Source organism: Neodiprion virginianus, chromosome 4 (assembly GCF_021901495.1).
Source record: "Neodiprion virginianus isolate iyNeoVirg1 chromosome 4, iyNeoVirg1.1, whole genome shotgun sequence".
NCBI lineage: Eukaryota > Metazoa > Arthropoda > Insecta > Hymenoptera > Diprionidae > Neodiprion > Neodiprion virginianus.
In genome coordinates, this window is record NC_060880.1 from 15,878,749 (window position 1) to 16,105,763 (window position 227,015).

A 227,015-nucleotide genomic window follows, 5' to 3' on the forward strand; every position below is an offset into this window, starting at 1 on the left:
TAGTAACGATATAAGCATGGACCGATTTCCGCAATAACGAACTTCGGACATTGTGGGTTATCAATTATCGCGGCTTCATAAAAAGATAAATTAAAAAAGCGTAGTTACGCAAAAATTATACAGTAAAATCCGAAGTTCAAGCCGCATTGAGGGGGGGATTTCCTTTTTTTTCACTAAATTTATCACGTATTTCTACTTTTCTGGTGAAGAAACTATACAACGGATCAATGCGAAATTTGGCACGTGGATTTATTTATCTCTTATACAGCTCTACGAAATAAATCCTTTTTTTTCGTGCTCTGATTTTTTCTGTGAATTCTGGTGTTTGAGAATGTAAAACTTACCAATATAATTATGATTATAGTAGATTGGCTCTGGTTTTTATGTTATTGTAGTATTGTATTCGAGATGACTCAATGTTTATAGGCGAATTTCTCTTGAACGGTTAAACTTAGGAAAATTCTATACCCGTAGTTTTTTATAGAGCGTCAAATTTCTTATAAGAATCTGTTAATACAGATAGTTTATTAGATGTACGTTTAGATGATTTATACGCCAGACGTTTATGAGAAAAAAGAATTCACAAATTTTCCTAAATTTTTTTACCTGTTATTTAAATGGAAAATGGAAAAAAATCAATATTAAGAGCTCGTATTTGGCTGAGATATTCTATTTAAGATGCTCTACCGAAATTTTGATGCGTATTTGAGAGAAATTTTTTAATTTTTTTTCGGAACACCTCAATACCCCCCCCCCTTTCGAAGAAACTTGTCGTGCCCTCTTTTTCATGGCGGAAACAACAAAGTATTATATTTCTTATATTTTTTATACTTGTGTCCGAATAAAGTAAGCATAACTAAAATTATTGATAGTATTTTTTTTATAAACTTTAGATATTAAAAAAAAGAAATCGAATTTTTCACCTAAACATTGCTTTTTTGAGTCATATATGAAAATATCGATAAAATAAATAACTAGAGCCAATTTCGAAAAACTACGCTTACTCCTAAGGTCGTTGACATCGAATCTTTCTAAGACGACTCAAATATCAAGAGCAACAAAACCAGTGTTGACCAGTATTGTCGATTCACGAAAAAAATTAAAAATCATTTCCTCCTGAATGAATAGCTACAAGTGTTTAAAGTAAAATGTTCTCGGCATTTTTGTTGCAGGATTAATGGAAATACTCAAATCATGCACAGCATCAACTGGGGATCTTCGCGCGTCGAGGGGTTGGGAGAAAAAGATTTTTAATTTTTTTGTGCATAGATAAGAGATAAGTAAAGCCACATGCTGAATTTCGCATTGATCCGGCGTATAGTTTCTTCACCAGATAATTGGAAAAAGCTATAGGTTTATCGACAAAAAGGAAATCCCCCCTCAAGTGACGATATAAGCGTCGATCGATTTCCGCAATAACCAGCTTCGAACGCAACACACGCCTATCGTAATTAACGCCTCTACACGAATAACCGACCAAATCTATTTCTGTACATCTCATCCTTACGGACGGACGGTTGAGTCTTGTGTATTCATTTTTTATGTACATCATGCATATATATTTATGTTTAGACACGAGTTCGAGGTCAGCGAGTCGTAAAGAATTTTCTACGAACTATAGCCTACGGTAGAAACTTATTTCTGTACATATATCTGCGTTTAAAGACACACGGTATATACTTATATGGGGCAGGAACTTTTCTCGAGACTCTACCTGAGTCTCTGCTGATTTTTCATACACTTATAAACAAAATATTCGGAACATATGCCAGCGTATTTTCGCTCAGTGGCACACGCAAAATAAAAAAAAATAACGTGCGAGCTGCGTCTCTTATAATAGATATTTGTGTATAGACCTGAAAAAATTACTGCACGTATACCTTTGTATAAGCAGTGTATGTATATTTATCTTATTTAACCGCCACGTGTGAACGAGTCGAGTTCGCGAATCGAGTTGGATTATCGCAGATTTGAAACCTTATGCGGTACATACATAGGTAAATACATATGTGTGTATATATAGGTATGTAAATACACGTTACACGTAACTTGGCATACGAAAATCGCGTATTAAGAGGCTTACACGGGGAATATCAGACCATCGCATCACAGATTCTGCTGAAACTTCCGCGGGGGTATTTCTTTGGCCCAAAATATGAAACTTTCGATGTGTTCTATCCATTGGGCCTTTCTTTACTCGATTTAAAGTTCATTACGCTTTCAAACATTTGCAATTTATACTTGACAAGGGCTCTGAAACAATAATGTTTTCTTTTACACTTAAATCTATGAAAATTAATACTTCATTCAATAAGGCATTTCACTAATTTACATGCTAATATGATCAATTTCAACCGAAATGGATGAAACTATCTATCAGCGACTCTATATTTCAGGGCAAAAAAACACCCCTGAAAGTTTCAGCAGGATCCGCGATCCGGAGGTCTGAGACTCTCGTTGTTTGCGCGAACAACTTTTACGAACAGTTATTATACGTGAGACAGTAAACATCTAAGCTGTCGTGAATGACTTTCGGCGACAGCATTCTCGTGTATTCTCTTTTTTATTTTTATTCATTCTGTGATACTAAAAACGAGCCTATCACAATTTCAATTTTATAACACAATTCTCCAGATTAGTATAAAATTATTCCAGAATGTTAAAAGTACGACATCGTTTATGCCTTGTTTAAAACCTTTTTAACTGTACTACCTTTTTTCAGCCCAGCACAAATTGGTATGATAAACTGCTGTATTATATGTATATTCGTGTGAATGCCGTGTGTGCGTGAAACTGTCGGTGCTAATTTGACAAAAAAAAAAAATAAACCCGGCCCTCAATTAAAATCATTTTTCAAGTCATTGACGCGTACCTAATTATCCACGTGTTCGTAAAAGCGATTCGTTATTACGTAAATAATATATATACGAGGAATTCTACGTTAAACCAACGGGTCATCGATCTGACACCCTGGGATTCTGATGTCCAATGAATTCTTTCGTTTATTTCGGTAAAAAATCGTATCTCCAATTTTTCGATACTTTTCCGCCAGTTTGTAAAATAGTGCCGACCCGAAATATGCTTGAGATGAAGGTGTAAAATCAGGGACGCGAAGAGACATCTTTTCGCCATAATTCGAAAATGGTATTGAAATGCTGAATATTTTTTTATTTTTTTATTTATGAGTTATTGTTTGCCATGAACAAATAATTCTTGTAATCAAAAGTAAAATAAAAAGGAGCTCTGTTCTGGTAAAATTCGGTTTTCTTTTCTTTTTTTTTTCAAGAGTAAAACAAAGGAAGTAATGTTTAATTCGAAAAAACTGATTTTTGTGTGTGTGTGTGTGTCGAAGGGGTGGGTCAGGTTATATGTATATGGTAGGGTTCTTGGATTTTTGACACGGTGGTGGCGGCGGAAGCCAGAAGATATCGTCGTGATATACACAGATATTATTTAGCACATAGGGCAAAAGAGGGAAGAAAGGATGCGGTGAAGAAATGAGGGTAGGCGGTAAAGAGCTAGATGTTTGTAGGTATGACGGTATATTAGACTGTATGAAAAAAACGGATTATTTTTTTCAACATTCAAGGCAAAAATATTGTGTCAAATTACGAAAAAAAGATGCTGTCGAAGTTTCAGCTCTTAATATTCATATTTAGAGATGCTTCATCGCGATTTTCTATTTCACGTTTAAATAACATGGGAAACATTTGTTTTAAGCTTTCGAATTTTAGAATTTGTCAACGCATTACCGTACTGATTAGATTTTCATTGACCTTTGACCTTAAATAACTTTCGAAAGAGTAGATTTATCATAAAATGATAAGAAACCTTTTTTGTAGCGCGTTCATACATTCTGGTCTTATCAGTACGCTAATGCGTTGACCAGTTATAAAATTCCAAATATTAAAAGACAAAATTTTCCCACATCATTTAAATGGGAAGTAAAAAATCGCGACGAGGCACCTCTAAATATTAATATTAAGGGCTGAAAATACGACAACATCTTTTTTTCGTCATTTGGAACAATATTTTCGACTTGAATTTTGAAAAAAAATAGTCGATCTTTTTCATACAGTCTAGAATATATATAAGTATTTAGCATATATATATATATATATATATATACACACACACACGTTTAGTTTACATGCAGACTCTTTTATCGCAGACTAACACGTACATACAGGTATGCTTGTAATGACATTACATAAATTACGTAATATATAACTATACATATACACCGACAGTTTCTCTGCGATAAAAGTCTATATATAAAATAAACGTGAAAGAGAGGGGGGAGAAAGAGGTGAGAAAAATGTAAAAAGGAGAATCGTCAATATGGTCAAGTGTAATGTGATCTAGATATAGGTATATATATAATGTACACATACATACAGTATGTGTCTGGCGTAATTACATATGACAGGGAGAATGGATATACCTCCTGTAGGTTAGACACACCAACCTGGGCAACAAGTCTGCGAGGTCGCATGATGCGATACTTGCACGCAATATACACAAATCTAATTTTTGATTACCAAAGTGGCGAAGCGCCGGTGAATACATTATACGCGTATATACTTTACATATACATGCATACCTATATATACGTATGTATATAAATATCACGGGGTATACTCTTGATACATTATATACTTGTCTCAAACATGGATCAATTTTCCATTTACGATGTGAATTGCATCGTGGCAAAAGGATAATTGGCGTATTATGGCCTGGACTCGTTATCTGTTCGACCTTTGTACATTTAGCTTGGGCAATTCGCGTCTTAGTTTGGTATATTCAGTTTAAAATTGGCGGCAAGCTGTTTTTGAAACATGAGATAAAACAATCGATAAAAATAAATTAACAAATGATTAAAACAATTGAGAACAATAGTAATTTTCTAAATGGGTAAATATTTGAATAAGATCACAGTTAAGTCGCGTATATCGTTAGTGAATTCATTGCAACGGGCAAGTTTCAAACGCTAGCGAACCAAAACCAATATGGCCGCCGCTGACGCGTACGCTTGAAGTTTGATTTCATCTCTACGATTATTTGCATGATTCAAAAATCGTCGAGCTTCATTTCACGCCAAACACGTAAATGGCAAGAATAGTTTAGTAATGACAGTCACCAGCGATCGAGTCTTAAAAAGGTAGAATTTATCATGCAAAAAATTCACCCGTGTATTTGCGTACTTCAAGTCTCAATTTTCTTAAAATATCTATATTCAACGGTATTAACGGACGGTATACCTGCACACACTCGCTTCGCCACATTATAACATTAAAATCTTATTATAAGTCAGTTTAGTTTAGTAATAACAATAACTAACCAGACACACGCATAGGTTTACACACAATGTGGGTGGCCTGCTGCAGAATATCAGCTGTGTAAACAACAAGTCGCGCATACAGTGTTGATACACATATATATCAGAAAAATTCCCGAAAATGTATATATATATATATGTAATTTTTAGATATATATTTTAAGCTTATTAACATTATATATATATATATATAATGTTTAGATTTTAAGTCCGATTTTCGTGACGCAGGCTTGATAAGAAAACGGTCTCAGGTGAAAAGTCCGTTCCCGCATTTAGTAAAAATTTCAATACACCACAGTATAACACTGCAGCAGAATCCTAGTATGAATTTTTCGAATAACGAACTAACCGACGTATAAATTTTACCATTCGTACCGAAACGTTGAATAATAATTGAAAAAGTACTTCATACAACACTTATGCATACAATATTGTATTACACCCGTAAAGAGAGAAAATTTGAAGTCGTAATTCAAAGGGGGCAAATGAACGGAACGACCTTTCATACTACGATACCAACGAATTGTACAATCTGACAAAATTCTACAGGTAGATTGACCCAGACAGGGGTGGGGGACCCGGGCTGATCGTTAAGCGGCGAACACGACGGCATGGAGGTGCCAAGGTTCCCCCGACCAGCACCGAATCTCGCAAGTAAAGTGACCGAGGAGCTCGACGTGACATCGGTGCTAGCGGCAGTGTCTCCCGAGACTCCGGCGTCGCGACGCCGACATGCAATCGTCCGCGGAGGAGTGCGTCTCCCACGTGGTGGTGCAGGTGAAGTTGCAGGTGGAGAAGCAGCGGAACGCAGAGGCGGCGGAAAACGCGGAGGCGCTTACTTCCGGGGATCTAGGTGTTTCGTCAAAAATCTGGTCCATCCGCGCGACAAACGCTCGTCACGTTTCCCATCCAGGCAACGGGTCACAGAATTTCGCCTAAAGATGACGGAGCGTTGCGATGAAAATCACGACTCCGACGACGACGTCGTTTGTGCCGTCGGTATGCCTTGTAAAATATACTTGACATGTTATTCTGTACATCTGTATATTGTACGACGTTGCGCTGAACGGTATTAACACGCATTATTATTATTATACGTCTACGTAATATCTGCAGGCTAGAAAATCCGTTAAGCAAACACTGTGGTGTACATACTATACTACACTGTATAATAACACACACGCGTGAACATTCCATTATTAAAAAAAACTATTATTCGGCACGTGCATCAAACACAGTTCTAAAAAAATAAAAAAAAAAAATAAAAAAAAATAAAAACAAACAGTGCGATTCACCTCAGGTGAGAATTGTTAACGTTTTTACCCGTGAATTATAATAATATAGCAAACAGCTCCGATTCAAAAAGTTGCGTACATACCAATGTATATGTATGTACGTCTATATGAAACAAGGAAAAAGTAATAATAATAACAACAACAACAACAACAACAACAACAACAACACAGACGATAAAAACATTGATTTTATCGATTCCAATGCGCATATTACATGTATGTACGTTATACATGGAACGTGTGCCTAAGAAAGAGATCATAAACGATGGATCGCGAAATGTGAACTGTACGCAAGCGAGCTTTCATAATACACCCTGTCGTACTGCTGCATAAACATAACGTACATCCTCCGATGAATTATCGAGAAATTCAATGTTCGCATACATAGTTCAATTCTAGATTCTCATACATATATCCATGTAAGTATAACCAATCGATTTCGGTACATATTATAGGCACGCGCTGTGTTATCAACGTGTCACGCAAAAATATATGATCGCGTGCAAGGGTCGCATTTTATACGTCATTTATACTTATACAGTACACACATATACTCGTGTAACGTACATACACAAGTTATTGGACATGGATGAGTACAAAAATGACCTTTGCCCCGAATTAGATCGCAGACACCGACATCGGTCAAATATTATCCTACAATGTATATACCGGACAATTATAACTTATCCATCCGTGAGCCTACCGTCTATATATAGTTATATGCTTATGTATAGTATAATATCAGTGTATTTTCTTTTATTTCTTTCGTTATAAAGTTCTGCGCGCATGGTTTCAATAATTATAATAATTGTTGCCAAAATTTTTTCGCGGTTTCGCTAAATAAACTGATTAATTAATAATAGTAATAATAATATTCGCTGTGATTGCTGTCCGATTAACATCGATGTGATATTATTGGGTGAAGGTCGGGGCTTGTTGTGGGTGACCTCCGCGGTTACACGTCTGACGCACGTGGTCCTGTCTGTGCAGTTTTTAAGAAAATTTATACGTATATCAATGTTGTAAGCATATGCGTGTATCCGGTTTTACAGTTTCCGGAGTTACGTTCGTTCCGGTGAAATTTAATAACACCTACGATGTATTTACATACACAAAAGCTACGTGCATATACGCATACTATAATATGCAAGTACAATTACTTGGCAGTTATATTATTACATGCTTGTCGACAAGGCTTTTTTCTCCAACGCCGTTTTCATTAACATTATCAATTCCCGTATTGTATGTATTATTAGCGGTGTAGCGTTACATGAAAGCGGTGTAATTATTGCGAATAAAGGAGACGTATTTAGGATATATTATACCTATGCATACACACACACACACACACACACACACACACACACACACACACACACACACACACACACACATATGTATATAGATTCATATATAATTCGCATACTATAAACGTCGAGACAAAGAGAACAACACCGCGATATTATATACATAATGCGTGTGTGTGTGAAAAATTTTCAATCGTCCCACATCCTGTATTTTATCATACATCCGCATGGCTTCTTGCGGGTGATACAAATACAAATAATATCCATTAGTGCAGATAGTTTTCCGATTTGATCGAACGTATGTATAATAATAAAGATCGACACCCTCAAATAAATTACATCCGGTGTCTCGCTGTGCGATGATAACGAATTCCGCTGCAAGTCAATTTATCTACCTACCACTGTTGCGAAAACTCCTTGTATTAATTAAGAACGAAAGCTCTGCTCCCGGCGTGGCATTAACTGGCCTGAAAATCAATAACGATATTAATGTATCATCGCAGAAATTCTCCCACTGACGTACGATACGTACGTGCACATGTGTATACGTACAATATTTGCGTGGATAATGCGTTATAAGCGTATAGGTATAATATAGAGACACGATTGTCGGCGCGGCGCTTTTGAACGCTGTACAGTTATTAAACATACATACTTACAATGCGTATATAGACGTTATATACCGGGAATAACGTTAAAATAGACTACCGAGGCTCGTGCGAATTGCGATGATTCCGAATGAATCACTATTAAAGAAGTTCAGGTTGCGTGTGAATGTTTTCCCGGAATCAATTCCGATCACTCGCTTCACGGTTCCCGCGAGTTTCCGGAAGTTTTTCACGTTCCCGGTGAAACGTACAGTAAAAATGTTAATCCGCGAAAAGTGAGTAAGAATCATACTCTGTATAACGTTTCTAGTGTGCAGGAGGCGCGTTTTCGACTCATTTTTTTATAAGAACTGGGAATAGACTCTGACTTCTTATACGTGTAGTAGCGCGTATTAGCTGCGGATGCTGCGGACTTCATAGAGAGCGATCGACTCGAATTTTCTCGCAGTAGCGACAACCGTCTCGATTCGCGCCTTCTCCTAACGTCAGACACGTTATACGGAGCATAAGAGCCTGTAGCCAGCCACCGGTGTAATTGCGTCCATTACTGTGTTACGGTATAAGCGATACTCAGCGGTGGCATTGTACCCTGGCACAAACGCGCACAGACTCGGTGTACTTTTACACTGGTATAATTTAACGTGTAATCGTGTGAGGTAGGAGAACGTCTGCGTGTGTGCCGCGTATTTATTATTTCCGTCAATTGTAGGTAAAAGAAGAGAACGGTTAGTTGTTTTCGTTCGGATCATCCAGTTTAAATGTGTGTATCTAATGCTCTGTTTCCTGCACTTAAACGCGCGGCGTTTTGCCGTAAGACTTTTAGAGAATTCTAAATTTCTGTACACCGCGATAATTTATACACCTGATGATTTTAACACCGGCGTAATCATGATACGATTTATTCTGTTCAAGGCCCACACCGACCTCCAATGGGTGTAAGTAATTCACCGAAGATAGATCGCAGCGTGCAGAACGGCGATGCGGAAGCCCGTCATCAAGAGCATCAGGAATTGCCACTAGCTGCGTTCAGATCGACGGGGGTTCAAACATGCCCGACAATTCCGTACCGCCTGCGGATGTTTCCTTCCCTTCAAGACCCGCCTGTACTCGTACGGGATTCGTCCGAGAATCCAAAAAAATCATCGAAAATATGCAAGCATTTGAGACTTCTCGGGCGGCTGACCCTCTGCCAATTCGGTAAGAAACAAGATCCGCTTATCGAGTCATATCGCGTTTGTTAAGTCACACAAACGAGAGAAACAAGAATACGATAGCTATTGCGGAATTTATACAGTACAAATTTTTTAAACAACTATACACAGACCGTTAGTATTTGGAGTTGATTGATTATGCTTGGATAATTTATTCAAATGAAATCGATTTGTATATTCTTATTTTTTTTTTTTCATTGGCAACAGCTGTATCTCGACAGTTGATAATCCTTGAACTTATCTCACGCAATTTATCTATATTACATACCCGTATATAAACGAACTATAAAAACTTTTATATAGATTCCCTAATCATGGAAAAATGTTCGAGAAGTTTATAACTCGACTGTACTGACCCTGTTTGATATCAATTTCGATATATGCCATCCAGTAATAACGAAACTGAATTGGGAAAATGGGATTTAGAATAATCTATAATACAGTACCGTTTCAATTCCAATGTGGCAAAGATTTGAACCAGTTTATATTCTTTGAAGTTGCAAATGTTTGACTTTATCCAATTCAAATTGATATGGATAGAAATCGTCGTGTGTTAGATTCCGGGTCACACAATGTATAATTTAAACGATTAACGACTATTCATTGGAGCAATAACTGTTTCAAAGCAACGTCGTACGCGAATTCGTAATTCCGGCAAATTAAAATTCAACGATACAGCGTTCCCAATCGGTTTCAATTTACTAAAAGATATCTAACGACTTCAAAATCAATCTACACATATATCGCGTTACATTAACATATTTGAGAACGCCAAAATTCTGTGCAAAAAAAGTGAAAATAAATTAAAAATGGTCGAATAGTCGAATAGTAGCAAAAAAAGGAAATAGGGTCATTACCATATTTACTTTTCAACCCGGAAACAACATTCGGCGCTTGCCTATATAATAACGAACGTGAACTCGTCTTTCAGGTTTAGCATGGCTTTTGAGCCTTTGGGCGATCGCAGGAGCGGCCGCATTTTACAGCACCGAGGGTCCTCGTGAACGGGAACAAGTTGCTGACTTGGCGACAAAGCAAAGGGACCTGGCGATCAGTTTAGCCACCGAACTGCGTCAAGTTAAAGCCGAGGAACCGATTTGGGTTAACACCATTCAACGCTACTTTCTCAAACACGAGAACCTTATCCTGGCCGCCGTGAACTCCGGATACGGGGAAAGCGGCGGCGGTGGCGGCCAGGTCTGGACGTTTCCCGGGTGTTTCCTCTTCGCCGTTTCCCTGCTGACCACCTTGGGTGAGTTTCGTTATTTTCCGAGTTTCCCTTTCTGCCGTTTCCACCGAGCGATAAGTCTCGATTTGACAGAGGGAACTGCAATCACCGCGCAACGATGCGATTAGGTGTTGGACTTTTTTTAAAGGAAATAACAATCGATATAACATATTTTACAATTAATTTATAATAATTAAACAAGTCTACAACGTCGATTAGTTACTGGAAGAAATTTAATGATTTCAACATTCGTTTCACTATAAAACAAGGGAAGTCCTGAAATTCTATATTATATGTGTCATGCATTACACGATGAGTCGAATCGAGATTTTAATTAGTTCGGAGGTGGTTATTTCGGGTATATATACAAGGCGTTACGTGTAACATATCACAACGTTGAACCGTTGTATATTATAGAAGACCTTAGCGTGCCAACTAACGAACCGCTGCACCTTGATTCTTTCGATCTCGCAATCAGTCAGTGTATTATAAATAGAAACGGGAAATTTCGAGGACTCACCTCGCGTGCTTTAAGCTCGAGGAGGGAGGGATGCGAAACCTTATTGTCACAGTGACTAACCGCAGGGAGCTTCGTGGAATTTGAAAGTGAGCGTAATAATTCCGCCCGGAAATCCGGCGATGCGAGCAATTTTTTTTTCATCTTATTCTAAGCATGAATTGAGAGTGATTCGAAGGGTTCGAAGCAACAGCGAATACATTCACCTTCGTTAACGTGTTAATTATTTCCATCGAATTTTCGCAGGATTCGGCGCTCCGGTACCCCGAACAACGCCAGGACGAACAGTCGCGGTTTTATTCGCGGCGATTGGAATCCCGGCCCATTTTCTGCTCATTCTTAACACGGGGATTTTCCTAGCCGTACGTCTGCAGAGTTTCGCGGTGCGGCGAAAAGAACAGGGAGGAAATAGCGAAGACAAAGAGGCCGTCGTTCATTTGGAATACACAACTATTCCTCGTTGGGTGAAGATCGTTCCGTTCGCTTGCATAGGTGAATATAATGATGGTGCTTGAAAGACGCGAATGGTCAATCATTGTTCAGCTTAAAAATTATCAAATAATAAAACACTCTCTTCCAGGCGGATACTATCTAATCGGCATATTGTGCTTCGGTGTTGGAAGGCTGCGACCGATGGCGGCGAGCTTGTTATTTCCCTTGGATTTTACCGCCGCTGGTGGCTTGGCAACCACTTCCGGTCCGGTCAGAATCGCTTATGCAATTTACCTCGAGGGTGCGGTTACAATTGCAGCTGTGGCTGTGGCCATACTCCAAGTATCGGCTACTCAGAGCCTTACAAATATCGGCTTGAAATACGGCCTCCTCACAAACACGTAGCAAATACACAATTTTACGGTGTGCCTAATTTTCGATCAACTTTACTTCACGCTACTAATTGTAAGCGTATATGCATATTTCCTCAGCAGCAGCAGCAGGAGTCCTAATTAACTATAAGAAAAAGAATAGAAAATAATGAGAAGGTATTTACCTATTCCAAAACTAACGAATCTATAAAAAGTTGATCGCGTTTAGTCTGAGTTTTGTTGCGAAACCTGCAGATCACGTATTTATACTCCGATTCCAAGATAAAGTTTATTATTTTATAAATTCGGATTAGGGAAAGAGAAAGAGAGGGGGAATAGGGATGATGATGAGAATTCTGAGAAAGAAATGTACATGGATTCTTAAACTCCCGGTTCAACTACACTTCTGGAAATTACAAGGTTTCTCGGCACAACTCGGCGGCGCATAGATTTATAAATAAAGGGTGTATGAGAATAAAGAACGAATGAATAGATGAATGAAAGAATTCACGTTACCTATATTATATACATACGTGCATGTGCGGATGTAGTATATAAGCGGTAGACATATATATATATAATTTTTTTTCTCTATAAGTGTGTACAAGCGAGAAGATCCAGCCAAAAGTTGATCATTCCCTTTGATTAAGAGAGTTTGAAAACTATCTGTAGAAATTTACTTCGTCCAAAAGTTACCGAAGTTCAACAATTTACTATTATAATATCGTATTAAATAAATGATGCATATCAGTTAAATTGATTTAGCGCGAGTTAGAGTTATTATAATAATATGCATAACTGTGCAATACTGATGATAACTGATAATGCTAATGAAGAAAGAAACAGAACAGAAACAAGAAGCCAATCCTCGGAAGAAATATTTCTATTTCATGTCGCAAGGACTTTTTTGTTATTTGTTTTCTTTTTAAGTTTCATTACCGCACATAAATTTTTCTACGCCATATAACATGTGTATGGTAGGTCGACCTAGATGTATAATAGATTAGTCGATGTTGTATCAATGATCGCTACTCCTCTCTTCCCCACACAAGTGTGATACATAGATATTTTATATTATAACATAATAAACTTACCTGAGTGCTTTTTATATAACTATTATTAAATATAATTGATATGCATACGTACGTGTATATTTCCGTACATATATTCTACCGTGAATGTTGATAGTATGCGAAACAGATGATAAAAAAACATAGAGAAAAAGAAATACCTATTGTACAATTATTATACGTTAATTACGTACTTTACATGCAAGAAATGAATAATAAAATTATTTATCACCGTTGACTGGCTGTTGTTTTTCATTTATTTATTTCTTCTCGTCGCGTACAGTAATGTTTGTTAAAGGCTTGGGAATCCAGCTAACTTGTTTTCGGTATGAAACAAAATGAGAACTCAATTCTATACGAATTATGTAACAGTGACTCCCAATCTCTCACATCGGCTGCATTGCCAGCCTTTGTCACATAATTCGTACAGAATCGAGCTCATACTTTGTTTCAGGTCGAAAGCAAGTTAGCTGCAAGTTCATGGTATTAATGAACATTACTGTACCTCTAAATTGAAAATGTTGGGAAGGGTACAAAAATTAACTCAACCCAATATAAACAATTCGCAATTTGTGAGGTAACTTCATGAATTTATTATGTATCATTACCATTCGACTAGCGATGGATACGTCAATAAACTACCGTTATTTCGTTTCTTTTATTCTTTTCAATTACTATACAATACGGTTTTTCTTTACACCGCAGTTATGAGATACTTCGAATTATTAATTGTTTCTTCGACAAGAATAAGCTGTATGATTAATTTAAAGATCTCGAGAATTCATTAATTATTTTTCCCTGTTATGCGCGTTTGTCTGTGCATACGTGATCTATTACATGTTGATATACACGTGTGTAAAATTCAAAGCATTCGTAAACCGGAAGAATGCGTAGTATGATAAAAGGCAATGTTTTCAAATACCATTATTTCAAACTAATTGTGAGGGAAAAAAAATATTATAACAACGAAACTGTAATCAAGCAATTGTGGTTGACAAAAGTTCCTTTTTTTTGTCTTTGCCACTATTGTCACTGTGATTCGGTTGTTTGATCGTCATGCTTTCAACACCAACGATAAATAAATCTTCTCAAAATATTTCCCAGTTACAGAAGAAGAAGAAGCGATATCGTTATCAGAATATATACAAAGAAATGTAACAAATTTATTTTCTAACAACTACATTACCAGAACTTCAGAGAGAATACAATCCGCGGTGTTGTTTCTTTTCTTCTGTTTTCTTTTCTCTCTAGTTCTGCTTTTTCTAACAAACATTTTACGTTAGCTCACGGCAGTTTATGTCTTCTCGCTTGCACGTCGCTGTTGCAGTCCTCCTTGTCTTTGTCATTTGGAACGTTGTCCTCCTCGTATTTGGAATTAGTTTTGGTTTCTGCCTCTTCTGTTCGACTCGACCCCGTAACTTGAGGCTTATCTCCAGGTCCATCCGCTGCAGATGAAACTATTTTATCGTTGACCGGTCGATCACCTAATGCCATGCGGATGCTCTCCATTAAATCTAGGGGACCGGTGGTGCACTGCTTCGAACCTTCAACAATAATTGGTCATTTAATTTTAGAAATGAAACCGCAAAAGAGTTCGAAACCGTTCGTTTCTCGGTGATAAGAATAACCGGAAAGAAAAAGTATTCCACTTTACTTACCTATGCCTATGATCTTTAACCGAATATAGCCTTCTTAATTTTGCCAAGAATCCCGTCACTTTCTTGATTTTGATACTGTTCTTTCGCTTGAGTTTTCGCCTCGGAACCTGCCATGCTCTCGCGCGAATTTCCTAAAAGAATATCAAGCGTACTTTATACCTTTGAGGATTATCATTTTTTTTCTTCTATAATTTTACCGATTGATCCAAAAAAAAATTTTTTTTTCATAACACAATCGATAAAGTACCAAAACAAGATACGATGCTGTTATAGTTAATATTTTGGTACAGCTTAATTAATTATGAATTATATTTTTGTTTTTTTATTAACTCCTTTTTATCAAGCACATGGTGTGTATATAAGAAAATATCAATGCAACATTTTAACTTAGTAAACCAAAACCAATGAAATGATCAAGCGACGATTTTAACGACTATTTATTTTTTATTTTTCTTCTCTTTTCAATGCAGACAGGTACACGAGGAAAAACTCAAGCGAAACTTAATTACAGTGTATAGTCCAATAAAACATATATATTTATATACGGCAACTACAATCACATTGACAAATAGTAATGAGACATTGAGATTGCGTTCTGGTAGTCTGAATTTGCTTTGTCATTGTGAATCTCCGTATACATTACACAATCTCAATCCAATGTCTGTTCAAGCTCGAGAATCATTTCACCGAATTCTATAGAGGAAGCCAATTTTTGATCGTTAAGAAATTCAAGACTTGTTACAACACAATCATTCCAAGCATTGTAATTTTTTTCGATGGCCTCAAGTTAGACGCCAGATCAGTCTTGATATATTCCGTCTTTTTGGGAACTAATCGATATATAATCATGCATTATGGTTTGGAAAACAAACATTGTAGTCAGTTCGTAAAATCATGAGCCGGATTAGGTACTGTCTTGTTTTTTCTTACCATCCTTTTTGAACGTGATTCCGTGTATGGTACCAGGTGTACCAGCTTCCAACTCTGCGTAAGCCTGAAGCAGCGCCTTTTGTTTCTGATTCAGATTCGACGGAACGGATATTTTTATTTCAATATAGTGATCGCCGTATCCCATACTGTTAACTTTCTTTAAACCTTTCCCGTTTAGGCGTATTTTTGTGTGCGAAGAAGTACCGGGGCGTATTTGTATCGTCTGATCCTCATATACACCTTCAACTCTTATTGTACCACCAAGAACTGCCTGAGCCAATGATATTTCGGCACTTGTATGGACGTCTGGACCCTCGCGACGGAAATACTTTGACTTCTCAACCCGGAATGTTATAAAGACTTCTTTGTTGCCCACCGCCATTCTCACTGTTTGACCATCTTCAACGCCAGCTGGAACGGGGACTGTCACTTTTTTACGTTGCACCTGAAAAAGTTTCATCAGCGAGGAATGTCAGCATCATTCTCTATTCTCATTGTTCAAAGTTGCAGAGAAAAATTGAACGTACCGTTTGACCTTTCCCTTCGCATTCACCGCACGGATACTTGATATACATTCTGGATCCCTGGCAGAAGCGACAAGTCGATCTCATCACGAATGGACCAGTACTTATTGTCTCCATACCAGTTCCGTTGCAGTGTTGACAGCGTACCGCCTTTGTACCTAGCTCGCAACGACTTCCGGAACATTTAGGACATGTGTCCACAACGTTTATGTTTACATCTTTGTTAACACCACGAGCGGCTTGGGAAAATGTCAAGTTCATGATGACCTAGGAAACGTATAAGCAAAGCATAGGTATAAGTTTTGTCAGTTGAATATTGAAAGGTTACACATGAGGAACGTGAGTAGAGTGAATACTGTAGAATGCAAATTAAATTACTTCATTTGCAAAAAAAAATACCAATTTGTAACAAGTGATTTTCTACCTCTTGCGATGCTCCAAAGCCGAAGTTACTCTCAGCAAAGTCCTCATACTCGGTGAATCCTCCGGTCTGAAACCCAGCCTCGCCAAATATTTTTCTGAATAATTCTTCGGGATTGACGGTCGATCTGAATTGCCAATTTTGGCCAAAGTCCTGAGCTCCTTGGCGCTGTCCACCACCACCCATGCCCATCTGTTCGGAAGTGGCACCCCAGGTATCGAACTCCTTTCTTTTACCCTCATCACTGAGCACTTCATAGGCTTCGGATACCTCCTGAAATTTTTTTCCAGCATTGGGATCCCCCTTGTTTGTATCGGGATGATACTTTTTGGCAAGCTCATAGTACGCCTTTTTGATATCCTTCTGAGAGGCGTTTTTCGGCACGCCTAGTATCTCGTAGTAATTACGCCTGGCCAAAAGTTTGTATGTGGTGTGAAAACCGCGGCGCGGAAGCGGCGCCGATTTTGCTTGTATATCTGCAAAAGGAACGTTTGATTAAAAATGAGATAGTCACAAGTGCTGGAAATTATTTAAGGTTATGAACGACGGTCGTCTAAAAGAGGGTGAAACAGGTCGTGAGATCGGCAGACGAAGGTGAAACCCTTTCGCTCGGTTAAACAACTTTGCGGCAAGCAGTCAGGCGAATTTAGAACGAGACGATGTCGCGAACATGAAGAGGGCATGATGTAATCTAGAAATGTCTACGGTATGCGGTGCGTTACGTTTTTCGTATTTCCGATGACTCCACAACTCGACACCAAGCGCCGAGCCCGAGAAAAGACGCCGACAGGTGTTGCATTGTTGTAAGGTGACCGATGCTAGATTATTCAACTTATTACAACCGATTAAAGAGATACTTTTTGGCCGAAGAATTACCGCAAGACCTTTAGTCGTGGCCATCTTTGATATGAAGGGACATGCGGGCGACTGTCACGTGACCACTGAAATACAAGAATACTACCCTTGGACCGATCGAATGTTCCACAAATTCTTCATTCAACGTCTACAAATTGCAATACCCGATAGCCGTGATATTTCTTCTCCCATTTAGGCGGAATTTATTGTGTATTCACTGTTATTACGTACTTTTGCACCAAAGACACGTGTTTTTGGCTGATTAAAATCAATAAAGTTGGCGATCTTTAGACTGATTTTCGTCGAACTATATATCGATATCTCGATCTCTCGCAATCGGATGTAATAATTCAGCCAACTTCGGGTCACACACAATTGTGTCGCTTCTATTTCCTTTGAGGTTATTCCCATACATAGGACATTAATTTCTTCAATTCTAGTTGGCATAGTAAAGGGCCTCCTTAACCATGGCGTGAGTATATTTTATGTCGTTGTCATAAAATCGCATGACTCTTATTGCTAAATTTCGTTTGATTCGACTTTGACAATTCTAATAATTGACAAAGCTGGTCACACGCGCTGACAAACATCTGTTTCAGGAAATGAAATGACAGATCATAATGAAAGATTGAATTGAATGTAATTTGAAATTACGAATGATTTCAGATCAAAAGTAACGTTCAAGATTACTCTCACGTCTGATCCCAAGCTACCTTTCAAAGTGTGAGTATAAAATGTAATTTGTAAACAAAGGAGAGACTGGAGAATTATATCTATATTCATTACAGACACCCTATTCAGACTGTTAATTTTGAGAAAAAAAATCTGTTTTTATTTCGTTTTGTTGAACAGATGATGCGGAGGCATTTACTCTCCAAAGAGCGACGGAATTTGGCCTATGAATACAGAAATAAAGTTTTTCCTACTAACGATGAGCTGCCAAAATAACGTGTCAGAGACTCAGTTTATACAGATATTGAAAGCGATCGATAGGTACTTGACCATAATAGAAAGCCGGAGTCTTGCGGCGCAGGCTAATATCGAAAGCGTGTCACAAATATTTAGCTATGCACTGTTCGTAGAGGCCACGATAGTCGAAGCAGAGAAAGAAAACAAGCTAGACATATTTGAGAACCATTTGAGGGACTGGTGGAAGAGCGAAAATCGCAATTACTTTTACCCGTGTTCAATTCTAAAAAAAGCCTGCGACAAACTCCTTGAAGTTTACATGAAAAGCACTGTTGTTTCAACGGCTGTAGTCGATCAGTTGATAAATCTGTACATACAGTCATGCGGAAAGCCCAGACTCGCTCAATTTATTGAACAATTATTAATCCAGTCAGTTTCCAACAATGCTGTGATAGATTTGTTACAGGAATTGGGTATAGATATTTCGAATTTCGACGATGACGCTATGATTCAATCGTGGGAGGATGTAACAGGTCAGGGTAAACAGACAGAGGTCTCAGAATGCGTCGAGAGAATGTTGAAAGATGGTTTCATGCCTAAGCTCGTTAGGATTTTTTTGGAACTAACTGAGACAAACAGTGTCAAAAAGATACTCAGGAATTGTTTTGTGTCGAAATTAAACGCGTACGATGTAGAATTCACTCTGAGTTTTTTAGATCTCGAAGAGGAACTATTTTACAAAATCCTCATCGAAGACTTGGGTTTTCGAACCAGCTTCGTAGATGCTATATTTTATTTTGGTAGAAATATGACGCACGATGGCGAATCTTGGGTGTCTAAAAATCTGTTTAAACACAACGACCTTGTGAGTTTTATGAAAATTTTTCTAAGTGGTCCTTCTACAATTCGTCGATACGTCAATAAGACGCTAAACTTTGCTAAAAATGATCCAATGCCCAACGTTTGGCAGAATATACAACCATGACGATTGATCGACCTTACAACAGTAAACTAGGTATCAGCTGGTTGAATACTGTATAGTTATATTACGTGTAAAATGCTGTGTGTTTAACATGTGTACAAATCATTTTTTCAAAGATACTATTAAACTTTTTTTACGTAATACCTTAACTTTCGAACATTCATTTCTTATCTCTTGACAATCATTCCTAATTGCATTAAATCATGTTGCGAGATAAACCCAAATTATTTAAAGCGCACCTTTGATTAACTGTAGAGAAAAACAAAAAATTCCTTGCTTTTTTACAGACTCAGCGTTCCAGACAACACACCGTTTACCGCAGTACTTAAATTTGCTGCTGAAGAATTCAAGGTAGCGCCAGCTACGTCAGCAATCATCACTGACGACGGTGTAGGAATCAATCCGCAACAGACAGCGGGTAAAACTTAGTTCTAAAAAATTTTTTACACTTTTTTTTTCACTCACACGCGTAGTGATGATTAATGATTTTTTTAGGCAATGTCTTTTTGAAACACGGCTCCGAACTGAGGCTCATACCACGAGACAGAGTGGGCAACCAGTGCAGTTGATTCCGATAATCTACACATTTTTCCGTTTTCTTTTTCTTTCTTTTTGAATTTTTAAAGAAAGAAAAAACTAAATGATAATATATTACTGATTTGTAAATATTGAAAGTTGAAATTGATTTTCAATAAAAATGATAATAACAATATCAATGCTTTCCTACATACTGCATTATTGATTTTTTTTATTCAATTTTATTACCCCACACTCTTTGCATCCAGATAGGTATGTAGATACAATATAGCAGGAGACGAAAATACCTTGCGGGGGAAAAAGGATGTTGACTTACTTGACAAGGTGAAATAAACTCTCATGATTGCACATTTCAAAATTTCACCCTGAGACGCTCACTGGAAATGGCAACAAATCGATGGATTGAAGGGATCCTCGAACATGGGTGCTACTTTGTAACGTGGGACCTGAAGGCATTCGGTAGAAATGTTTTATAGATGAAATACATTTAAAGATACAAGGTCGATACAAAGGTACATCACTACACGACAAATTACAGTATACACGACGGATGCCATTCGCAGCACAGAATACCAAAGGAAAGTTTTAGTACAAAGTATCATTCGTTCCTTTTTTCTAACAGCAAATTTAGAAATAATGATATTCATTTTTTTATAGTGTTACATCAATAAAATTTGAAATTCTGTGTTGGGAATAACACTGCATTGCTGTATCTCATTGGAAATTTAATCGCTTGGATCTAAATTGTTCATAAATAGTAATGAAAGCAACGGAAAAGAAGAAAAAGAAAGTGAATTAATGAATGAATGAATGAATCACAGTAAAATAATGATTATAGAAATAGGCTAACGTGATAGAAAAATAATATTAAAATATCTTAATATCATTCCTGTCACAACCAATCTAAATTTGTTATATATTTTGATGCTATTGCAATTAAATAAAGTTTAGCTAATAATATGGACGCAAGGGGTGCAGAAATCGAAAAGGATTTACACTTTGTACGACTCGTAAGCGGGGAACATCCGACACAAATAAGCAGTTAATGCCAAAACAATTTCATTATTAATAATCATCTGCATCCCCAGCAATTTCTGCTCGTCTCTAAATGTATAATAACTTTACATAATTTGGGCTAATAATTTCATGTTGATTTTCACCTTTTTACAATTTAACGAGCTAGTTTTTCTTCTTTATGGTTTTTTTTTTTTTTGGTTTTTTTTTTTTTTTTTTGTAAACACATTTTCTCTTAAGAACGAAATGTATGCAACTGAATGCGAATCTCAATATAAAGCTGTTTGTAAATATGTATAATAATATCATCGATTGGAATGGCTTTTAAAAGTTGAGCTGATTTTTCTTTCGTTTGTTAAATTTTCAATGGTGTTTTAACTTTTTCTCTCTTACAAAGTTAAATGACGTTTTTTTGGCACCTTTGTTGGTCTTTCAAATATTTGATGTTACATATGTATATACTATGTGCCCGTTGGCGGCGTGTTATCATCAGTAAATCGCATATGAAATGATTATTTAATAATGATTTTTCATCATTCTTCAGTCGTAAACTTAAGTGCATTTATCACTCGCGTAAGTACAGCAAGAAAAAAAATGGACAATGAATTTTTAGATGTGCAGAAAAGTTTGATTACATAATAATTTTCATTTGTGACTTACTGTTAATCATCAAGATCTACCACAGGGAGGGACATAGCACCGTGTATAATAAATTATTACATACTGTTCACAGTATATGTATATATATACGTGCCTGCATATATTGTATATATATATATACACTACATAATTATAAAACGTATTACGTTGCAGATACGGTTTTTTTTTTTTTGCTAATCATAAATACATTGGCAGATGCCGAAAAACTGTAAGTTTTTTTTTCCCATCGCTTTGCATAACGTGAAAAACGTATGAAAAATGAATTCACATTAATCACATATGTATCAAATGCACAAAAGTATAAAATGGAAATTCTTATCGTGTTTATTATGTATCATGTATTTATGTGTGTATGTATGTATGTATGTATGTATATACGTATGTATGTATGTATGTATTGTGTATCATTACCTAGGCTACTTTAAGTTTTAAGTTTCAAAGCCTTGAGGAGGCTTATATGTATTTATTTATTTTGTGTAGTTATTTTTTAACCATTAGTTTAATTATTATTAATCGAGTCTTATTACGTACCCAGAATATACCGTATGAAATGCTGTATTAGGTATACTTATATGTATTTAGTATAATACTTGGTGCATAATATACGTATTTTTTTGGTTTTTTATTTTCTTGTTTTTTGCTTTCAGTTATTTTTATGTATGCTATATAAAAACTCATTACACGCGAACTCCGTGCTATTCGTTGAATTTTTTTCATAACCGTCGACCGTCTGCCATGTGTATAACATCGAATGTCACGTATAATTACATTTTATCTTTATTCTCAACTTGATTGTTTCAATTCATTCCATTGTTAATGGCAGCCGATGTTAATTTATCATTGTGAAATTTAAATCGGCTTCATTCAAGACCTTTATCTAGGATAATAAACTAATGATCTGTCATGGAATGTGTAATTTCAGGCAACTCTGAGAAGGAAAAGTAGAAAAAAAAAATTCGAGCGATTGATAATTGAAGACAAATAAGGGAGAAAAAAAAGAATAACGATATTAATTAGTAGATGTAAAATTTAGTATAAAAAATTCGTTCTCCCATTGAAATACTTTGGCTCGCAATCCGCAGTCTGGCATTAACAGTTTGTCTTTAAATTATCATTTTCAACAGAAAATTTCAAGTAACGTTGAAGAAAACTGTTAATGTTTTTTTTTTTTTTATGTTTTCGACGTTTTTTCTACTTCTTTTAATATAGCATAGTATTGGTCAGTTTCTGCAATCGGTGAGCAATATTAATCTTAAAGCTAGATGCGTTATATTTTCTTTGTTTGTTTTTTTTTCACCTTCATATTCAGACCTTGAATGAAATTCATATTTCATTCCGAAACCTTTGAACCGTATGTTACTACTTATGTCCACTGAATTCTCTTATGGTATATATATTTAGCATAGCCTTCGATAATCCTAAACTAGTTATTCAATTTTAGTTATGTATAATTATACTAATAATACAATACTAGCGACAAAAAAAGAAAATTCAAGTAAAATTAGAACTAAAACCACCCCGGACTAGAGCTACAATCACGCATCTTCAAATGCTGAGTGAAAAAAGAACATAATTACTGCCATGTTGTTAATTGTCATGTGTATAGTATAATGCCATAAACTTAGTCATTTGTCAAAGAATTTACAATTATAATTCGCTAATACCTTGGACATTTGCAAGTATCGATTACACACCGTTCAATGTACAAAGCAAAAAAGAGTAAAGAAAGAAAACTAAAGTTTTCAAGCAAAAATGAAAATATAAAAACAACACCGGACTTTAAATTTGGAATTGGATACTTATAGCACCTTTCTCTTCCTTCATATCTTTCGTATTTTTATTCTTGCTTTTTCAAATTTTTTTCTATTCGTTAATTGCAAATCATAGAATACATATTTCTAACGATACGACAATGTAGTAACTGATATGAATATCTCTAAGAATTATTTCTTCCAACAGTACATCAATACTGTGTCAGTAAGTATTTAATATAAATTGATGTCCAAGGAAAATGATTGATTGGCACAAAAAAAAAGAAAGAAAAAAATACTGGTTTGATCAGAGTCACGAGTGACGCGGATAAGAAAATATTAAGTATGAAATGAAAAACATTTACGTATATTAGATATACACAGGGTGGGGCATTTAAAGTGACCAGGGTGATTTTTTCGAAAACGAAACAAAATCTCAAAAAACGTTTCAGACGAGAGCTGTAGGGTTTTGACGGGGACGGAACATAGCGTGCTCGAATTTTTATTAAGTGGATGCGTAATGGAGGTACAAAGGTCAGCTTTGGTTTTTAAAATGAGATGGTGTATTTTTTATTTTGAAAATGAAAAGAGTATTCTATTTGGAATATAAACGTATAAGTACACCAGTTTCCTAAAATTGACACTCAATAGGATATTTCACAAACAAGAAAAAGATATAACGACGAACAACATCGAGGAATAACATTCGTTTACAACTTTGTGTTTTGACTGGTAACTTTTGATTCGATATCAACTTTTTACTTTACGCGGGAAAAACAATGGCTCTAAGATTTGTGTGATGTAAACAACTTTTTCAGGCATTAGATGCTTCATGCTACCTTTGAAAATCGAATCAAGAGTTATCGGTCAAAACACAAAGTTGTAGTCAAATGTTATTCAATGATCGTTATTGAGAGTATTCACATCACGTCGTAGAAATTTCCTCAGTAGTAACATTCAGAACTCCTATTATCGTGATTATTATTTTTGAAAAATGGATCGGTATACGGTTGCCGAGAAGATTGACATGATTTACATTTATGACGAAACGCATAAAAACGCTAGTGCAGCTTGTAATTTATACGGAGAAAGATACCCCGAAAGACGTCAACCATCCCGCAGAACTTTAAATCGAGTCATACGGTTGTTTTCAGAAACCGGAAGTGTCGCAACGAAAAAAAGGAATCGAAGTGTATAGAAGTTAATGGCCATCATTTCAAACATTTGCTTTGATAAAATTGTAATTTTATTGCGCGTAAAGTGGAGAACGGACATCTATCTTTTTCTTATTTTTGAAATATCCTATTGAGTGTCAATTTTAGGAAACTGGTGTACTTATACTTTTATACTCGAAATTGAATACTCTGTTCATTTTAAAAATAAAAAATACACCATCCCTTTTAAAAAACCAAAGCTGACCTTCATATCTCCTTGGCGCATCCGCTTAATAAAAATTCGAACGAGCTGTGTTCCGTCCCCTTCCAAACCCTACAGCTCTCGTTTGAATCTTTTTTTGAGATTTTGCTTCGTTTGTGAGAAAGTCGCCCTGCTCACTTTAAATGCCCCACCCTGTACACATATATATATATATATATATATATATCGAATCCATATAAATCACCGTTAGAAGTTGGGAAATATATGTCATTTATGGCTCGGGAGTATCTAGCGAGAACAAAAGCTGTTAGGGAATTTAAATTTTTTAATCTAGAACATGCATACGCGACATAATTTCCACACATTCATCGGCGTTGTCGATTTGATTATTAACATGTATGTATGTATGTATTATTATAATTGCTGCGTGAATCAGCTACACCAATTGTGCGAATCTTGATGAAACATCAGTTCAATTATTATTATTGTTGATGTTATTTTTTTTCCCTCTACTGCGACATTACTTTATGAGTGCGTTTTTTATCCCTTACATTCCTCTTACTCTTATTTTAAGTTACCTACCACTTTGTCTCGAGCGTGTCACATTCACTCGTCCTGAAAAATAAAAGCACACGACAAATGTATCGGCTTGTAAGGTACTTACACAACAAATGTGTAGCTTAATAAATATGTACGCTTGTGAATCAACAATGAAAAAGAAAGGAGAGAGACTTCACAAATTGATATTTAGACAAGCTCATGTACAAAAAGAGGAAAGAAAAATAGATGACACTCCAACGCTTCAGGTAATCAAACAATTCAATTCATCCAATGAAACTACGCAATTATACATTAAATGAAGAAACAACAGTGCACAGCATAGCAAATAAAACTATGAATCAGTTTACATCCAGTTAGGAATAGATCATAGGTAAGAACAAAAATAATATAAAAATTCTATGTCAAGTGATAAAAATGATGACAACTATATTGCCAATAATGTTGATAATTTTAAATAAAGGCTTTTATAAAAAAGAACCTACCCATTCGCGTTCGTCGACTCCTTCCATGTGATCTTGCTCCAAAGAACGGTGTACAATATCTCCCATAACGTTGCTCACTGACTTTTGAATCTACCATAACACATTTCACACGCAATGCTAATGAAATACAACCGCCTTTTTTTAATTTTAACACATATTTCATCGGAATTTAAATTCAAGAAAAATTGCTAAGCGATGAAGATACGTTAAGAATGTGTGCAATTGTAAAGTTCTATAGTTTTTTCAAATTTTTTTTCTATCACTAGGTCAGATAACGATATGTGATATACTTCCCTCACTGATATATTTATACTCAGATATTTTACAGAGAAAAAATTCTGCTTCACGCAAGATTTGTAAAAGTGAATTTGTACTACACGTGATTAATGGCTAGAAAAGAAAACTGAGAAAAAAAAGAGAGAGGGAGAAAGTGAGAAGGCTATCCTTGAATTAACTGGGATACACACAAAATATAAATCAGTACAGCGAACAAGATTTTGAACAAAATTAATCAGTTAAACTACAACGAAATTCTCCCAACAACTGATAACATGCGTAATTTGATCAACTATACATATAATAAATCTGATACATACCTCTTCCTGTTTTGCCTTTGTCTGACCAGCCAGATCTGGATTCCATCCCAGTCTGTTGAACGGTTGCGTCGCTCCGACAAATGGTGTTGTAGAGGCTGTTGACTGCTTCGCAGATACCGGAGCAGTGACAACGCCTTGTCCCTGACTTTCGGTCACTATTTTGTGGTAAAGCATGTGAGAAAAGAAGAGTCCGAGTAAATAGCAGTGATCGTCTTACATGGTGTAGAAGCAGGGCCTTGTTCCTAGAATAATTTCAATTGAACAACGCTACTCACAGCTGTCCATTCCTGGCGGTTTCAGACTGATTCTGGGCGCTTGTTTGTTCGCTTTGCCGAACCATTCAGCTGCACTGACTGTCGGACTCCACGTGACTCTTGTAGGAGGAAATAAGTCGTCTTGGAACAACTCGCTCTGTACATGGTGCAAAGATGTTAAGGCAATCGTAAAGACAGTGTGTCTGATGGTACTTTTCGTTAGAGTAAGAACACGGGTGTACCGGATTTTACCTTTATACGAGGCACAGTGAAACTAAGAGGCTCTATTGTATTGTTGGTTAGTCTAAGAGCAGCTGCAAACTCGACTATCGTCACATCGCATCGATTTTTAGGCAGGAACGACAATCCTTGATGTAAACTTGCGCAACGATGGTGACTCAGTGGGCAACAGTAAGGAGCTTCTTCCGTTACCTCGAAAGCGTATATCGTTGAATCGCCCTGAAGAATGATGAAATGAATTCACACAGTTTCGTCGCCTGCTAAACCCTAGTGTCATGATAATCAACAAGAATATACACGTTCTACTCACTCGACCAGTTAAAAACAGAGTAGAACTGTCCTCGTCGTAATACGGCATCAATATGGCGGGTGATACATCGAGACCGACTGTATTCAGCGGTGAATTTAGATTGTCCGCCTTAAAGACGATTATCTGTCTTTCAGAGACCCTGGAAAATAATCATTGTAACGTAGTAAAAATAAGAACTGGAACAAAAGATATTTGAAAAATATACACTGTCTAAAATAATTCAGTTGCCTAAAAAATTTCAGTGTTAATCTATAGATAGCAAGAAAATTTGTTGCAACAACTGAAATTTTGCAAGTTTAACGAATGGGTTTGCTACATTGGGAAGTCCGCTGGGCTGTGGGTGCAAAGTTTTTGCTACCGAAGTAAAAATTCTTGTTTCACCAGCTCAAATTCTCTATCACTAAATTTTGCAGGTCTAATAAATAATTTTTTTCCGTGTAGCAGAGTTGCTGCAACTGTCGATACGATGTACAAGTTCACCTACTTGTCAAAGCCCATGACTACCAGAAATCTTCCGTCCAGGGCCCATACGACTCTAGCGCCTCTTGTTCCGACCGGTCCTTTGCCTTCTCTGATCGGAGTATCTCCATCCCTCGGTTTATAAACACGCAGTTTACCGTCTTTGCAGGCACTGGCTAAATACTGTCCGCACGGCGACCAAGCCAGGCTGAATATTTGGTCCGTGTGACCGGTCAGAGTTATTTTGGCAACTGCAGATTCGCCAGACTGAAGGGGAGTCAGGTCCCAAATTTTCACAGTCATATCGTACGAGGCTGACGCGAGAACATTCGAAGCCAGAGGGTGAAACTTGATCAAGTAGATTTTGTCCGCGTGAGCTTCGATCGTTGAGCGCGGCTCGTTCGTTGGCTCTTCAAGCCCGGTCGGAGGAATCTCCCACAACCTTATCATTCCGTCATCACATGCTGGACAAATTTCGATACAGGAAGTTATTGTTAGTTGACTAAATAAATCTGAGAACCAGTAGTTGTCGAAAACGTAAGCATATCTCACCGACGGCAAGTTGTTGATTGTTGAAAGGATCCCATTGAAAGTCCATTACTGTTGCGCCGTGAACAAGTGCTGGCATTACTCCATCTGCCAATCGACCTGTTTTCTTGAGTTCCAGAACTGCTATTTTGCCACCCGGTCCACTCAACGGAACAGCAACTCGGTCAGGATTAGCTAGACATTAAAGATAACAAACGTCACGAGAACATTCCCTGGCAGTTCATTCTAAACAATGCAGGTGGATTTAATTTACCATGAAAGCCGTCGCATTCTCCAGATATTTGTCGACTGATGTTTCTTATGTTCTCGATGTGAGTCGATTTGTGACCAGGGGTTCCTTTCAGATGCCTGAATTTTGATACTCGACCTGAAAGGTAAAAAATATTTTACTTGCTTTCGATAATCCAATTCTAACATAGTTTTCGACACAAAATATAAACTCACCGAAGACAGTGGAAGTTCGTTTGGGTGTTGGTGTCGTTACGGGCTCAGGTTTCTCGAGCCGAGGATCCATGCTCTGCTGTCTCAACACCGGGATGATCTTTTTGACTTCGTCTTCTTTGATCACGTCGCTCTTAGCCTTAAAAGAATCCCGCCTTCTTAGAGGGGTCGGAGAGCCCATAGCCTTTTCGGCCAAGTTACCGTCGGTAACAGAAACTGAACGACTTTCGTATAGCCTCCGTCTTTCTGCGATGGAATTTCTGTTGACGTTACCACGCTCAAAGTTGCCCGACTCTTCGTTCTCCGGTGACTCGTCCTTAACTTTGGTTTCAAATAATTTACGCCTCTCTGCTGTACTCGGAGTTTTTGGTTTGTAACCAGAGTCGCTGGAATTGGCATCTTCTTCCATTGAACTGCTGTCGCTTTTACCATTTTCCGACTCTTTCACCTGCTCAGTTTCAGACGTCGGAGATTTGTCAGCTTCGGTATTGCTGTCCGCTGAACAACTGGTATCAGTTGGATGACCGTTGCTCTCAGTGTTTGGGGCCACCGGAACAGAGAAGACTTTGTCAAAGGAGAACTCTTGGCTTCCGGATTTCGCTTGGAATGGTTTTGGCCCAAGGCGTGGCTGTGATAAAAAAGAAGTGTGTTGATTTTATCCAATGTCAAATCAACGGTGAATATCGATATAATGAAATAAATGATACCGACAAGAAGATATAAAAAAAAAAATGTATAAAAGCATTGAAGGGTATAAACAATGATATGGAAGGTGGATGGGTGGAAGGATTGAAAACAATAAACATAACTCACACGCACATAGTAACAAACACACACTTTTTTTATAAACTATATATAATATGCTAACACTATACGTATTGCTGTGACGCCGTTATCAGAGAATAAAAAAAGAGGACAAGAAAATACAATAATTTCATTGGCGATGCATAGAAATGGGAAAAAAAAGCGACTTTTTGGTGATGATTTTCACATACCAAGGCGTAAAAGCAATTATGATTATCATAACGGTTCTATTTCTTTATCGAATAAACACACCTATTTGAGTGGGTTAAAAATAATAGATTCTCAACCTTTGAATGTTTTCCTAGATACAATTTGCAATACAAAGGATCGAACCACTTTTCGGAAACAATCATTCGGCTAAATCTGACCTTATATCCTCCAACAGCATTAGGATTTACTGGCGTAACTACGCATCCAGGATTTGGCGTTGTCCGAGGCCTAGCGACCGGCTTTGGATCTTCCTCGGAAATACTGTTAGCTCTTGATGCTCTAGGCAGTGGTTTTGGGGGTATAGTTTGGCTGCCGTTTTGTATCTTTGACTCTTCATCCTCGATTTCGCTCTGTATTATCTCTTCGCACTGTCTTATATCGAGATCAATTTTTTTGTCATTTTCTTGCACGACGGACTGTAATTTGGAGTAGCCCTTTGGCGCTGTGATGGTAATAGTCTTGCTGGACTTTGGCTGTTCTACTTGTATTTCTTGATGATTTTCTTTCAGCGTTGTTAAGTTTCCTTTGTGTACCTAAAGGTACGGCAAGTTCCATAATGAAATATCTTGCCTCAGAATACAAATTTTGCAGTCTATCCTAATCTATGAGCAACAACTTGTGCACTTCAAACTACAAATATTCTACTATGTTATTGTTCTCATATTTTAACAGCCGAAAACCACAGAGAAACCAAAATCTTAGACAGCGATGATAAATCAAGCGACATTGGTAACTAACCAATTAATTAATTATGGTGTAAAATTTATAGTATGTACATTAGAATATTACATGACTATCTACTATGCTACTGGAGTCTTATTGCACATTTGCATGAATTAAGCAAGATGATCGTTATTACTGCATGAAATTCACTCTCTCGTTAGAAAAAAAAAAAGAAAAAATTAGGATCTAACAAATACACAAGTACACGAATATTTCAAAAATTTTCATTTTTACTTACGCAAAACAACACGGATCTACAGACATCAACAGTCAGTTACGACAGATGCATTGCAAAACAGGGATAGATGACGGCTAAATACATAAATTACAAATAAATATAAAGATTCGGCAATCTGAAAAAACGTTAAAGAAACACATGTGTATGTATGCATATAATGTATGATATATATATGTATGTATACAAAAATAGTGAAAAAAAGATAAAAAATACATACATATATATTAGAGTGTTTCAAAAAAACCGATTATTTTTTTTTTTTTTGAAGAACATTGAAAAATCTTCCGAGTGTCCCTCAAAAATGACCTCGGTAAAATATGAGCTCTTAATATTGATATTTAGAGGTGGCGATTCTCAATTTTCTATTTCCCATTTAAATAACATGGGAAAAAATTTTTCCAAAATTTCAAATCTTATTGCTCGAAAACGAATCAGTGTGAAGATATAAACAAAACATATTCTTGTAGGAAATTTTACGCTCTACAAAAAAGATCTGAATAAAGATTTGCGTAAGATACGTCGTTTCGGAGTTATCAGGCCTCAAACATCGAACCGTTTCAAATAATGATGTTATTAATTTATAAATGCTACAAAACTGACTCATATCACTTAAATACACAATATTATTGATTTTAAAATTAAAACTATAGACTTCCAATGAAATTTTAATTAATAAATTTCATTAATCAACGATATGAGTCAGTTTTGTAGCATTTATAAATTAAGAACATCATTATTTCAAACAGTTCGATGTTTGAGGCCTGATAACTCCGAAACGACTTACCTTACGCAAATCTTTATTCAGATCTTTTTTGTAGAGCGTAAAATTTCCTACAAGAACATGTTTTGTTTATATCTTCACACTGATTCGTTTTCGAGCAATAAGATTTGAAATTTTGGAAAAATTTTTCCCATGTTATTTAAATGGGAAATAGAAAATTGAGAATCGCCACCTCTAAATGTCAATATTAAGAGCTCATATTTTACCGAGGTCATTTTTGAGGGACACTCGAAGGATTTTTCAATGTTCCTCGAAAAAAAAAAATAGTCGGTTTTTTTGAAACACTCTAATATATATACATATATATTACAGGCAAAATAAATTATAACTCAACTACAAAGAAATCAATATAAAATAAAATAAACAACAAGTATTTTCATTCTCATCGATTCTCACAAATTAAAGATTCTGGGGCCATGTAATGTACCAATTTTGGCTATTATCAACTACTTGACTATTTTTTACTCGATTCACTTGATAATTGTCCACATGCCATAGCCGCAGATCTATTTCACGAGAAAGCCATTCACACAACGACATTACCTAAGAGTATTTAAATTTCTAATGCAATCACGCACAAAGGTACAATGAACAATATACAGAGTGGGATAGGTAAGGGTGAATAGAATCAAGTGTGTGTGATCTATTGGTGGACAAATTGTCATGATGTCATCTAACGACTGATTACTACTATTCTAGAGTTATATACAATTTTTTGGATCAGGAATCATTTTGGATTAAAAGAATGCAATTTTGTGCCTAAGATAATAATAATAATAATAATAATAATAATGATGATGCTGCAAAAATAAAGTTGACGATGCCGAAGAAATATACAGATAAATGGAGGGGAAATAAATTAAGTAATATATACAATGTACGCAACATAATTAGTGAACGAATGAAACTCTGCGCGGCAGATTAAAAATGTGCGTAATTTATACAGATCCAAATGTTGTTTTAATTGCAACTTGCGTATCGCGAAGGTTTTCTCGGAAATTGAGGTCTACTTTATAACGTACCGTTACAGGATCCTCGCCCTTTTCCCTTTTCGAAGGATCAAGCGATATTTTTGGCACTGGGGCATCGTGACCTTTGATCCAAGCTGCCGCTGTATTCTGTGCGACACAACCGGCTGTATCGGGATATATATCGGCATGAAAATCTCTGTAAGTCTGAAAGAATCGAATTGGTATCAATCATGGAAAATTGCACATGATTTGTCATCCGTTTTTGTTTTCTAAGCAAGACCGTGATTTAGAAAGTAGCTCCAACGAATAATTTGATACATACTTTTCTTGGCACTTGATACATTATCGGAATAACCATGTTAGATGTCAGCTGCAAGAGTCTGTTAACTTCAGCCTGCATTACGTTTAGAGCTCTTTTTGGCACAAGACAACCACCCTTTGTCTGTTCTCCGCTGTGTCTGATACCCTCGACTAAATGTGGCTCCCTTTCCGTTACCTCCATGTACAAAATTGTTGTGTCACCTTTCCCAGCTAGGAAAAGCATGTTCGTGTCAGGGTCGAACAGGGGCATGAGTATTCTGTAATTAGCAAAAGGTTGATAACTTTCCGAATTAACACGCCGACATAAAAAAGTCGAATGTAATATGGTTCCTTAATTTTCGATCTGTTAAAAGCGAACGACTTACTTGATAAGTTAAAAACTTGTGTAAGTCTGTGACTGAATTACGTCAACGAGCTTATTATAATAATTAAAACTGTGATTACAGTGAAATAAGAATGCTCACCCTGTGCTGCAGTCGAGTTCCAGTGTTTTAACTGGTTCGCTCAAGTTCCTCAGGTCTCTGATGTAAACTTGGCGCAGTCTGGCAGAATCAAACCCTGTGGTCAATATTCTGTCCTTGTCACCCAGCCACACAATTCTTGAGTCTTTAATGCTCTGATGACTAGGGGATGTATTGACGATACATCTAGATGATCGAGGATCGATGATTCTGACCTGTTTGTCTTTGCAGGACGTTGCCAACAGCGTGCCATCCTGCTTCCAGCTAAGGGACTGAATCACTTCTGCATGTTCGTTGTTGGCTACAGAACAGAATGGGTTTTATTTTACGAAGAATGAAGAAAAAAAACCTGTCGTATTATTGAAGCTTAGAAAAATAATTGAGAGTAACGATGACTTACAAAATAATTCCTGCTGAGAGATAACATCCCAAAGTGAAAGGTTCGTGTAGGAAACTGTGGTGAGAAGATGCTCGGCGGTCGGGTGCCACCGCACAGCCTCGACTCTTCTCTGCCTATGTGAGAATGTGCATTCAGGATTGCACAGGGATTCTTCAAGCCCGGCTTCGGGAATGTGCCACAGCTTCACCTGCAACATGTTGAAAACAATGAGAAATGGTTCATTGCTTTTGATGTTAGGATCCACTCAAGGACTCATCTGATGTAAAAGATTCCGAAAAACAGAAGAGCAGATTTTTCTAATTGAAATCTTTTGGGTTTCACATCTCTTAAACGAATAACATTTGGCGTACAAGACAATCCTGTGATCCGGTCGCCAGCAGCCCGTCATGAAAGGGTGAGAAGTCCATGTCTGTGACAGTGTCAGTGTGTGCGTGGAGCAGAGGCATGGTTTTACTCTTTCTTCCACAGTCGTCGAGTGGAAGAACAGCGAGACTAGATCCTGAAACGTTTATTTCTCATGTAAAATTTCGACATTTGTGATCATTTGTCATTTTTATTTTACAGTATGGAGCATAGACATTTTGGAGAATGTCAATTCAATAGAGATAGAAGTATCCTGTGCTGATATCATGTGCCTCATACGTAATACTTGATATACATATAAACGAGAAGACGTAATACCGGAAACAAAAGATATAGTTATCAGTGGTAGACAATGGAGCATGGATATATCTACATGCATCGAATATGATGTATTAGAAGAGAGAATCTGAACGAAGCCTTACCATTATGGTCGACGTTGAATGCCATAAAAGCTGCGGATGCGGCGATATTGTTTCCATAGGTCTGATAAGATCCGACGGAAATATCTCTGATGCAGGCCTCAGGCTTCGGCACAACCGGCGCAGCATTTTTGTACTTTGAAGCTTTAAATCGCCAAGCCATGTTTTTTCAACCGCTGCTTACGCTACTCTGTTCTCCCCTAATGATTGTTCACTTAACTCATGTAATCTGAAAAAAGAGTAATAAAAATTCCATGAGTATTTTCTACTTCGCTGTAATATTTCTCTCTCATTTCGTGTCACCTGTTAAGGCGAAATTTTGAAATAGATGTTACGAGATAATGTAAAAATAGCCGTTACCTCAATTGGTAAATTACCAATGATGATTGGCTAAATCTGATTCAGTGCACTTATTCTTGCATTCATGATTCAGTTCCAACCCTGATAAATGATTAGCAGTGATATAAACTACAGGGACGATACAGAGGAATATAATTTATTGCTTCTGACAAGAATGAAGATGTGTAATAATAAGTAAATAAATACATAAATAAATTTCGTTCTACAAGGGTTGTAGAAAATTTATGTAGAATTTTGTTCGATCTGTTTTCATGAATTTCCGACGTTTTCGCAGCAGGGTGAAAATCAGGACGAACGTGAATTTTGAGTTGAAGTTCGTTTTTGTTTCTCTTTTACGGTAAGTTCATAAATCAAAGTTTTGTGACAAATAACTGTTCGAAAACGATAATCAATTGACAGGATACCAAAGATAGAGAGGGTGAGAGAGAGAGAAGACGATACAGAAAAAAATTATATAAAAAAAATACGAACAACGAAAGACTGGAAAGTTTGCATGTGTGCGCTTATGCAAATTAAGTAAGGCCTGTATGACTAATTTTGGGGGTGAGATACACCCCACCCTTAAAACCGAGCTATAGCGGAGAAGCAGCGATACGCGGTATGCAGTCGGATAGATAAATATACGCGGTGTCGAATGATTCCTTTTGTGTGATTCGAGGCGAGGTAATGATCGGATACATACAATTTTAGGGCCTCGTAAGATCGTTTGATACTGACAAAAGATGAACGTCCGTCTTTCTTGATCGCGAGATGTGGAACCGCACCGTGTCCTTTATTCCTCGATAATATTTGTAGTAAAAACACGTATAAACACCTAGCAGTTAACAGCGTCTAGTCGTTGACAGCCGGAAACGAGAAACCTCCCCTTTTCGACTGCTAGCTTCGTCTTCCTCGCACTCGTTTCAGCCTCGAATTTGGAATACCCGGCTCTGTCCTTTTCTCGCAAGTTATTCACCCGCCCCACCCTTGCTGCTGGCAGCCTAATCCTACCACAGCGCCTCTCACGGGAATCCCAAAATTGTCAAGGAGGCTCAGCCGGTAAGACGTGAAGGCTGCTCAGATCATTGTTGGTGATTGTTGGAGATTTGAAAAACGAGCGGGAACATTCGAATATACGTTTATTCAAGTTCGCTCACGAATTAGTACAGGTAGATAAAAAGTGGAGGTGAAAAGAATCGCGTAAATTTAAACTATGTATACATCAAAAAAATATCTTCATTCCTTTAAGAGAACCAACTGCAGTAGGGGCATCACCTTCAAGGAAGACAGATCGGCCAGAACTGCCTGAAATTTTTTTACTCAACATTGTTATTTATTATCCCGTTGTATATTCAAAGTCTTCAAGTACCCAGTAAACTGATCAATACCTCAATATTATGAAGCGTGTTGACTTGCATTAAATTTTCTTTCCTGAAACTCAATATGGTAACGGCAAGCAGAGCTACAATCTCCAAAGAATCGTACCCCAGGATCAAGTCCCACAAGTAGAGAAGTTGCTCGGGCGGTAAATGTCCGCTGAATCCTCTCATTAACCATTTGAAGACTACTTTGATTCTGGCAAGGAAAAAATCGTACTTGCAATTGTAATTCAGAATGTTGCAAAATTTTTTAACATCGACTCACGGCTGTATGTGAATGTTCCTAAAATGTGCCCACAATTGTGGCTCGTGGCACTGAAGCAACCTTTCAAAAAGTAGACAGAGTGCCACTATTCCCTGTTCGTGACTGGAAACAGTGTGCAGTCTAAACCAGTAGCGGAGATAAAATGCTCTGAAGGTGTAATACATTGTGCATGGATTATCATACAGGTAGCAGAAAGGGGTCGCTAAAAATATGAAATTCATTTTCTTTTTACATTGTCATGAACAGCGGATCAAGTAAACTATTCGACGAATCTTACCATACATTGTAAACCCGTGAAAGGGTATAACTCCGCTGGGAGGAAATACTAGAGTATTTTCAAGAGTCGCTGGTTTTCCCTGGAGGACCGCATGTATCACTTGGCCACCAGCACTTCGGTCTGTTGTAACCGGCGCTAGGACTTCGGAGTCCCTCGAAAAGCACAGCATTGTCTTGTACAGAACATCTTCGAAGACAAAATATTGGTCGTCGTTGCTCGCCGTTAATTGAACATCCTACAAATATAAAGAGAATTCAAGGGATGAAAAGACGAAATCTAGAGGTAAGAATACGATACATAAAGTTTGTTCACAGTTTATTAACCTTAATTATCAATTTATCAACCATTATGTCGTACTGCAATACCAACGACTTGAGTTCCTCATAGTACTCCTCGTCCTATGCGAAAAAACACATCAATTACTTTTTCAATCGAATGGTTTTTTACTCTTTTTCGTTTTGTACTCTACATTATCTTTGACTATGGAGCCAAGCACGAGAGACCACAGCTTTCCACGAATAGCTCGTGGTGCTCCTCGTTTAAGAAATTCCTGAGCAATCGGAGCGTGATTAGATGCAAGAACTCTTTCGCCTAGTGCCGTTCTTTCAGCTTCTAGATTAAGATAGTTTCCCATAGCCGTCATATGTGGGTTAACTCCGAGCAGCGGAACACCGTGCGACAGCTCAGGATACATGGCTCTCTGGCAAAATAATGAAAAATAAATAAAGGAAATAGATTGGATTAAATGAACGAATGAGAATAATTGAACTTGCTGATTGTTTTTGATGATGATTATCATCCAGAAAATTGTTCTCTTGGTAAATACTAACCAACTGAGACAGAGTTTTAACGCGAATCTGTATATGACTGAATTCCCAGTTAGGTTCCCCTCTGAAGTTGCATGCCGCGTAACGTTTATTGAAGAATCATAATTATTTTACTTTTTCATATTCGTTTGTAAGAGCTATTTAACTAGCTTCATCGATTGCTCAAGATACTCACGGCTGTTTTTTAAACGATGGATCACGAACCATAAACAGAACTTCCAGGAAATCTTTCGGTGCATACAGTGGCCTGTACTGTGATAAATCTATAAGGAAAAAAGGAAATACCTAGCAAGTAGTTTTTCACGAAAATGATAAGTGAACAATCAAAATTGGGACAAAAGTCTCGCTTACCGATATCGTAGGTGCTCAATTCATCCCATTTCTCAGCCAACTCGTCTTTGTCCATATTGAATCTGATTCGAGCGAGAGGAACATTTAATTCATTGCACATAGAGTTTAAAGATTTTTGAATTCTACGCTCCCACTGTATTTGTGCTCTCTTCAGATAGCTGAGATCCGCTTCCAGCATTGGCATAAGGGGCTCTGGCTCTCGTTGCAGAGGGCCCTGATTATGTGCAATAAGAATATCAGTGAAATAATTTTACCGAAACTAAGGTCAGAGCTTACTTGTGTTCTTGCCCAGTGAAATACTGTATTTCGAAGTTCTGTTTCCAGTCCATTGCTCTTCAAAGCATCCACGAGCGTGTTCTTAAAGTCCTCCTTTCGCACCGCTCTGGAGGCAACGAGTCTCTGTAAAAAAACAATTGTTGTGATGAAATAAATTTATGAGGATTTAACTGAGGCAATAGCTCCTCTCAAAAAAACCAATCGGCAAATACAATCCCTCTATCAAGGCACAAGGCGACGTACCTGAATTTCATTATATAAATTTTTGTAGTTTGTCATGCTCTGTATATCGTCAGTCAATTTGTTCGCAGTTTTCTGAAGTTCAATTTCTTTTGTACTCTCCATATTTGTTTTTTTTGCAATACAATGAATATACGCGTCAATTTACCGACGTAATCGTCGTGCAATAGTGAAGTGAGGTTGAAGTGCACCGTCAAAACCGGCGCCATTTGTAAACAAATTTTTCCCGCCTGATTCTGATTCGCGTATGGTACCATATACAATGTATATGTATACACGTGAAAGCACGTATTCGCATACGTATGCTACAATTCCGAATGCATGCATGTGTATGAATACTCATTCTTCCCGCAAATTTCCCGTATAACATACGTTACTGACTGCAACGCTGACTGTATGCTAATTAGATTTTGGCAGAGAATTGTTGATAAGATGTGTCACCAATCGCGAGATATCGGTGCGACTGATGAAATCCGATAAAGCTGCAGCTAATTGAAATCATTGCGTGATTGTACGATCGAATATTCGCTCACATCTATGCATAGGTCAGGTACAGGTATACTCGTCAAAATAATATTGAAACTGAATTGTGTTGATGCACCTTCCACGATGCACCCATACGTACGTGACGTGCAACGAAGGAAAAACAAACAAAATATACGTTCGCGTCGGATGAATGAAGTACATGGTTAAAAAAGCTAATGAAAAGGCCGTGGCTTGTCAGTCAGATAAACTAGGAGACCCGTTCGATTTTTGTATTCATACGCGCAAAATATCTAAAAAACGTCGTTGCAAGTCGCCAATCCCGAAATTGAGGCAGGCAGAGAAACCTGGCAGCGGCGCAAGGCCAGCCAACCAGCACAAAAATGGTGGCGCCGTACATAGAATTTTGAACAGCATAATGCTACATTTTCGTTGAAATATCGTTATTATTTCACCGGAAATATTATGGATCTAAAATATTCGATATCAACCGCGATGCAGGCGATAGTAAACAAATCCAAGGGTTAGTATTAAACGTTCTCAAAAGGAAAACTATATCCTTCGGAACCACTCGTCAAGCTAAACTAACCTTAATTCCAGTGACACTTAAGGGAGAACATCAGCTCGTAGTTCCCGATCTTTCGGAATTGTCCGAAGAAGAGGCGCATTTTTACAATCTAATGTTCGGCGATGGTGAGAACACGAACACACTAAATGTTGCTACTCAACCGCCTCAGGCTCTCGACATTAGAAAAGCATCGCGACACAGCCCTCGGAATCCTTCACTTTTTCAAATTTCCGAATCCTTCGCTCTTCCAGCTTTAAAGAACTTGACAACGGTCGCAAAGAATCAATGCACGGATATTGTCTAACTCATTATAAAGTATCAGAAATATTATCTCAACCGCCATTCCAGCGAGACTAATTTCCTTTCAGATGTTGCCGCTGTGCGTCATCGAAAGATTCACTGTACAGCGTGCGACATTCACATTGGATCCGCACCAGCAAGTGCTTGTAACATGTACGCACATCCCGTGCTTCGTACTCTGCTGTGCGCCGCCTGCCGCGAGTTTTACGGAGATGGAAACTTTGAACAAGGTAAAACACTTCTGTTGCTAGTTAGACCCAATATTTTCAATGCAATATCGAGTCATTCCTCACTCACTCAGATCTCTCAAGTAATAAAGGAATCATGGTTATTCTCAAGCAGCTAATTGTTTTGACAGTTATTCATTGTTTCGTATACCTTTTTCAGGTGAAGATGCAACGGATATGTTCTGTCGATGGTGTGCCAATGGTGGCAATCTGTACTGCTGCTCGTACTGCAGCAATACAATCTGCAATAAGTGTATCAAGCGAAATTTTGATCCACTAATGCGAATCAAGATAGAGGGGGAAGAAAAGTGGAAATGCTTTGTTTGCGACCCGACGGATGTTTACACCCTGAGGGCTATATGCTGGGCTTTATTGCAGCACATTCAAACCGTAACGAGGTAATACTTGCTTGAATTTTAGCTTTGCATATTATTCAGCAAAAGTAAAGGTCCGACGAATATTTATTTTAATTGTCATCATTGGTTTCAGAATACTGCGAAACGACAAAGTAATGAGCACGGAGGAATTGACGGAGAAGATGTTGTTAGATGAAGCAAAATGTTGCATGCGCAAGCGCAAAGCAAAACGTCGCAGAAGGACAAGCGATTTGGAAGAAGATGACGAAACGTTCTATCCCGAACTGGAGGAAATGTCGTTGTCACTCAGACGTAGAATGCACAGAAAATCGCCTCGCTTTTCATCGATTACAAACGGTGAGCAAGTCAGGCCGACGATCAATACTCGAATTCCGGCAAAGAATCCAAACGAAACAGTTGACTTTGATGATGATGACGTACCGCTACCCATGATACCCTGTGTTCAATCTATGGTTGAAGGCGACAGCAGCAGTGAAACCCTCATTGATACTTTGACTCCGGATCCCACTATACCAGAGCTACCATCGAGAGGCCGCTGCCCGCCACCGCCGCTCCAAATCAATCCTATACCGACGGCCAATTTGCTCAAACCAACGCTACCCCCACTTTCACCCATAAGAAATAGCTACATCAATCGCAAACGTCCGAGAACCTTACACCCAATTTTACCTATACCTAATACCAGAATTAAAATGCTCATGGTTGAGAACTCGAGCAAACCTTGCCCGCCTGCAAGTGTGCATACCATTGAATACAGCTCGCTGCCGCTCAGAGCTCCAGCTATTCAGCCACAAGTTCCTATGGTGACAATACCGACGACGTCGAAGAATTATCCACTGTCAACGGCACGTATTTTAGGAAAAAAACCACAGTCAGTCTCGCCTGGAATTTCGAATAATGAGGACGACATGGACGACAAAGCTGAAACGGTTATTGAAATCGACAGTGATTCGGAAGACTCTACAATCGGGCAAGCCAACGGTAACATTGTGACAAGACAAAATCGTGAATTTCTCAAAGACAAGCTTATTCAGAAAATTAACAACAAAGTTGAAGCAGAGATGGATCTTCGTACCGAAGAAGTGAAAGTTCTATTTAAAATGATTGGTTGGGAATTGACGAAGATACCGTTGTCAGGTTTAGCGGAACCTAATAAGCTAAGAGCTATGCGTACGAAAACGAGACGATTTCATCACGCGATTGCCAAAGCAATTGATGTGCTATCCAACATAAATGATCAGGTCATAACCAAGTATGATAATTGGAGAAAAACAATGCTCGAGCAATCTAGACAGACCAGAAGCTGCGACAACGTTGTTAAGGGAAAAAGAGATGAACCAGAAAAGGATTTCACAATACCACTGGATATGATCTGTACAAATTCGGAATCAGAATTGGACGACATCGATGAATACGAGTCAGACGATATGCGTATACCAGAGAAAATAAAGTGTATTAAATCATTCCGAGAAAGAGACACAGTTGACGTGGCAATTGGTGATCCGGTCAAAAAGGCAGACAAATCTGTTCAAGTGTATGACATCGTTGAAAGAGATTATGAAAAATGCATAGGACATTCTGTGCTTACCAAAGTCGAGTATGATCCGGTGGATCGATCTGAAATGTTAAAGCCAGTTATTGTACCCGCCGAGTACGACGGTAAATTTGAGGAACAATTTATATTCTATTTGCAGCATAGGGAAGATAACGAGATTTCAACGGAAGATGAGAAAGGTTTGCCGGACCCGAATGAAACGCCATTAAAAGATTTAATAGAAGCCAATTCACCGTTCGTTCTAGAAATGCTAGAGAGCATAGATTCTCCATTGCAAAATGGCGTGAATAACGGCGAAAGCAAAACCGGTACCTCTGAGACGAGTGATGAATCCGGGAAAGAAAACAAAGAACAGGGCAAGTCAACTCACTTGATCAAAGAACTCGCAAAGCTTGTTACAGAATTGTCCGAGGACTTAAAAACTAGTAGAAATAATGATACTTTAGCCAAGAAACATTCAGAGCATGGTAAAAAAGACAGGCGAAAACAGAATTTTGATCAGGTCGCAAATGAGGAAGAAATAGATATCGCTGTACAGGCTCTAATAGAAGAAGACGAACGAAGTAGGAGTAGCAGTAAAGATGACGAGGTTGTTTCACGCCATGTAACACAACTTAAAACATCGACTATTGTTGCCAGTGAAGACGAGTGTACCATCATTGACTAGGAATTTTTTGATTTCTCAATCATCGTCACAGATTAACGCAGAGGGCCGGGGCGTTTTTCAGCTATCATATTGCCTCAAATTGACGTAAATTATTTATTTTTATCTGGAAATGTTTCAATGATTTTTCCCGTTCGTTTTAAAAGTGAAAGTGACATTTTTCCAGGTTGATTCGATTTCGTGTGGATGGTTGTAAAACTCAATTTAAATAATTCAAGATCAAATTTAGTGGTTTATATCGCCTTATATTTGCACCATAAAGTATGTTTACGCTGGTATGGCACAAATACGTAAATACCACGCGACTTATTATTACATTTTCCAAATACTTTGCATTTCAGCTTCCTCATTGGGACTTGTATAGATAAAGCTGGCAAACGCTGCCACTGTTTCTCATTTGCTTCATCTCCGATTTATATCAGTAATAATTGGTTATAATCAATGGTTTACTGTGAGAATATTTTGCAGGTAATTTATCATTCCACTTATCTTTGTCAATTTTACCGGCAGCTAAAAATTTATATATCCAAATACAAAAACGATGCTTTTTAGATTCCGATATTTTCACGATAAAACCTATTTTTCTGTCTGCCTTAATCTGTGATTCAAAACGATAAATAAAATTCTTTCGTGGAAATTCATTCATGGAAATTCATTCGTCAACTGTCTGACAACACCCAGTTTTACAATCACAGCTGGGTCTATGTTAAGTACATATACCTATGTATATATTATACACACACATTTTGCCATCGTAACTCAACAATTGATTGAAATTGTTACATTGTCATTTTTTCGTTCTATTGAATATTAAGTAAGTTTATAAACAGTTGGTGTTAGCCGAATTTAACAAGAATAAAAACCTCTTTTCTAAAGCTTGAAGATTTTTCTTTACTGATTCTGTTTTATTCTACCAATATACTAGTGTGATCTGTGATGTGACGCACTGAATGTTTGTTGAAAAATGAAAAATGATACTTTCATCATTCACTCTTATTTCATGTGTATAAAACAACTAATGTAGTCGTGAAATGGAGAAATAATATTGATGCCTGTTCAATAACGAATGACATCGTTAATTACTTAGTGTTTCATGTATTGCTAAGAAATTAGATTTTTTGAAATCATTCTGCCACATGCGTTAGTCAATTTCCTGTTTCAACATTTTAATCAGTTCTTGTTCTTTTTTTTTTTTTTTTTCACTGATCTGTGAATAGAGCATCCGATCTAAAAGCACCGGCATGTTGTGAAAGCTGTTTCTTAGAAAACGATTAGTTTAATAGAATTTTATTGTAAATAAGTAACATCTGCACATGCTTTATACTAGCAGTTTTTAATTTCCAAAATAATCAAATTATATGAAGATGAATAAGGTAAAAATGAAAAAAAATCTACTGTTAATTGTAATTATTATTGTATCCAGCGATGTTAATAAATAATGAACTAGAAAAGAAAACAAATTACACGAATTGATAATAATGATAAAAATTTCAATTTCAATTGACGAAAAAACTGTTATTTAAATAATCTATTTTGTATTTGGTTGCTTTATAACATGGTAGTCAATAACTTTAATAGTCAGTTGTTACAAAAAATATTTTCAGGGTAAAAAAAAATTAACATCGACTACAATACTCGTACATTAAATCTGTTAGCTGTACAAGCGCGTTCCCCGTCTTCGGATAATTACGAATATAATAAATGCACTGCAGTTGCTATAGACATCTACAAATACACGGCCCACGAGCCAAAACAAACTTCGAATACAGATGATGAGAGAAATTAATGACATTGTAGTCAGGCGGCTAGGTGGTCTAGTGGAGTAAGTCTCTAGTAAAGCATCTCTAGACACCAGGTTCAATTCCTGGCTCCTTCGTTAATTTTTCAAGTCACCTAAAATTTTCGAAGTTGCATTCTCTATAGACAGTTTGCAATCTATCTTAAATGCTTTGCAACTAAATTATTCGGAAATAATTTGTGACAACACTTGGTATGGTTTTTCGTTTACACAAATGTGTGAGTGAAAATTGTGATATTCTAAATAAAAAACTTAATAATAGGATCAGATTTCGTCCCATGAAAGTGAAAAACAATAAGCAAGGGTATTATTCATTTTTCACAGAATATCATCGTAGCACAAGAGAAAATTTTCTCCTCTGAATCAGGCACTAGTTATATATATTATCAAGTAATATGCATAACTAACACCATATAGACTAAATATATCATATTAATAATGTGCCATTAAGCATTATTTACTGCTCAGTCAATTCTGTCCTAATTTCAACTGAGATATCACACAGAAACGAATCTTAACCGTAAGTTGTATATAATCGTTGCAATGAGAAAAGATCATCTCTGTTCGCAATTCTTTTCATAAATATTATCATTATTATTATTATGATTATTAGTATTATTATTATTATTTATATAACAAAAAATATTTGTTTACAAAAAAGAAATTTCTCCATTCTTGTTGGAAATGAAGAACTTTCAAACTTGGAACTTTTTTCACAGTATAAAAAAAAAGAATTCTCAATCGTTATCTAATCAATGAAGATGCGTGTAATTGGTTATTCATTCGTACGTATAAATTGCACAATAAAGCTGATGCAGTCACAGAAAGAGCACACCTACTATATTTTGAAACGAATGCTTAGCAAGGAGAACGATTTTTCTCCATAAAAGTGAAGCAAATTACTCTTCTTTGACTCTCAAGTTATCATATACGTATAATACTGAATACTACACGAATGTATGAAATATCCTTTTACCAGCCGTTATACTGGTAACTGTTTTAAAGAAATGGATGGGTAATATAGAAACAATTGATATGTAGTCGTGGATATGTGCAAAAGCTACATTATAAGTAAGCACCGTGATTAACGAGTTAAAAAAAAAATAAAGATAATATAATAATCCTCTTCCTAGTACCGAAACTGTCCTTTCCTGCCTCTGCCATTGTGATATACTCGCAAGGGTGTATAATTGCCGTTTCCGTTCATCGCTGAAATTGTAAATAGCATAATCAGTCAGTCTCATCAGAAATATCGAAGATCCTAACTAGGGTACACACCTTCCATTATAGTCGGTGGCTGACGAGGTCCCTGAGTGCTTTGCGCGTGGCATTTCGGCCTTATCAATGCGTGATACCAGATAAAGTATTTCAAGGCAATTATTGCAGCTGCAACTGCCATGCACTTGTAGACGAATCGAAGCGAGTCAACGTTCCTTTGGCCGACGTCGACGTACGCGCTTATAACTGCCCCGATGCATCGACCTGTAATTCGGTCAAAAATAAAATATTCCCCAATTGATAAGAGTAAGTTTCCCTGGTGTGCAAACTCACCTATGCAAAAATGAGCAATCACCGGCAAAGCTTGAGCCGTGACGGTTAGATGACGAGGCACCAAGTGTCTGAGATAAAGAATCGCTGTCACCCACATTATTCCAAGTGTGAACAGCTCCAACACCTCGGAGGCAAGGGACCACCATGGATCTCCAGACACTAGACTCAATCCGGTGAATCTGCCGGTGAATAATGTGAATGATAATTTCTTTCTGAATCTTGTTTATTTCTATGTATTCTGATTTCTTGTTCGGGTCTGTACCTGACGATGTAAATAGTAAACGCTGTAATCAAGAGATTGCTGTGTCCACAGTAATCAACGAGGTGTTCAGATTTCCAGAGGAAAATCACTGCTGGCAAAGCGCCGATGGTCAGGCAAACGCCGATCAATACTACGTCAGCATTCAGTTGTTCGAGGTGCCTGTAGATATGAGAACAATCGTTAGTGGCAGAGCATTGCTCATTGTTCAATCTCCAATTACCAGGGTAGGTAGGTATCCATGGCGCTCCAGAATATCCCCATTATCACCAGAACGAACAGCAAGGCTGCGGTTTCGCCGCCGTATCTCTTGATGGCGCTCATCGGCAGGGCAAGCATTCCGCTCCTGGTGTGCCACCACCATTCCGGAGGACTGAGAGGCATGCCGTTAGCAAAAACAGCAATTAGAGCTGATATTACCATCAGTGCCGCAAATATGTCGATAGGTATTGAAAAGGAAGGTTGAGTGCCTTCGACCAGATTCGTCAAATAGCCTGTCAATGGGCCAAATATGGCAAAGCCGAGGGATCCGAAGGCCAGTTGTCGGCCGACGTCACCACGGCCACAGGACGTCTCGCGAGTCGCAATGACCACAGCTGCGTCCAGAAGTGCTACCGTAGTAGTTGGAAACACGTCGGCGATGGATCGCACTACCAGATAACTCCAAAACGTGTGATCTGGGTCGCCAATTATCTGCTGACATTTCACCTGGGCCAAAACACTGTCTGCGAACAACAAAGAAAGTGTCACAGAGTGATGTTCCCATTCTTGGCAGACGTCGGACGATTTCTCAGAATAAAAGAAATCCGAACACAGCAACACCGTCGTCTGAAATAATGATTTGATGCAGGGGTATAGTCTGTTTACCTGACATTTTGTACGGCTCGTAAAGATCACAGTCTATGCTGCAGCTCTTGTTAAATTTTAACATCTTCGTTCTCAGCACCGTGGGTATCCTGCAAGAGAATTGATCGCTCATAGGATAGGCGCATCGCTCGGATATCTCATCGGGATTTCTGGCCTGCTGAAGAGTCGCGTATATATTAATACTGCCCGAGGAGGTTGTGTACACGTGGCAAACGTCAACTCCATCCTCCTTTACGCAGAGGTGCGGTGGCTCAATCGTTTCCCTCTTATAGATAGATTGCTGGGGTAATTAAAGATTCGATAAGAAATAATATCGTTATACGCTAACTCAATGCAAAGCTTGAAAACATACATATGCCACAAACTGAGAATGTAGATTTTCATCAAATATTAAAGAATATCGCCAACAAACAAATGGAGAAAGAAAAACCTACTAACCCGATGGTCTTTTTCATTCTCTTCGATGGGAATGACAGTCAGGTCGCCACTGCTCTCGCTTTCGTCGACGTAATCCGTGGTGAAGGGCTTCAAAGTGGTGACGTCGTTTTGAACGAGGGGCTCGGGATTGATCAGTTTGCACTGGTAGTCGCAGTTGGTGAGTCGAATGGGTCCAGGTTTTATTTCGGGCCATTCGTAGCAGGTTGCCGGGAGCTTGCATCTGTCCTTGAATACAATGGCCCCAGATTCGTCGCAGGAAAATTTCACCTGGGGATTTCTCTCCTGGGGTATCGTCAGCCTCTCGACTCTGGGTATCGCCATTAGTGCAGCGTAAAATATAGCACCGAGTATGCAAGTCACTGCTATCATTACTCGAAGGTATTTTCCTGTCGATGCTCTGCTGTTGGACCCCTGTCGACCAGCCAACTTGTCTGCCAATGGACCAGCCACCAATGGGCCTATCATCGCCACTATCGGCGAGACAATTGACACTATTTTAGCCTCTTCGTAGGTCAGGCCTGTGGCAAGCATGTGAAGTGGTAGAAAAGGGAAGAGACAGCCCATACCTGAGGAGTAAGAAATCATTCGTTTTCATAGTTTGTCATAATTGGTCAATCACTTGACATTCGAATATATTGAAAATGATAACAATAATTGCATTTAAATTATTATCAATCCATTGAACTATTGAGTAGATTTTCAGTCAATATACATGAATACAACTCAGACAAAACAAAGCTAGAATACTTTCAAATTCCAGTTACCTCTAACAATATTTTATTACAGTCTCTTTCAATTCGGTTTTCATCAGTATTCAACAAACACATGGACTGGTTAACAATTTGTACTTCGGGAAACGAGGTATCGAAATGCATGTTTTCTTTTAAGTAAATAATTTGTATTATGTAAAACAAACATATTGATTTTGTTTAATTTTCATATTTTCATTATTATTGATATAATGGTTGCGAACGCTTCATCTATTTCTTTTAGTAAGCATTCGTTATATTGTTGTATGGACATCGCCCGCTGGTAAATAAGTAAATAAATGAATAAATAAATAGAGTTAAAGAAAGAAACAAAAAATGTATATTCAAATTTAGGAGATAAATGAACATTAACGCTAGACTCAAATTTATTTTTGTTATTATTAGTACATGACAGATAGTAAAATAGGATAAGGAAAACATAAAAGGGGCTCAGGCACGGACAAGCGTCTGAACATTTTTTGCAAGTCAGTTCTGTCTAGGCCTATGTACTATAATTAAAAAAAAAAAAATCAATTTGAATTTGAATTTGAATAAATAACTAATAATTACCTCCGAAGAAGCAGAACATGAGGCATTTTAGTGACAATAAATTAACGTTGACCAACTCCTTTCGTGTAATATTTTTTCCTTCCATGGTGGTAATATTTTCTCTTCTTGCGATGAAGTTATTTTTTTTCGTTATTTATACTTCACCAATATCCTGATTTTTTTTCGCAGTTGCACTTTAAAAGTGCTAATCAAGATGAATGAAAGAGCTGGTGATCAAATCGTATATTTGCATTGATGTACTCTGAAGTAGTCGATGAGCACTTTTTCTTTCCATTCTGTTTATCTCCTGGCATGCAGGAACTGCATCGTGTCTATGATAATAGGACGATCCATAACTATGATCCAAGTTGAGCCACTTTCCTGTAAAAAAAAAACAGAAATGTTTAATATAAAATGAAATTATACACTTATGTACGATATAATGTATATTAAGTAATACTTCAGGTATGTACATATATACAATACGTTGAGTTAAGCATGCTTTAGGTGTAATTGAAAAATCTACGACATCCGTAATTACATAGCTCTGGGTATGTAATGGTATAGGTATTACAAGATTCGAGAGCGACAAGTATCATTGCGTATTACACGTATAAAAATAGCTACATCTTTCGAGTGTCATTGTTAAATAGCGAGCAAAAATAAAAGTATATTCTTCTTCCCGAGTAGTTTATGAAATCGAGGACACGCGGAACTGTGCTCGTGTTTTACTGTAAGATAGCCGCAACTCGTTCGTAGCACAACACCTATTGGATAAATACATGCATGTAACACATTCTATAACGGGTCTGCAGAGTGACGGAGTGTTTACATTAGAATACTCTCAACCTTTCCTGAAATGCAGCGTCAAGCGAGCGATTACAGTGCCTAATTTTTAAAGTTCATTATTCTTTTAAATGACGGGCTTCTAATACACCGATAAAAAAAATATTTATCCGTTGTAATCGCTACAGCTATACCTATAATACAAGTGTGAAAGGCATCGCACGCGTTTAATGTAAGATGAAATATCCTGCACATTTGCTCGCAAAGTCAACGATTCGGTTAAAACGTAATCAGACCATACATAGCGTTATTAATAATTGAGCGGTTACAATTGTTGTGAGAGATAGATTCGAATCGAGAGTCCCGCCACGCTGCCCGGCGTTTGATCGGCGCGGCGGGAGAAAAGACTGGTTTAAAATTGTGACATGACGTCATCGGCCAGCTTGATCTGTACAACGTTTCACGAGACCTTTGTGAGATGAGCGGTAAAATTATTTCGCTATATCACGATATGTTATATTTGTTGAAATAACAACGAAACTTGATGAATAGTTGATTCCTTGCATAAAATTATTACATAATTGTGCCAATGTGACGCATGCCTGTGTCTGAAATTTAACGTCTTTTGAGCATGATGTCACGTGACCAATTTAAGAGTATTTTACACGGGGATTGGGATCACATTTTTTTTTTTTAAACTACAATTTCGAATGGATCTGGAATTGTTTTGTAAAACTATCGTGCTATCGTCATAAAGTCCGCTCTGGTCAACTACGGCTGAACAAATATCGTACAGATTTTTCATTTACTTATTTCGGTGCGAGACGGGCTTTGAGGTTATATCTTGTGAATTGTTCAATTGTCAGTTGATATACCTATGATAACTAATATTCTGACATCAGAAAACTGTTTCTAGAAACAGTAATCGTGTCACGAAATAGCTTCCCTTCACTATCGCTATTAGCTGGAAATAATTAGTCGCGGTTTTTATCTCGCTGCATGCTTTTCTTATCCCGTATAATTTCGTTTCTGTTTCTTTTCTTTCTTATGCTTTCTTTTCACGTACTAGGAAGTATAATCAACGAGTCTGCAGGTCGTTTATATCGTTATACCTATATGTGTACCTCTTGACTTTTTCAGTTTTCATTTTCTATTCCTTATAAACGAGCGATTTTCAAAAAATAACGCCCATAATCTACGCCTGAACAGATCGTTTCACCGCAAACTGTGACAAATCCGCATAATATCATCGGCAGAACCGGCCAACCTTGGTTCAAATGCCTCCAGCCCATAGCGAACAGTCCCACTTATCTATCTATACGTGTAGGCATCACGCATGCATACATGAAAGGGTGATTTCTGACTTCGTTTCTTTTTCTCGCGAATTACGTCACCGTTCAGACACAGGTCAAGTATACGTATACGGTATGTGTATGTAACATATACCTATAATATACGTAAGTATGTATAATGCGAGTTGTAATTACGTCACCACACGATCTGATAAAGCCAGAGTCCCAAAAATCGCGAGATCGCCCGCATTTCTACATAATGTACAAAATATACATAATAGATATCATATACAGATATACATGGTATGTATTATACGGTATATAACGATAAATCGACGAATTTTGGATAGTTGTGTATTATACGAACAGCGTATGTCTAAAAATAGACAGTTGCTCAATGCATATTAACACGCATCGCTCGAAACCACGACTCGGACGTATTACGGTGTACAGGTAAAATTCCGCTCGTAAATGACAAAAAACGAAGAAACGGCAAAAAAAAGAAACCTTTAAATAAAATCCAACCGGTTTTTACTTTCCTCGGCGATGCGTGCATACATATTATTAAAATAATTTATGCTGCAGATATATTTATCATTGTTAGTTATAACTTAGTACTATCACGCGCTATTATTACTGTTATTGTAAAATACGGGTATGCACAGAGAGACGGTTTCGTAGATCACACACACGCGCGTGCAAATTACCGCAATGGTATAATTATTATATTAAGAGCGAGAAACCTGCAAAGCGAAGAAGAAGCGGCGAGGACGATCCCATATAACAATTAATATGTATAGCGAGTATAATCGCACGCGCACTTTAATTCCGAGCTAAAATTACTGTACATAATATGAAGAGTTGCGTTCCATATAACTATAACAAACAACAGAGCCGAGCCCGCGTGTGGTAGAAAAATTAGGTCAATTAATAACACGCGCATGGATTATACATTACACATGGGTATAATACATCTAATAACAAAGGACCCCTCAGAATCCTTGTGGAAATTGGCTCACGGTAGAGTTAGCTGGATTTTCAGTACGTTATAGAACATGTCCGCCCGATCAAAATTTCTCATGGGGGCAAGTCCCAAAAATCAGTCGTTTCCGAGATATAGACCTCGGAAGATGCAGGGGGGGGTTATGAATTTTTTTTTATAAATATGAAGTGCGCGACCCTTACGAATTACAAGGCTTCAAGGGGGACTTGAAATAAACTATATCACTCAAAAATTGCACAACCGATTCGCAGAGGCTCCGCATACGCGTGAAAAACGGGACAAGTCGATTATTGCAAAAGCCGGAAGATCTCGTTTTTCAAGCGAAATCTGACGCTTTTTCACCTTCTTCCAGTAAAGCAGCGACTTCATGGATGGAATCGATCATAGTTTCCTGCCTGTCTTTGAGAATCAACAGTGCACTTTTTTGAGTGATTTGTTTGATCTCAAGTTCCCTCGAAGCTTTATAATTATTGAAAATCACGAAATCCATAGATAGAAATATATGTTATATGTTTTGTGTACTTTTATTGGAAAATATTCAAAATTTTTGATTAGTGGTATTTTTGATCGCTGATGTCTTTGAAACGGTTGATCTGAGGAACTTTGATCTTCAGACGTTTTTTGTAGAGCGTGAAATTTTCTACAAATGTCTGTTTTCAGATTGTTGTTACGATGAACCGTTCCAAAGTAATAAAAATTCAAAAATGAAAAAAAAAATTTCCCGTGTTATTTAAATGGAAAATAAAGAAATGGATAGAGGCAAACCTTACTATTGATATTAAGAGCTCATATTGGCGCCAAATTTTTTGTTTTTAGGTATACTATGAATTTTTGGTCACCATAAGAAAAAAAAAATCCGTCTTTTTTTGAAACACCCTAATATATATATGTATGTCTACAATTTTCATAAGGATTTTGCGGGGTCCTTAAGTTACAGATTAATTATTATACACTGAACAGCTCCGTAAGTGTGATTAGCACGAGTTCTATTTGTAGTATATATTCAATGCTTGTTCGAATTCACGTTAAAACGACAAAAATAATAATAACAATAATGAAAGTACATAATTTCACACATAATGTGCAGTTCTTACACTACTCATAGCTGATTAATCCGTCTACAATTAATCCATTCATTCGCACGCTACGAAGTTATTTCAGCGGCTTCTCAATTACCGGTATTACGTAAGAGACGGTAAAAGGTCGTCACTTTTTATTTTTTCACCACAGGATTTGCCAATTTATTTTGCAGAATTTGAACTAATGCCTGTGACCAACAAACGGCAGGCATATAATATTGTCAAGACTGATAACAACTTGTACTCCAAGCGGAAATTCACCCGCATACAATAGCTCCGAGGATACAAGGGGTATAATTTAATCTTGTTACTTTCGGCGGAAGTCGCCTCTAGTGATCTCGTTCAGAGATACTTGATTCTTGTTTCTTTCTCTTTCATTGCCGTCAGACTGTCACAATTGTTACTGATTGAATATTCTACTTGCTTTACAAACTGAAAACACCCCTGACGATTGAACAAAACCGAGAGCAAAGAGAGAAAAAAAAAATGTAGAAGAGTCCAAACGAAGAATTGTAAAAATTCTGACCACTCGATATTATTTCCGTATTATATACTTTATACAAGACTACGTATTGTCACGCTTATAATTCTACTTCGTTCGTAAGTTTTCAAATTCTTACACACACGTTATAAATGTTCGCATATTTCAAAATACGATATTGGGCAACTCTTCAACTTTCCAATCCTTTTACAGGCACAACATTTCAACCTGTGTCAAACTCTGGACATTCAGAATTGCGATAATTTACAAACACCCTGCATGGCTACAACATGCAGGTCTGTTGTGCCGTGAGCTTTTTTTACCCATTCCGGAAGCCACGGTTCGGATACGCGAGCACCTGCAGGTCAGCCAGGCATAACGTCGGTGGCTACAATCTTCCCGCAGGCTTATCGGGATCTCGGTGTAATCATAGGTATACCATACATATACACGTAAATCTACACGCACACATCTGTAACTTGTACTCTACTTTTTTCGTTCCTGCTACATTATTATATTATAGGCAGTATTCTCCTATACTTTTATACTTCTATTTCATCTCACAAAGTTGAGTTCACCTTCACCTGAACAATTTATGTATTGTACAGCTAGGGTACGTATTTACGACGTATACGTGAGTGTACAACGTACAAAAAGCATCGCAAGAGAGTTCCTTCGTCTCTGATAACCGGTTGCCTGATCCACTCGAACCGTGCAACGCGACTCGTCTTATACCAAAACGTAAATCGTAATTCCTATACAACCCGACGCTTATACACACTCCACATGCATATATCCATGTATGTATGCACACACATACCTACGACTGTACAACGGAACTCTGTCGCTGCTGCTGGATGTTTAAGACTCGTGTATACCCGAAGAGAAATACTTGCAGATCTGAGGTAAACAACATATGATGCGTTTCTAAAAAGAAAATTTTTCCCGTCTGCAGGTATAGTTAATGTCACGATCCAGTGTGGATAAGATAAAACAAAAAAAATCAACCACGAAAGTTTATGTTATATTTAATAATAATAATAATATGTGCTCCAAACAGTCGATTGAAAAGAGAAAAGGAATAGAGAAAAACGAAATTTTGAGATCCGCACGAGCGTGTAAAACACCTGGAAAGTTGTATATAATGTACCATATAAGACCGATCGATACAGCTAATCCCGAACCTCTAATAGGCGCTGTATATACTCGTATCACCTTATACCTGTGTCGACTTTCGTTACCTTACCCTATTTAACAGGTACGTACGTGCGCACACACATGTACATGTGCATAGCGCAGTAAATAAGCCCACCTGAGAAATAGAAATAGAAAGAAAGACTTCTACTGCACTCTGACCGCAATGTTAAATGCATATCATGCGGGTAACGCGCTTCTTTTGGCCGTGAAACGTGTCCGTATATCGTATAAGGTGCGATTTTGTACGATCGAGTAGGCAGCTGGTGTTATACAGTATGTACAAGTCTTCGTCTTCGTTGCGGTCGTTGTTTCCTGACGAGAAATTAATATTATACCTATAGGTGAGATGTCTTATGGGAACGGAAGAGGCTACCACGTGTTGAGCGTACCTCATGATATACGTATCCTGTAGACACGTAATAATAATATACCATTCCAAATAAACGAGGGCCGAAAATACTCTTCCGTCAAACTATATTGTTAGTTACATATTCGTTACACCGTTTCGTCAGATGCGTAAAACTGTCTAAAGTATTGTATTGTTAAGTATAGTCTTGTTTCTACTACTATTGCCAACTTCCTGCTGTAACTCTACTCTTACTACCTTGTATTGCAAACATAATTGTGATTTATAAAGAATAAAGTATTGTACTCGTATGTATACCTATGAAGATAGAGAGTACAAAGTGGAAGGCAGAACCGCGCCGATTCTGATCCGAGCCGTTTTGGGAACTAAAATGTATTGCTGTGACATCTGGTGGCAAAATAATGCGTTACTCTGAGTAGGCCGTATTTAGTTTCAAAAAATCTCTTTCATGGGATTTTTTGCGGTATATCGATTCCTTGCGTATTAACTAAAGCTTCGCAGCTTGCACCGAGTTTTCTGTGCTTCCATATTCGCGTAATTGATTTAAAACACTGTCCTGATAGCCCAGTTCTTGCCGCCATATTGCTTAGCCACGCCCCCATTTTCGTTCCTATTTGTAATTGTTTGAATTCTAGAATCGCTGCATGCGCGCCGTTTCCTTGACCTGGCTTAATATTCTCGAGCCTGCAGAGCGTGTTGTTTTGTACGAATTGTCGAAATCGGCTCGGTTAGATTTTCTTTTAACTAAATGTAATGTAATATCGCCATTTGAACGCAATATTCAAGTCTGCTATGTTACAATTCCCAGTGCAGAGTCGTAAGCTACACAAGTTGAACTTGTATTTTTTTTGTATTGGGATTTTATGATCCCAAGAGGCGCAATTTGGTACTAACATTATAACTTTCTGAAATTATGCTAATTTATAATAATGTTCTTATATATTAACGATCGATCGAAAATTCCTCCAGCAAGTCAGTCCTTACCGACCGAGTAAAATGTCACATCTTTTGACTATTGCCAAAGCCTATGCATCACTGATGAGAAAACACCGCAATCCGCGTAATTTTATATGCAATGCGGAATACAAATATCAGAAAAAAAGATTTTGGTTTACGGAAGAATAATGTCAAGGAATGTATTCTTATCATTGAATTACGACTTATCGCAATAACACATTTCCAGAAGTTATTTTTTCATGAAACCAAAAAGTGTTGGAATATTATAGCTTTGTTCCATATTGTATGTAGCATCGCGCTGACTGCGTTATTTTTGTATCAGTGCTGCGCAGACTTTGATGAGACTATGCAACACTAAATAAATCACCAATATCTCGAATAGTTATTCGTATTAGGTAAGTATACTTAGTAAACAAAAGAAAACAAATTTATATTTAGGTATCACGTCTCAAAACCACGTTCTTATATACAGATCTGGAGACTCATTTTCTCGGCAACCACAAGTTATCACATTTTCACGAAAAAATGAAATTGATACTGAATGCTTATCATAAACTAGGATGCAATGTATCGTGGAAAATCCATTTTCAACTCTCTCGTTAGAGTTTCTTTCCGGAAAACATGTGTTTGGTAAGCGATGAACATGGAGAACGCTTTCATGAGGAAATAGCAGAGTTTGAGAAGCGTTATCAAGGTAGATGGGAACCAGCCATGCTTGCAGACTACTGTTGGTGTCTCCAGAGAGATACCGTGATAATTGACTAGAAGAGAAAAGTCATTCGTTCAAAATAATGCAACTTTTTAAATGAAAAATAAATTTTTGTGTCGCTTATTGATGTAATTTAAAAAAAAAAAATCAATAAATGCTTTTCACTTTGAAACCTGACGCGATTTGATAATTTTATTCATAAAGCTCAATTGACTTTAAGGCAAGGAATTGTAATTACATACTGTAAACCCAGTGAGAAAAAAGTACTTAGTTTGTTGCATAGTGTAATACTGAAAATATGGCAACAATCTACTTAGTCGGTAAAGACTAAATGCCGCATGGTCTTAATTCTTAATTGTTCACTCTATTATTATGTATAAAAAATGGATAAATGTAAGAAAAAGTGGACCGAAAAAGTTCTGACAGTGCACAAAGAAGAGGGACAAAAATGCATTCCTGTACATCAATTTAATGTAAATTTCTGTAGAACATTATAAATTCGACGCGGTGCTGCAGCCAGAAAGGCACGTCTATATCAGCTATTAATGTCGATGACTGAATAGTGTATAGTTAATAAATACGGGAGAATAACTACATCACGATTTCGACAACGACGCTTCAGACTCGAAGTGACGTAATTCGCACTGCATGCATCCACACGTGAGTACGAATATAATAACTATACCTATACCAATTCAGGTAGACAATCACTCTTCGATAATATACAACAGTATGAACAATCTTTGCGGGGTTTTTGACCGTTTACTTAGTTCTCGGATTTTTCCACTCGCTAATAAAATGAGAAAAAAATGGGCAAAATAAAAAAAAACCCTAAAGTGGAACAAAAGTCAGCGTACTATAGGTATTCGAGATCGTCTCGGAGCTACGGAACCGTTCAAGCAAGGAGAAAGGATTGGCTTAACCGAATAGCGGGCGATGATCAGACCTTGCAGTTGTTTTAATCCGCATCGCGCTCTGCATTAGTGCATTCACAGCCACTGCGTGATATTATAACATACAATGAAGGCTTCAATTCTTTCCTCGCTAATTCATGGGCTACGTATAGAGAGGCGTGCATATACGTGCGTGCATGCAGGCAAGTGTCGCCGAGTTAACGACTCGAAAATTACACTCAACGTCACGTATGCGTAATAATGTGTACCTATAGCCTCGCGCACGCTCTTGCCGGACTATACATACATATATGTATATATAGTCGGCTGTTTAAAAGTATATTCTATGATGTACATAAGTTATAATAAAAGTTAGCCTTATGAATAGCACTGTGTTTAAAATGTAGGCTAAATGGTCGTTCTATGATGACAGTATACAACTTCATTAATAAATAATTATCCCTGCTGAAAGTACTTGTAATTAGACGGATTCCAAGTCGTGTGGATCGCATCTAGCATATCAATGAAATGTGGTAATGAATTAATGCAATGAAATTACCTGCGTTCAATACATGACGTATATTTCGCGTGCACGAATGATAATAATCGTATTGTGCGTATAAAAATTATGTTGATTTACTCACCGGCTTACAATCAATGTTCAGCAAAGATTGTTCAGCGCTGTACTGTGAATACTCGATTGTATCGTCGTAAAATCGGGACGATCGCAGTTTTGAGGCCAGATCTCTCCAGGTGTAAATACAATTAGCACCACGTGCAGCCGACTAATCGAACAAGAAAAAGAAAGAAAGAAACAGCACGTTTGTGTACACTTATAATCCTCAGAGTCGATAGTTCTTTGCGTTGTAAATTTCTTCACATAATCACGACACAACACTGTTTTTGTCAAATAAATCCTTTTCCTTCACTTGTACTATACCAACACATATCCAACAAAATTTACGAATCAGCGATCACTACTGGGCGACCCGCATGTGCACAATGCTTTTGCAATCCTTTGCCGATCACAGAGCGCGAACTTCTCGCGATGACGTTCGGCGCTTGACTGAACTCCAGCAATTCGGCGATGCTCATTTGTTGAAATTCCTACTCGCCTGGCGGCAGCTTTCATTCGTCACGTTACTGCGACACCGGTTGCGTCTTATCCGGCGCTAATAAATTGCGTTGGCTGAGGATATCTTCAGTCAACGTAACGGCTGCGCCGCTATTTTATCCCGGGCTTGTTTAAAAGTTACAATCCAGAAATAGATCGAACAAATTGTTTCGTTTGAATCGATGACATGAGTTTGCTCCAACGAAATATATTAAATTAAGTAAGATTCTGTTGGTCGATAAGAAAAAAATAAAAATACAAAACCGAGGAAACACTTTTATTTTAATTTGGATTTAAGTTTTCGTTCATGATTGTCAAACTACACGTGGCATTTAGACCTCCAAGGTATATTGTATGTTGTACATCAGTGACGATTTCTTCGCGGCCTTTACATTCTGTGACTTGGATATAATCATAAGACGTAACATTTATATGCATGTGTATTCTGTTGTTTCAAATGTCATGACATTTATTGTGTGTACCCGGAATATATATCTAATATTAAATAAACCTTTGTTGTGTAAAAAAACTTACTGCATGTACCTATAATGTGTAAGACTCAATTCCTCCATGCTACCATTAATTTCATACTCTTCATAATCTTTACCCTGTTGCGTGCTCTACGATCCAATATGGTGTTCTGAAAAAATTCCACAATCAGGTGCATTAAAGTAAGGAAAAGCAAAGTGTAATAAATAAGTGTAATAGATGAAACCATTGTCATCATTATATCACAATTTCATACAAACATTTCATACACCGAATCCAACATAGTGAAAGATTATACACATATAATTTTGCATTGCTACTATTATAATACCCCAAAATTGCGTTTCCCGGTGATTCTTATCTTTGATGACGGTTTTATTTTTCTCCATTTCTTATTCAATTCTACAGCAATCTCAACACTGTCTCCTGAAAACCATACATGGACATGTATTTATATATTAATTATTATCTATGCCGCCAGCATAATATAACATGCATTTTGATAAATCATTCAATATTTACACCTCATGCAATATATCTTTATACGTAGTTGGCTCAAATCTAGCAAATTCTAACAACGCATTTACCATTCGCAGTCACTGGGTAAATTTTGTTGGATAATGTAAACGGCTGCTCAACATGATTGAATATCTTGAAATCGACCGCGGTTGAATTCAGTGGTGTCCCATTGGCCAGAGAATTTTCCAGTTCGTCTAGCAAAACAACCCATCTAGGTTTATAGTAATCAGCAACAACTCCTGACCACTGTTTGTTTGCGTAATCTCGAATTTCGCCTCTCGGACCCCAGAGAGTGATCTGATTTCTAGCATTGAACTCGTACAGTTTTTTCTCCTTTTCATCAGTTGCTAAAGACTTTGCATCCTGAAGCCATGTACCCAACAAGAAGTCCTTATTCGATGCCAATATTCTTTCCAGATCGTCAAAAAGTTCAGTGAATAACTTCGCGTTTTTCCTGTGAAGTTAAGACACAAAATTATGCCAATTATGGCTACGATTGTGTAAAATCTGTATTTTACAGTCTTCCAACATGTATTTACCGCAACTGAGAGATATTCTTGTGATTCACAGCAGTTTTTATGTTCAGGTACAATGTGTTCGCGGTGAGTTGCAGTGCCTGCCTAGTTATATCGACTACGTCGTGTTGATAGAAAGTATTATTTCTCCGACCGTGTCTAGCTTTCACTATGTCATCCCATGCAGATAACATTATTTCAGTATCGTACCATGTCTGCAGTGAGAAAAAAGTTTGAATCAAGTAAATCAACCGAATTTCTTCACGGTTTGCAAAACCTTATTCTTATAGCCGCACCAGCAAGCCGGCTCTTCTACCAACCCAAGGGTTAATTTTAAGACTTGGACGTCTCGTGATCGTGTATTTCCCACGGATTCTTTCCAGACCAGTAAAACTGTAGACTGATAGCCTTAATTTCTGCCATGCCTGCACCGCATATTCGTTCCAAGCACCGTACCTTCTGGCAGCGTACCTCTCAAACCTGAAGGTGAGAAAATAGTGTCATAATATTGCAGTCGATTGATTTTCAAAACTTACTTACCAAGCATCAAGATCAGCAGGGTTGCGAAGATAAGCCATTTCGTTCATTAAATCGTACACGACATAGTTTTGGTTAATGCCTTCCGGTGCCAGTCCTGTTCCGATCATCGTACTGTTCTTCATATTTCTGCCTTCGAATACTCGCTATGATGATAAAGTAGTTAAGAAAATCCGTAAAATGCACACAAGATATAAAAATAAATTCACTTGCCTTATTAATTATCTCAGCGGATCCAAAAAGCCCAAGAGTTCCACCAAAATTGTGAAGCATACACCAAATGAACGGTTGCCCGTAATATGAACTCAGTCTTTCGTACTGCGGAAATTGTTCCGACTGAAGATCCAGCACTATCAACTTTCCCTGAGAAAGTTATCAAACAATATTACGTAGCATTTCACGCGTGATTGAACTATTTCAGCAATATTTACACAACTAGCAGATAAGCTAAAATTGAAATTGTTCATAAAATTTATAATGTGGGGAATGCATGAATTACTAAGATTTATAAAAAGTAGTTATTTACGAGCCACAATTTTTTCAAAATGAAAATCGACAGAAAAACGATATTCTGACAAGCTGTTTGCTCTTTCAGTAGTAGAAGACAAAGCCTGCGACAAATAATGAAATATTTATACACTTACTATAGGAACAGCCGTTAAGAAAGCTTCTACTCTTGCATTTGTCCAAAAAGATAATTCGTGCAAGAACAACCAACCTTGTAAGATCCTTAAAAAAAAATTCAACAATTTGTAAATGAGGAATTGAACGACTTATATAAAATAATGAAAACCTGCAATTAGATATTCGAAATGGAGTGTAACAAACCATATGCCTTCCGGATCGACGTCAGTAATGGCTGAGTAAATTGAGCGACTGATTCCACTCAGAAAATCAAGATCACTTTGTGGCGGCTCGTTCTCGTTGAAGGTATCGCAGTTATAGACGTGATCCGTACCGAATTCTTGAATGTACTGTAAATATTAAATTTTCTCTACATCACTAAATTTGGGATAGTTATTTCTTGAGTAGTTCTGCTCGCTATTTGCTAATTACCTCAGATAAGAACATCGTTCCGACCGTTTTGAACAGTGGATCAGTTGGCAGTAGTAAAAACGGACTGAAAATGTACACATTAAATTGATCCCACTTTTTGATACGTGAAATACTCGAAGATTTTTAACACAATTAGTAAACATTTAATTCTCTCTCACCAACAGTATTTCTCGCTGAATCTATTCCATGGCTCAAACTTGGTCAAATTTGCAGTAGGAAAGAGTGTGCTAAATGCTCTCGGCACTTGTCCTGAGAAGGCGGGTAATACGGGAATGATTCCAAGTTCTCTCATTCTGTTTAAAATCTTGTGCTGAAGCTTGACTGTATGGTTGTGCCACGCAGAAGTCAGTGGTCCACCCCAGCCACGTATGTTTCCCATTCTGGCCCTGAAATCATAGCGACGACGGTTTATCAAGGCTGTGATTAGTACTGTTGGAAGAATCTTGCAATTTGATCTCATTACCAGGGGAGAAACGCCGGTCCCCCAAAATGTTCGTCGATATCATGTCTCGTCAGGTTCAACTTAGTGTAAACTCGTTCCCAGATCGCTTCTTGAGCGTGAAAAGCGAGTGCCAGGTTTATCCCATTCAACGCCATCCAGTCGATGTGTTTCTCCCATTTGGGCCAATCCCACCATGCGGTGCTATAGCCGGCTGTACATACGTTTTGGTAGTAGCGGAACCTGGAAAGCGTATGATGGAAATAAACTCTAATTCGTGCTGATGCTCCGTTGAACTTTTGCACACTGCCTATGTTTACCGATCGTTGGAAGTAATTTTGATGTCTACGTCGGGAAGATGGTTTGGCAACTCGATGTGGGATTCTTCCCACGCAATGTGAGCATCACAAAAATTCTTTACATAGTAGTGGAAACCCCAAACCGCAGCGACTCCAGATGTTCCAATAATCATGATTTGACCCAGCGTACTCTTGAATACCTGTTATAATCATGTTTAATGTGCATTATTGCGCTGCATTTTCATTTATATCGGGATGAGAGTAAAATAATGTTTGAAACCAAATTATATCTACATGAAAAGTGTCTTTTCCGACAGGTCCAATACTGGAATCGACAGAAACTGGGAATAATTTGTACGAGTCTCCTAATAGTCTCCGCAATACTTCCCTCGCCGCTTCAGCCTGTACATCTGGCTGTGCGCGGGGTTTAAGGTGACCCAAAGTGTGCTGGAATGCTGTTTCAGAAATCATTAGCTCAAACACATATTTTTACAACGCAAGCTAAATTCCAAGGCTGTACAAGCCTACAGCAAGCGGTCCTTGACTTTGCTGAACCGTCATCAATTTTTAAGAGCAAAATTACCAAAGAAATTAATTTTTTACCAATGAAATCGTACCGTCATGTTTTATCCTTTCGTAACTGTGAACGGCGGTCACATTGTTTGATAAATAATATAAACAGGCCAGCCATATTATCCACATGTTGGAGTGGCAAAATCACTCTCGTTACTGTAGAGGAAAGTTTTTATCTCTCGTCCGGTTCATCATTGTGAGACTCCCCACTCTCTTGACTCTGATACGTTGCACTTGATTGTCACTTATGTGCTGACCCTTGCCTCAATTATCTACTGCCAGATTAAGTTACCACGGTAAATAATATGGGTGAAGTTTATGAATAGAAATAATCGTATGTATATTATATACTCTTATCTCACTTATAAGTCTACAGCTATTGACTTGCCTTTATTTGTGTTGTAACATATTATTCTCTTTTCTTAATGCTTAAGTTAAATATAAATAGTTTCATTTTGGTCCTAAGAATGTTTATATTTCTATTACCAATAATTTATAACATCGCAGGTCAGGCTCATGAGTCGAGAGTCTAGTGAACCATTGTACTGTTGGAACTGCTGACGCAGTATTGTAACTCGTGAAAATAAGTTAAAATAAGGTACAATATTTATAACAAATAATATCAAAATTTACGACAGTCCATTGTTGCCGAAATTATGATTATTCATTATAGCTTCTTGATCAAGAAAGCGTTGCGATTCATATCCTTGATCCTCAGATCTAACAGATCTATTCGTTTTCACATATTTCTCAGATGAAGGTTGATTGATGTAAACATCGTCTCCAACTTGAACGTTCCCAGTTTGGTAAATACCGCAGTAAATCCCCATCGTCGGTGCTTTGCCTTCCACCTGAACCCTTTGCGGATTTCTTTGGCCTCTGAAACTGCGATAATTAACACGTTGAGTATGTGCTTTAAATCTCAACGCTGATTTCAAGTATCGTGGAATGATATTCTAAATATAATTCACCTCGAGTATGGCTTGACATTTCTTATCACAACACCCTCCCCGATTTTAATCCAGTCCCAGTTGTCCTCCGCGAAAGGTTCGGGTCCTGCTATAACGATGTTTGGTCTAAACTGTAAAGCGAGACCTGGACGGTCCATCTTTTGGTTAAGCTCGTGGACCGAGGATTCGGACATCACCATGTAGCTGCCCAAGTCTGATGAAAGGCCCTAAACAGAAAAGATCAAGTATTATTTCGAATATGTATTTACAAAAAGAGTGCAATGCTATGTCAAACACAATTAAAACCTTGAAAGCATCCAATGCTACTATGAAAAATAAAATTACGAAATGGCTGCAAACTCGCATACCATTGCAATTTCACCGTCTTTAGTAACATAGTGTATGATTCTGTCACTATCTTCTCTCAGCTGCTATATCTGCGAGAATCTTTTTTTTTTTTGTTACTTAATTCTTAAGTGAAAGTCTTAAGTTTATTTTTTACTTTGTATATTTTGTAAGCAATACTTCATAACTTTTGTATATATTTCTTATACTCTTTCTATACCATTTCTCTCATTGCCATCCAGGCACAGATACTGTATATATCTCTGTGGGATGCATAAATTCGATGTATATTTTGGTTAATAAATATCAAATATCAAATATTTATGCAAAATTTTCTGGCAATCTTACAGTGCTTGTGTTCTTCAAAGTGGCGTAAACGTCGTCGAAATTTTCCCATGGCTCCTGTTCTGCACTGTCGATATTCCTTCTTCCGGTAGCACAGCCTAATCGAAGACCGTTATTGGTCCCAGTTAAAAACCTGTTGCAACAATACTGACTTCATATTTCTTAGTTCGGAGAAAATTGTTTTTTCTAAATAAAACGTACTTAGATATCCATTTAGCTACTTCGGAACCGCAGTCAAGGCACTCGAGGGTTCCGCCCCACCACAACAAGCAAGGAGCTGGAGTCGAGACGCTTTTGACAGTGCTTTCTGGGACCTTGAACGTCACGGAAGGCATCCCAACTGCCTCTAGTTTTACATTGTCTGTGTCTACAGCACTTAGGGTCACTAAGATCAATGTGGGATAATTTCTGCTTGTTCTGAACTCGCCAGTTTCTTCATTATAGACGAGGAACATTCTGGAAAAAAGTTTGAGTGAAAGCAGAAAACAAGATCAGGATTGTCGATTCGTCGAATTAAAAAATGAAACTCGACTTTCTAGGTGATCTGTAAGCATATACCTGTCTCTCAGCGAGAAATATCTGTTATCGATGTTCACACTGATACCATAATCAGTGAAAACGGATTCTTTTAAGTATTTTCCACGACCCGACTTCAATGGATAAATAAACAGTTCGTTCACGTGTCCTATTTTTCTCCATTCTTTGGGTAATATCTGTTGCAGCGTATCGTTTTTGATGGTCTTTGCCGGTACACTTTCCACTCGATCATCGCTTGTGGTTTCAATCGGTTCGCAAATCAGTTCTCCATTAACAGAACTCTTCACCTCTGGTTTAGTTTGTTTAGTTTTTCGCCGCTTTACCCAATATACGATTGCCAAAACTGCCGTTGCCCCGCACACTATTACAATGGACGTTTTACCCAGTTGGATATTCATTTTTTGTACACTGCGTGTTAGTTGGCTTTCAAAAATTCTATCCTCAGTATCAAATTGCGTATCTGTCACTTTTGATCTGTTCATCCGCCGTTTTAAGAGAGAAACATTACATCATGCAGATATCAGTTATACGCACTCTAAAGAGTAAACATGCACGTTACTTAGAGCGCTACTCGCACAGTTTACATAAGCAAAGACATAACATATTCAATTCAGTTCAATCACCGATCACCGATCACTCATCAATTAACTCTAATATATCCAACAACCATTTAGACCGAATGTATCGTGCACAGTTATCAGGATTTACGTATTAACCCGAGTAATTAGCAGAGATTGCATTTATGAATCTTTAAATGTGAGTCTTTATTTCCAGCAGCAGAAGTGTAGGTGTGATATATATTTTCTTATCTGCCGCTCTGCAGAGCAGATAACAACTGATGTTAACATCACCTGCAGCTACCAGAGACACTGATTTGACACAAGTAACAAGGAGCCCACAACGACCACGAGGAAACAATGGACGTTACGTCGAAAGATAATTATGATAATTTAATGAGATAGTAATATATCAGTGACGTAACTATTACAAGGTACATACGCAGGAACAACATTCTATCTTAGACTCGAGCTTATCGAATGTACAAATAGTATCTTTTTTTTTCTTAATATATAATGTATATGTTCTATGTCTGTGATAAAGATTATACCGTAAGCTGCATCTAGCAGTTTATGCAATTTTTGCGTGACATGTAGATAATAATTTTATAAATGACGTACAAAAACACCATACAGTCGGTGTTGATTATCCGATATAAACCTTATCTCCCAGTTTAATCTGGCCTGGCTTACGAATTCCTGCATAGACACCCATTGCCGGTGCGTTGCCCTCAAGTTCACGTTTCCTTTCCTCCCTTATCAGCCTGTACCTGCATCAAAACGTCATTGTTATCGGTATTGGGCTTAGAATATTCTTCTAAAGGCTATACATACTCCTGTAATTTTTTCAAAACTCTACGCTCAGGCACTGGTACTGCAGTTTTGGGATCAAAGTTGATCAGTGTGCATCTGCAATTTAATAAATTGTCTTGTTTATTGAAATTTTCACTGATTTAAAATTACTACAACAATTTTCCTTGATCATTTACCTCGTACACGGTTTCACATTCCTGAATATTGCATCTTTGCCGATCTTGATCCAGTCCCAGTCATCTTCAACATACGCTTCGGGCCCCTCGACAACTATATTGGGTCGAAAATTGAGTGGTGATACATCTGCAGGCAATCTTTTGTTCAAGTCTTCCAACGAGGCCTGATTGAATATCAAGTAGCTACATATGTCTGAAAAAATTCCCTACAAAAAAGCCAAATTTGTTTGATTTTAAGTGCGGATAATACTATGTTTCTTCAATTGCTTGTCAACAATCGATTACCAAATCTTCGTTTTGCATCTTCTTGTAAACTTTTGCCAACGATTTCATAGGCTCTGAATTTATGCTACGTTTCGAACGCACTCCCAGACCCAGTCTAAGGGTGAAATCTCCTTCGGCGCAGTACTGCGATATCCATTTTGCAGCTTCATCCCCGCAGTCGACGCACTGCTGACGTTCGCCTTGGTGGAGAGTGCACGCAACCAGTTGTGGATTTTCGATTAGAGTTTTTGTTATTAACGGACTCATATTTGGTGCCTCAAGCTTAATTTCTTTCTCGTTTACAGTAGTAACAGTGATCAGAAGCAGCCTTGGATAATTCTTGGCGTTGCGTTGTTCCTTATTGTCTCCTCTGTATACCAGAAGACCCCTTGAAACAAAAAAAAAATTAATATAGAATTAGCAAAGTTTTTGCACGTAGACACGCATGGATTAGTCGAGTTTATAGCCGATTACCTGTCCTTGAGGGAGAATTTATTTTCTTCATGATAAATCAGGCCAGTTTCTGTGCACTCGGCTTCTTCGACCTCCATAGCTCGCCCAGATTTTAACGGATAAATCCAGAGATCACCAACCGTTCCAACTTCCATCCATTTATCAGGTATTCTATTCTTTCGTTTCGCATATCTAAAAGTTTTATCATCATTTCAATTCATCCACATACACATCGAACTGTTTAGATTGAAATAGTTTGTTTTCTTTCTCGGTGCGAATGAATTATTTGTGAACTCACTGGTACCATGTCGTTGCTGCGATTAAAGCAGCTGTGGCACCCGCACCCAGGACCACTATAGTTTCTTTAGAAACTCCAGTCATTGCATAAACAATTGAAAAATCTCCAGGTTTATTATTCAACTACGAACTCCAGACACTTCAAAACTTGACAGAGTGAAGAGTTGGATGTTTTGGTCACACAAACTTACCACATTCTCTTCAGAATGTTGAGTTTTGATTACTTGCCAGCAGGGAGCTCAGCTAGATGTAAGTGTATAAATATGAGCGTAATGGTGACCTGAGATAGGAATATCTTACATGGTATTAATGTGTGCGTGCATATTTTCGGACCACAGAACCGAACGTATTCAATTGGACAAGAGCAACTGATTTAACTCAACAATGGGTGCAAGGCGTAAAATTATTTTTTATAAAAACAGCAAATGAGATTTCGATGCAAAAATTACACGTATTTCATTTTACCCCTCATGTAAATAATTGTAAAGATTGTTTTATAAAAATTTCACTGAGGTGATACAGTAATACAGAAATATTCCATTAAGGGTAATCTTAAATTACGATTTAACCCGCCATAGATCCGTTTTATTGGGGTTTCCGGCCAGCACGAGCATCTTCCGGAGGTAAGTTTTTTAGTAAGGGCAGCAGGCCACCGATCGACGGTATATAGAGTTCCGGACGCAGGTGTTCCTCTTTCAACACTTCTTCCAAGCTGGTCACACCAGAGCTGACAAAAAGTTTTTTGAAACCACATAACTTGGCAAATCCCATGTCCTGTTGAATTCTGTAATGAAAGGGAGCAACAATAAAATGATTGCTTACTTATAAATGTTGAGCTACTTTCTTCTTTTCTCTGTTTCCCTTACGTGTCGCCAACGAATATGCAGCGTTCGGGGTCAGCAATCGAACAATTCTTGTAAACGTACTGCTTCAGTAGTTTACTGGGTTTCCCGGTCAACGTGGGCTCTCTTCCGCTGAACTCTGAGACTATGTCCGTGAAGACTTTTGTACCTATACGATAATCGATCCAGAATTGCTTTTGAATTTTGTCTCCTGCATCGATCAAGCGAATCGACGACTAATAAGTTTTCTTACCGAGCAATGGGTGCTCAGCTCCTACAGCAACTTTGTTGTCCAGTGCCGCAGCAATGTAGAGGCAGTCGTCTCGTCGCAGCGATACTATCGACCTCATAATTTTCATCCAGCTGTAGTTGGGCTCGAAGTCATGAATGATAGCTTTAATCGACGGAACATCTTGTAGAGCTTTTACTACTTCTGCCAAATCCTCCTTGACAGAGTCAGGCTGCAATTCGAAGCATTTATGCAATGAAAAACTGATCAGTGAGAATAAGAAAGTGTATTCTAAAGGTTTTTCGAACGAATTTGTATCGACTTACCTCTGGTGGTGCAACCTTTATTCCATTTTCCCTCAAGACATTTTTGAATGGATCAGTGCCGACAACGTATGCTTCTCCTTTGAAATCAATAGATTTCAAGTACCAGACAACAACGAGTGAGGGAATGATTATTTGTTCCTGAAAGCGAAACGTAGAGTTAGAAAGAAAATTACTACCTAACAATAGCGCAAATACCTTTCTTGCTGGAAATCCCTGCGTGTGCAGCTTCTTCAAAAAGTCTTTCATGGACAAAGTGCTGTTGTTCGATACGAAGTAAACATTTTTTCCCTTGTCTTGCAGTTCCTTCAGGGTGGCTAACGCACCTGGAATAGGAGTGTGACAATTCCACAAGACACCTGCAAATATGAATGATAAAAATTTTTTGCTGCATTGATAATTGCTAAATAATGAGAGTAACAAGCTGTAAAATCACCATCGCAGTCTGATAAAATTGTGTCGAAGGAATCAAGGAAGTTGTACAGTTCCTGCGTGCTAAATTGTCGTAGGTCCTGCGGTTTCTTTGCGCTCCTGAAAACATTAATCGTGTTTAATTAGACAAAGTGAACACTGAACGTAAGTTTATTAAGACTTTTTCAATTGTTGATGAAAGTATGACAACAATCCGAGTAATCTATTTTTATTACCCACTGTTTTGGAGGGAGAGATCGGCCAAGTCTGACATGGTGTATAAGTGGAGAGTAGATTGCTTCAACTGATCTGAGACCTGACGTGCCCCAGAGTTATATAGCGGAGTGCAGGGTCACGGTGGTGGGACCAGCTTTTCCATAAAGGTGTGCTGTGACTAAACGCCTTTTTTTCTTATCTAGACTTGTTCATGGATCATCAGTGCCTGTAATAAATACATCAGAATTTTCGAGGGAGTGAAACGATTGAAATAGCACTGCTCACCTAAAATATTTGTCTAAAAGTTTTATGTATTAGCATTTTCTTCTGGCGCAGAGCTATCAATTGTTAGATTTATCACGTTAAATAGTGACGACGATTAGTCGATGAGCGTGGTCAAAGGCACAAACAGTTTTAATCGCGATTTTTATTACAACTATCCAGAAAGCTTGGACATCGGGTGATTTTAAATCCAGACATTACTTGTGGGCAAAGAAAATCAGGACGTAGATCTTCTCTAATCTCTTACATCAATTGTCGTATTGAGACTTGCTTACATGTACCTGCCTACCAACAATCACTGCTCCGCAAAAGAATAATTTACCAAGTATTCATTCTATAATATTTCCGACGTTTACGTATATTTTTCGAGTCATTAGAAGTCGGTGGACTGAGCATACCGAATACCTAAGATCAGAGGAAGCTATTTCAACGAAACGATGAAAATGATGCAAGCATTTTTTTATCTCGACTACGGGAGAGCTATCAAGTCGTAAAAGATTTGAATGTGCTCGTTTGCTGTATCTCCGGTTGTATAACAGTATTAAATATAAAAAAATTTGAATCAAAACTTGTCTACCACGTTTTCAGCTTTTGAAAGCATGTGTGATTCTCTTTCATATATGTGTCAAATCCAGGCAAATACGCCGATGCTACCAAACTTATCTATCTTTATTATTTACTATACTTATGGAGCGATGTTTAAAACTTTTACTGTATACACTGTCTATAAAGTCTGATAAGACATTAAAGGACAATATAGAATAGAAATCAGAAATGCGATAAAGTATGTTAGTTGTGTCTTTTTATCTTACCTTTTTTATTCTAATTTCATTCGTAACCTAATAATAACTTATCATTGATACTTTCACTAGCTCGTACGTGTATCATTTTGTAGATAAATATTAACAACGGTTTTTTCTCTCTTAAGAATTGATTCGTCACCTGTAGAAGTTCAGTAGAATAAAAAACAAACCAAAAATTGTCTCTAAGCAATTTCAAACTGAAACTGCTACAGAATAGTAGCAGGTGGATATTTTGTGGATGATCTGCTTGGATGATATGTGGATTTATCGGTATGTATATATAGCATAGAATCACCGCTGACACCTTTGGGTTAATAGAATTTCAATTTATTAAGTCCCCTAGCCATCAATGTCTTGATTCTCATTTACAAAGTTATCATCATATAATAATTATAATATATTAATTAATAATATTATATCATATAATCATCGTCATTATATCATAATCATCATTATGATCATCATTGTCGTCATCATATCATCCCATAATATCCCAAGTATTTATCGTAGTAATAATGACAAATTAATGATATATATATATATATATGTCGGATTTTTTTGTTGTTTTTCTTTTCAAAAATTCTTCTTCATTCGTTTATTTTAAATTAAATATCTAATGCATTTGTATCGTTCCTGACTAGAAATCAATATATACTTATACAATTATCTCCGATTAATTGTAAATAAATAATGTATAATGCATATACGTAAAACAGTTGGACATGTCGTGAATGCGTTTTATAATTAATAAAGAAGAGAAGAACAAAATTTTAAATGGAAATAATGATAATTAAAACTTGGAAAATACTGCGCCTGTACGATTTTCCTGTTATTCCATTTTGTTTTCTTTCAATCCTCTTTACTTGTTTTCAAATTCCATCCGATATTAATCTATAACTGTTAGCTCCGTCAGTGACAGAGATGTGTTTCCATATTATCATAAATATAATTTTATCGTAGCGATGTATACATTCTGTACAATACAAGTATGTAAAATTGATAACGGTACAAAATTGAACTGACAAAAGGCTCTTCTCCTGACATGGCCAAATTCAAATTGGAGTTATTGCAAAGTGATGGGAAACTTGCTTATATGGTAGCAGAAAATCACGTTACAATAACAACGAACCACAATTCTTCTTTCAATCCTAGTTTCAATTTTCATTGTCTTATTATTGTCACGCCGCTAAAACCGTTAAACACAATCGACTCTCCAGATTGAAGCAAGAAAATGTAGATGTCGCAATGTTTCTCATACTAACTTAGTTTTGAATCTGGAGAAAAAAAAAAGTTAATGTAAAAAATTGCGTTGACTCGAATTTTGACTGTATGAAACTGACTTGTTTCTCTTCTCCCAGATACAACAGAGAACATAGATTATACATCATCACAATGATATTCTATTACCAAGGCTTGAACAACAAAACGGCATTGTGTCAAAATGTAAATATATTTATGTATGGATATGGGCAAGATATTAGCATCAGCGAGGAACGGCCTGCATTCATTCGTCCCACATTCACTTGGTAATGTAATAACATCCTAAAGTCACACTGACAAAGAAGTGGGAACATAAGGTAAAGAATTATAATAAGTACAGTAGGATATGTGTGTGTGTGTGTGTGTGTGTGTGTGTGCGCGTGTGTATTGTATATTGTATATATATAGCATAATGCAATTTTTTATCTAACTTTGCAAGATGAAAAAAAGTACAACCGTTATAAAAAGAAGGAAAATAATTGAAACGTAATGTAAAAGTTGATCAAGGAAATGTTACAACTTGCAAACAGCTCTCAAGGAACCACGGTCCACGAATTAACATATAGTATTCTTTCACTTATATTCGTAATTCGACCATTATATATGTATACATATGTATATGCCATATTTACTCAATGGGTACGTGTTTATTGTTCAACAATTGAATAATGTTTATAACTGGCTATTATTATTTCTTCGAACGTTACTTTTGAATTGATTCAGATTTTTATTTTCCTGTTCTGTATAGATTAGGGCGATTTCCTGGGTAAATATCTTTGATACTTTTTTTTTTTTTACATTAGTTACATAAAATTCACCGATATTCCTAAATATATCAACAGATCAATAAAAGCACATAAAACTGTTCACTTCGTATTATTAACTACAAGAATTTATTTTTTCAACTTTTCTTGCCGAGCATGTTTGTAATTAAATAACTGGATTAATTCTTGTTAAATGTAATTGGTGCAATGATAAGAAGTTGATAATTTGTTTTGAATACGAAAGATGTGATTGATAATAGGGTTTACACGATTTCCAATGAAAGTGGCAGAAAAGTAATGGAGAAATATCAGAATTTACTGTTGTGCCAAGTTTTTTTTTTTTTGTTTTTTCTCTCTTGTTTTCACATATAATGTACTCAATCAAATTATATTTATACCCACTAAATTTCAATTACACGTTTTTTTTACAATTTCAAAAATCTTTACGCTAGATATAAATAAAGCTTATCCTTGCAACATTATCTGAATCAATCATAATGTACTATTTAGTATATCGACAATACATTTACCATGTAATTTATGTATTTATATAATATATAAATATATATAATGTATATATATATATATATATATATAGTTTTACTTTACCCATTTTTTTTCGGTAACACAGCGTTCTTTCGCTTCTCTCTCTCTCTCTTTTTTTTACTTTCAAACAAGCTTAAACTGTGATTACGTGTGCCCGAAAAACAAAGCATCTATAGTAGTAGATAGAACATTATTAGAGAGTTATGCAACATGAGTTATTAGTTATTACATATTTTCTTCGACAGTCATATTGGACATGAAACGCATCGTCTCGGCTGTGTATTTTTTTTTCTGAGCAGCTGATCTGTACATCAATGTATTACTGAATTGTTAAAACAACCTTAGATCATGACGGGAGATTTTAAATGACTGTATGTCGTGAGACCTGCGTTTCTCATCCTCACGATATATGCGTATAGTAATAGATGCGGATTAGTTGTTTAGTTATCACTATTATATAACTGTTATTATTATTATTAGCGTTTACTATTCATTATTCATTTATGTATTTATTTGTTTGTTTATTCAATTATCCATTTATTTATTTGTTTATTTCTCATATTTACGGTAGGAAGGCATGGTTATTTTAAACGCTATAGTAGCAGTATAGGTACATTTAAAACATTTTTAGTTTCTCAACAATTATAGGTACTGTACTTATTTATCGGTGATTCGCGACCGTGGCCCTGCCCTCTGTTACCCATGTTTATTCCAACCAGGCAACATTTCCATACGTGTTTTATACACACATAAATATATATATATATATATATATATATATATATATATATATATATACACATACATATCTATATATATACATATATAGACAATATCGTTACTCAATGATTCTTTGTGCCAAGTATATTATCATTTTTCCTATTATTATTATTATTATTATTATTATTGTTGTTGTTGTTGTTGTTGTTGTTGTTATTAATATTTCGATATTTCATTATATTTATTATTATTATTACTATTATTATTATTATTATTATTACTACTACTACTACTACTACTATTACTACTACTACTACTACTACTACTACTACTACTACTACTACTACTACGATTTTTTTTTTTTTTTGGTGTGTTTTTTTTCATGTTTTTTTCCTTCCATTTCATATAATATTTTATTATCTATTTTTTTTTCTCTCCTTTATATTATATCAATTACTCTGCATAATATAGATCATCGAATTACGTTTCTTTCCTCAAAAATTGGAAGAAAAAAGAAATGCAATGATTTGCATTATCGAAATTTTCAACACTTTGTCTGATAATACAGCAAACTTTCGACGATGCAAGTCTCTTGCTTGTCTTTTTTTTTATCGCCTATCTTGAGACGCATTGATAACTAGCGATTCATTTTTTGCATTTTTTTTTCTTCGTTTAAATTAGTATTATTGTTATTATTATTATTACGCTTATGATATTGATAGTATAATAATATGTATAGTAGCAATATATTATTATTCGTTATTATTTCTATGATGTATAATAATTGTTTTGTTCCTAACCCTTCTTTCAATGGTTTCAACAGTGTATGCAGAGTGTTGGATGAAAGTAATTATGTAGTAAAAAGATACCCTTCGAGATTCTAATATAACGATACAACACTGTTGTCAAATGCATAATTGGATCACTAGTAATTCAAATATTGAAAGAGAAACGAAAAAAATTCGGTATTATTCTGAGTAAACATATTTACCAGCTATCGCTAATTTGGGATAAAATTATAGTTTTGAACCGAGACAATTAGAGAAGAATGTCACATAGTTTTTTACATTTCTCTTATACCTGGGAATAGTTGTCATCGTGACACGATATCTTTCATACTACAAAATCTTTAATCACGTTTTTTTTTTCTTCAATCAGTTGAAATTTGGGTCCTTTTTGTTCTCGTTCATCTTGTCATTTGGTACACAGTTATAATCTCACCATCTCTTCAATTCTGCATCAGCGGGATCAAGTTCAATTTCTACTAAATTATTATTATTACTATAATTATTAGTTAATTCATAATCATCACTATTATTTGTTTTATTAATTCTTTAATTTTATGTTATAATAAGTATAATCGTTATTATGTGTTTATATATAATCACTATATATATATATATATATATATATGTATATATAAATATATACTCATATGTACATACGAGTATATATTTATGTATGTGTATATATAACTATATACATATAGCATCAGCAGCTTAGCACACACTCAACACTCATTCGAGTTATTTAGGGTATAAGCGCTCTGCTTTTTTCTTTCTTCATTTCCTTTCTTTCTATTTTTTTGGTTTTGTTTTAATAATTTTCTTTTTTACGAGCTACGCTTGCCAAGCGGCTCGTGAGGAACTACATTTTTCGCATATACACAATACGTATATTTATAGTATATCAATGCAGGAAATAACGGATAAAGTGACGGATTCGTTGGGCTAATTTTGTAGGTTGAAATAAAGCTTGTTTTATTATGTACTTATGGAAAAAAAAATGTACCCAATCAAAAAGAACGAAGTCGCTTTTGAAACCTGTCGAATTTTGTTGCTGATATTACATTGCGTTTGACTGATACTTGTATTACATATTTCTTAGCCGGTAGAAAAGCATCACGTTATTTGTTAAATCCTATAACAACTTCGTGTCATTATTGTATTATAATCATTATTTTACTTATTGTTTATTTAATCATTTAATATGTATTTCTCAATAACCTATTATACTTTGTTCTATATATAATCATTTTCAATATAATTCCGGTATTCTTGTGAGTTTATTTTATTTCTTTTATGTACTTCTGTCCAAGACATATCATCATCCCATTCAAAGTGATTTATCTATTTATTATTCAATTGATTTATAGTACATGTTTCATATTTTTCTTTTAAAATAACAGTTTCAAAATAATATTGTCCTAGAAATTTAAATCATCGAATTGATTTAAATCAATCGTTAAGCCATTGCCGCAGAATTATGCACGCATATATATATATATACGAAAGAGATTTGGTTGCCTATCTGTCGTGCATTTTTTTTTACCTCTGAAACCGGCCTTTAGATCTAAGTACCAAGTTGTAATCCAAACAGAATTAATTTATTTGTCGCTTGAATTGTTACCCGTATCGTTCGCCGCCACCCAGATTCTAATTTATTTGGTTCGTTATCGTTAAGTAAACATTTGCATTTTTAACGGTGATAAGAGATCTCTACAGTGAAAAACTTTTATTCCATTTATTCTCTCGACGATTTTGTGTCCCGGTTTCTCCCATTTCTTTCGATACTAGTTGTTGAGCTGCTCCTGGAAAAGCAATAACAGCTTCAATTTCGTCAAATTTTATACATTCAACGGCACAATTTTGTCTCCGTTTGTTACGTTTTCCTAATTTAAGGGAAAGCGAAAGAAAATGATGCGATATTTTCATCGTAAGAACATACAAAATGAACGGGACAAGGACAAAAAAAAAAAAATAAAATAAAACGAGAAACGAAAAACAAAAAGAGAGAAAAAATTCTAAATAAATGTTAACAATTATTTATAAAATATAAGCAATTATTACGATAAATTATTGCACATTGAAAAAATGATTAAACCTGGTGAAATTCTCTGTTGCGCTATAACGATGCAGATAAGCCATTAGCCCGGAGATTTCTTTTACTTTGATTAACTTTATTATGATTTTATGTTCATTTTACTTTTCATTTAAATTACCTAGGTATATTTACTTGTATACATATAACGCCTAATTAGTAAAGGAGGAATGTACTTGGTGGTTGCGTAGTTGAGCAAGGATAAGAATTGAGCAAGCTTAACGTATTTATTTGTAATTTACAAAGCTCGTTTATAATACTAATAATTATTACTTCCCAATTGGCTGTTACCTGTTATAATTACAACAGTGATTTGAAAATATTGTTTACTTAAAATTTTCATCCAAAACCTGTGCCTATTTGTTGTGTTTCATTTGTCAGTTATGTTTTATTCCCGATTCGAACAACGAGGAATGAATGGCAATAGATACCGAAAGGATGTTGTGGCAAGCTTGATTATACGCCCAACAATAAACTCAATTTCTCCAGTTATTACTACCTAACTGTGTCAGTAATACATTAATTGTTATTCAATATTATATAACATTTATATTTTAAGCTATAACGCTGAAGTTAAAATTTTATCTTCCTTTCGTCAGGTATGTGAAGAAAATATATACTTATAAAAAAATGTACAAGCGGAGGATACATTTTTTCACATTTATACGTGTACAGGTATATAACGCTTTCGATTTACTCAATTCTTAAATCCGCTCAACAATCACGCGCACTCACGCGCCACGTACACACAGACGCACAGGACACGCAGAGCGTAATGCAGTAGCGCATATATATATGTATGTATAGTGGCTAGAGATTTGAGTAGGAGAGATTTCATTTAATTTGATTTAATTGCTAGAGAGGCCTGCGACGTATTCAATTTTATTTATCTTTAGTACGATACGCATAGACGACACATTTGTACCGCGTATATTAATACCGACGTTCAGAACCTCCCAGCCGTGGAATGCTGCCTGACGATAATTAAGCTTATAGAGGTTCAAGTCGCTCCGCCTCTCTTGGCTGTCGACCTCCGACGCATCGTTGACTTTGGGGATGAGTAAGCCGTTGCAGGCACTGAGAAGCTCTGTACCAAATGCTTGACAGTGCTCTGCCGACCTTTGTTCTTACGATTATTATTGTTGCTGTTGTTGTTGTTGTGGTTATTATTGTTATTATTATTGTTATTGTTGTTATTGTTGTTATTGTTGTTGTTGTTGTTATTATTATTATTATTATTATTATTATACGCACTACTAACACCGCCACTATTACCCCGATAATCAACGGACTTTTTACCATCGATTTCACTACTTTTTGTAATAAGCAAAGAGTCCTGAGCTCTGGCAGATGGTGATAATAAATTTTTGCCACCCCCCAGATGGACCGCTGGTAGCGCTGCTTCCGATGTACCAAACGACGCAGTCCTCGACACGCCCAGTATGCTAGAGCTGCGAAACTCTCCCGCCCGCTGGCCGATATCATCACCAGCACAGTGGTAATCGTAGCTGCAGCATAACTGCCCATCCTGCGAAAGTAAATATTCCAGTTTAATCATTGCCGGTAATACCTCTGCGTTTACTTCGTCATCAATTGCTCGTACGGAAAACCTTGTCTTCGTTGTGATTTTCTGATTCAAGTCGCCAAGAATCTTTATCATAATCAAGCGACACAAAGGCACAAAAGTTATGAATGTACATCATATTTAAGTTGCTCAATTTACGCCACAAGAACAGTTGAAATTTAACCGACTTTGCTTTTATTAAACATGGTTAAAATTTTCAACATTTCTTAAGATGTGAAGCATCGTTTGTTTCTTTCACCAGAACGTTTATTCTTTTCTCTTCTTTCTCCTTAACAACACGAAGACAAAACTTTCCGCTGTCTAAAAAATCTCACTTGACGAAGCATATAGTAAATAATTCATTGTTTCGTTTGTAGAGTTCATTCGATCACAGTTAGTAATTATATAAATATCTAACGAGACTGTAATTTTATTTGCAATACATTAATGTCTCACATATAAGTGAAAACCTTGCTCTTCTGTGAAATCAGTATTTTAGAATAGATGGTATGATAAGCTTGTGGTTTTTCTCACGATTTGATTTGTCGTCGAATAGATCATAGTTTTAGTTAAAAATTAGGAAGGCAAACACATTACCTCTCAGCAGAGTCGTTCTTCATTCAGATACATATGCTCCGAACTAACACGGGGGACGGAGGAGTGGTTTGTAAATTACTAGTACATATAGGTACCATAATTAAGATCCACACACATTCATATAAAAATCATGCGGATATACGAAACAAAACAATGAATTATCATGATATGTCTTCAGTCTATAGGTAGGTTCTACTACGCTAGCTACGCTATAGCGACTTTGATGGGATCTTTCTGTTGATATATTCATTTTTAGTCACTTTTAATTCGTAATTGATCCAATGATTTATTCGTGTATTTTTTCAACACTTCGCTTTGAATTTTGAAATAAATAAAATGAGCGGTAACACAAGGAAATTGTTGTTCATTATTTTCGGTTATTAAGCAAACATAAAGCTAGTTTTTCAGATATATGTATTACAGAATGCAATCCCAGATCAGCCGCTATAGTTTCAATGATAAGGAGTAAAAAGTTCCTAGTGCTTCTATATATGCATAGATTTCATATGCAAAGAATATCAGAAATGGTGCAAAATAGGCTGAGATATCCCAAAAAGAGAAACGAAAAATTCAAGTAACCGTGTCAAGATGCTGTAAATGTGAAGATGTGTTTATCGTCAAAAATTTTGTTGGTTCTTTTGTATTAATTTTTTTTCTTTTCTTTTCTTTTTATCAACTCGAAGGTATATAATTCGTAAGGGCATATATAAAATAGAAAGAGCATGCGTCGTGATCGTGCACAGTGACCGCGCATGTAAAGAGCACTTGATTCGATAATCGTGTATCAGAGAATCGTGAACAGATTTAAATATAAGTGGTATGAAAAGTGATGCACATATATTTGATGAATTACTTTTGCAGTGAATATATGTGACCTGTATTTTTTCACGGTAAATAAATAAAATCTCATTGTACCATAATATTTGTATAATCGAAGTATAAAATGAGTTGAAATAATGTGAAATTTATTTTTTAATACACCAAATTTTACACCAACAATCCGCAGCGCAAGCTGTGCAAAAAATTTCTTCAACTTCCAAATTATGGATGAAAATACAAGCCACGTGCTAAATTTTTCTCTTTAATTTAAATATAACTGAGCAAAACTGAGAGAAAACGAAAGAAGAAAAAACAAAAAATATTGAGATATAAAGAAATTGTTTGAATAATGACGAATGCAACGTGAATGAAATTTTTTTTTTCCAATAATGAAAATGATCATAAGAGAGTTGTGATAATAAGAGAAAGATTAGTAAATAAGTAGTTAAGAGTAGTAAGATTAAAAGGTAGGTAAGGTGAGGTAGAGTGACGTGATTACCGATGCACACAACACGCGCTATTGCTCACCAATTGGGCGCAGTACGGCACCTGCAAGGATACCCAGTGTTAGGCTGTTAGTCTCAAGCTAGGCATGTTAGCATGTTAGGTATTGATGTCGCTATAATTTCTTTCATTTTTCTTTCATTTCCACTTTCATTTCATTACTTTGCTCTTGGTCCTTTCTATTTGGTATTTATTCTGCATTTTCACCAGCCATCATTCTATTGCGCCCGAACAAATAGACAATGCTTATTAATGATTTAATCCTTCGATAGACGTATACATCCATGGATAAAAATGTTACACGTATAATATTTTATTCGTCGCAGCCATCTACTGTTTTTTTCCGCTGATTGGTGAATGCATTAAATCGTGCAAGTTGTATGATCCTAACTGTATTACAAATCTTTTACTCGTTTCAAACAACAATGCCCATAGATTTGTTTCACGAAAATATCTCACAGCGAGACACAATGACAGATTATCCAATTGGTTTTTACTTCAGCAAATAAATATTATACATGCTGTTTTCTCACCAGGATTTGAAATCTTCAATACAGAGCTCTTATCGATTCGCGAATATGAACGTGAATGCATGATCTATAAAAGACAGGATCCTAATACAGTTGTTAATTTTGTTTATTCTGCTAATTTCTCTGAAAAATATCTCATTTGATTTCTTTGAAGTTCATATGCATTCATTACGTATACATAGTAATGATTAGTAGTGGATCAATATTGTGATAGGCGCATTAGAATGGTGAAATATTTTAGTAAGTGATAGAGTTCAAAGTATGTATTATGTACGAATGATCCATGCAGGGCCGACCCGAAGCAAATATATAGTCACAGTGTGACATTGTCGTAAAAGCTTCAAAAATAAGCAATAGCTAGCAATAAATATACTTTTTCCATAAATTCGCAGGCAGCGTTTATTTGCGTCACTATAATTTAGCTAAAACCGATTCGTACGTATAAGTATACCCACATGATCTCAAAGTTTTATATAGGTTGGGAGAAATTAGGTAAACAATATTTAGAACTTTGTTATTTTATGCTCAAAATCTATGCCAAAAAAGCTACGAGGTAATTCGAGAAATTGATTAAAAACGGCGAGAATAACATATTCAGCAAGAGGTTGATATTCATATTTTATGTTTCTTTTTTTCAAGTGGAATATAATTGAGTTAATTCATCAACAGAATTGTTTGTTGATGTCGCTATATAAACACTGCCAGTTGCGCGGGCAACATAAAAAATCAGGCTAGCTTAGGGACGCCCCTGTATGGTAGCTAATTAATAAGTCAACGCTAATATGCTAACACAATATTATATTCATCTAATAACAAATGTAAAATCTAGCGGTAGCAATCTTGCACACACCGATTATGCAACATAAAATGAAAGAAATGAAATCATGTATACATGTATAATAATAATATAAAATAACAATAACGATAGTATTAATAATTCAATAAAAAATGTATAAGACGTATATGTATATGTATATATTAGATAATAATGATAATAACAATAACAATAGTAATAATATGCATCCCACTAAGCAAAAGGCAATATGCTTTTTTCTTTTCTTTTTTTTTCCCCATAGGTTATTTGCATTTTCTTTTTTCGTTATATATTTACTAACCTTGCATATGCTTATAATATTGCTAAGTCTTTGATAAATGGGGTTGTACTCCGTACATTCATAAAAGATTTATAATATAATATTTATAGTGACAAATTATGTTCGGCTTTTCTATCTACACATATAGGTATATGTATCATAGATTATGTATCTAGTATGGAAAATTATATGCATGTTGTATGTATATGTATGTATATTATATGCATGTGTGTGTATGTGTACGACAAATTATAATATTGTTGGAATTACAAAAATAAAGCAAAAGTAATGAAAGACTGTACGGATTTGCCGCATATTCTCTCCCTATGTTTTTCGGTTATTGTTAACAAGAGCGTTTAAAATTGAGGAAAAAAAAAACCGTTAAAATTGAAACGTCACCAGGATAATGTATACCTATAGTGTATAAAATGAATATAAATAAATGTGTATGGGAAATTACTAGCAGAACTCATTGTATATGAGTTTTAAAAGAACCTCTGTTGCCTAGACACATATGTGTACATTGTATAATGTACCTATATAAAGTATGTATGATGTATATCCGAAAATACTAACAGGTGATGTGTAGAAAATTGGAGTTATATATATTGGAAGGGTCTATACAATGTATATAAAAATTTCGGGATTCGCAAGTTAAACACGTTTCCTTACCTTGCACTCGCACGTTGTGCATTTGTCGTGCGGATCTTGCCACGAGCTGCTACTCTCGTGCATTATACCCGCGTAACTGCACGGCTGAGGATGACTAGATATAAGGGAAGTTCCATTGTTGGATAATTCTCTGGCGCAAGGGTCATCCTCGCATCTAGGACAACAGTCGCCGTCCTCGGTAACAGGATTGGAACATGTCACAGGCGGACATTCCATTTCCCAGCAGTCTATTTCTCCATTCTGTAGAAAATAAATTTTACCACATCGTCCATGTAAAGTTAACGACATGTGTTAACGATCGGATGTTTTCGTACTTCTCAAGTCAGGTTGACCAGAATTTCATACACAATTCGTCAAGAAAGTACACATGAGATGATTGATGAAAAGGTCAGTGAATTTTAAGAATTTATATTACAACAATCAATTCTTAAATTTGATTAGGGTTTGCTTTTTTCAAAAGTATGTGGATTGAATTTCGTCAACATGTTTTTCAAAATTGGGATGAATTAATAGCAAGCATTGTTTTTGATAATAACGCCAATATGTTTCGCGGTGACCAAAATATCTTAAAAACGACTGAAACGGTGTACTTGAAATTTTGAGATATTATCTATGGATAGTTTTACAAAATGGCGTCCATTTGAAGTTGAAATTAAATTTTTCGTTGAAAGTTAACTTTTCAGAAATTTAATAAACAACACAAATATGATAGGTAATTAAGAAACAAGTATGATCATTGCAAAGGGGATCAGCTATTCAAATTTTATGTAAATCGGTTAAGCCATTTTTGAGATATCATAGATTTTGTAGAAGATATCGCTGAGCGAAACGATTTATATCATAGTTAATAACGACGCTTTTAATTTATTTAATGTGATAAAAAAAATATGAAAATGAAGTTCGATCTGTACAATTTATTAAGAAAATAAACTACAAATAAATGAAATAATTGACTGTTGAGATATAACTAGTTCCCAGAAATTCACCCTTATTTTCAGCCATCTCGTTAACAATGACAAAGAGAAAATATATCTTACCAAACACTCGCAAGTTTGACACTGATATATCCACCTTTCTCCGCTCCTAAATATAAGATGATATAGATCCTGATGTCTGCATGATGCCAAAGGATCGCACTGCGGGCAGCACTTGTCTCTCTGGCTCGCAGTAATGCTGCAGTTACAAGTGGGGTCTCTACAGGTGACAACGCCATTAAGGCAGGTGCATCGTCTGCAGGGATAACCAGCAGGGACGACCGTTTCCCCGTTCTCAACTTCCTTCTCCTCAAACATGCAGCCTATTTAAGAAACAAAAACAAACCATAAAAATGGTATTTTTCTTGGTACTTTTAATCAATTTACAAATCAATTGAATTTTTGGAAATATTGTCAAGAATGATCAAAATCTTTTGTCGTTTATGCACTTTTTTTTTTTCATGGAATTGTCTCTCTACTTAGAGCGAAAATTGTTTCCTGCTACATCATTTCATACGTTTCACAGTCATTTGCATGAAACTTTTTCGGGGTGCTTCAAAAATATCGAATTATCAATTTTTTTTTTGGTTGGATAAATTCATGCTCGTCATTCAACTGTAAAATCCTCTAAATTTCAGATCTCATCATCAAAACGTTTCAAAGATCATGGCAAAAGTTTTTTTTTGATAAGATAGACAGACAGACGTGTCTTAAAAAAATTGGTTTCTGGATACTGGTGGTCCAAAAACATGAGAATTCATATTGAAAATAAGAGAAAGTAATCTTCAATTGACACCAATACTTTTTATATAAGTGACAAGAATGAAAAAAAAAAAAGAACCACAGCACGTCGATAGTAAACCGTTGCAACGAAAACTTTTCCATACCTATCCGTCTTCAACACACTCAGTTTAACTTACTCAGTTTACAATCTGGCCCGCGTTCCGGGGGACAGGCACACATGTAACCACCGATGGTGTTGACGCACTGAGAGCTAGGATGACAGGTGTGTTTTAGGCCATTGGTCTGATCGTTGCACTCATCGATATCCTGGCACTGAGTGCCCTGTGTGGTGTCGTGGAAGGCGCTGTGATAGCCGGGCTTGCATCGGCAATAGTACCACCCCTGCATGTTGTAGCAGGTCGAAGAATGATGACATCTGTGAAGATCGCTGGCGCACTCGTCGAGGTCAAGTTCGCAACTCGAGCCGACGTAGCCTCGCCTGCAGGAGCATTTTCCAGGTGCAACGCACTCTCCGCCATTCTGACAAGGTCGCTCGCAAACGGCTGTGGATTAGACACAAATGAGTATCAATGAGAATGAGAGCTTTTAAAGACAGTGTATCGCGCTTCCGCTGTAGATTTACAGTTACTCAGAGATTTCTTTGCCTCTTCGTGTGTCTATTACTCACGTGTACACGAATTTCCGTCTCCTTTATATCCGTCCCGACACACGCAGTGATAACTACCCACTGTGTTTATGCACATCGCGTTCTCGTGGCATTTGTGATTACCCGTCGAGCATTCATCGAGTTCGGCGCAATTGTACTTATCTACTCTACGATATCCTTGCAAGCATTCGCAAATGTATGACCCGTTGGTGTTGACGCATTTGGTATTGGCGTTGCAGTGATGACCGTTGAAGCCTCCTTGGTGTTTGCACTCGTCGACGTCTAGAAACGAATACAACTTATCTTTAGTAATATTGCTAAACTAGTTTCGCACAGATTCATTTACATATTTCCATTATTGTCTTGTGAGAATATTTCGTTAAATATGATCTGGACAGTGTTGCATATTATTTAGATAATTCTACCTAAGACAAGAATCTTGGATAATTTCAACTTTTATCTTTTATCCTTTGAAGATTCCCTGAATTAGCATAAGCGACACCATTCAGAAGAAAAACACCCTGGTTTTATATTGCCTAAGTAAATAATTCAACAGAAACGTCACTTTAAAATTAGTCTGCTTCGCAGTTGGCAATACTGAAAAAAGAATTGTTCGAGTCGATCGAATATTTTTTGAACTTTGCACAGAAATGATTGTTCAATTAATGATTCTCTTTGTCCTGCGTGTGTTAAAGTTTCTCGTTTTCTTCGTTATATTTGCGATTATCTAGATGAAAATCATTATAATTTCTCATCTTTTGTAAAGATAATTGGATGAGAAAGATCATATCCGCATGAATTTGTATAAATGAATAACCTTATCTCCGTCTATAAGATACCGATACTTATTAACTTGTATAACACTGGATCTGGTATTAGTAAAACAAGAAGAAGAACAAGAACATGAAGAAGGATAAGGAAAAAAACATATTTTGTTAGATACCGTGACAATTACGTCCGTCTCCTTGATAACCAGCGTTACATTGACAGGCGTACGTTGTCTGAAGATTCAAGCAAGACGCGTTGACGTGACAATTAGGATTTTCAGCGCAGTAATCCACCCCTGTGTTAGTCGATTAGAAAAGCATTGTTAACATTAAGAACATGTGATATTAGTCGCCTCATGACAACACACAAAAATCATACGCATTAGTAAGCGAGTTTGTTAGGATAAAAATTCCATGTTAAAAACAAACAAATTATTGATGAAAATGACGAAATAACAAAGACTCACTTACCTGGGCAAAACTTGCAGCATTCGTCCGCGACGCTGATTTGTTCGCTAGGCCGACACGGCAAATGTGGACAGACTTTTTCCGGTGGTGTTGACTCACAGGTGAGAACACCGTCGTTACATACGCAGAGTGAACACGGTTTGGGTGCAAATCTATCACCGTGATCGTAAAAAACCCCGTGCTGGTAGCATTGCTCTGCGGAGAAAGGAAAATGATGATATCCGTCCGTCGATTATTTGCTTGTAAAAATTACGTGGCGTCGCGCAATCTACGATGATTTCGAAATACTTTCATAGTGCTTGAAACTCTTGGGTAATCGGTTACTTACTGCGACATGCCGGACAGCATTCACCTTCCGGTATGTAGGGGCTTTTGCATGTGACAGGCGGACACCATTCTGGTTCGCATTCGATCTTTCCGTGAGTGCAGGAACACTTTAGACAACCTTTCTTCCAGTTAAGCCCGTCCTCGTGAAGAGTTCCGTTTGCTCTGCAAGATTTTTGGCACTCGCACTCCTCCACTTTGCTTATCCTACCTTCGGCCGCTGTTAACTGAAAACAGTACGAGATGTCAATCGCTTCTTTGGAAATATTTAGATTTCCTTAGATTATGTATACATATTTATTTATTTATTATTTACGAGAGGATTTTACATAGAAAAAGATAGAATAAAATGTACATATAATGAATTGAGTGGCAAAGTGGTGTAGTGTAATTTACAAAAGAAGTAACTGTTCATACCCAAATAAAGCTCTAGATAAGTTTTTTTATAGTATAAAAACTAGTGTTGTAAGGATCAAACCAATTTTCGTTCCCGTTACATAATAACAACAGACGGTCAATTATAGATTAAAGGTTTGATACGGTCGATCATTTTAAACTTATTGAAAAGCTTGAACTGCTCAACATAAGGGGTCTACCACTGAAACTAATTATAAGTTATCTGGAAAACCGAAAGCAATAAGTTCAATTTAACGAAGACGATTTATCTTGACCTTGGAGATTTGTTGATTAAAGTTATTCTTGGATATGAAGGTCACAACTCAAAACACTTTTTATCGTGTTAACGTTTCGGCCCTGGTGGGGGCCCTCCTCAGAACAATTTTATTTAAATATCTGTCACGAACAAAAATAAAATAAAATAATGTACAAATAGGTTTTGACAAAATAAGACATATTGGTGTAAATAATATGCAAAGGTGTTGAAGCAAGTATAAAAGAGGAATTACCTCATATGAGATGACACTTCCAATTACATAAATGCGTGTTGGTAATTGATGAATAAATAGAACAAAAAGGCAATAAAGACAAAAACCGAAACGTAACTCCCACGAATTCATAATTATTGTTGGTTTGTTAAAATGAAATAAAATACACAGCCGTTATGGTAGAGTCAGAGCACATAAGCACAAGTGGAACGTCTAGTGTGTAGTGGGAGGAGGTCGATCTCGATAGTTATCAGAGCAACGCAGAGTCAACGGGTTAAACGGAAAACAAAATTTTTTTGTTAAGGAGGTAAAATCGAGAGCAAGCTCAGTCGGTAATGGACAATTACAATGGTCGTATCATAGAGGTGTAAATATTACTTAGATGTTCTATGTCTTGTTTACGGTTGACAGAATTAGGATGTGCTACGATATTGCACATTTCTAACAGTAGCCTATTGTAATACAAAGGTTCAACGTCAATAATGCTAGCTTGAGAATAATTAAAAGAGTGGTCGAAATCGATGGCATGTCTCGTCAATGCAGTATAATTATCCTCGTGTTCATGGATATTGCGTTTATGTTCGGTTATCCTGGTGTGTAGTTGTCTACTAGTTTGGCCTATGTAAGCCATGTTGCAATGATTGCAAGGTATTTTGTAAACTACACCCGAGCGATTACCCAGGGGTAAGGGGTCTTTACCTGAATCAAACATCGAGGATATATCATGTGCACATTTGCCCAAAAATTGAATTTTGTACTTGGAGAATGTTCTGTTGAGTGACTCAAACAACCAATATTTGTTGTCGCTGGAGAATGACATCTTAATTGAATTACCGGTTGAAGTGTCAAAAAAATTCTTCGACACACAATACTTGAAATTAGAACCGGCCTTCAACGCTTACAAGACGGCTAACATCAACAAGTTAGCTAATCTGATCAATAACAAAAAACGACTTTATTATTATCTGACTCTACCATAACGGCTGTGTATTTTATTTCATTTTAACAAACCAACAATAATTATGAATTCGTGGGAGTTACGTTTCGGTTTTTGTCTTTATTGCCTTTTTGTTCTATTTATTCATCAATTACCAACACGCATTTATGTAATTGGAAGTGTCATCTCATATGAGGTAATTCCTCTTTTATACTTGCTTCAACACCTTTGCATATTATTTACACCAATATGTCTTATTTTGTCAAAACCTATTTGTACATTATTTTATTTTATTTTTGTTCGTGACAGATATTTAAATAAAATTGTTCTGAGGAGGGCCCCCACCAGGGCCGAAACGTTAACACGATAAAAAGTGTTTTGAGTTGTGACCTTCATATCCAAGAATAACTTTAATCAGTTCAATTTAATGTTGTGAACAGTAATTTCTTGAACGTCCAAACAGGTGTACCTCAAGTGCTCAGATATTATGTGGTTGACAGTAGAGCCGAAGATCAAATGGAAGTTAACTAACATAAAAACTGGCTTGATCACAATAGACTATCCTTAAACGTGAGCAAGACAGTTTTTGTTACTTTTGTCTGTCACAAAGATATACCTGTCGATTTTGAGTTTGAAATTTATGGTAGTAAAATACAGCGGCGCTCTTCTATTAAATATTTAGATGTTTACATCAACTGCCATAAGAGATGGGATGTAAAAATTATAAAGAAAGTAAACCACATTCAACCTTCTATATGTATCATCTGGAATCGGCAAATTACTATCACCAAACAACTTACAAATGATACCGTATGGAATATGCTATGGTGTTGCCACTTATGGAACATTAGCTTGGGGATCAGCCAATGAAATAATAATCAGCCTAATCGAGAGTGTTCATAATCTTAATATATATAAATCTCGTGTCACGATGTTTGTCCTCAATGGACTCCTAAACCACTTAACCGATTATAATAAAATACGCACACCATGTGCAGTTCGATCCAACTTGAGAGATAGGATAGTTTAAATCTCAAATTATAGTCGCAATTATAATATATTGCTAATTATTTGTCTGTTATTATTTGACAGTCACAATTATCTGTTAACTCCGAATGATTCTAACAGATGTCGATACCTTTCGACTGGGTTGAGTAAGTAATCAATAGATGGCGCTGCTATGGTAAATCTACGAACGTGTCATATAAGCTACATTTTAACAGCATAACTAGCAACCCATCCCGGCTTCGCACGGGCATATAATAATATAATAAAAGAAAATACACAATGTTTACAGTGAGTTTCTAGAAAAATAACATTTATATTATTACTTAATATTATTATATGCCCGTGCGAAGCCGGGATGGGCTGCTAGTAGAGTTATAAAGTTGTTAAATGGGTTACGGGAAAGGAAGAAACCTTCGGAGCTTTACGAACTATACATTCTTGAAGCTATTTCGCATCATTACCAAAATCTTAGTCAAGAATACCGAGACAACACTGCAATTACTAGGAATAAAATTCTTAAATTACCCAAAGTAGAAAAAGAAATGGGAAGGACAAGTCACGGTATATTCCGATGCTGATCTTTAATAATTTCGATAATTTCATGAAAAATGTAAAAGGTAGGAGCTGTAGAAAAATTATTAAGAGTTATTTAGGGAATACTGACGTGCAATAACGAAACCAGTTAAAGTTTTACTAAATAACGCCCGTTGTAAATTTTTATTCCATCCTGTTGTATTTTTAGGATTAAGTTTTGCATTAAGTTGAGTTATTTTTTAATTTTAGTGGCCAGTCCGCGTTCAGATGCATTTTCATCCCTATCGAACACAGCACCTTGTATTGTATTGCTACGGTGTAACCTGGTTAAAATATTTATACTCTTCTGTACTTGACATGAATAAGTCGGATTTTCGTTCCCGCAATACATCTCATTAACTAAAAATATTCGGAAAAAGTATTTGTTTAGGAGGACATTCCACTTTGTTCAATCTGAAAAGTATTTGTTTGAATCAACAAAAAAAAAACTGTTTTTTTTCGCATTTTGCAAAATCAAACGAGACTTTGTTTACTTTGAAGACATTTTTGCTTGAAATTGAACAAAACCTTTTGAAAAAAAATTATTTTTGCTGTAATAAATTGCTTTTTTCTCCGGGTGTGTGTGCTAATTGTATTCAAGGATTTGCTTGCTGTCGCTTTACCTTCTGCGTCAGTTCGTTTAGGTTCTGCATAAGTTGTTCGACCGTGTTTTGGAGCATGGAAAATTGGCCACAGGTCGGACAGGAAGAGTCAAGCTGCGGACACTGTGACAGGTACCCGTGGGGACCTGGTATAAGCTTGACGTCTTGTAAAGCACCCTGTCGACAGATAATTTACAAAGATTCTGTGATCAGTTGTGAGTTAAATTTTTCCTTTATGAAATGAGAATGTAAAAATAAATAAAAAAGAAGAATAAAAGTAAACGAGTCTCAGAATTAAAATTGTACAGCTTATATAACAGAGAGGAAGAACAAATTTCAAATTATATTTTTCTGTACGTTGGAGGACAAATTTTGTAAACATCTTCGTTTTTTTTTTTTTTTTTAGAAAATATTTTTCCGGTTGAAAAATGGGCAACAAATCTATGTGAAAGAGGAATACAGAGAAACCGTTTCAAAGACATTTTTTTACACCGACTGAGCAGATCATGCACGGCTTTTCCTCTGATACGATTTTGAATAATCCGGATTGCAAGAGGATTTACGGACTCTTCTCCAAGGATTTTATTTCTGCTTCGGCAGCTCCTGCATTCAATCTCGCGGCATCAGAAAGATGAAGCAGCTGTTTTATTCCCAGGAAAAGTTTTTAAGCCGGCATGATCTGCAGAAGCAAATGGAATCGAGAAATAAAAAAATTAAATGAGAAAACCTCGAATTCTTGCGATCCGCGTGGGAAAATATACAGCTGAGCAGTCTGGAAAAATTTCAATGTTTATAATAAGATATCATGAGAGAAATACTGTGCATAAATTACAAGAATATAGAAGAAGCATTAAACAACAAATGCAATAAATTGAAATCGAATTTCTGTAGAGAAGATTTACATCCGAGGTCGGGATGTGATTAATTCTTCCGATAAATTCTTCCGCCATTCGTCGTAATTTCATTACTCAAACTCCACAGATGGGAGAAAATTGAGTTACTTGGTGTAAACTGCTGCTGCTGCTGCTGCTACTTTTGCTGCACCCTAAACGTTTATTAGATCATCGTAAAATACAGGCCTTGAATTGAATGCGTTAACAAAAGGTGTAAATAAGATTAAAGGACACTGGATAACTTATAGCTCTGCGTAAATATACGTAAGCCGAATTACACGGAAACAGGAAAGTAATTAACTTCGAAACCACAAAACGTTGCAGCACGTGATTATCAAGGTTTTTTTCCTTATTTTTAGTCTTTACGTGAATCGGAATAAAAAACAATAACGCCCAAGAGTAAAATTCGCATGAAAAGTGCTCCATTTGTTGCCTAATACTTACTCCGCGATACTAAGAAAGGAATGGTAACAACAAAACCCCGCATAGAGATTAATCGATCTTCAAAAACGAATAAGAACCTTCTACAGGGTGATTTGGCAAAATTTTCTGCAACCCGCCACCCCCAGTGCCGCCGTATTCAGGTTAACCCTCCCTCCCCCGTTGGCTAATGTTTTATTCAATGCCTTTGTTCGATACGGCCATTGCATGGAGATAAAAAACACGGAATAAAAAATCTCTCCCTCATCTACGCCGTTGGTGCAGCAGCAGCAACAGACGCGATGCACCCTAAATCGCGTACTCATTACGCGAGATTAGGGGAGCAGAGCTTATAGAAAGTGATTTTCGATTTATTTTCCATATCGGCTGGCGCAGCCCTGGTTAAAATTCCATCAGAAACCAATAGAATATGTAACTGAAATGTATAAGAACTTGACGGGATTCTGTCAGCTTTATCCGCACAAGTGATCCAACATTGAATTTCTGTCTGCATCTATCAGTTTCATGTACGCATGACTATGAATTTCAGACGGTATTTATTGGACTTCTAACTGCTTGACGGCGTCTATCCGCAATTTCATATACAAATTCTATCGGCCTCTATCCTCATTCGCTCTTTACAACAAGCCATCCGCTTCTGTTGGCAATTACAGACAGCCCGTCTGTCCGAATGTGTACGCAGCGCTGAGCAGCGTGCGAATTCATCTGGATCTATCCGCAATCGCGTATACAAATTCTATCGGCTTCTATCCGCATTCGCTACCGACAACGAATAACCCTCTTCTGTCCGCAATCGCGTATACAAATTCTATCGGCCTCTATCTGCATCCGATAGATAGCCTGTCTGTCCGGTTTTCATGTATTATCGACACGATGCGTTTTTAATTGCAGCATTTCAATTTCGTAATTTTCACTCTAAAATATAATACCGGTAAACGGGGAATTTGAGTCTGGGTTTTACATGTCGGATTTCGGTTTCTTTCACCCAACTATAGTCAAGGAAAAATAGTTTTGTTAGCCAAAGTTTTCTTCTGTAGAAACCAGAACGATATTTCAGAATTTAAGAAAAATTACTTTTCTTGATAACTTCAGTTTCGCATTCCGGTCACTTGTATAAAAAAATACTGACGGGATGAAAACTTTGATTTTCAACCAAAAAAGTAATTCAGGGTTGATTTGTCATTCCAAAGGTACTGCTATTTTCTCAATACGTACGTGATCATGGGCAACACCAGGGTAGATACATTGATAGAAATAGACGGAATGAAATAGTTCATCAGCAGCGCATAGATGCGGACAGAATGCATCTGTGGACCGTATTTAAACCAGTGCTGATAGAGGTACATTAGAAACCGATAGAATCCATCTGCGCGTTATTCCAGGTGGACAACGTCTGCGTATAGAAAACCGGTAGATGCGGATAAAAATTCTGTCCATTTAATAGCAAAATGCGTATAGAATCGGACACGAGTGGATAGGAATTCTGTCTGCTGTTGCACATAGATGCGTATAAGAACGGGCATATCCAACTGCTTCTGTCTGAAATTACCGTGACAAAAACACACTCGATTCAGACAGGATTCGTCTTCTGTCTGTTTCTGATGGAATTTTAACCAGGGAGGCTATCCCGCATTATATTTTATACATACAAACGAGTCATTTTCACCGCGATTTGCACAAAGCTTCAATCCAGTCATTTCATTTCTCTGGGTTTAGTATTCCGCATTTTCACTGGTATTTGAAAATACCACTTTTCACATCCCATATGTTAGATTAACACAGAATAAGGCGGATGTATCTACAATGTGAATTAGTGCAGGTAATCCAAACACAGGAATAGAATATTCTGGCGTTATTGTCGCGTGAAACAAACATTTTTTTGTTTCTGGAGATATTTATGTTAGGTATATTTTTTTTCCTGTAACCGAAAAACATAACAGTTCTGCATAAAAAATAATAGAGCGAGTTTTGTAGCTGTGAGCAGAAAATCAAATGTGCTGATATTCGTTTTTGATTATACGAGCGATAATAATTAACTTTGAAGCAAAAATAAATTGATATTGATAAATAATAAGACATTAAATTTAATTGAAAAAATGCGTGATAAATTAAAAAAACTGATTAAATGTAGCAGTAATAACCAAAAACATAGTTATATAATTTGTCGATATTGTGTTGTAGTAACTTGTACTTGTACAAATAAATTTCATACACCATGAGTTTTCCTAAGTGCGAAACTATCCGTGCGCCTGATTTAAGCAACCGGAGTTACAGCTCATGTTCAACCTGAGGATCGTGTCCCGCTACGGCCATCCCTAACGTCAAAGATTATATTTCAAATTTTGGTAACTTTGACAGCTAATATTTGACGTTTGGGTGGCCATGGTGGGTTATGGTGCTCAACCTGAACATGATTTGTAAACCGGAAGTAAGAGAGACGGCGACGAAACTCAAGCCTGCCTGCCAGTAAAAATAAGTGGGCCCGTTTTTGGCGCAGAGTTAGCAGTACCGATTTTCTCCACTCGCCGCGCTCGTGTTCTTCAGTCGTTCGAAACGTGTAAGCCAGGCAGCTATCAACACCTGGTCAACACTCAATAAGCATAATATTTGGACGATCAAAGAACACGGACGCAGTAGGTGGCAGATATCGGTACTACTAACTCGACGCAAAATCTGGCCCAACTTTGTTTTCCGGAGTTTTGTCTCATTCTGTCTTACTTCCTGGCTGTAACCCCGACTGCGTGGAGACTAGAGTAAAGGAGTGGACACAGCGTGCTTCAGAAATTTATACGAAATCCCGGCCTAACACAACGGCGCTGCGATCAAAAAGATCGTAGTCATGTATATAATATATATATTAGGGTGGGTCAAAAAAATCAAGTATTTTTTTTTTTGGATTCGACACACGAAAACTAGTTCCTAGCTACCTCTAGAAAGTACTTACCAAATCTAAGCTCTTAATATTAACGGGAAGATTATGCTCATCATAGTTTTCCATTTTCAATTTAGTCTTATATAAAAATGGCCATATCTTATCACCAATAGATTGTTAAATTAGTTGCATCATCAATATTTATAGGAAATTGAACGCTCTACAAAAATGGTCTCTTATACTTTTTTCATTAATCTAACCATTTAAAAGATATTCAAGGTGAAAGGTTGAAGTATTTTAAGGAAAATAACTTTTTGTTTTGAATTTTGTAACTTACTAAAAAATAATTATTGTCAAATGAGTTTCAGATATTTTCATAGGAAATTGAACGCTCTACAAAAAAGGTTTCTTGTGGTTAATCGATTACTGTAACCATTTAGAAGATATTCGCAGTAGAATCCCAATGCCAGAGAATTGAATAGTCTACGGCAGATTTGCATTTTTACAGTAATGGTATATTTGAAGATATGATGAATAAGAATTCTCGACCTCGTATGTAATATATTATATTATTGGTGATCGGTCAATTAAGAAAACGTAATTTTAGTTAACGTTTCGACCCGGATATGGGCCCTCCTCAGAACGATTTATTTAAAAACTGTCAAAAAAACAAACAAAAGGAAAATAGGACTTAAAAAAATTAACAATGGTACTAATAGTAATCGGACATAAATATTGCAGATGTAACATTCTCAGAGACAATAAACATTGTTGATAATAAGAACCTTATGAATAATTATGATAAGGATGTTTTTTGATGTTATTTACCTTTTGAGTTAAGTAGGTGTAATAAGATGTAGTCGATTTCACAATAACAATTGGCGGAAACAGTGTTCTTTTTAGTGACGGTAGACAATGTCACTCTTCCAGTTGTTTTTTTGTAGGAGTTAAAGGTTGGTAGTCATTTATTTAAAAGATTAAAGAACTATGTTTTTTCACAGTCAATATGTCATAGTGTTAAAAGGTTATTGAAAAAAGTCAATTAGCAATGAAATTAATTCACAAGTGTCAATTAGGTGGAGGTAAGCTCTTTATAATTAAATCCTACATGTCTAACGAAATATTGTTGGTTGAACCAATTGGGTCAACAGGTGAATAACGACTGATGGGGGAAAACACAATAATCCAGAGTGAAGGTGAACATATTATAAACATTATACAGAAAAAACAATAAATATTAGGTACGAAAGGTTATGTAGAATGAACTGTAAATGGGACCTAAATAATAATTTTTTTTATAAAGAAATAAAAAAAAAATTAGTTAAGGTTAAACAATATTTGTTGTGTGGGCAGAGATTAGAGGTTTGTAAATATTGCAATAACTGTAAATGGGACCTAAATAATAATTTTTTTTATAAAGAAATAAAAAAAAAATTAGTTAAGGTTAAACAATATTTGTTGTGTGGGCAGAGATTAGAGGTTTGTAAATATTGCAATAACTGTAAATGGGACCTAAATAATAATTTTTTTTATAAAGAAATAAAAAAAAAATTAGTTAAGGTTAAACAATATTTGTTGTGTGGGCAGAGATTAGAGGTTTGTAAATATTGCAATAACTGTAAATGGGACCTAAATAATAATTTTTTTTATAAAGAAATAAAAAAAAAATTAGTTAAGGTTAAACAATATTTGTTGTGTGGGCAGAGATTAGAGGTTTGTAAATATTGCAATAACTGTAAATGGGACCTAAATAATAATTTTTTTTATAAAGAAATAAAAAAAAAATTAGTTAAGGTTAAACAATATTTGTTGTGTGGGCAGAGATTAGAGGTTTGTAAATATTGCAATAACTGTAAATGGGACCTAAATAATAATTTTTTTTATAAAGAAATAAAAAAAAAATTAGTTAAGGTTAAACAATATTTGTTGTGTGGGCAGAGATTAGAGGTTTGTAAATATTGCAATATTTACAAACCTCTAATCTCTGCCCACACAACAAATATTGTTTAACCTTAACTAATTTTTTTTTTATTTCTTTATAAAAAAAATTATTATTTAGGTCCCATTTACAGTTCATTCTACATAACCTTTCGTACCTAATATTTATTGTTTTTTCTGTATAATGTTTATAATATGTTCACCTTCACTCTGGATTATTGTGTTTTCCCCCATCAGTCGTTATTCACCTGTTGACCCAATTGGTTCAACCAACAATATTTCGTTAGACATGTAGGATTTAATTATAAAGAGCTTACCTCCACCTAATTGACACTTGTGAATTAATTTCATTGCTAATTGACTTTTTTCAATAACCTTTTAACACTATGACATATTGACTGTGAAAAAACATAGTTCTTTAATCTTTTAAATAAATGACTACCAACCTTTAACTCCTACAAAAAAACAACTGGAAGAGTGACATTGTCTACCGTCACTAAAAAGAACACTGTTTCCGCCAATTGTTATTGTGAAATCGACTACATCTTATTACACCTACTTAACTCAAAAGGTAAATAACATCAAAAAACATCCTTATCATAATTATTCATAAGGTTCTTATTATCAACAATGTTTATTGTCTCTGAGAATGTTACATCTGCAATATTTATGTCCGATTACTATTAGTACCATTGTTAATTTTTTTAAGTCCTATTTTCCTTTTGTTTGTTTTTTTGACAGTTTTTAAATAAATCGTTCTGAGGAGGGCCCATATCCGGGTCGAAACGTTAACTAAAATTACGTTTTCTTAATTGACCGATCACCAATAATATAATATATTACATACGAGGTCGAGAATTCTTATTCATCATATCTTCAAATATACCATTACTGTAAAAATGCAAATCTGCCGTAGACTATTCAATTCTCTGGCATTGGGATTCTACTGCGAATATCTTCTAAATGGTTACAGTAATCGATTAACCACAAGAAACCTTTTTTGTAGAGCGTTCAATTTCCTATGAAAATATCTGAAACTCATTTGACAATAATTATTTTTTAGTAAGTTACAAAATTCAAAACAAAAAGTTATTTTCCTTAAAATACTTCAACCTTTCACCTTGAATATCTTTTAAATGGTTAGATTAATGAAAAAAGTATAAGAGACCATTTTTGTAGAGCGTTCAATTTCCTATAAATATTGATGATGCAACTAATTTAACAATCTATTGGTGATAAGATATGGCCATTTTTATATAAGACTAAATTGAAAATGGAAAACTATGATGAGCATAATCTTCCCGTTAATATTAAGAGCTTAGATTTGGTAAGTACTTTCTAGAGGTAGCTAGGAACTAGTTTTCGTGTGTCGAATCCAAAAAAAAAAATACTTGATTTTTTTGACCCACCCTAATATATATATATTTAGATCAGAACACTGTTACTAATTATTTCCTAACCTCAATGTGGCAAAATTCGTGCAGTGTTTATGTTGACATGTGTAAAACTTTTTGTTATTAATGTGCAGTGTTAATTAATTTATTATGTTTATTAAAATGGGTGTATCAAATTTCGTTGAATAAAAATAAGCTGAAACATTAGTGAATGAAATTACTTTGCTCAGAGAAGAAAACGTCGAATCGTACGATGAAAACTTGAATTGTTTATAGAGATTGTGACACAAATCACAGCTGTTCTTACACGAAAAGCACGGCACAAAATACTTTACACAAGCACTGATAAAACAAAAATAATCTCCTTAACCTCCAATATACTATCATTTAGGTGCGTCACTTTTCATTCTACTGCGCAAGCGCGGATCGGTCAGTAATTTTATTACTATATTTACGATCTTTTCGACCCATGCGATGCTAGTGGCAGAGCGGAGAACTAATTGAAGGATGGGTTTTTGAGGACGCCGTTACTACTTATTCTCCTATGCTGTGTCCACTACTTTACTCTAGTCTCCATGCCCGGCTGCTTGAATCAGGAGCATGGATTGTTCAGCGTTTAGAACAACCCAAGGTATAGTGTAATAAAAAAAAAAAAATCAAACCTTCATAATTTTAACGATACACCCATATTTACCATAGAATTTTCTAGTGACTACATCAAATGAAATTTTCTGTTATCGTCAGCGTGCGTAATCGATACATGTAATAGCTAATATTGTAAGTGATATTTTCCTCGCATATTCATCGACATCTTGTTCGTCTTGGTCTTTCCTCTATTTCTCTAATTACCTTGAACAAGAAATGTTTGGCGCTTCGTTGCCCGACCCAGAGCTGAAGCTGAGGTATCGTGAAGTTAGTATCCGGAGGTCCGGGTCGCAGCAAACGCCTGTAGAGCGGATGACAATCGACCAAAAGCTCAACCTGGGATCCGCTTATGCTGAGGGCGACCCGATGCCAGGCGCCGTCGGCTAATCGGAATGGAAACGCCTCGACATGAACGGCTCCGTCCCTCCTGGAAAGATAGTGGAGCCGAAGTTCGTCCTTCCGACCGCTGCTTTGCAGCTCCAGATACCTAATATCACGATTCGAAAAGGAAAAGAGAATATTTTATTAAGCGTCAACCATATCAGTTTCTTTTTTTAATACTTGGAGTATTTAGTTTGAAACATAAAAAAAAAAAAAATGGTTCCTTTGGTAAAAGTATTTTGCGTGATGTATAACATCCGACAATTTCAGGTTCACATTATCGAGGAAAACGTTACTTTGCTACGATATTCGTCAGGTGAACTCAAACTTATAGGCGCAAAATCAAAATGGCGGTTGTAAAGCCACGCACTTGAAATTTTATTTCAACTCTAAACTGATTTTCAGAGCTTTTTGGATATCAAATGTTATTTTGCACCAAACAACGTGACAGCAAGGACTGCTGGAGTACAATTTCACCTTCAACGAAATTCTAATAACTGTGAATTCAGCCCGCGATAATCACTTGTACTACGTGTGTACTTATATGACAAAAAAATAAGTAGGTATGATTACATCTTAACTTGTCGTTGATGATTTTCGTATTTAAGAGAGAGGTAGAGAAAAAAGCAATTTTGTGAGATTATTTTCTTCGAATCCAATGATTTTCTTCCAATTCCTTGTATACACGATCGTATTATGTATAATATGAGGTGTGTGTAATTCGTTTTTGTTTGTTTCTATATTGTTTTGTTTTAATTAGTACGAACCTGTTGTTCCCGTGTGAAAAGGCGATTATTGTACCGGAATTGGCCTCTTCCTGGCGAAGAGCTGCAGCTACCGTGAACTCCGGAACCTGCCGAAGAACCGCCGCAGCTCTTTGAAATCCCGCTTCGCTAACTCGAAGCTCTCTGTCGTCGCCTGAAATCGTAAAAAAAAACAACTACATTAGAATGCAATAAAATAGATATCTATGCTAATTACACAGTAATAATAATAATAATTTTAAAAAAAGAACACACTATAAAGACAGCGATAAAACAGGGAGAATACAATTAAAAATATCTATATACATATGTATAAAAATTCTTTTCGTTATATGCGCCTGATATGCATTTTGGGCAATATAAATACGTATATAACTATTATACGTGTTTCTGTCCCTATTCACCATCAGCTCGTCACCCATAATATATATATATATATGCAATAAAAGTATGCAAGAGGCATGTGCAATGCCGATAAGAGAATATTATTGAAGATAATTGGAAATTTTTCGAGAGATAGGATTACGAATATAGAAGGATATGTTACCGATGTAGTATTATACCTCTAAAGCTCTATGAAGCCTCACGAATTTTCCCACAGTATTATACATATATGTATGTATTAGGGTGGTTTTTATTTGGGGGTCGGAGAAATTTTCATTGGGACACCCCCCAGATCTGTTCCAAATCATTAAAAAAAATCTGTGTAAAGATTCAATCCTCTACATCAACTGGAACAGGTTTGAAAGTTTTAAATTCAAAGTACATGTAGTTTTTATAAGCAGTTATTTCGTTTTGTATGACTTTGGTATAAATTAAGAGACCGATGTGTAACTTGACAAAGTTGTTGCTTATAATCATAGAAAAAAAAGGTGGAAATTTCAAAATTTTATTATCATTTTATAATATACTTCTTTTTATATACATATAAGCTTAATAGCATCACTTTTATTAGGCTAATATGTAAGGGAACAATAATTATAAAATTTTTAGGATTTTTTCCCATCATTATAAGCAACAACTCTGCCGAGTTTCAAATCGGTCTCAATGAAAATTTTTCCTACCCCCAAATAAGAACCACCTTAGTGTATATATTATGTAATATATATGCCATATAAATATTAAAAATTCTCTTCTCATCTCGCATTTTTATTAAACCCTCCTTTTTTACCCCTCTTAGAATACCGTGCTGCGTAATAAAGAAAAATAAATCTCGCTCGATTTGATATTCCTTATCTTTCTTGTACCCCGGTGTGTTGCGTTTTCTCTTTTCTCCATGGTATATACGTAGTAGATCTATTCAACGAACGGAACTTATATCCATATGACATTATTCGGTTATCCCTTAAAGGAGATTTAATCTCTATCTATCGTCTGTATGAGGTATAACGGTATAGATTCTAGAATACAAACGTTCAGGTTTATCGATCCTAATCTCGACCTTATACATAGATATATGACACATGTATGTAAATATAGAAAATCTGAAAAGCTGTACACTGTATATTTGTATCCTTTCATCGTGTGGTTTTTCCTTCCCTCTTATATGATTAAACTATGTGCGGTACGAATTATTCAAACTGAGATAGAAAAATTACAAGTCCGAGAGAGTCTTTCTTATAGTAAGACTTGTATAAGAAAAATAAACTGAAATGTAGAAACAGGCAAATATTTGCACACGCAACGTGCGGATGGAAAAGATAAATACTAACGCTAGGCAATATCCAGATTCTAGATCATTCGCACGATCGAAGCTGCAATATCACTTATAAAGGTATACTGTACATATACAGTATTTCCACAGCTGCATCGAAAACAGCACGTGTTATTCGCCCCTTGCGCACCGAGTACAAATACTGGATTGCAGGCACAGACAGTATAAACAGAGAACATAGAGACTGCGAGGGTGTTAGTCGAATAATAGAAACAGGGCGAGAAGGACGATGGAAGAAGTAACAGAAATAAGAGGACAAACGAGAAACAGGCGAAAACAAGGATATTAAAAGTCAGGGAGATGGGGGAAATAATTGTCACATAACACGTATGACACTTTTGGGCACGTCAAAGAGGAAGAATAATGAGGTATAATGACGTGCGATGTGCATGCATATGGATATTATGTAAAATGTACATGCATGTATGCAGGGTGGATCCGCGACCCCCTGAAAGAAGAGTAGTAGGAGGTGGAGGTGGAGGTGGAACGACGTGTTAAACCAACAATGACATAGATAATGATCCCGAGGGAGCTGGTTAGCGAGGTTCGCCGCCCAATGGCTATGGTCCATTTCCGGGGTCGGCCTGCCTGCTGCAGGTATGCGTAATGCCGTTCACCCTGGATGACAAATCCGCCCTCCAGTTCGGAGAGGCATGGTGTCTAATAAGAAGACGGTCTCTGCACGCAATTTGATTTAGTGACCAGGGGGTGCAAAGCTGGCGGCGATTTGACCAACCGGATATAAGAGATGAGAGAGGGTCGCATTGTAGCGTTTCTCGTGAAATGAGAAAATAGAGAAACTCGCCTCGCACGACCGGCAGCTGCTTTTTTCTAACGAACGTTCGAAATTTTGTCAATACATGATCGTTTATTCATGTTGCAGACGGCAGCAATACTTGGATAAATAAACTATACCGTCTACATTAGAGGAACAAATTATGTTGCTGTACAAACGGATTTTATGTGGTCTTTTTATAAAATTATGCTATTCCTTTTTTTTTTTTTGAACAGCTGCAATGTTCTTCTTAGTTCAAAAATAAGTTGGGAGAAATGAGATGATGGATATACGAAAAGAAAAAAAAAAGGATCGAACGAGTTTTTATTAGCAAATATTTTCTCCGATAAATTAACTCATGTTTATTATACGTGTTATGTGCACAATATGATGTGGAATTGTATATAATGTAGTTTTACGATGTTGATAACGAGAAGACGCGACGGTGAAATTGTGACAACGCCCAATTTAATGTATTGTATATACGTAGGCCAAACATAAACGACAAAGTCATTAGTAAGAATATTCTTCAAATCGCTGAAATATTTTTTTTTCTTTTTTTTCTTGGCCAATTTACTTTAATTTTTTTGCTAAACCTCCTTTTAATTTTTGCATTATCACACAACCTGTGCTTCATATCAATTCCTTTTACCGTTTCAATTACTTTTCTTACAACATACGAGATAAGTTGTTCAAACGCAATGAGAAAGTGAAAATACGATTGATACAACATAATTGATGTAATGTAGAAAAGCGATGTCATGAAGTTATATTATACATGCAGGCTCTCCGATAATAATAGTTGAATATGAAGAATAAGCGAGTGATCAATATTTTTATGAGAAAACTCTAGAGAATGTTACGTATTCGAAAATGAGATGTGAAAAATGACTAGAGAATTTTTTTCCAATCTCATAGGACTACAAGAGTTAAGATGCGAGCGAGATAAATTAACCTTAGTCGGTCACACCTCGATAAAATTGCACAACGATCACACTGGGTGACATTCACCGCAAAAATGATTGTTTGCTTCAAAAATGAGTTGTTAATTTTTTTAAAATATCTATATATTGTTTAAGGATCGCAGAAAAAGCTCTCTCGGTATTCCTAACCAAAATTGATTGTTTAAATATAGTAAAACATCGGCAAAGTTATTGAAAATACCAAAAATTCGAATAGGGAATGTTTATAAAATGTTTGAGGTGAAATTCACGCAGAGTGATCGATTAGGGTTGAAGAAACAGGTGAATCCTTGGCAGAGTTTCTCAAAGAAAGATATTAAGTTAAGGCCCTAAGTTAAGGCGATACCTACTATATCTATAAAACGTAAATTAGATTATTTCGTCGGTATCAATATACTATAAAAATTTAATCTGATCAAGTCATCGTTACTATCGTCAATATAGATAATTAACGAAAGAGCCGTTGATCCGAACGAACATTCAATTTCCAACTTGAGTATCAACCCGTAGTCTCAGTGTGACGTTTCGGCGTCGATTGTCTGACCATAACGAGGCGGAACTACTGGCAAATTATATGGCTGATAGTTGTGTTGCTCGTTTCCAGGCGCAACACAACTGAACCGTGTAGTTTTGTTGCCGGCATACAGGCGCAGCAGAATTAGACCGTGATAATCATATTGCTCGTTTGCAGGCGCAGTAAAAATCCGAAAATCACCCAACGATAAGAGTTTGACTATATCTACGTGTACACTTACATTATTGTACGGTAATGTTCATTAATGCTACAAACTTCCGGTCAGCTTGTTTTCCTCCCAAAACAAAATGCGAGTTCAATTCTATACGAATTATCTGACAATGACTGGCTAATCAGCTGATGTGATAGATTCAGAGTCATTGTCACGTGATTCGTATAAAATCGATGTCGCATTTTGTTTCGGACAGAAAACAAGTTAGCCGGAAGGTTAAGGCATTGATGAATGTACGCCTGTCATTACTCGAATAATTATAATACACCATGATTTAGAACGTGATCTAGATTTGAAGAAGACAAACATATACGTAATAGCGTATGTGTTATATTGTTGAAAAGCTTAATCTCGATTCCGCAATAATTCACTCCAATAATATTTATATTATAACAGTCGAAACTGGACACGGGGGATGTATTTTTTATGATTTCACTAAGAAGACAGGCACAAAACGATTAAATAAAAATATTCTGTATATTTCAATAAGAGAAGCAAAGTAAAAGCGACTTTATATACGTATAATACACATATTTACGTAATCGTATATAATCTTGATGAAAGTAAAAAAATAGGAGGAAAAGGAGGAGGGCGGGAGGGAGGAAGGGAGGTAACGAGGCCGTTGACCTTCACCGTTCATCCCGCAGCCCCTGCCGCCGGCCACACGGCAAATATAATATCACGTGTCTCACGAAACACGTTACCTATTTATCTATTATTACCAACCAGCCAACCATTACGCGCACAATATACATGATATATAATACATAGACGTATACTTGTACACACGTTATACATTGGGGAATTTTTGCGTTTTATCTTCATTTCTTTTTATTATTCGCATTCCCGGAATTTGGGACTATTTGGTCATACCCCGAAAGGGGAGAATAAATGGAGAAAAAGAAAAAATTACCCACACATCGCGTGCATTGCAAAAGGTGTAGTATACAATGTATAGAAGTATAAGTTATTGGCAACCATGCAAAATACACTTATGTATATAACAGTTTCTTTGGTATATAATATACAAGCAGGCAACAAGGGGGGAAGAAAAAACGAATAGGGAATAGTAAATGAAAAATATTTAAACTAAAATCAGCTCAAACCACACGTGTAATTAAGAATACCATACAAGATAAAGTAACGTCGAAACAAAAAAAAAAAAAAAAGCTTAAAAAATTGTCACACCGGAGCTAATCTATACTTAATTGTTATTATCCAACTGAGATATAAAACAAAAATGAAACAGAACCCGCGTACTGCCAACATCAGATAACTCATTCTCAGATTGTTCTGAAAAAACTGTTGTTAGTCTAGCGTTGTTTCTGGAAACTTTCGAGCCGGTGATTGGATTTATCGAAATCTTATACTATATGACCGATAAAATACGGTTTGATCGTCACTCACCTTGCAGATAGTAGGCGGGTTTGATGGTGACCAATCCCTGAGTGCGACTGACGCCTTGTCGCGTTGTGTTGTGAAGTTGCAATATAGTCAGTAGATCTATGCTGCCTGCACCTACACCTGCACCGGCGTTAATTGCGGATCCAGGAACGTTGGCCGCTGCACCTCTGTTAGATAATCCAGATCTCGTTGACGAACCAAGACCAAGACCGGAAGGAGAAGATGACGATGACGATGACGATGACGATGAAGAAGAATAAGAAGAAGAAGATGAAGAAGAAGAAGAAGAAGAAGAAGAAGAAGAAGTAACACTCGCCTCGCTCGACGACGAACCGGAAACTGTCGAACAGAGAAGGAATTAACAAATCAGGTCTCACGAATCCATTATAAAAAGCAAATAAAAAATTTACAACCATACACAAATTTGTTTGTGGAGGAGGTACGAACAGGTACGAAAAGTTGCACCCGAGGTGTAATTTAGCAATTTACTTCATTCTGGGATATGTCGTAGTAAATCAAAAAACATCAGATACGTACTTTTTTCACGTGCCAATTCGCCCTTTAAAAGGGTAAAAACCAACTCCAAATTTGAAAAAAATAAACCATGCAAGTCCTGAAGGTAAAAATAACAGAATAACGTCCAATTGATTCTAATAGAAAATTTTAAGTGCTATAGATCAATCGTAAAAAAATTACTTTCAGGGGGTAATCTACTGGGGAAGTTTTTACACTTTAAGCGGCCGAATCGGTGTACAAAAAAAAAAAATATACGTTTTGAATTTATTCTGATGTACTACACCATATCATAGTATAAATAAAACCGGTGAGGGGCATCTCGGTTACTTAACTTACGAGTGACTCGTAACGGCATAAACACATCATATACATTATATGTACAGTTTTTCATATTATATACGTATAAAAAGAGTAGTTTTTAATTGATGCTGCACTCTGCGATTCGATGCAGTGACGTATTTTATACTCTGCTTATAGTCAGTTGAAATTACACTCAATCTCTCTTACATAGATGTGTGGTTCATTTTATGAAGCTGCAGAGTTGGCAGCGGCTGCAGTCGTGGTAATGTTTGCCGAATTTTCGGAGCTCAGGATTGTTACACAATGAGCTGGCTAGACGCGTGGACTCTACTGTGTAACCATAGAGACTAAAACCACCTCAAATTAGCCTCTGACGCAACGACTCGACTACCCCTAAAATAATGACCGACTCTCATCCTGTCGACTCGAGTCCTTGCCACTTAATGTTTAATTTATGCAAGGCGCAAATGTAGACTTGTGCATATAGAGACGAAAAACCATCAGTCAAGAGAATCGAAGAAGAATAAACCAAAGATCGGTATCATCATCTACACAGTCTAGTAAAAAGAATGTCCGGTGGAAGAGTAAGGAAATAAATTAAATCAGCACAGGTTGTGTGTTGTAAACCGATGATATGTTTCAAACTATATTCATGTCATCAGAGAATTCATGCTTACAGACAAATATTTAACGAATATGATGAGCCGTGTTTGTACTCATTGAAATTGTACAAACAATACAGATTTGACGTTAAGAAAAGTTACTTGGTACTGTAACTCGTCTGATATCATTTTATCAACAACTAAATTAATTCGATCGCTAAATTCACGCTTTACGTTTTTTTTTTCATACCACGGAGAGATGTTTTTTTTTTTATGAACTCAGCAGAGCTCGATTTAGTTTATACCCGTACTATCTCTAAAAGTTGCTGTTTCCCAACTCTTCTCATTTTATGGCACCTCATTTTTCAGTGCACATTTACCTATCTGTACACTCCATTTGCAAACTACGTTTGATGACAATCGCTCAGACATCACTTGAATTCGTTTGAAATCACTTAAAAATCTCTTAGAATCAACCAGAAACCGCTTGAAACCCATTTAAAACAGTTTCAAAGTCGTTCAAATTAGTCTGAATCCGTTTTTAAGAATTTTGAAGCCGTTTTAAATCACCTCAAAATCGTATGATACTCATTGAAATCAGTTTCAAATAGATTGAAACCACCTTTAGAAGCAATAATTATCATTTTCAAACTATACGTTATCACTTGAAACGTCTCAGAAATCGTTTCGAAATTAGTTGAAATTGGCTTCAAACAGGATGAAACAGCATTCGAAACAATTTATAATAATTTTGAAAGCATTCGAAGTTACTTGTAACGATTCAGAGATCATTAGTTTTTTAAACCACTTGAAACCGTTTAAAACTCGTTCGAATTAGTTTGAATCCGTTTGTAAGAACTTTAAACCATTTTAAATCACCTCAAATTCGTATGAAACTACTTGAACTTGAAATTAGTTTGAAATAGGCTAAAACCACCTTTGAAATCATTAGTAATGATTTTCAAACCGTTCGTTATCACTTGAAGCGTCTCAGAAATCATTTCGAAACTAGTTAAAATCAGTTTCAAACAGAATAAAATAGCATTTGTAAACGTTTGTAATGATTTTAAAATCATTCGAAATAACTTGAAACACCTTAAAAATCATTTAAAACTGATCGAAGTCAGTTTGAAACAGGTTCAAATCATTTTAAAACCGTTCCATACCGTTTGCGACTTCTTGATCTGTGAGTGCAAATAGCATCACGGTAGGTACGTACACCATAACGTATACAAGAGAGGGTAAGCATAATGGCGTAAAGTGAACAGGTGTAATCGGTGAGCCGAAGGTGAGAGCCAATTCTGCCAACTACAGCGTATCTCTATACGCGTAAGTCGGTGAATTGGCCTCCCTCGTTCTATATATAGGGCGTCGTCGGTCGGACAGGGCCAGCCAGACGACGTCGGCTAGGTGGCAGACAGCCGGGCGTCGCGACGCCGACTATCGAACCGGGGAGCTAGCCAGCTAGTGTCATAGCACGACGAGTATCGGGGTCCCTCTTCCAGAGTCTGGTTAGACTCGCGGTTAATCGGGATTCTCTTAGCCTTCCTGCCTCTTCAGCAAACTCTTACGATACATCCGATAGGCCCGGAGTTTCGCCACGTTTACGGGTCTGGTGTTTTTTTTTTTTTTTTTTTTTTGACGTGATAACGTCACGTCTTATAAATTTTTTTGTTAAACATTTGGGGTGGCTGGTTGGCCAAAAACAACGACATTTCTCATTAATTCTCATACAAGATATAGTCGTAGATCGGGTATTTATCAAATCATTATATTCGTGGTCGCGAAGAGCTCTTGAAAAAAACTAAAAATAAAATGCACTAGAAGTATACACATTTAGATGTGTATTAAGAGTGTTTCAAAGAAACCGACTATTTTTTTTTTTTTTTTTTCGAAGAACATTGAAAAATCTTCCGAGTGTCCCTCAAAAATGACCTCGGTAAAATATGAGCTCTTAGTATTGATATTTAGAGGTGGCGATTCTCAATTTTCTATTTCCCATTTAAATAAAATGGGAAAAAAATTTTTAAAAAATTTAGAATCTTATTGCTCGAGAACGAATCAGTGTGAAGATATAAACAAAACATGTTCTTGCAGGAAATTTTACGCTCTACAAAAAAGATCTGAATAAAGATTTGCGTAAGGTAAGTCGTTTCGGAGTTATCAGGCCTCAAACATCGAACCGTTTGAAATAATGATGTTCTTAATTTGTAAATGCTACAAAACTGACTCATATCGTTGATTAATGAAATTTATTAATCAACATTTCACTGGAAGTCTATAGTTTTAATTTTAAAATCAATAATATTGTGTATTCAAGTGATATGAGTCAGTTTTGTAGCATTTATAAATTAATAACATCATTATTTCAAACGGTTCGATGTTTGAGGCCTGATAACTCCGAAACGATTTACCTTACGCAAATCTTTATTCAGATCTTTTTTGTAGAGCGTAAAATTTACTACAAGAGTATGTTTTGTTTATATCTTCACACTGATTCGTTTTCGAGCAATAAAATTCTAAATTTTTAATAAAATTTTTCCCATGTTATTTAAATGGGAAATAGAAAATTGAGAATCGCCACCTCTAAATATCAATATTAAGAGCTCATATTTTACCGAGGTCATTTTTGAGGGACACTCGAAGGATTTTTCAATGTTCTTCGAAAAAAAAATAGTCGGTTTTTTTGAAACACTCTAATGTGTATACAAAATTGAAATTGGATATCGATGCTTCGCTACAAGTCACTTTAAAGTTGATAAAAATCTATAGGTAGGATTCGTTCGATTTCACCGTACGATTAGTCGCAAGTTGTGCGAAAGATTGTTTTCTACAAATTTACAGAATCGGTGCTATGTTGTAAAATTAAGTTTCGTAAGGTGGCAAAATGATAAGAAAAATTAAGCATTTCAGTGAATTTATGGAAAATAATGTTTGAAATAAAATTTAAAACTATCGTAGGGTGAAATCAAACGAATCGTCTAGTAGATTTTAACAATTTTTAAATAATTTGAATCGGCGTTTATCGAAATTTTAAATTTTCGTCCCAGTTTAATTTCGACCAGATCCTTACAGCTTACGAACATATAATAATTTGTTAAATAATTGATGCACGACTATCTCGTAATAAAATCAATAAAAAGTGTACAGATGATTTACCGTTTCGGAAAAATTAATGATGAATCCATGCGTGTAATCATCATACGCAGTATATACCTATGGAACGAATAGATAGAAGAAATTTGGTACGGCGACGTCGCGTAATAAAGTTTATAGCCTTCCCCTTCCTCATTCTCTCCTTGCAGACCGTCCGAATAAAACTTTTATTACGTAACCCACAATGATCAATATGTAAAAACATGCGGCATGCGAGTCGGACGAATCGCAGCCCCAGAACTCAATGTTAGTTGTTCTCTTGGCTTATAGACATAGAAGCTGTAGCTGTATTTAAGCTGTTTATAATTATAGTATTTGGTTATCAACTATTAGATTTAAAGAGCTCCTTTCACTTTGTGACAGTATCGCCTCGTTTTTGCATAGTTTTTTGCCTTATGTAAACACGACACGTGGTACTTGACTGATTGAAAAATCACAGTGATTCAACCTGTAATACAAAAATTTATACGAAAATTGGAAGACGGAAAAAAGTTTGCGAAAAATTGGGCTATAAGCGTTGTAAACAACCACGATAATATCGCATGGAATAAAAAAGCGGAAAACATGTTTTATAAAAGGCGATCGTCAAGTCGCGTGCCATGCGATGTGAAAATAATTCAGCAGCTTTGACGAGTTGATTACCTTCCGATCGATCACTCTCGTATAAAATTAAAAAACATACTATTATCTCGGTTTGTCAAACTTTCGGGGTAGCCGAATGAACAAAATTTTCACAATTAACGAACACACGAATACCGAAATGAAATTCTTTGGAATGTCGGGAAATTGAGTAAAAAATGTTGCCAACTTTAGCGGAACGAAATTTGTTAACCAGGGATGAGACGAATATGAATTGCAGGATGAAATAGTTCACGTCGAAAACACCTCGCAGAGATAACAATAAAAACGAAAACAAAACAAATACTCACTGATATCAAGGGGAGAGTTTCTTCCTAATCGGTATAAAAAGCCGGAAGGCAGTTCTTTATCATCGAGTTCGTAGTCGTATTCGACCCTTGACAGGCCCTTTTTTATGGGGTATCTTTCGAGGAGCGCCGGCATTATAACGGCGGCAACGTCCTCGGTCAGAAAACTAAACGCAATTGCAGTGATAAAAATTACTTGCACCCTCATCACCCGGTAAAAACCACTTTAATAACGTGTTATATATGTATAGGTGCAGAAAAATGATTGGTTAATTCTTTGTAAACAAATACGATCGTCGAGTAACGCGTAATTAATATTTATGACACATTCAGAAGGGCGAGAGCATGATATTGCATATGATATGCAGCGGAAGAGCTCTTCACTGTCACATTCCTGCGAACTGACTGACGACGCCGATGAAACGTGATTCGGAAATTTTTCTGCACACTGACAATGAGTTGAAGGTTCGAAAGTTGATTTTTTTTTTTTCTCCATGTTCTCTTACGTTCCACTTCATTCATTCTTTACTTTTATTTCTTTTTCTTTTTATATGTACATATTTTTTTTTTTTCTTCTTCTTCTTTCCTACGCACTATTGCATCGTAAACGAAAAATCCGATCTTATCGTTAGTCCAGCGTTATGACATCTGCCTTTTTAAGTATATACGTGTATACATATTATATATGTATTATACATGATATGACATTGAAGGTAAGCAAACTCTCACCCACGCGCCACACATTATTGTTAAAATATATTATTACACTGCAGATTTCCTATTTATTCTTATTTTTCTGTTTCATATTCGTTTCTCCTTCTTTATCCTTTCGTTATACGCAATTTTCATTTCTCTCTATCGCCACCTCTGCGCGCAACGTTTCCACATAATCAATTATGCATTGTCATTGAAATAACGTTTCATATTGTACATATAAATATATATGTATTTGACACTCGATAGCCGTGAGAAGAATAGTTTCCGTTTACTGAACCTCGGTCGGTTTGTTCGCCTTTCTTATCCAGGCTGTCAGGTGGGGAGAAGAAAACTAAAAAAAAAAAAAAAGAAAAAAAAAAAAATTATAAACCACGTGCAGCAGCATTTACGCAATTTTTAGCGTACGTTCGCGGATTATTTTTTTTCTTTAATTCTTTTCAAAATACGTATAATATTCATATTATATAGAGTGCTGATTACTGTGCAATTATTTATCGCTTCACGCAATGCTCGTATTATATGTATGTATATAATATGTTATATATTCCCAAGGTATAATTACAGTTACAATTTGAACTCACGACGAACTGCATTTGACACGGGTCGTTGACTTTTTTTAATACAGGATTTCTTCTTCTTCTCGCTTTGTTTGTAATCATAACACTTGAGAATGATTCAAGAGAGAAAATTGATGATTACGTACCTACTGGGTAAGCTGATTACTTACTTTCTTACGCATACGTATGTATGTACAATTTGTATGAATTTAAAAATCTGTTCTTACACTCTATACTATTTATATACACAGATGCGTGTATACATATACCATTGTTTCTTATTTACGTGTGTGTGCAATGTGCATAATACAATCGTTGACATTTCGTGATGTGCCACGTTATATAACAGTAAGGTTATTTGCGCAAATGACCAAGATAATCTACTGTCTATCTGTGACATTTTGCGAAAGTCATACGACAACAAAAAGAATCTTAAAGACTGTTTCATTTTGTAATACCGATCGACATATCGAACGAAGTAGTAAAATTTCACGCCATTTCTTTATAAAAACAATTGAAAATCCATCTTCAGATATCACGATATACGCTAATACACTTGTGCTCAAGTATAAGTGTGAATTTCTGTACGATTTGTTTGTTTGTTTTTTTTTCTTTTTTATCAGTGAGAGGGTCGCGACTTGAAACATACCAACACAGAAATACGCATTGACGTCGGAGTGTGGACGTCGAAATAAATAACATTTTTCACGGGGAGTGTTAATATTTTGAGCAAATATTGATAGAAGGCCGACTAACAACGGCATATAACTTATACACACAAATGTATGTGATACGTATGATGTATATTATATGTGTATAGAAGAAGAGGAGAAGGAGACGAGATATTTTATTTTCTTTTCTTTGTTTTTTGGTATTTTTTGCGGTTTTTTGTTCTTTTCTTTTTCACATCTTCGGTTTAGATTAGATTGTATTTCGTGGTTGCCGAAGCCGAAAAGTTTTATTATCATTATTATACGACATCGGATTTCACCGAACACCGTCTAAATTTCATCTCGATCCACTCCGAAAAGTAGAGAAAAATATGAACGAAAATAAGGAACATTACCAAAGTTTTGCCAAATTCTGAGCTACATATGTAGAATAACGATTCACGCTTCTTGATTTTTCTCCGTCTCTTCTCTTTTCTTCTGTTCTCTTCTCATTGATCGTCGCGTATATTGTTAAACGATGACGTTTGTTTGGCATAGAAAAAATAACACGCGATCTAAACTTTGAGTGCTAATTATTGTTACAAAAAAAAAAGTAAATAAATAAATGTACAACGCGGGGATTTGGACCAATCGAATCTCAAAATTTCTCTATAATATTGCAAATAATAAGCAACCATATGTCAGTCAAGCTCTTGGTCAAGGTTGTAGTTTCTAATCACAAGATGATTTCTCTCCCTCTCTCCATCTCTCTCAGGATGCGAAGCAAAGTTTTATCGCGCTGAGCCAACATTGTTCATTCGAGAAATGAAGAGAAGCAAAGAAGTAAAGAAGGAAATAAGGAAAGATTGTAGAGATTTGAGTCTTATGTTCCGCTGTATATAGATGCGGCTGAAGGAAGTTATACATGCAGGGTGTTTATAATAGGAGAGCGTTTTTACAGTTTATTTGACATCGATAAACTACCCGGCCGCTGAACATTATCTTATGTACAGAAAGGAAGAGAAGAGAAAAGAAAAAACGGCTGAGCTACAAACGCACATACACGCAACGAACGCGATGAAAAGGAAAAAGAAAGATGATGTGCAGCTTCGGCTCAGACTGCAGGTTGTTTTACCTTTCAAAAGCCTCGTCTCAGAAGAGAAATCCCGAAATCTACACCCATAATGAACTGACAATGAACGACCAAACCTTGATTCGGATAGATCAGTTTCTCTCTCACTTTCCCCTCTCCATTTTTGTTTTTCGGATTACTCCAAATGGTATCTACTGCTGAAGAATATACGAAACAATGCAAGCAATAAAACGAACGGCAAAAAACAGAGATGTTTTTTTTTTTCAGTATACAAGCATAACGAGCCTAAGTATACGCGACTGAAATCTGCAGGAAATTCCGATTGTATAGTTGTTGATAGAAATGATTGTATGATAAATGGATAAAAGAAGATGAAAAATATGAAGAAGAAGAAGAAGAAGAAAAACATCTTCGAGAACATGAAATTGCTACAGACGCAGATATTTATCCAAATTATGCCAATCTTCTTGGACGCGACGACGGGAGCCGAAGAACGATGAAAGGTTAAGTATTTTGACCTCAAAATCAGGGTCGAACCGCGTATCATCAACCCCGGCATCAGCATCAGCGGGGCGCGTTATTATAAATATTGTACTCAAGGACACATTTAAACGTTTCTGCAGGCAATCAAACAAGGCATATCGTACAGAAATCGTAGAGTTGTTACGTACGTGCATATGTGTACAAGAACAACAACAACAACAGTAATAATAACAACGATGATGACGATGATGACGATGATGACGATGATAGCGAGAAATGAATAAGTAAATGAATCACCCGATTACGTTGCGTATGTATAGACGAATGGCGTATATTACGTAAACTGATACTTCGGTATAAACATTTGTTATTTCTTTTGAGACGCAGAGTGCATCAGGGGCACTCAGGGGGTGGTAAAGAAGAAGAAGATCACGATCGTTGAAGAGTGTCAAAAAATCGCGTCGCTTAATTCATATTGCAACAGGATGGATGAACGAATAGAAGGAAATTATTTGAAATATTTAATCCTGCGTTATCCGGAAGAGGGAGATCGAAGAACAATAAATGTAAGATTTTAATTTTATTGATAGTCTGTAATATTTTGTTAAAATCAGCATATGATACGTAAACGAAGACGAGTAAAAATGCAGCCTGACGATTTTCAACTGTTTAAAAGGTTCGATGCCAGAGTAGCCTAACCCACATTGTCGATAATGCTCACTTCGGCTATCCTAACTCGTTTAAGATAAGCCTTATGTACGATGTGGGTTAGGCTACTCTGGCATTGAACCCTTCACATAAGGGTGCAGCAGATTGAAAAATGAGAAACGGAAGATGAAGAAGATGAAGAAGGAGCGGAAGAAATAGGAGGAATTCAACGGTGCGTCGGGACAGAAGACACGCACATACACATGCAAGCGCACAGAGTCCAATAGAGCGAATTGAAATTTGGCAAGATTGTCGACGCGTGTTTCTTCCAACGAGACGTGCAGGGCAATTCAGCAGCGTCGTCGTTGCCGATTGCATCATCAAGGGTGCCATTATTCCACGTATAACTTGATATTCTTTACCGTCCCAAGCTGATATAATACACGTACAAACACACGAGCACATACACATACACATACAAATGCAACCACCGTGCACGCGTGATATTACCTTCTTTTCTCTACACTCGGCATCGCGCACACACACACACACACACACACACACAAATATGGTATACACGCATAGGTATACGAACTCTTATCGCGGATAAGCCGGAGAGGAGGAGAGAAGAAGTAGAGAGAAGAGAAACTCTCGGCGCGGATATAAGAAGGAAGAGAGAAGAGAGAAGAGGAGGGAAGGGAAAGGAGGGAAAGGGAAAATACGACCACCGTCTCACGGTTCCACCCTTCTCTGAGCCTCCGCCACTTCCTCTATATATATATATATATATATATATATACATACATATGTATACTTTTATCCATATACTACAGGGGATGTCGGCGCCGTCTTTGGGCAACAACGACTACAAGGCGCCGAGACGCCGCAGCATCCATCCAGGGAATGATAATGGTACAGGCTCTGTATAAACCGGTGCCGTTTTATTGTCTCAAAACTATACATGGGTACGTCAAAACGTACGGGAATAATAATTCGAATTTTTTTTTTATTCATTTTGTTTTTTTTTGTTTTTTTTTTTTTTTTTGTTTTTTGTTTTTACAGAGAGATCTGACTTTTGCACGAATTGTATGCTTTCCTGGCAGGAAAAAAAAAACATCGCAAATTGAACAGACTATTTAATGTCGATAGCAGGCTTCGACTCGCGAAAATTTTGTGAAAAATTGTCCCTGTAGTCTTTAAAATAGCAAAGTTAAGTGAACGAGTTCCAGAGGGAGTCAAAATTTAACGAAACTTTTCCGTTCGATTTCATACAGAAGCCTTGTACTCAGAAATTTCAAATTGAAAAAATAGATGCAGATAAATCCGATCGCATAATTTGTATAAAAAAAAAAAAAAAAACAATGTTCGTTATGAGAATATAAGAAAAAAAGGGGCCATCCTCTTGAAATCGTGAAGTTTGAGCTTCAAATAAAAAAATTATACCGCAATTAGTAATGATCACGTTTTTTGTATCTTTTTTCTTAATGTATCGTTAAAAGCAACAATTTTCAAAAAAAAAAAACAAAAAACACCTCATTTGGTCAATTTTTCAAGATGTCGTCAACTTTCGTAGAAAAATACAAAAATTCATACCTCAAGAACAAATGGATGAAAATAATAAAAATAAAAAAAAAAAAACGAGTAAACTTCTCTGTTTAGAAAATTTTGATGGAATCAAAAATTAGAAACTATGTGAAACCATTTAGTGGAAATGTGGGAGAAAGATAACAAAAACAAGTCACCTAATTGCTGGTCGATACCCTTGAAAGCATGGATAGTGTCGTATCCAAAACCTTAAACTTTTCTTAACGTTTATGAAACTGACATAACCAAATGAGTACAATTACAAAAAAGTATAGTAATTTGGTGCTCTTGCGTTGCTGAAAAGTAACGCTATCGCCAATTTTATTGCTGCTTAATTATTTTGAAAATGGTTTTCATGCCGACTTGCTACTCGAGCTAGCTAAATCACCATTTTCGAAAAAAATATGTACAGCACTAAAATCGGCGACAGGACAACTAATGGTCAACAAAAGAGCACCATATTGCTGTAGTTTTCTTGTGGTTTTTGCACATTTGGTTTGTGTCAGCTGAATGGACGTAAAGAAATATTAGATTTTAGAGGCACCACTATCAAAGTAGTGTCGAAAGTATCGACAAGCAATGAAGTCAAAACGGGGCGAGTTTGGAAACACTCGGTCCAGTTGGAAATAGAATATGACGAAAATGAGGGTGCGCTAGAGTTTTCGATTAATTTCCAAGCTCGAATCAATGTCCGTGGAAAAACGGTGAACCGGACCCCCGAAACACAAACAAGAAACACAGGACACTTCGTCAAAAGGTTATAACTCTTCTGTCACCGACGTATAACAGCCTGGAACTGGGGGAAAGGGTGGAACATCCCGAGGCTTGGTATGTACGAAATACCGCCAACCTCATCGACCATCCATAACTGGCTGCCAGAGGCAGGTGATTGCTTGGTATCGTGTTGCACATTGTACCCAGCACAGCATGATGGCCATGTGGTTGTTACGGGTTGTTGGAGACAGGCGATGATCGCGCGCGGTACGTTTAACGTATGGGTTTATGCACATGACGCACGCTTTGGGTTAAAAGGCCCAACAACGTCTTGTCAGAGGCAAACTCCGACCCCTGTGCATTCGCCGGTCCAGTCTCTGGTATAAATGGTACACGAACGGTTCACGAACCGCGTTATTATACATAGATACGTCATGTACTCGGTTCTTTATCGTGTACGTTGTATACTTTGGGTGTACAAGTTTTGTGCCATAAACCGTAACCGGAAAAGTTTGATGGTAGTGTAGTAATAAGAACTGGTAGAAATAAAATGAGCAAAAGAAGAAGAAGAAATATACGGTAGAGATTCATCTTTAAAACTAAAACTATAAACTTGTAACGCTACAGTACTGATGACGATTCTAACCGTTTATAATGCTACGTACACAACAAAGTATTGCACTCCAACCATTGTGGTTGAATGGTGGTTGAAACCAAGGAGGATAGGATTGGATGAAACTTAGTGAGTCACTGTATCGAAATTGGGGGAAACCATTCCTTACAATGTTCTACGGTGAATCAGACATTCGTTTCCGACTGTGGATTACAAGATATAAACTATACGGGGATGAAAATAAATTGGTGTGATATTGAATCTCTGGACCTAATGCTTCTCCTCTTCTTACTTCTTGTTTCATATTGCACCCTATGGTCAACTCTCTGGGGGGTTGCTAATTGCGCAGGAACTTTGTACCGAGATTCCATTAGACAGAGGGAGAGTAATAATAATATCCCCCAAGGAATATGCTCCTCAACTCCACAGGCATGAGGACTCCTGGGGTGCGATCATGAATCCTCCTCTCCATCATTACCCGAGAAATTGTGAAAATAAACTACTTTCGCACAAATGTTTTCTTTCAATCTCATACAAATATAGGAATATTATACTGTACAATTTTCTTACATTTGCGAGCTATATACATACCGATTACACAAACCATATTATCTGTCAGACCCTACGGTGTCCTGTAGGTATCTAAAGCATATATTGGACGACCATTAAGCCGCGTAATTTCGAGCTGGTTGGGGGAAAATGCGAGGAGCTTCAGCCATGACTCTCGTTCTCGCATTACATAACTTATTGTTACGGCTCTCTTGGTACGTATCTATGTATCTATGTACATACATATGCACACCCATGTACGTAGGCATTTGTAATACCGAAAGTGCCAAAGGCTGCTACTCCCGTTGCTGTTCTGTTCCCGTTTCCCGCGACGAGTTGAGCCAACAAAAGTACCACCACCCTTACTTTCCCTTCCTTTTTACATCCCCATTCCATTCCATTCCATCCCTTCCCACTCTCTTCTCTTATCTTCTCTGATCCGCAGGCAGAAAACCAAGGAATATATACTTTGATTGTGAAGGATTAATTTCAACAGAGGGAATAAGAAAAATTAGAGAAAAAAAAAAGAACCACAAAATACGAATCAGTAAACACAATTTTTCTACATCAGCTGCTTTTTCTGTTGTTCTGTAATTACTTCATACCACTGAATTTTCTCATCTTGTTTATAATTTCTTATTTACTTTCCATTTATTCTGAACGTTGTAGGTAACAGGTTGTAAAATAATTCGCATTATAGATATGCAAATATACGTCTATAATCGAATATAGAGCATAAGAACTCTCTATCGAAAGTTTTCTAATATACAGTATAATAATACTCAATGTTCAAGAAAAAGAAACACGTGAGTTGACCAGGAAAGAAATGATACAATTACAATACTATTCAAAGATTGCGATCATACCACGCGATCGGCGTTGTTATACATACCCATAAAATCATAAAGTGTGACTAACTAAACTCTAAGCAATAACAAAAATCTCTAGTAATCAGTAAATAACTCAGGCCATTTCTTTGTACACAAGTATTATCCACATATATGTATATTATATAAAAAAAAATATTATGCCACACATAATCGTGTCATTAGACTGCTCAGATTTTAATCCCTCCCATTTTTTTCTCTCCCTCTTTTTTCCTAAAGTTTCTACAGTTTATGTAAATGTTTAATACCGCGTCGTTACATCATAGAGTGCACTGTTATTATAACACCGATAGCTGATTGATTTGAAAACGCAATCGGCACCGACAATGAGAGACGAGGACAGCGGGGAAGGGGGGGGGGGGGGGGGGAGGGCGAAGTATTGTAGAAAGAGAGAGGTGGTCATAATTCGTAATCGGGACACAGTAGCCCGGTTGTAATAGTTATAATTATTATTGCCCGACGCTTGACGTTCCGCAAGAGCAGTTATAATGCCGAGGAGAGTTTCACGTGGATAAAACTTTTTATCGACTAGGTACTGCTACTGTACTGCTGCTGGGCTATTGCACTCGGCGACTTACGAAGCTGACCGGTATGACGTTATATTCGCACTCTCAATTATTTACCCGATATATCCAATTCCACCTCCTTCTATCCCGAAATACGTACCGTAACGTAACAATTGGACAGGTTGCTCAACCCCGGTTGTTTTCCGCAGGACCCCCAGACACGCACCTATATAAACTACGCTCCTATCCGACATGATCGTCACAATTCATTAAGTCGCTACACAGCAGTATCATACGTTTAATCGACAGTGATAATTCGGTGATATTGTAGAACCCGAGAACATGACGTCCAAGGTAAAGATACTTGTTGGCTTCTGATACCGTCTGTTTTTTAATCAAATGATTTGCAACAGTTTTTCTCGCCCTTGAAATACTTGAAGCTGAAGCTATAAGCCAGAGTTAGAAGCAAAACGTGTTGAGCTTTTTGGAACTAGAAAAATCCTGTTTAATTATATCCTCATAATTCTATAAAAGTGCACAACATTTTATTTTTGAACTTCACTAACTTATTCGAACGTTAGAACGATTGGCTGCTAATTCTGGTTATTGGCTTCAGCCTCGGTTGAAAGACACATTCTCGCGTCATTTCCATGAACGCTTGATCAAATTTTACCGCTGACTCGTAAGGTTAAATGGTAGGCAGATAGCGTTGAAACAAAGGTTTGAGAAGTGTCGCTGAAGCTGATCCACTTATAAATCTATAATTGAAAGAGTCTTACAATTAGTGATCCGGGTAGAGATATTAAAGCACTACGAGGCTGAAGTTAGTAACGACAACGTACTCAAACGTCGAGGTAAAAAATCATTTTTGTGCAATTTCCGAATGGCTTTCGGGGTGTTGACTCTTCGAAATATATGAGTATGTTTTGTTTATCATAGTCTACTAAATTTCGGTCAATCCTAAATGTGCGAAGTAACGATTTTTCCTAAAGCTGCGCGGTTACTCTAACGTTACTAACTTCATCCTCACAAGGCACTGAACTTGAATTCCGAACACTTCGCAACATTAAAGACATCGGAGAAATCAGATTACTCTACAATTTCTACACTATAAAAAATCCATAGTCCTTGTTCGTTTCCGACGAACAACAGCTTACTCCAAACGTGAATGAATTGTACCGAATCATTACAAGTGTCGTCATTCTAACTTGGCAGACCTTCGTTCTATAACGTTATTGTTTCATCGCACTGTTTTGGCCTGATTCTAACAAGTCCCATAAGCCCCCGATCACGAAACTCTCGACCTTAAAATAACGAGCTCCAGTTTCGACTTGAGAAAAAAATGGTTAAATCAACATCGAAACACTTCCAAGTCATCGGTTTATGCAATATCCATTAACGCGCGATAACTTGACACGTATTTTCCTATCCTTTCATTCGCAGATGATCCTTATTGCGGCTGTGGCGATAATAGGAACGCTTATGGCGGTGGATGACGCATCGTGTCACAAGGCGCATTCGCACCAGCATTTCCACGGTCCCGTGGTAGGACCGCACCATGAAGTATCATGGAAGGGAAAGCACGGTCACCATCACGTCGACTACGTCGCCCACCCGAAATATGATTTCGGATACGGAGTCGAGGACCACCACACGAAGGATTTCCACAGCCAAAAGGAGCACCGAGACGGAAAGAACGTCGCTGGTGAATATTCCCTCCACGAGCCGGGCGGCAACGTGAGAACGGTAAAATATCACGCCGACAAGAGTGGATTCCACGCTGTGGTCCACAACAGTAATGGAAACGATCACTCCGGTGGTGGACACGGTCACCATCACCACTAAGAATTCCAAACTAAAAGAAAATCAAGACGGCGATGAGCCGAATCGCATCGTCGTCAATTAATTCACGCTGTCCAATGATCGTACGATAATTATTGCGATGTAAATATACCCGCGTTGTTGATTGTTTTTGCTCTTTTACTCTGTATATAAATCGTTGTTATTGTACAATTGTACCATCGAGATCAGTAGACGACTGATCAATAAATTGTTACCGTTTTTTCTTCTCTGAGATGAACGAATTATTATTTTTTTTTTAATCCCCTCCCCCCACAAAGTTTCCATTACTATTTACACATGTGGATATAATTTGTGGCGTTTCTCTTTTCACTCCGAAGTGAGTTGTTAATAGTGTTAATGATTAATAAAATTAGTTTCGGAGATGTATAAGGTTGGCTGGTTGTGTGTGTCAGGCACAGCTAGTGCACACTCGAATCGAGAAGAAACCGGAAGTTGAGCGTTCAGCGTTGAACACACCCTTTCTTCGTGGGCAGGGAACACCCCCGTTCAATACTTTCTTATACCTATAACGAATGTCTAGTATAGAATATCGTTCTTTCGTTCGTTGCGTAAATGGGGAAATACCGTCTCTCTTCTTATATTTCGACGAATCTCCTTTTCTGCGTTGCAAAAATTGTATACAAAAGTATACACGCAGTTAGTACCTGTGTACAGAGAAAGGGAGACAAAGATAGAAAGAGACAACGAAGGTGAACATTTCCTTGAATTACGGATAAATGCCACCTATAACTACCCAGCCCGCCACTTCGGCGAAAAAAAAATATCGATACATGGAAAATTACGAGCAATTTATGAGCACTCGTAATAATCAAATCCCGATTTTCGAGCTCAACCGGTCGAGTAGAAATCAGCAATTTTGAGTGTGGGGTTCAGTTACGTAAGTAGTCAGCCCCCGCTGCTTATAAAAATATGATGATAAGAAATTGAAAATACCAGAATTATGAGCTATCGATGATCTTTTGGAATAATAAAATTCCGAATTTTGAGCTGAAACACCTGGGTAAGGTAAGACAGTAAAGGAACGGGAGAAATTTTTTTTTGTAAAATTACAAAATCATTAACTATTTATGAGCTTTTTGGATATACTTGTTTCGAATTGATACCCACAACCCCCAACGACTCACCCTTTAAAAAGCCGTTTCTGTTAGGAGAGAACTAGTATTAGAATCAACATATTTAAGAAGGCTTTGACTGGACATCGTGGTTCTGACTTTTTATTTGCATCCACCCCTCGAAACCCGTTTCCGCGAAAAGAGAACTGGACTTTAAATCGACGTATTAGCAAAATCTTTGATGGTAAAATATTCTGTAAATTCCAAGCAGCCTTGATTTCTGAACTGCAACCACGGATAAAAATAGAATTCCGAAATACTTGCTCATATCGTAAGTGAATTTGCTTCGCAATTCGTCGAACTCAAAAATTTATGCTTTTCAGATATTTTGCAATTCGCAAGGTTCCAAGATTGGATATTACTGAATTTTTTCAATAATAGTTTCATTGAGTTATGTACAGTTGACCTTCCGTCATCATCCATTAATCTCAATGGTAGTATTTTTAAATCATCTTATGACGTGATCGGAATTTTTCATCGATAGAACGTTAAAATTCATGTTGAAGTTCAAATTCATCCGTTTGTCAATCCGAATGTAGTTACTGTTGATCCCAAGTGTGTGACACGCAATCACATCGTGAAAATGTATTTCATCCATTTTGTGATAAGGAAACTATACCGCGTTTCACATGCATGAATTCAGCTGATTTTCAAGGAGATTCTCTATTCCGTATATATTTTCAGCATAAATAAGCCATCATAGCCGACATTTTTATACCGATACAGGCAATTGTGATCAAAAAGCTCATTTTCGTTTTTCAGAGCAATTTCATTCTTTCATAGTTACTAGAAAACCAAAACAATACGGTTCTCTTCACAATATCGTACGTGGGACAGTCCGTGCCAGATCGCCGAGTTTAGTAATTCACCATTCATAATTCAATTGAAACTTTTTCAGGTGGTTGTAGTACCTTCAAAGCACTGAATTCTCAAAACTAGCATCTTTCATACCAATTTGAACCACTCGTACCCTTGAGAATTTGATTTTCGTATAAATCGACGCCTGTTGGTGTAAAAAGTTTAAACACGTGACTGTGAAAAGACAGAGACACAGAGAAAGTTAGAAAAATCGTTTTGAAAGCGAGCGATTGTCCCAAATTGATGACAGGTAGTATTAGATTGAAATCAAATAGTGTTAGATTGATACAAAAAATATTCTATAGAAGTATACAGAGCATTTTTTTTTTTTTTTTTTTTTTTTACACTGTACATGCACACGTTTGATATACATAAAATTTATGTATTTCTACTCCAGAATTAAGTGAATTACTAACGAGGATATAGTTTTTTTTTTATACGTACTAGCTTTTTTCACCACCACCATATAATTCGGTAATTTGGAATGACGAAAGGGTGCAACAAAACTTTGTAACATCATTTACATACATTTCTTAATATTCTTCTGATGACAGAGCCAAATTCTTTTGATATTTATTTAATTCCGCAGTGGAAATACGTGCGTTGTATCTGGAAAGCGTGCAAGACGGCGTTGTGGCCGGCAATGTCAATTTTCTTGCAAATTTTCAACTCTTACGGCTTTGCTCACTTTCCGCGATTCCCAGGATCACACTTTTGCTGTGTTTTACGTTTGAGGACTATGTTTTTCCCGATTTTCTAATTTTTCTAACGGAACAAGTTTCGGTAGTTCTGACCCTAGGTAACCCTAGGTAACGGGGGGAGGGGGTGAAAAAACACCCCACGCGAAGTTAAGTTTCCCGCCGCAAGACAACAACTTGCGTTTTCGACTCGAGAAACTCACAAATTCAATTTCATTAGCCCAGAGTAAAAAAAGTTTTTTGTCCCACGTGATTCTTTATTAAAAAAACGAACAAAATGAAACCCTGCAGGACCATGAACGATGCGATGTACCCGAGAGATGGAATTTACAAGATTGGAGCTTTTTTTCATCCCCCCTTACTGAAATAGATGAAAAAAAAAAAAAAAAAACAATAACGTTATCGTTTTAGGGCTAAGAACGGTCCGTGAAGTTTTCAGGTTTGAAACGTTATAAACTTTAACTTCGGTGACCAACTGCGAAAAAACATATTTTCAACTTGTCGGTGGCAAGAGCTGACGTCGCAATTTTCGCTCGATTATAAGCCATTGATTATTATTGAACGCAGAAAACCGTAATTATTCAAAAATGCCTTATTAAATACTTTCTATGGTTGTGTAGATTGTCAGCCTTAATTTATGGTCTGATTTACCCAAAATATGGTGGTTTTTACCATTTAAATAGTCGCAATGACGTTTTGGATGCTTTATTTTCGACTTAAATGAAGGTCAAGGGCAATTTTTTGAATTGTTTAATTCTGTGCGTATTTAATGCATGTAATGAAAACATGATGTCTTGTCAGCTCATAATTCAGCGTATATTGTACTGTCAGAAATTTTTCAAACATGTTGGTTTTAAGACTAGATCTCCCACATCGGAAACGGGTTCTTCAAGGTTGGGTCGTTGGGGGTTGTAGGTATCAATTTGAAATAAGTATGTCCAAAAATCTCATAAACAGCTCGCAATTTTCCAAGTATCGATGTTGTTTCCCCAAAATGGAAGGGTTAGGTGCATGCAGGTAAAAATGCCGTTCCTTCTGCTCTTCGACAACAACATTAATAAGAATTGTCCAAACAGCAGCAACAATCACGAGATGATTATGATGATGATGACGATGATTCTCGGTAATTTTCCCAATTTGTGGAAAGAAAGTCTTCACTTCTCTCGCTCTCTATCTCTTTATTTCTTGTATAATTTCATTATTCCTCTTCATTCATTACCTTAATACACCGATGCTTACAGCAAAATCGACGACGATTATATTGTTATATTATTAATAATCATCCTCGCGATATCTGTCTGAATTATGTGAAACTCATCAACGCCGATCGTAAAGTATAGGCAAGCTGCGAGTCTAATACAACCAAACAACCGAACTTTGAGTTTCGAATTACGAGAGAAGAGGTAGGCAGGTACTTGGGTGGTTATCGACACTTTGTGCTAGCCAGCGACTAACGATCAGTGGCACGTGCCGTACGCTCCGAAATTCCCGACTAGCTAGCTTGCACCTCGAACAGCCTGAATATTTAAAGATCTATCGGGCGTACAGTCAAGTCGAAAACAATATCCAGACGAGAGAATAATAATGGAATAAATAACAAGCAAGTGCTATCGAGGTTGATCGAGTTGAGTTTGGTGGAAGAAAAAATATTATTCGGAACAGCAAAACAAGAAATCAACAGATTTTCACGCTGCAAATAACGGATAAAGCGCTCTGAATTTATCAGGGACTTTTCATCATATAATTCTATTCTTCCTTCCTTGGCTGTGAAAAAAACTTTACCGTACATCTAATTTCAATAAATCATATCCATGGTTTCGTTTGAATTGATTAATTGACATGGTCAACAGCTTTTTTTCGTGCCAAGAGAGATGGATAGTTGTTGGATAGAACTGATCAGAACTTAATTCACTCGATAAATCTACCCCGCTGTTAATCAGTTTTTTCGTCGTGCCAGACTTTCGAACGGACTGTACACCTGATAAAACTTTAACAAATCTTGTTAAGGAACTTTCAGGCCAAGGGTCCACCTTCCTTTATTCCCCCCGGTAATTGATGTGCGAACGGCGAAAGAGGATCGTTAATATTCAATCAATGATCGGTGGAGCAATCTCAGACTCGAGTAGCAGAGTGGCCATCAGGGTAAATGTGATACTGGAAATGGTTCAACTGTTATCTCAGATATTTTGAGTCATTACCGGCAGCAGTCGCTGAAATATTTTAATCAGAGAGTTCCGGGCGCGGATCGAAGGAACTAGCGCTGTGCGATTAATCGATTAATTGTTTTTCCCATCAATTAACCGACGGTTTTGATTCATATACCGATTGACCTGCAGAATAATTGTGAGGCAGCTTCGATTGATCGATTAATCGAAAAAACGAGTAACCAAAAAAGTCGATTAATCGAAGCTGCCGATTAATCGATTAACCCCACAGCGCTAGAAGGAACTCTGAGCGCATTGACGCTGCGTCAAGTTGTTGGCTGACCCTACACGGACCGATATCACTGCGCACTGAGATTGTACGCGATGCTGCTACTACTTATTTCCAGCTGCTGCGGTGCAGATTTTTGTATCAAATCCTGAATCGCGATCAAGGACGAAACATCAACCATAAAGTGACTTTCACAAGGTAAAGAAAGAAGAAGAAAAAACTGGAGCTTGGTTAGCCGAGCCAGTTTAACGGATGAACGACGTTTAAAAGAACATTTCACGACGCGAAGCAATCGAAGTGAGTGAAGTAAGTAACGAAACCGTTTGAATGCCTCAGAACCCTAGAGAACGTATGGTAATCGCTTGGTCTGTCATCTTCTTAACCGCCTTGCAACGAGACTGGCAATCGTACTTTTTCCTATTAGTGTAATCATCACAAAATTACCGGGGACGGGGTTGTTTTTCAACGTCTGTCTGTCATTCGTTCCATAATTCATACAAGTTTATTTCTGCTTGCCGACAGATAATACACATGTACGACTAAAACGATGGTTAAGGTTAAAGACATCGATACATTTATCCGCCTAACGTAAGTAACGTCCAAGAAGTTTGTCCAGCCAAGTATATAGACGAGCAATCAATACTTTTCACTGATGGAATTGATCAATACTCTAGCATAGTTTCAGCGTTACACGTGCCTGTCCTTAAAGCAATTAGGACAGCAATAGCGCGGATGAGGTTGAATTATTTCTTTCCACTTTAGCCGTTTCGATTTTCGTTACCGCAAAGTTCGTCATTTCGCGGTAGCTTCTTATCCAATTATTATCCTCCCGAATAGATAGGCTTTTTTCTTCCGCGGTGCATCGATATCTCATTCCGTGAATTTCTCAAGGCACACACGTACGCAGTCCACCGTGAAGGTGCGACAGACGAAACACATTCGTGCCGTACAGGAATGTGAAAATCTTTCTGTAGGCCGTGACAGAGAAGTGGGGGCCGCCATATTGTCTGGCCACCCCGCATTGCGCCAGTGAACTCGGAGAACCACGAACCAACCCCGGCCCCAAGCCCCCCACAACCACAACCACCATCCATCCCCCCCTTCGACCCTCGAGGAGTTTATATATTACCAGCTAACTACCATCCATCCCTGCATGCATTGAGTTTCACTTACTGAATCTACACCATCTCATGCACAGGAATCGTCTTTGATGGAAAATCCGTGCAATCTGCATCGTGTATTTCAATATCGGTACTGGGACCACCGTCCGTAAGTGTCGCAACTTGCGATACAAACGTCTACCATGTATTCCCTCTACGGTGCTGCTTTAATCCTCCTCAATTCTTCCCCAGTACAATGTATGGCTTAACCGTCGATACTGCAACAGATGTGTGAATCGTGGAAAATCGTTCAAACGAAAGACTTTGGGTGTACAGCCAATATTTGTTCATATTGTATGATCACAAACCGTTAGAAAGCCATTTACAAAAGTGAATCGATGCGCGGGATTTGAAGACCAGAGAGTTCTTATCTCTTTCTCTCTCTCTCATTTTCTCTCTTTTTAAACCGATCCATTAATCAGCGTCATCATCCAAGGCTCGCGAAATTGAGAAGGAGGGAGTCAGAACTTCCGAGTGTAGCCGCTGCTGGCTGCTGGTTGAAGAGTAAACAAGTGTGTAGAAACTACACAATAGATCCTCTTATATATAATTGTTCAAACCCTTCGTTTTGCCGGCAGTCGACTGACTGGTTGTGCATTTAGCTGCCGCATCCTGGCTTTTGTGTTTCGCACATAATATATACCCACACAGCTGCAGCGTGGCACGATCATTCAAACTACGATCCACTGACGATGAGAGGAAAATATGTGTACGGTGAATGCATGCAGGTTGCGAGAGGTCTTTGGAACCTCGATAATAATAGCTACTCTTACTGTTCAAAATACAGTAGTCAAGTGTTGAGCACTTCTGTATGCTCTCGGTGTGATTTTTGATAACTTATATTAACCTCGAGTCAAGGTTAAAAACAATTTTTCGTCATGTGTTTGAATTTTCTTCAGTGTATAAACTTCTCCGCATCCTTTTGCTTCACTTTTACGATATTGAAGTAATACATAGTTTCCTTCACACAACACTTTGCTCCGTAGCAGAGTTTGCCGCTGAATTTCAGATGATTCTAAAATCTCGAAACTAGTATTTTCCTAAAAACTTCGTCGTCGCATTGGCGTTAGAAATTCCGACCTCATACTTGATTTACCAGATTGTTAGGAATGTTCCTCTCGACTCAGCAGCCGCAAGCAGGCCTTCAAGTCTGGTGGTAACATAATTGGGAAATGGCTGCAGCACGCTTATGCCATGATCCATCCGCATCACGCAGACAGTCGGCTTGCCCAGTCAGTTGTTGTTGAGGGTCTTCACCTCTCTTGGTTCGTTCGTCTATCTTTTCTTCTTTCTTCTTTTCTTTTCTGTTCTGTATCTGGTTCCAACCTGCTTAGACAGTCCGCAACTTCCCTCTTCATGTACCATCTTCTTCTGTCCATTCCGAACAACGTACGCTTCCTTTCACTAATTGATGCTCGTACCGTAAATTCTCCTTCTCTATTCTCTTTTCCTTATTCTTCCATATTTCTCGTGGCGAAGTAGGAGTAGGAGGAGGAGGAGGAGGTGGAGGAGGAGGAGGAGGCTGATGTGGAAGAGAAGGGGCGAGCGAGCCCGACCCCAGCACATCGTCCATTCCATTCTACCGGGAGCAAATTGATTTTCTTGGCTTAAAGAGGAGGGTTCGGTTTCCCCGGTTGGAGAACAGACATTCAACCCCGCCACGCGAGTCGCTCTCCAGCAACGTCCCCGCGGCAAGTAAGACCCGGGGGCGTCGAATAACGGCGTTGAAGACGAGTCGGTAACCTTTAATAAAGCCTCCAGCTTGAGCAGCCAACATCAGCCAAGAATCTTTGAGATTAAAGCCTGTCTTTCCTCTTTAGCCTCCTACTCCTCCTTCACCTTCTCCGCCTTCTCCAATTCGCCAGCACCATTTCCTCCACGGCTTTGGATTAAAAGACAAGATCTGTTAGCGGAGGCGAATAAATCCGTGAATATTGAGAGAGAAAAATTTCTCATCTCTCTGCAGAATCAATTATAATACACCTATACTGTTCCAATTTTCAATCTTAAACTAAATCAAGCTTCCGAGAAATCTACCGGGCGCGTTTTTTAAAATCTGTGCGGATAGAAACAGAAAACGACAGAAAGAGGATCAAAGAGAAAAATGTATGAATGTGCGTGTATAAATCCGCGCACCGCAACACTCCATACCTAGTTCCTACATCATCCATCAAGCGAGGTTTTGGTTTACTTTTAGCTATACATGCATACATACATATGCGGATGATAGCATACGTATACAGAAGTAGAGAGAAAACACCTCCGGAATTAACTCTCGCAGTTTTACGATCCATCCATAAACCAACGTTCTTGTTTCGTGTTTATTACACGTCACCCTCCCCCTTCTCTTCCGCCACCTCTTTTACTTACACATGCACACAACAGTTCTTCGACTCTTAACTCATTTAAACAACTTCTCTGCTGTAATGATTCCGAAGAAAACTCGGCACCGGGCTAACCCTCGTCTATAATTAGAAAAAAAATACCGCGTGCCGAAAAGGATGGGGAAAGAGAAAGAAAGACAAAAAAACAACACAGAATTAAACAGCCAACTTATAATTTATCGCCGTGACTACCGTTTTCTTTCATAATCACCATGCGTATACTTGCATAATAATATCTAAACACGCCTAATATACAATATCATGACGAGTGTATACCTTGCCGTATATCGTGATCTACAACGGCCATAAAATTATAGTAGACAAATTCTAAATTCATCATAGTTGCAGGAAGGCAAACGATGACTGGACAGGTACAATTTATACAAGGACTACCGAACCCGACGAGGTTCGTGAGATATAACGATCACTGAAACACTGAGAGAAGAAAACTCGAGACTGTTTAGCAAGTTAATTAGATCGATTTGATTTATGACTCGTCCTAATTTTCACTCCTTTTACCAATTACCGTGTAAACTGTAACTATTCAACTTGTACATTTGATCTCCACCCACAACTGTTGTCTTTATACACCGTTATGTATGACTATATAGAACGAAATTTAGTCAGTTGTTGCTATAGGTGGCCAAGCAAATACACTATAACGTTATACCATACCGTACCGCAACACCGTGACGCAGGTGCTGGATGTGAAATACATACGTGGAGTAAACGTAGGCATGTAAAATTGAAAATGAGTGCAGCATTGCGCACGTCCTTTCACCTGCGCAACCCCTGCTGGCGCTCACCGGTGTTCCCATTCCCCCTCTTGTTTTTAACCCATGGTTCCAACCTCTCAGCATTTACACTCACAATCAGTACCGAAACCCTTCGCACATAAATTTAAATCAAACGGATCGTTTCTCTCCTCATCTTTCGACAATGCAAGTGTTATCATTTTCGATCTATCCTCAATGAGGTTGTAATAACAGTTCAAGTTCATCGTGTACATAGAACATAGATACTGGGTATTATTGTAAGATCCATCATGCACAGGAGATAACGAGCTTATAATTTTAATCATTTGCTGAATTAGAATTTTTGTATTTAACATACGTATCAAAGGATGCAGACAGACGTTGGAGACGTTAATCTAATTCGATTTGTACCTTGAAAGATGACTTAGAAAATGCCCACGCGACAAACCGGCGTCAAGTCTACCCCGTAACCCATGAAGCGCGAAAACCGAAGGAGGAAAATAAACGTGCAGCCGTGCAGGAGGGTTTTCAGCAGGCACTCATTCCAACCGCGCTGTCACTCTCTCGTTATAATACCGCGCCACTGTAACCGAACGATGCAGGCACGCGTCCGTTGCTTACAGTGCAGCACGAGTTGCGTGCAGCGCGTGTAAAAGCACTTGAGCTTGCGAAGAGTCTCCTCTTACTCTTAGGACGTACAATATAAAGAAAGGAAGGCAGGAACCTGCAGCTAAAAAGGTCTTCTAACCAACCCCCGGGTCTTGTTTTTTCCACTTCGACGACCCCCGCCAACGACGGACGAACGAACATCGGCGTCATGTGGCAACTGGACGAGGAACGCGTGTCTACCTGCCGGCTGCCTTATACGTGAACTCATAATACGGAATGCAGGCGATTATGCTATATTCTTGGTTACGATGCGCACGACTTTATAAATTTTGATCTATGGAGTGTATAGAGGAGGGGGAGTATCTTAGGGTTATAAAAAGTTAGCTGATTTTGGGTGCAAATAAAAGTGGCCACGCTGTTAAGCGTAAAGTTTCCCACCTGCAGTTGGTTCAAGACACGGTCTGACATACTTGAGATACAATAAATGTAACTGTGTAACTAACTTGAACATTCAATTTTGTATCAATCGGCGCCACGTCGGTTATTCTGTGTACCCTTATTTGTCTACAGAATTTGCCGTCCTTCAGTTTAAACTACACTACCTCGACGATGTTTCATCTTTTTGTCAACAATGCCTGCAGGCAAGTGCCATTAGGCGTTTAATTCTACTTTGGGAATACGTTTCGTAAGTTTTCAATATCGATCTTGTCGACGATTCGAGAAGAATTCTTTCGTGTAATCGAACATGAGTATGGTTGTACGTAAGATTGCAGGGAAAACGGTACCTGCAAAAGGTATTAGAAATATCTATAATTTCGCTAAAACATAAGTCGTTCAATTTATTACATATCTTATATACGAAAGGATATTGAATTCGTTACAACAGCGGTATAGCATGGAGTGCGATAAAGTGTGACGCCTGTATGTATAGAAAAGTGTGGTAAAGCACAATTTGGTGAAATTCCAGGTCGCAGCCTAGTTGGCAGTGTAACAACGACGCGAGTGCAGCCCGAAAATGGCGAAGGGAAGGGTGAAAAAATAAGAAGAGAACTAACGATAGCCGAGGCAGTAGTGCGGCCAAAAATTCGAGGAGATGGAGTACCAGAGAATATATGATCGAAGAGTTGAAACAGAGGGAAAATAAAAAAAATCTCTCTGCACCATGAAAACGAGGGTAATGAAACTTGAGGTTATAACTATATTAACCCTTTGAGCCACAGTGGTGAGTATTGTTAGAAAATATTTCTTTGCGGTTTTTTTGCTATTTCCGATTGTACATTAATAGGTTTTCAATACTCGAGAGTAATTGTTGCGATACGATGTAAACTATTAGTGTTAGAAACAAATTGGTTTAAAAAAATCGTGAAAATTTAAGGAATAATTCATTTCCGAGAAAATTACTCCTCTACACTTATACATGTTTTACATAAATCATAAGCTTCTGGGGTCGCTCGTTACAAATCCGAAGTCGGACTTAAAAAATTGAAAATGGCGGGTCTAATATAACGGATTAAAATTTCAAATTCGATTAAATCCGGATACAAAACTCGCTCTGAGGGTTTTTGGGGCCGCTGATTTCGAATCTGTAATCAGATTTCGGAAATTCGGTTGGCGAATCCATTCAGTAACCCCGAAAACCCCTGCATAGAGTTTTTTGACCGGATTCGACCATATTTGAAATTTTCGTCCACCGTATTGGATACACCATCTTGAATTTTTTAAATCTGATTTCAGATTCGTAATCTGCGACTCCAAATTATCTTGTTATATAATAACGTGCGCCTCAAAGGTTTAAGGGGATTTGGAAATCTCACCCAAACAACAGGAATATATTTGAATTTTCAGGATTCGTTTAATTAGTATTGACAAATGATGTCTTTGAATTTTAAGTTTTTCGATCGTTTCGTTTTTGAAAAATTTTTTAGTCAAAGTCGGGTCTTACGTACAGGCTTTTATAAGAATCACGAACAGAAGTGTGGTAAATGCGGTGAAAAAGGTAAAGTGACAGTAAGAGATTGAAAAAAAAAAAAAAAAACAGTTCGAGTATCGTAGAATGAAGCATTCTGAATAAATACGTGAAAACGAACGAACATTTGACCATCTAATTTACGATACACACCTCATAATCTAAAAAAAAACTCGGCAACCGTTTTAGGTTAGGTTTAGGTTAGGTTGCGCGGTCGTTTCAACTCAGCGCATGTCATTTCTACTGCGCACGCGCCGTGAGACACGTGATCAAGCATGTAGCAAGGGTGGCAACTCTAGAAGCTACACACACTATCGCCAAGTTTTCATTGAAATTTCCATGAGCATTAAAATGAGATATTCTCGGTCGGTTATCGTCAAATCTATTTGTATCGATATGTAATTGGAAAATATCAATATACGAAACGTTGGAAAAGAGTAACGTGAACATTTACGCACTGGTACTTGTCACGAAACTTCGTCCAAAGAAGTTGGTACTGGTTAGGCTCTTACGTGTACAAGCATACGCTCCTAAGCCTCTCTATTACAACATGCAGAGTAGATGGTAACGAATTCTGATTGCGTCGTCGTGCTTAATCCTTATGCAAAATCGTCATCAGAGAAAGAGGAAGAGAAAAGGAAGCAGAATATATTTCAGGTGAAAAAAAAAAATAAAAAAAAAAAACCAGAAACAATAAGTAAAGACAGAAAATTATAAAAAGTAAAAGAGAAAAACGGCTGATTAAGGGATGGGACAATTTGGAGCGCTACGACCCAGTTAAACCCTTAACATCTCGTACCTACAAACTGCACTGCAGCACGTATCCCGAGGCTCTCGTCGTTTCCATGCAGACCTCTGATTTTCACATTCCAGAAAGTGTACATACGTACGTATGCCTAGGTACCTATGTACAAATCGTTGATTGTAATTGGAGCTTTGCGATAATTAAACAGAAGATTGAATCGAGCGAAAAAATGAGAGAAAAAACACGTTCTTGGTCACGAGGTTCATCTTAATTTCAGTTTTTAGATTCAGTCTCACGTTTTTTGTTTTTCTCTTGGCTTCACCTGCACATCGCCACCGTATATTTAACTGTTAGACTTGTTCTCTGGTACCGTTTTTATTTTATTTTCTTCTCTCTCTTTAATCTGTGCAGAGCAGAACAATTTCTCTCCGATTATATTAGACCTCTTTTATATGAGCATCTGGAAAGGAGGGGGGAGGCAGTTCTGCTTGAGCCGACTATCGATCAGCATTCGTCGTTTATCCGGGAACGAACGAACCGTCGAATCAACCAACCAGGCAACCAGTCATAGGATACAGGATAGGAATAATAAAAAGGTCGAATCGCGTATTTGGGTCAATTTGATTGTAGTTTGATATCGATTGCACCCCCTCAAACTGTGCAGCGCACACCTCACCGCGATTATAGAGACATGTTCAATTGCTTGGTACATCATCATTGTCTATCATCACATACCTATATTTACCTGTATCACGAATATTAAAAAGGCTTTACAATTAATCCGATTCAGAATCTGCCAAACTGCGAAAAGAAAAAATCATTCTCAGGGTTGCATGTAAAGATAGTTTGAACTTTCTACAAATATGTATGTTTCACCGTCACAAGTAAAATTCGACCCTATTCTTTTCGACGAGAAAAAAGACCACATTTCTACAAATACTTGTATTATTCCAGTTTAAAAAGTATTTGTAATAGTGTTTCAACTTCTGTATATGTATTGCTGAAAAAAAATATTTAAATATTAACCTTTAAAGTGAAACACGGTGTCTTTCGTGCTCGCGTGATTTATTTGTTATGTGTATATTTTGTAAACAAGCATGCACGCGACTTTCTCGTTTCTACTAAAAAAAAAAAACCCTAGGGACTATTGTATCTTCAACTAGAAGCCTTAAGGAACTTGCATGAATTTTTTCAAAATTTTTGTAGCTCATTAAATGGGCAAAATAAATGCCAGTTGCGAAAGACCCCATGTTTCACTTTACTTATAGTGAAAACCATTTTTAACTTTAAAGGTTATGACGTACTAGCTGAAGAATAAGAACGGAATGAGATTAGAGTAAAATAAAAAAAAGGGAGAGTATACCGAACTAGTGAAAACTGGCCAATTGAAATGTGGGGTATGAAACTGACCACGTGCCGGTTCGTCCAAGGAGAAAGAGAGAGAGAGAGAGAGAGAGAGAGAAAGAAGATTGTATTCATATATGACGGTGCGGTACGACAGGCAGAAATACAATATCATCAAATTAGCCGTGTAACGAGAATGCGCGTAACCTAATAGCGTCCAATTATACGCGGGGTGTTTTTTGCCCCTCATCGCCGTTATCCTTTTCCTTGTGTGTGTGTGTGCGTTTTTTTTCCATTTTTTTTTATTTCGTTTTTAGTGGTGGTTCCGATCCCCGTCGACTGCAGGGGTAAGCGATCGGTATGCAAGCTTGAAGAGAGAAAGAGAACCATTTACGGTTCGTTGGAAGTGTGTGTGTGTGTATAAAGTGTATTTTGTAAGCTATGTGTGTGTATATATGACATATAAGTGCTATTGCTGCTGCTACACGATGAGAGGCGGTGAACTTTAAACGCCCGGCACCACCGATGAAAGTTAATGACACCGTGAACGAGAATTAGAAGCGGCCTTCATCGATGATATAAATGACAACGACGAAAGCCATAAGAAGAAGAAGAAGAAGAAGAAGAAGAAGGAGGATGGAAAAAGAGGGTGGGGGGGGGACTACGAGGAGTAATTTAAACCTACCCCGCACCTTTAACCTTGCACTTCCGGTCTATATGGGCGTGTTTCACCGATACCTATTCTTTTTTTTTTTTTTTCTTTTCTTCTTATTCCTCTTCTTTTATAATAGGTCGCATGGCTGTTACAACGTGAACGACGTATACACCTATATATTTTTTCGACTTCACTGAGCCCCGTCTAATTAGAACGGTCGGATAATTGTACTGATCAATTGATCAGCCGACTAACCAGGGGTGAAACGATCCTTCCTCGCCCGTCATTAATATATTATTGTACTGTATATTGTGTAGAAACCCATGTATAAATGTTTGATCGCGTTAAACCTCTACGGGATTTTGTTATTTCCATCGTTAATGTGATTATTATTATTATTATTATTACTATCATTGTATATTTTATAAGGAATATTTATAGGAATGCGATTGCGTAAAAATTGAAAAAGAAAAAAATAAAAAAAATCATTCAATTACGAGTAAAATTATACAACCGGAATTGCGTAATTGAAAATCATTTATACTGGAGTTATGTATTTGTGTATTATTAGAGTTATTTTTTAAACTTTTTAAAATTATTAGAAGTACTCGAATACGTCGCAGAAAATGAAGAAATTTTTGCTTAAAAACGTTTCCTTTTTTCACCACCCTTTCCAATGTACATACATAGAAATGCAGGAATTGCTTTACTTTTTTCTTCAAAGAAACTCCGTCTGTTGTAAAAAAAAACTGCATGCCAACTATTATTCTGATTATTGTTTCCACCATTTTTTTTTTTTTTTTTTGTACGATGATAGGAGATTATATCGGACTACGTTGTAAGAAAAAAAAATCACACTTCAAGTAAAACAAGTACTGTTTTATATTATGAAGCGAAAGAATGAAAATAAAAAACAAGTATAATACCGCAAGTAAAATCGAATCTATGTAACGGACATATCGCGATGTCATGAATAGAAATTAGCGCAAAGCAGTAAATGTCTATGTGATCTACTATCCAAGTACCAATGCTGTGCAACAACAGCAGCAGTCGCGGTGAAAAACACGAGTCTTTGTGATTAAGAACGATGTTTAAACGAAATGGGAATCAGAAGAAGAAAACAGTAGAAAAGAAAAAATTCGCATATAATTCTGCCAAAGGAAGATGGTAAAAAAGAAAAAACCGTGCGAGTTGTGTGCCAAAGAAATATCTCAAGGATCGTAAAATTCTTGAATTTCAAACTCTCTTATATTTATGTATACATATATATGTATGGCTAGGTATTGTTGTGTTTATTCAGTCTTTAAAACAAATTTACCTGGAAGAAATATTTACGCAATAATAATAATAGTGATAGTTATAATAATAATATGCACGCCAATCGTCGAGACAATGTTATATATATATATGTATTTAGTATATATATACTAAAATGAATTTCACACTATATATTATATAGCGGTAGACGCGTTCGCGACGGAAAAATTATTCATACCGCGATTTGCAATTTATTTTTTGTTCGATTATTTTTTTTTTTTTTCCGAATGTTTTTCTCCTGTTTAAAACATACCGTTATAATAAACTAGAACAGTTTATCACGCATGGTGGGTATATATAAATCTGCAGATATAACACGCGAAGCTGTGCGATGCTGCAGTATCAGAATCAGAAGTCTGCAAAAGTCGGGATATAGTATATAATATATAGTACAAGTGTAAGCGACAATGTCTGCACATCCGACGAGACTCGAGGAAAATGAAATATTCTGGCAATGGTCCAACCATCGGTCGTCAAATATCGCCGAGATGTAGTTATATAGTTAGATTATATACATATACCTACATATAATGTAAAGGTGGATGGTTGACGTTGAAGACCTATAGGTTATGATTATATAGGTTAAAAAAATATAGGTAGGTACGTACATGCATCCATTATACACAAAACATAGGTACATACGGTGTATGATACCATCCCATACCTCATACGTGAAAATTTGGAAACAACGATTCAAATTTCAGACCGAAAGGCTATTATTTATAGTTTTTTTTTTCTTTATTACGTATATTCTCGTCGTGGTATTGCAGATTATCATTATTATTATTATTATTATCGTGATTAATCCGATTAGCCAAAAAACTGCAAAAAAAAACCATGCCGAAAAGATGCGAATATTACAGGATTGCACAAAAAAAAAAAAAAACTGTCGGAACACAAACACGATATTTAAGAGTTTATGACAGTTTCACCAAAGCTTACGATAATTAGGTTTAATCTGGCTACGAAAGATAGGTGAGAAAAAAAAATAACGTTCCTATGATACGAAAAAAGACACGGGTCTGCGAAAAAAATAATTTTTTTTTTTTTGGTACAAGCGATGATTTTGGTTAATAATATATTTTCGAGTGTGCTGAATTCAAAAATGACTTCCATTTCCTTCCATCACGTACAGTATTCTTGCAAAATACAAGGTGTATACATAAAAAAAAAAAAGGATAAGTATAACGAAAAAACTATCATTTGATTACAGTGAAATGATCAACATTTTTTTTTAAATTAACCAAACAATTTGTTTATGCAATTTATTTAAGATTCCGCGTTCGATCTCTCCGCCTATAAAATCTTTTCCTTTTCTCTTTGATACATCTCCGGAGACGTTTCCGCTTTACAATTTCTGTTTTCCTGTTTGTATTTATTTTTGAGTCTCACTCCAACACACTTTAAATAGAAGTAAGAAATCACTTTTGCATAGGATTTTTAGAAACACGAGAATCGGATACCAGATTTCGAATTTAACGATAGTTTCACTCCAAATGAAACTATAAAAACGAGTTCAAGAAAAAACCTGACGTGATGGAACTTTTTGTGTATTTTTCCTGGTTTCAGCGAATGAAAATCTGAAAATATAAGAAATAGTATAAAAAAACCTGTGCAGTTTTTTTTTTTTTTTTTTTGTTGCAGATGTGTGAATTATAAAACACCGAATTTTAACTCTCAGGGTGGTCAAAAATTTTTGGGAACGACATTCCGTGGCCCTTGCAAGATTTTTCAAGACCTAAAATCTAGTTTCTAGTAATTTACTAAAATCTAAATCGTTTAGCTTATAAACTCTATATTCGGTTACAATTTAATTTGAAGTAATGAAAAATATGTCTTACAAAAAAGTCAGTTTAAGCCGATTTGTTTTCTCCACGAAAAAAACTTGACTTGTCACCTGAAAAATTCATTTCTATTTCCCATTATAGAAAACTAATGTTTTCAGTTTTTTCCATGGCCAAATTAAAAATCCCCTGGCAAGCCCAGGTTTTCCATGAACCGTTTTAAATACCCTGACATTTTCAGGCTTTTCAGGCATTCCAGGTGTTTGGGCCACCCTTCAGACTCTTGTATAACACCTGACTAAATTAACTAGACATTACGTAGTGATGAATCATCACTACGAATCATGTAAATTATTATACAAATATTCTACACAATTATGGGTTTTTCTTTTTTTTCAACCGCTTTTCACCGGCACAAAAAAATCCTGTCACACACGATTAGGTGCATTGGGATGAAATGTATTTTATAACGTACGAAATAATCTAGTTTTTTCATTAGAATCGGACAAACTGCGTACGGTATGTGAATTTTTTACTGAGAAAAAAAGAAACAAAATTAATAATTCGCATCACAACGGACTTTAGAACCAAACTCGACACGATTAATCACAGCCAATCAGTTATACTTACATACTTTAGAAACGTTATCGGAGTCCGCCATGATAAATAATCCTCTGATGCGAAAAATTTTGTGAAAAAAGAAGTTTGTCCGTGTTACGTGCAGTGAAAAATATATAAAGCATGGTTATAAAACAACAATATAATATAAGTCTAGGTGTAATATTTATTTGCACGATACCAACGTGAAGCAGAAGACCGATCTGAAGTGGCGCAAAATTTTACGACCGTCAAACTCGCTCGTTAAATATTAACAATCGTTTTCTCGCAGTCGCAAGCTAAGGTATTGTATTATTATATACGTATGCTATAAAATAATATGAAAATACAAGAACCTGATCCTGCATACGGCATTCGGGACAACAATAACAAGAATAATAACTATAATATACGAATACGGAGGACGTTTTGACGCGTATAGAAAGGAGGCAGTAACGACGGCATGTTTTTACTGCAACAAAAAATCTGCTGCATTGAATGAAGAAAAGTTGTAGTATACCCGTAACAATAAGCCAAGATTTGGTGTAACGTAAGGAGAAAAAGGAGAAAAGGAAAACTAAAATGAAAATAAGCATAACCTCGTGAATGAAACGTCGTTGCGTCGTCGATGTATTACCAGGTGATAAAACAAAATGATTTACGGAGAATGAATAAAGTAAATAATAGAAAATATAAATTAAGAATACACGCAGTGATTTCTCGCTGCGAAGCTGCTTTTTTTTCATACGTAATTTATATTTTTTTCAAATAATACGAATAAAAATTCTGCAATATCACGAGGAACTCGTAAGAAAAAAGAGGCTGAATAAAAAATTCATTGAATCATCGTCATCGCGGTTATGTCAAGTATGTATATAACTGAATATATACATGCATATGTACTTATTTTCTGCACATGTTCTATTTTTTTCAACACCTTCATTCGTCGCTCCGGTCGTTACACATATGTATACATATATATATATACACGAATGTATATACATATGTATATATTATATGTAAGTGTGCATGTGTACGTCTGCCAGTCTGGCTACAAACTAGAGGCTATAAATCTGCTGCTGGTGCTTCTGTTTCTGTTTGTGTATAATTGCCACTTAAGAGCCTGCAATAGCTGTATGTACTTATAACACACGACGACGCCGCGTATGCGTTTCTAAATTTAAATCTCGTGCCAAACTTGAGCAATTGCTGGCACCGCGTGATATGATGAGAAAATTTTCTTCGTGGGAAGAATTTTTTTTTTTTTTTTTCTCACCACCTCCGTTTCTTCGTAATAAATCATATTTTGTGTGCGGAAATTTTTACGCACCAAATAAGATTTTCAACTAATTCTACATGCACGGGTTTGCTGAATTCTTTCTTTCCGGAAGACTGCACGAATTTGCTAATGCGGACGAAGAAAAAAGGTACGTAAGAGAGAAGGAGAAGATGAGAAATTTTTCTTTTCGTTTTTTTTTTTTTTTTCATTTAATAAAACGGTAAAATTAATTTGCAAGCACAAAGAGGGAAAGATAGAGGTAACTGCAGAGCGATTGAAAGACGAATGACCGGAAAATGCAGCCCAGCGACGTTTCGTGATATTCTTAGCATTTCTCATCGGCCAAGAGATTCATCCGCACGGATGAAAGATCATAATAATATCTTCTCACATCATCGTTATTAATAATAGTTCAATTTTCAATAAAAATTGTTATTATTGTTATCATTATACATACGGTAATTGATTAATCGCTATAAATACAACGAAGACAATCAAATATATCCATTTATGCATGTAACATGAGTGAATTCTTTACTAAACAGCACTTACTTAAAATCACAGACGCGCAGCAATTATTTGACGTGCTACCGGAGTTATATTATTATTAATATCACTATCGTGATAGACCGATAAAAAAAACAAATTATAGAAAAATAAAGACCACAGCGGTAAGAAGAAAAATGAGCAAAATAATGAGGATAAAAATGAGAATGAACAGAGGGATCGATTGGTTCCGTTGAGGCTTCAGCTGTGATGGGATGGATGGTTAGGATACTATATACACAATGTGTACAGTTTTAGCATAATAACCTGCACCGCGACCGGCGGCTCAGCTCGGTAAGTATTGGGTTTCGGTAATTCGTCGACGTATACTCTCTGCAACATGTTAGTCGATCGCTTTCCCAGTCCCCCATCCTCCTTTTTCATTTCCAACAACCTTACATACTTTACTATTCGATGAGGCTGGTGATAGTACGAAAAAGTCTGAGTAGTTGAAAAAATTTAAATAGTGGAAATAGCGGGAGAAAAGTGGGAATAGAGGTCGTAGTGGAAATATTCTGAACAGTTGGATAAGTAAAAAAAAGTGGGAATGGTGATGGAAGTGCAAATAGTCTGAATAGCGGGAATAGTGAAAATAGTCGAAATAGTGGTCGCAGTGGGAGTGGTGTTAATGGAAATAGTCTACATAGTGGGAATAATGGTCATAGTGGAAATAGTCTGAATAGTGGGAATAGTGGTGATGGTGGAAATAGTGAAAATAGTCGAAACAGTGATCGCAGTGGGAGTGGTGATAGTGCAAATAGTCTGAATTGACAGAATGATGATGATAGTGTAAATAGTGGTCATAGTGGAAATAGTCCGAATAGTGGGAATAGTGGTGATGGTGGAAATAGTGAAAATAGTCGAAACAGTGATCGCAGTGGGAGTGGTGATAGTGCAAATAGTCTGAATAGTCGGAATGATGATGATAGTGTAAATAGTGGTGATAGTGGAAATAGTCCGAATAGTGGGAATAGTGGTGATGGTGGAAATAGTGAAAATAGTCGAAACAATGATCGCAGTGGGAGTGGTGATAGTGCAAATAGTCTAAATAGTCGGAATAATGATGACAGTGTAAATAGTGGTCATAGTGGAAATATTCCGAATAGTGGGAATAGTGGTGATGGTGGAAATAGTGAAAATAGTCGAAACAGTGGTCGCAGTGGGAGTGGTGATAGTGCAAATAGTCTGAATAGTCGGAATGATGATGATAGTGCAAATAGTGGTCATAGTGGAAATAGTCCGAATAGTGGGAATAGTGGTGATAGTGGAAATAGTCTCCGAACTGGGAATGTTGGGGGTAATAAAAATACTGGCAATAGTGGGAATAACGGGAATAGTAATAATAGTGAATATAGTGGCGATAGTAAGAATACTGCCAACAACACGGTGGCCATTGTAAGAATAGTTGAAAAAATTCCCTCACTTTTCCCTCACTATTCGAGATGAAATTATAATATTCCCCTGACTAACTGAAACATTCAAACTGATAGCGTAAATTCGAGATAACTAATGAATAAAACTCCGAATCGATCAGCATTCAAACACACGATTACGATCAATTCAATGCGGTAAATGAGCCGAGAACGTAGAAGAAAATTGTTGTTGAATTAATAAAAATATGCTTTTCCATTGGAAGACGCTTGCTTCGGTCTTTCTCATTCCATTGGCTTTTCCTTGACTTCCCTGGTCATTTTTCAAATTCCCTGATTTTCCCCTGACCATTAGTCACTGTGTTAAATAGCTGTAATACCGGTGATATTTCATTGAAAATTATCTCAACTGTTCCGAATATTTTACGAGCAAATACCCTCTTGTACTCGCAGCATGTTATAAAGCATACAACTTTGTACTCCCTCTTCATTTAATGTGCACCTGATTCATACGTATGCAAGCGAAGCTGTATAATTTTATATATTAGGTGGAGGGTCATTGTAGTTATAATCAGCTGTTACGCAATTAGGTATATGTATACACAGGTATACCTTGTTACATTGTGAGTTTTTCATATAGTCGCGAACGAAAAACGGAATCATAATGTCGTACCAATAAATGTCAAACAGTCTCAACACGTTATTTTTTCTACGATGGAAAATTTTCTCGTTTATCTTGTTGCACTATCAAAAGTCAGTTACAGTTCTGTTCCGTTGCTTTCGAATCTTGCGTCACCGATTTTTCTCAGAATCTAAGTAGCTCTAATTTGGAAGAAACCTCATCGATCGAGATATTCGGGAGTCGAAAAAATTAATGAATCACTATAAGGACAAGCTGCATGATACCTGAAAATGTCAGAGTTAAAATATTCATGAGGATGAAGTTAGTAACGTTACTATAACGATGCATGTTTAGGAAAAATCGATACATCCAACATTTCGGAATCTCTAAAATTTAGTAAACAATGACAAATAAAACGTGTACACTTATTTTAAAAAGATGACTTCTTTAAAGTCATTCCAAAATTGCAAAATAATGATATTTTCCCTGAAGTTTCGTTATTACTACAACGTTACCAGCTTCACTCTCATATATATTCTCAGCCCGAAATCGTTTATAAATGAAGCAAAAACTTATAAAAGAAGTGCGACAATTCGAAACGTGTCTATAATATAAAAACGTGAATCATGTCGTAATTAGTCACTCCGTAATCAGGAACAGGAATCAAAGCAGTAATGGAAAAATAACGATTCTCGTGATATCAGTAAGCGTGCAGAATGCGAGTGGACGATGAACAGAAGAAAACGACAGTCATCGTAGCGAAACGACAGACTTTTGTAGCTGTTATATATATATATAATATATATATATATAGTGGCGAAATGATGATACAGAGAGACGACGAGAGCCAAGTGGATAGAGATAAATGGCTAAAAGACCAAAGCCGCCTTTTCCTAGCTGTCGCCCATCACTTAGCCGTCCCTCGACCGTGAGCCGAGACTCGCGATGCTGATGCTGGACCACAGCGAAGAGCAGCTACAGCAACGTTGGTACGAAGAGTGCCGGACGCGAAACAGAAATACTCGACGACTACACGCTGCTCTTGCGGCCTATTTCGGTGTCTCGCCTCTTTATCTTCCTCCTCCTCTTCTCTAATCCCCCTCTGCCTCTATATTCCGCCAATCTCATTATTCTTATTCTTTTGTCGAGACCCCTTTTTTCGAGCGAGGGTAAAAATATAGAATGATCAAAAAATCGAAGGACTGTAATGTCGAATTTTTAAAATAGAGAAAAATCAATTTTTGAAAAAAAACTTATAAACGTCGAAAGTCGATGTACGGTGAAGCGAAAGATTAGACGGTCAGAACGTAGAATGCGAAACTGTAGAATCGTCAGAATTTCTCCCGATAATACAGAATCGCGTACGGATTCTCGATTTTGCTTAACCCTGTTTTGACCTTTCTATATTTGATCATTCTGTACTTCGACTTTGTATATTAAAAATTTTTTGCACTCAAAATTTCCACATCCTTAAATTCTACGAACAAGATTTCCGCGTCTATGAGAATTCGATATTCTGGTCCTTTTAAAAATTGACAATTCTAGATTTTTACCCTTACCCCCTTTTTCCTCCTCACTCTCTCCCTTTCTCTCTCTCTCTCTCTTTCGCTCTCTTCGTTACAGGGTATAGCAAAATTTCAAGAAACACCAGAAGAAAGGACGAACAAATAAATTGTGCACATCGAACCTAATACCAGCATGACGAATTAATTCGCAAAAGAGTTGGCTACAAATTTCTCTACACGTAAATTTTATTATTATACCTTTAGATTATATATATATATATATATATAATAACCTTAAAAAGGTTATTTCCGAATTTCTATGCTCCCAACGGGCTAAGCACTTCCATATCGATCAAAAAAAATCACAAAAAATTGGCAGCCCTCAATTGCTATCCTAAAGTTTGTCCCACGGCGGCCAAAGTTTTTACATTTAAATAACATGTAAGTTATTCGTCTTCATGTTCATTTATATGTTACTCGGCTGCACCTTATGTTATCGCTTCGTAGTTAGGCTGGATTTGTCCGCTGGACACTTTTAAAGAGCATATATTTATGTGCAAATCCAGCCTAATTAAGAAGCGATCTAAAAGTTCTAAAAGCAGGGAAAACGTGGCTGAGTTATATAAAAACTCTATGCGACAAGTGTGAAGTTAACATATAATAATTAAGAAAAAAAATTAAATTCTATGTTAGAACATTAAGAGAACTACACAAATTTAGTTCGATTTTTTTTATTATAATTATATAGTATAAAAATTACGGTGAGAAAAAACTCGAAAATGGAATAATTTTTTTAAAATTCTTTTTCCATCACCCTGCAAGTTTTGAAATACAGCGTTTAAAGATCTGAAAAAATTCTATCAAAATTGTCCATAATTATTTTTGCCGAGAATTTAACCGTTTATTACTCAAAAATAGCAAAAAATAATTTCTTTCAATACTTATCCCGGAGAAACGGTTCAAGAATGGTCAAGATACGATAGCATAAGATGCAGCCGAGTAACATATAAATGAACATGAAGACGAAAAACTTGCATGTTATTTAAATGTAAAAACTTTAGCCGCCGTGGGACAAACTTTAGTATCTGCAATTGAGGGCTATCAATTTTTTGTGATTATTTTTTTTTTCACGCTATAGAAGTGTTCAGGCCGTTGGCAGCATAAAAATTCGAAAATAACCTTTTTAAGGACTACCCTAATATATATGTATATATCTCGCGCCATAATAATTATTATGTATACAATAATATAATACTGCGAGTAAATACCACTACTGAAGTTTTTATGATTTCGAAATATTGCTATTGCAGAAGGAAAGATCTATACAGACTGTTATTTCAAAAACAGAACGCGTTAATTTTGAGTTTATAAATTGACGAATTATTGCAGTGGGTCTTAATTTCTGGAGCGGGAGAGAAAAGAAAAAAAAAAAAAAAAAACGAGGTGCGGAGAACGCAGAGGCGTCGAGAGGCGTCTTCTCCGAGGCACGTGGTGCACGAGACTGCACGATCGAAAGACACGCGACAAGAAGACGACACACGGAATAGTCGTCAACGATGAGCTGCATGGAAGTGTCGTTTAAAGAAGTAGAGAGAGAGAGAGAGCGAGAGAGAGAGAGAGAGAGAGGCGTAACCGGGACGCGACTCGACGCGTCTCGTTGGCGACGATTATACATGTATATATATATATATGCGTGTGTGTGTGTGTGTGTGTGTGTATTTACACGCATACACACACATTATAAAGCAGAGACGTTGTTATTTTCGTTAGAAAATAACTATAAAAATAGAACAGCGCCGATGCGTCTGCCGAAGGACGGATTAAGGTGAAAATCACTTTAAATTAGGCGGGCGGGAAAGAGAGGAAGAGGGAAAGGGAAATGAGGGAAATAAGAGAGAGAGAGAGAGAGAGAGACAGAGAGAGAGAGAAAGAAAATGTAGCGCTTTCAAGTTACCAACCCGTAGCTCGTTTCCCTGTAACAATGTTAATCGACGCAGCGTGATCGTCGAGTCGTAGATTTCGCAAATATCTATTCTATCACATTTTATGAAACGAGAGGAGACGAGAAGGAGTAAAAACATAAATTCAGTGTCAAAATATCCCGAGCAAACGTTATCGATACCGCGACGTGTGGAGAAGAAAAGAAATCGTTTGTTTCCGAGAGATGAAAAATTGTAACATTGTTTCGATCGCAGGTATACGTTACGTTAAAAAAAAAAAATTCCATTTACAGGTAAAGACATTTTCGCATACGGAGAATAATTTGTATTATAGGTTACACCGATCGCAACTCGAATTTCATTTCGTTTCCAATAATTATAATTATACGTTTAATGCAATGCTATTGAATCGTTGTATTCAAACGATACCCATAACTATGTATAAGTTATTACGTATCTGTAAAAAGCCTGCAGCTGAACTTTCATTCACGTTAAACCGACGCGAATGGAACACACACACGCACAGGTACATGGACTAGTGTACACACGTATAACTATGCAACAATACACCACGCCCACAATGTAACAATACAGTGGAAGTATGTATATACATATACTTTCATATATTTCTTGTTGATATCGAGGTCCGTTAAGACGAATATTGCGGTAGTAAGAAATGAGTTTTATGGCTAGAAATCCGTAAAACCTTATCCCGTAATTCTAATCTGACGTTGGATAGTCGCGCCTGCGTGTGTGAGTATGTGTGTATTCACATTCTACGTGGATAGATACCTGCGTAAATACATATACATAACGTTATGTATTATGCACATACCGCAATCCGGTACGATATCCTAGACTATCGAGATTAACGCTCTCGTAAAAAACCAGGTATATTTATACGTATGTATAGATGTAGTAAATACATCTACACATCGATAATACGAGTGAGGGTTAAATTGAAATCTCGTGATTCCGTGTTTTCGATCAGCGCGATTGCGTGATATCTAAGCCACGTGCGCGTGCGAAAAACTAATTGTGCATAGAAATAATGTCGCATGCATAGAAATACTCTCACTGACTTTTGTTATGCGATATAATGTATAAATCGGTGTGCGTATAAATATTAAAAGAAGAATCAGCAGATTGACAAAACGATCGACGATCAATCAGCACCTCGGATAATTATTACAATCAGCGATAACTAATCCACCTTGGCAACAGCTACTAATAAATTCAATCACTCAGTCATTCAGTCAGTCAGTCAATCAGTCAGTCATCCACATATGTCCGCCGTAACAGCGTTTGAGAGTTGTGTGGAAGCGTATAATAATGAGAGACATCGGATGATTTTTTAAAAGAACAGATAGGGAGGCGGAGGGAGGGAATGAATAATGAAATAGATGAGAAATATATATAAAAAAAAAAAATATAAAAAAAAAAAAAAAAAAACAAGCATTGTAAACTCCTCACGCCACTTAATTGTTATACGCCGGTATGACAACTAATGTGAGAGACTTTGTAAATCGTATAAAATAAAATACGTGTGTGTACAATAACAACACTGTAAGCGATCGAAGAAAAATTTGATCACAATAAGCAGAAATCCTCTTGTAAATTTTCAGCCAAGTATTAATGAATAGAAATAACGATCGTTGAAATATTGTGATACGTGTGTATTACAACGACGACAAACGTAGGTGTAAAATGTCTCCGCTGAGATGATATACAAGCGAATGACGTAATCCAATAACTTATATTGAAACGACGATAGTGTCAGGCGATTAGCATTATAACGGTTTATGATCGTATTTAATTATACACACATCACCTGATCATCCTCATCGTCCTCATTTGTGTGCGTACTTGGACACACGTTGTACATGCATATACATGACATACGTACAGAACCACGTGCCTGTGCAAAAGTTCCGAACGTAATTCATAATTTGAACGATAATTCATGATATAACTCTGTACCGATATAGGTATATGCGACAAAAGTTTTCCAATATAATACAGAATTTTTTCAGGAAACGATAAGCACAACATCTTACCATAATTTGGGAGACGAAAAGAGAAGCTAACGCCAATTTTGCGAGACCGGTACAGACACGAGGAGCGATGGAAGAAGGGCCGTCGTTCGGCCTTCGGGGGTTCGTCGAGTCCCGTTGTCGGTCGTGGTGGTGGGAGTTCGAGGGTGATTGGGGCCGATCGATGAACCCCCGACCTCCCTCCACCCCCAACCACCGCCTTTTCCTCTTTTCCTCTTTCCCTGCGGGGCCTCGCCAGGGGCAAACCAGACCTACTTATATGCCGGTACTAGGTCTGGTAGGATACGGAGAATGTGCAGGACGAACGAGTAGACTGGAGGGATGTGAGGAGCACGACGAACACCATTATCTAAAAACGTGCATCCCGTGAACAAAATCCGCAGCGCAAACGGTTCTAAACTTCCAAGCCATGAGCTCTGCTCAAGATTCAATTTCATCGGGCGAAGCATTCGTTTTAAACGTCTCGTTTGGCGAACAGGTAAACCGTGACTGACTTCACGACGAAACATCGAACGACCGCTTTCCAAACGAAGAAACAACCTGATGCAGTGTAGGTTACCTTACTTGCGGTATCTGCAGTGATCGTGCACCGATAGCTTTTGCTTCTAAGGTTCCCATGCAGCGAAATATAGTTGTCTCTGCATCAGATCTGACCCTTTGAATCCGTTTACTAGTATAAACGGTACGTAGGTAGAGTATCAGGATGGCAACAGACCGGGAAAACCGAAAAAAGTCACGGAATGACGATGGAACATGGGGAAAAACTTACTTTTTTTTTATAAATCGTTTTCAGACTTCAGCTATGCTTCGTTAATTCAGTTAAGCTAACTTTCTGAAATAGCATTGTTCAATTTCTAACTATTTTTGTGAAACGAAGCAATACTACGTGTTTTTTAGATCTAAATTTAGACATTCCATGTGCGTAACTTCTGAAGCTTTAGGTCATAAAAGCAGCCCAACGTTAAGTTTCGTAGGAAGAAGTCAGGCAGTTCTGGATTCTTTTATAGGAAAAGTTAGGGAAAAGTCAGAGAATATTATTTGAGCAAAATTGTCGCCACCTCGAGTGTACTTGTCCAATACGCGTTAATCAAAAAGTCAACGCCCTCGGGCTGACCGGACACTGCAAGGCACAAGGCATGATGCATGGAAGAGAGATAGAGAGAGAAATATAGTGAGCTGTGTACGAGTTATAAACCACCCGTCACACCTCCAGCAACGAGGGCTAAAGTCTCCTACCGCACCACTTCTATATCCTCGATTACTGCGCACCTTTGCAAGACCACCAACGATCATCACGGGCGACAGCAGCTGCACACACGGCGTTTGCGCGGTGTGTCGAATTGCATTGTACCTACTGTGTAATAATACGTACGCAAGGTCGCCGATGCATCGAGCCAGAGTGATAGAAGGTGGTCGTCTTACACGGTGGAGCTATGGTGGGTAGAGGCAAGGAGAAGCATCTCACATGGGCTTCCAACTGAAAAAGTTTCCATCAAAAAGCGACGGATAGTCGTTGAGCAAGTCACCAGAATGGAGCTAATAAGCAATCAGGGTTAAATCTGAACTTGGCGGTTGTAACGGACGAAGTATGCGAAACTTTTGCTTAACAGCAATGCCATCTTAATTGTTCTCTGTTTCATGGACACTTTTGTACACGCGGAGATAGTCCTCGTTGCAAACCAAGCGTCGCGTCAGCAACGTGGTGTCGGTCTACCACCACCGCGAACAAAGTTCACCCTCGGTAAGCAAGCGACAAGAGTCTGCTCCCCCGCTTGCATAATGCAGCCCGGGCTAGTCGGTCGCCTCCTTCTACCTCCAACCTCCTACCTTCTACCTCCTCATCCACCCTCTTCCCCAATACTTTGCGCCCATTAGCTTCATACCGTAACGTTGTTGTCGTCGTACAGTCTGCAGGTATAATAGCACAGACACACGCAAACACGCGCACACGATGTACCTGATGCTTGTGTATGCGACTTTATTGCATACTGAACATGGCTGGTCTGTGTTTGTGTAACGTGATGCAAGGGTGCAGGCTGTATCTATTTTACACGGTCATCGGGGCGGTAACCGTACACATAATATCGCGCTGAATGCTTTTTTCGCCCTCTCTCCCTCCCTCCATCTCGCTCTCTCTCTCCCTTTCTCTCTTTCTCTGCAGTATGCAGCCTGCAGGGGACATTAGACAGCATCTTCTTCTCATGCCGCACATGTGTTACGTCATTTACAGGTACTGTACCGTTCCGTTCTTTCTCTTTCGTCTTAATTTAATTCTTATATCTTGTAATAATGACAATCCGACGATACTGCGGATTTGGGCTATACGTATATACGTATATTAGGCCTGTCCTTAAGAAGAGTTGATGTCGAATTTCGATGTTCGCATCCCTCAAATTTGCTCGAAATAATGTTACATTTTTTTTCTCTCCATATTTACCCACCCCTAGAAAGCCTTACTTTTTCTCATAAAAAAGCATTGATTTTTCGAGGTTTTTGTTCAAAAGTGCGTAACAGGTACAAAGAAAATGGTTCGAATTTTTCTAAAAGAGCAAATCGAAGATCAATTTGTCTCCTTTAAAATGTCACTTGGCAAATTTGGCTATCTCTATTTTTGACTCCGCCATCCAACCTTTGGTGCGGCAAGGAATTTCGACTGCTAAATCCAAGCTTTTGAGCTGTCAAGGAACTTAATGGGATTGCTCTTAAAGAAAAAGGAAATTCTTCGCTGAAAATAATAAATAAAAATTCAAAAATTTCAATCGCCTCATCTTCGTCTTACAAGAGGTTTGCATTATTAAGCTTCGTTGAGATTGCCCAAAAGTTTAGCTTCACATGTCAAAATGTCTTGCGAAATTTTATTTAAAATTATTTCGAACTAATTTGAGGGGTTCGACCGTCGAAGTTCGATTTCACTCTTCTTAAGGATACGTCTGATATAGCAAAGTCGATTTTACGACGGAGGTTGTATAACTTACAAGTTATTTATCACGCTGCATACTGATCATGTTAAACGGAAGAAGCATTTGTATGAGATATTGCAGGCTAAGTTTGTCTGCATGTGAACGATTCGACTACGAAATTTGTTGACAGCGTGAAATAATTACATGTCACAGTAAGAAAATACTGAAGGTATTGGTTAGGTTTCTTATACAGGTATGCGTGTGACACTAAATCGATACAGTTCGGTTCGATATCGAGAACAGTTTATGCTACATCATAGGAATATATAATGGATTATTATATTGACAATGAGAACACGTACGTTCCGGCAAGGGAAATATATCGTCAAATATATTATAATCGCCTATTATATAATATATAATTATTATAAACTAAGTACGCATATTTTAATAATTGGGGTAAACGGAAATCGGATCTCGAAAGCGATTGTATAATTATATATAGAGCGGGGGAAATTCAATGAAGAAGAAAAAGAAATACGTGTTGCGTCATTAATGAAATTGGTATTATCAAAGGGTAATTGAAAAAAAGAAAAGAAAATTAACGGAAGAAGCGATGTAATAATATCGCTGATCGTGCCTCGTGTCATTCGTGAGGCAGGTCACATATCGGAAACCCGTCCCTCGTTAATTGTCGCTTTCAATTAGGCAGGTATCTGCCTACATAACATTATACGTACATACAGTTCTACACGTATTACATCTTCGTCTCGCGATATATATATAGTTATACAGATTTCGTATTACTTGTAGAAAAAGAGAATATCCGGTAAATTGAATAACGCGCCACATACCTATGTAAGAGTTGGTTAAAGAAAAAAAGATAATAAATGAACATTCATCCTCATTCATTGGTTCCATCATTCATGCAGCTTCGGGTTTAGAATTCAGTTTTTGGAAAGGTGTGAAGGTGATCTATGTACGATGTACGGTCTGCGCGATATAGCCTTGAACTTCTTGAAGATCAGTGTGTAGTTGAGAATTATTTGAAAGGGTTGATGGTTATCCGCTGTCACCGACTCGTAAACGCGTGTATGGGTAAATGACAAAGTGTGAAAAGGTTGCGGCGACGGCTACGTTGATGCCTCTTAAACGATGCAGATAGGAAAACGAGTGGAATGAAGCGTCGATCGGCCGCGAGCACATGGCAAGAGCCGTGAGCCGGCAACGACGGCGGCATCAGCATAGCAGAAGAGAAGAGTGAGCGAGAGAGATAAAGATGGAAAAGGAGGAGAGAGGGGGAGAGAGAGAGAGAGTGAGAGAGAGAGAGAGAAGAGGTGGCATAGTCACTGCCCGTGACACCAGCTGTCAGGCTGATGCCTCTGCCACCTTAAATATAGATTGCTGTACTCTTAACCAACCATCCAACCATCTACCCATCCATTCGTGAGTAATTCACAAATCATCCACCTTTTGGGCATATTTATATCCATGCATTTATTTCAGCAAGCTTAAGACAAAGAGGAACAAGTTTGGAAGTAGGTAAAAATTGATGCAGTATTATTGAGTAGTCAAGTCACCAGTCAAGGCCTTCACCGTATTACCAGACACAAACCGTATTGTACATTTTCGGAAAACTGCGGTCATACACGACAACGGAGACCAGAAGATCTCAAACCAGTTTCCTGACTGACGTCGCTATAAAATTTTTCAAATAATTGTAACAGTGAAAGAGAAAGTTAACGTTTGATCTCTTGTCGTCATCACCATCGTAATCGTGATATCAGCAATCCTGCACATATACGGATACGTGGCGAAGGGAAAGAAGAGAAGAAGGAAAAAAGTGGCACAATCAAAGTAGAGAATACCAGACCACACAACCCTCTATAATGACAAACACCACAGAGGGATATAAATCAAACAACAAACAAAAGATAAAGACGAATGAAGGAAATGGAAAAAAATGTATACCGTGCGTAGTCCGTGTACGTGACAGTTGGCAAAGATTGGAACCTTGCCCAAATTTCATATAAACGCATCACTGCTGTGCAAGTTTTCTTTCAAATGTTTCTACATAGCGGTACCATCGCCAAAATCCTGAAATTTCGGCAGGCTAGCTCCGTAGAAAAAAGGGGGTGAAATGGGGAAGGGGGGAGAGGGGAGGAGAAAGGGGATCAGAAAGCACGGGGAGAAAAATGGGAGGAGGGTAGCAGCAGCGTGGGAATTGAACAAGGTGTTTTACCGTGTACAGCACACACGCATAGATACGCGGTGCTGTAAGGTTATGGTGTATAATGCTCGTGGAGAGAGGAGAGAGGAGAGAGTGCCGGTGCGTGGAGGGCGCGTGTGTTGCGCTTGGTACGAAATAACATCGTGATGGAACACCGGCACCGCACCGCATTGTGATGATGTGCCGCAGGGGTGAGTGAGTATAACGCCATGAGCGCACATGCCGTCCCTGGTCCGAAGCCCCGAAAAACCCCCGTACGAGTAATTCTTACCCACAGCGTCGTACCCCTGACACCGTGTCTACACGGCGAAGCGAAGCACGTCGCAGGCCAATATCTTACGGTCTAGGTAAGCACGTTTGTTACTCCTGTGTGGCGCACAGCACTGGTCTTACGGGTAAGAAAGAGAGCAAGGTTAGAATTACAACGGGAAACAAGAAGAAGAAGAAAAAGAAGAAGGAGAAGAAAGTGGAATGATCACAAAAACCAAACATCTACTATACCGTCTCTACTGGCCGGATGGGGCACAGGACTAACGTGTCCATACGACAACGACGTTGTTGGGTCGATTTGAATTGCATAATTCAATAGTCTAGCCTTTATAGTTTCTAGCGGTAAGTAACAAGATGAGAGGTTTGATTTCAGGTACAAATTCTTTGAACAACCGTTCACCATCTTCACCTTTACTTTATCTTTTACATGAAACGTTTTTCTTTTCTTTTCAGACCTTGGTGTAAGAGGACTATCGATAGTTCCAGTAGAAAACCACACGACGATGAGTATATTCCGTGGTTATTTCTCACCAGCATTTGGCGGTTTCGATATTAATTTTTCAACGTTTGGGAAGAAATGATGACGTTCAATTATATGACCAGTTCGTTGTTATTACGAGTATCTGGTGCAATAGGAGAACCAGGAAACTAATAGGAGGGATTGATCGACTTCAAGAAGAAGACCAACCTGAAAGCACACGCTATAAAGGTTGCAGAAAATATCAAGCATACAAGAAAAGTGTACCTATAAGTCATAAGTCAGGTATGTTTTCCACGGTTCGAGTAGAAACGCCATATCATTGATTCGTCGCGGATTTCGAAATCGGACACCATAGGGCGTAATGCACCACAAAATCTGCAGCTCGAAGGTCGCAAGATGAGTTTTAAAATCGGTACTATTCCCCTGTTCAAATATGTATACAGTACCTAAAGAAACAAGTCTACACATTGTGATACGTGTACTTTGTGGTAGCATTAGAAGGTTAACAACGTATTGGATTAATTAAAGAATCAGATCATCCGCATCGTTCGAATACCAGTTATGCTTCGTACTCTCACTGCGCGATCGGTACCCGGAAGATCATACAGAGTACATAAGTAGAAAGACAAAAGTGTGGTTAATTCGATCATAAATAAACCAGGATAACGATCCTGGCATAAAAGAACCTGCATATTCCATAGACGCACGTAGACGACGAGAGGAGAAAATAAAGACTAGGGTATGACTGAAAATCCTACCTGAATGTGTAACGAGTGCCAAGGAAAGAGCGACGACAGCGACGACGATAAAGGCTTTGTCGACCTTAGTGTAAGACAGTCGACGATGACTAGAGTCTCTTCTTCTCCGCCAACTGTTTTGGCCACGTCCGGTGAACCGCAGTGATGCAGATGAGTGGGGAGGGGTGCTCCTCGGGGATGACGACGACGCCGTGTCCTCGGCAGGGCGTTGCGGGGACTGCAATCGCGGAGGATCGCGTTCTTCGAGGAGGAGGAAGCGGGTACGGGCCCGGTCATGGGGCCCGTTCATGGCCTGGGTATCGGCCAGCGTGGGCTGCTCCTCAGGTCAGCGTCTCCTCAGATCAACAGGACCTATTCCCTCGACTGTTCCTGCCTGCAGCTGCTGGACCGACGGCGACCACCGCGGCAGCATCACACTGGAATAGTCTTATATTATCTTCCTTCCTTCCTCCTTTCCTTCTTCCTGCCTATCCTTCCACTTCCTCTTTTCCTCCGAAGCTTCTCTCTTCGATGTTCCGGGTTATTGCAGGTTCGGGGGATGAAGATGGAGAATTGACTATTCCACCAAGTCGGTTGTGTTATTCCAGTATTTAGCAACGTCGTTCACTCATCTTTTTCTATTCTTCTCGATATTACTGATATTACTGTTATTGTATCTTCTTACTCCTCTACGCGGACAAGCTTTCCTCTTATCAGGAAATTTTGATATCCCGTTTCGCGGGAGTGTACGAAGATTAGTTCTTTTCTTCTTCACCGTTTTTGCACACCTTTTTTCGTTTTCGATTACTACGCACAACACTTTAGCCTCGGATCTCTCCTCTCTGTCTATCTCTCTCGGATTATATACCACGGGGGGGAAAGAAGAGACTCTGGTACTTTTTGGTGATCACACTGTTGAATAACCTTGATTGAAACACCACAGCGTCCAATGGTCTATTATAAACGTTCTATATACTCGTCTGTGTGTGTTGAGGAGAGGAGAAACTGACACAATTTATTTTTATACTTTTATACACACCACCTGCACAGTTCCCGAATCACGCTATTCGTATATTGTATAAACACGTACACACGTACGTACAATGTATATACGTAATACACGCATGTAAATTTTGGCAGTAAAGCTATTGCATCTTGATTCGATCGTACGCATATGGGTTTACAATATCCCTCACCTGCAACAGTCACTGCACTTTAGTGTACGAATGTAGAATGATTTACACCGTCGATGTGGTAAATTTTTACGCGCGTACTTTGATATATTTTATGTATATGTAACGTTTATCGTTTATAGCATGGATCGTCAAATTTACTTGTACCGAAGACTGACATTATTTACTTTATACACTTTCGTGTCGGTATCGATTTTTCCTCTTTTTCTTCTTTTTCACATCGACGACGATTAGCACCGTCTAATCGTATTAAAAATTTATAATATTCATCTATAGAATTGTTTCAGTGTTAATCCTGATCTCCCCAACTCTCGTTCCCACATCTGTTTGCTCATATTACGGTATTTTTATTATTATACATTATAATAACACACCGGCGTCTCATGAATGAGAAATAATTTCTGTAGAACGAATTAATGAACTATGAATAACAATGTTGAAAAAGAAAAAAGAAAAAAATACAAAAAACACGCACACACACGCACGATACCCGAAAATCTGCACCTAAAATTACATTTCTCGCTTCTTCTCTTTTCTACCTCTCTCTCTCTCCCTCTCTCTCACTCTGGCTCTTGCTCTCTATCTCTCTGTCTCTCTTTCTCTCTCTGTTTTTCTTTATCGAATACTAGATTTTTATCACTTGCAAGCATTACTCTCTTTATTTTTTTAATTTATATGCCCTTATTTCGTGCTTCTTCTTTTCCCTCTTCAGTTCGGAAGACGACACACCGCGTATATAATATACAGAATAATGCGTTACTCACTAATATTATGCAATACAAAAATTAGACATCAACAAACGATCAGAAGTCCGTTAATGGACTTTTTGAGAGAAAAGTCAAAAGAAAGACGAGAAGCTAATTTCCACCCCACCCCCTCCCACCCCCAACCCCCGCAACCCCTTCTTAAATTTTCGCGTTCATCGATGTATTGTAATTTTTTTCAAATCTTTTGCCCTTTAAGTTTCATGACGTCGATTATCGTACCGAATGGATTCCATATTAATGCCCGGATTTATCAAACAATTTTCAGTCTCTCTCTTTCTCTTCTTCTCTTTTCCTCTTCAAATCACTGAGAAGAAGAAAAAAAAAAACAAGAAGAGAAAGAAAAAGAAACAAATGCACTTATTCTGCACGCACTCTGTTTTTTCTCCCGTCTTTTTCAAATTCACTGCGTTTCATCACGATTGTTAATATTATTTTTATTGCTATTATACCGTATTGTTCCTCCTAGCGTGTGGATGATTGATGTTACGAGGGGGGAAAAACGAGATTTTTCAAACACGAGTACTTATTGCAAGATAACAAGATGCAGAAAAAGAGAGGAAGAGAGAGAGAGAGAGAGAGAGAGAGAACGAGATTTCGGAGAAATTTGAACATAAAATACGCGAATCAAGTAAAAGAAAACTAATCGATGAAGCACACACGATATGCAGTGTGTAATCTCTGCAGACGAGGAAACGACGGCAAGCAATATAAATTATTGTGATGATTATTATGACAATTTTATTATTACAACGTTACACACGCAGGATATAATTAAATGTCTCAAGTTCATGTAAACCTAAACACACATCGTTTCGTTAAATATTTCACGAATTCACGATTTATGATTTATTATATGTATAATGATAATAATAATATTATTAATAATCATAATAACATTTAAAATACGATGAACAAATGAATTAATTAAGCGATCGATTCGATTCAAATCATTCAAATATATTTGTAATGAAAAATTGATTATACTTTCTTCAAATATATATATGTATTAATACGATAATATAGTAATGATAATAACATGAATAAACAATAACGATATTCAACCGCGTTTAGTTTATACCTTTTTTTTTTTCGTTTTTATCCAATTCTCTTCTTTTTCATTCGACGTGTATATATATTTGTATAATAACAGCGATTGTTAATATTATTATTGGTTTATTTTACTCGTTTTTTTTTTTTTTAGCTTTTTTTCTTCATCAACTATACGTGTGTCAATATCGATATCCGTTCTTGTATCGTTATAACAATTGTTATCGTTGTTGTTTAAAAAAAAAAAGGCGTTGTAACTTATATGTCGTTTATTTCGTTCAGTTTTACAAGCAAATTATTATTCAAGCGAATAACGATGGTTAATATATTTAGTTTTTTTTTTTTGTTTGTATCATCAAATTTATTAATCGCTGTATTCGTCGTTGCTTACTGCACGCAATAAACCGACGTTACGTATATTTTTAAGGGATGAATCGAGATCTACCGCCCCCGTGTGGCAATGTCATCGTACGAAACAATAATCGACATCCATATTTAAACGAAAGTATAATTAACGATGGTATAGAAATTTAGCAAAAGGATTGTCTCGTTTGTCGAGGGGATGAGGGGTGGGCGGGGGTCGGGGGTCGGAGGTTGGGGTGGTCGTCGGTGGTGGTGGTGGTGGTGGTGGTGGTGGTGATGAAACGTTCCTGAACAATACGCAGATGTATATTCGATATCAGTGATATTCAATGTTAATTAATACCCGGCGACGGAACGGCAGCAGCGGCTGCGTTAGCGGCTGCGGCGGCTGCGACGACGGCGACGGCGACGGCGACGGCGACGACGACGACGACGACGAACGAGCAGCCCGTAACTTGCATGGGCTGTTTGTTAGGGAGCTCATCGGAGACTGGCTCTCCTCGCAACTCCGAACCGAGGTTCTGCTGCTGCTGCTGCTAGCGGCCAGGTTCGCCGGAACGGCGGCCGGCCAAACTCGTCGTCGTCGTCGTCGACGTCGTGCCTGCGTGAGTGCGTGCGGCGTGCGTGCGTGCGGGCGTGCGTGCGTGCGTGCGGTCGCTTTTACGTAAATCGTCGCGTGTGCGCATTCGCTTCGACTGTGTCTGTGCGCGTGTGAAACACCACGCCTCCCCGTTTGCCTGTGTTTCTTCGTAGGTCGGGGAGGGGGAAAGGACGGGATGGGGGGGGGGAGGTGTGTGTGATACGCGCGCAGCCACCGCCGCGCCGACGTCGACGTCGACGGCCTACGACGGCTATAGGACTGTATGACTACGACTGCGACTGCGACTGCGACTGCGACTACGACTACGACTACGACTGCGACTACGACTATCAGCCGACGGAGTACGACCAAGGCGACGACTCAAAGGCCCGCGCGAGGAGCAGCAATCGATGTGAAACGTCGTCTCGCGGAAGACTACCCGCTCTCAATTTCGCTCCATCTACCTATCTATGATCTTTCTATATGTATATCTGTCTATCTATCTGTCTATCTATATGTCTATCTATCTGTCTATCTATCGATCTATTTATCGACCCATCTATCTTTTCCATGTATCTCTCTCTTTATCTATCTATATGTTCGTCCATCCGTCCGTCCGTCCGTTCTTCCGTCTATCTATTTATCTATCTATCTATCTATCTATCTATCTATCTATCTATCTATCTATCTATCTATCTATCTATCCGTCTCACTCTCTGCACTGTACTACATGGCACTATTATACTCAAATTATTGTGTATCCTTTAAATAATTGTACATAATAATTAAAGGTGTATTCCAGTCTAGAGGCCTAAGTTACGGGCGTTTTTTTAGACTTGATAAAAACAGAAACGTATATATTTCTACCATTCCATTTTCCTACTGTATTTTTATTGTTCTTTAAACCACTTGCAACAAAAATTATGGCCATGAACAACAGCGTTGCGGCGATTGACACGATTCCGATGCTCCCATTCATCTCAAACAAAAATGAAACCAATTTTCTTGATCGATAATAATTTTATTACGGCAGGTACTAAAGAGAAGAAAAAATTTGAAAGATGACAACTGTCTGAACGAAAAGATAATTTTTCAACCTACTTTTTCACGATTAAAAAAAAATGGTGGTAATAATAATTTCGCAATATTCGTATTAAGAGCGATAGAGAGGTATATACCTACTGAAGGTCCATACCAAATTTGAAATCAATCGGTTGAATAGAACTCGAGATTTTATGTCAACCAGGTTGAAAAGTGTAATTCGGAGATAAGCACGTTTGAAATTTTGACGTTGGCTTCCGTATCAGATGGCTTCTGCCGCATTCGCAGCTTCCTCGTAAGCTGATCTTTATAGCTTTGAATTCAGCTCATGACTGAAGTGCTCGTAACTTTCTCAATTTTCAGAAATTTGACATCGGCTGTGGGCCAAAATATACTTAAAAGTTTAATTTTTCCAAATTTCTAGATAAAAATCCCCCTTAATACCGAGTTTTTCGATTCCGAAGTAATCAAAATGCATCTTAATTGCACCAAAATTATTATGGGAGATATGTCGATGCCTGAACATTAAAAAAAAAATGTTAAATACAAATGAGTAAGCAGTATGATTAATTGGTTAAAAAATGAATAATAAATTACCGTTTTGCCTGCCCATTTTAATTTTGGTTGGAATATTTACGGTTTTGACTACAGAATTTATGTAATTTTTTTGACGAATCATAAAAGTGTTGCAACATTGTCAAAATATCATCATTTAAGGCACTCTGGGACCGCCAAGGAGGGTTGGAAAAACCGTTTTAAAAAATTGCAATGCTTTTCGAGTTGGAACAACAATATAAAAAATCGTCGACCAAATCCAAAAGGGTGAAGCTCAGACCGTAAAAGTTGAATCGGAATGTAATGCCCCATATATACCTAATAATATTTCGCTAAGACTGTTATAAATGTTTCAAAAGATGTATGTATAGAAAGCTTCAAGTTTCAAAATCAGAAAACTTTTACAGATGTTCGACATGATTATTCTGACTTCCGCATGATTGTTTCCAATTACATGAAACAAAAACCCCTTACTATCTACCACATTTTTCCCATATTTTTTTTTACTTCCACCTACGGTTTAAACCTACGGGACAAAGTAATCTACTTGATGTGGTTTGAACGGGGAAAACTTGGAATTCCGAGAGCGATCTTTTAGCAGCGTAAAGCTATATGCGATATTAATTAACCGCAAAGATTCTTTTATATATATATATATATATACGTATGTATCATGAACAAAATTTAATAATAGCACTGATTATAACAGGTGGCGTGATTAAACAGCAAAAGTAACACAATTTTTCCGATTTGTGGTTAATTATACTTCATAAAATATTATAAATTTTCGTTTTATGGGTGAACGAACAACTTTAATAAAATAAAATATGAAATTAAGAAAAAGGGAACCCTATAAGAATGGAAGAAATAGAAAGTTTGAACTTGGGAAAAATAGAGATAAGTTAAAAAAAAGCTTCCTTATTAATACCATATAACAGTATGATGTTTATGAAAAACAAAAAGAACTTCTGACGATGAGAAATCGACACGAAAATAGATACAGAGGAAGAGAAGATATAATAAGTGCAGATATAACTCTCGGTGAAAGATCAAATAATTCTACATGCTATATACTTATAATTATATACATGTGACCATCGGAATTTGTACTTTGCGCAGCAGCTAAGTGCGGTGCAAAGATGAAATGGAATGACACGAATCCTTGATTCGAACGACAAAATGTTATCGTCTACACACGCTCACCTTTCTCTCTCTCTCCATCTCTCTTCGGCATTTCGTGCGTTATTGCTTGCAGGTGGTGATGCTTAGTCCCCAATGTATCCATGCTTGTAGAGTCAGCATAATTTAATTTATTAACGTACAACTTTATCTTATTTTTATTTATCTTTAATTATCTTTGTTTCTACTTTCCTCGAGAGTAAGCGCGTCTTGTGCGCTCTCTCGTAAAACATTTTATATATGTGAAACCTTATTTTCCTTCTTATTCTTTAATACTTATATTTACTGTTTTATTGTTTACTTTTAATTTTAAGCTTCCACGATCGCTTGTAACCTTTTACAAAATTTTTCTGTATCGATTTTTCCACGGTGTTCTTAGGGGACCTCAGTCCCAGAGCACGTAATAAACAGCTCTCTCTCTCTCTCTCTCTCTCATATGTTTGTAATTCGCTACCTTTTGTTAATAATACTTGCTCACCTATTTACTCATGTTTGATTTTACTTTAATTTTATTTTCTTTTTTCACATCATGTCAGTTGTTTTCTGCGATGCTTATTACGATATGTTATCATATGTGTCCATGAATTTGTTAGAAAATAATTTTATATTTTGTATTTATGCCTGGGGTCCTCAGGGAGTCCAACTCCAGGATCGAATAAATGTACTTTCATTCTCTCTCTCTTTCTCTCCCTCCCACACTCGCTCTCCGTTATAATAAACTGTAACGTATGACTGTAAGATAAACTACATTATGTAATATATATACACACATATCTGCAATAACATATATGAAAAAATAAACGTATCACGATACATTTCAGACTATGAAATGAATTTGTCAACGTTTCTCGTATTATGCGAACTTAAAGAACAATCAAATAAACAGTTTTAATTACAACTTGTTGGAGTGAAAATTCCAAAGAAAAGAAAAAAAAAAGAATTCACGAGATTAACGGTATGTATGTCAGCCAATTTGTTCCATTCTCTTTTCCTTCTCTGTTCTATGTCATGCGTAATAATTCTGCGAGGTGGAAGGTGGAAGAAGAGAGAGAGAAAAAGAAAGAGAAGGAATCTAACGACGCGTTTCCAAGGTGGGGTTGGACGTTTTCGTCTCTGCACCTGGGTTTTGGTCGCGCGTCGATCGCCTCGTGTGGGCACCAGGTGGTTTTCAACGTACAGAAATAATGCACCATGTATATAAATACGTAACTTTCTGCCTGTATGACATACCCTTTACACATGTCAAAGCCAAGTCGAGGAATCATGTTTCCCTTTTCTTAAAGAAAGAACGTGGAAAAAAATGAAGAGAAAATAGCACCCCTAAATTTCCACATCGCTTACAATTATTACATCGAACTCTATATGCTCAAATATCATTGTTATTGTACCCCGCGACCAAATATCTCAGCTATGTAATCCTTGAACTGTATACACGAAACAGGGAGAAACTATTTCAATAATAATCATGATAGCGGCCGCGGAATTATTTAATGATTAGGCAGGCGAGAATGTTGAGACAATTAATTACAGAAGATTAATTCGTTAAGCGAGATTGGATTCCTCTCCACCTATTGTTTTATACTATACGTACATACTTGGCTTCAGCCCTTTATCCCCTTCTCAAATCTTCCATTGTCCGGACGTGTAATATTACATTAAAACAGCGTCTTATGTCGAATTCCTTTTGAATTCCACCCCAAACAACACCGCCAAGTTTATAGATACGTAACATACGTAAGTATATACGGGGTATTTCATGTCAATTCGACCAATAATTTTCCCTGACTATTTTTTATTTGCTTCAGAATTTTTTTACACGATTCTTCGGTCTCGAAAGAGCAATCCTGAATTTATTCACATTTTTTCCTACAACCCTAAATTTTTTATGATTATTCAAACCTATCCAAGAATTGGCATTTCTTTAAACTCCGAAAAATGTATCAAAATTTTTATTTTTTATTTCGATAATTCTGATGTCGTCCCGTGATGGGGCGATTTTTTTAGCACTTTAAACATCTCGAACAAACCAAACACCATGTTTCAATGTTCCGAAAAATTCTCAAAACAGTGCGTCAAAAGATTCATAATTGAACGCAGAATTTTTGGTAATTTTTTAAGAATTTTTGGAACGTCGAAACATGGTGTTTTGTTCGTACGATATGCTTAGTGTTAAAAAAACCGGAAAAAATCAGAATGATCGTAATGAAAAATAAAATTATTGACAATTTTTGAGATTTGTAAAGAATACCAATTTTCAGACAGGTTTGCACAATCGTACAAAATTAACAGTTGTATAAAGAAGACTGAAAAAATTCAGGAGTGCTTTTTTGAGATCGGAGAAACGTAGAAGAAAATCTGGGTGATGAGGGATAATCATTGGTCGAGTTGACGTAGAATGCCCCAAATTTTACACTTTACGCACGATCTACTTATCGGGGAAATTTCTTTTCAAAATTTTTTTCTTACACAAATTGTCACGACGGCGAAAAAATAATCTATAACATATTATTTACAGGCTTAATAAATATTGTACATGTATACAGGGCTTCATTATCGCATCGCGACACGGCACGCGCAATGTTACAGAATTAGCGGTAGGTAGGTAAAAAGGCAAGAATTTCTTCCTGCGAGCAGTACGTGCAGCAGTATAAACGACAACTGCGAAGGCAAAGGAGTAGAGGAGAAGAGAAATATTATAATTTACGAGGGCTGTCGTTCTTCGTCTCGGGGCGGATAAGAATTTAAACGGCTACGATAAAGAAAAAAAAAAAAGAAAAAAAGAACGAAAGGAAGTAGGTATAATATTTCTTTCCGCGTTGAATTTTTCCTCGAAATGTGTATTGTAGTACATTATATTATATTATAATATATTACATAGTCGAGATTAAAACGTAATATCAATATAATTATAGAATATGTGTGAGAAATAAAAGAGGCGGGTGTGTGTGTGTGTGTGTGTGTGTACGTATAATAGAATGAATGTAAAAAGATATTGGTTTTAAAAACGAATGTGTACAATAAAATGAAATGCGAATATCTTTCATTTAAATACACGACGATGCCCCCTTTATTACATGAATATTGTGTATAGGTAGGTATATGTACACCACGTATATCGAGGTATATCGACGATGATGCACAAAATAAGGAGAAAAGAAAAAGAATCATTGAAAGCATGTTTATTCGGGATATACATATGATAATAATAATAATACACACATTACGCATGCAGGCGTAATGATAAGAACACGAGCCGTGAGGTGATAAAAAACAGAAGGATACAAAAATAAAATAAGAGAAGAAAGAATTAGGTATTTACTTACCTTTTCTCTTCTATCGAATTTATATAAATCTTACAATGGAATTTGTATGCAGGGCAAGAGAAAAAAAAAAAAAAAAAAAGAAGAAGGGAAAAAACACTCGAAAATTTATACGATAAGAAACGAGAAAAGAACAAACAAACACAAAGCTGCCGGTAAAAAGATCAATTGCCATTGATCGTTACAGAGAAATTTTCATTCGCAAAACCGATATATATATATATAAGTATAAGGATGCTGAATAATGTAATAGGTATGATGGAAAAAGAAAAAATGGAAGAAGTGTTTCTTTTTTTCCTCTGTCTATGGAACCGATAATTTCTTTCGGCGATGTATTTTATATATAGACATATATTATACATGTATACCATACCGCGTTTCCAGCCTCTCACGCGTATAATAAAGAATTCAAAACATTTAGCGAGTGTTGCGTGTGTATGTGTGTATATATATATAAAACTATGTCTAGATATCACACACGGACGTCTGTCCGTCTGTCCGATGTCTGCTGCACGGCGATGGTGAGGAGTGAGTATTTTTAGCCATCGCAAAAGAAGAAAACGCGAACGAAACGCGAGGCACCCTTAATGCACCGTTAACACGAACGAAATCCCTTCTATACACTATCTTTCCTTCTCTAGCGCATAAGTATAGTTCGTATTAATATATATATATATAAACCTACACATCGCGTCATCGTTGTCAAAAGTTTTTTACCTTTCGCATCATGACGCATGATTTTTGTTACATGTTGTACCCATGTGTTGGGTGGAAAAAAAATTTCAACAACGGATAGGGGTAAGAATCGAAATTATTGTTGATTACGAAGAAAATAATACATCGATGTAGATTAGATACCAAAACTGAAAGGCATGGAGAATATATATAAGAATAATTTCAGACTATCTTGACTTTATTCGTAGTACAATAAATTCGCCGATCGTAGTACAATAAATCTAATGAATTCTCAACGTAGATGCAGAAACGCCAACGAAGAATCGAACATCGAGCGATCGACCAACAACAACGACAATAAGAAACGGAAGGGTCACGGGAAAAACGAACGAACGAATGGAAGAATCCTCCCTCGTCGCTTTAACAAAACGTTTACGATCCTATTCGCCGATTCACGGTAAACGTGAGATATGTGCATATAATGTATGTGCATGATCATGTGGCATGATGCGTCCGACGGCTAAACGGCGCCCCGTAAAACGAGATACCCGCATCGTTCGATCTCGAAAGAGCGTAAAAAGAGTGAAAAGGGGATGAGGAGAAGATCGTTCGTCTGCTAATTTACCTTGGGGAGTGGTCTGCTACTAGTACATAGTACAGGGAAATCACCTTGACTTAGAACCAAATGCACGTAAGGGTTCTTTCGCGATATTTATTATTAATATGTAGGGGGAAATATTTTTTCATCATTTTTTGGAGAGGGTCCCGCCGTGCGACGGAAATTTTTTTTATATTTTTTGTTCGGAATTATGGCAATATAATGATGAATTTGGCTATATCTATATCTAATTGAAGATACACACAAGAGTCGCGTTATGCGCTCGTCGCGAGGTAAAAAGCAAACCAATCCGTTGGGAATAATATTTTTTTAGCCGATTTTTTTTTTTTTTTTTTTGTCGCACAGACAATTAATTGTTGTACCTCTGTAACGGGTCATATTTCCATGACCCCGTTCAGTGACGCAAACATGTGTTTATTCATATATACATCCCTTCTTTTACTGCGTCGTCGATATAATGATAATTCAATTATGTACGCATTCGTTCGTTTCAAAGACTCTAAACTACGTCAACGAATGAAAAACACTCGGACAAGAGCTTTCTGTACGCTCTTTCCTGTTTTTCGCACAGGATTATAGACAAAACCGAGTTATGAAGCTCAAGCGGTAGAATAATAATAATAATAACAATGTATTATATCCATGGGAATGTTGGAAAAATATTATGTGAATAGCAAATGGAGTACAGAAATTCTTAAAACTAATTATAGTAATAAATTAAGCCAAATACCTGAAGAGTTAACGGGAGTTAATGTCTAATGGCTGCCAACCTATGAGAATCATTTTTAATCGAATTGGTATCATCATCATCATCATCGTCATTATTATCGTGTTGCAATATTACGATATATATGGTAAAGTTCCTCTGTAGAAAACTATATATATATATATATATATATACCTGTGTAAATTTTATATTGCCTCTTTCTGCACCCGGCTGCAAACCATTGTGAGGCTAATTGCTCTCGTCGCCGATGAAACCGTTGACGGGTGTAAATTCAGCGCTGATTCTACCGCGAGGTAAAGACACACACACACACAAACACAACTCTTTTCTGTTAGGACTTTGGTTCACAATCGTTACGCGTGTATTTGCCAAGTTGATCCGAACCGAACGATACTTTCCATGGAATGTGCAAAAGAGAACGAAGTGAAGTTCGCGCTTAAACACAGCTTGCAGCCGTTCGATTGTTTGCCGTGGTTCAGAGAACTCGGGCCATGGAATGTGTTGTAACGCGAGTAGAATACACGCATACAAATGGCCCGTTGGCACCTCTAATTGGAGGCAAACATCGTCTGCGAATGCTGCTGCTCCTGCTGCTGCTTCATCGGGAAAACAGATGCAGGGGGGATGATGGCCAAAAGCAAAGAAATACCGAATCGCGGGGGCCGAAACAAACTACGATCGTCGCTTTCACTCCTGTCGACGGTCGTTAACTGACTAAAGTGCCGCCCCCTCACCATCGGCCTCTTCTTATTACCTCGCTCAGTTTTATTTAACAAATGCGATTAATCGTCGATGTTTGTATACCTACCGTACGCCCGTTCAACTCACCAGCAAACTCGACGATTGGATTCAAAATTAATCATGGTGGTCGATGCACGCGTATATCATTACGCGATGCTCGACCGTCTTGAATGTCACCCCGCAGTCCGGAACGACGAAGAATTGCGCGGTCGGTAAAAGAATTCGACCAATTGCGATTTCTAGCCGCTAACCGTTGTTCAGCTCACGATTAAATTCGATGATCGGATTCATACTTAAACATGATGGTCAATGCACGTGTGTATTATTACGCGATGCTCGACCGTCTTGAATGTCGCCCCGCAATCCGGAAGGGCGAAGAATTGCGCGGTCGGTAAAGGAGTTCGAACAATTGCGATTTCTACCCGCGAACTGTTTGTATTTTCAAATTGCGAATCGTAGTTCGTACGATTCCTCACCAGATAACTGCCTGCATCTTTCATCTTTCGACGCTCGTTTGAATTTTACAGCAATTTGTCCAAGGCGTCGTGAATGTACACCAGTGTACATAAGAATACAGAGGAGGTGGAAAATTTTCTACTTCAGCCGTACGTTTGTTTTTTTTTAACTCTCCAGTTTCCAGGAAATCCCGATCAAGAAGAATTCTGTAAACGCGTACATACATTTATAGAATTGTGCGCGGCTCCTGAGATCGCTCTTAAATCTTATAAAAATTCGAACGATGTTGTCGGGAGATTCTATTTTCAAGTACGTAACAAAATTTGCATGTATACTGTATGGTATATACAATGTTCCGTGAATACGGGTATCGCGGGCCAACATTGAAGCCAGACTGACCCGTTGGCTGCGAAATAATTCACTCCGTTCCACATACATACAATATCTTATATACATATGTATACCTACAATATGTATTACGCGTATATACTGAATTGCCGGAGGGCTAACTTCATTTCGCTGTTCAGAGTCTAGGCATCCCAGGCCTATAGGTATACCTATGTATATGTATGTATAGTATACTCCAAGCTGTCTACGCGCATTATATCTTCGCCCTGAAGATTTGGCACGCACTTTATCTAACGGATCGTTGAACTTTTATGACGCAACATGCGGCACCAATACACAGGGCTTTTTCGTACAATATTACGCCCGCTCTCGTGGGAGTAAATCAATGTCTCAAGTTCTCCTAGAATTTCGGTATTACGCAACCTCCGTTTTCCTCACGTATGCAGACTGGAAAATGATGAGAAAATAATAATACATTGCACTCTCCAATAGACCCCCTCCCCCGCTTTCGTACACAGTTGCTGTCCCCGACTCCCTGGCCCTTTATCTTCGCAGCACAACTCTCGCAATACGGCCGCGCAGCAAATGCAATGGTTCTGCTATTTCTTTTATCACATAAACAAACTTAGTCCAATTTAAACACACAATCACTCGGCATTGCCATGTTGAATTTACTATTTTGAATTTCGACATTTCAAGTCCAGATTCGTAATCAGTGCCTAAAAAAACCACCTGTACAAAAATTTTATCGAGAACCGTGTGGTAGATTTACTGTACTCTTGAAAAGTGTTAAATGGGGAAACAACCCTCTGACGACACGGTTTAGAACAGCGATAAAAATCTGAAAAAATTATGGTTCTAAAATTGAATTATTTGGAGTTGATTTGGGGGTGAGATAGTCGAAATTCAAACTTAATATTTCTTATGACCACCCTCAAGTATGTAAATTTGTGTATCTAACATAGGTGCGTTATAGAAGAAGCGACCGAAGAAAACCGAGAAAACTAATTGATCACTCATTCTCCAATCGTGACTAATAAATTGAAATTAATTTCACGCACCCCAAGTGCAGACGCCCTGCATCTATGGGGCGAATAATAAATACGGCATATAATAATTCCCAATTCACATTCAGTCCGTTGTACATAGAAACGAGTGTACCTTAAGGTACTAAAGTAATTGGGTGGTTAACCGCACGCGACGCATTCGAATCCGTCAATCCCTCTGCTCGCTCTTTCGTTCATTGCCAAAGAAAGCAAATTGCCATCGTCCCGTCTGCGCGGGCTTCTGGGGGAATTATTTTGGCACCCCATTCGCCTCAAGGGTGGTCTACACGGCTATTATTTTCACCGACTTGACGCAGTTACGTCCGATACAGTAAAATACAGAAGCACACATGCACGATGGGCGCGGATCCGTTGGTCACCCGATAAATGACTCACTTTCCTCGAGGAGTATATCTACCTATGTACCTCCGCCCTTTGCCGTATCGCGTACGCCTATAATAAATACCGTCTGCAGTACATAACCCAGGCACATGCACGGCATTCATGAATTGCTTCATTCAGCCCCTACGCAGAAGAAGAGAAAAGGAAAGCGACGGGATAGAGAAGAAGGAAGAAACGGAGCTAGGATGGGGACATGGGGTGGAGGGAGCCTCAGAGGAGGTCGGTCACTGCGCTTACAACCATGAAAAATCAATGAGTCGTAGTATTTTCGCCTCTTAGTACGGCGCCTCGTGGTCTCAGCCATGCATCGCGTGCATAAAACCTCGAAATCGTACGCACACAAGATCAGGAGAAACATTTCTTTCGCTTCGCGTATGCGTGTGTGCGATTATTCGCGTTAAATAACACCCTACAAAGCTTCACGGCATAATGTATGACACACACGTGATATTACATGCACCGAAAGCGATTTTTAGTTCCGGTTATCGCTCCGTCCTTAACTATTTTCGTTTTTCACCACAATCGAAAAATATAGTTCTAGGTAGAAAATGAAAATTAGTTTTTTAGCTGTTACCAGAAAGTCTATAATAGGATCCGTTACTATTCTTTCTCATTACGATCACTGTTACTATATCTTCTTGTAACTGTCGGAAAAATTTAATGCTTATGCAACAATAAATTGACGTTAAAGACTTGTTTAACTAAAAAAGTAGAGTAAGCCTCAGAAACTGATTTTGCGTTGCAATTACCAAAAAAGGAACGACAATAGCGCAAAATGGTTACGCGTATCTCGTTTTTCGTAATTCCAACAATATTCAAACAGTTTCTTTTAACGATACCTGTTTTAATGAATTCTTCTAGTTAATATAACAGATGAAATTTTTCTCAGTGCGAGAATGAGTGTGGCAAAACAGTCACGCGTAAAATATGGGTGTACGTATGTATGTAGAGTGTTGCAGAAAAAAATATTTTGCGATTTTCCACCATGGCACCCCCTAAAACGTTTGCTTAGGTTAAAAGAAAGATTCTGTCAGAAGATGAGCGATCTACGTTATGTGGAATATCGCTCTCAGTTGATTTTACACAATTTTTTAAATTTATGAAGTATCGTGAATGAAATTTAATTTGTACTGCTTACGACAATCATAATATCAATTTGTGTTACAAAGCAGCTTGTAATATTAAGTCTCCAGTTGATGCTTCAGCAGTGTTTCTGACTATCTTTTCATTATTAATTCAATCTCATTAAATAGTTATAATTTAATATGAACTCTTCATTTAGGAGAATAAGATTCTCGGTTCGTATATTGTTGTGCTATGGATCGTAATCTTTGGGTTCAATATAAATCTTTGGGTTGAATATAAATCTTAGGAAAGAAATAATAATTTAAGCGTTATAACGTGTTTCATTATGAATTCAAAAAAATTTGAAAAAACGTGAAAAGTCATATAAGCACGATCTTTCACACAACGTAAAACGCTCATCTTTTGACACAATCTTTCTTTTAACCCAAACAAACTTAGAGGGTGCCATGGTGGAAAATGGTAAATTATTTTTCACTGAAACATCTTAATGTAACGTCCATACCTCCGAATTTCACGGTGCACGATACGATACGTCGCGCATTCATGACATCTGTGCGTCGCAAAGTATTAACATGTGTAATCGGAAAGGCACAGCAAAGAGAAAGATGGATGGAGAGGGAGACAGCCAGGGAAGTAAACTCGAGTTGGACAAAGACGCGTATGTTACGTGTGTAAAATACGTACATGTACACGTAGAGATGCATGCACGTATGTATGTGTGTGCCTGTCGTGAAGATCAATACTTACTAAACACTATTCAACGAATCCAAGTTTATGCCTAGATTACGCCTTCATGTAATTAGCCAATTTTTTGTCCACAAGTTGGGGTGTAATTGCAGTCGAAAACCGATAATAGTACATTATGCAACAAGGGAATAAAGTCGAAGATTATTCTCGCAGCTGGGTTTGCGAGGGCAGTAATCACCCGAGGAGATAATCGACTTTTGTTCCTGTGTTGCATATAAGACACCATTCCCGACTCAACTCTGGCCTGGTTATTGACTTGAAAGTCTTTTCCTTTTATGTGCAAGTGTGATCATTTTATTAGTTTGAAAACTAAAATATTGTTCAAAGTTTATGAGAATACAGCAAGAAATAGTTCAAAATTGAAATAAAGGAGAAAACCAGAAAAACTGAATAACTCATTAATGGGAGGAAAGTAGCACTTTTTTCCCGCAAACTTTTAACTTATGATGTAGCATTCTGTTCAAATTTTCATTTCTCTGTTTTCAGGAAATAAAGGAAGTTATTATAATCACCCCGAAAATGAAAAGTTGAGTTTTCACTAGATCTCGATGTTTCGGCTGAAGGCTGGAAATTGGGTAGTAAAGTTCTCTTTCTCTCTTCACCCTCGTTCACTGAATTGGAATTAAAAAAATAACTTTGAAGGCACTTTAACCGTTCGTCGCAAACCATATTCCGCACTTTTCATTCGATTTTTCCATTCATTCCTTGTTGGTGTGTTCAAAAGAAATCAGCATAGTCTGGATACCTATATGCGTAGAAAGAACATCAGTCTGTTTTATTCAATGAATCACCAACTGTACAAAATTGATTAATCATTGTTATTATTAATATTATTGTTTAATTTAAGGGGGAAAAAATATGTGTTCTTTCTTTTCTTATTAGATTTGTAAAATATTCCTTCCCAAACACCAAATTTTCGAGACCCAATTGATCACACTTGAATCGAAAAGAACATTTTATTTCTTACCGATTCGTTTCAACAGATTCAATCAGGGCGACATGTGTGTTCGTGTAATCAAAACAGATTCTCGTGCCATTTTCCATCAACGTAGGAAGAAAGTAATGACAATAATTGATCGACAAATATACTAACGCACACACCTAAATATGTCAGCTCTATTCGTTATTAGTTAAAATAATTATCCAACTATTACAAGTTATTCCCTATTATTGTTATTGTTGTACTTATACCTTTAAGTCTTCTCTTTCTTTTTATCCTTCCAATAACCAAATCCTGAAATCATTGTAATTTTACTAAAATATATATATATTTATATTATACAATTAATATATGTATATACCATGCCTGAGAGACACCGTACATAAGTTCTTGTCATCTAAGATTGACACTTTGTCGCAATGATACACTCATGGCGTATTATAATCGAAATAAATTCGAACTTATTCAAAGAAATCAGCAACCTCTGCCAGTTCACGAACTCGGGCCTGTTCGTGTGCCCAACGGTCTTCCGCTAGTCGTTCACTGACAGCCCACTTATCATGATAAACTCTTTGACCGCAACCAGGACACTTTTTCCCTCCTGTAAAGAAACGCAGTGGTTGTGCCTTTTTTTTCAAAGTAAATATACCAGAGAGAATTACGAGAGTAAAACTTTGGAAATACCGTGAAATGGAGGAGTTTTCATATACGTTATGAGGCATTGCTGATGGAACAAGTGGCTGCAGTACAGCCTCTCGATGTGCAAATCTGCCGTCTCGTCGATTACCGCATCCTCCGGATTCTGAGGAAGACAAGCATCTCTGCAGAGCTGACAATGCTGGTTTGGAAGAGTCTTGGCAGATCTTAATAACAGATAAGTTACACTGCTTGTAAAAAAGCTGGTCACAACATTCGAGTTTGTGGAAACTACTGAGATATAATGATACTGAAATGCTCACTGCATTGCTCGATATACGGCTGGCTTTCTGGAGAGAGAGGCATAGCTTGGAGATGAAGCGCTGTCTCTTTTGCACCGGTGCAGTCTTTCACAAAGTTGATACACGGGAGATCAGTGCCTCTTTCGCACGTGTTTTCTTTCGGAAATCAGTGACATTACATTTTTACCTAAACTGTGTGACGCTCGCGCAGTAGCTAGTAGAAACAGACACCACTTCACCTCTGAGCAATCTCTCTCTCTGGAACCCTTACCACCGCAGTGAGCGTTCCATATTATTATATTTCAGTGGAGGAAACTAGATTAGAGAAAATATTTTACAAACATATACCCTGAGTCATCCATTTACCTTATGAGAAAAGATACAACTTTGCAGAGAGAGGGCGAAGGTTTGAACATCGGTTGATTAGGGAGCTTCTTTAACGGAGGTTCGACACATCTTCTGCCGAGTTCTCTGCCCTGCCCAACTAAATGACGGGTGAAAACAGGTGGGAAGTTAGTGTCGATCTCTTCCAAACTGAAATAACGAAACATCAAGAAGTGACGAGAAATAAGAAATACGGAAATTATTGTACAATATCCCAAGCTTACCTAACCGAAATTTCAGGATAAGTGTCAGGGACCAATATTTTTGTCTTAAAATAATAAAGTCCTTGATAAACCTTCAAGTTGATATAGGAACTTTTCTGTTTCAACTGCAGTTTGTCGCGTTCTCCAAGAAGCTTTTTCAATGCAGATATTTCGTCGTAACAACAGCAGAGTGAATTTTCATGGATAAAATTTCTGACAAACTTCAAAACAGGCAGGACCTAGTAAATCAGTTTGAATTTAGTAGGATTAGCTATAAACCTCTGCGAATGGTTATTATAAGATGAAAATGAATGCTCTTTTCAAATAAATAAAGAAGCAAATAAATCACCTGAGCTTTTCCCAAGATTTTTTTACACTCCTGTTCGCAGACATTGGTCAAGCCAGCCAGCAGATTTTCAGACAGAGTTTTACTCTTCAATTCAATCAGCAACGGAGTTTTGGGATAATCTTCCGGAAATTGAGCACATACAATGATTTTCTTAAATGACGTCTTTCTGCAAAATGTTTCGACAATCATGCAAAGGATGACAAAGCTGATTTGAAATAACCAGAGTCTTAGAGTTGAACGATTCTTACGTTATTTCGATCCGAACCATAGTTTGGAAGCAGGAAACGATTCGGCTACCTTCGACCACATTGTGACAAAGTTTGGAAACCTCTTGCAATTCATCTTCAATAAATCCCATGGAAGTCGTCTTAAGCGATAATCGAAGGCTGTAGATTCAGGACGGTCAGGACTTCGAGCGAAATGTGACTGAAGCCATTCAGAGCATCATTGGACCCCGTTAAGACTGGATGGGAGAAATAAAACAGAAAGGTCACGTTTTTATTCAACCGATAAGTGAAACGTTACGGCTGGCAAAGAGTTTTAAATACCGCGAGAATCGTTCGAGCTTACAGCAAAGCAACGTAAGCATAACCTCAAAAGGTGGCAGGAGTTTTGTTTACGTAACGATATAGGCTAGACGCAGAGACCGGTTTTCATGCTTACCGAAATCCTTGAAAGCTCACGAAGCGATTGTTTGACCTCGATAAAATGTGGAAAACCCGGCAGACGGCTCGAAATCGAATTTTATAATTCCACCCAAGGCCACGCGACCTTCGCCAGCAGTTCCCAATCCACTCTACATGCTACTCTGTGAACCCACTATTTACCAGAAGACGGCAAAACAGAAGTTGCAGCGATCTTCCGCGTGAGTCGTTGCAATGCTGGAAACACATAGCAGGACTTTCGTTCAAATTGTTTCGGGTAATTATAGAGCATAAAACTTTTTTAAAACAGGGTAAATTTATGGTAAAATGGTAAACAATTAATATACAATAGTTGTGGCTGTACCTTATGAGTAGGTTTTTTTTTCAAGCTATTCGCAAGCAAACTGTATGTAATTAATATACGTAAAGGCACAGAAATGTACAAACAGCCTCTCCTTCAGCTTCGAAGTGGTTGTGACTAAATTATTCGATACTTGACATCTAGACTAGGTCTTTCTGCAGATTAACGAGCTTCAAACTGTCTCGTATTATTATTATCATCGTTGTTATTCACACTTATCACTTAACTCAAGTTTTCATTCATCTCGAAAACCGTATTGACGGCTCGTAAGTTTCTAAAATATCGCCAGGCTCCTGATCACTCAACACTGAGTGAGAAAAAGATTTGGATAAAACCTCAAAGCCTCTATAGAATCGTCTCTACAGGCTTTTCCGTGTTTCTCTGCGGCGATCAGCCTCTCGCGTGCCAACAGAATTGATATTCCTGCAGACTGAGCGAGCTCTTCGACAGTTATCGATCCCTTCTCTTCCAGCTGAACAGAAAAATACTGTGAGTCTATGTGAACAAGCGATGCGTACCAAAAAAATCGTCCAAAAAAATGTCACGACGTACCAATGCTTCCACAGATTCAACAATGGCAGTCTCGTTATGAGATTCCAGCTGCAGGACCATTGCTCCGCTCTCAAAAGTTCTGAGGATAACTGGCAATCGAAGTGGAGCCAATTGTCTGCTTGCATTCAGCACATCCTCGGGAGATAAAAGTTCCAGACCTCTTGCTCTGTTGACTCTACAATAAACGTCTGTCAGTGCCATCATGCCACCAACTTCCTGGAAAAGAAAACGAATAAACTTAGAATGATCTCTGAAGTCAAGTTCAGTTCAGCCATTTTGAAACTCTGCAAACCTTCAATGGCTCCTCTAATATTTGTGACAACTCTCTAGCTAACTGTCTGAAATACTCGTTACTACTCTTGTACGCGTCTCTCGTGACAGGGTCATCTATGCCTAAGCTCATGAGGTACGACTTAAACCTGACCGTTTCATCCTCGGTTATGTCACCTTGTTTTTCCTGAAAAAGAGATTCGGTGTCAGTGAGAGTCCCCGCCGCAACAGAATGAGCGAGAGAGAGAGAGAAGAAAATTTCTACCAACCCGTATTTTATTGGATATGGTCTTTGAAATGGAGACCATGTCCTTGGCCATTCCCATGAGCTTTTGGAGGTCCTGAAAGGCCATAGTTATGCTTTCATCGGTAGCTTTCTGTCGCTCTTGAAGGCTTCGTTCTATTCCAACAATTCCAGTCCTTGTTTTGATCATTGGCAATTGTCGCGAACTGCTTGACTCGGCGCTCGAGGTAGGCGATTGGGGCATGGGAACCGAGGTAACAAGTTCCCAGGCCCGCTTTGTAACCGCATCAGCAATGTAGCTGATAAAATTGGGATCGACTCCTTCTTTGAAAGATAGCTTAACAAAATTGTTAACGCTGTAATTAACAGGACCGGGCATCTTGTCTGAAATATGATTGATTGCAGAGCAGTTTGACAAGCCTGTAATGCGGTGTATGTGAATATCTGAATTAATTACCAACAGCAGCTTCGGCCAGATGTAAAACAATTTTTTTACTACGACCAAACGAGAATGGACCAGGCGTTTCCTCCTCAAAGTATACAATATATCGCAGAGAGAGGGACAGGCACGTAAGGCCTCTCGGAATTTCGCCGGGCCGACCCCACAGGATTCTGTAATTTGTCAGGACCAGTTCACCACCCTCAAATGACGTCTGTCAAAAGATAAAATTCGCCAGGTTATGTTGTTTTTGCTTCGGAGAGTTCCGACTCGATTACCTTCGTGTCTCCGTCGTAGAGCTTCACAGCCTTTTCACGTTTAAGGAACGCCTCGTTGGCCTGAAGCCGTGCCTCAGCATATTCAAATCTGTTCATTGTTACTAAAAATCTTGCCCAGCCCGCGGTTGAGACATCGGTTTTATGTTTAGCTAGGTTAAGTTCGTTTCACACCAACCATCATCTGTTCAATTATTCCTCCGACAGTTAGCGCCACTGTCTATGATCTCGAATATCGAGCTTCGAGTATCGATATATTGACTCTGTTCAACAATCGAATACATTTTTGAAAGTGTGTATGTCTTACAGTGGCCTTGGCCTCTAGTACGATTTATTTTTATTTTTACGCAGTGTATATAGATATGTGGGTATGCACTACAAGTATAAAGCTGAGCAGTTGAGCAAAAAATCGGCTCATAGCTGTGTGCATATTTCCATAGGCCTAATCTAATACATACAACTAAGCGTGAAGTTAACTCTGTTCACATGAAGAATATTAATTACATATTTGTTTCACGTGGCATACGGCATTTATATTGCAGTATTGCACTGCAGCACGATTTATAGGTATATAGAGTTACTCGGTTACACACTGTTACACACAGTGAGAATGATAAAAAAATAAAAAAATACGAAGGTGAACTCAATTTGCACCAACTTCCGGGTACAGTCTGTTACCCAGCCCATCTTCAGAGATGTAATGATAATGATTATCTAACCTGATTGACCAGTGAGGCATAATTTTATTCAGAAATCGGCGTATATCGCGCGTATTTAATTTATGTATTCATTGCCGCGGAATTGTAATGTATGCGGGTATTTATATGTATTAAGAATTCTGGCAACGAAATAAAGGTAACGGTTGTCATCCCAGCGCGCTTCTCATTTTATTGTTAGGCGATGACGCACACCTGAATCGTAAAACTGTAGATTCGTTTCCTGGGTTCAGGAATACAGCCCGCTTAAACGTTGAGCCAGGTGGATATATTATCATAACTATATTTAGCATTTGAGACCGAAGCTACAACTAAGAATTATTATTACGTGAAAACGTACAGCCTAGATATGTCTGTATACGCCAGTTGTAAACTATTGTAATATCGAAATGATTATGTGACTGTGAATTAGAATCAATTCTCGTTACAATTTAACCTGACTAATTACGACTGATTATAACTATACCCACATGTCTTACAGATCTACACGGCAATTAAGAGGGAAGAAAAATCTTTTCCTCACGCGTCTGTATAATACTAACGACCTCGGCATGTTTGCGTCGACTGATCACTGCTTGCTGCTATTCGCAGAAAAAACAAACGACGATATAAGTGTGCTTTATTTGAAAAGAAAGTTTCAGGCGATAAAACAAATTAACTATACAACTTATTTAACGATCGTCGTTTCAACTGATAAATGATTCACCTTGCCTGATCAGTTTCATCATACGGAAGTAGCTTTCATACAAGAACTCGACAATTTAATCTTGTCGGCTACAGAGATCAGCCGATAAATCGGAAACAAGAACGTCATAGACTGCATAGGCCTCGTACGCACGCGGGTGAATCCGTGTCGTAATGGTTTCTCGTAATCGACACGAAAACAGTGAGAGGAGAAAAAAAATCACAGACCAATCTTACCGACCGAGCGACTCAGCGCGCTCGACTTTTGGCTCAACGCAGCGACCGCAGTCAGCTGTCAGCGGCCGTGGAGTGCGGTGTTTGTGAGTTGCGGGGCGCGAGAAAAAAAAGCACATGTGTATCGTGACATCGCTTGGCGTCCGTTTAGTGTGTGACAACGTAATTGAAGTAGATTTATTTGGTGCCGCAAACAATTCTACAAACATTTCCTCTCACCAATTCCGGCCTCGTAATACGTGCACATTGCACCGCGTGAATGCATGTCGGAATTCCCGCAACGCACAACCTCCTTCCCTTTCCGATTCTCCACCCCTCTGACGGACTGCATTGATTCTAGTTTAAATCGTTCGAGTGCAGTAATTGCATCGTTGTATAGCCGATTCTGTTGCCTTCTTGATTCAGGTAGGGTATAAATTATAAAACTGATCGGAATTCTTTTGTCCGTCAAACATCGTGTGTCGAGAAAACACACGTTCCTTTGTTCGTAATGCCACCAAAGGTTCGAAGAATAAAAGAAAATCGTGAAACGATAAAAGCCGCGAAATTGAAAACTTAAAGTACGTACTTATACCGATTGTCACGGGAAGAAACTTTTTCTATTTGTTCTGATACTTCACGGACTTTTTTTTACCGATAGGAATTATTGTAATTCAGAATAATGCTACGGCCACGATCCGACTTTCTATTTTTCATTTTTTCCTATTTCTATTTCTTTTTCAGGTATACACTGAGGCTCATTGTTATGCCAAGATATGACGAGATGACATTATTACCCGTGCTGATTATACTTGAGTTGTTTTTATTGTCCGTAGACGAGGAGCCAAAAATTATCATTATCACCGCTACCAGGCAGTGATAATAATTTTAGTGGTGTAGTGAAAAGAAAACTGTCGAAGTATGGTGTATGTTATACTTGAAAAAAAACCAGAGAATAATAAGACACGGTCTATTAAATTAACGAGGGACGTTATTTTGAAATCCTTAAACTAACAATACGCACAAGTAAAGAAGAATAAATTATTATGCAACAGGCCACACGATAAGTTGGCAGAGGAGTTATACGTACATACATATATCAGTTGGCCTTCAACTCGGTTTTTTGTTCTTCATCATCGTCGGTGTCGTCGTAAACGGAACGTTCAACTGCTGGATGAGTATAATGCATCAATCGATACATTTCCGTTAATGCTGATCGTTGAGCATTGTCGCTGTTGTCTGCATTTTACATCATCTTTGATCAACGATTTAATCATCTCTGCCAGCTACCACAGACATCAAAAGGATCGGAAAAATGACAAATTTAGTTGACGGCTAATTACAGCAGCGATCAGTTCCGCACGACGGTGTCTGAATAGCGCGTTGGGACACTTTGTCATTATCTTCTTCTCGTTCATTTTCCTTTCAATTTCAAACCGTCAAAAGTGCCAAGATGACTGTCACCTACACAGCGGAAGTTGCAACCTGTCGCGGATTTGGATGCTTCATCAAACTTTTGCTCAGGTAACTACTATTATCAAATATATTCTTTCCTTTTTGTTCTCTTAGATAGCGAAGCAAATGTGTTGCCTCTATATTTCAGATCGTTTGACTATCTCAGGGTAAAAAACGACTGATTCCATGCCTGCCACATCTTTCCTTCCTCCAGATATCGTACCCCTGCCCTTGAATTCTTTTAACCTTGATAAAAATATGCAGGTACCATTTTTTTTATCATTAATTAGCTAAGAATGTCACTTCTTATCATGCGACAAGGTTTTTTTTCCAATAGCTTTGCTGTGTTATGTATAGTTTCTGGCTTGTAATCTCGGTTTATGATGGAAGGCTGTTTATGGACATATATTATGATGAATTTTTTTTTTCCTTTACGATTTATAGGTATAATAGGCGTGTAGTTATAGCCACTTTTCTTGAAAATAATAAAAAACCGCTTTCCAAAGATATAAGTCACTTCTTACGTAATTTCTTATTTTGTTGTTTCAAACTGTTTGTTTGTTAGTTATTTTTATTTCTCTCAATATGTCATCATCGTGTTAGTCACACTTAATTCATATCGGAATTCAATCCATGTTCTTCGAAATTTTAATGTAGTCTAAGATAACAACTCGAGTGTAAAACTTGCGATACTGCATAGATCAATAAGATTGTATCACCAATTGTCTCAAGGGTGCAATATCACTTTAGCAATCGTTAAAAATTTATCTATATGTCGGTAAAATTGGCCTGTTTATACATGTATATTTTTTTCTTGCACAGAGATACGACAATAAAACAAAAACAAGAAATTATTACAATTAGAAAGAAAAAATTGTGTCTTTCGAATTTGAACACGCATTTGCCTGGTCAATCAGAATTCAGCCACTTCCTTAATCTTTCTAGAACTGTATTAAATTGAGCGGTGAAAAAAAATAAAAAATTTACAACAGAATTCGTTTCTGTATCTTTCTATTAAGATATCGGATTTTTTTCAGAATTTTCCTAAACCTATATCAGAAGTTATACACATGTCTGTTATAGCGGTAATATTTTTTAAGTTTACAACTCTGTATTAACAGATGCCGAGCTTATATATTTTCTTTTCCAGATAAAAAATTAAGTTCAAGTAGCATATAGAATTAGAAATGAGAACACAAATTACATGTCGCTGTTTTTGTCTGCTTAAGCTGCACTTTTTCAACTAGAAGACATAATTGAATGAAGGGATAGTCTTCCATATAATTTTTTTCAGATGGGTATCGAAATTGGTGACAAAATCCATCCCTAAAAAAAAAACTGATTAGCGAAACTTTTCTTATGAATTTTTCAAATGTATGTACACGGAAATGGAGAACCGTTCTAAATGAGTTAATTAATCGATTTCAATCTTCTCCACTGGTATGTTGGTAAAAAATTATGAATGTTCTTAGTGTTGAAGTCATATTGATTCAAGCTTGTGAGTCTCTTGATGAACTTATCTGATAATCTATGAATGGCATCTGTCTAAACACAACGTGCCTGATGGGTTAAGATAAGTGTGATCAAATAGGTCAGATTGTGAGAATAATCTAATACTCGAAACTCTCAATTGCAGCATGTAAAGGTTTTATCGATGGCAGATTGTAAATGAATGACTCGTGGCTGCGACTGATTGCGATCGGTCTGAATTTTTTGTCATCCATCTTTTAAGAATCACCCTATCTTGAGCTAGTCATTTCATGCCAGCACAGCTGTTTTTCACTATAAAAGGTGACTCCCAGAACTTTTCCTGATTGTGAGTCAGAATAACTGATCAATGATCAACTTGTAGGAACTTTGTCGTGCGATTTCTGTGAAGCGGCGTACTTATTTACAGAGTTAGTCATTAGACATTATTATTCAAAAAGTCTTTCACTATTATTCTCAGTGGTCCCACATTTTGACATATACATATGTACATACGTGATGCGATAATTTACTTGGTGCGATTACTTTAGTCGGCTTTTTTTCACTCTCTTTTGAACACGAACGTTTAACAAAGCTTACTAATTTCTCAACAGGGCATACATGATGTGACAAGGAAATGTGATACGTGTTCTGGCATTACCGATAAACCGATTTTATTAATACCGTAGTGTAATCATAATGATTTACGTTTTGGAATAATCGTTATTTCGTAATTTTAGAAACATCTGAAATGCAGTAAATTATAATGAGGCAAAAGAATTTTGTTGTTTCATTACACCGATATTATTAACTTCAGCCTCATATTTATTCGAAAGTAAATCACCGTTTACTTTGCACTTCGTATGGTTATCTGAACCACGTCAGTGTCCGATAATAACGGTATCATCATTTCCTCGCAATTACTTCAAAAGCGTTATCTGTTTTGTTTGAGTGAAAAACGGAAAAATGCAGCCGGTAGAGATTGTAACGCTTTACTCGAAAGTTAATTATTCAAATTGGAGTCATCACTCTAACGAAAGAATTTTCGTCAAATAATTCCACCAACATTTTTTTTTCCTCCTTTTTAATGAAAGAAATTTTACTCTACTTTCTCCTTTTCTTTTAGAATGTTTCACAAAAATGTTATATTCCTTTTTACTAGTGATGATAATGAATGATGTAATGACTATAAATAATACTTATTCATACGATACTACTATTTATGCCTGTAAAGTCAATTAATAACTGATACTGATTATTCGTGTATTTCAACTACCCGGGACAATCTTGGTCCGGTTCTGTCCCGCTTTACTAGTACATTTTTTTATCTTCCATATGACCGAAATGACCACATTACAATACCACTTTTCTTAATAGAGATTTTGAACCGAGATAAGTGACCCTTGGCGGCTGTTAGCGATGCAATATAAAAGCTGTTTCCTGTAATCTCGCTTGTGAGTCAACTGTCTAGCAAAAAATCCATGTAAAAAGATTGCCCAAAGCCGATAGGCAGTATTATAAAGAAGATTGTAAATGAGGTAATATGCTATCGAGTCCAAAGTTCAAAGGTCGCACAATTTGTTGTACACTTACTACGTAAATTTCAATACTCGCAATGTATTGGCAGAAAATAACAATTCATTATTTGGGAATGACTTGTTTTAAAAATAGACACATTCCAAGAAAAAATTTACAACACCATGAATTACGTGTCTAATTAGAACGTCCATTGTTTGCGATATCTTTTTATTGCCTGTAGTTGACATATAAATGTAATAAAAGAAAAGGAACGAGTAGTTTTTTTTTTTTTTTTACTTCTACCTCTATTGTCAAAAATAGAATCTTTTTGATAGCCTCGTTACCGTCGCTTTAATTTCCAACTTGTGGATTCTGTTTTATTACAGTCTCTACTCACATAACCGGATACACTCAGCGGGACTGATAAATAGCTTATCTCGATCAACTCATCATTGTCAAAGATAGGACTGTACGCATTGAGGCGTGTGCTAGACATCGTCACTGATTATTGCACAATCTAGTCCCGTTATTATACTTACCACTTAACGTTACAGAGGTTTGTTATTTTTTCGAATTAACACCTCTCCCAATAAAGACAGGAATACGGTGTGTGACGTCAAAATGTTGTTACTAATTTCTAATCCTTGTTATAAACACGTACATGAAACTTGTAAAAATCGTTATTTCGTTTTTCACATATTAGATGGCGAGCCAGCGTTTACAAATTGGTGTGGTTCGACTTAGCTGCTTTTTTAATACTGAACTATGCTATTACGGGCATACATCGTTTTCTCCTGGATGACGTGCAAAAAGGACACTTTAAGGCAGTTGTCGAGTATTGCAAGGCGTACAGCGACAAAATTCCACTGTCTTTCGTACTCGGTTTCTACGTCAGTATCGTCATGACCAGGTGGTGGAATCAGTACATGATTATTCCTTGGCCCGACTCTATTGCAGTTTTTGTTTCTGCAACTATTCACGGCCAAGATGAACGCGGAAGACTTATGCGGCGTACCATTGTGAGGTACGGTAATCAGGTAGACAATAATTAATTACCGAAACTAACAAGCGGGATAGTGAAGATGGTTTTTATACTGATTTTAAAGTATATTAAGTTTTCTGTTTCGGATGTACCAAAGTTATAGTCCAGTCAAAGAGCTGTCCAGACAGAAATATGAAGTAAAAACATTTGAAAATGCAACTGAAGTTAATCGACTTGAATTTTGTTGAAACAGTATTCCCTTGATGCAGATGAAATTAAAAAAGTATAAATTTTAACTGCAATTTAAAAAATACTGCATTTAACTGAATAGCATAATTATCGCATCATTTGACCGATTTCAATGAACTAGAGCTGATTTTGACCTTAAATGATTTCTCCAGAAACCAACAGTCATATTTTCTACTTCACTTATCAGTTCATCGATAAAACATGATCAGTGAAATAATTATAAGTGATGAATAGTAAACCAAAAGAAATCCTGAAACGTTATCGGATATCCGACTTTGTACATTATTAAAGAATTCATTTGCGAACAGAATGAGCCCTAGTTCATTAAAATCGGTGAAACGGTGCAATTTTTTCATCATAGAAACAATTCAATAATGTTAGCTCTTCAAAGTTATCAATAATTGTCCTATCGTCACTAAATTTTATGATTTTCTAATTTTTTCTGTACGAATGGAATATTGTTTGAACCAAATTCAGTTTGATTAACTTTAGGTGCACTTTTAAACCTATTTTACATGACAAGCCTGGCTGGACGGTTTTTGACTGAACTGTATGTTTGGTTATTTCTTGAACACGAGGTAATTTATTTATTGACATATTTATTTGCGGCTTACCCCTTTACTAATATCAAGAGAAAATAATACAACAATCACTCCCGATTACATTTCATATACTAATGTTGCTCTACTTTACTCTTTCTTTCAGATACGTCTGCGTTTGCTTGACTTTAGTGCTTACCAACATATCGCCTAGAGTTAAAAAGCGATTTCCAACATTGGAACACTTTGTTGACGCTGGTTTACTGCTCGAAAATGAATTGTCGATATTCCAAAGCCTTAACGCCAAGTTTCCAAAGCCTGGCAAACACTGGTTACCTATAGTATGGGCCTCAAGCATCGTTACTCGTGCTCGAAAAGAGGGCAGAGTGCGTGATGATTTTGCTGTGAAAACTTTGATCGACGAGTTAAACAAGTTTCGAGGAAACGCCGGAAGGCTCATACATTATGACATGATCAGTGTGCCTCTGGTCTACACTCAGGTCGTCACACTGGCAGTATACTCATACTTTTTGACCTGTATCATGGGAAGGCAATGGACAGGTGATTTGTCAGCGGAAGCAATCGACTTGTATTTTCCCTTCTTCACGACTCTTGAATTTCTATTCTACATGGGGTGGTTGAAAGTAGCCGAAACTTTGATAAATCCTTTTGGCGAGGACGACGACGACTTTGAAGTTAACTGGATAATAGACAGAAATTTACAGGTAATATTACCTGCTTTCATACATCGTTCATTTCACGTCATGCGAGTGAATAGTCAAATTTTTCATTTACATCGAATTACAGGTGAGCTATCTGATTGTCGATGAAATGCATCACGAACATCCGGAACTTATTCGCGATCAATATTGGGATGAAGTATTCCCAATGGAATTGCCCTACACAGCGGCTGCACAGCCTTTCCGAGAAGAACATCCCGAGTCTTCAACCGCTGGTATTCAACTCTCCGCTGCTCAGCAAGAATTGCAGCCATCATCGGTCAGGATTGAAGATCTGGCACCGGAGTACAATACCAAATTTCACAATGATCTAGCAGACGATGCTGCATCGGGTATACACTTTACTGCAGGTGGAAAAATGTCAAGGTAATTTTATGTCAGCTACTTAACGGAAGGCTTTTTTCATTATCATCAATTTGAACGAAATTTGTGAAATTAAGAAAACGATTCAGTTTCAAACAATCTGGAGTACAATATTAATGAAAAAAATTATTGCACAGTTTGAATTCAGATGTTTATCATTCAATAATCACTCATTGTTTGTCTCCTCTTTTTTTTATTTTGCACACTGCACTCACGCAGCCCAAACTGGCTGATGGATTATTTTTACAACGGATTGTAAGTTCTTTTCTTGCAAAAAAAAAACTTAATACACTGTAATTCGATGTTGTACTGTTCCGTTAGCTAACGCTTAATCATGTTTCATTCAATTATTACCTGCTCTTGATTTTCATCTTATACAATTTGTTTGAACAATATAACGCATGTGATTGGCAGTTCCCTAGGCTGTGTAACATTTTTTATACAATTATTGGCAACTTACATTCTGCGTTAAAAACATCAAGCGCATTTTCAAATTAATTTTCTACAGTCTGGACCGACTTGATGTCAATAGAAATATTCTACTTTTGTACTAGATTACTATTATTGTGCATCTGTGTATATGCGGTGTAAATTGATCAAAAATGATATAGCTGTGTATCATGTCTGAAGAAAAATTTATTCCATTTCTTTCCTTTCTTTATTTTCAATTACTTCACCTGCGCAGAAGTGGAAGCAGAGTCAGTACCAGAGAGCGCAGATTCAGCGGGGGATCAACACCTAGTAATATTGGCGGTTCGCTCACGAGAGTAAACAGCGTAACTAACGTTCTACGGAGGCTTTTCAGTAGGGAAGATAGACCCGACGGTAATAAAGTAAACGACGATACCAGGACGCCAGGAAAAATTCCAAATTCAAACTCAACAGCTTCTTTGCAGCAGTCTCGATTTGCCGGTATGAAACAATTTTTTATCCTACCAAAATGCTTGGAAATCCCAAATAAATTTCAACCAATAACTAACCGCTGACTGTTGCTTCTAGGTGGCGGATCGATGAGAATTGGAGTAATCGAGGAGGTTGATGAACAGATGACCATGACGTCGATGCGGCCGGAGACTAGGCCTCACGTTCAAAGCATTTTCCCACAGGGCGCACCACCTCCTTCTGCTCCTATGAACGTCCCGGGAACAGTTTCCCCAATGAATGGTCGAAATGGTGGCGAAATTCTATCAACGAGCGCGCCTGCTGCGGCGATCAGACTTCCCAGTGCGCCAAGGTATTGAGTTGAACTGATTCTCATGATCTAATATGACAAAGGGCAGTTCTGTTATTTTCCTTCCCTTCCATTTTCAGAACCCAACGCAGTACGCAATCGGCTCGATCAAGTGCTGCCTTCGAGTCTGCCCCAGGCTTTGAGATGGGACCTGTGATCGATATAGATAATATTAGCATGAGTAGTACAAGCACGATGAATTCGGATGACGAATTTTTAAAGCTTAAAACTGAAAGGGAGAAACAACGGCGGGAAAAGGCGGTTTTAAAGCTTGCACGAAGCATTAGCGCCCAGACGCAGATAAATCATGGTGGAAATCTTAATGCGAGCGATTCAGAGGCTCTTTTAACGGAGCTCACACAGTCCTCTCGTATTTCGATTAGGCCTAGGAACGATAATAACACCGATCACGTTTAGCGCACGAAATAACTTAGGTGAATTCTTTTCTCTTTCTTTCTCGTCGTCTATATTGTGTTACATTTCGTCGTATGCGCGTTAAACGATCTGCACTTCGAGTGGAATTCTCCCACTATAGATAGTTAACAGTGATGACACGAAATTCATGAGGTGGCTCGATTTTTGCAGAATAATGTTTTATCGTACAACACTGGTGCGTTTTTTAGTCTTTTTGTCACGTATATTATCGTCGTAAAGACACACTTGTCACTGCTCAATATTCGACACACGTATTACATTCCCGTAATACATAATGTTGTTACTATATGACGAAATCAGTATAAAAAGAATTGTTTTAAATATATATTCTAATCACATACAAACACACATGAGGTAAGCAATTCCATGCAAAGTCAAACTGTACTTAGATAATTTTTATAGTGAGTAATGTTTACTACTCAATTCACAACATGTTTTGTTGTTTTTTACTATTGTCTTATTTTTAATGCAACGAGACGCGATAATTTTATCGCACTTGTAAATATTAGTTGAAATTCAACAACTTTAGTATCTTGTATAACTATCTAGATGTAGTTATTTAGAATTTAGTAATTCAAGTTTGTATTTAAAAATCAACACAAGTTAGAGAAGCTTCAATGATCGATTAAACTAGTTAGGTTATTTTAATGATTTTGATTGATAACATTAGACGCTTAACTAAATCGAATAATACCTGGGTTGTGGTCGGCTAAGTTTATTATATTTTCTTTAATTTTAATATGCATATTATTTATATCCACGAGTAACGAGATATATTAAACGTCGTTGATGTATTATTTATTATTACTAATATTATTATTGTTATTGTGGTTATTTTTATAATTTTTAAAGAACAAACAAGTGGTCATAGGCTAAAGGTGCTTTATATTTTGTTTCGTTTGTTTCATATCGCATTTTGCGATAAATATTTATAAACACATGAAAAATTCGAAACGATATTGATCTTTTGATATGGTCGAAGTATTATCTTACACGTACCTACTAATGTGTTTTCGAATCATTCGCTGTTAGATACAATTGTCTGAAGATGATAACACTCTTATTAATAAACCACCAATCTTGTGTGGCGTAGTTTTTCGCATTATTATTGTTATGAGTGTTATTATTTTTTTCTTTTAATTTTTTGTGAAATGGCGAGAGATAAGACATCAAAGTTAATCATTCGGTAATCAACAATTGTAACCAAATCCTTGCATTCGGAATCCAATTTATGAAAGTTAATGAAAGTAAAATTTGCCTCCGCACTTTTTCATTGCACTGTACAAATATTTAGGAAGTCTAAAATACATACCATTGTAGCGAAATTACGAAAAAATAGGAACAACACTTTTACCTGCACGGTGCAATTTTACTAGCCACGTATTTAAGTACGAAATAAATTAATCGTTTTAACCTTATTATGTCACATATTGACATATTTTCGGGTGCCTTTACGCTGTGCCTATGTTTTAAGTACGGAAAGTTTTAGGCGACCCATTAGCTTGTTATTCACACTATGCTCAAATTCACGCAATGCTCAAATTTCAAAAACTTATACTTACGTATATCCCCACAATCGGAAAAGAATAGAAACGGATTGAGAATTTCAACACGATCTATTGCGATTTCTTTATCTAAACGGATGTTTCGTATTCTTCGAGAAGAATTAATTCGGATAGAAAGAATTGAATCGGATTGATAATTGTCATCCCTTATTCTAAATAAATAATTGAAACGAACAAGCTATTAGAGGTGGCATTGTCGCGAATATGACGGGATAGGAGAGAACAGATAAAATCGAATAGAAACGAATAAACATATTCAAACGAACAGTGGCTCATTGGAATAACTCATGCTTAATTCGGAAACTTGAAGAAATGGGATTCATAATTCTGCTAATCGTTCCGTTTCTATTCTTTTCCGATTGTTGGGATTCACGAACGAGTACTGAAATCTGCTAACATTCCGACAATAATATGTTCTCTCCACATTTAAATAACGAAACCGCAAATTGCTCTTTGTAATATATTTATATTACGTATATTCAATACCCTTTGCTACGATATTGTACTCAAGTAATTATGTATAACATAGATAATCTAATTAAGGTTTGGAAAGTTGAGGGAAAAAGTGTGTACATTACACCAGTCACTGATTAGTATGCAATTAGTTATACGTATTTTGTTTGTTTTACCATTCTATAAAATGTGTATCGTTCGATTGCAACGATGCGTTAAATACAGAATAATGCGGCTAGCTTAAGCTACATATAATAGGAAACAAGTACTGAACGAATATAAACTCTTTTCTATTGGTTTTTCTGTACATAAAAAATTGTCATTTAATATAGGCTCGCAGTCTCGATATGATTCAAATTTATCTTGTACGTCAATATTTTTAATTAGTAATTCTCGTTTGCCATCCAAAGATTCCAAGGGATGATTACCTGGTGCTTGACTTGTGCATTGGGTTACGCATCAATTATCATTGTTTACCAGTATTACTGTTTTACAACAAATAACCTATGTCAAATCGCTTCTGCGTGTATAATAAGCAATAAGGATTTCTTCAAGGTTTAAAAGACGATCAAAAATTTCTTGTAAGTTTTCAGAAGTTGAGGTATATTACAAGGAAACAAAAATCTTCAAAGAACGTGTTTTATTGATAATACAGACAGATGGAAAGAATGAAAGATAATAATAAAATGTGTAGTTATTGAATGGATAACAACTTTGATAACGATATAAAAAATAAGTAATTTCTCGAAGTGAATGAAAAATAAATTTAGCGTAACGGAAAAGTAAATTTGAAGTGATTTTCCCTAATTTATCAATCTAATTTTGATAATTCAACAAACCTATCATTGTTGCAGTAATCTTTGTACGTGTGTTCGAACTTTAGTTTTAAATCTGTATATTTTTTGGTGAAGAATTCAATGTATTCCGGATGCGTAGGATCGACTTCCATGAACAGCAAACCTCTGGGAATCAATGCTTTTGACGCATATCTCAGGACTGCTTTTATCAAGCTTAAACCATCCTTGCCTCCATCTAAAGCCCTGAGATCTTCATATCTAATGAAAATAAATTAAAAACAGAAAGATCATTTATAATAGGACATCACTTCAATTTCTATTCACCGACGAGTTAAATCACGTTAAAGATCACAGTGGATTTTTTACATTTTTATTTCCGGTGCTAATTCCATTAATTTTTCAGTCGGTATGTATGGCGGATTGCTGATAATTATATCGAACTGTTGCTGGTCAAAATCAACACCCGGATGAGAGTCATTTAGTGATTTTATTGTACCATTCTCCCTAAGAGCCGCGTTTACGATTCTCAACTTGTCCTGTAGTCCTAAAATCTCTGCATTTTGCCTGGTCAATTCGCAAGCGTATAAACTTTTGTCTACAGATGTGCACTGAATCTGAAAATGAATTAAAAGGCAAGTTGGTAAATTTGACATGGAGATAATCAATTGATGACCGTTATAAATCCAACAACAGGGCTACAAATAGAAAACTTTGCAACAGATGAAAAGGGTAACTTTTTCAGTTCAGAAAGTGTTTATAATAAACCAGACATTAAATAAATGAAAAATAAAGTTTTTAAAGCTGTCAAAATTGCAAGGAATGCGGAAAAAGGAATCAAGAAGTGAAACTTTATTGCCTGTGACGTTGCTATCTGGTTGCTCGAGTGAACCAAAGCTAAAGAGATAGCTCCAGAGCCACAGCCGATATCCAGCACTATGTAATGACTATTCTTAGCTTCCGCCATTCTCCTGAGTGCAATGTCAACCAGAATTTCGGTTTCTGGTCGTGGTATGAAGACGGGAGGGACCAGTTTCAGCGTAATATCTCTGAAATCCCATTCGCCGATGATGTACTGCACAGGCATTCTGAAAAATTTTGTGGACTGCTGAAAAATATGCGACATAGAATAAAGTTGAAGATGAAATACTGCATCAACGAGAACTGCGCACCTTGACATTCTGCACTGACAGAGAGATTGAAGCTTGGTTATTTGATCTAAGGATAGCCGCTGCTCCGGCGCATCAGCCAAGTCCATGGTCTGAATCACGGTGTTGGAACTGTAACGCTGGATGTCAGATTCTTTCTTAGAATACAAGAGATACACCCCCCGCCCTTATACACTATGAATAAATCTGGGATTATAAATTTTAAAAGCGTTTTTTCTCCCATTTTACTTTGATGTTATTTGTAATCCTAGTTCGCAATTACAGACTGATTGATCACAGATTCTCAGGTTTGCTGATGGATTGCTCCTATGTGTAAATATTCCCCTTAACGGACGCGAAAAAATTTAATGAGCATCATTTTCTATGAGTCTCAGACATACCTTTTTTGAGCCGAGTACGTGAGTGAGAATATGTTCGATTGATTCAACAGGTTCTGAAATACCCTCATTTTCAAACCGGTTACTCCAATATTTGACTATTTCACAAATCGTATCAGGCTCACCCTCGTTGATCCTTGTGCTAAAATATTTTAGCCCATTAGCCAACTCTTCTCTCCCTATCCTTACGGTACAAGTTTTGCAACCCGATAATATCGACCCCCTACAAACTCGCAACATTTTTAATGCCATCATTGTTTTAATGATGCAAATTTTAACAATCCTCTTTTCTCCACTTCGGTTTATATCGCATACGGGCGCATGAATATAATTCAACTTAGTCGTCGCCAGATGACGCTATTTGCATATTTACATTACGCCTACAAAACTTTACAAAAATTTCTTATGTGATATCCGCGTTGCGGAGAAGCCGGCGTGTTGAAAAAAAATCAATAATACAGAATCGGGTTGCAGGTAACGAGGCGCATAGCCACTGAGAGGGGATCATTTTTTTTCGAAGCTGTGGCTTTGATACATTTGAGTTTCAATTGTCGGATACGAACTAGCCCAACGAACTTACTTAATTGTAAATCAATTATTTCTGATCTACAGTATCAATGACTTTTGAGTTATCGCTTTTATGGAAGAACGATTATAATGTATTCTGTGTTCGACAAGTTTGGGCTCCGGACTTTTATGAAACTCGCAAGATCTGGTGGTATAAACGGGTAGACAATAATCTGGGTGGATGAATTATCAACCCAACATGAATTAGCTTTAATTATTATACTACGAATTAAAAATGTACAGATTTAAGGCTGATTACGAGCATATTATATAGAGGGATAATATTAGCTGCGAAATTTTTGCATCATATCAACATATTCTACATTGAGTTATTTGCGTTTATTAATGATAAATTTATCATTCTTGTTACCATTTTTATCATTGCGGGAATATTTATGAAAGGAAAGAGTGACATTGATAGTAGCGGTGTCGACACTGATATATCTCGTAATTATTTATCGTGGAGCGTGTGTGCAAAAAACTGTGAACTTATACGAAAGCGAAGTCGATGACAGAGTTCGATAATTCTCTCCTCTGAGGTTCTTTGCTCATAAAGGGAGCCAACCATAGCTCCTCGGAGCTCACGTGTCAGTCGCCGAGTGACCGTCAACAAAACGAGATCATTTTCTTTCTCTACATATTGAGACATAAAAGTAAATTCGTTTTATCAAATTTATCGTCTGCAACGCATAGATTTAATTTCGTTATACACGTGAATTGAGTAAAACGTACCATCTAATTTCTATTCACTCGTTTATTTTGTTCTCTTTGTGTATAATCATAGTTTACCAATAACAAAATTTCAAGGAAGTTGACTTTCAATTACTTCTCACATTACACTCATTCGTATTTGAATTATTCATTTTATCGTAGGCGATTATTTTTATTCCCTTTTGAATTTTATTAATCAATTATACGAAATTCAACACACATTATCTGTTTTCTCTTGCGTTAGGCCTTGGTGAATATACAGAACGCCGAAAGAGATTTGTCTGAGCGATGGCGTGCCCCATGAGAAACGGAGGAGGGTTAGTAGAATTAAAAGTGTATACTCGAAATAATACTTAGAGATCATACTACGTGACACAAAGAAAGAATATTTTTTAACATAACTTTTAACAATGAACCAGACAAAAGAAGATTTACACTTCATTAAATAAATCATCTCAATTACTCAACGGCACTGAAAATCACAGAGACGTTTCAGCAACGAAACATATTCGCAACTTTCGTACCGCTGCGAGATAACACAAACAAAAACAAGTATGATACTAACTAATTTTTTTTCCTCGTGACTTCTTCATAGGTCAAGTCCGATAAACTGATAGCTTATTCGAGTCAGTGACAGTGGAATAATAAATTTTTAATCAAAGACTATTTTCGTCTTTGGCCTGTCGCAATGAAAATTCAAAATTTCGTTACTATTTCGTCAGATTATCATTTAACGGGTCATCAGGTCGTATGGTTCTGTGTTACACATCATTAGACTGATGACGATTTAGACTTAAGCTATAATTCGCGAGAACCTTGCGCAATACGAACTACGTATAATATTTACCAATCTGTTCAGCGAGGACACAAGTCAGGATGGTGATCAATTGACCGAGGGTCCGGGTATGCTTTACGGCGAATACCTTCGTCTGGATAAAATACTGTCGGCTCAAAGGATGCTGAGCTCGCAATGTGGCGAGGAAGGCGTACACGACGAGCATCTATTCATCGTAACCCACCAAGGTCAGCGATTTAATGTGATGTTTTACGCGACGATAGTTGTTTTGCATAATAGTGCTCTTCGAGAGATGCACAAGTTTGCTCTCACCCTTTAAGATAATCCGATTACGTTAATAAGTACAGCAATGAATAGTATGACAATTACTGTTACAGCATACGAGCTATGGTTCAAGCAAATCATCTTCGAACTTGACTCTGTCCGCGCCTTGTTCAACACTGAGGTGAAAACTGGCGGACGCGAATTTTTAAACATTTCCATAGTATCCTATTTCTTATATTTATTTTTCTATAAGCAGTTCGTCAATTTCAGGGTCTTGACGAATCGAGAACGCTCGAAATATTGAAGAGGTTGAACCGAATCGTCCTTATACTGAAAGTAAGTCTACAACTTTACAATTAAAATATAATCCGTATAATTGAACTTGCTTGTGTGCTTGTTGATGGTGCGAAACGGAACGATATGTGTATGAAAATATGTAGTTAGATAAAACCCTGGCCACAATTAAGAAACCCATATGTCCAGATTGAGAAACGCTTTTTAATATTGCCACTCTGGAGAAAAAATTTTTTCTAATAGTAGTCATCAAAAAGCAGGGAGGGGGGACCACTTGGTAAAAATTTATATTTTCAAGTAAATGAAATCAGCGAGTATGCAAATAGAAAAGAAAATATTTCACAACATGACTGTAACAAAAGAGGAAAAACAAGCAGAGGTAAATAAGGAAACAGCTTTACACGTACAATTTTGTGCTCTGGCTAGCTGAAAGTTAATTGGCTTTTCTTTGCCGTTAGGATCCAGCATAAGCGACTGGGCATGATTGTTTTAGGCAAATCACACGAATATCAAAGCAAAAGAAAGTTCGCAAAAGCTGTTGAAATGTCATAATAATAAGTGAAATAGGATTTTTTTTGCTGCTGTATTTTCCACCGATATTTCAGCCGAACTCGTAACACTCTAAGATGATAAACTAGACATTGCGTACATCAGTTGGAACTCGAAATGTGCGAAGACTGGTATACGTACGGAATGCGGAAATAGAAAAAGATAAAAGGAACGAAATCCCCTGGTGACAATGACAGTGGTATTAGCCTGGGGGGTAAACGACCTGTTCCGTGTTCACGGCTGGGTGTAATCCAATTATGAATATACACACGTGCGAGTGTAACTATGATCAAGGAAGTATTACATTTCGGGCTACATTTAGGATTTCGAGTATATATAGGACGTAGGATCAGTTTTACCTGGCGCGTGTAGCGAAGGTATCTGGGTCAAGCTCGCGATTTTTTGCATCATGATATATTGTGCGCATATGCGACGTTACTATTATTTCACGGAGGCGACCTCGTAACGCGTTGCCGATATCGTTTACCGCCTCGTGGATTAAATATTTGTTAAATAACTTCTTAGATATGATTCTCTCTCTCTTTCTATGAGTGAATATTGTGCCACATCGATATGTGTACTTGAACGCGATGAACTGTTGCAGAATTTTACACGATATACACACATACTGCATAGCCTTGTATTTGTATGGGTAATACGCACAAATTCACAATAACAATATATTGAGTAAGTTAGGCCCACGAGAATTTCGCATAATGTATAATCGTCAGGCCAGCCTCAACTGCCTTCGAGGTCTTACAACAATCTCCGTTCGATTCCGTGAAACATATAACACATATGTATATAGTTAGATGCGTATTTTATGTTATCTTGCACCTGCAATATCATGCATATATTATATCCTGCAGAGTAATGCACACGTAACCGGGTTGATATTATTTCTTTTCCTTTTCCTCTCCTTCTCTGCGGCCTGTTTTCTTCGGATCGAAAATCTCTTACCGTCGTCACGGCCAGTGTCGAGTTCCCACTCGTCGTCTCGACTTACAGACCTCAAGCCTATCCTTGCGTGTATATTATACATTCATCCCATTTGTCCAACCTGCCCGCGACTACAAACTCACGGTTTTCTCACACCCTAGCCTATTCAAACTGGTACGATTACATTATTGTTTTTAGTGAGAAGTCACACCTAGGTTTGCGTTTACGTTCACAGAAATGCCTCAAAGACATCCTACGAATTTATATTGGCGCCAGACCCTGCAGAGACCATTAATCTCATTTTAAAACCCGCTTTCAGGAAAACCCGTAAGGGTTTCCCCACTCATTTCATTAGCTTCGCTTTGCAAACAGCCCAAATTCTCCGATCTGAGACATCTCCTTACCCAAGTTAATTGTGTGCCAAGGTACACGATACAGGTGACGTGCGTAAGCCTGTCGTGAATGAGCTCCGTGATACAAGAGGGTCTCCGCTTACCGTGAGAAGCCAAAGAAATCCTCTTGCACTCTAGTAAGGACTGACAGCGAGCGTTGGGTTCTTCGGATCAATAGTCTCAATCTTCGTTAAACGAAAAAAATGAGAATAAATACAAATCGGGGCTTTCGATCGAGGCTGAAGTTAATGTATCCGGAGTTTTCTGTGAAACTCGCTCGTTCAACGCCGGCAAATAGGCAATTCGAACGCTCGGAATGTGACATAGAGTATCAGTTGCCTAATCTGCCGGCGTCGAGTGCGCGTGTTTTACTGAAAACTCCGAGTATATCAACCAAGAGGGATAACAGGAAATCGGAAAATTGGTTTCAGCTACTCGTGGACCAGGTGATGATCCTGGAGACGATGACACCACTTGACTTTATGGCTTTCCGCGACTACCTCTGTCCTGCATCCGGTTTCCAGTCGCTCCAGTTTCGCCTGCTCGAGAACAAGCTCGGCCTGCTTCAGGAGCACAGAGTAAAGTACAACCAGAGTTACACCAGGGTATTTGGCAGGGATCCCGAGGCTATGACAGCTCTTGGCCTCGCGGAGAACGAGCCGAGTCTGAGCTGCCTGGTCCAGCGATGGCTGGAGCGCACGCCTGGATTGGAACCCCACAATTTCGACTTCTGGGGAAAGTATACCAGAGCGGTTGAAGGGATGCTGACGGAGCAGGAGGCTTCGGCCAAGGTAAGAGGCTTGTCTTTTCGGTTCATTCACATCCTACGTTACGGAAAGTGACTTTGCGAAAGTGCATTTGACTTGCTACTAAGCATTAGAGTGTATCAAGAGTCAAAACCAATGTTTTCAGCATGGTACTGAGAATTTCAAATCATCTAATAAACTTTGCGAAGGAAGCGACCAGACTAACAGATAACGTAAACACAGCTTCTCTTACCTGCGATTAGGTGCAGTTGCATAAGGTGTGAAAGCAAATAGAAGATAATTAAAGGTAAAAGTTAAAAGGTGGGAAAAAAATAATCGAGGAACTGTACGATCCTGCGGTCAGTTAACGGGCTTCGCTGGCATCAGATATACACCCACTCACCGACTCTCGACTACATAACGTAACATAAGTTTGCGACGTCGGTTTCTGCGGTCAACCGCACCTGTCGCCGTAATAATAATTAAATCGAAGGGACAAGAGAAGCGAATATTGTTATGAAGAGAGCTCTGTTTGCTAGGCACGGAGAGTCGTTTCAAATAAATCGGTTTCCATTGTACGTCTGTTACATAATTCGAAGATCCGAGTTTAATTATATCGTGCGGTGAATAATAGTACACGATTTTGTAGTTAACGTTTTTGAATGATCACATTTTGAATCGAATTATTATACGAAGGCGGAGAAGAGCGAGCAGGTGAGAAACCATCGGCTCTCCGACATCTCTTCGCGGAGGGCGGTCTTCGAGACGATATTCAACGAGGCTCTTCACGACGCTCTTGTGTCAAGAGGAGAGCGGAGATTTACTCACGCGGCTCTCCAAGGCGCCGTTATGATAACGCTGTACAGAGACGAGCCTCGGTTTAGTCAGCCTCACCAGATCCTCACGCTACTCATGGACATCGATTCCTTGATCACGAAATGGCGATGTAAACAATTGAGAAATTGATTATTTTTTGCATTTATTGATATTCCACTTTGCTAAAATATCTCACAAGCAAGTTCTTTTACCCAGATAATCACGTCATCATGGTCCAGAGGATGATTGGCTCCCAACAGCTCGGCACCGGTGGTTCTTCCGGTTATCAGTACCTGCGGTCCACACTGAGGTAAAATATGCTGTTCGTTTTTTCCCGCGGTTACTGAAAAGATATGAGAAAAACTTCCATTTAAATTCCAGCGATCGTTACAAGGTGTTTTTGGACCTTTTCAATCTGTCAACGTTTTTGATTCCGCGAAATCTCATCCCGCCGTTGAGCAGGGACATGAAGGCGAAGCTCTCGGGCGCGTGGGGATGTTGGGGAGCCGATGATGATCAAAACAATCTAGAAAGCTCCGCCGAAGCTTCTATGTAGACTATAATTCACGCATCTACGTGATATGTGATTTGCTTCAAGTCTGCACCGGAAAGGGGGATAAATGAAGAGTCAAATTTTATTTTCATGAGTTGTAGTAAAGTTAATATAATAATTATAATTTAACGCGTTTACTTATAATTGTGTCACAAGATTGTACCGCTCCGTTTCCTTATCACAAATACCTAAATCAAGTAAATTGAGCTGTCAGAGGAAACATTTTGACTTACGCGGTCATATTTAATGGCTAAACGATAATATTGTGTAAATAGTTTCGTATATTGCTTTATTTATCATTCACCTGATTTGTTAAAGAGATCAAATTTTTATTCAAACACATTCATCAGTATGGAATCACAGGGTTTACATTTTTAATGGTATTTTTGTACTCTAGTAGATTACGTGTCTAGTTGTAGATTTGAGCAGGAATAATAAGAATGATGGTAATGTTCTCACTTGATAGTCTTCATTTTTTAATTTACACGATGGAAATTAAAGTTATTTTCAGATTATAAGTCCATAGCCATCCGGCATTTGAATACTCTTTGTACAACTATAAGTGATATGTTTGATTTCGAATGTATAATCGACAAGTTAATTAATTTTAATAGGTATATAATTTCCTAGCAGCAGTGGTACGCTAATACTGTCGTACGTATACGAACGTACTTATATTAAGAGTCCTGTGTTACTTGTTGAAGTTATTGATTATTGCGAATATTATACACATGTAACCATATTTATAAAATTAAAAAAGGATAAAAATATAACGTGTATACCGTCTATGTGCTTATATTGCATATTAAAATGTTATTCGCGAAAACTGCACATAGGAATGTGTGAAGTTTTTTCCCCACTTCTCACAAAAAATTTTAAACAAACGAATGTAACACTTGCAGCCACAACGTGTTTCATGAAACAGTATGTTGCATAAACACATACGTAGTATAAATATTAAAAGGAAGGGTAACACAACTTTTCCCATCTACGCGACGTCCAACGACGACACTTGGTTGGCAATACCTGCGAAAAGAATTCAACATTGTAATAAAACCGTGGCCGATAGTTGAAAAAAAAAGAAAATAATAGGAAAAAAAATAATTCCTCACCGCAGAGATTACCGTAAGCTGCAAGGTACAGGTAACCATTATCGCCGAAATTCTCACCCCAAGAATTTCTGACAATATAAAAAGGCACGGAGGCGCTCAAATCGTAGCCCACGATCTCAACCGCGTGATTTAGACTTTTGAATCCGCCGTCACAGTGGAATTGAATTATACCTCCCAGGTAATTTTGCCACGATAAAGCATTCACTGCTGCAGCGACTGGACCATGACTGACAAGGGTTGCCATCAGCGATTCTTCGGCGTCTACGAAACTGGCGGTAAAAGAAAAAGCCGTAGTTCCAGAATTCCGAGCAATTAAAACATCTAAGTGATGTTTTTTAGAGTTTCGAGTGAGTAATCGGGTTGCATGCAATTCAGGAGTATACGTACTTGTCGCATGTGAAATCTATAATCTGCACGCCAAATGTGCCCGCGGATGACAAATCTTCCCTGAATAAAGAGATTAATAATGAGATTACAGAGAGGGATCATTTATTTCAATTAATACATCGCCATGGTCATTTTATACTTTTTCAATTGGCAGCTGCCCGTTCTCCACGTCATCGGGTACGCGGTTTCCGCCTTGATTTTAACCCGCGTTACCGTCAACCACATCAACAGACTGCAAATATCACCGCCGTTACAACCGAAGTTACTGTTTCCAGCGCAATCAATCATCTGATAATAAAAACCACGCATCAACGTAATCAGTTTCTCGTGTACATTGTGTTGCTATATTTCAGTCCAACTTGTTGCATTTTTTACCTCTTGAACACTAAGCGTGTGCAACGTGCCATTATTAATCGCAAACATCGTTTCGGCGACTTCGACAGTGCTGAATGCCCAGCAAGCACCGCAGTTCATTTGGTTTCGAACTGGAGTTACGAATCCCGTTTCTCTCCAGTCGAATTTTACCGGTAACCCGGTAGTAGATCTCCGCAATCTGTTCTTCTCACTGCTGTCGGCTCGACCATCTTTAGTATCATCCCGATTGTGACGGTGCGAGTGATGATGCGAGTGATGGAGATGCCGCATTCCACGCGAGGACAAATCAGGGCGTAAATAAGAGCTCGCAAACTCGTCCTCAGACAAGTCGGAAAATTCTGTAACCCCGTATCTCGCACTTTCTTTCGATGTTCGCTTGGCGTTCATCTCCTCGATATGTCGAAGGGATCTCTAATTTTATTCAAACAGAACAATTGCAATTGCTAATGTAACAATGTCCGTTAATTATAATTTTTCGTGATATCATTCAGACTATGACGCATAGAAGCCTCAGCCTTGTGACCGTAGCAGCATAAATACGATGCGTACGAACTTTATCGCAAAGGTTATACGTTATATATAAATATTTGTGAACAAAAATGTCAAGTACCGATAATGTCACTAACTTAGATAAAGCGGCCGTGGAAAGCCCCACAAATCTGTATGCATGTGTTACAGCGTGTGTGATAATTGGCTTCAGAATATGGCGCGAAATCTAACAAGGCGCTGATTTGAATCAAATCAATCCGGAGGTAATCGGATTGTAGACAGTTAACGCCACCTACCTGAAACTTGCGAAACCTTTCCTCGTACTCTGCAGGTGATCGTGTATAAGATTTCTTAAATTTTTCAACATAAGTCTTGAACAATTTTAGGTCGCTTTCGGTGTTGTCGGGCTCGATCTTGATCGGTATTGCCAAGAAGCACAGGCTCACTACCGCGATTGTGGTTATCACCGTTTTCCACTCCATGACAATTGGCAGGACAAATTTTACATAACAAATTTACACAGCCGTAGTATATCAACAAAGTACACTACCCTGATTCTAACCTATATGAACAATTCAGAGTATACGTGCAAGCGGCAATTAAATATACCTCGCGAGAATATGTATTTTTATCTAATTACTGAGGTGCCTCCTGTTTATAATGACTATTCTTTTACTGAATTAATCCCCACCGCAACTGTGGCCTGACCTAGCTTCTCTGTTATTCTTATGCGGAATGCCTTATCGTTGCGCTACAACGATGCACACGCACCCCGCACACTCGGCATACATTGTATGATTTGTAAACGCATAGGTATGTAGTCACATACGAAGCTTTCACAGCTCATCCATTTTAGTCCCTTCGCTCCTGCTGACTGACAAAAGTGCAATTACACGTGCAAATCCGTCCGACTGTCGTCAGGCGTAGAAATGAATTTACGCCTGATAGTGGCAATCGTGTACGCAAAATGATCAGAAAAACAACTGTATGATTGATTGAGAATATTTTTTAACCAAACTTGTACGTCAATAGCTTGAATAATTTGTATTATCTTTACATGTTTATGATTTTTCTACTGCCACGAATCATCTCATCACATTTCAGTGTTGAACAGGTTAAAAAAAGACGCTGATTTGAATGCGAGTTATGCGGTCGAGTCCCATTTCCGTTTCCAGTCGGAAGACCCTTCAGTTTTCCGTCTCCTTTCTTGTAACAGCGCTGATTATGGCAGCCCGTTCGATTTCGAAGAAGAGGAAGGTTAGTTAGTTTTAACAGCTTTTACCGCGTTTATCAAACAAATATCGCAATCACGGTAAAACGCAAACATTTCCTCACGATATTTTCCTGCTAAACCTGTGAATCGCCAAAGTTTGAATATCGGATCGCTCGGATACTTTCAGCTGTCGCTTGTTCCTCCCCAAAGCGGTTATCCCGCTCCTGTCACTTGTGCATCAAAAGTAACAAAACAGTTGTGATGCATTTCTGTGACACTCATTCTTTTGACAACGGCGAATCGCACTCCGATTTTTACTGGTTAATTATTCCATAGCCACGCAGATTTTTGTAGGTTAGGTTAAGGTTAGGTTTGAACCGTAAACACAGCCTGGCCCTTCAAAATACCCCAGTTGTCGATTTTTCGATTCGTTATTTCCACATGAAAATGAGGTGAATTCTTCTCTGCCTTATGTTCAGAACTAATTTTATTTCATTGCAGTTTGTTGGAGACGGAGTCTTCAAAGCTGAGCTCAACGAGTTTCTGACTCGTGAACTTGCAGAGGATGGTTACTCGGGTGTTGAAGTGCGTGTCACCCCAACGCGCACTGAAATCATCATCATGGCTACACGTACCCAGAATGTCCTAGGAGAGAAAGGACGCCGGATAAGAGAGCTAACTTCGGTAGTTCAGAAGAGGTTCAATTTCAAGGAACACAGCGTGGAACTATACGCTGAGAAGGTAGCAACTCGTGGTCTTTGCGCCATTGCCCAGGCCGAATCTCTACGTTACAAACTTATCGGAGGACTGGCTGTCAGACGGTAAAGATTTTAAATAATATTACTCCTAGTATTTATACATAGTGTATTGGAGATTCAATACTTACAAGTATTTATTTTTCAATAAAGTGCGTGTTACGGAGTACTTCGTTTCATCATGGAGTCTGGTGCTAAAGGATGTGAAGTTGTCGTGAGCGGAAAACTTCGTGGACAGCGTGCAAAGTCCATGAAATTCGTCGACGGACTTATGATCCACTCCGGAGAGCCAACAAATGACTACGTTGACACAGCAACCCGACACGTACTCCTCAGACAAGGTAAACGTGCAATTTTGCCATTCTTGTTTGAGGAATTTCAGAAGTAATAGTTTACAATAATGACGTGATTATCGAATGTTTTAAAATATTATATTTGACTACTTTTCTGCGTATGAACATAATGCGTGATAATTGTAATTGTTATTATGTTACAGGTGTTTTGGGAATTAAAGTGAAAATTATGCTTCCTTGGGACCCCAATGGTAAGACTGGACCCAAGAAACCTCTGCCGGACAACGTGTCAGTCGTAGAGCCAAAGGAAGAAACTCTTCCCACTTATCCATCCTCCGATGTTAAGGTGGCCAAACCGGATGCTCCTCCTGTTGCACCGATTCCTGTATAATTCCGCAGATCTTAAAATTAAAACTTTTTGAAAGATCAATTGCTCTCACAGTTAATCGCAATTATCCTTCCCCGAAAATATCTTTGCTAACTGTAAAAGTGGACTGGAGAGTGAACGACGCATAAATTATTACTCTTGAATTTTATCAACTGGTAGAAAAAGGTGTAAACTATCAGAATGGGTAGGAGAATTTTTATTTCCGAATATTTTTTTTACTGCATCTTTTCTTGGATACATTGTTGCGCATTGTGTTTAATTCGAATTTTCGATTTTCGCCATCTTGACTCATCACCACAAGATTTTCCATGAACTTCTAGATTTGCATTTCTCAATTCCGCACAATTCATTGAATGTCATCTTCGATGGGAAACCCATTATTTCCCTATCTTCTTGGATTCGGAACGTGAACGTCGATTCGTGCGTTCCTATGAAGTACCTAGACATAATTAATAACATTGATTAGTTCTGTGGTCAGTAAAAAATAATAGAAACTTACCTCGCTTTTGAACAAATTATTTGATCTATAATAGCAACACCCCCATCTTTATACAACTTTTTAACACTATCTGATGGTGTGTATCTTGTTACTGCATACATGTTGAGCAGTGATTTAAGCTCATTGTATTCTAGAGAAAGAAAAACAACGTTTAACGTATGATATTCTCACAAATGGTTGAAGCGATTTTGAGATATTCGTACCGTTATTCTCTGCATCTGTTGCTATAAAAATCGACTGCAAATTTAGTTCTTCCATTTTTATACTCAACTGAGATGCCGCATTCTTTATTGTCGGTACAGAACCTGCGCGACCTATTAAAAAATCGCGTCTTCTAAAGTGTACACATAGATATGGTCCTCCGAGCGCGTTTCTTTTGCTCTATGAAAAATAAAAAATACATTGTTTTGATCACTTTACAGTGTTTCCAGGCAAAAGAAATGAAACTGAATCATTGGAATATCTGTTTCTGAATCTATTACTTTCTCCTTGGTCCAGTCCATAGGTAGTTCTGTCTTGTCCCTAGAGTCATTTGACTTTAAATATTTCTGCCTGAAATCATTAGCGATCTCATAGAGAGCAGAGTTATATCTCATGCTGCGTCTTGCTGCCCAGTATTCTTTTGTACCGTAAGAATCATGAAGGGGTATCTCCATGTGATCGAACATCACAGAGCTGGAATATGACTCAATTAACTTGTTATTTCCTTTCATTTTCTCAGGTTTTCGTCAAAATTTCTACCTGTAAATATCAGGATAGAGATTCTCCTCAAGTCCAGACATAGTGCCATGATAGACTAGGCACTTCACTTCGTTAGCAGTGACATTCGAGTAGCCCCAAAACTTTGCACCGTAGTTGCCAGAACTAGAGGCTTGGTACTTTCTCAACGCATCAGGGGTACAGTTGACGAGCTGATTTTTATCGTCAAAGTTACCAGTCTCAAACATTTTTTCATCATTTTGTAAAATGTAGACACGATCTATCGCCAAGGTCTTGCTGTTTTGCGAGTATTCTGGAAAGAAAAGAGTGTGTTAACTGTTCTTTGTTTTACCAATTTTAGCTTGCCAAGTACAAATACCTTTGATAAATTCGTGCATCTCTATCACTGGTACATATTTCTTCAAACTCTCCAAGTCGAAGAATGTACTCCATGGTATCTGCTTCTGGGGACCAATGTCCGTGCTTCTCCAATGGTACAAATTTCCTGCATAATTGTTGTTACGGAATGTTAAAAGTCTCTTTACTTTGGGGTAGATTCATGCAGTAGATTCTTTCGTGATAGAAATATGAGCGGTTACCCCATGGTGGCAGGACAAGGTGCCACTGGTAGCGCTTTTTACTTTTCTCTGACAAGTTTCTAACAAAGATTGACGTTCTGAGGTAGACGTCTCGCCTGAGGTTGAATCCTTCAGGGGGATTCACATCGTACAATATATATCTGAAAAAAGTCGTTCGTTTTGTTGAGTAAGTGCGACGTTCAGTCAGTCCCAATGAAACATTAAGGCTTCCATGCATTAAAATCGGAAAAGCTAGGTTAGGTTGAACCTCTTGCTAGTGAATTCGGTGTGCCAAAAGCAATTTTTATCATCTAAAGCATATCCATTTTTCTTTCCACAATATTCTGGCGCCTGAGCAACGTTCTTGTAAGTCAAGTCTGCTGAAATTAACAGAAAAAAATACAACAAGATATCCGAGGCTATCATTGTAAATTCTGAAACAATAAGGGAAAAGTATTTAGAGCAAGGTCTTACATACAGGCATGGAGACTAGAGTACAGGAGTCCGATCTCTAAGGCGGAGAGGCAGAAAAGGCGTCCGCGAAACTCTGAGATTTAATAGTGCACGGTTTTATCACCAGCGTCGCTCCGGACATTCTGATCCTATAAATATGGTAATACAGTGATATAGTGAACAAAATTATAATAATTATAATAAACATAAATATGTACGGCATCATGGAGCTATTATATCTAATATACATATAGTTGTCGGTCCAGAGTGACCGCAGCGCCGCTAACGAAACCCTTATTTCTCATGATTTCGCGAACACATCTTCAATGCAGGGATTGGAGTTCTGTACTCTAGCTCCGTGCATGCAGTTCTGGGAACTGTGGTGGTGGAGGTATGTTCTCCTATTGAAGCACCGGGCGTTTCAGCTAGTGACCACGAGTGTCTCTGCGATAGTGAGATTTATAGCGATATAGCGATCAGTGGTTTTCCACTGGTTGCACTGAGTGTAAACTGAGAGCGCACTAGCGGTAGATTCGTATTTCCAGCGTGTTCCACTCGCAGCTCGGGTGCGTGAATTTAGCATTGAGTGCGTAAAATATTGCCCTGAAATTGGGAGTCAGTGTCAAAGCAGTGCAATTATGGCTGCCGATCGTGAAAGAGTCTAAGTAGATGCTGTGACAGCAACTCTTTTATTAGATCTAATTTCATCTTCGTCTAGCAGTGATGATGATTTGCTGGAGCTGAAAGATAGAAGAGAGATTCCCAACATTTTAAATTTCATAAGAGTATGCCACAGCATATCCGATATCGAAGTATGGATACATATTTTTTCAGCTTTTGGAGGTTAACTGCTAGGTATATTTCAGGAGATTGGGACAACTTGACTTATTAATTTTTATCTTTTCAGAGGAATTGTCAATTTTTTTGCCCTTGTATTCTCGTCCCTAACATTTGTGACATTTATTTACAAACGAAAAATTACCGTTGCGTTTGTTCAATTGGCTTCTTTATCACTTGCTTGAAAAAACTGGCCGTCGCGCAGTCGGTCAAGTAACGTCACATTATTTGTGATTTAGGAGAAATTATGATCTAGTCTGCCTTTATCTGCCTTTATACGTTTCACGGCGTGTTCCGCTCAGAAGATTTGCCCCGATGCCGGGCGACACATACACGGAACGCGTGCCCTCTGTTCGAGCCAGTGCGCACTCAGTGCAACCAGTGGAAAACGCTATCAGGCTGTGACAGAGTTATGGAAACAGATTGTTGAGCGTGGTTTTCAAATCTGTTTCCGTCTCTCTTATACAGCTTGAAACCCTCAATAGCAGCGACACTCGTGGTCACCAGGCGAAGCGGCCGGTACTTCAATAAGACACCCCCGCCGTTGAAGTTTTGAGCGAGTTTCCAGACCTGTATGTGAGACCATGATCTGAATAAGAGCGTGATAAAGAGCGATCGCCCGCGACGACCGCGGTTGTTGCGAGCGTTAATTGAAGAGTGGAACGTACCCCGTGTGTCATGCATATGTCCACGCGGAAGGTGCGCACCTTGTGCACGTGCGTCGAGTCGTTCGAATTTTATTGGCCGACAGTCACGTTTCAGTCTACGATTCGCTACAACGGGTGCTTTCCATTTATATGACTTTTGTATCGTCTCGTGTTAACTCGAGTCCAGTCGTGTGGACTCTCAAAAACGAATGAATGAAACATCACACATTTGCGCGAGAGCTGATTGCACTAAAGAATTGCTGATTTTTACAGATAAATATACAGATAGTTTGTTTTATTCATAAAGTAATTAGTTATCTGTTAACGCTTATTTTCATTTTTGGTAGATGCAGTTTGATTAAATGCAGTTTAAAGTTTGGTGAATGTGTGTTTATCGCGTGTATCAAGCGTCTTTGAAAGTCGTGTCTATTCAAGCGTCTTTGTTGGGTATTTGTGACGTGTTGGTTCCCGCGAACTTTTCCTTGTGTGGACTGGTGTGCTGTATGTGCGATGTTCAACTCTCATAAACTCACCATTCTAGTAGTCTTCCCGAGTCGATTCTCATAAATTATCTACGATATCCATGGTAGAAAAATAAAGATGAAAGGTTGTACGACCTTTCGGAAGCTTCAAAAACGTTCTTCTGCTTCCAACAATCCATTTATTTTATCCGAGACAGGATTCTGATCTATCTAAGTATTTCTACAGATTCTACTTGTTGAAATTGCAAGGAACTTGTTGGAAATTTATATAATTGCTTAATCGTTGAATAGTTATTGGAATGACATGAGGTTCCCGTGGTGGGTTGATTGACCGTTTTGTAGAAATATTCACAGGTCCCTTGGATTCCAAGCTGTACGCTTCCTGCGGGGATCGCTATCCAACAACGCCTGTACTGGTCTCTGGAATTGGTGGCGAGGCAACCAACTTACGCGTAAACGTTTATTTATTGATGCATAATTTTTTTCGCGTTTCACGAATATATCGTAGGGACGACCTTTTGGACACACTATTTTATTCATAATTAGATCCCAAGTAACAATAATGTGATAATCAGCCGTTGAAAATTATTCCCACTGAAGTAGTAATATTTTTCAATGCAACCGATTTGTGATATGCGTTACTGACGAATCTCTTCCTTTCTATGGCGAGTAATGAATCAACACGTATAATATGACGAAACATTTCTTTGGTGATACCTAATTGGGTCTCAAATCAGTTAATAATATTATAAGATGCAAGTTATCGTATTAGTTGCCTTTCTTTTTATTTATGTAAATACAATGATTTATTGCAATACGTATTCAACAGTAGATTCGGTTAAGTAATCTGGAAAATCAAGCGGGTATAGAAATTGTTCGTAAGAATTTTAAACAATTTCCGACAAAATAGATTCAAAAGCGAAGATGGGAGTGAATTTCTTACTGTATTCCATCATGTTGGGTCTTTTAGACGGATCACCCGTATGACAATCGTACATAATTTCTCAACATCGTTCTTTTTGTCACTTTTAGTAGCCGGTTTCGAATGAGCTTCGCGTTTTTTGCTCTTTATCAGTTGTCACGGGAGACGTGCTCATTTGTTACGCAAATATCGTGGTTTATTGTAACAACTTGATCCGAGCACCGTGTTGATTGCGGGTGACCATGATTCGACTCAAACGGTAGTTGATAATTGTTTTATCAATGTCCGTGCGCGACGCGTGTCAGCCACGGCGCTGAATGACTTGTGCTCAGAACCTTGCAGTATCAAGTTTACGCACAAAACGCGCGGTTAAATTTGAATTTACGAATTCTTGTAATACAAAAAATTCAAGAAAGAAATAGTGGGAATGCTGTGCCGGATAGGCAATTGAAATAGAACTAATTTCTCCGAAAAGTCGAGCTGTCCAATGAGTAAAGATTGGAAATTTCGAATTTTACAATTCAACGACTTTACTGTGTCGACTGCGCAAGGTCAAGAGAGGGAGAAAGATGTTGGAATTGCCAAATTCTGAATTTCCAAAGGCATGCGCATCTTACGCATTTCAATTAAAAAGCGAAATTTATCAAAAAGAAAAATGTATTCACGTGGAATTCACTCCGACTAAATTAGAGAAATCCGAAGTTATTACGATTCCACATTCGTTACAGATCATCGAAGCATGAGTTTCATTGACAGTAAGTTAAATTTGCGCAGTAATAAAATTGTCATTTGAATAACTACAATACATACGTTAGTATTTGACCAGTGAAAATAAGCTCACTTGTGCTCGTTTCCACACCACCGCAAGCGGTAGAACACCCGGCGCGTTTTTTTTTTTCACGTGGTATCCCCAGTAGGCCTACTCCACGGAGAACAGTTGAAAGATCGATCTTGCGTTCTTTGAAAAATTGCAAATGACTTTTTTTTACCATGTTAATTGTGATATATTGTTGTTCCCAGTCAGTTTATTTGCAGCAGAAATCCCAGACCTTTTCAAACAAAAATACTACTTGTAAATATTTTTCTGGAAATTAGGTAAGACTGGCTGACCCCCAAACACAAGATCGTTCGGGAATTTATTATCACGTGGCCCAGATTATATACTCTTCACAGGATTGTCTTAAGGGGGTATTCTGGTTTAGAAATTCGAAAAATTCGATTTTTTTCTCGCCATATTTTCAAAGCTTAGAGTTTTAAGAATATGTCCTCAAGAGGATTTTTCAAAATTCTCATTCTTTTCAAATTTACAGCTTCATTTGTGACGCGCCGACTAAACCGGTCGGCGGTCCGGCCGGAACGAATGAACATTACACAGTAGGCAAACAATGATTAAGAAGAATCAGTTAAAAAAGGTCTTTTGTACTCGATGTTTTCTTAGAAAAAAACAAAATCTCACGTCTGAAGTGGAAAAATGGGGCAGGGATCGCTGCTTAGGAAAATGTAAGTATAACACGCCATTAAACGAATCAGACTCCGCGAAACTCGACCTCAAACTTTAAACGCGTTTTTCTCAAAACTACTATTTTCGATACGGTTGGTACGATATCCCAAGTTCTAATCAACCAATTTACTTGCAATTTAGCACGGAGCTTCTGTATATATTAGAGCATCGCGTAAAGAAGCGTGCTTGCGAAAATTTTTTTTTGTTTTACTATGTTTTAAAAATTCTGAAAGTTGAAAAAAACAGGGAAAAAACGCGACTCATTTTTCACACCGCCGCCATTTTATGAAAAATTCTTCTCCTCAAAAACCCACACGTAGTGCGATAACTACATCCTTCTTCTTTAAGAATTTAAAAAAAAAATTTGTTTCAGATCACTGGAAGGACTAGAATCCTGCCAACCAAGACACGCCATTTTTTTGTGAGCCCCCAATTTGCCGGCCTGCAGATTTTTCAATTTTCATTATTTTTTAACTAATTTGACCTTTTTATACTCTTAAAATATCAATAAATAACTGGTAAAAGAAAATGGATACGAAAAATATTTATTGGTTTTTTTTTTTTTTGCAGCATCCGAAAAACACCTAAAATTCGGGCGTCCAAACCAGAATAGCCCTTAAACATTTTAAAAATGATAAATTAAATTCGGCATATATGAAAAATAACCGGCCTCCATATAATAATCATACATCTCATTCTTTGGTAAATTCCGGATATGGATAAAATGACCAGTCTCCGCAAAATGATCATATAATTCATTCTTGATTAGATAGTCTACTCCACATAGAATACACAAGTGATATAAATCCAGAACGCTTTCTTCCCATGACCCTTCTCTCTTTTTTTCCTTCTTGTCCTTGCGTCTGCTCTCATCAGAGCTTAACTTCTGAATTCTTCTTGCTTCCTTTGCTCTCTTACCTTTAGATTTTTTTGTACTTTGAGTTAATAATCTGGCATCTACTTCAAAGCTCAAGTCAGTATCGTCAAAATTTACTTTGTTGCCTTTAGTAAAATTGTCAATCGTTTCTGGGACAGTGTGATATTTGTTGTCAAGAGTTGCTTCCTTTTGTTTTTGTTTCCTTCGCTGTTTCTTGGACCACCCAAAATGAGCATCTAGTTCTTGCTCATCGTCGGTTGTTTGTTCAAGAATGACTTTTTGAACATTTTTACGCTTTTTGTTCTTACTTTTGCGAGATTTTTCTCTCATATGTAACACTGGGTTGTCAAGTTCGTTCTCTTGGTCTGATATCAATTTACATTCAGGAATCAGTATATTCATGTTATCGTGTATTTTAATTACTATAAGAAAGTCTTCCGGTTCTGGGCCTGTGGCTAGTTCAACACCTTGTTTTTTCACAAGCTTATTTGTATTTTTTTCACTTGTAGAACTTGATTCACTATCCGAAATCATTTCTTCATTTGATGTACTTCGCTGGTTGCCTTTCGCATTCACATCGATATTCTCACTGCGGTTCATCAAGAGATCTCGTATTTCTCGGCTTATTGCCAATATCACACTTTTCCGGTTTCGACTTATCAAACAAATATTTTTTTTGCTACCGCATTTAAAATTCAATTCAAAGTCCGAATTGTACTTTCGAATACTGCATTCAAATTCCATATTTTCATCAGCCATGAAGGAGGCTATCATGGTTGAAACATTATCGTCGTGTTTCTTGGAATTTTCGTGATTCGTAAATGCTTTCTGTGTCTTGTATATTTTGCTGCAAGCAACGCAATACAGGGTGTTACTATCCGTATCATCGGCATCTTTAGAATCTATATTTGAAGTTAATTCCTCTCCAAACTCAGCAGCAAGATTTGCTTCAATAACCTTTAAATCTTGTTCGATATTAGAAAACTTTGACCATTCCGGCTCGGTATAACTTTCCAGTTCTTTTTGTCTCTGGATCAGTTGTTGCCTTCTCCGTTCTTGTGTTTTTTCGGTATTTTCTTTAGCTCTTTCTGCCAGGATTTTTGCATGCGCTTTAACTCGTTTATCACGCTTGCGAACGAATGCTACAAGGTTCCGAACTTGTTCATTGCGTTCTTTTTTAGCCTTGTCTCTAATTTTCTTGTTCTCCTTTTCTGCCAATCTTAAAGCACGTCTGTTTGGGGTATCACGAATATCGTATGTATCTAGCCAAGCAAATGACCTCTTAGTCGAATAGCTTTGCCAATATGCATAAAATTTGTGAACATCGTGATATGAGCTAGTGGAATTCCCAAAACCAGATACTTCATCGTCCAAATCTTCTTCTTTACAAAACTCTGATTCTTCAGCAGTCAGTTGTTCAAAAACTTTTCCATAAACCGTGTAAAATTCTTTTTCGCCATCGCCATAGCCCTCATAACAGCTCGTAGTGAAGTATTGGAACAAATCGATCGAATCATCTTTGTAATTCCCTCCTATCCCTCCTTTCAAAATAGCTTCTCGGTGATTGTCATACCAGGCTCGTTCTTGCGGATCACTTAAGACCTCCCATGCTCGTTGGACGATTTGAAATTGTTCTTTAGCATCTTCGGTATTGTCGAAATTCTTATCAGGATGGCATTTCAGTGCTAGTTTTCTGTACGCTTTTTTCAAATCGTCGTCTGACGCATCTCTCGAAACGCCGAGTACTTCGTAGTGGCACTTCATACTTTCTGGGTATTTCATATAACGATGTGAAGATATGTTGGATATTTTACTAACAACTGAAATCTCTTTTGATGAGATTGTTGAAAGCAATAAGCAGCATCACCAAGGTCGAGATATCAAAGATTTACTTTCGTATAAAGTCAATTATTCAATTTTCGGTATATATTTCGAACGTACTGTGAACTATGTCCGCAGCGTTGACTGAAGATACATCCAGCGTCGACTGAGGACACGGAAAGACTGATAGCCTCATGGGACTTTTCGTAATAGGGTGGGGGCGTTATGAGTTCATCGTCAAGCGACGCCCTCTGCATCGTGTCGTGCGCGCGCAACCCAGTCCGACAAACTGTCGTGCGCGCCCAACCCAGTCCGACAAACGATCGGTACGTAAAAACGACAAGGACTGGTGTTACCATCGTTCACAGCGTGTGTTTTGGTCGTTTGATCAGAGTTCTTCTCTAACTTCAATCGGAATGGGATGAGTGAGTGAGAGGGTAAATAAATAAATAACACAATTTCGCGGGAAAGACAAGACGCTTGCTTCGGCATAAAAACCCTCACGGTGCAGAGGGAAAAGCCGAAGCAAGACCAGTGTTTATTAACTGCCAATCAGATCATCATAAAACAGGATAATACAGCCGCTGGTGCGTTCCTTGTCAACCAGATTGAATGATCATTCAATGATCTTAAGCCAACTTATCTAAGTCTCCATGAGAAACCGTGCTCCGCAACTTCCACGCACTCGTGGAAGCCGGGAGTGGGGAGCGTCAAGGTGGCCCAATGCCGTGCGAACAGCGGTCCCGACGTCTCGGGAACCAACGCTGAAGCAATGACGCTCGCCCGGGAGACGGGCACCTCCGGCCCTACTAGAGGGTGTGCCGCGTCTCCCCCTCATCCGGGAGACGGGCACCTCCGGCCCTACTAGAGGGTGTGCCGCGTCTCCTCCGACCGTGTTAAACGGATAAATCTTAAAACTACGCGAGACAAAGTAATCGACGCGCGTGTCTAAGGAGAACCTAACGCGTCCTACCTATTCGAGCGCTCGAGACTAACTAACTTGCGCTGCGCCCTCACCGGCCAAGCGAACGTACGTAACTGCCGATTCGAGTATCGGCTCACGAATTTCTGACGTGGGCAATAAGTACGTAATTTGAATTACTATAACGTTGAACTACTCGTCATGCGGAATAAGAAAGTAAATCTACTGTTGTGACTCTTTAGTCACCTTATACGTGGTAAATAGGTGCAACATACAAATATAACGACACTAAAGTATTTGCTATGATAAATTTACAAAACTAATATAATAATAATAAAGTGGCGCGAACATCCCGCCCGCCTTCGTCCAACAGACGAATCCTCAGGCCTCCGACATTGCCCTACGCCCTTTGCCGCCATCTTCGAGGTGCAGCCGGCATAGACGAAAGATGGGCCGCCGTAGAGTGGTAGTTGCGGTTTCAATCGTTACCACCTTTACAAGGCCATCCGTACCCGGGTGGAGTTTGTTTATTCTTCCTAGAGGCTACTTCTTGTCTCGTTCAAATACACTTTTATTTATTCTCTGATTCATGACGCTTTACAGTCTGGCGCACACACTGTTGAGTGAGTGTTCTCGTACTCGAATCGCCCGCGCCTGCGTGCGCAGGTCTCTGGGAGTGTACGCCATGTTTGACAGATCGTGTGGAGACGGAGAGGGCGTGAGAGTCACCGCGGCGGGAGCCGAGTTTAGTCGAGTACTTCCGGATGACGTGTAAGCAACGTGCTGCAAAATAAAATTCACAAAACACACGTGTCGAATTCAGTCGTTCTACTAGATCGCAATGCCTCAAAATACTCGATTCCAAGCCACTGAAACTGTCTGTTATTTCTTTCTGAGATTCCGATAACCCGAAGTGATAATCAATCCGATCCATGTAATCCAATCAAATCAGACGCCGGAATCCCGGCTCGGACTCACGGACACCCAGTGTCCACGCCGAAGGGAACCAGACGCCGCCCCATGTGCACCCAGGACCACTCGCGTCCAACTCCGAATCGACGGATTTCCCCCCTTATGCCGTGACTGCCCAGAAGCCAATATTTACACCATCGCTCCGAGAGGAAAGTCAACCCCCTCATCAATAACCAACTGCGAAAGCGTGCGGATGGCCAGATATGGGGCACAAGTCGTCCCGCACGCGACAGCATTCAAACGGTAATCAACAGGACCGGCGTCAGCGGTCGTCGCCCACACAACCCTCTGCAGATCCCGGTCCTCGCGCCCAACCAGAGCCCGCCGGAACACCCTCACCATGTCCGCGATAAACGCAAAACGGTATTTTCGCCAATTTAAGAGGATCAATGACAGATCGCTCTGGAGGGGGGGGTCCTGACCACAAAAAGTTATTCAGACAGTGCCCTTCGCGAGTTTTCCGAGAGGCATCAAACACAACGCGAAGTTTCCATTTGTCACCTGAAGCCTGAATCACTGCGTGATGTGGAAGGTACCACGCTTCCTCGCACCGTATTTCTGAGGCCGGGACTCGAGTCATATGTCCCAGGCGTTCGTAGTCCCTCATGAAGCTACCGTATGCCTCAGCCAATCTAGCGTCTCGCGACAGTCGACGTTGCATACCAGAGAGAGATTTAAGCGCCATTGATCCAGTCTCGTTAGCCACCCTAGGATGCTCCGGTCCCACAGGAAGCCGGACCCCGCACCGACCTCGCGATTCGCGACTATGAGCCTCCCCGAACAAATGCTCAGCCATCTCGTCCTCGGGCGTCAATCCACCCGAATTCGGAGCAATCTCCTCGAGAGACCAAAAGCGCCGCAGGGCCCGCTCCAAATCCGGCTCACCCAAGCAATGAAGTGCCCGTGTTGGCAAGGAAGAGTGAGCCCTGTCCGCCCGCCGTTTGTCGGACCGCACCATACCGGAAATCACCCAACCAAAAGCCGTACTTTGAGCGACAAGTTGTGAGGTAGGGAACCGTTTCAAGCCGGGACGGAGCAACTGGCCATAAACATCAGCACCCAAAATCACGTCTACATCTTGGGAAACCGAAAAGTCCGGATCCACCAGCGCAAGACCCTCAAATTGTCGCAAATCTAGATCGCCAAATCTATCCGATGGGAGACGCGAGGTGAGTTTTGGGAGGACGAGCGCGTCTGTTTCGAATTCGAATTTAGGATTGCCGCAGGACCGCAGCACAAGTGTGGTGGAAAACCTTACGGGGTTGGGGTCCCGCAGAAGGTGTTGAAGCCGACCTCTTCTCCGTTCGACACTCGAGCGCGATCATAGTCAAGGCCTGAGTTCTCCGTTCCAAAAACTTTATCAAGTCCGTGAATTTCGGGAGTGAACGAAGAGAGCTGGTACCCTCCGAGAGGTCACCCTGGCTCAGCTCCGCTTCCCACAACCTTCGCGACTCCTGAATTCGCCCTGAACCCTGAATACACCCTGAATTCGCCCGAACCAATCATCGGTGACGTACGGGTCGGCATCCGCGTTTTCTCGAACGATGATCTCAGCGTGAGCCTTACGAACCTCTGTCCAAATTTCATTTAGAGCGTCAAGTCGCGATTTAACGACTCGTTTCGTAAGCGTATCTCGCGGTTTGCTTGTTAACCTCTGCCGCAAGCCTTCTATTTCGCCTTCACGAGCCCGCTGCAATGCAGTAAGCTTCTGTAAGGCTACTGGAGCCATGTCGCGATGAAGTTTGATTGAAAACTGTTATAACTCGAGGGGTCCAAACGAACGTGTATCACAGTCGAAGAACCAAACGCAACTGAGCGAGGAAGGCAAAGGTAATAGGCATACACGATGACAATACGACCACGTATTACAATACCTCGCCTGTTAGTTAGTGTCGCGCGAAGGCCTAGTGCCACGCTAATCCTAATCCCTAAGCCTCGTCTCGGCTTACACACGTACAGGACATACACAAGACGCACCAGCCAGTACCAGGTGACAAGTTAACACGAACTTGACTAACAAGAAAAACCCAATCACTCACTCCTCACCCGGGGCACCATGTTTTGGTCGTTTGATCAGAGTTCTTCTCTAACTTCAATCGGAATGGGATGAGTGAGTGAGAGGGTAAATAAATAAATAACACAATTTCGCGGGAAAGACAAGACGCTTGCTTCGGCATAAAAACCCTCACGGTGCAGAGGGAAAAGCCGAAGCAAGACCAGTGTTTATTAACTGCCAATCAGATCATCATAAAACAGGATAATACAGCCGCTGGTGCGTTCCTTGTCAACCAGATTGAATGATCATTCAATGATCTTAAGCCAACTTATCTAAGTCTCCATGAGAAACCGTGCTCCGCAACTTCCACGCACTCGTGGAAGCCGGGAGTGGGGAGCGTCAAGGTGGCCCAATGCCGTGCGAACAGCGGTCCCGACGTCTCGGGAACCAACGCTGAAGCAATGACGCTCGCCCGGGAGACGGGCACCTCCGGCCCTACTAGAGGGTGTGCCGCGTCTCCCCCTCATCCGGGAGACGGGCACCTCCGGCCCTACTAGAGGGTGTGCCGCGTCTCCTCCGACCGTGTTAAACGGATAAATCTTAAAACTACGCGAGACAAAGTAATCGACGCGCGTGTCTAAGGAGAACCTAACGCGTCCTACCTATTCGAGCGCTCGAGACTAACTAACTTGCGCTGCGCCCTCACCGGCCAAGCGAACGTACGTAACTGCCGATTCGAGTATCGGCTCACGAATTTCTGACGTGGGCAATAAGTACGTAATTTGAATTACTATAACGTTGAACTACTCGTCATGCGGAATAAGAAAGTAAATCTACTGTTGTGACTCTTTAGTCACCTTATACGTGGTAAATAGGTGCAACATACAAATATAACGACACTAAAGTATTTGCTATGATAAATTTACAAAACTAATATAATAATAATAAAGTGGCGCGAACAGCGTGTATTCAAATTTTGCAGAGTCGAACGACGTATCTATCCATCTATCTATCTATACTTTTCAACTATACAAGTTCATTTGAGCCAAATTCAGTAATGTTAATGCAACTCCATCAGATCGACAAAAATAATGTTATCTAAATAGATGCAAAATAAATATACACCTGGTTTCCTGTTTATAGAGTTAGAAACCTTTTCTTGATGCGAACGATAGGAGAAATAGTCGAAGAAGTTAACCAAAGGATGAAGATGTATAGTTGTTCCTTATGTAATGTGTTTACTGTGACGCTGATTTTTACTGCACCTCGGTCGCCGAGGTTATTTATCTTAACTAAACGTGAACTCAACTAAACGCAAGCGTAACGCATTCGAACTCAAACTTTCTCAAAGCTCTGAAAAAAGCTATTTGCTAATTTGAACACTCCATTTCGGCAATTTGCGACCTAGACGAGAGACGACACTGAAAAATCCGTTACCGTAACTCAACCTTGTAGAGCGGAATTCGGGCTGCAATTGAATTAAAAAACGAAAAAGACTTAACTCCAAATCGTGACTCTACTCAATATTCTCGCCAACTTAAAATTTATTCAACTCCATAACGCGCAACTCAGACTACCGTCACCAAGCAAAAGTATCGGCAAACAAATTTCGAGTACTTTTCGACAATGCAAATCCAAAACGGCTAGTCGTTATTCGGCAAGCCGTTACTCGATGACTCTAGTAATTCAGTCACGAGGATATAAGCAGCGCTTACCGTTCTACATCCACGCAACAAATTCTCTAATCCCCTCGTGATTTTTGGCGGCTCCATTGGTTCGCAAAGCTCCAAAAAGCGACTATCTCGTAATATCGCCAGAACTTGAGTGATTTACAAAATCGACGACCTGCCGCAACACGGATCTCGGTACGCAATGCCCTACGTGACGTCATACCTACAAGAATACGCAATAATCGATCCGTCATCGATTTCGTAGATTGCGCAACTCGACGCGAACCTGTCGTAGCATCGCGGCGCAGAACTTAACGTTAGATCGCAATTTCGTCATCCGCACAGCTCCATGATGGCTTGGTGGTGATCGGGGTGGTCCTCCCTCGTCGCTAGTCGGTCCTTCGCAAAGTCTACTCATATGACCTGGTTATACGAGTGGCTTTTCGTGACCCGAGAAGGTATATGAGTGAGGATTTCGTCGGGGAAGGTCACATGTGACAAAGGTGACAGGTGAAAAACCGTTGAGGTTCTTTTAGCGACGATTCGGCTGGGTCTAGCCAGCCATTATCAGGATTAAAGGACATGGCTACCATCGAGGAAGTGCTGCCATAAAATCACTTCCTCGATGGCAGCCGTATAACGAATACCCGGGCGCTTAGGAATGTCCTTTAATCCTGATAATGGCTAGCTAGGCCCAGCCGAAATGTCGCTAGAAAAACCTTGACGGTTTTTCACCTTTCAAAATTGACCTTCCCCGACGAATTTCTCACTCAATTACCCGGTTAGTTTATGACTCTGTCCGCTGACCCCCAAACACCAGATTGTTCAGAAATTTATTAACGAATGGCCCAGATTATAATTGCCCACATCCGTCCGCTTCATTATACATTTATGGCAGTGCCCGTGTTGATTATTAGGGATTTCGAGTTTGAAAATATAATACATATACCCGACAAAGTCGATACTTCATTACCCGCAATTTCTACACTTTGCCGTTAACCCCTAATAATAATATTAAGGATGTGCAGGATAGCAATTTGGCCGGATATCCGACCATACAATATCCATCAATAGCGAGTCATTTTTGAATTTTATTTCTTCAGAAAAGTGAAGTACATTATAATCAAGGTACCTTCTGTATTGAGAATCCCCATGCTGAATGGTAATTTGCGGACATCTCGTAAACTTTGACGATATTTCTTAGTCGGAATTATAGGAAACGCTCATTATATTTTAAGATGTTATTCACGACAAAATAATTATCTTCTCCTACTTTCATGAAGAAATTCATGAAACATTGTCAAAATGCACGAAGTGTCCACAAATTACCTGTCTGTACTGGAATTTTTGTTACAAGAAGATTCTCCGTATAGTGATAATGATATGACTCGCGATTCTGTCGTTCAGGACGAAAGTTGAAAGATTACCGAGCGTTGTAGTGTTGAGGAGGTGAAATTCATAGATTATTATGAATAAACGGGAATGAAAATCATTCATTGTCAATTCGGTAGAAAATTACTAGTTAAATGTTGAAAGTCCGAGAGACAGAAGTTACAGTATCAATCCAATTGTTGGAACATGCAACCCAAACGTACGTAATTAAAAAGTGACATCGATAAAAAGTCTGTGAATAAGGTTTTACCGATGTAAAGTAAATTAATAACAACTGAACGTAATTTAATGTACGTCAATCCCACGTTCCACTCAGGAAACTTTGTTGAAAAACGATGATAACTAATTACAATTATAAATTGGATATGAGAAACTATAACGACTGACTTAAAGATGGGTATTCCGGATTATTTGTAATCAAATCCTTATCAATTATATACGGATGGTTTCATGCTGAACTGTTTATCGCTCGAATGAATGCGTCAAAAGTCTTGGCAAGAAGTTTGGATACGTGCAGGCTTTGAAGTACGATATTTCTGTAAAAAAAACATAGCGGAAAAGTTGTAAGACCTTTCGGAAGCTTCAAGAGCGTTCTTCTACTTCCAACAATCCATTGGTCTTTTCTGAGACAAGATTCTGATCTATCCCAGTATTTCTACAGATTTCCGCAAACAGAATTTAAAAATTTGGCAGGCTTAGGTAGAAGAATAATTTCACGAAGCGAGGAGGGGACATTGGTGGAATGTTAATGAGTTACATAATATGTGTTAAAATTGCAAGAAACTTGTTTGAAATTCATGTAATTGTTTAGAAATCATCCAAGAAATATGCGTCGTTGATGAGTTATTGGAACAGCATCGGGTTCCCGTGGTGGGCTGATTGACCGTTTTGGGGAAATATACACAAGTCCGTTAAATTCACGAATTCACGAATGTATCGTAGATACGACCTTTTGGACACACTATTTTATTCATAATTAGATCCCAAGTAACAATAATGTGATAATCAGCCGTTGAAAATTATTCCCACTGAAGTAGTAATATTTTTCAATGCAACCGATTTGTGATATGCGTTACTGACGAATCTCTTCCTTTCTATGGCGAGTAATGAATCAACACGTATAATATGACGAAACATTTCTTTGGTGATACCTAATTGGGTCTCAAATCAGTTAATAATATTATAAGATGCAAGTTATCGTATTAGTTGCCTTTCTTTTTATTTATGTAAATACAATGATTTATTGCAATACGTATTCAACAGTAGATTCGGTTAAGTAATCTGGAAAATCAAGCGGGTATAGAAATTGTTCGTAAGAATTTTAAACAATTTCCGACAAAATAGATTCAAAAGCGAAGATGGGAGTGAATTTCTTACTGTATTCCATCATGTTGGGTCTTTTAGACGGATCACCCGTATGACAATCGTACATAATTTCTCAACATCGTTCTTTTTGTCACTTTTAGTAGCCGGTTTCGAATGAGCTTCGCGTTTTTTGCTCTTTATCAGTTGTCACGGGAGACGTGCTCATTTGTTACGCAAATATCGTGGTTTATTGTAACAACTTGATCCGAGCACCGTGTTGATTGCGGGTGACCATGATTCGACTCAAACGGTAGTTGATAATTGTTTTATCAATGTCCGTGCGCGACGCGTGTCAGCCACGGCGCTGAATGACTTGTGCTCAGAACCTTGCAGTATCAAGTTTACGCACAAAACGCGCGGTTAAATTTGAATTTACGAATTCTTGTAATACAAAAAATTCAAGAAAGAAATAGTGGGAATGCTGTGCCGGATAGGCAATTGAAATAGAACTAATTTCTCCGAAAAGTCGAGCTGTCCAATGAGTAAAGATTGGAAATTTCGAATTTTACAATTCAACGACTTTACTGTGTCGACTGCGCAAGGTCAAGAGAGGGAGAAAGATGTTGGAATTGCCAAATTCTGAATTTCCAAAGGCATGCGCATCTTACGCATTTCAATTAAAAAGCGAAATTTATCAAAAAGAAAAATGTATTCACGTGGAATTCACTCCGACTAAATTAGAGAAATCCGAAGTTATTACGATTCCACATTCGTTACAGATCATCGAAGCATGAGTTTCATTGACAGTAAGTTAAATTTGCGCAGTAATAAAATTGTCATTTGAATAACTACAATACATACGTTAGTATTTGACCAGTGAAAATAAGCTCACTTGTGCTCGTTTCCACACCACCGCAAGCGGTAGAACACCCGGCGCGTTTTTTTTTTTCACGTGGTATCCCCAGTAGGCCTACTCCACGGAGAACAGTTGAAAGATCGATCTTGCGTTCTTTGAAAAATTGCAAATGACTTTTTTTTACCATGTTAATTGTGATATATTGTTGTTCCCAGTCAGTTTATTTGCAGCAGAAATCCCAGACCTTTTCAAACAAAAATACTACTTGTAAATATTTTTCTGGAAATTAGGTAAGACTGGCTGACCCCCAAACACAAGATCGTTCGGGAATTTATTATCACGTGGCCCAGATTATATACTCTTCACAGGATTGTCTTAAGGGGGTATTCTGGTTTAGAAATTCGAAAAATTCGATTTTTTTCTCGCCATATTTTCAAAGCTTAGAGTTTTAAGAATATGTCCTCAAGAGGATTTTTCAAAATTCTCATTCTTTTCAAATTTACAGCTTCATTTGTGACGCGCCGACTAAACCGGTCGGCGGTCCGGCCGGAACGAATGAACATTACACAGTAGGCAAACAATGATTAAGAAGAATCAGTTAAAAAAGGTCTTTTGTACTCGATGTTTTCTTAGAAAAAAACAAAATCTCACGTCTGAAGTGGAAAAATGGGGCAGGGATCGCTGCTTAGGAAAATGTAAGTATAACACGCCATTAAACGAATCAGACTCCGCGAAACTCGACCTCAAACTTTAAACGCGTTTTTCTCAAAACTACTATTTTCGATACGGTTGGTACGATATCCCAAGTTCTAATCAACCAATTTACTTGCAATTTAGCACGGAGCTTCTGTATATATTAGAGCATCGCGTAAAGAAGCGTGCTTGCGAAAATTTTTTTTTGTTTTACTATGTTTTAAAAATTCTGAAAGTTGAAAAAAACAGGGAAAAAACGCGACTCATTTTTCACACCGCCGCCATTTTATGAAAAATTCTTCTCCTCAAAAACCCACACGTAGTGCGATAACTACATCCTTCTTCTTTAAGAATTTAAAAAAAAAATTTGTTTCAGATCACTGGAAGGACTAGAATCCTGCCAACCAAGACACGCCATTTTTTTGTGAGCCCCCAATTTGCCGGCCTGCAGATTTTTCAATTTTCATTATTTTTTAACTAATTTGACCTTTTTATACTCTTAAAATATCAATAAATAACTGGTAAAAGAAAATGGATACGAAAAATATTTATTGGTTTTTTTTTTTTTTGCAGCATCCGAAAAACACCTAAAATTCGGGCGTCCAAACCAGAATAGCCCTTAAACATTTTAAAAATGATAAATTAAATTCGGCATATATGAAAAATAACCGGCCTCCATATAATAATCATACATCTCATTCTTTGGTAAATTCCGGATATGGATAAAATGACCAGTCTCCGCAAAATGATCATATAATTCATTCTTGATTAGATAGTCTACTCCACATAGAATACACAAGTGATATAAATCCAGAACGCTTTCTTCCCATGACCCTTCTCTCTTTTTTTCCTTCTTGTCCTTGCGTCTGCTCTCATCAGAGCTTAACTTCTGAATTCTTCTTGCTTCCTTTGCTCTCTTACCTTTAGATTTTTTTGTACTTTGAGTTAATAATCTGGCATCTACTTCAAAGCTCAAGTCAGTATCGTCAAAATTTACTTTGTTGCCTTTAGTAAAATTGTCAATCGTTTCTGGGACAGTGTGATATTTGTTGTCAAGAGTTGCTTCCTTTTGTTTTTGTTTCCTTCGCTGTTTCTTGGACCACCCAAAATGAGCATCTAGTTCTTGCTCATCGTCGGTTGTTTGTTCAAGAATGACTTTTTGAACATTTTTACGCTTTTTGTTCTTACTTTTGCGAGATTTTTCTCTCATATGTAACACTGGGTTGTCAAGTTCGTTCTCTTGGTCTGATATCAATTTACATTCAGGAATCAGTATATTCATGTTATCGTGTATTTTAATTACTATAAGAAAGTCTTCCGGTTCTGGGCCTGTGGCTAGTTCAACACCTTGTTTTTTCACAAGCTTATTTGTATTTTTTTCACTTGTAGAACTTGATTCACTATCCGAAATCATTTCTTCATTTGATGTACTTCGCTGGTTGCCTTTCGCATTCACATCGATATTCTCACTGCGGTTCATCAAGAGATCTCGTATTTCTCGGCTTATTGCCAATATCACACTTTTCCGGTTTCGACTTATCAAACAAATATTTTTTTTGCTACCGCATTTAAAATTCAATTCAAAGTCCGAATTGTACTTTCGAATACTGCATTCAAATTCCATATTTTCATCAGCCATGAAGGAGGCTATCATGGTTGAAACATTATCGTCGTGTTTCTTGGAATTTTCGTGATTCGTAAATGCTTTCTGTGTCTTGTATATTTTGCTGCAAGCAACGCAATACAGGGTGTTACTATCCGTATCATCGGCATCTTTAGAATCTATATTTGAAGTTAATTCCTCTCCAAACTCAGCAGCAAGATTTGCTTCAATAACCTTTAAATCTTGTTCGATATTAGAAAACTTTGACCATTCCGGCTCGGTATAACTTTCCAGTTCTTTTTGTCTCTGGATCAGTTGTTGCCTTCTCCGTTCTTGTGTTTTTTCGGTATTTTCTTTAGCTCTTTCTGCCAGGATTTTTGCATGCGCTTTAACTCGTTTATCACGCTTGCGAACGAATGCTACAAGGTTCCGAACTTGTTCATTGCGTTCTTTTTTAGCCTTGTCTCTAATTTTCTTGTTCTCCTTTTCTGCCAATCTTAAAGCACGTCTGTTTGGGGTATCACGAATATCGTATGTATCTAGCCAAGCAAATGACCTCTTAGTCGAATAGCTTTGCCAATATGCATAAAATTTGTGAACATCGTGATATGAGCTAGTGGAATT

At 37.7% G+C, this 227,015-nt stretch overlaps 22 protein-coding genes across 47 annotated transcripts; 7 read left to right on the forward strand and 15 right to left on the reverse strand.

Annotated features, from left to right (window-relative positions):
- Window positions 1-5,886: 5,886 nt before the first annotated feature.
- Window positions 5,887-13,615, forward strand: LOC124303163 (uncharacterized). Its single transcript, XM_046760048.1, has 5 exons — window positions 5,887-6,337; window positions 9,461-9,745; window positions 10,691-11,011; window positions 11,751-11,996; window positions 12,085-13,615. The coding sequence occupies exons 1-5, from the start codon at window positions 5,950-5,952 to the stop codon at window positions 12,339-12,341; spliced, it is 1,497 nt and encodes a 498-aa protein (XP_046616004.1). The 5' UTR covers window positions 5,887-5,949; the 3' UTR covers window positions 12,342-13,615.
- LOC124303162 (protein tumorous imaginal discs, mitochondrial-like) lies at window positions 13,226-18,018 on the reverse strand. 2 transcript variants are annotated; one of them, XM_046760047.1, is made up of 6 exons: window positions 17,633-18,018; window positions 16,914-17,386; window positions 16,493-16,756; window positions 15,966-16,410; window positions 15,036-15,166; window positions 14,780-14,921 (listed from the first exon to the last, which is right to left on the reverse strand). In XM_046760047.1, exons 1-5 carry the CDS (start codon window positions 17,808-17,810, stop codon window positions 15,051-15,053), a joined length of 1,476 nt encoding a protein of 491 aa, XP_046616003.1. In that variant the 5' UTR covers window positions 17,811-18,018; the 3' UTR covers window positions 14,780-14,921; window positions 15,036-15,050. The 2 variants fall into 2 exon arrangements, with proteins under 2 accessions (XP_046616002.1, XP_046616003.1); XM_046760046.1 differs by lacking the exon at window positions 15,036-15,166 and having other exon boundaries at window positions 13,226-14,921.
- A 74-nt stretch (window positions 18,019-18,092) lies between these two features.
- On the forward strand, window positions 18,093-20,368 carry LOC124303165 (ubiquitin-fold modifier 1). The gene is made up of 4 exons (XM_046760050.1): window positions 18,093-18,237; window positions 18,432-18,488; window positions 19,944-20,074; window positions 20,152-20,368. Exons 1-4 carry the CDS (start codon window positions 18,233-18,235, stop codon window positions 20,223-20,225), a joined length of 267 nt encoding a protein of 88 aa, XP_046616006.1. The 5' UTR covers window positions 18,093-18,232; the 3' UTR covers window positions 20,226-20,368.
- A 986-nt stretch (window positions 20,369-21,354) lies between these two features.
- Window positions 21,355-35,907, reverse strand: LOC124303166 (coronin-7). Of its 5 annotated transcripts, none has more exons than XM_046760053.1 (18): window positions 35,753-35,906; window positions 34,582-34,807; window positions 34,147-34,295; window positions 33,797-33,983; window positions 33,400-33,697; window positions 32,937-33,192; window positions 32,666-32,818; window positions 30,060-30,434; window positions 28,891-29,515; window positions 28,700-28,813; window positions 28,450-28,620; window positions 27,923-28,361; window positions 27,439-27,577; window positions 27,141-27,347; window positions 26,910-27,045; window positions 26,635-26,789; window positions 26,039-26,128; window positions 21,355-25,610 (listed from the first exon to the last, which is right to left on the reverse strand). In XM_046760053.1, the coding sequence occupies exons 2-18, from the start codon at window positions 34,739-34,741 to the stop codon at window positions 25,602-25,604; spliced, it is 3,663 nt and encodes a 1,220-aa protein (XP_046616009.1). In that variant the 5' UTR covers window positions 34,742-34,807; window positions 35,753-35,906; the 3' UTR covers window positions 21,355-25,601. The 5 variants fall into 5 exon arrangements, with proteins under 5 accessions (XP_046616009.1, XP_046616008.1, XP_046616007.1 ...); XM_046760052.1 differs by having other exon boundaries at window positions 35,656-35,906; XM_046760051.1 differs by having other exon boundaries at window positions 35,621-35,906.
- A 157-nt stretch (window positions 35,908-36,064) lies between these two features.
- On the reverse strand, window positions 36,065-39,249 carry LOC124303171 (TBC1 domain family member 19). Of its 2 annotated transcripts, none has more exons than XM_046760062.1 (11): window positions 39,158-39,249; window positions 38,293-38,415; window positions 38,017-38,230; window positions 37,841-37,928; window positions 37,669-37,729; window positions 37,308-37,538; window positions 37,162-37,236; window positions 36,839-37,073; window positions 36,562-36,763; window positions 36,306-36,492; window positions 36,065-36,222 (listed from the first exon to the last, which is right to left on the reverse strand). In XM_046760062.1, exons 3-11 carry the CDS (start codon window positions 38,198-38,200, stop codon window positions 36,154-36,156), a joined length of 1,332 nt encoding a protein of 443 aa, XP_046616018.1. In that variant the 5' UTR covers window positions 38,201-38,230; window positions 38,293-38,415; window positions 39,158-39,249; the 3' UTR covers window positions 36,065-36,153. The 2 variants fall into 2 exon arrangements, with proteins under 2 accessions (XP_046616018.1, XP_046616017.1); XM_046760061.1 differs by lacking the exon at window positions 39,158-39,249 and adding an exon at window positions 38,536-38,826.
- A 150-nt stretch (window positions 39,250-39,399) lies between these two features.
- On the forward strand, window positions 39,400-44,741 carry LOC124303167 (uncharacterized). Its single transcript, XM_046760056.1, has 5 exons — window positions 39,400-39,538; window positions 39,616-39,708; window positions 39,952-40,113; window positions 40,271-40,508; window positions 40,600-44,741. The coding sequence occupies exons 1-5, from the start codon at window positions 39,481-39,483 to the stop codon at window positions 42,707-42,709; spliced, it is 2,661 nt and encodes an 886-aa protein (XP_046616012.1). The 5' UTR covers window positions 39,400-39,480; the 3' UTR covers window positions 42,710-44,741.
- LOC124303170 (uncharacterized) lies at window positions 44,222-58,756 on the reverse strand. The gene is made up of 9 exons (XM_046760060.1): window positions 58,326-58,756; window positions 48,939-49,298; window positions 47,620-48,185; window positions 47,182-47,461; window positions 46,538-47,039; window positions 46,318-46,476; window positions 46,056-46,234; window positions 45,783-45,986; window positions 44,222-45,713 (listed from the first exon to the last, which is right to left on the reverse strand). Exons 2-9 carry the CDS (start codon window positions 49,021-49,023, stop codon window positions 45,634-45,636), a joined length of 2,055 nt encoding a protein of 684 aa, XP_046616016.1. The 5' UTR covers window positions 49,024-49,298; window positions 58,326-58,756; the 3' UTR covers window positions 44,222-45,633.
- A 301-nt stretch (window positions 58,757-59,057) lies between these two features.
- On the reverse strand, window positions 59,058-63,452 carry LOC124303168 (alpha-N-acetylglucosaminidase). Of its 4 annotated transcripts, none has more exons than XR_006907857.1 (15): window positions 63,267-63,452; window positions 62,944-63,104; window positions 62,671-62,849; window positions 62,375-62,593; window positions 62,070-62,297; window positions 61,912-61,975; window positions 61,684-61,829; window positions 61,500-61,584; window positions 61,069-61,218; window positions 60,859-61,001; window positions 60,615-60,798; window positions 60,343-60,533; window positions 59,872-60,257; window positions 59,545-59,710; window positions 59,058-59,435 (listed from the first exon to the last, which is right to left on the reverse strand). XR_006907857.1 is itself a non-coding variant. In XM_046760057.1 (15 exons), exons 1-15 carry the CDS (start codon window positions 63,349-63,351, stop codon window positions 59,355-59,357), a joined length of 2,397 nt encoding a protein of 798 aa, XP_046616013.1. In that variant the 5' UTR covers window positions 63,352-63,452; the 3' UTR covers window positions 59,058-59,354. The 4 variants fall into 4 exon arrangements, 3 of the variants coding, with proteins under 3 accessions (XP_046616013.1, XP_046616014.1, XP_046616015.1); XM_046760057.1 differs by having other exon boundaries at window positions 59,616-59,710; XM_046760058.1 differs by having other exon boundaries at window positions 59,616-59,710; window positions 60,639-60,798; window positions 63,267-63,444.
- A 105-nt stretch (window positions 63,453-63,557) lies between these two features.
- LOC124303172 (mitochondrial amidoxime-reducing component 1-like) lies at window positions 63,558-66,249 on the reverse strand. The gene is made up of 5 exons (XM_046760063.1): window positions 65,421-66,249; window positions 65,064-65,318; window positions 64,866-64,995; window positions 64,194-64,399; window positions 63,558-64,107 (listed from the first exon to the last, which is right to left on the reverse strand). The coding sequence occupies exons 1-5, from the start codon at window positions 65,879-65,881 to the stop codon at window positions 63,852-63,854; spliced, it is 1,308 nt and encodes a 435-aa protein (XP_046616019.1). The 5' UTR covers window positions 65,882-66,249; the 3' UTR covers window positions 63,558-63,851.
- LOC124303173 (mitochondrial amidoxime-reducing component 1-like) lies at window positions 65,755-68,173 on the reverse strand. 2 transcript variants are annotated; one of them, XM_046760065.1, is made up of 7 exons: window positions 67,961-68,173; window positions 67,684-67,854; window positions 67,231-67,597; window positions 66,946-67,151; window positions 66,791-66,865; window positions 66,578-66,726; window positions 65,755-65,884 (listed from the first exon to the last, which is right to left on the reverse strand). In XM_046760065.1, the coding sequence occupies exons 1-6, from the start codon at window positions 68,041-68,043 to the stop codon at window positions 66,603-66,605; spliced, it is 1,026 nt and encodes a 341-aa protein (XP_046616021.1). In that variant the 5' UTR covers window positions 68,044-68,173; the 3' UTR covers window positions 65,755-65,884; window positions 66,578-66,602. The 2 variants fall into 2 exon arrangements, with proteins under 2 accessions (XP_046616021.1, XP_046616020.1); XM_046760064.1 differs by lacking the exon at window positions 65,755-65,884 and having other exon boundaries at window positions 66,382-66,726.
- A 152-nt stretch (window positions 68,174-68,325) lies between these two features.
- LOC124303175 (glycerol-3-phosphate phosphatase-like) lies at window positions 68,326-70,669 on the reverse strand. Its single transcript, XM_046760066.1, has 8 exons — window positions 70,544-70,669; window positions 70,001-70,206; window positions 69,790-69,884; window positions 69,552-69,712; window positions 69,357-69,494; window positions 69,055-69,262; window positions 68,826-68,970; window positions 68,326-68,743 (listed from the first exon to the last, which is right to left on the reverse strand). The coding sequence occupies exons 2-8, from the start codon at window positions 70,036-70,038 to the stop codon at window positions 68,545-68,547; spliced, it is 984 nt and encodes a 327-aa protein (XP_046616022.1). The 5' UTR covers window positions 70,039-70,206; window positions 70,544-70,669; the 3' UTR covers window positions 68,326-68,544.
- Window positions 70,670-77,293: 6,624 nt separating this feature from the next.
- LOC124302342 (protein kinase C-binding protein NELL1-like) lies at window positions 77,294-160,429 on the reverse strand. 2 transcript variants are annotated; one of them, XM_046758451.1, is made up of 15 exons: window positions 160,300-160,429; window positions 156,608-158,102; window positions 105,875-106,210; window positions 100,274-100,424; window positions 99,330-99,612; window positions 90,964-91,119; window positions 86,943-87,165; window positions 86,618-86,809; window positions 86,323-86,442; window positions 85,401-85,661; window positions 84,910-85,275; window positions 84,053-84,312; window positions 83,016-83,255; window positions 80,715-80,764; window positions 77,294-78,763 (listed from the first exon to the last, which is right to left on the reverse strand). In XM_046758451.1, exons 2-15 carry the CDS (start codon window positions 156,894-156,896, stop codon window positions 78,226-78,228), a joined length of 3,465 nt encoding a protein of 1,154 aa, XP_046614407.1. In that variant the 5' UTR covers window positions 156,897-158,102; window positions 160,300-160,429; the 3' UTR covers window positions 77,294-78,225. The 2 variants fall into 2 exon arrangements, with proteins under 2 accessions (XP_046614407.1, XP_046614408.1); XM_046758452.1 differs by having other exon boundaries at window positions 80,744-80,764; window positions 156,608-158,180; window positions 160,300-160,335.
- On the forward strand, window positions 120,594-122,446 carry LOC124302343 (cuticle protein 19-like). The gene is made up of 2 exons (XM_046758453.1): window positions 120,594-120,726; window positions 121,816-122,446. Exons 1-2 carry the CDS (start codon window positions 120,715-120,717, stop codon window positions 122,215-122,217), a joined length of 414 nt encoding a protein of 137 aa, XP_046614409.1. The 5' UTR covers window positions 120,594-120,714; the 3' UTR covers window positions 122,218-122,446.
- Window positions 160,430-174,228: 13,799 nt separating the features above from the next.
- LOC124303662 (uncharacterized) lies at window positions 174,229-177,111 on the reverse strand. Of its 4 annotated transcripts, XR_006907954.1 has the most exons (8): window positions 176,956-177,110; window positions 176,541-176,755; window positions 176,293-176,458; window positions 175,965-176,182; window positions 175,723-175,890; window positions 175,103-175,281; window positions 174,780-175,019; window positions 174,229-174,712 (listed from the first exon to the last, which is right to left on the reverse strand). XR_006907954.1 is itself a non-coding variant. In XM_046761158.1 (7 exons), exons 2-7 carry the CDS (start codon window positions 176,648-176,650, stop codon window positions 174,672-174,674), a joined length of 882 nt encoding a protein of 293 aa, XP_046617114.1. In that variant the 5' UTR covers window positions 176,651-176,755; window positions 176,956-177,111; the 3' UTR covers window positions 174,229-174,671. The 4 variants fall into 4 exon arrangements, 3 of the variants coding, with proteins under 3 accessions (XP_046617114.1, XP_046617112.1, XP_046617113.1); XM_046761158.1 differs by lacking the exon at window positions 174,780-175,019 and having other exon boundaries at window positions 176,956-177,111; XM_046761156.1 differs by having other exon boundaries at window positions 174,229-175,019.
- Window positions 177,112-177,266: 155 nt separating this feature from the next.
- On the reverse strand, window positions 177,267-180,339 carry LOC124303658 (vacuolar protein-sorting-associated protein 36). The gene is made up of 7 exons (XM_046761148.1): window positions 180,264-180,339; window positions 179,081-179,340; window positions 178,821-179,016; window positions 178,389-178,747; window positions 178,142-178,306; window positions 177,850-178,065; window positions 177,267-177,769 (listed from the first exon to the last, which is right to left on the reverse strand). The coding sequence occupies exons 2-7, from the start codon at window positions 179,174-179,176 to the stop codon at window positions 177,599-177,601; spliced, it is 1,203 nt and encodes a 400-aa protein (XP_046617104.1). The 5' UTR covers window positions 179,177-179,340; window positions 180,264-180,339; the 3' UTR covers window positions 177,267-177,598.
- A 406-nt stretch (window positions 180,340-180,745) lies between these two features.
- On the forward strand, window positions 180,746-192,296 carry LOC124303655 (bestrophin-4). Of its 3 annotated transcripts, XM_046761140.1 has the most exons (9): window positions 180,747-181,116; window positions 181,435-182,214; window positions 185,517-185,686; window positions 185,834-186,154; window positions 187,067-187,625; window positions 187,708-188,006; window positions 188,689-188,915; window positions 189,003-189,237; window positions 189,315-192,296. In XM_046761140.1, exons 4-9 carry the CDS (start codon window positions 186,033-186,035, stop codon window positions 189,649-189,651), a joined length of 1,779 nt encoding a protein of 592 aa, XP_046617096.1. In that variant the 5' UTR covers window positions 180,747-181,116; window positions 181,435-182,214; window positions 185,517-185,686; window positions 185,834-186,032; the 3' UTR covers window positions 189,652-192,296. The 3 variants fall into 3 exon arrangements, with proteins under 3 accessions (XP_046617095.1, XP_046617096.1, XP_046617097.1); XM_046761139.1 differs by lacking the exon at window positions 185,517-185,686 and having other exon boundaries at window positions 180,746-181,116; XM_046761141.1 differs by lacking the exons at window positions 185,517-185,686; window positions 185,834-186,154.
- On the reverse strand, window positions 191,119-196,276 carry LOC124303660 (MTRF1L release factor glutamine methyltransferase). Of its 6 annotated transcripts, XM_046761151.1 has the most exons (6): window positions 196,153-196,273; window positions 194,032-194,169; window positions 193,654-193,771; window positions 193,341-193,569; window positions 192,851-193,098; window positions 191,119-192,742 (listed from the first exon to the last, which is right to left on the reverse strand). In XM_046761151.1, the coding sequence occupies exons 2-6, from the start codon at window positions 194,096-194,098 to the stop codon at window positions 192,499-192,501; spliced, it is 906 nt and encodes a 301-aa protein (XP_046617107.1). In that variant the 5' UTR covers window positions 194,099-194,169; window positions 196,153-196,273; the 3' UTR covers window positions 191,119-192,498. The 6 variants fall into 6 exon arrangements, with proteins under 6 accessions (XP_046617107.1, XP_046617109.1, XP_046617110.1 ...); XM_046761153.1 differs by lacking the exon at window positions 194,032-194,169 and having other exon boundaries at window positions 193,654-193,769; window positions 196,153-196,276; XM_046761154.1 differs by lacking the exon at window positions 194,032-194,169 and having other exon boundaries at window positions 193,654-193,761; window positions 196,153-196,267.
- LOC124303657 (tryptophan 2,3-dioxygenase) lies at window positions 195,175-200,798 on the forward strand. Its single transcript, XM_046761147.1, has 9 exons — window positions 195,175-195,247; window positions 195,550-195,622; window positions 196,165-196,328; window positions 196,479-196,546; window positions 196,636-196,701; window positions 198,971-199,330; window positions 199,982-200,231; window positions 200,318-200,411; window positions 200,483-200,798. The coding sequence occupies exons 2-9, from the start codon at window positions 195,594-195,596 to the stop codon at window positions 200,655-200,657; spliced, it is 1,206 nt and encodes a 401-aa protein (XP_046617103.1). The 5' UTR covers window positions 195,175-195,247; window positions 195,550-195,593; the 3' UTR covers window positions 200,658-200,798.
- Window positions 200,799-201,142: 344 nt separating this feature from the next.
- LOC124303659 (cathepsin O-like) lies at window positions 201,143-203,825 on the reverse strand. The gene is made up of 6 exons (XM_046761149.1): window positions 203,314-203,825; window positions 202,529-202,939; window positions 202,293-202,441; window positions 202,154-202,213; window positions 201,767-202,035; window positions 201,143-201,680 (listed from the first exon to the last, which is right to left on the reverse strand). The coding sequence occupies exons 1-6, from the start codon at window positions 203,497-203,499 to the stop codon at window positions 201,643-201,645; spliced, it is 1,113 nt and encodes a 370-aa protein (XP_046617105.1). The 5' UTR covers window positions 203,500-203,825; the 3' UTR covers window positions 201,143-201,642.
- A 301-nt stretch (window positions 203,826-204,126) lies between these two features.
- LOC124303663 (40S ribosomal protein S3) lies at window positions 204,127-205,708 on the forward strand. The gene is made up of 4 exons (XM_046761160.1): window positions 204,127-204,274; window positions 204,732-205,051; window positions 205,139-205,326; window positions 205,482-205,708. The coding sequence occupies exons 1-4, from the start codon at window positions 204,155-204,157 to the stop codon at window positions 205,667-205,669; spliced, it is 816 nt and encodes a 271-aa protein (XP_046617116.1). The 5' UTR covers window positions 204,127-204,154; the 3' UTR covers window positions 205,670-205,708.
- Window positions 205,709-208,019, reverse strand: LOC124303656 (GDP-fucose protein O-fucosyltransferase 2). Of its 5 annotated transcripts, none has more exons than XM_046761144.1 (9): window positions 207,917-207,941; window positions 207,711-207,819; window positions 207,464-207,603; window positions 207,244-207,369; window positions 206,907-207,177; window positions 206,648-206,840; window positions 206,369-206,546; window positions 206,166-206,295; window positions 205,709-206,105 (listed from the first exon to the last, which is right to left on the reverse strand). In XM_046761144.1, the coding sequence occupies exons 1-9, from the start codon at window positions 207,924-207,926 to the stop codon at window positions 205,958-205,960; spliced, it is 1,305 nt and encodes a 434-aa protein (XP_046617100.1). In that variant the 5' UTR covers window positions 207,927-207,941; the 3' UTR covers window positions 205,709-205,957. The 5 variants fall into 5 exon arrangements, with proteins under 5 accessions (XP_046617100.1, XP_046617099.1, XP_046617101.1 ...); XM_046761143.1 differs by having other exon boundaries at window positions 207,711-207,822; XM_046761145.1 differs by having other exon boundaries at window positions 207,464-207,822; window positions 207,921-208,019.
- Window positions 208,020-209,101: 1,082 nt separating this feature from the next.
- LOC124302833 (dnaJ homolog subfamily C member 21-like) lies at window positions 209,102-214,978 on the reverse strand. The gene is made up of 2 exons (XM_046759401.1): window positions 213,063-214,978; window positions 209,102-209,302 (listed from the first exon to the last, which is right to left on the reverse strand). The coding sequence occupies exons 1-2, from the start codon at window positions 214,941-214,943 to the stop codon at window positions 209,102-209,104; spliced, it is 2,082 nt and encodes a 693-aa protein (XP_046615357.1). The 5' UTR covers window positions 214,944-214,978.
- Window positions 214,979-227,015: the final 12,037 nt, after the last annotated feature.

What these genes read in the sequence shown, in the direction of transcription:
- LOC124303163 (XM_046760048.1), top strand. Translation starts at nt 5,950, where the DNA reads ATGGAGGTGCCAAGGTTCCCCCGACCAGCACCGAATCTCGCAAGTAAA. An exon ending in GCTGACCCTCTGCCAATTCG is followed by an intron (nt 9,746 to 10,690) that starts GTAAGAAACAAG and finishes CTCGTCTTTCAG; the next exon opens with GTTTAGCATGGCTTTTGAGC. An exon ending in CGTTCCGTTCGCTTGCATAG is followed by an intron (nt 11,997 to 12,084) that starts GTGAATATAATG and finishes ACTCTCTTCCAG; the next exon opens with GCGGATACTATCTAATCGGC.
- LOC124303162 (XM_046760046.1), bottom strand. Translation starts at nt 17,810, where the DNA reads ATGGCCACGACTAAAGGTCTTGCGGTAATTCTTCGGCCAAAAAGTATC. An exon ending in GCTTTGGAGCATCGCAAGAG is followed by an intron (nt 16,757 to 16,913) that starts GTAGAAAATCAC and finishes TACGTTTCCTAG; the next exon opens with GTCATCATGAACTTGACATT. An exon ending in AATCACGTTCAAAAAGGATG is followed by an intron (nt 14,922 to 15,965) that starts GTAAGAAAAAAC and finishes TTATTGTTGAAG; the next exon opens with GTTCGAAGCAGTGCACCACC.
- LOC124303165 (XM_046760050.1), top strand. An exon ending in CCCAAGCTACCTTTCAAAGT is followed by an intron (nt 18,489 to 19,943) that starts GTGAGTATAAAA and finishes GCTTTTTTACAG; the next exon opens with ACTCAGCGTTCCAGACAACA. An exon ending in CAATCCGCAACAGACAGCGG is followed by an intron (nt 20,075 to 20,151) that starts GTAAAACTTAGT and finishes TGATTTTTTTAG; the next exon opens with GCAATGTCTTTTTGAAACAC.
- LOC124303166 (XM_046760053.1), bottom strand. Translation starts at nt 34,741, where the DNA reads ATGGCTTGGCGATTTAAAGCTTCAAAGTACAAAAATGCTGCGCCGGTT. An exon ending in GTAGTCATGGGCTTTGACAA is followed by an intron (nt 27,578 to 27,922) that starts GTAGGTGAACTT and finishes ATTATTTTCCAG; the next exon opens with GGTCTCTGAAAGACAGATAA. An exon ending in CTCTGTTTTTAACTGGTCGA is followed by an intron (nt 27,348 to 27,438) that starts GTGAGTAGAACG and finishes ATCATTCTTCAG; the next exon opens with GGCGATTCAACGATATACGC.
- LOC124303171 (XM_046760061.1), bottom strand. Translation starts at nt 38,637, where the DNA reads ATGGAGAGTACAAAAGAAATTGAACTTCAGAAAACTGCGAACAAATTG. An exon ending in ATTGAGCACCTACGATATCG is followed by an intron (nt 37,929 to 38,016) that starts GTAAGCGAGACT and finishes TTTTCCTTATAG; the next exon opens with ATTTATCACAGTACAGGCCA. An exon ending in TCACGGGTTTACAATGTATG is followed by an intron (nt 36,764 to 36,838) that starts GTAAGATTCGTC and finishes TCATATTTTTAG; the next exon opens with CGACCCCTTTCTGCTACCTG.
- LOC124303167 (XM_046760056.1), top strand. Translation starts at nt 39,481, where the DNA reads ATGGATCTAAAATATTCGATATCAACCGCGATGCAGGCGATAGTAAAC. An exon ending in CAATCTAATGTTCGGCGATG is followed by an intron (nt 39,709 to 39,951) that starts GTGAGAACACGA and finishes ATTTCCTTTCAG; the next exon opens with ATGTTGCCGCTGTGCGTCAT. An exon ending in AGATGGAAACTTTGAACAAG is followed by an intron (nt 40,114 to 40,270) that starts GTAAAACACTTC and finishes TACCTTTTTCAG; the next exon opens with GTGAAGATGCAACGGATATG.
- LOC124303170 (XM_046760060.1), bottom strand. Translation starts at nt 49,023, where the DNA reads ATGGAAGGAAAAAATATTACACGAAAGGAGTTGGTCAACGTTAATTTA. An exon ending in CGAGCCGTACAAAATGTCAG is followed by an intron (nt 47,040 to 47,181) that starts GTAAACAGACTA and finishes TGTTGTTCGCAG; the next exon opens with ACAGTGTTTTGGCCCAGGTG. An exon ending in TTTACTATTTACATCGTCAG is followed by an intron (nt 46,235 to 46,317) that starts GTACAGACCCGA and finishes ATTCACCGGCAG; the next exon opens with ATTCACCGGATTGAGTCTAG.
- LOC124303168 (XM_046760057.1), bottom strand. Translation starts at nt 63,351, where the DNA reads ATGTGGATAATATGGCTGGCCTGTTTATATTATTTATCAAACAATGTG. An exon ending in AAAATTACTTCCAACGATCG is followed by an intron (nt 62,594 to 62,670) that starts GTAAACATAGGC and finishes TACGCTTTCCAG; the next exon opens with GTTCCGCTACTACCAAAACG. An exon ending in CCGGGAAACGCAATTTTGGG is followed by an intron (nt 59,436 to 59,615) that starts GTATTATAATAG and finishes GAATTTTTTCAG; the next exon opens with AACACCATATTGGATCGTAG.
- LOC124303172 (XM_046760063.1), bottom strand. Translation starts at nt 65,881, where the DNA reads ATGAACAGATCAAAAGTGACAGATACGCAATTTGATACTGAGGATAGA. An exon ending in TATTTCTCGCTGAGAGACAG is followed by an intron (nt 65,319 to 65,420) that starts GTATATGCTTAC and finishes ACTTTTTTCCAG; the next exon opens with AATGTTCCTCGTCTATAATG. An exon ending in AATGTCAAGCCATACTCGAG is followed by an intron (nt 64,108 to 64,193) that starts GTGAATTATATT and finishes TAATTATCGCAG; the next exon opens with TTTCAGAGGCCAAAGAAATC.
- LOC124303173 (XM_046760065.1), bottom strand. Translation starts at nt 68,043, where the DNA reads ATGACTGGAGTTTCTAAAGAAACTATAGTGGTCCTGGGTGCGGGTGCC. An exon ending in AAATTCTCCCTCAAGGACAG is followed by an intron (nt 67,598 to 67,683) that starts GTAATCGGCTAT and finishes TTTTGTTTCAAG; the next exon opens with GGGTCTTCTGGTATACAGAG. An exon ending in AGATGCAAAACGAAGATTTG is followed by an intron (nt 67,152 to 67,230) that starts GTAATCGATTGT and finishes GCTTTTTTGTAG; the next exon opens with GGAATTTTTTCAGACATATG.
- LOC124303175 (XM_046760066.1), bottom strand. Translation starts at nt 70,038, where the DNA reads ATGTCAGACTTGGCCGATCTCTCCCTCCAAAACAGTGG. An exon ending in CTCTCCCTCCAAAACAGTGG is followed by an intron (nt 69,885 to 70,000) that starts GTAATAAAAATA and finishes TAATGTTTTCAG; the next exon opens with GAGCGCAAAGAAACCGCAGG. An exon ending in AGGGATTTCCAGCAAGAAAG is followed by an intron (nt 69,495 to 69,551) that starts GTATTTGCGCTA and finishes TTTCGCTTTCAG; the next exon opens with GAACAAATAATCATTCCCTC.
- LOC124302342 (XM_046758451.1), bottom strand. Translation starts at nt 156,896, where the DNA reads ATGAACGGGCCCCATGACCGGGCCCGTACCCGCTTCCTCCTCCTCGAA. An exon ending in AGACGGAAATTCGTGTACAC is followed by an intron (nt 85,276 to 85,400) that starts GTGAGTAATAGA and finishes TCTAATCCACAG; the next exon opens with CCGTTTGCGAGCGACCTTGT. An exon ending in AGCGCGTGTTGTGTGCATCG is followed by an intron (nt 78,764 to 80,714) that starts GTAATCACGTCA and finishes TTACTTTCGCAG; the next exon opens with GATGGGCAGTTATGCTGCAG.
- LOC124303662 (XM_046761156.1), bottom strand. Translation starts at nt 176,650, where the DNA reads ATGGGATTTATTGAAGATGAATTGCAAGAGGTTTCCAAACTTTGTCAC. An exon ending in ATGGTTCGGATCGAAATAAC is followed by an intron (nt 176,459 to 176,540) that starts GTAAGAATCGTT and finishes AACATTTTGCAG; the next exon opens with AAAGACGTCATTTAAGAAAA. An exon ending in TATCCTGAAATTTCGGTTAG is followed by an intron (nt 175,891 to 175,964) that starts GTAAGCTTGGGA and finishes TCGTTATTTCAG; the next exon opens with TTTGGAAGAGATCGACACTA.
- LOC124303658 (XM_046761148.1), bottom strand. Translation starts at nt 179,176, where the DNA reads ATGAACAGATTTGAATATGCTGAGGCACGGCTTCAGGCCAACGAGGCG. An exon ending in TCTACGACGGAGACACGAAG is followed by an intron (nt 179,017 to 179,080) that starts GTAATCGAGTCG and finishes ATCTTTTGACAG; the next exon opens with ACGTCATTTGAGGGTGGTGA. An exon ending in TCTGGCCGAAGCTGCTGTTG is followed by an intron (nt 178,748 to 178,820) that starts GTAATTAATTCA and finishes ATCATATTTCAG; the next exon opens with ACAAGATGCCCGGTCCTGTT.
- LOC124303655 (XM_046761139.1), top strand. Translation starts at nt 182,144, where the DNA reads ATGACTGTCACCTACACAGCGGAAGTTGCAACCTGTCGCGGATTTGGA. An exon ending in TTCATCAAACTTTTGCTCAG is followed by an intron (nt 182,215 to 185,833) that starts GTAACTACTATT and finishes TTCACATATTAG; the next exon opens with ATGGCGAGCCAGCGTTTACA. An exon ending in TAATAGACAGAAATTTACAG is followed by an intron (nt 187,626 to 187,707) that starts GTAATATTACCT and finishes ATCGAATTACAG; the next exon opens with GTGAGCTATCTGATTGTCGA.
- LOC124303660 (XM_046761150.1), bottom strand. Translation starts at nt 194,282, where the DNA reads ATGATGGCATTAAAAATGTTGCGAGTTTGTAGGGGGTCGATATTATCG. An exon ending in TGTCAGTGCAGAATGTCAAG is followed by an intron (nt 193,570 to 193,653) that starts GTGCGCAGTTCT and finishes AAAATTTTTCAG; the next exon opens with AATGCCTGTGCAGTACATCA. An exon ending in TTAGCACCGGAAATAAAAAT is followed by an intron (nt 192,743 to 192,850) that starts GTAAAAAATCCA and finishes TATTTTCATTAG; the next exon opens with ATATGAAGATCTCAGGGCTT.
- LOC124303657 (XM_046761147.1), top strand. Translation starts at nt 195,594, where the DNA reads ATGGCGTGCCCCATGAGAAACGGAGGAGG. An exon ending in CTTGATCACGAAATGGCGAT is followed by an intron (nt 200,232 to 200,317) that starts GTAAACAATTGA and finishes TCTTTTACCCAG; the next exon opens with ATAATCACGTCATCATGGTC. An exon ending in TACCTGCGGTCCACACTGAG is followed by an intron (nt 200,412 to 200,482) that starts GTAAAATATGCT and finishes TTTAAATTCCAG; the next exon opens with CGATCGTTACAAGGTGTTTT.
- LOC124303659 (XM_046761149.1), bottom strand. Translation starts at nt 203,499, where the DNA reads ATGGAGTGGAAAACGGTGATAACCACAATCGCGGTAGTGAGCCTGTGC. An exon ending in AAAGGTTTCGCAAGTTTCAG is followed by an intron (nt 202,940 to 203,313) that starts GTAGGTGGCGTT and finishes GAATAAAATTAG; the next exon opens with AGATCCCTTCGACATATCGA. An exon ending in GGCAGCTGCCAATTGAAAAA is followed by an intron (nt 202,214 to 202,292) that starts GTATAAAATGAC and finishes CTCTTTATTCAG; the next exon opens with GGAAGATTTGTCATCCGCGG.
- LOC124303663 (XM_046761160.1), top strand. Translation starts at nt 204,155, where the DNA reads ATGCGAGTTATGCGGTCGAGTCCCATTTCCGTTTCCAGTCGGAAGACC. An exon ending in CGATTTCGAAGAAGAGGAAG is followed by an intron (nt 204,275 to 204,731) that starts GTTAGTTAGTTT and finishes ATTTCATTGCAG; the next exon opens with TTTGTTGGAGACGGAGTCTT. An exon ending in ACACGTACTCCTCAGACAAG is followed by an intron (nt 205,327 to 205,481) that starts GTAAACGTGCAA and finishes ATTATGTTACAG; the next exon opens with GTGTTTTGGGAATTAAAGTG.
- LOC124303656 (XM_046761142.1), bottom strand. Translation starts at nt 207,868, where the DNA reads ATGATAGCCTCGGATATCTTGTTGTATTTTTTTCTGTTAATTTCAGCA. An exon ending in CCTTGTCCTGCCACCATGGG is followed by an intron (nt 207,370 to 207,463) that starts GTAACCGCTCAT and finishes ACAATTATGCAG; the next exon opens with GAAATTTGTACCATTGGAGA. An exon ending in TGGACTGGACCAAGGAGAAA is followed by an intron (nt 206,547 to 206,647) that starts GTAATAGATTCA and finishes TATTTTTCATAG; the next exon opens with AGCAAAAGAAACGCGCTCGG.
- LOC124302833 (XM_046759401.1), bottom strand. Translation starts at nt 214,943, where the DNA reads ATGAAATACCCAGAAAGTATGAAGTGCCACTACGAAGTACTCGGCGTT. An exon ending in ACTTGTGTATTCTATGTGGA is followed by an intron (nt 209,303 to 213,062) that starts GTAGACTATCTA and finishes TCTCACATACAG; the next exon opens with GTCTGGAAACTCGCTCAAAA.